The following is a 273,570-nucleotide window of genomic DNA, read 5'->3' on the forward strand; positions in this document are numbered from 1 at the left end:
CGAGGACTCAAGAACGAAGGAATAAAAATCACCTGGAACATTTGAAGGCATAAAGACTTTACTTTCAGACAAAGCAACACTAGCTTGAAATGTATGATATGCCTCTTGCCAGTTTGCTTTATTCTCCCCGTTTTGGTTATTATGATTTTTTAAATCCTTTCATTCTTTTTCACTCAGAATGAGGCAAGTAATTGATTTCCTTATCAAGAGGCCAGGCAGTCCATTTTTCATGGCGTTCAGGATACACAGCAAATCTAAAACCATTGTCTGGCAAATGCAGCTTGCAGCCGCAATCATTGTTTTCATCAGGTAAGCCGGCTGGCGTATGTTTTTAAAATTTTATTGTTAAGTATTGTCTTTTACTGGTTAAATCAATGATAACATTCTTTACTTTGTGGTTGTGTTGCTCAAAATGAGGATTTTTAACAATGATAAAAATAAAGCTTGTTAGATCATTTTTAATGGTAATAAATTGGTTCCTGAAGGTTTGATTAAAGAGAAAACTAGGTCAATCTAAGCAGAGTCCAAATTAGGTAAAAAGTCCATAGAGAAGGAGGGAAAAAAGGAAGTTGTGGAACCACAGACACAGTAAAAGGAAAAAAACTGGCCGAGTGCGATGGCTCACTCCTGTAATCCCAGCACTTTGGGAGGCTGAGGTGGGTGTATCGCTTGAGCCCAGGAGTTCGAGACCAGCCTGGGCAACATGACAAAACCCCCATCTCTACAAAAACTGTACAAACAACAACAAAAAAAAACATTAGCCAGGCGGGGTGGTGTGCACCTGTAGTCCCTAGCTACTTCGTAGGCTGAGGTGGGAGTATCACTTGAACCTGGGAGGTGGAGGTTATAGTGAGCTGAGATTGAGCCATTGCACTCCAACCTGGGTGACACGGTGACAGAGTGAGACCCTGTCAAAAAGAAAGAAAGAAAGAAAATTTTTAAAAAATTATTTAATTAATTAAGTTATGTTTGTGACAAAGTCTCTTTCTGTCTCCCAAGCTGGAGTGCAATGGCATAAGCATAGTTCACTGCAGCCTCAAACTCCTGGGCTCAAGGCATCCTCCTGCCTTAACGTCCCAAAGTGTTGGAATTACAGGCACGAGCCACTGCAAGGCTAGGTTTTTTTTTTTTTTTTTTTTTTTTTGAGACAAAGTTTGGCTCTGTCACCCAGGCTGGAGTGCAGGGGTGCAATCTCGCTTCACTGCAATCTTTGCCTCCCGGGCTCAAGCAATCCTCCTGCCTCAGTTTCTCAAGTAGCTGGAACTATAGGCACGTGCCACCATGCCTGACTAATTTTTGCATTTTTTTGTAGAAAAGGGGTCTCGATATGTTGCCCAGGCTGGTCTTGAATTCCTGGGTTCAAGTGATCCACACACCTTGGCCTCCCAAAGCGCTGGGATTACAGGTGTGAGCCACCAGGCCTGGCCAAAAAAATATTAAGGATTAAAATCAAAAAGAAAAATCACCAAGCCATTTTGCATATTTTTCTGGAGAGATATAGATACAGACAGATATGTATGTAGACAGAGAGATACACAGATAGATCTGGACTGGACACCTTATGATAATACAGTATCAGTTGGGTATAACATTGTTCTGGAAAGGCCAAAGGGAGCTGATTAAAGAAGGCTTAAGGCGGCCGGGCGCGGTGGCTCAAGCCTGTAATCCCAGCACTTTGGGAGGCCGAGACGGGCGGATCATGAGGTCAGGAGATCGAGACCATCCTGGCTAACACGGTGAAACCCCGTCTCTACTAAAAAATACAAAAAAAAAAACTAGCCGGGCGACGAGGCGGGCGCCTGTAGTCCCAGCTACTCGGGAGGCTGAGACAGGAGAATGGCGTGAACCCGGGAGGCGGAGCTTGCAGTGAGCTGAGAGCCGGCCACTGCACCCCAGCCTGGGCGGCAGAGCAAGACTCCGTCTCAAAAAAAAAAAAAAAAAAAAAAAAGAAGGCTTAAGGCATATATATATATAATGTTTTCCCAATTTCTCATACCAGTCCTTTTTATTAATTTTTATTGAGATATAATTAATTTATCTAACATAAATTCACCCTTTTAAATAAGTACACAATTTAGTGGGTTTTAGTAGAGTATTCACAAGGTTATACAACCATCACCACTATTTGGTTCCAGACCATTTGGCTGGGCTCGGTAGCTCACGCCTGTAATCCCAGCACTTTGGGAGGCTGAGGTGGGTGAATCACCTGAGGCCAGGAGTTTGAGACCAGCCTGGCCAATGTGGTGAAACCCCATCTCTACTAAAATATATATATATAAATTAGCCAGGTGTGGTGGTGCATGCCTGTAATCCCAGCTACTTGGAGGCTGAGGCAAGAGAATTGCTTGAACCAGGGAGGCGGAGGTTGCAGTGAGCCGAGATTGCACCACTGCACTCTAGCCTGGGTGACAGAGCGAGACTCCGTCTCAAAAAACAAACAAACAAACAAAAACAGAAAATTTTCATCACCCCACAAAGAAGCCCCAGAATCATTGGCCCTGCTCCCCATTTCCTCTCCCATTTCCTGGCAAGTATTTATTTACTTCCTATGAATTTGCCCATTCGGGATGTTTTACATAAAAGAAATCATATAATATGTGATTTCACTAAATAAGACTTACGTGTGTGGCTTATTTCAAATAATTTTTTAAATTGTGGTAAAGTATGCATAACTTAAAATTTACACTCTAACCACCGCCCCCCCCCCCCCCCCACTTTTTTTGAGAGAGGGTCTCACTCTGTCTTTCAGGCTGGAGTGCAGTGGTATGATCACGCCTCACTGCAGCCTCAAACTCCCCGGGTTCAGGTGATCCTCCTACCTCAGTCTCACAAGTAACTGGGACCAGAGGCACGCACCACCACACCTGGCTAATTTTTGCACTGTTTGTAGAGATGGGTTTCACTATGTTGCCCAGGCTGGTCTTGAACTCCTGGACTCTTGTGATCCACCCACCTCGGCCTCCCAAAGTGCTGGGATTACAGGCGTGAGCTACCACACCTGGTTGTCTCTAACCATTTTTAAGTGTACATTTGAGTAGTGTTAAGTACATTCACATTGTTGTGCAATCAATCTCCAGAACTTTTTCATCTTCCCAAATTGAAACTCTGTACCTATTAAACACTAACTCCCCATTCTCTCCTCCCAGCCCACAGTAACCACCCTTCTACTTTCTGTCCTTTTCTTTTTTTTTTTTTTTTTTTGAGATGGAGTCTCGCTCTGTTGCTCAGGCTAGAGTGCAATGGTGGGATCTCAGCTCACTGCAACCTCCGCCCCCCAGGTTCAAGCGATTCTCCTGCCTCAGCCTCCCGAGTAGCTGGGATTACAGGCACCTGCCGCCATGCCCAGCTAATTTTTTCCTATCTTTAGTAGAGACGGGGTTTCACTAAGTTGGCCAGGCGGGTCTTGAACTCCTGATGCCATGATCCCCCTGCCTCCGCCTCCCAAAGTGCTGGGATTACAGGCGTGAGCCTGGCCTACTTTCTGTCTTTATGAACTTGACCACTCTAGGTACGTCATATGAGTGGAATCACACAGTATTTGTCCTTTGGTGACTGGCTTATTTAGCTTAGCATAATGCCCTCAAGGGTTCTCCATGTGGTAACGGTGTCAGAATTTCCTTCCTTTCAAGGCTGAGTAATATATCCATTATATGGATCAACTGCGTTTGGGTTATTCATTCATCAGTTAATGCACATGTAGGCTGTTTCCACCTGTTGGTCATTGAGAATAATGCTGCTATACACATATGTGTATACGTTTTTGCATTAACATTTGTTTGCAATTCTTTTGACTATATACGTATGAATAGAATTTCTGGGTCATATAGCAGCTCTAAATTTAACTTTTTGAGTAACTGCCAAAGCATTTTCCACTGTGCTACATGGTTTTACATTCTCGCTAACAATATATAATGGTTCCAATTTCCCCAAATCCTCCCCAACACTTTTTATTTTTATTTTTTTAAAACAATTACAGCCATGCTAGTGAATGTGAAGTGGCATCTCATTGTGGTTTGGGTTTTAATTAATTTTTAAAATCAAAAGAATAGACTTGGCCGGGCGTGGTGGCTCATACCTGTAATCCCAGCATTTTGAGGGGCCGAGGTGGGCAGATCATCCGAGTTTAGGAGTTTGAGACCAGCCTGGCCAACATGGTGAAACCCCGTCTCCACTAAAAGTACAAAACTTTACCGGGTATGGTGGCATGCACTTGTAATCTCAGCTACTCAGGAGGCTGAAGCAAGAGAATCACTTGAACACAGGAGGTGGAGGTTGCCATGAGTTGGAATCATGCCACTGCACTCCAGCCTGAGACGAGACTCTATCTAAAAATATTGGCCGGGCGCGGTGGCTCAAGCCTGTAATCCCAGCACTTTGGGAGGCCGAGACGGGTGGATCATGAGGTCAGGAGATTGAGACCATCCTGGCTAATACGGTGAAACCCCATCTCTACTAAAAAATACAAAAAACTAGCCGGGCAAGGTGGCGGGTGCCTGTAGTCCCAGCTACTCGGGAGGCTGAGGCAGGAAAATGGTGTAAACCTGGGAGGCGGAGCTTGCAGTGAGCGCTGAGATCCGGCCACTGCACCCCAGCCTGGGCGACAGAGCAAGACTCCATCTCAAAAAAAAAAAAATATATATATATATATATGTGTGTGTGTATATATATATATATGTGTGTATATATATATATGTGTATATATCTATATACACACACACACACATATGTGTATATGCAAAGCACAAACATCTAAGGGCAGGGCATGGTGGCTCACACTTGTAGTCCCAGAAGTTTGGGAGGCCGAGGCAGGCAGATCACTTGAGGTCAGAAGTTCAAGACCAGCCTGGCCAACATGATGAAACCTCATCTCTACTAAAAATACGAAAATTAGCTGGGTGTGGCGGCAGGTGCCTGTAATCCCAGCTACTTGGGAGGCTGAGGCAGGAGAATCACTTGAACTCGGGAGGCGGAGGTTGCAGTGAGCCGAGATACTGCCATTGCACTCCAGCCTGGGCAACAGAGAGAGACTCAGTCTCAAAAACAAAATAACACATCTAAGATTATATTGGTACAAACAGGAGAATTATTCACATAGCTAACAAAATGTTAAAGAGTAAGTCAGAGATGGGCTCTGGGTTGACATGAACTGATGGTATTCTTTCTAGGAGGATGAGAGGATTTAAAATCTCTTAGCCAGGCCAGGCATGGTGGCTCACGCCTATAATCCCAGCACTTTCGGAGGCCGAGGCAGGTGAATCACTTGAGGTCAGGAGTTTGAGACCAGCCTGGCCAACATGGTGAAACCACATCTCCATTAAAAAATACAAAAATTAGCTGGTTGTGGTGGCACACACGTGTTATCCCAGCTACTAGGGAGGCTGAGGCAGGAGAATAGCTTGAGCTCGGTGGCGGAGGTTGTGGTGGGCTGAGATCGTGCCATTGTACTCCAGCCTGGGTGACAGAGCGAGACTCCATCTCAATCAATCAATCAAAAAAAATAAAATCTCTTAGCCAGGTGCAGTGGCTCACACCTGTAGGCCCAGCACTTTGTGAGGCTGAGGCAGGAGGATCACTTGAGTCCAGGGGTTCAAGATCAGCCTGGGCAATATAGTGAGACCACCATCTCTACAATAAATACATTATAAAAAATAAACAAAATAAATAAAATCCTTGCAAGCTTAAATGACAATTAAAAGACAACAATTTTGAGAATTTCCCATGTTATCAGGTCCCCAAGTTAAATATATTATGCATACTATTTCTTTTTTTTTTTTTTTTTTTTTTTTTTTTTTTTTTTTTTTTTTTTTTGAGACGGAGTCTCGCTGTGTCGCCCAGCCTGGAGTGCAGTGGCCGGATCTCAGCTCACTGCAAGCTCCGCCTCCCGGGTTCCCGCCATTCTCCCGCCTCAGCCTCCGAGTAGCTGGGACTACAGGCGCCCGCCACCTCGCCCGGCTAGTTTTTTGTATTTTTAGTAGAGACGGGGTTTCACCGTGTTAGCCAGGAGGGTCTCGATCTCCTGACCTCGTGATCCACCCGTCTCGGCCTCCCAAAGTGCTGGGATTACAGGCTTGAGCCACCGCGCCCGGCCGCATACTATTTCATTTAATCCTTAAAATAATCCCATGCAATAAGTTCTATATTTACCTTCATTTAACAGCTGAAAAAACTAAGACTCGGGGAGGTAAAAAAAAATATATATATATGTACATGTATATATAGCTACATATGCAAATTATAACAGTATGCAGTATCCCTGGGACTAAATCCAGATCTGATTCCATAGTATTTACATTGAACTATACCATGTGACTATTCATACATTCCTAAATGTTCTATTAATAAAATAGTAAATAATAAATTCAAAATTATCATTACCACTAACCTTCATTAAGTGTTTACTAGGTTTCAGGCATCATGCTAACTTCTTTATATTCATTATTTGATGTAATCATTTTATTAAACTCTATGAGGTGGGTGGGTACATTCCATTTTACAGATGAGAAGACCAAGGTCAAGGAACCTGCCCAGGCTGGGCGCGGTGGCTCTCGCCTGTCCTCCCAGCACTTTGGGAGGCTGAGGCCAGTAGATCGCTTGAGGTCAGGAGTTGAAGACCAGCCTGGCCAACAAGGTGAAACCTCATCTCTACTAAAAATACAAAAATTAGCCTGGTATGGTGGTGGACACCTGTAATCTCAGCTATTCCGGAGTCTGAGGGTGGAGAATTACTTGAACCTGGGAGATGGAGGTTGCGGTGAGCCGAGATTGCGCCACTGCACTTCAGCCTGGGTGAGCAAGCAAGACTCTGTCTCAAAAGAGACCTGCCCAGGATCACAGAACTGGCCCCCAAACATTTTGTCTTCCCATTGTTTCCCAAACAAGCTGGATCCACTCTGTTCAGAATGTTCTTTTCCAGCTCTTCACGTTGACCGCTTCTTGTATATTCAAGTTTGAGCTCAAATGTTACCTCCTTGCCTTCCCGCTTGACCTCATCCAAAGTAGCATTTATTGTATACCTACCAGCATACAGTAGGCACTCAATAAATATTTGTTGAGTGAGTAAGGGAAGGCATTCCATGAACATTCCTACTGCCCAAAATTGCTTCCTCCATTCCCAAAGTTCATAATGCCTTGCCAACCTGACTCAGTTCCTCCCTGACTCCTGGTAATGCCACTTTCTTTGAATACCTATAAGACTGTCAACCCTCACTCATTCAGCAGTTCCAGTCTCCTCAATTCTGAAATAATCTTCCCCTTCACTCTCAACCAATGGAATTCTCCTTTTATTATTAATTAATTAATTTATTTTTATTTTATTTATTTATTTTTTTGAGATGGAGTCTCGCTCTGTCACCTGGGCTAGAGTGCAGTGGCAAGATCTCGGTTCACTGCAACCTCCGCCTCCTGGGTTCAAGCGATTCTCCTACCTCAGTCTCCTGAGTAGCTGGGATTACAGGCACCCGCCACTACATCCAGGTAATTTTTTTTTTTTTTGAGATGGAGTCTCGCTCTGTTGCCCAGGCTGGAGTGCAGTGGTGAGATCTTGGCTCACTGCAACCTCCACCTCCCGGATTCAAGCTATTCTCCTGCCTCAGCCTCCTGAATAGCTGGGACTACAGGTGCCCACTACCAAGCTGGCTAATTTTTGTATTTTTATTAGAGAAGGGGTTTCACCATGTTGGCCAGGCTGGTCTCAAACTTCCGACCTCGTGATTCGCTCACCTCGGGCTCCCAAAATCCTGGGATTACAGGTGTGAGCCACCGTGCCCAGTCTATTTATTTATTTTATTTTATTTTATTTTATTTTATTTTATTTTATTTTATTTTATTTTATTTTATTTTTGAGATGGAGTCTCGCTCTGTCGCCCAGGCTGGAGTGCAGTGGCACGATCTCCGCTCACTACAAGCTCCGCCTCCCGGGTTCACGCCATTCTCCCGCCTCAGCCTCCCCAGTAGCTGGGACTACAGGTGCCCACCACCACGCCTGGCTAATTTTTGTTGTGTTTTTTTAGTAGAGACAGGGTTTCACCATGTTAGCCAGGATGGTCTCAATCTCCTGACCTTGTGATTCACCTGCCTTGGCCTCCCAAAGTGCTGGGATTACAGGCATGAGCCACCGTGCCGGGCCATTTATTTATTTATTTTTGAGACAGAGCCTCACTCTGTCGCCCCGGCTGGAGTGCAGTGGCGCGACCTTGGTTCCCTGTAACCTCTGCCCTCTCTGCCCTCAGCCTCCCAAGTAGCTGGGATTACAGGCACCTGCCAACGCGCCTGGCTAATTTTTTGTATTTTTAGTAGAGACAGGGTTTCACCATCTTGGCCAGGCTGGTCTTGAACTCCTGACCTCGTGATCCACCTGCCTCAGCCTCCCAAAGTGCTGGGATTACAGGCGCGAGCCACCACGCCCAGTCCTATTTATTTATTTTTGAGTTGGAGTCTCACTCCGTTGCCCAGGCTGGAGTGCAGTGGCATGATCTCGGCTCACTGCAACCTCTGCCTCCTGGGTTCAAGTGATTCTCCTGCCTCAGCCTCCTGAGTAGCTCGGATTACAGGTGCATGCCACCACACCTGGCTAATTTTTGTATTTTTAATAGAGACAGGGTTTCGCCATGTTGGGCAGGCTGATCACGAACTCCTGACCTCAGGTGATTCACCTGCCTTGGCTTTGTAAAGTGCTGGGATTACAGGCTACAGGCGTGACCCACCGCGCCTGGCCTGGAGTTTTCCTTTTATATGTTCAACAACAAATTTCTCTTGAGTCTCTACTATATCTTGCTAGATGTGTTGGAAAAAGATGAATAAATGCAGTTCTACCCTCCACTTGTAGGTGGAGCGGAAGTGTAAACAAGCAATTTCAACACAGTGGGAGAGGTGCTAAAGAGAGACACGCGTGGTCACTGGGGCAGCACTCACAACCAAAAATAAAGAGAGACATATACAAGGCTCAGTGGTGGCTCAGTAGAGCAAAGCCAGGCAAAAGATGACACAGTCGTAAACAAACCAAAATTCACCATCAACATATATATATATATATATATTTTTTTTTATTTTTATTTTTTTTTTTGAGACGGAGTCTCGCTCTGTCACCCAGGCTGGAGTGCTGTGGCCGGATCTCAGCTCACTGCAAGCTCCGCCTCCCGGGTTCACGCCATTCTCCTGTCTCAGCCTCCCGGGTAGCTGGGACTACAGGCGCCACCACGTCACCCGGCTAGTTTTTTGTAGTTTTTAGTAGAGACAGGGTTTCACCGTGTTAGCCAGGATGGTCTCGATCTCCTGACCTCGTGATCCGCCCGTCTCGGCCTTCCAAAGTGCTGGGATTACAGGCTTGAGCCACCGCGCCCAGCCAACATATTTTGAAAGTAGGTGGTGGTGTTGATGTCAAATTTTGGCTCCATCACACACTAGCTATGTGGCCTCAGGAAAATTACACAACCTATGAGTTCTAGTTTCTACCTGGAGAAAATATTACCTGCTCCAGAGTGTTATTTATGATGAGATTTAAAGGGAATAATGCATGTAAAGTGCTTAGTGCTGTCTCTGGCACGTAATGGTGCTTCCAAATTACTACTGAAAAAAATGTATATTTTTACTTTTTAAGAGACAGGGTTTTGCTCTGTCACCCAGGCTGGGGTATAGGAATGCAATCATAGCTCATTCATTGCAACCTTGAACAGTTGGGCTGAAGTGATTTTCCCTTCTCAGCCTCCCAAGTAACTGGAACAACAGGGGCATGCCACTATGTGCAGCTAAGTTTTTAAAAACATATTTTGTAGAGACAGGCTTTCCCTATGTTAACCAGACTAGTTTCGAACTCCTGGCCTCAAGCAATCCTCCTGCCTTGGCCTCCCAAATGCTAAGATTACAGGCATGAGTCGTTGCATCTAGTCTGAAAAAAATCTTAAATATAGGAAAAGAAAAAACTTTTAGCACAAAGATATATTTATAATAGGAACATTTCTGGAACGCATTGAAAATCCTCTTATTTTCTTTTTTTGTTTGTTTGTTTGTTTGTTTGAGACAGAGTCGAGTCTCACTCTATTACCCAGGCTGGAGTGCAATCTCAGCTCACTGAAACCTCCACCTTATGGGTTCAAGTAATTCTTGTGCCACAGCCTCCCGAGTAACTGGCACTATAGGCATGTGCCACCACATGTGGCTAATTTTTGTATTTTTAGTAGAGATGGGGTCTTATCATGTTGACCAGGCTTGTCTCAAACTCCTGACCTCAAGTGATCCGTCTGCCTCGGCCTCCCAAAAAGGCTGGGATTACAGGTGTGAGCTACCGCGCCCAGCCTAAATATTCTCTTGATGGAGTATTATGTAGCTGTTAAACTGTGACAACGTCTGGCAGAGTCACAGATACAAAAAGTACTAGATAAAATGTGAATCCAGTGTGATCTTGGCTATGTAAATAGATACCCAAAGTCCCTGGGCCTTTCCAGCCTGCGGTTTTAAATGAGGTCACATTAGCCTTTTACACAAATTTCACTGCCCCATTGCCCCCACCTGCTCTTATGGACCTCTGCAAAGGCCCTGAGGGCCCTAGGGAATAGTTAAAAGTATATGTCCCACCCACCCAAGAATTCATAAATTGTCTGTGTTTGATGGGCACAGCCACCCTTTGCCAAGTCTTCGCCCTTGCCATGCCTCATCAAGATCACCTCCCTGTGGGGTTGACCAAACCACCCGGTTTGCCTGGGACTAAGAGGTTTCCTGGGATTTGGGACTTTTAGTACTAAAACTGGGAAACTCTTTGGCAAACTAGAAGAAGTTGGTCACCCTGACTCACTGTGCAAAGCTGCAATTTTTTTTTTTTTTTTTTTTTCTGTACTTGCAAGCTGCAAAATATTTAGACCCCGAATGGAGTTTTTTTTTTTTTCTCAGCTAGAGCTCAGCTCCATTCTTCCCAAAACAGGGACTGGTGGACCTTCCAGAGGACTGGGTGAGGTGAATATTCATGTTTTAATTCAGGGAACTTTTATCCCTGGTACCAGGAAAGAACAAAAAACAAAACAAAACAAAACAAAAAAACAGTCAAAAGGTTGCTTGAGAAACAGCTAATACAGCTTATTAGACCGTAGGTCTAGACAAGAGATGCTGGTTTGGGAAACATGAGTGTATTGGGTGGCAAGTATCATGAGACTGGACTGGATGGTCCAGGAAACCAGGAAACAGGAGAGAAGCCTGAGGGTAATGACATTTGAGCCAATCTGCAGAGGTAAGTGAATCCACTAAAGACACTGAGGCTGGGCCTAGTGGCTCACACCTCTTATCCCAGCACTTTGGGAGGCCAAGGCAGGCAGATCACTTGAGGCCAGGAGTTCAAGACCAGCCTGGCCAACATGGTGAAACCTGTCTCTACTAAAGATACAAAAAGTAGCCAGGTGTGGCAGTGACAGCCTGTAGTCCCAGCTACTCAGGAAGCTAAGGTGGGGGGATTGCTTGAGCCCAGGAGGTTGAGGCTACAGTGAGCCACTTCAGTAGCCATGAAGTCGCTACTGCACTTCAGCCAGGGCGACAGAGACCTTGTCTCAAATAAATAAATAAATAAATACAAATTACAGGCTCACACCTGTAATCCCAGCACTTTGGGAGGCCAAGGCAGGCGGATCACCTGAGGTCGGGAGTTCAAAACCACCCTGGCCAAAAAGGTAAACCCCGTCTCCACTAACAATACAAAAATTGGCCGGGCGTGGGCCAGGCGCGGTGGCTCACACCCGTAATTCCAGCACTTTGGGAGGCCGAGATGGGCGGATCACGAGGTCAGGAGGTCGAGACCATCCCGGCTAACACAGTGAAACCCCATGTCTACTAAAAAAATACAAAAAATTAGCCGGGCGTAGCGGCGGGCGCCTGTAGTCGCAGTTACTTGGGAGGCTGAGACAGGAGACTGGCATGAACCTGGGAGGCGGAGCTTGCAGTGAGCAGAGATCATGCCACTGCACTCCAGCCTGGGCGACAGAGCGAGACTTCATCTCAAAAAAAAAAAAAAAAAAAAAAAAAAAAAAAAAAAGGCCGGGCGCGGTGGCTCAAGCCTGTAATCCCAGCACTTTGGGAGGCCGAGACGGGTGGATCGCGAGGTCAGGAGATCGAGACCATCCTGGCTAACACGGCAAAACCCCGTCTCTACTAAAAAATACAAAAAAACTAGCCGGGCGAGTTGGCGGGCGCCTGTAGTCCCAGCTACTCGGGAGGCTGAGGCAGGAGAATGGCGTAAACCCGGGAGGCGGAGCTTGCAGTGAGCTGAGATCCGGCCACTGCACTCCAGGCTGGGCGACAGAGCCAGACTCCGTCTCCAAAAAAAAAAAAAAAAAAAAAAAAAAATTAGCTGGGCATTGTGGCATGCGCCTGTAATCTCAGCTACTCAGGAAGCTGAGGCAGGCGAATCACTTGAACATGGGAGGGGGAGGTTGAAGTGAGACGAGATTGCGCCGCTGTGCTCCAGCCTGTGCAACAGAGCAAGACTCTGTCTCAAGAAAAAAGAAACTGAGGGGAGTGGCCAAAGAGATAGGAAGAAAACTGGCAGGGCGCGGTGGCTCAAACCTGTAATCCCAGCACTTTGGGAGGCCGAGACGGGCGGATCACGAGGTCAGGAGATCGAGACCATCCTGGCTAACACTGTGAAACCCCGTCTCTACTAAAAAATACAAAAAAACTAGCCGGGCGAGGTGGCGGGTGCCTGTAGTCCCAGCTACTCGGGAGGCTGAGGCAGGAGAATGGCCTAAACCCGGGAGGCGGAGCTTGCAGTGAGCTGAGATCCGGCCACTGCACTCCAGCCCGGGCGACAGAGCGAGACTCTGTCTCAAAAAAAAAAAAAAAAAAAAAAAAAAGAGATAGGAAGAAAACTAGGATGTGAGGTTTGTAAGTTTTGGTGCATAGTGTCTGAAATTTGTCCAGTTTCCAATTTGGCTATGCCTTCACCCTAAAACTAGTATTGATACTGATTGATCATGCTTCATATCATCAAGTAGACCACTCTTTCTCTCCTTCCAGCTTCTGAAATGTAGGTGATTCCCCAGGGTATATATGAGGTGCTGTTAGTCTCTCTGCTTTCTCTTTTATAATAGTTTAGTCTGAGACTGGGTGCGGTGGCTCACGCCTGTAATCCTAGTACTTTGGGAGGCCAAGGTGGGCGGATCACTTGAGGTCAGGTGTTCGAGACCAGCCTGGTCAACATGGTGAAATGCCATATCTACTAAAAATACAAAAATTAGCTGGGCATGGTGGCGCATGCCTGTAATCTCAGTTCCCGGGGAGGCTGAGGTGGGGGAATTGCTTGAACCAGGGAGACAGAGGTTGCAATGAGCCAAGATTGGGCCACTGTACTCTAGCCTGGGTAACAGAGTGAGAATCTGTCTCAAAATAAATAGATAGTCTGCCTGGCTGCAATTTTCATCTCAAAGAGACTGGTTTCCAAATTATACCCTCAGCTTCAATCCTTCCAGAGCTTCAGTCTACCTTTTTTTCTTTCTTTTTCCTTTTTTTTTTTTTTTTTTTTTTTTTGAGACAGGGTCTTACTCTGTCACCCAGGCTGGAGTACAAGCAGTGTGATCTTGGCTCACTGCAACCTCTGCCTCCTGGGTTCAGGTGATCCTCCCACCTGAGCTTCCTGAGTAGCTGGGACTACAGACACGTGCCACTACGCCTGGCTCATTTTTATATTTTTTGTAGAGAGGGGGGTCTCACCATGCTGCCCAGGATGGTCTAGAACTCCTGACCTCAAGTGATCTGGCTGTCTTGTCCTCCCAAAGTACTGGGATTACAGGTGTGAGCCACTTTGCTCAGCCCAGTCTACATTTCAAACTGTCTCTTGGACATTTCCACCTCATTATCTTGTCAATAACCCAAATTCAGTGTACTTAAATAGGAGCCATAGCCAGATCATAATCATAGAGATCAGTATTGGAAGGAACCTTAGAGATGATCTAATCTAGACCTTCCTGATTGGAGAGCTATGGACTGATACATAGCGAATAGGGTTCAGGGTGGGTGGGGATAGATATTCATCCTCCAAGCACTCAGGGTGTCCACAGCCTCTGAGCCACTTTGTTCATGATAACCTCATCCTCTGATGGGCTTAACAGGGTGGGGTCTGATGGTGGGCAGGAGCCCACCATTGGCTTTCGGTTGCATAGCACATTATTGCTTGTGTAGACAAAGGACCCACAAAGATGCTAGAGGAGTTTATGTCTCAGGAGCCCAAGGAGCATAAGGAACGATCCAATGTGGAGGAAGGTAGGTGTGTGTGTGTGTGTGTGTGTGTGTGTGTGTGTGTGTGTGTGTGTGCATGTGTGAGAAAGAGAGACAGAAGAGAGAAAGAGAGACAGAAGAGAGAAAGAGATGGGGGCCGCATGCGGTGGCTCATGCCTGTAATCCCAGCACTTTAGAAGGCTGAAGCTACTTGCGAGGCTGAGGCAGAAGAATCGCTTGAACTCAGGAGGTGGAGGTTGCAGGGAGCTGAGATCGTGCCACTGCACTCCAGCCTGGGCAACAGAGCCAGACTCCATCTCTAATAATAATAATAATAATAATAATAATAATAATAAATAAATAAATTAAGAGATAGGGGTTGGGGATTCTGGGACAGGCAGCTTAGAAGCTATCTTCACATACTTTTGTATTGGATAATTTTGGCCAATTTACCACAAATGATGTCCAGGCTGCAAAGTGATTGTCCTAATAATGCATTTATGTTCTGTCAACAGGAACCTCATCATGATTTTGAAATACTCGCTATGGTAAGTTTTTTTTTTTTTTTTTTTTTTTTTTTTTTTGAGACGGAGTCTCGCTCTGTCGCCCGGGCTGGAGTGCAGTGGCCGGATCTCAGCTCACTGCAAGCTCCGCCTCCCGGGTTTATGCCATTCTCCTGCCTCAGCCTCCCGAGTAGCTGGGACTACAGGCGCCCGCCACCTCACCCGGCTAGTTTTTTGTATTTTTTAGTAGAGACGGGGTTTCACCATGTTAGCCAGGATGGTCTCGATCTTCTGACCTCGTGATCCGCCCGTCTCGGCCTCCCAAAGCGCTGGGATTACAGGCTTGAGCCACCGCGCCCGGCCGCTATGGTAAGTTTGATTGGATCCCTATGGTAAGTTTGATTGGATCTAAAATCCAGAAGGAATATTCTAATACATTTGTCAATGAAAGAAACAAAAGAGCTTTAAATATAACTTAAATATCATTTCCACTGTTGTGAATGTTTGGTTATAAAAGATGGCTTAAATTATTTTAGCACATAGAGTTGCAAATGGTTTCTTGTCATTTAAAGAGATCATGCACCCAGGGTGGTGGCTCAAGCCTACAATCTCTCGGGAAGCTGAGGTGGGAGGATACATTAAGCCCAGGAATTTGAGGCTGCAGAGAGGTGTGACTGCACCACTGCACTCCAGCCTGGGTGACAGAGTGAGATCCTATTTCCCATTTCTTTTATTTTTTTCTTTTTTCTTTTTTTTGAGACAGAGTGTTGCTCTGTCACCCAGGCTAGAATGCAATGGCACGATCTCCGCTCACTGCAACCTCCGCCTCCCAGGCTCAAGCGATTCTCCTGCCTCAGCCTCCCCAGCAACTGGGATTACAGGTGCCCACCACCACACCCGGCTAATTTTTTTTTTTTTTCCTAGTAGAGATGGAGTTTAACCACGTTGGCCAGGCTGATCTTGAACTCCTGACCTAGTGATCCGCCCACCTCAACCTCCCAAAGTGCTGGGACAGGCGTGAACCACTGCCTCCGGCTGTGAGATCCCATTTCTAAAAACAAAAAAAGAAAGAAAGATAAAAAGAAACAGATCAGCTAAAGAGACTCAATCAGGACTTACCTTACATGAGCTATTTAGAGTGCAAAACTGAGAATAAAAAGTTAGGTATAAGGATTTAAGTTCAAATTTCTCATTAAAAAATACAGCTTTTTGGGGAAAGTGTTACAAATGCAATATTTAGTATCTTCTCCAATGATATATTTTATTTTTATTACAATTGTACTCCTTAAAGAAATGTTTTAAACCACATTCCATATCCCCTGCTAATTTTCTTTGGGTGCTGTAATGTGGAAAGTATTGGAAAGTCCAGTTCTAATCCAGCCCCCTTAACTGATTTGTGAGCAAACTGGGGCTCAGTCAGGCCTGATTGACCTATCTGACATCACAGAGCTAATCACTTCCTTCATAAATCAGTTCCTGTCCTCTGACTTTCTGAGCCTTAACTGTAGATGTGTGATACATCACCCAACTCATTTAAGTTTAAATCAAATCAGGTTGGTTTCTCTCTGCGTGGCGGTTTTTTTTTTTTTTTTTTTTTTTTTTTTTTTTTTTTAAGAGACAAGGTCTTGCTTAGCTGCTCAGACTGCTGGAGTGTAGTGACACCATCGAAGCTCACTGCAGCCTCAAACTCCTGGGCTCAAGCGTTCTTCCTCCCTCGGCCTCCCAAAGTGCTGGGATTATAGGTGTGAGCCACCACACCTAGCCTGTCATACTCCATTTAATCTGAACTCCCTCCCAGGTTTAAGGAACCCTTCACATTATGTGTAGCCTGTAACCCACTATGGGAGTTGAGATGCCAGGCACTTGCCATCATGATCCCTCCTGCTGCTAGACCCTGCACTCAGGTACACCCAGCCCAGCCTTTTAGCTGGAAGCCAGAACAGCTATGAAGCAGTGGCCAGTGCCCAGGATTGATGCTTTACCAGGACAAGCTGGGCTTTCTGCCAGGCAGCTGCCACCATGCTGTCCTCACTGGTCCAATTCTATAGCCTGATTTTGGACACTTGTTGGCTGCAAAGTCTCAGAGCCTCATTCTTGGGCGCTATCAGAGATTCCGTGAACTTGAAGTAGGCAGTGGTTCTGTTGCTTGCCATCAAGAACTCAACTGATAGGCCAGGCACAGTGGCTCACATCTGTAATCCCAGCACTTTGGGAGGCGGAGGTGGGTGGGTCACCTGAGGTCAGGAGTTCTAGACCAGCCTGGCCAACATGGTGAAACCCCAACTCTACTAAAAATACAAAAATTAGCTGGGCATGATGGTGCGTGCCTGTAGTCCCAGCTACTCAGGAGGCTGAGGCAAGAGAACCACTTGAACCCGGGACGCAGAGGTTACAGTGAACCGAGATCATGCCACTGTACTCTAGCCTGGGCATCAAAGTCAGACTCCATCTAAAAAAAAAAAAAAAAAAGACAAATGCCATAAAAGGCTCACATTTGCTGGGCACGGTGGCTCACGCCTGTAATCCCAGCACTTTGGGAGGCTGAGGTGGGTGGATCATGAGGTCAGGAGTTTGAGACCACCCTGGCTAACATGGTGAAACCCTGTCTCTACTAAAAATACAAAAAAAAATTAGCCGGGAGTGGTGACTCACACCTGTAATTTCAGCTACTCGGGAGGCTGAGGCAGGAGAATCGCTTAAATCCAGGAGGCGGAGGTTGCAGTGAGCCAAGATCGTGCCACTGCACTCCAGCCTGGGTGACAGAGCAAGACTCTGTCTCAAAAATAAAAGAACCGATAAAGAAATTGGTACCAGAGGCCCGGCGCAGTGACTCACGCCTGTAATCCCAGCACTTTGGGAGGCTGAGGCGGGCGGATCATGAGGTCAGGAGATCGAGACCATCCTGGGTAACACAGTGAAACCCCGTCTCTATTAAAAATACAAAAAATCAGCAGGGCGTGTTGGCAGGCGCCTGTAGTCCCAGCTACTTGGGAGGCTGAGGCAGGAGAATGGCGTGAACCTGAGACCATCCTGGTTAACACGGTAAAACCCCGTCTCTACTAAAAATACAAAAATTGGCTGTGTGCCTGTAATCCCAGCTACTTAGGAGGCTGAGGCAGGAGAATGGCTTGAACCCAGGAGGCAGAGGTTGCAGTGAGCCGAGGTTACGCCACTGCACTCCAGCCTATGTGACAGAGCGAGACTCCATCTGAAAAAAAAAAAAGAAGACTATATATACCATGTTTGTTTGTGTTGCCTTAACCCATTTTCAGAGTGACCTGAAGCCTTGCTAACATTGAGCCACAAGGCAGAGCAAGAGAAGATTCTTCAGCAGGTCCAGGCTGTGGTGCAACGGATTCTGCTAATTGGTCCTCATGACCCAGTGTATCCAACAGTGCTCTCTGTACAACCACATACTGGGGTGCTGTATGAAGGGTGCATGAAAACCCTGCAAAGGAGCATCATATGGTTGTGCTTAGGGTTTTGGATCAAAGCCTTGCTCTCCTTGGCTAATAAATATTCTTTCTGGAAACTGCTCTTACTTTGCTCCTGGGCCCCAGTAAAGATTGAAAGCCAGGTGACCACATACCTGTGCAGCTTGTCAGGAACTGAATATCTGTTCCACGGAGCCAAAAAATGTCCAGTTGTGGTCCCTTCCCCAAGAAGACACGATGTAGGCTGGGCACGGTGGCTCACACCTGTAATTCTAGCACTTTCCGGAGCTGAGGCAGGTGGATCACTTGTGGTCAGGAGTTCAAGACCAGCCTGGCCAACGTGGCAAAATCCTGTCTCTACTAAAAATAATACAAAAATTAGCTGGGCAAGGTGGCAGTCACCTGCAGTCCCAGTCACTCAGGAGGCTGAAGTGGGTGAATGGCTTGAGCCCGGGAGGAGGAGGCTGCAGTGTGCCAAGATCACACCACTGCACTCTAGCCTGGGTGACAGAGCAAGACCATTTCTTGAAAAAAAAAAAAAAAAAGTTATAGAAAACACCTCTCATTCCATCTATTGTATATGTTTTGTAAACTGTTTTCCTTTACTATTCAATTATAAATTTTGAAGGGTGTTCCCACTTCTAATATCTTTGTATTCCCTGTAATACATAGTGTTCTTATTTTATTTTAGAGCTGGGGATCTCGCTACATTGCCTGGAACTACTGGGCTCAAGTGATCCTCCCACCTCAGCCTTCCAAATTGCTGGGATTACAGGTGTAAGCCACCGCACCCGGCAGTACATAGCATTTTACACACTAAATAGGATATACATTGCAAACTAGTAGACTCTGGGCTATATCCAAACTGGCTATTCTTTTTTTTCGGAGATGGAGTCTCCCTGTGTCGTCCAGGCTGGAGTGCAGTGGCATGATCTCAGCTCACTGCAATCTCCACCTTCTGAGTTCAAGTGATTCTCCTGCCTCCCTAGTAGCTGGGATTGCAGGCACACAGCACCATGCCCAGCTAGTTTTTGTATTTTTAGTGGAGACGGGGTTTCAACATGTTGGCCAGGCTGGTCTCAAACTCCTGACCTCAGGTGATCCACCCACCTTAGACTCCCATAGTGTTGGGATTACAGGTGTGAGCCACTGCGCCGGGCCAAGACTCCTTATATTTTTAAAGAAAAATAATTGTCTGGGCATGGTGGCTCCCACCTTCAACCTCAGCATTTTGAGAGACCGAGGCAGGAGAATAGCTTGAGGCAGGAGTTTGAGATCAGCCTGAGCAACATAGCGGGACCTTGTCTCTAGAAAAAATTTGAAAATTAGCTGGGCATGGTGGTGCGCACCTGTGGTTCCAGCTACCCGGGAGCCTGGGAGGTGGATTGGGAGGTGGATGTTGCAGTGAGCTGCGATTGCACCATTGCACTCTAGTCTGGATGACAGAGCAAAACCCTGTCTCAAATTTTAAAAAGAAAGAAAAGAAAAGAAAAAGAAAAAGAAAAAAGAAAAGAAACCTAACAGGATTCTGACTCTGTCCACCAAATGGATTATTTTTTTCTTTTTTTGAGACAGAGTCTCACTTTGTCGCCCAGGCTGGAGTGCAGTGGTGTGATCTTCGCTTACTGCAACCTCCGCCTCCTGGGTTCAAGCAATTCTCCTGTCTCAACCTCCAGAGTAGCTGGGATTACAGGCAAGGGCCACCATGCCCAGTTAATTTTTGTATTTTTAGTAGAGATGGGGTTTCACCATGTTGGTCAGGCTAATCTCGAACTCCTGACCTCAGGAAATCCGCCCACCTCGTCCTTCCAAAGTGCTGGGATTACAGGCAGGAGCCACCATGCCTGGTGGCTTATTTCAATCTAGATAGGAAAATATAACACATATGTGAAATGAAAAAATACAAGCACTAATTGCCAGGTAAATATATTCAATATAATTTGGTTGAGTACCACGGGTGACAAATGTGTACATGCCTCCAGGGACCAGGTAAGTAATGACAGTCAATAAGGTAGGGCAAGATGAGGACTTTGGCCAATGGAAGCGCCTTTTTTTTTTTTTTTTTTTTTTAGACAGAGGATTGCTCTGTCACCCAGGCTGGAGAGCAGTGATGCGATCTCCACTCACTGCAACCTCCACCTCCCAGGTTAAGCAATTCTCCTGCCTCAGTCTCCCAAGTAGCTGGGACTACTGATACCCCACCACACCTGGCTAGTTTTTAGTAGAGACAGGGTTTCGCCATGTTGACCAGGCTGGTCTCGAACTTCTGCCCTCAAGTGATCTGCCTGCCTTGGCCTCCCAAAGTGCTGGGATTACAGACATGAGCCACCACGCCCAGCCCTGGCACCGTATTTTGTTTAAAGAGGGTGGCCGGGCACGGTGGCTGTGGCCTGTAATCCCAGCACTTTGGGATGGAGGCGGGTGGATCGCTTGAGCTCAGGAGTTCGCAGTGAGCCAAGATCGCTGGGATAATATATGCATATTTAAGGTTTCAATTTTTGTGTCTCCAAAAAAAAATTCTCAGTTCCTCACTATCTTTTATTTTTTTTTTATTTTTTTTATTTTTTTGAGACAGAGTCTTGCTGTGTCACCCAGGCTGGAGTCCAGTGGCACGATCTTGGCTCATTGCAGCCTCTGCCTTCTGGGTTCAAGCGATTCTCCTGTCTGCTTCCCGAGTAGCTGGGATTATGGGCATGAGTCACCATGCCCAGCTAATTTTTGTATTTTCAGTAGACAGAATTTCACCATGTTGCCCAGGCTAATCTCGAACTTCTGGGCTCAAGTGATCCTCCCATCTGGCCTCCTAAAGTGCTGGGATTACAGAGCTGAGCCACCGTGCCTGGCCACCCTCTTCAAACAAAATATGGGCACTTCCATTGGCCTAGGTCTTCATCTTGCCTACTTTATTGACTTACATTACTTACCTGGTCCTTGGAGACATATACACATTTGTCACCCTTAGAGCTCAACCAAATTGTATTGAATGCATTTATTTGGCAATTAGTGCTTGTATTTTAATCTTCATTTCACGTATGTGTTCCATTTTCCTAACTAGATTGAAATAAGCCATTTGGTATACAGAATCCTGTTAGATATTTTTCTTTTTTTTTTAATTTTTATTTTTGAGACGAGTCTTGCTCTGTCGCCAGGCTGGAGGGTAGTGGCGCGATCTCGGCTTACTGCAACCTCTACCTCCTGGGCTCAAGCGAGTCTTCTGCCTCAGGCTCCGGTGCAGCTGGAACTACAGGTGCGCACCACCAGGCCTTGGTAACTTTTGTATTTTTAGTATAGATGGGGTTTCAGCATATTGGCCAGGCTGGTCTTGAACTCCTGTCCTCGTGATTCGCCCACCTCAGCCTCCCAAAGTGCTGGGATTACAGGCGTGAGCCACCACACCCAGCCTCTTTTTTAAAAAAATTTTGAGACAGGGTCTTGCTCTGTCACCCAAGCTGGAGTGCACTCGTGCAATCACAGCTCACTGCAACATCCACCTCCCAGGCTCAAGCAATCCTCCCACCTCAACCTCTCGCTAGCTGGGACCACAGGTGCACACCACCATGCCCGGCTAATTTTTCAAATTTTTTCTAAAGATGAGGTCCTGCTATGTTGCCTAGGCTGGTCTTGGACTCCTGACCTCAATCTATCCTCTGGCCTTGGCCTCTCAAAGGACTGGGATTGCAGGTGTGAGCTGCGGCGCTTGGCCAACTATTTTTCTTTAAATTACTTTTTGGTTGTCACTTATCTCAGTAAATATTAATATATGTTTATAAAACCTTTCTCTTATCTGAAGACCTGATCTCAACCACTCAGGGTTGAGTCCCTGTGATAAGGTTTGAGGGTGCCTAAAATATCATGATTCGTCTTTTGGGCTAAGCTGAAACCTAGTGACCTGTCCGGTAAATCAATTAAGGCTATTTTCCGATAATACAAACATTTAACACCGTGAAGTAGGTTTTAGGCAGTATTCCCTCTTTTCCACTGCAAAGGAAAGGTAATTTCTTGCTGAGGTGGTCGAGGTCCTCGCTGGGGCACTGGGAAGGCGGCGGGACATTGGAACGTGCAGTAGTTGCGTTCTGGAGTTTACTGAGGCTTTCCAAGCAGCGATTCCACGCAACAGGTCTTAGGGCGCCCCTCCCTCTGGGCGTGGCAGCCCGGGGCGTGGCTCCTGGCACAGATCCGGAGCAGTTGTCATTGGAGTCATTTTCAGGACTCCAGCTCCAAGCTTCGGAGTTTCCTAAATTCGGGGCGGTTGTCTCCCTGTCCTCTCGACTACTTTCCCTCCGTCGCTGGCGCTGCCCTCGGTCGCTTGGGCCGCCCCTCTCCGCAACTTTTCTTTCTCTCGCTGGCTCTTTCAGCATCAGTTTCCCTAGGGGGCGGGAGGGGAATGATATATGGGGGCTCCCCTGCCTTCCTCTCCGAGCCGCGGAACGGGAGACGCGGGGAGGAGGTCCGAGCGGCTTTGGGCTCCAGCCAGGGGTCCGCGGAGACTTTGGTCTCCGATGGCCTTTGACGCTGGGCATTTCGCGAGCTGCGCGCCCCTCTCAGCCGCGCCACCCGCGCCCGGAGTCCAGCCGCACCGCGCTGTGCTGAGCCCGGGAGCCCAGGGATCCCCGCCCCCGACTCGACGCTCCCGCGCTCCCCCTAGCGGCCGTCGTGCCGTCTCACTCCGTCCCAGGCTCGTCGGCGGCGCAGCTCACGTGACCGCGCTCTGGGCCTGCGGCCGCTGTCGGTTCCCCCAGTCACCGAGCGAGAGGGAAGAAACAAGATGGCGGCTGAAGGCGATCCGGAGTGGGGCCCCAGCAATTCGGATTGAGCCTTCTCCCTCCACCCGCTTCCGTCGGCCGGGCCCCTCCCGCCCGGCCCCGCGGGCCTCCCCACCCGGCCCCGGCGCTCCCCACCGCCCCCCTGCGCCCGCCCCTCCCCCTCCGCTTTCCTTCTCCCCCCGCCTCGGCTCCGACATGAGGGGCCGGCGGGGCAGGCCGCCCAAGCAGCCCGCGGCTCCCGCTGCGGAGCGCTGCGCCCCGGCCCCGCCGCCGCCGCCACCGCCGCCCACGTCAGGACCCATCGGGGGGCTCCGCTCGCGGCACCGCGGCAGCAGCCGGGGCAGGTGGGCCGCCGCCCAGGCTGAGGTGGCGCCCAAGACGCGGCTGAGCTCGCCCAGGGGGGGCAGCAGTAGCCGGAGGAAGCCGCCGCCGCCGCCGCCGGCCCCCCCCAGCACCAGCGCCCCGGGCCGGGGGGGGCGAGGAGGCGGGGGCGGCAGGACGGGGGGCGGGGGCGGCGGCGGCCACCTGGCCCGGACCACCGCGGCCCGGAGGGCCGTCAACAAAGTGGTGTACGATGACCACGAGAGCGAGGAGGAGGAGGAAGAGGAGGACATGGTCTCCGAGGAGGAGGAGGAGGACGGCGACGCCGAGGAGACCCAGGATTCTGAGGACGACGAGGAGGATGAGATGGAGGAGGACGACGATGACTCCGATTATCCGGAGGAGATGGAAGACGACGACGACGACGCCAGTTACTGCACGGAAAGCAGCTTCAGGAGCCATAGTACCTACAGCAGCACTCCAGGTACCCACCCAGCCCAGTTGCTGCAGACTCCTTCCCCACCTCCTCTGCCCTCCCCCCTTGCTCACTCGTGTGCTGTGCATCCTGCTCCGATCTCCCCCCAACCCCGCCTCCCCCCCAAACGGAGGGGAAATGCGACGGCACATCAAGTGGCAAAAAACTAGATTTACAAGAGGAAAGAGGCGCATTGTTCAAAATGGAGATTGCATTGTTGCAGTTTGCAGGCCACACTCGCTCGCACTCTCTCTACCCCCACCCCCTCTTTTTCCTCTTCAAAATTTGTGCCAGTGCAGTGTCTCCACCGGGCAGGATTGAAACTTTGGCAAACACATATCCATTGCATTCATTTTTCTCCCCTTGTTTTGGTGTGGTTTTCTGGAATGAAAGAAGCCTCTTGTTTTGCAAACCTCTTTGCATTTCTAATGTGGTTTCTTTCGGATTTTTATTATATATCTGTTACTTAAAAGGGAATTAAGGATTTGGACAGATTGTGGCACACAAACACGCACACAAAAATGGGTTTTCACACCCCTAGCTGTGGTTTTAAAATTGTGTTACGGAAACGGATCATTTGGGTTAGTAGGGGAACCTTATCTGGTCCTGTGTGTTTGTTTTTATTCTTGGAGTGCTAATGGGCCCGTGCAACAGTTGCTGGTAAATGGCTGATTATAAAGCAAAGCGGAAAGCCAAATAAGACCTAACCAAATTTGGGAATTCATCCGATTCAGAATTATTTTGGTTAAATCAAAAATAAAAGTACAAAACCTCAGGAACGCGCTTCTTAACTCATTTGATCGCTTTGCCTTGCTTGGGAAATGTAGTTTCGTGTCACCTGTTGCAGAAGATGTGTAGTTGATCATCTAGACATGGTTGCCGAAGATGAACTTTTGGACCAACTTCTAAGTCACACAGCGTCAGTATCAGATTTATTACATGACGACTTTTTCTTTTCACTCTATTTCTGAGGAAAAAGCCCTCCCGAAATCCGTAATGAATTTCTCCATGGTAACCCCTCTTCTGTTTTCTCACAGAAAGTTTCTCTAGGCTGGTGCTGAGATGCATTTTGTTAAACACCCCCGCCCCCCCCCCCCCCCCCCGCAAAAGGCTGCTTTGTACGTAGTTGCAATTTATTAAATTGTGAAATTAACATAACCAAAGCAGCAACCGGCAAGACTTTTCCTTTATAATTTTGCAAATCTAGATTAATTAAATTAGAATCTGGTTTTAAAAGCATTTAAAAAATAAAGTTTATGAGAAAATATTTGTGAGGAAAAAAGACCTTTTTTTCCTTGAAGTAAGGTGTGTCATGTTTTTCTTAGACTAGGGTAGTAGAAGTGGTTAACTTGAAAAGTTTCTGATTTTAATAAATACTTAAATACTTATTGGAGAAGTAGGGTAGTATTAAGCCAAATGTAAACCCACATAGGTTGTTCTAACTAACACAAACTGAAAAAAGATCATTTCTTTTGCCGGATGGTCAGAATCGTTGCCAGTCTTGTCTGGGGGAGGCTGTAGGAGTACTTTTTTTTTTTTTTTTGAGAGGGAGTCGCTCTGTCACCCAGGCTGGAGTGCAGTGTCCCGATCTCGGCTCACTGCAACCTCTGCCTTCCAGACTCAAGTGATTCTCCTGCCTCAGCCTCCTGAACAGCTGGGATTACAGGCACCCGCAAGTACACTCGGCTAATTTTTGTATTTTTAGTAGAGATGGGGTTTCACCATGTTGGCCAGGCTGGTCTCAAACTCTTGACCTTGTGATCTGCCCATCTCGACCTCCCAAAGTGCTGGGACTACAGGTGTGAGCCACTGCGCCCAGCCTAGTGCGTCTTTTATAGTAATAATTTTTACTATACTTCACATGTTGGTCTTCTTTGTACCCAGAGCTGGTAATTGAAACATGGAGACTGAATTGCATATACCCCTGGAGGAAGTTTTTTTTTCTGGTTAGAAAGAGCTGAGACATTTTGGCAGGGCAGTTCAGCTAACTTTAAGTCCCATTCGAAGGCCTATCAAATAATATTTAAGATTGAAGACTGTTCATATGCTGACTTAAATTACAATTTGTAGCTAGGTGTCCTTTAATAAAATGTGTTTACTTTTGATACTTTTGTGACATTTTGTTTTTGTTTTTTTGAGAAGGAGTTTTGCTCTTGTTCTTGTTGCCCAGGGTGGAGTGCAATGGCACAATCTTGGCTCACTGCAACCTCCGCCTCCTGGATTCAAGCGATTCTCCTGCCTCAGCCTCCCGAGTAGCTGGGATTACAGGCATGTACCACCACGCCCAGCTAATTTTGTGTTTTTAGTAAAGATAGAGTTTCTCCGTGTTGGTCAGGCTGGTCTTGAACTCCCGACCTCAGTTGATCCGCCTGCCTCGGCCTCCCAAAGTGCTGGGATTACAGGCATGAGCCACGGTGCCTGGCCTGAATTTTGTTTTTCTTAATGACACTTGCAGCCTACCAGTCTTATCCTTATATGAAATTATTAACTCCTTGGAGATAGGTATTGAGCTTATTCCCCCTGCAGCTCCTGTAACAGTGTTTTGCACATAGCAGATGTTCATCAAAGATTGGTTGGATAAATTGTTAGTAGATGTGAATTTGTAATAGATGAAGTTTTGATCATTCTACAGTGGGTGTCATAACCACTAAATACTTTGGATTTAGGGAACTAAAAATTGATCTAATTGGTTTTTGTGTGTGTGTGTTTTTTTAATTGGGTTTTGATGGACAATTTGATCAGTGAATGTTTTTCTTTTTTTTTTCAGTGAATGTTTTTCATTGCAAGAGTTACTTTGTTTTTGAGTTGCTATTTCGTATTGCTTGTTAGGCATTTTCCTTTATTGGCTGTGATGTTAATTTAGATGTTTTACCTTTTGTAACACATTATTTCTTAAGATTATGGTAAAATGGATGTGACTTTTTTCTCCTTATCTCTTGTAAAAAAAAAAAAAGGGATACGCGTGCAGAACGTTTGTTGCATAGGTATATACGTGTGCCATGGTGGATTGCTGCACTTACTGACCCGCCCTCTGAGTTCCCTCTCCACACTCCCCTCTCCCTACCCCCCACCCCCACCCCCGGATGTGAGTGACATTTTGAGTTGTAAACTTTTAGAACATGCCCACTTGCCTCGAATGAGTAACAACGCGTGACAGTGAGTTGTTTAGGCTAAGTACCAGTTTCATTGGTTTTATAGTCTCTACTTCCTGGAGGAAGGCTGTCAGGTAAATGTGTAGATAGAAGAAAAAAAGTTTTAGAACTGGTTTAACATATCTGAATAACACATAAAGAAGTATGATGAATTTGAATCCTGTTGTACTGTGAAGGCTGAAAGAGGAATTTACTTTATTGGTGATTTAGAGTAATTTGATTAATTTTTATAGTTTACGGTGTTGGTTTAAGTACTGACGTGACATTCCTAAGAAATAGCTCACTCCTAATATAAGAAATAACTCAGTATTTTGTAGGTAATATAACTTAATGCAAAGACTAGTTGACATTACTAAAGTCATGAAAGGTTTATTCATTGAAGATTGTTTTCCTTTTATGGAAAAAATGTAAGGATGGCAACTTTTTAGTATAAAATTGAAATCACCTAGTTTTGCTTAAGCTAAAGGCTTATGACTGAATAATGCTTTAATTCATTTTCACTTTTTAAATTTAGAATTACTTCAGCGTATAGGTTTTATGACATTGCCAGTATAATGAGAAGGATTGTATAGGAAGTGTTTTCAATAGGCATTTGGTGAAGTCTGATAGCACTTTGAAATTAAGCATTTGCTAATTTTAAGAAATTATATTTAAAACAGAATGATTCTTGTGTTTCAGTTTCAGTCTTGTGTGAGACTTCTGAGAATACTTACCTGGAATTTTAAAACTTGGAACCCCTGATAACTTCATAAAACAAAAGCCCTGGTGTTATCCTGGGAGAGTGAACGATTTGTGTCCTCTAAGGATTGTGACAGTGGAGATTAGTGGCAGAGATGCCATGAATGAACCATAGATTTACCTCAACCAGAATTTGTCACTGGTTTGACAATATTATTCCCACCAGTGCCAACTTAATGTCTTTTCAGTATAATTTCTGATTGCTACATGCGAGGTACAAAGTGCAGTGGGCATTTAAAGGAGGGCGAGATTTTATACCCTGTTTAAGGGGATTGGTGTGGGCATAGGCTTCCTGGATGGGCATGTGGAGAGTAAGGACAGGCAGATGGAGGGAGGGAGGGGGAGGGAGCGGGAGGGAGCAGCAGGCACTGATAGTAAAGTGTGGGCAGTCTCAAGTAACTCGGTTTAGCAAGAGCCTGGGTGTGTGAATAGGAAATAAACCAAAGCTCCTTTGTATGCTGTGTTGGGCAGTACCTAGAGGATCAGGCTATAGCAACTGTACTTTCCCCCTCTTTTGTAGAATAAGGATTGTGCTAGATTGTGATCCTCAGGCCTTTTTCACTCCTAAACACTCCGAGGAGATATGCTGTATTCCCAGCAGCACCATGCACAAACATGAAACAGAACCACGTCAAATCACAGAGATGTTGAACCACTGCTGTAGCCCTTTCTCCCAAATTGAGAGAATTACTGAGGAAATGGCCTGGAGCTCTCTCTCTTTCAAATCTATTTCAAATTTGTTTAACTTTGGGTATTGGGATGACCGGAAGATCTTGAAAGAGCAGGGCATGATTTCAGAGGGATGCCACGAAGTTTAGCTTAGATTCTCTGCTGCAGGACGGACTGACAAGGACGAGATAGCTGGTGGGTTTTGTAGCCCTGGAGGGAAGACCTGTCCAGGAGGTGCTTTAGAGTTCTTCAGGCTTTGACACATAGATGTGTAGAGAGAGGAATGCATTACATATGCCTCCCTGAGAATGGTAGCACTTTCAGTAACAGTAGGGAGGTCAAGATTATAAGGGAAGTTAATGACATCTTGTTTCAGGTATCAGCACCTCAAGAGGTTAAACATGAGAATTAAACAAAATGAGAGCCAAAAGGGTTACGAAAAAGTTGGGCAATATGATTTGTGAGTAGTAGAGAGGCGTGTCCTAGGTATGCATTAGTAAGTAGTCTTGCACACAGTTCAGGCTTTTCTATTCTGCTCACCCATGGATGTGTTTGGAAGTTTATATTGAAACATGAGTATCACAAGACTGGGGATGTTAAGACCAGGAGCTCTGGTCTCTTCTGTTAGGTTCTCCTTTCCACACTCCTCAAGACCCTGTGTCTTCCCTTTGACTAAAGACCCTTAATGGTGGAGACATGGGGGTGAGAGAGTGGTAGTCATGGTAGGGAAGTAGTAATCTGGGTGACACAGGAGCAAATCCTAGCTGATGCCCTTTTCCCTTCCTGCTTCGTAGCCAGGCTCGAATCCCTCTTCCTGGGAGATCTTTCCTGAGTCCTGTTTTGCACCTTGGTCTTCCTTCTCTTTGAGTGCCTGCTCACAGTGGTTATGATCTCAGCACTAGCTGAACTCTGACACTCATTATTCTAATTTTATTTATTTATTTATTTATTTATTTATTTATGAGACAGAGTCTCACTCTGTCACCCAGGCTGGAGCGCAGTGGCATAATCTCAGCTCACTGCAGCCTCCACCTCCTGGGTTCAAGCGATTCTCCTGCCTCGGCCTCCCGAGTAGCTGGGACTACAGGTGCCTGCCACCATGCCTGTCTAATTTTTGTGTTTTTAGTAGAGACAGGGTTTCACCATATTGGCCAGGCTGGTCTCAAGCTCCTGACCTTGTGATTCGCCTGCCTTGGCCTCCCAAAGTGCCAAGATTTCAGGTGTGAGCTGCTGTACCCGGCCTCTAATTTTTTTCATGCTTTTGGTTTTTTAAAATGACAAGCCTTAGGAGGCAGCATGTTTCTAAACTAAAATAAAAAAATATATATATACACATCAAAATGCACTTGAAAAGATAGAAAGTGACCATATAGAAATAATTAAAATGCATGTAATTAAATATAATTATAATGTTTTAATTGTTTTGTCTGCTGGTATATATCTAAGATTTTTATGTTTTTCTAGATAGTAAGCTATATTCAAATATTAATTTGTGATTGTCACAATTTAAAAATAGTGACAGTAATAGCTAACATTTATTGGACATCTTCTAAATTGCTGAATGATTTTCAAGCAATATTTATGAAAATTCAGTTTTTAAAAGATAACAGCTTTATGGAGATACAATTTACATACTGTAAAATGTACCCTTGTAACGTATGTAATTTAGTGGTTTTTTTAGTATATTGATAGAGTTGTGCAACCATTAACACTGCTTAATTCCAGCACATTTTTATGCCCCCTCAAAAGAAGCCCATACCTGTAGCAGTCACTCCCTGTTCTTCACCTCCCTCCTGTTCATCCCTGGCAGCCACTAATCTACTTTCATTCTCTGTTGATTTGCCTTTTTTTTTTTTTTTTTTTTTTTTTTTTTTTTTTTTTTGAGGCGGAGTCTCGCTCTGTCGTCCGGAGTGGAGTGCAATGGCCAGATCTCAGCTCACTGCAAGCTCCGCCTCCCGGGTTTACGCCATTCTCCTGCCTCAGCCTCCCGAGTAGCTGGGACTACAGGCGCCCGCCACCTCGCCCGGCTAGTTTTTGTATTTTTAGTAGAGACGGGGTTTCACCGTGTTAGCCAGGATGGTCTCGATCTCCTGACCTCGTGATCCGCCCGTCTCGGCCTCCCAAAGTGCTGGGATTACAGGCTTGAGCCACCGCGCCCGGCCTCTGAGATGGAGTCTCGCTCTGTCGCCTGGGCTGGAGTGGAGTGGAGTGGAGTGGAGTGGCGGGATCTCAGCTCACTGCAACCTCTGCCTCCTGGGTTCAAATGATTCTCCTGCCTCAGCCTCCCAAGTAGCTGGGATTACAGGCACCCACCAGTATGCCTGGCTAATTTTTTGTATTTTTTTTAGTAGAGACAGGGTTTCACCATGTTGGCAGGCCGGTCTCGAACTCCTGACCTTGTGATCCACCTGCCTCAGCCTCTCAAAGTGCTGAGATTACAGGTGTGAGCCACGGCGCCCGGCCTGATTTGCCTCTTATGGACATTTCTTAATAAGTGGAATAATATACTATAATAATATATGGCTTCTATCATTTAGCCTAATGTTTTCAAGGTTTATACATATCTTAACATGTGTCAGTACTATATATATGTATGTGTATATATGTTTTTTAAAATTTATTTGATTTATTTATTTATTTTTTGAGGCGGAGTCTTGCTCTGTCACCCAGGCCGGAGTGCAATGGTGCGATCTTGGCTCACTGCAGGCTCCACCTCCTTGGTTCACGCCATTCTCCTGTCTCAGCCTCCCAAGTAGCTGGGACTACAGGCGCCCGCCACATGCCCGGCTAATTTTTGTATTTTTAATAGAGATGGGGTTTCATGGTGTTAGCCAGGATAGTCTCAATCTCCTGACCTCGTGATCCGCCCACCTTGGCCTCCCAAAGTGCTGGGATTACAGGCGTGAGCCACTGCGCCCGGCATCAGTACTATATTTGAATAGTACTTCATTGTATGGCTATACCACTTCTTTTTTTATTTTTTATTTTTATGGAGACAGGGTCTTGCAGTGTTGCCCAGGCTGACCTCAAACTCCTGGGCTCAGGCAATCTTCCTGCCTCAGGCTTCCAGCCTCCAAAGTAGCTAAGATTACAGGCACACACCTCTGTGCCCAGAGACCATGTTTTGCTTATCCATTTCTTAAGTTCGTGGATATTTGAACTGTTTCCACTTTTTGGCCATTAGGAATAATGCTGCTGAGCACATTCGTGTACACGTTTTTGTCTATACTTATGTTTTCATTTCTCTTGGGTATATAACTAGGATTATTTGCTGGATTATTGCAAATTCAATTTTAATTTCTTCCTTTTTTTTTTTTTTTTGAGACAGAGTCTCTGTCGCCCAGGCTGGAGTGCAGTGGCGTGATCTTGGCTCACTGCAACCTCTGCCTTCTGGGTTCAAGAGATTCTCCTGTCTCAGCCTCCTGAGTAGCTGGGACTGCAGGCGTGCGCCACCATGCCTGGCTAATTTTTGTATTTTTAGTAGAAGAGGGTTTCACCATGTTGGCCAGACTTGTCTTGAAATTCTGACCTCAAGTGATCCACCTGCCTTGGCCTCCCAGAGTGCTGGGATTACAGGTGCACGCCACCATGCCTGGCTCATTTTTGTAGTTTTAGTAGAAAAGGGTTTCACCATGTTGGCCAGACTTGTCTGGAACTTCTGACCTCAAGTGATCCACCTGCCTTGGCCTCCCAAAGTGCTGGGATTACAGGTGTGAGCCACCGCACCTGGAAGAAAGTAATGCAGGAGTTAGAATGAATCCTTGGTGATAGATTGGTTAGGCTGGGATGTGGTGAGTGGGAGAAAAGGATTCAAGGAAGAACTGACTTATGAGTTTCCCTTATTTCTCTTTTCCTTATTCACTCGTTATTTCTTCTCCATCTCGAATGGATATAGTAATACTGATTTCTTTGTAGTTCTCACATACCTAACTCCTAGTCACCTATCTATCACCTTCTCCAGCCTGCCTTCTCAGATCACCATTCCCTTTACCGCCAGGTGGGGCTAAGTTCCTTTGTTTCCCACTCCCTTGACCTCCAGGACCATGTGCATTAATTACTTTGGTTTCCAAGTATTTGGGGGATTTTTAAGGTATCTTTCTGTTACTGATTTCTAATTTAACTTCATTTGGTTCAGAGTATACTTTGTATGACTTTAATTTGATAAAACATTTTTAGAGGTTTGTTTTGCACCCCAAAATTTTGTCAGTCTAAGTGAATGTTCCGTATGTACTTGAAAAGAATTTTGTATTCTGCTCTTGTGGTGTGGAGTATTGCATAAATGTCAATTAGGTCAAGTTAGTTGATAGTGTTATTACGATCTGTCTGACTTTCTACTTGTTCTGTTGATTACTGAGAGAAGTGTTGAAGTCTACAGCTATTGTGAAAGATTTGTCTGTTTCTTCTTTAAGTTCTAGCAATCTTCATGTGTTTTGAGGCTCCTTCCTAAAGTCCATAAATCTTTAGGAAGGATCCCTTCATCCTCTTAATTATGTAACCCCTTTATCTATATCTTTATCTGTTAAGACATGGAACTGAAATGGGCTTTTAATGATCTGGCCCTTCCTTCATTACAACCTAGTTTGGGCAGAGACAGTCTCATTCAGTCTCTGTAGTGCCTGGTTCAATCTCTTGAATGCAGTAGGCAGCACAGGTAATTGTGGAGCTGAATGACGAGTCAAAGAAAGCCTGTGGATTCTTTTCACCCTCTGTACTGTCCAGTATGGTAGCCACTAGCCGCATGTAGAGAGTTAAATTAATTAAAGCTAGGTAGGCCAGGCGTGGTGGCTGACACCTGTAGTCCCAATACTTTGGGAGGCTTAGGTGGGAAGAACCCTTAAGGCAGCAGTTCAAGACCAGCCTGAGCAGCATGGTAAGACACGGTCTTTACAAAAGAATTAAAATAGTTGGGCATAGGATGGCGTGCCTGTAGTCCTACCTAGTTGGGAGGCTGAGGTGGGAGGTTTGCTTGAGCCGAGGAGTTTGAGCCCCTAGTCAGCTATGGACCATGCCACCACACTCCAGCCTGGGTGACAGAGTGAGAACCCATCTCTTTAAAAAAAAATTTAAGTGAAATGAAAACTTCAGTTTCTCCAGTGGCACTAGCTATTATACGTTCATTTCAAGTGCTCTGTAGCCACGTGTATTGCACCACACAAATGTAGAGCATTTGGGGTATTTCATATCATTGCAGAAAGTTCCCCAGGACTCGTTGTAGGCAGTGCCTCTGTTAGACCAGTGAGAATTTACCTAACATCTCTTTTTCTCTAGCCTTTTACTTGCCCTAAATCCTGCACAACTTGGGTAGCCCCAGTGGTCTGGCTGAGTGAGGTTCTCCTTCTTGGAGACTCTGGGCCCAGCATTATTTGTGTACGTGATGGTATTGCATTTCTGCAACAAGATTTGGGGTCATGTGTGAGATGACTTTCCATTATTTGTTGTTCTTGGTGGTAAGGTGAAGAGGCAGTTAACATGTGATTACAAAATCTGCCACAGTCCTGGTAAAGTTAAGCTAAAAGTTATATATATAGGCCAGAAGAGAAGGAAGGATTAGGATTCAGAGACTTTTGGTTGAGAAATTAAATGTGATAATTCAGAGAATTTCAGTGTTATAAAAGTGTAAAAGCTGATATACAAACTGAATTGTGAGATGTTAGTATGTCCTAGTGTGTCTGGGTTCTCCTGTATAAAATCTCTTTCTCAGGAGTCACTGGCCAAATTATTTATCTATGGAACCCCCTGAGATTTGCTAAGAAAGTTATTCTTAGACTCCTCTCTACTCATGGATATGTTCTGTAATTCACACACTTGGGAAATGGCATGGCCATGTGATTCATACCAAATGGCAATGGTCAGTAGATGCAGTTTATATATTTTACTAGAAATACGGCTTCCTGCTCGATTTCAGTATGTTCATAGTGCCTCTTTTGAGGTCTGTGTATAGTATATAGTATATTCTATTTATGGAAGTTAAAAAAGTATTTCAGAAATGCATGTATTAATCTGTGTGGAATTTCTCTTGTCCTTTTGCCTTTCTAATTCTTGCATAGATACTTGTCTCAAGAGATGGTCCAATATTTAATATAGTGAATGACATCTTAGCCCATCCTAAAACAGTTCTTTCTAAAGGTTTATGAGGTACATGAGGACTGATAAAACTCCAAGGAGAAACAGACAAATCCTTAACAATATTGTAGATTTCAACACTCTTCTCACAGTAATCAAGAGATCAAGTAGACAGAAAGAAAGTGCACTTTTCCCTGTTTTTGTAGACATTAAAATTATTTCACACACTTCTTAAAGTCTTATTCAGTAAGTTACTCATTTCTCCACCTTATGACTGTACTATGCTTTCAAAGTGCTGTGCAAAGAATAAAAAGTTTTAAAGTGGTTTTACTGTAATTTCAGATACATATTTGAACTTTTGAGTCTGAATTATCCAGGTGAAATGCATTGGATTTCTGATCCTCTGTAAACTTGGAAGATTACCTGCTTCCAGGTATATTGGTTTTCCTTAATTGCCTTAATAGCATGAGTTATGAATCTTCTCTGTGTCTCAGAAGAATCCTAACAGTGGAGATTGTTTATGGCGAGGATCACAAATTTACCTGCTCAGATTAGGACCCTCTGTAAGGTAAAGACATGAAGCGCCCCCCTCTTTATTAATATATAACTGCATTTGCTGATAATATTGATTTGCCTTAAAAAACTAGACGTATTGAGAATTCAGGCTTTTTTTGCTTTTTCGGACAGTGCTGTCCTAAATGTGCTAGAGATGTACATTTAGCCGCTTAAGCTGGTGTTTTTGTAGGGTCGATTCCTAGGAGTGGGATTGGATTTTTACATTATAGTGTGTGCCATTTAAAAGACTGAACCAGATTATACTCTCAACGTCTGTTTTTTTTTTTTTTTTTTTTTTTTTTGTCTTTTTTTTTTTTTTTCCTTTTTGTGGAGAACGGGGTCTCGCTGTATTACCCAGGCAGGTCTCGAACTCCTGGGCTCAAGCTATCCTCCCGCCTCTGCCTCCCTGAGAGCTGGGATTACAGGCGTGAGCCACCGCGCCCGGCTCAACGTCTGTTTTTAAGCCTTCCCTAGTCTGTGCTTAAGTGGTTTTTTTTTTTGAGATGGACTCTCCCTCTGTCGCCCAGGCTGGAGTGCAGTGGCATGATCTTGGCTCACTGCAACCTCCACCTCTCTGGTTGAAGCAGTTCCCCTGCCTCAGCCCCCTGAGTAACTGTGATTAAAGGCGCACATCACCATGCCTGGCTAATTTTTTTTTGTATTTTTAGTAGAGATGGGGTTTCACCATGTTGGCCAGACTGGTCTGGAACTCCTGACCTCAGGTAGTCTGCCCACCTTGTCCTCCCAAATTGCTGGGATTACAGGCATGAGCCACCGTGCCTGGCCTATGTAGTTTTAAATTAACTTTTTCTAAAATCTACTGAGGTTTACTCAGACCTTTAGCAGATGTTCTTGGATACTGACTAGGCCCAAAGTCTTCTTCTCATCAATTTATTGGCAAATACACTCACTTGCGATGTGATATGAGACCCTGAGGTTTACCTCCCAAACGGCAGGATGTCTGTTTTGAGAGTTTCCTGGCCAAGTGGTGGAAAGTACCATAGAAATGGAGTTCTTCATTGCTTCTTACTTGAGTTTAGACCATAGAGAAGCCATTCTTCTGTGGACCTCAGTTTACTCACCTATACTGTATAGGATGGACTAGATGATCTGATGGGCAAGGGATTGGCAAACTTGTTCTTAGGTTACCAATTAGTAAATATTTCAGGTTTTGCAGGCCACCTGGCTCTGTCATAGCTGCTCAGCTCTGCCCTTGTAGCATCAAAGCAGCCGTAGACAATAAGTAAACAAATAAGCATGGCTGTGTTCTAATAAAACTTTATTTACAAAAACAGGCTGTGACTGGCCATAGTTTGTTCACCCCATTTTTGAGCTTTTGACATTCATTAGTGTGTGATTTCGGTAATTGGTTTAGGAAAAAAGCTTTGACTTTTATAAATAATGCTTCTGAAAATTTGGTAAATCCTTTAAATTTTATTTTTACTTTTCCCCTTTATCAGGAAAGTAATGTAGACAATTTAGAAAACCCAGAACATTAATATTTTGATTCCTCTCATTAGGTAACCATCTTTGTGTGAACATGTGTACATACATACTTTTATTTATTTATTTATTTTTTTGAGCTGGAATATCGCTCTGTCGCCCAGGCTGGAGTGCAGTGGCGCAATCTTGGCTCACTGCAACCTCCACCTCTTAGGTTCAAGTGATTCTCTTGCTTCAGCCTCCTGAGTAGCTGGGACTACAGGCGCTCGCTGCCACACCTGGCTAATTTTTTGTATTTTTTTAGTAGAGATGTGGTTTCACCAGCCCAGGCTGGTGTTGAACTCCTGAGCTCAGGCAGTCCTCCCGCCTCGGCTTCCCAAAGTGTTGGGAATACAGGCGTGAGCCACTGCTCCCAGCACATGTGTGCATACATACTTTTTACAAAATTGGATGAAGTACAATTCATTTGCTAAATATTTTCACTTATGCCATGAAATCTTATTTTGTCCATAAAAATACCTGCTCTCCTAGGGCTTCTAGTTAAAAACTAATGAATTTTAAAAATTAATTTTGTACTTAGTTACCTATTCTTTTTTCTAATTGTTTCTTTTTTTTTTTTTTTTTTTTTTTTTTTTTTTTTGAGACGGAGTCTCGCTCTGTCGCCCAGGCTGGAGTGCAGTGGCCGGATCTCAGCTCACTGCAAGCTCCGCCTCCCGGGTTCCCGCCATTCTCCTGCCTCAGCCTCCCGAGTAGCTGGGACTACAGGCGCGCGCCACCTCGCCCAGCTAGTTTTTTGTATTTTTTAGTAGAGACGGGGTTTCACCGTGTTAGCTAGGATGGTCTCGATCTCCTGACCTCGTGATTCGCCCGTCTCGGCCTCCCAAAGTGCTGGGATTACAGGCTTGAGCCACTGCGCCCGGCCAGCCAAAACAATGTTAAATATTAGTTATAACGATAGTCATCTTAGTATGCTTTCCGAATTTAATGGAACTGATGTGACTATTTCATAGTTAAGTGTTGGTTTGAGACCTTCAATATGTTGAGTGTATTCACGTATTTCTCTTTTTTCCCTGTTTAAGTTTAAAAAAGAGTCAGATATGGCTATTGTATTTTGTCAAATGTCATCTTAGCGTCTTTTAAGATGATCATATAGTTTTGCTCCCAGCATGCTACATATTAATTGCAGTGGTGTATATTCATAGAATTATATTAGATTTTATAATATTGATCCACCCTTGCATTCCTGCAGCGAACCTCTCTTGATCATATTTTTTTCATGTACTGTTTGACTTTTAAAAAGGTATTTTAATTTTTAAATAGTTTATATATGTACAGTGCATAATGTATTTGTGATTCATCCATGTTGTTGTATCAGTAGTTTCTTTATTGCTGGGTTTTCACTGTGTTGCCTAGGCTGGTCTTGAACTCCTGAGCTCAAGCAATCCGCCTGTCTCAGCCTCCCAAAGTGCTGGAACTACAGGCATGAGCCACCATGGCCCGGCCAATTTCTTCTTCTTCTTCTTATTTTTTTTTTTTTGAGGCGGAGTCTCGCTCTGTCGCCCGGACTGGAGTACAGTGGCCGGATCTTAGCTCACTGCAAGCTCCGCCTCCCGGGTTTGCGCCATTCTCCCGCCTCAGCCTCCCGAGTAGCTGGGACTACAGGCGCCCGCCACCTCGCCCGGCTAGTTTTTGTATTTTTAGTAGAGACGGGGTTTCACTGTGTTAGCCAGGATGGTCTTGATCTCCTGACCTCGTGATCCGCCCGTCTCGGCCTCCCAAGGTGCTGGGATTACAGGCTTGAGCCACCGCGCCCGGCCAATTTCTTATTATTGAGTAGTAAGAGTTCTTTATATATTTCGGATATAAGTGCTTTGTTAGGCTGTGTGATGTACATATATTTTCTCCCCATCTGTGCCTTGTGTTTCATTCTCTTAACGGTGTCTTTTTCCCAGAGTATAAGTATTAAATTTTGATGAAGTCTGATTTATCTAATTTATCACTTTTTTTCTTTTATACATTTGGAGTTCATCTAACAACTTTGCCTAACCCAGAGCTTGCCAGACTTTTTGTGTAAAAGGTCAGATAGTAAGGCTAGGCGCGGTGGCTCATGCCAGCACTTCGGGAGGCCGAGGCTGGAGGATCACCTGAGGTCGGGAGTTCGAGACTAGGCTGACCAACATGGTGAAGCCCTGTGTCTACTAAAAATACAAAAAATTAGCTGGTCGTGGTGGCACATGCCTGTAATCCCAGCTACTCGGGAGGCTGAGGCAGGAGAATGACTTGAACCCTGGAGGCAGAGGTTGCGGTGAGTCGAGATCGCACCATTGTACTCCAGCCTGAGCAACAAGAGCGAAAATCCATCTTAAAAAATAATAATAATAAAAATAAATAAATAAATACCACTATTTAATGCTAATATAAAATTAGCATTTTATATTAGTAGTAGTATAATACTTTTTTGGACTAGTGATGAAATGACATATCTTTTTCTACCTTTTTGCTTTTAATCTATATATCATGATATTCATCTATTTTTTAATTTGTAAAATTAAAGATGAGATTTTGCCGTGTTGCCCAGGCTGGTCTTGAATTCCTGGGCTCAAGCAATCCACCCACCTCAGCCTCCCAAAATGCTGAGATTACAGGCGTGAGACACCATACCTGGCTGTATCGTTATATTTTCAGATGGTTTCTTGTTTGTTTTTCTTTTAAATTTAATCTGACAACCTCTTTTTATTAATAAGTTTTGGACCAGTTACGTTTAATATGATTGACAACTATTGGATTTAGGTTTCCTATTTTATTATATTTGTTTTCTGATTATCTCTTTTTTGGGGGGATTTCCTCTCTTTCTTTTGTCTGCCTACTTTTGGATTAATTGAAATTTTTTGTTTGTTTGTTTGAGATGGAGTCTCGCTCTGCTGCCCAGGCTGGAGTGCAGTGGCACGATCTCGGCTCACTGCAAGCTCTGCCTCCTGGGTTCATGCCATTCTCCTGTCTCACCCTCCCGAGTAGCTGGGACTACAGGTGCCCGCCACCACGCCCGGCTAATGTTTTGTATTTTTTAGTAGAGACGAGGTTTCACCATGTTAGCCAGGATGATCTCGATCTCCTGACCTTGTGATCCACCCACTTCGGCCTCTCAGAGTCCTGGGATTACAGGCGTGAGCCACTGCGCCAGGCCTAATTGAATATTTTTTAGTGTTACGTTTTATTAATTGGCTTTTGATTGTATATGTACTATGTTTTTGCTGTAGGAATTACAAAATATATACCTAAACTATCTACTTAGAGTTAGCATTTTACCTCTAAATAAGATGTAAAATAAAACATAAAAGTATTGCAACCATATAGGTTTCTTTATTCTAGCACCCCCCATGTTATAATTGTACATATGTGTTTATGTATGTGTATGTATATATATTTATACACTTTCAATGTATATAGATATATAGATATGTACCTATATACACTTTCTATATGTTATATCTATATGCATACATTGTATATATACATAGACATTTGTCTACATACATTGAAATATATATATCTACATACATACACAATGGATGCATGTTACCTTTGGCCACTACATCCTTCTTAAATTTCCTGTTGCCACTCATGACTCAATTTCCTTGACCAGTTATTCCTCCTTCAAACATCCCTCTTACGTGTGATAGTCCTCAGCATTTAGTTTCCCCCAACTTTCCCCTAATTATCAGTTGACTCAGTTACCACCAAAATATCAATGACTTCTACATCAATTTTTCTTCTCAAACCTCTCTTCTAAACTCCAGTTATGTATTTCCAACTTCCTGTGCTCTCCCAGATAAACTCCACATTGTAGGAAATGGAAAAGAGTTATAAAAGTTTAGGTTCAAAGCAAAATTCAAAAACTCATAAATGAGACAAAGATTTTGTGATGATAAAGGCTATGGTCCACAATGAAGATATAAAAGTAATGAACCTTTCTATAAAACATACATGTGATAGAGCCGGTCCCCAACTTTAAGCCTTTCAGCGATTCAAGTAACTGCAGAACATCTTTAAAGTACTGAGAGAAATGTCAATCCAGAGTTCTATATCCAGCATAAATACCTTTCAACAATTAAGGCCAAAAAAAAAAAAAAAAAGAAATTTTGGATGAAGAAAATCTAAGGCAATGTGTTGTCAAAAGTTCTGCTCTAAAATAAATGTAAAAGAAGGTCTTTAGGCCAAAGGAAAATTATACCAGAGGGAATACTAGAACTTCAGAGATAAAGAGCACAGAAATGGTACCTGGGAAAATGGAAAAACACAAACAGTTTCTCCTCTTAAGCTCTTTAAAATATGTATAGCGTTTGAAAGCAAAAGTTAGAGCACTGGTGAGACTTTCAATGTATGTAGATATATAGGTAGATACATATATCTGTATACATGTAGATGTATATAGATATAAAGGTATATATCTACATATCTAGATATGTAGATACATACAGGTATGTAGACATAGATACATGTAGATATGTATCTACATGAGATTGAGTCTAGCTTTATTACCCAGGCTGGAGTGCAGTGGTGTGGTGTTGGCTAATTTTTGTATTTTTAGTGGATATGGGGTTTCACCATGTTGGTCACACTGGTCTGGAGCTCCTGACCTCAAGTGATCTGCCCTCCTAAATCTCTCAGAGTGCTGGGATTACAGGCATGAGCCACTGTGCCTGGCCTTACGTGAGACTTTGAATGTATGTAGATATATATTTAGATATATATATATGTATAAATATCTGTATATATCTAGATATATGTACAGAAAAGCTGAAAGAGTAGAACAACAATCACCTAGTATATCCTCTCGAGGGATTTGCCAGTTTTTCATATTTTGCCGTGTGTGTTCTCTCACTCATACTGTATTTTAAAATATTATTTTTGCTGACAGTAAATTGCAGTGTTACACTTCACCTCAAAATAATTTGACGTACTCAAAGACATTTCATTTAACACTGATATATTCCATTTCAAATTTCCCCAATTGCCTTTTATTGATGTTCTTTCCCCACTTATCTAGGATTCAGTTGAGGAGTATGTATTTCATCTAGTTAATGTCTCTTTAACACCTTTACCCTAGAGCAGTTCTATCACCTTTAGGGGTGAGGGTGGTCTTTTGTGATAATTAAAATTTTAAATTGTCCGGAGCAGTTGTCTTTTTTTTTTTTGACACGGAATTTTGCTGTTGTGGCCCAGGCTGGAGTGCAATGGCACAATCTTTGGCTCACCGCAACCTCTGCCTCCTGGGTTCAAGTGATTGTTCTGCCTCAGCCTCCCAAGTAGCTGGGATTATAGGCATGTGCCACCATGCCTGGCTAATTTTGTATTTTGTTTCTCTATGTTGGTTAGGCTGGTCTTGAACTCCCAACGTCAGGTGATCCGCCCACCTCAGCCTCCCAAATTGCTGGGATTACAGCTGTGAGCCACCACGCCCGCCCCCCTGCCATCCCCCACCTTTTTTTTTTTTCAAGATGGGGTCTCACTTTGTCCAGGCTGGAGTGCAGTGGCATGATCTTGGCTCACTGCAACCTCCGCCTCCCAGGTCCAAGCGATTCTTGTGCCTCAACCTCCTGAGTAGCTGGGACTACAGGCGTGCACCACCATGCCTGGCTAATTTTTTTTTTTTTTCTTGTATTTTCATTAGAGACAGAGTTTCACCTTGTTGCCCAGGCTGGGCTCAAACTCCTGAGCTCAGGCAATCCACCCATCTCGGCCTCCCAAAGTACTAGGATTGCAGGCGTGAACCACTGTGTCCAGTCTGTTGTCTTACAGAATGTCTCACCATTTGGATTTATCTGATTGTTTTTTACATGCATAGATTGAGTTTAGATACTTGTGGTAGGAATGCTGTATAAGTGCACATCTCCTCCTCAGCACATCTCATGAGGAGGTACACCATCAATTTGTTCCATTATTGATAAGTTTGAACACTTGGTAAAGGTGACATGTGCTAGAATTATCCCTGTAAAGGTACCTTTCATCTTTGAAGGTAGTAGTTATCTGTGAGGTGATTCTTTGAGAACTTCCTGTTGCCCAACAACCTTTCACCCAATGGGTTTAATTGATGGTTCTTGCCTGAATGAATTACACCGGTGATTGCAAATGGTGACTTTTCTATTTCTGTCATTTCTTCGTTCATTATCTGGCATTTGATGACATCTCCCTTTCTTCCTCCCTCCATTTGGAGTCTTACTGAAGAGTGGGCTTGAGTTCTTTTTTTATTCATTGTGTAAAACAAGGGGCCAGGCATGGTGGTTCACGCTTGTAATCCCAGCACTTTGGGAGGCCCGAGGTGGGAGGATTGTGTGAGCCCAGGAGTTCAAGACCAGCCTGGGCAATATAGGGAGACCCCATCTCTACAGAAAATGTAAAAATCAGGTGGGCATGGTGGTGCAGGTCTTTTGTCCCAGCTACTTAGGAGGCTGAGGTGGGAGGAACTCTTGAGCCCAGGAGGTCGAGACTGCAGTGAGCAGTGATAGCACCACCGCACTCTAGCCTGGGTGACAGCAAGACTCTGTCTCAAAAAATCTGTATTTTATTTTTTATATATATGTATAATTATATATCTATATAAATGTATACATTAAAAAAGAAAAACAAGGGATCTTTATGTCATAGTTTTTGAGCCACATTTTAGGAATGTTTACCAAACTATCCTAGAGTCATACTTATTTGGGGAAAAGACTAGAGAGGTATATGAAAGACATTTTTATCTTTCAAAGGTTAAAAGACATTAAATGAGTTCTTAAACTTTTTTGAAGGCAAAATTTTTCTTTATCCTGTTTTTCTATTGAAGCAAAATTTTTTCTTGAATATGTGGAAAGTAACATTCACTAGTGGTTGATGAATCATTGTATTTGGTGGCAATCTTCTGTAAATAAATCTTTCAAATATAAAAAGTTCTCCCATTAAAATAATTATACAATAGTTCAAACATTCAGAAAATTTTAAAAGTATAGGCTGGGTGTGGTGGCTCACACCTGTAATCCCATCTCTTTGGGAGGCTGAGGTAGGAGGATCATTTGAGCCCAGCAGTTTGAGAGCAAGCTGGGCAACATAGAGGATACTGAACGTATCTTAACTTTGTGTTGATAACCCAATGGGTTATTTGAACTTCAGTTATTGTGTGGTAGTCCCTAGATGTATCTCTAGACCAAGGCTGTCCAACAGAACTTTTTGTGATGATGGAAATATTCTGTATGTGTACTGTCCTGTATGGTAGCCACGAGAAATATGTGGCTATTAAGTAAGCACTTTAAATTTTTGTTCAGGTCTCATACTTTATAACATTGTCACTTCACTGATTTGTCTCCTTTATCTGTCATTTCTCCCACCTGCACAATAGGCATTTGTTATTTCTCAAATTTCCTTTCACTGAGAGGTCAAGTCAGGTGGTTTTTAACAATATGGGAGGAAGTCTGATATGGTAGTAAAGACCATAGCTTAGGATTTGTGTGGGTTTGTTTGGAGACAGAGTCTCTGTCGCCTAGGGTGGAGTGCAGTGGTACAGTCTTGGCTCACTACAACCTCTGCCCTTTGGGTTCAAGCAGTTCTAGTGCCTCAGCTTCTGGAGTAGCTGGGATTACAGGCGCACGTCACCACACCCAGCCAATTTTTGTTGTTTTAGTAGAGACAGGGTTTTGCCGTGTTGGCCGGGCTGGTCCCGAACTGTGGACCTCAAGCGATCCACCCGCCTTGGCCTCCCAAAGTGCTGGAATTACAGGCATGAGCCACCAAGCCCAGCTGGACTTGTGGGTTTGTTGTTTTTTTTTTTTGTTTTATTTGGGACCTGTGTTTTAGTTGTAACTCTTAGTGGTACTGGCTGTGACCTTGGACAAATCATTTAGCCTCTCTATAAACATCTTTGAAAGGAGGTAATAATGGTATCTATTTTATGGAGTTGATCTGAGGATAAAAATGAAATAATGCACTTTAAAGTGCTTACTTATTACAATGTCTGGCAAGTAGAAAGCTCTCTATAGGCCAGGCGTGCTAGCTCACGCCTGTAATCCCAGCACTTTAGGAGGCCGAGGCTGGTGGATCACCTGAGTTCAGGAGTTCGAGACCAGCCTGGCCAACATGTTGAAACCCCATCTCAACTAAAAATATAAAAATTAGCCGGGCATGGTGGTGGGTACTTTCAATCCCAGCTACTTGAGAGTGAGGCAGGAGAATGGCTTGAATCTGGGTGGCGGAGCTTGCAGTGAGCCTTGATTGCACCACTGCAATCCAGCCTGGGTGACAGAGTGAGACTCCGTTTCTAAACAAACAAACAAAAAAAAAGCACTCTATAAAAGCTAGCTGCTGGTTGTTATATTATTACTGACACAGAAGATAGGGACTGGGAGCAAATGGAATGTACTCGAAGAGCATAGCCTTGTTCAGTAATGTTAATACTAGATTGGTACACTATTCCACATCAAAAAGTGAATCCTTGTTACATTTGACAAATAAGTTTCATAATTTTTAAAAGATTTCAATGCATCACAGATTATTTCTTCTTAATATGCCATTCATGGTTTATATATATGTAACAGTAGATTAAATAATTAAATTTTATTAGTTCTGGAGTATTAACTTCTGCTGGAAATGAACTTCCCCCTTCGCTATACCAGTGCTGAGTGAGGCCTCTTTCTCTCAGATACCAATTAGAAATAAGGGGACAATGACATCTTTTTCCTTCTAGGAATACATATTATATAGAGAGTTGTCTTTTGAGGTCTAGAAGTCTGAAAACACTGTAATTTTTTTTTTTTTAATTCATACAATAAATGTAGCGTTCAACTCTAAAAAATTGACAGTGGTTTCTGGGATTTAATATTGGCATGACTTTACCCCTGCATCTCTGCGCTCTGCAGGTAGTTTTGTTTATGGGTGTCATTGGTTGAACAAATATTTTTTTAGTTGCTACAATAACTAAAACATGATCTGTGCTCTAAAGGAGTCAACAAATGAGTCGGGGAGGGGGCGTGAGTAATTGCCTGTAATATAATGGTGCTCACATTGTCATGGAGGACCATACAAAGTGTAAGAAGCGCAGCGCCTGGAGGCACAGCAAAGGGTAGTAGAGGTGACATTTGAGCCCGGGCTTGAAAACTGTCTAGGATTTCTCAGAATTTCAGCAAAGTAAGGCAATTTCTGTCTATATAGACAAATGTTTTTTAATTAAAAATATGAGAAATTAATTAAATAACAGATTATGACTACAGTGCATATTTAAAAACCGAGGAATGATGAGTGCTGTTGACTAGTTTATCCAAACAGTTCAGAGAAGAGAATATCCATGTAGATCCCTCTTGTATTACAGAATACAAAGGAGCAGAAAATTTTGCCTCAGTAAGTGCCAGGTCATTCTAATTAGAGTACCTATACATTATAACATAATTCCTCCATTGAGGTAATAACAGCCAGGTGGTCCAGAGTCTACCATTCAGTCAAGAAATTCACTCCCTTAAGCTAGACTATGCTGGAAATTCATTGACAAATTTTGTTCTTTAGTTTTCCATTTTTCTTCAGAATTCATGCAGACCACTTGACTTCCTTAGCATTTTCTTTTGTCGGCATATATTAATGTCTTTGATTAAGCTTCAACTTCCCTTTGCATCAGTCCTGTTGCAATCATGCCTCCTGAGGCATCTTTTTGCTTCCCTTGCATGAATTTCCAAAGCCCTTTCTGCTTGGTAAGGGGAGTATCCATTTTCTTTAAAGTAGTGGTTTTCAAACTTGCCTGCACATCAGAATTATTGGGGAGAAGGATAAAAATACAGATTACTGAGCTTCACCTGAGGTTCTGTGAATTTGGGTTGCATTTGAGATTACTTTTAACAATTAATAATAACTTTTAAAAAATTAAAAGTAAATTTAACAATTTACTTTTTAACAATTAATTTTAATTTTTTTTTTTTTTTTTGAGACGGAGTCTCGCTCTGTCACCCAGGCTGGAGTGCAGTGGCCGGATCTCAGCTAACTGCAAGCTCCGCCTCCCGGGTTCACGCCATTCTCCTGCCTCAGCCTCCCGAGTAGCTTGGGACTACAGGCGCCCGCCACCTCGCCTGGCTAGTTTTTTTGTATTTTTAGTAGAGACGGGGTTTCACCGTGTTAGCCAGGATGGTCTCGATCTCCTGACCTCGTGATCCGCCCGTCTCGGCCTCCCAAAGTGCTGGGATTACAGGCTTGAGCCATCGCGCCCGGCCCCCGGTGTTTTTGTTTTTAAGATTGAACCATGTTGATATGCATAGCCCTAAATTACTTAAGATTGATCTGTAGAATTCTATCCAATGAATAAGCCACAATTCAACTGTTTTCCCGTTGATAGACATTTTGGTTGTTTTTAGCTTGGTTGATTGTTTCTTTGCTTTTATAAACAATGTTAAATGCTCTGCATTGTTCTATGTGGGAAATACACTAGGGGAGAAGAAAAGACACACACACACTACCTTAAAGGGTAAACAAGCTTTACCCCACGTAAATGGCAATGCGGATATAATAAGTAAATGATATAATAAGCACATTGATACAATGAGCAAATTGTAATGGAAAGGGAAGGGAAAAGTGATATATCTGTTTACACTCACCGGACTGTGGAGGATTTGTCACCAGACTGCAGGCTGGGCTCCAGAGTCGGCCACTCATCTGTGCACAGACGAGGAGCGGTCTCATGAAGCTTGGGCAGAGCCTGGGACCCTAGGTCTTTTTGTAATGAGTTGTTTGGCATGAGGTCCAGTCACAAGGGCCTTTCGGGACTGGGCTTAAGGAACACAAAAAGGTCAACTTGTTTTTGTGATTTTCTGCTGGTTTTTTTTGTTTTTTGTTTTTAACCACCATATAGGAATAGATTGAAATAGAGATTTCTCCCAAACAGCGCTGGATGAACGCCTGAAGGGGCTCCACCCTGTTCCAATACTTGGTGACCATTGTTTGTGTCCACGTTCAATTGAGTTCAAATTTAGTATTTAACTTTTCCTTCACATGCATATGCATAAGGATAGTTTCTCTAGAGAAGTATTTTTCTAACTGTGAGCTGCAAGCAGCATGTTTCAAAAGTAGAAAGAGAATAGAATAGAAAATATTGGTAGGAGAGAAGATACTAGTATAAAGCATGTAGTGAGAATAGTGTTTTATAGAGCTTTTGTTTTCAGGGGTATGTGTACTGGATAAGATGTAAAATGATATTTCTTACTTGGTTGTGGGCAAAGAGGTTTGCAGGCTGTTCAGTTATATGCAGAACTTTAACTTGACTAATTACTGAATTGCTGTCAGAGTTGTGAAGTTTGCAGTCCCAATGGTGGTATACTCATGTTTCCATTGTTCTGCATCCTTCCCAGTAGTTTGTTTGGTTAAACTGTTAAATTTTTGTCCATTGAGGAGTATGAGAACAGTTATTTCATTGTGGTTTTACTTTGCCTTTCCTTGCTAACTAGTGAGCTTGGGGTCCTTTTTTTCTTTTTTCTTTTTTTAAAATGCAGGACAATTAATATAATTCACCTGGTAGATAGATACCTGATCAGTGTTGAAAATGATAATAAGTGTAATGCTCAGTGGTGTATTCTGAATACACTTCTGTGAATAAGTGAAATGACTTGACTTTCTTATACTAATGATTGACAGTTGAGGGGCTTAAATGGTTTAATTTAATGTGTTCTCTCTTTATACACTGTAGTCTGTGTTCAATTATATAAACTTGAATCTTTGAATTTAGTATAATGACTTTGTATTTATACAAGACTATCAGTAGTCATTAGTAGCAGCATCATTTTATTGATTTGAGTATTAATATTTTATGTTTGTATAGATACCTGTCCAATTTTTTCTTTTAAAATTTTATGATGAAAATACATGCTTGAATTTTTTTTTAAAGTATAAAAAAGTAAAAAGAAATTAGTCTTCTTTTCCTGTCCCCCAACTCTCCCCAGAAGCAACGACTCTAAAAAGATTCTTATATGACCTCTTAGATATGTATACTTTATCACTATCCCTTGCCCTCCTCTTTTTTTCTTTTTTTTCTTTTTTTTTTTTTTTTTTTTTTGAGATCTCGTTCTGTCGCCCAGGCTGGAGTGCAGTGGCCGGATCTCAGCTCACTGCAAGCTCCGCCTCCCGGGTTCACGCCATTCTCCTGCCTCAGCCTCCCGAGTGGTGGGACTACAGGCGCCCACCACCTCACCTGGCTAGTTTTTTGTGTTTTTTAGCAGAGACGGGGTTTCACCGTGTTAGCCAGGATGGTCTCAATCTCCTGACCTCGTGATCTGCCCATCTCGGCCTCCCAAAGTGCTGGGATTACAGGCTTGAGCCACCGTGCCCGGCCTCCTCTTTTTATTTTTAGTTTCTTTATTCAAATGACATTCTATTCATTGTTGTGTAGCTGTTCATTCCTTCTGCTTAACACTGTATCTTGAAGATTGTTTCATTTTAACACATAGGAATTTTACCACTACTGAATTTTATTCCATTATGTGGATGCATCATAATTCATTTAACTATTTATGTATATTTAGATTAAAAAGAAAACCCATGCAAAAGTTTCAACTTTTGTAAACTATATTGAATTAAATGTTTTGTACTTAAATGAATGTGTGAGTATGTAGGATAAATTCCAGGAGGTGGAATTACAGGGTCTCAAAGGGATATACATTTAGATAGATTTTTGCCAAATTGCCTTCTAAAAATTCAACCAATTTATACTCTCCCAAAAATAGATCAGAATGGGCCGGGTGCGGTGGCTCACACCTGTAATCCTAGCACTTTGGGAGGCCGAGGTGGGTGGACCACCTGAGGTCAGGAGTTTGAGACCAGCCTAGCCAATATGGTGAAACTCCATCTCTACTAAAAAATATAAAAATTAGCCGGGGGTGGTGGCGCCTGCCTGTGGTCCCGGCTACTCAGGAGGCTGAGGCAGGAGAATCGCTTGAATCTGGGAGGCGGAGGTTGCAGTGAGCTGAGATTGTGCCACTGCACTCCAGCCTAGGTGACGGCTCTAGGTGATTAAGTGAGATACGTACGTTTGTTAAAAACAAAACTCTCAATTTTGTATGTTGATACATTTATATACTTACATATGTATATCTGGACATCACATCTCATAAATTGGGGAACAGGTATCTAAAAAGTTGTTTTTTTTTTTTTTTTTTTTTTTTTTTTTGAAACGGAGTCTCGCTCTGTCGCCCAGGCTGGAGTGCAGTGGCCGGATCTCAGCTCACTGCAAGCTCCGCCTCCCGGGTTTACGCCATTCTCCTGTCTCAGCCTCCCGAGTAGCTGGGACTACAGGCGCCCGCCACCTCGCCCGGCTAGTTTTTTGTATTTTTTAGTAGAGACGGGGTTTCACCGTGTTCGCCAGGATGGTCTCGATCTCCTGACCTCGTGATCCGCCCGTCTCGGCCTCCCAAAGTGCTGGGATTACAGGCTTGAGCCACCGCGCCCGGCCCTAAAAAGTTGTTTAACTGACTGGTAAGAAATGTAGTCTGTTGTCTGTTTCCTAGGTAAGCCACTTTTCTCTTCCCCCAGCATTGGAATTCTTCTCTCCTCCTGTGCACTTCTTTCCTTTCTGTCTTCACCTTGAGCCCATGCTTCACTGTGGAACTCCGCTTAGGAGGTACTTCTGGCAGAGAAAAAGAAGTCTGCACTGGGAACTTCCTGTCTGGTTGTTGACAGGCATTTCTGTATTGCAGCTGACCGTGTGAGATCTGTTGCCCCTACTTTGTGCTGTGTATCTTATGTGTAAATGTTTTTTCTCATTTATATTCTTGTCAAATCATTCATAAATGCAGTTATTTATTATTATTATTATTTCCTTAGAGATCCTTGTTCTGACACTGTTATGTTTTAATCATGGTTACCTGTGAGCCAGTTAATCCCTCTAGGTAATTGAGAACTGATTATAATTTTTTTACTTCTGGTTTATAGTCTAACGGGAAAACTTTGAATTTAGTTTTTCTGTAGACTTAAAAATTAGAGCTGAATCATTGCTTCTTCGTATTATTTTAACTTGACAATTATTAAAGAAATGTGCTTATCTAATTTAGGGGGGTATATGTTCAAATAGGAAATTTGTAGAAATGATGTAATATATTGATTTGTAATGATGTCATTTCTTTATTTACAGGTAGGCGAAAACCAAGAGTACATCGGCCTCGTTCTCCGATATTGGAAGAAAAAGACATCCCGCCCCTTGAATTTCCCAAGTCCTCTGAGGATTTAATGGTGCCTAATGAGCATATAATGAATGTTATTGCCATTTACGAGGTACTGCGGAACTTTGGCACTGTTTTGAGATTATCTCCTTTTCGCTTTGAGGACTTTTGTGCAGCTCTGGTGAGCCAAGAGCAGTGCACACTCATGGCAGAGATGCACGTTGTGCTTTTGAAAGCAGTTCTGCGTGAAGAAGACACTTCCAATACTACCTTTGGACCTGCTGATCTGAAAGATAGCGTTAATTCCACACTGTATTTCATAGATGGGATGACGTGGCCGGAGGTGCTGCGGGTGTACTGTGAGAGTGATAAGGAGTACCATCACGTTCTTCCTTACCAAGAGGCAGAGGACTACCCATATGGACCAGTAGAGAACAAGATCAAAGTTCTACAGTTTTTAGTCGATCAGTTTCTTACAACAAATATTGCTCGAGAGGAATTGATGTCTGAAGGGGTGATACAATATGATGACCATTGTAGGGTTTGTCACAAACTTGGGGATTTGCTTTGCTGTGAGACATGTTCAGCAGTATACCATTTGGAATGTGTGAAGCCACCTCTTGAGGAGGTGCCAGAGGACGAGTGGCAGTGTGAAGTCTGTGTAGCACACAAGGTGCCTGGTGTGACTGACTGTGTTGCTGAAATCCAAAAAAATAAACCATATATTCGACACGAACCTATTGGATATGACAGAAGTCGGAGGAAATACTGGTTCCTGAACCGAAGACTCATAATGTAAGTAAATCTGGTCTTAATTTTTTGTATGCATTTAAAATTAAACCAGTTTCCTTCATGATTGATGTAGCAGAGCTATGCTGTTGATGTGGTATAAACATTTGTAACTTAATAGTTATACAGTTAAATAATTTCTTAATTGAAGGAATATGTGCATTAAAATAGCTTTTAAGAAGGTAAAAGAAACATACATGAAAGAAGCAAAATTCCGTTTTTTTTTTGATGCCCAGGATAGGAAATAGAATGTTTCTAGGTAGGGTGGGCACAGAAGCTCACACCTGTAATCCCAGCACTTTGGGAGGCCGAGGTGGGTGGATCACCTGAGGCTGGGAGTTTGAGACCAGTCTGGCCAACATGGTGAAACCCACCTCTACTGAAAATACAAAACTTAGCCAAGTGTGGTGGCACATACCTGTAATCCCAGCTACTCAGGAGGCAGAGAGAGGAGAATTGCTTGAACCTGGGAGGCGGAGGCTGCAGTGAGCTGAGATCATGCCACTGCGTTTTAGCCTGGGTGACAGAGACAGATTCTGTCTCAAAAAAAAAAAAAAAAAAAAAATGTTTCTAGGTGGAATACCACTGTGAGCCTGTTTTTGGTCTAGCTTAGGTCATCTATCCCTAACTTTGGTGTCAGAATTGTTTTACTTCTCTTTTTTGGTTTTACCATATCTGTATGTAAAATGGAACAGCAAGAAAATACCTAGTTGTCTAAGGAAAGGTCAGCTCTGCCATTATTGGTTGGAACCCCCCAGGAGAAGATGATCCCAACAGACTCAGGGTCATAGGCTGGCTTCAGTGTTCCTGAGGGTTTTCGAGAAGCTCTTCTGAGAAGTCTGTGGGCGAGATCAGAAGACAGTCTCAGGGTTTACCTCAGTCAGGGCATCAGGCAGGGTTGTAGTGTGGACTGAGTATCTGACATCCTGTAGCTATGTGGTCAGAGGGATGGGCTACTTTGTATCTTCAGCTTCTGAAGTCTTCAAAGCCATCTTCCAGTTCTTAGAATTAGGTCAAATGAAAAATTCTGGTAGGATGAAATGAATGTCAGAGCAGGGCATGGAAAGGAGAGTAGAAACTATATCAGTGTGCTGTCGAGAAATCTGAATCCACACTGATTCTTCATTCTTTGTGGCTGGAAGCTTTTTTTTTTTTTTTTTTTTTTTTTTTTGAGACGGAGTCTCGCTCTGTCCACCAGGCTGGAGTGCAGTGGCGCTATCTCGGCTCACTGCAAGCTCCGCCTCCCGGGTTCCCGCCATTCTCCTGCCTCAGCCTCCCAAGTAGCTGGGACTACAGGCGCCCGCCACGGCGCCCGGCTTTTTTTTGTATTTTTAGTAGAGACGGGGTTTCACCGTGGTCTCCATCTCCTGACCTTGTGATCCGCCCGTCTCGGCCTCCCAAAGTGCTGGGATTACAGGCGTGAGACACCGCGCCTGGCTGTGGCTGGAAGCTTATAAAATCTTCACTGTTTATGGTGTTCTGCAGTTTTACAGTGACACGCCCTTGTGTGGGCAGCTCTCATCCACGAGGTATTTTTGGTGGGCATTTTCAATCTGGCAATTGTGTTCTTTGATTCTGAGAACTTCTCTTGACAACTTCCTCTTTTCCCTCTTGTATTTATCTTGAGCTATGATTTTATTGAACGTTGGGCTTCCTATTTTGGTCTTCTGACTTTCTTATCATTTCTCTCCAGTTTTCCTCTTTGTCTCTTTTTCTCTTTGGGGTATGTGTATGTGTTCAGTTTCCTAAGATTTCCTTATCTTGGTCGTCCAACCCTTCTATCCAGTTTTTCCTTTCTGCTACCATATTTTTATTATCTAAGAGCTGTTTTGTTTTTAGAATCTTCGTTTAAAAAAATAGTAAAATCCTCTTTCTGTGTCTTGGATATAGTATTTTCTCTTACCTTTCTGAGGCCATTAATGACAGATTTTTTTCTCTCCTCTGTGCATGGTCTGTTTCTTCTAAGTTGCTTCTTCCTATTCTTTGTTTTGGTTTTTCTATTTCATATTCAGATGTTGATTAATTCTTAATTTTCTGCTCCTCATTATCATTGTGGTACTATGTGGCCAGTTGGAAGCTCTGAGCTAGTGGATGGGCCTTATCAATTTTGACTTAACCATTGGATGATTTTTATTGTCTCTTTTATTGGGGGAAATCCCTCTTGTCAGTATCTTGAGGTCTGTCCTCGAGAGTAAGCTCTAGAGGAGTGATGGCATGGAAAGGCCTTTTCCTGTTTCCTGCTTGAAGCATGAAGGTCTTGCTGTTGGTATTCTGGTGGCTGAGTGGTGGAGGAAAGCTTCATTTATTGTGCACACAGCCTTTACTATGTGTATTGTCACTTAAATCCTCAGTTTTCTGTACAATACCTTTGTTCACAACTGAGCGTGGTTTCTCCCAGTCCAGGGAACCTCAATTTAACTCCTCCAGAGACTAGACCTTTGGCAGCTTGAAGGGGAGAGAGATGGTTTAGGAATCTGCTCCAGCCAGTTCCCTATTCTAGAGACACCTACCCCTCCTCATTATCATTGCTTTTTGAGGATTGTGTTCTCAACCTCACCTTCCTTTTTAGTTTGAGATGGACTTTCTTGGGTCTGCTGAGGCAGTAATCACTTGTTCATCTACATTTGGTTTTTTTTTTTTTTTTTGTTACTGTGTCTCCCCTACTTTATCCTTATGGGTTTGTCTTTAACAATTTTTTTTTTCTTTTTTTCGAAGACAGGATCTCCCTTTGTCACCCAGGCTCTGGAGTGCAGTGGCACTATCTCGGCTAACTGCAGCCTCGACCTCCTGGGCTCAAGCAGTCCTCCTGCTTCAGCCCCCCAAGTAGCTGGAACTATAGGTGTGTGCCACCATGCCCCGCTAATTTTTGCATTTTTTGTAGAGACAGGGTTTCACCACGTTACTCAGGCTGGTCTCGAACTTGTGAGCTCAAGCCATCTGCCCTCCTCGGCCTCTCAAAGTGCTGAGATTATAGGCGTGAGCCACTGCGTCCAGCCTAACAGTATTTCTTTAGCATGGTTTTAAGAAGGTTTCAGGAGGGAGCAAAATGAAATCCGCCACCTTAACCCAGAAACTGCTATGAGAAACAATATATAAGGTTTTAAATGTATATTCTGTGTCTTTTGGTTTGGATCAGATATTTTAAGAAATATGTGTAAAATATGTGTAATTTTTTTCTTTTCTTGCTCCCTTACCTCCCATACATGTGGTCATGGTATTCCTTGTGCCATTTTTTGTTTTTGTCTTTGTTTTGACATTTTGCTGTTGAGTGGTAACACGGAAACCTTTGTCAGCAAGGTCATTCCAAATGGTGAAATAACTGTAACCACATTTGTAAAGTTTATTGCTCTCGGGAAGCTGAGGCACAGGAATCACTTGAATCCAGGAGGCAGAGGTTGCAATGAGCCGAGATGGTGCCACTGTACTCCAGCCTGGGTGATGGAGTGAGACTCTGTCTGTCTCAAAAAAAAAAAAAAAAAAAAAAAAAGTTGACTGCTGTGTTGTCATTGTAAGTGGAAATTCAGTCATGCTGCCTGTCAGGGAGCCTGGTGCTGTACTCTGTACAGACATTCCACAGTTAGCAGGTCACGTTCACACAGTCTCAAGTGCCTTCCTGAAAGGAGCTCATAGTCATCAGGATGGCTGGGAGCAAATTAGGAAGTAAGTGAAATTTAGTCCATGTTCCAGTTCTCCCATTCCTGTGCCTTCCTTCCTGTACTGCTTGTCCTCACCCTTTGGATATTCACTCTCACTGCCTCTTTCTTTCCCTGTGCTGCCCTTTTTGGCCAGATAGAGACCAAAGCTGCCTTGTCCACATACAGAAAAACCTTGACCTCTTTAAGGCTCATTACACGGTAATCAGTGGTATAGGTCTTAGTTTCGGAGACCTGTAAATAGAAGTAGTTGTGATAAATTAGGAATAGCCAAGAGCAACATTTATTGAGCACTTCCAGGCGTGCCTCACAGTGTCCTAAGCGTTTTATGTATTTTAAATTAATCCTTCCAACAGCCCAATAATGCAGGTACTTTATTTTTTAATTTTAATTTTATTTTTAATTATTTTTGGAGACAGGGTCTCACTGTCGCCCAGGCTAGAGTGCAGTGGCATGATCATGGCTCACTGCAGCCTCTGTCTCCCAGGCTTGGGCCATCCTCTCACCTCAGCCCCGCTAGGAGCTGGGACTACAGGCACGTGCCACCACGCCTAGCTAATTTTTAAATTTTTTTTTGTTTTGTAGAGGTCTTACTGTGTTGGCCAGGCTGGTCTCGAACTCCTAGGTTCAGGCAATCCTCCCATCTCAGCCTCCCAAAATCGTAGGGTTACAGGCCTGAGCCACCATGCCCTAACTTGCAGGCACTATTTTTGTCTGCATCTTATAGATAAAGAGCCTCAATCTCAGAGGTTAAATAATTTGCCCTTGATTTGCCCAAGGCACTGTGGCTCTTAGGAGGTAGAATCTGTAATTTTTTTCAGAATGTGTTTTATAAGAGTATTTTCAGTACCTTATTTTATATTGTAGTCTAGTTTTCAAACCATCTTCTTGAGAAGTCTGCAACTTGCATTGTTTTAGCTGTTAAAACCAGTGCTTATAACTTGGGGAGAAAGATACTAAAATGGTTTTTGTTATATCTGCAGTGAGTATTTATGAAATCTTAACAAATTTGAAGTAAAGACATTCTTAGAAAATCTAAACTAAGTGGCATTTCAGAAAAGTTCTGTTTCCTGATACACCAGTATCAATATATGAAACAGCATTCAGGGAAGCAAAATGTATACTATTTTATAGTTAGATAAATGCAAACCTTTGAAATCACATGACTCAGATGACTTTTTAATACCTGTGGGTGAATTTTTGATGCATTATTGAGGAAATCAAATATTTTATTTTTCTTAGTGCAACAGTAAAATTCTTATGTTTGTCAATAAAACTGTTCATTTAAGTTTATTTGCTTTAAAAGCTATAGTTGTCATTCAAATTGCCTTTTTTGATGCGTAATAAAGTGCACAGATTTTAAAGTTGATTTCAGGCAAATAGGATATCTTTTTCTATGCTGTGATATTTTGAGTATTTTTCTATGTAAAATCAAGTAGGAAACTTTAAACAGTGATAATTAAGTATTCTGTGTCAACAATTTTGACAAATCTGAAAGATTTCACATCTTTTATGAAAATGAGATTAAAATAATTTCAATTTAACTGTACCTTTGTGTTAGATTGTATGTGGACTCCTGGTGATGGTTTTAAAGCCATGTAAAATTTTCATGCAGTTTATAGTATGCAGAGGTTTTAATTGTAATGTTAGCAATTTGTAGAAATTGAGTTTTCCATTATTGCTTTTTAATAAGTGCTTAAAATATGTTATTTGTATAGATTAGTGAAGCATATAATAAAAAAAGGTTCTTATATATGAATTTATAGTCCACCTGAGGAGCCAAGACATACTCAGTGTATTAACTTAGAGGCCAGTTTTCATTCATTATGTAAGTGGGCCAATCTTTCTTAACTATTGCTTTTATCCTGTCAATCCTTTGAAATTGGGACCTACTGAAATAGAAATTACCAGATTAGATTAGCACATTTTTCTGTCACTCTCCATTCTAAACAAAATTACGTGAACACAGCATTATATTTTATTTTTTTGTAGAGAGAGAGTCTATGTTGCCAGGCTGGTCTCGAACTCCTGGGCTCAAGCGATCCTCCAGCCTTGACCTCCCAAAGTGCTAGGATTACAACAGGCGTGAACCACCACATGCCTTTAAACGGCATTTTAAAAATCTGTATTCTTTTTAGTTTCCTAATGAACTAAACTATGCTTTTAGATCTATCCAGCTTTCTACTCCCCATTCTAGGTACAAGCCACATATTAACTTACTGACTTTAGTTGCCATCAGACCTGTGTCTGAATTCCTTCTGTCCACATTCAGTTCTGTATGTCCAGCAGCCTCCTGGACGTGTCCACAAAGCAGGCACCTCAAAGATGTTTAAAACTGAACTCATCATTTCCCCCCATTACCTACTCTTCGTCCAGTATTCTCATCTTAGTAAATGGGATTACTGTCCCACCAGCTGCTCAAACTAGAAATATGGGAATAAACTTTTTCCTTTGTTGTTTGTTATGCCTTTAAAATAAATATTGAATCAGTTTCTCTCCATTCCCACTGTCCCTCCATGATACAAGCCAGTGTCATCTTCATTAGACTAGTCAGTCACCCTAAAGTGGCCTATATGTAACCCCCTACCCCAACCCTCCAAGATTTTTTTTTTTTTTTTTGAGATGGAGTCTCACCCATGCTGGAGTGCAGTGGCCCAGTTTTGGCTCACTGCAACCCTCTGCCTCCTGGATTCAAGCGATTCTTGTACTTTAGCCTCCCGAGTAGGTGAGATTACAACTACTAATTTTGTAGTTTTAGCAGAGACGGGGTTTCACCTTGTTGGCCAGGCTGATACTGAACTCCTGACCTCAGGTGATCAACCCACCTTGGCCTCCCAGCGTGCTGGGATTACAGATGTGAGCCACTATGTCCAGCCATACATAACTGGATGATTTTTTAAAACAGCAATTTCGATCAAGTCTCCTTTCCCCTAAGTTGAAAAACCTTTTAATTACAATTACTTCCATTTGCTCTTAACAGAAACTTCTGACTCTTTAACACAGATCCCTGACTTTGTACATGTAATTATCTTGGTTTCTGACACTTAAAACCAAATAAAAAGCAAACAAAAGCACCTAAAAACCTGTTGGCTAACTCACTCATTCTTCAGGTCTCAGCCTATTTATGCTACTTCCTAGAGCTTCCTTTGCCTGTACCCCTTTCTTTCCCTGAACCCCTTTTTCTCTTGCATCCTGAAATACTACTTTTTAAAACACCCATCCTACCAATAGTTTTTTTGTTTTGTTTTGTTTTTTGAGACAAATCTCACTTTGTCACCCAGGCTAGAGTGCAGTAGCACAACCTGGGCTCACTGCAACCTCTGCTTCCCAGGTTCAAGTGATTCTCCTGCCTCAGCCTCCCAAGTAGCTGGGATTACAGGTGCCCACCACCACACCTGGCTAATTTTTGTATTTTTAGTAGAGATGGGGTATCACCATGTTGGCCAGGCAGGTCTTGAACTCCCGACCTCAGGTGATCCACCTGCCTCAGCCTCCCAAAGTGCTGGGATTGCAGGCATGAGCCACTATGCCCAGCCCAGTTATTTGTTTTAAGGTAAATATTATATATTTCATAAGGTAAGGAAAATGATGACAACAATGTATGTTATACCCATGAAGTGCTGGTACTACTCTAAACACTTTATATATTTTAATTAATTCTAACTACAGCCTCTTCCAGGATGCATACCATCACCCTGTCTTTCAGATGGAGAGACTGAGGCATAGAGAGTTTTAAGTAATTTATCCAAGATCACACAACTACTAAGTGATGAAATCGGGATTTGAACCCAGGCATTCGGGCTCCAGAATGTGCTCCTAAGCACTACTTGGGCTGTTTGACCAAGAGCTTAGGACCTAGCTTTTGTCTTTAATTGCTGAATTGCTAGTTGTATCAGTTTCCTGCGGGTGCTATAACAAAGTACTGTAAAACTGGGTAGTTTAAAACAGTAGAAATTGATTATTTAACAGTTTTGGAGAATAGAAGTCTGAACTCAAAGGTGTCAACAGGGCCATGCTCCCTCTGCAGGCCCTAGGAAAAAATCCTTGCTTTTTTTTGGCGTTTTCTAGCTTCTAGCACCCCAAGTGTCCTTGGCTTGCTGGCAGCATAATTCCAGTCTCGCTGTCACCATCTTTTCAAGGCAGCCTAGGTTTTTTCTGTCAACCATCTAACTGTTCTTCCAGCCTCTTCCCATTACTCAATTCTAAAACCACTTTCACATTTTTGAGTATGTTAGCAGTAAGCACCCTACTTCCTGTACCAAAAGTTGGGAGTTTCCTAGGGCCACCATTACAAAGTACCACAAATGGGGTGGCTTTAAAAAAATATGAATTTATTGTCTCACAGTCTTGGAGGCCAGAAGTCTAAAATCATAAGTCAGTAGGGTTGGTTTTTCTGGAGACTCTCAGAGAGAATCTGTTCCATGCCTGTCTCCTAGCTTTTGGCAGTCCTTGGCATTTCTTGGTTTACAGACAGACACATCACACCAGTCTCTGCCTCTATGCTACCTTCTTTTCTTTTTCTTTTCTTTTTTTTTTTTGAGACATGGAGTCTCTGTCACCCAGGCTGCAGTCCAGTGGCAGGATCTCAGCTCACTGCAACATCCACCTCCCAGGTTCAAGGGATTCTCCTGCCCTGCCTCCTGAGTAGCTGGGACTACAGGCGCTCGCCACCACTCCTGGCCAATTTTTTGTATTTTTAATAGAGACGGGGTTTCGCCGTGTTAGCCAGGATGGTCTCCATCTCCTGACATTGTGATCTGCCCGCCTGGGCCTCCCCAAGGGCTGTGATTACAGGCATCATCCACCTCACCCAGCCCATTACCTTCTTTTCTATGTGTCACCCTGGGTCCTCTCCTTTTCTAAGGATACCAGTCGTTTGACTTAGGGGCCACCCTAAATCCAGGATGATTTTTATCTCAAGATCCTTAACTAATTACATCTGCAAAGACCCTATTTCCAAATAAGATCACATCCTGAGGTTTCAGGTGGACATGAACTTTGGGAGACATTATTCAACTCATCTCACTAGTGTTCTTTACTCTTCATTTCTATGGGTTTGTTTAGAAATGAAACTTGAAACTTATTGTTAGTCATTAACCTTCTACTTATCTAACCTAGGTAAAAGTCAAAGAAGCTTTAAAATGTAGACATATGATATGTGTCTTTACTCTTAATTATATTTTTAGCAAACCTTTTCTTGCCGGCCTGTCTTCTCTTTGCCACCCTATGAGTCCTTGAGAATGTGTGCTGAGTGGTAACTTCAGGGAAGCCGGGCCAGTTTGGGTGAACCTGAGGAACGTGGTAGGCCTTGTAAGAACCAGAGCTTCTGCAGAACCACATTATAACTCCAAAACCAAATATACATACATAATGTATATTTGTACCGAAAGCTGTTGTCACTTTTACAGTGACAGATAATTTTGATTATATAAACTGTATATAGGCCAAGTAACTAAGTATTAAAAAAACAACTTTTCAGCCCAGTGTGGTGGCTCATGGCTGTAATTCCAGCCCTTTAGGAGGCCGAGGTGGGCAGATTGCTTGAGGCCAGAAGTTCAAGACTATCCTGGCCAACATGATGAAACCCTGTCTCTACTGACAATAAAAAAATTAGCCGAGCGTGGTGGTATGTGCCTGTAAATCCCACCTTCTACAGAGGCTGAGGCACGAGAAATTCTTGAACCCGGGAGGCAGAGGTTGCAGTGAGCCTAGATTGTGCCACTGTACTCCAGCCTGGATGACAGAGCAAGACTCTGTCAAAAAAAAAAAAAAAAAGCCTGGCCACGGTGCCTCATGCTTGTAATCCCAGCACTTTGGGAGGCTGAGGCAGGCAGATCGTGAGGTCAGGAGTTCGATACCAGCCTGACCAACATAGTGAAACCCCATCTCTACTAAAAACACAAAAATTAGCTGGGTGTGGTGGCATGCGCCTGTAGTCACAGCTACTTGGGAGGCTGAGGCAGGAGAATTGCTTGAACCTGGGAGGTGGAGGTTGTAGTGAGTCAAGATTGCACCACTGCACTCCAGCCTGGGCAACAGAGCGAGACTCCGTCACACACACCAAAAAAAAAAAAGAAAAAGAAAAAGAAAAAAATTAAAACAGAACAGACCAGAAAAACCCCCAACTTTTCTTTGAATGGATTAGCAGGTATTTGCTGTTTTGCTACTTTATGCTTTAATGAATTTATCTTTCTGTGGCTTCAAATAGAAAAATGTTAAGTCAGTGAATACCACATAGGTTGAGTATCCCTTATCTAAAATGCTTTGGATCAGAAGTATTACGGGCTTTGGAATATTTGCATTATACTTACCAGTTGATCATTCCTAATCTGAAAATCTGAAATGCTCCAATGAGCATTTCCTTTGAATGGCATGTTGGCACTCAAAAACTTTTGATCTTGGAGCATTTTGGATTTCAGATTTTCAGATTAAGGGTACTCCACCTGTATCCTTTTATTTATCTGTGATTAAATGTAGACCTTCTTTCTTCAGAATTACTGAATGACTCATTCCTGGAATGCTGCTAAATTGTTTTTCATTTATTACCTTAATAATAATATTGAACATTTATCGATCACTGATGTGCCCAGGCACTGTGGTAGATGCCTTATCGTTACACCTTTAAGTCTTATAGTGGTCCGCAGGCAGTAAAATTATTATATCCTCATTTTACAAGTGAGGTAAATAGAATGGCTTAGAGACTCAGAGAGCTTGTGTCTTGTCCATGTTCACATATTGTATAAGCAAATGAGTGTATTTAAAACCAGATCTCTCCTAAAGCCCAGTTCTTTCAGTTCCCTCAGTTTGCCATTGAGTAAACAGGGAAATCAGACTCACTCTCATCAGGTGCCTCACACATACTCTGGAATTCCTTTTGAGTGGGGACAGAAATACCATTATATGTTTCTCTGCGTCTAGTCCCAGACATTAATTTGCCTGTTTGATTTAAGTTAGTGACCATCTCTGTTGAAGTCTTTAACTCCATTAAAAGCGAATGGAACTTTAGGAGAGTTTTAGGCAGGAGAGGAAGCTCCCCTTCTCTCCAGTTTGGGCTTCGATTGTCCAGAAGTAGAGAAGAGGGATGAGATATTATTTGAGATAACCCCTTCAAGAACCAGAATTTAGCAAAGCATTTACACCATTTTGTTGGAAATATGTCTAAACTATATTATAAAGTTAGCTGGCTATCGTGGCACATGTCTGTAGTCCTAGCTACGTGGGAGGCTGAGGCAGGAGAATTGCTTGAGCCTAGGAGTCTGAGTATGCAGTGAACGGTGATGGTTCCACTGCACTCTAGCCTAGGCGACAAAGTGAGGCCCTGTCTCTAAAATAAGTTTATTTTATTCTAAAATAATTCTAAATACGTTCTTCTCATCATATTGTTACATTAATGATCTTAAAGTTGATTGAGATGTAGCTGAAACTGGCTTCCACAAAGTACTCTCACATGGTTCTGAATTTTGAGGTCATCTTCCTTTGTGTCATGTTTTTTAGATGTCCTTTCTCAGAGTAAATCAGGTTTGAATAAGACCTGCAGGGATTTCTTGTGAGCACCTATATTGAGTTTTAGTGCATAGGCTTTGTTTTAACTTTTCACTGGGTAGATGAACTGTCAGATAAGTGGCATTATGTGTAACATGTATTTTCCCCTATTTTTAAACAGAGAAGAAGATATAGAAAATGAAAATGAAAAGAAAATTTGGTACTACAGCACAAAGGTCCAGCTTGCAGAATTAATTGACTGTCTAGATAAAGATTATTGGGAAGCAGAACTCTGCAAAATTCTAGAAGAAATGCGTGAAGAAATCCACCGACACATGGACATAACTGAAGACCTGACAAATAAGGCTCGGGGCAGTAACAAATCCTTTCTGGCGGCAGCTAATGGTGAGAGGGACATTTTCTTATTTTATTTTTGTTAAGTCTAAGCTACACTGTTGGTATGAAATCACTGCAAAATTTGAAAATAAAGTTTTCAAGAACAGTTATGCATTGCTTAATGATGGGGATACATTCTGAAAAATGTGTCATTTGGCAATGTCATCATTGTGTGAACATCACAGAGTACACTTACACAAACCATACACTTAGGTTATATGGCATAGCCTATTGCTGCTAGACTGCAAACCTGTATGTCATGTGACTGTCCTGAATCCCATAGGCAGTTGTAGCACAACGGCAGGTATTTATGTATCTAAGCATATCTAAACATTTAAAAAGGTAATACGTATAATCTTATGGGATCACCGTCATGTACGTGGTTCCTGGTGGACGGAAACATTGTGCAGTGCATGACTATGTATATTTTACTTTAGTTTTCCATATTTCATTTTCCCAAGAGAACCTTGTTCATTCCCACATAAATTAGGGATGCTATACATTTGAGTGTTTTGTTTCTGCCTTGGGTCATTACTAATATTCCCTAAAATGTTAGTTTGTTTCTTTAATTCAAGTGTCTTATTAAACTTTTTTGACATTCCAGTTTTTAATGTTAAGAAATAATATTCTTTTTGAACTTTTTACCTTTCTAAAAAATAAAACTTTGAATTTTAGTATAGTTTTAGGTTTATACAAAAGTTGCAAAGATAGTAGAGGGTTTCCATATATCCTACACTTGGTTGCCCCTGTTATTAACATCTTAGATTAGTGTGAGATATTTGTTACAACTAATGGACCAGTATTGATACACTGTTACTAACTCAAGTCCATACTTTATTCAAATTTCCTTAGTTTTTACCTGATGTCCTTCTTCTGCCTCATGATCCTATACCACATGATATTTAGTCATCATGTTTTCCGCTGGATTGTCGGTTTCTCAGACGTTCCTTGTTTTTGATGGCCTTGACAGTTTGGGGGAGTACTGATTAGGTATTTTGTGGAAAGCCCTCATTATGGGTTTTTCTCGTGGTTAGCCTAGGTTTTTGCATTTTGGGGAGGAAGACCACAGAGGTGAAGTACAATTCTCATCTTCTTATCAAGAGTGCATGCTGACCTCGTGACTTACCACTGATGATGTCAACCTTGGTCCCCTGGTTGAGGCAGTGTTTGTCAGGTTTCTCCACATCCTCCCCCATCCCCTCAACCCCCCAAGACTGTACTTTCTGGAAGCAAGTCACTGTAAACAGCCACACTTAGGGGGTGAGGAGTTATGTTCTACCTTCTTGAAGGGGCAATATCTACATCAGTTATTTGGAATTTTTCTGCACAGGAGATTTGTTTATTCGTTTATTTTTTCAGCATTAATTTCTATGAGTATACATTCATGGAGATTTTATACTTATTGGGTTATAACTGGATATTTATTAGGTCATAATTCAATGTCACCTTATTTATTTTGTTACTCAACTCTGCTTTTTATTTTTTTAAGTTATAAATACATATATATCTTAAAAGTTTAAACAGTATAAAGGGTATGCTGTGAAAAATGAATCTGTCTCCTTCATAATCTCCAATCTGACCTTCCTTTCTCCAGAGGCAATCACTATTGCTATATATTTTTTTGTGCCGCCAGATGTATTCCGTGCATGTTTAATAAATACTACCTGTGTTTTCTAATATAGCCATCCCTCGGTATTCTCAGGGATTGCTTCCAGAGCCCTCTGCAGATAGCAAAATCCGTGGATGCCCAAGTCCTGCAGTTGGCTGTGTGGAATCTGCTGATAGGAAAAGTTGGCATTCCATATCTAAGGGTTCTGCATCCTGAGAATACTGTATTTTCAGTTCGAGGTTGGTTGAATCCAAGGATGCAGAACCTTTGGCCACAGAGGGCCAACTGTAGTGCCTTTTAAGTTTTAGCTTAGATAAAATTATTAGGTAAGATTCTGCAAGTACACCTTTAAGTGCCTAATTCTGAGTTCTGCTCTTCTGCATACATTATTTGCTATACATATAATCCTATTAATTTTCCCCATTCTCCATATGCTTAAAAATAGAATGTTTATATTTAATAAAGATACCCAGATAGCTGTATCCAAGCTTGTTCTCACGTATTCTGCATCAATATTCCTGTGAATTCATGCATATTTTTGGAGAATGATAGGCTCTCACATATAAATACTCTTGGGCGCAAATATACTTTGTCTTCAGAAAAAAGCATTCTTAGTTACCATGAATTATATTTATTCATATCTGGTAGTTGAAAGTATTTCTCTATTAGATCTGTTTAGGAAAATGTGTAATTTTTTTATTAGAAAACTTTTAGTATTCAGAAGTCTTTGGGGGATCAGTAATTGCAGTAACACAATCTCCGCCTTAGTCTCCCCTCCATATAGATCAAATCATAGGAAATTTTATTAATTTCAGCCAACTCACTTCACCCCTTAATTTCCTTTTATGAATCATGGCATTAAAATAGACCAATCCCTTTTTGCTCTCCTGTGTTTTAGTACAACAACGGAGAACCATCTTCAGTCCCCTAAAAGGCAGTGTGAGATAGGATTTTATAAAGTACGTTGAATTAAAATATTTTCCAGAATTAAAAAAAAAATGGAAAAAAACAAAAAGAAAAAAATATTTTCTGTGTATTATATATACAGTATAATCATAATTAAAGAACAAAATCAAAATAGGAATGGACAATCAAGTGTTGTGGTTTGATTTGGGGGAATGTAAAAACCTAAAAATGTTAATATAGGGGAGTTGGTAAATTTCATTATGAAGTATCATGTGATAGAACACTACGTGTTGGAGAGTTAAGTAAAGTACCATGCAAAAACTGTGTGAGATACTTAAATTCTCTTCCTCTAAATAACCAACTGGATTAGGTTTTATCATTAAAAATAACCAATTAGCATAGTAGAATTGTAGTTGGTTTCCTTTTCATATTTTTTGCATTTCCTACAATGAGCATGTTATAGTTCAGTATAATTCAGCATGTAATGTACTTTTAAAAATTAGTTAAACCGGCAGGGCACGGTGGCTCATGCCTGTAATCCCAGCACTTTGGGAGACTGAGGCGGGCAGATGAAGAGGTCAGGAGATTGAGACCATCCTGTCTAACATGGTGAAACCCTGTCTCTACTAAAAATACAAACAAACAAAAAAAATTAGCCGGGCGTGGTGGCAGGCCCCTGTAGTCCCAGCTACTTGGGAGCTTGAGGCAGGAGAATGGCGTGAATCTGGGAGGCAGAGCTCGTAGTGAGCCAGGTGAGCGACTGCACTCAGCCTGGGTGACAGAGCGAGACTCTGTCTTAAAAAACAAAACAAAACAAAACAAAAACACATTAGTTAAACCTTTTGTAGTAATGGAGAACAACATAGAGAGTATTGAGCTTTAGGCCACAATATGTTCTTAGAAAGTTAGATGACTAAAATTTGTGTGCTGTGAGATTGCCTTGCAACCTGCAGTTATCCTCTTAGTACTACATGGAGTACATGGAAATAAGGTGAGTTGTACCTTGGATTTAATGGTGAGATCTGGACCCCAAAAGTGACATAAATATTTTTTCTTTCTTTCCTGTTTTTTTTTGGCTAAGGTACAACATCAACCTGGTACTACAGGAGGAGGGGAGGGATTCATGAGAACTGAAAATTGTTGGGGAACTGAAGGGGACACTGACATTTTTGAGTGCCTACTGTGGGCCAGGTGCTCAATTAGGTGTTTTACAATTTTTTTTTTTTTTTTTTTTTTGAGGCGGAGTCTTGCTCAGTTGCCCTGGCTAGAGTGCAGTGGCCGGATCTCAGCTCACTGCAAGCTCTGCCTCCCGGGTTTACGCCATTCTCCTGCCTCAGCCTCCCGAGTAGCTGGGACTACAGGCGCCCGCCACCTCGCCCGGCTAGTTTTTTGTATTTTTAGTAGAGACGGGGTTTCACCGTGTTAGCCAGGATGGTCTCGATCTCCTGACCTCGTGATCCGCCCGTCTCGGCCTCCCAAAGTGCTGGGATTACAGGCTTGAGCCACCGCGCCCGGCCGTGTTTTACAATTCTTTAATCCTCTCAGCACCTTTTTTTTTTCTCTTTTCTTTCTTTCTTTTTTTTTTGAGACAGAGTCTCACTCTGTTGCCCAGGCTGAAGTGCAGTGGCGCGATCTCCACTCACTGCAAGCTCCGCCTCCTGGGTTCACGCCATTCTCCTGCCTCAGTCTCCCGTGTAGCTGGGACTACAGGCACCCGCCACCGTGCCCGGCTAATTTTTGTATTTTTAGTAGAGACGGGGTTTCACCGTGTTAGCCAGGATGGTCTCGATCTCTTGACCTCGTGATCCGCCTGTCTTGGCCTCCCAAAGTGCTGGGATTACAGGCGTGAGCCACGGCGCCCGGCCCCAGCACCTTTTTAAGGAGTGTATTGTTAATGAATTGAACATTCGAATAGAAGAATTCCCCATTAAAACACCAGTCCACCACTGTTAACCTTTATTTGCTTTCTCTGGTAACCAAAATCTTGGCTATGATAATCAGTTTAGGACCACCCAGTCCAGGTAAATACCCAAAATAATATATAATAAAGTTCTTTAACTTTTGGTTTTATGAGATGAAAACAGTGGAAACCACTGGGGTTCTGATAATGGCCAAGACTAATTTACAGCATAACAGGAATTTCAGAATCGTAGCCTGTCCTGATGACTTTGACTTGATGTTAACCTCTCAAACAAAATACTTCATTTTTAATGTATAACTCTCTGGTTTCTATACAAACACACACGTCTACCTTAGGAGAGTTTAATCCTATTTTTGATAGTTCAATTTTTCTACTCCATTTTTCCTCAACATTTTACGAAAAATTTCAAATGTACAGAGAAGTTGAAAGAATTATACAGTTACCAGCCTGATCAACATGGCAAAACCCCGTCTCTACTAAAAATACAAAAATTAGCTGGGCCTGGTGGCACGTGCCTGCCATCCCAGCTACTTCGGAAGCTGAGGCAGGAGAATCGCTTGAACCCAGAGGTGGAGGTTGCAGTGAGCTGAGATCGTGCCACTGCCCTCCTGCCTGGGCAACAGAGTAAGACTTTGTCTCAAAAAAAAAAGAAAAAGAAAAAAAAAGAATGATATAGTAACTACTCATATATTCATTGTCTAGATCTATACTTTATATATTTGTAGCTAAATATACAGCTTACTATATTTGCTTTATCCTGTACCATGGTACAGGTAATTATGGTAATTATGAAATGCTTTATTTTCCTTATTTGAAGGAAGTTTATTTTTAGAAGAATTTTTTCTAAGTAGAGATGGTTTCTAAAATCTGGTAGGTTAATTCTTTGTTTAGTTTTGAAAAATGTTCATGCAAAGTGTAGAATATACTTGTTTATAGAATATGCATATTTAGTATAGATGAGATACAATGTAATTTTTTTTCTTTTTTTTTTCTTTTCTTTTTTTTTTTTTTTGAGGCGGAGTCTGTCGCCCAGACTGAAGTGCAGTGGCGCGATCTCGGCTCACTGCAAGCTCCGCCTCCCGGGTTCACGCCATTCTCCTGCCTCAGCCTCCTCGTCTGGCTGGTTTTTCATATTTTTTAGTAGAGATGGGGTTTCACCGTGTTAGCCAGGATGGTTTCGATCTCCTGACCTCGTGATCCGATCCGCCCGTCTCGGCCTCCCAAAGTGCTGAGATTACAGGCTTGAGCCACCGCGCCCGGCCCAATGTAATTTTCTTTCATCCTTTAATGTTTTTCTCTGCTGAACATTTTGGGTCTGTTTTTATTTTTGTTGTTGTTGTTGTTTTGTTTTTGTTTTTCTGAGACAGTCTCGCTCTGTCACCCAGGCCGGAGTGCAGCAGTATGATCTCGGCTCACTGTAACCTCTGTCTCTTAGGTTCAAGCAGTTCTCTTGTCTCAGCCTCCCAAGTAGCTGGGATTACAGGCGTGTGCCACCACTCCTGGCTAATTTTTGTATTTTATGTAGAGACGGGGTTTCACTATGTTAGGCTGGTCTCAAACTTCTAGCCTCAAGTGATTCACCTGCCTTGGCCTCCCGAAGTGCTGGGATTACAGGTGTGAGCCACTGCACCCGGCCCTGTTTTTGGTCTATTTTTCTTACGGCTATGATTGCCATACTTTTTGAACCTGAAACTAGTGTAAATGTATGTATGTATATACACATATATACATACACACATATATCAAGAGTGTTTAACAATACAGACTGTTTGAAATTAGAATCTTTATAGAAAATCAGAGAAGTATGGTTATGCAACTTGTGCTTTTCAACCAATTTAAATGGTCTAAACTTAGTAAGCAATTAGAACAATTTTTTTGGTTTTATTTTCATTAAATATCACTGGGAAAGTAGGAAGGATGTACAATGATTTGGTTATGAAAAGCTATAGGGTGTAGTTATGTTTCAAAGATGGCCAGGCGTGGTGGCTCATGCCAGTAATCCTAGCACTTTGAGATGGGTGGATCACTTGAGGTCAGGTGTTTGAGACCAGCATGGCCAACATAGTGAAACCCATCTCTACTAAAAATACAAAATTAGCCAGGTGTGGTGGTACATGCCTATAGTCCCAGCTACTTGGGAGGCTGAGGTGGGAGAATAACTTGAACCCAGGAGGCGGAGGTTGCAGTGAGTCAAGATCGCGCCACTACGCTCCAGACTGGCCAACAGAGTGAGACTCTGTCTCAAAAAAAAAAAAAAAAAGAAAGAAAAAGGAAATCTGTTCCTCTAAGAAAGACAGATAATCGGTAACTACGTTTTCTTTTTCCAAATAAAATGTTCTTTAAAATATAGTAATTAAGGGCTGGGCACTGCTCATGCCTGTAATTCTAGTGCTTTGGTAGGCCGAGGCAGGGGGAGTTCAAGACCAGCCTGGGCAACATAATGAGACTCCATCTCTATTTTAAAAAGTTTAAAAAATTAGCCAGGTGTGGTGACACGTACCTCTATTTCCGTCTACTTCGGAGGCTGAGGTGGGCGGATCACCTGAGTTCAGGAGTTCAAGACCAGCCTGGCCAACGTGGTGAAACCCCATCTCTACTAAAAATACAAAAATTTGCCGGGTATGGTGACAGGTGCCTGTAATCCCAGCTACTTGGGAGGCAGAGGCAGGAGAATCGCTTGAACCTGGGAGGCAGAGGTTGCAGTGAGCCAGGATTGCGCCATTGCACTCCAGCCTGGGTGACAAGAACAAAACTCTGTCTCAAAAAAAAAAGTAAAGAAAAAGAAAAACTGTGTTTCTTCTTATTCACAAATAGTGTACTCTAGTTGGTAAATTTATTTTTATGAGGAAACAGTTTAGCAATTCCAAAACTATTTTACTGTGTACTAGGAATGAACAAATAACTAGATATATTTTAATGTGAGCCAGATTTCTCACTGTCAGAGAAGTTACAAATAAGCAAGTGGCAATGGTAAATGAATCCTACACAGACACATAGGCTTTCAGTCATACACATATATGTCCACACAAATAAATACAGAAATAATATAGATGTGTATATTTATGACTACATTTCTTAGCTCCGTTGGCTGAGAGACTCTAGAATAGCAACACCACAGTAGTAACAAGCACACCAAGCACCTAGATTGTGACTTGTCACATCATTCTCCAATTTGTTCTTCAAAAAAGAACAAAGACTCCTTGGAGAGATGGTGGGTTTTAGGGCTGGGGCAGGGAAAATACAAGGTGAGCCCAGAGCATCTTGTAATACTGGAAAGTGAGAAAATGCTGGCTGGCTGGCTGGCTGGCTGGCTGGCTGGATGGATGGATGGATGGATGGATGAATATGTGTCAAAAGGACACTGGACTTGGAAAAAGTCCCCAGTGGCCAAAGCTGAAACAATTTGTGCAACAAAATTAAAAGTGATAGTATTACATGATAAACCAAAGAATATAATTAATATCCATGAATCCATACTGATACACCGTGTGTTCTGTACACTGTGGTCCTTTTATATCCCATGGTCTATAATGTGCCATAGTATCACTCTGTCTAAGTTGAAAGAGGGTAAGTGTACTTAGAGACTTAGTGACTTTCAGAACAGTTAAGGGACTTCAGAAAGAAAGTTGTTTCCAAAAGGGCCTCTGTTTTCTCTTCTTACAGTTGAGGAAACGATGGCCTGGAGAGGTTAGGTAGCTCGCCCAAAGTCACACAGCTAATCCAAGTCAGATTTACAGTGGGTTTTGGGTTTCTAGGTTTTGATCACTACAGTGTGCTGCCCAGACTGTGGGTCTATGTCACCTTGTAGTTTTTGTCATCTGTCACAAATACCTATATCAAGCCTATATTGTAAAAAGATAGACTAATTTTACTTTTTTTTTAAAAAAAAAAGTAGAGCCCATAATTAGCATGTATTTTCTAGAGGTGAAGGTACACCAAACTGATTGAATTCTGTAAACACAATTTTGTTTGTAATCTTGATTCTTATTTCATAGATCTAATGCTTTAAAAATACTTAATTTTTCCTCTTTAATAACCTGTATTGAAACTCTTAAGTGACATTTGTGGTACTGTTCTGTTTGGTTATATATGGGAATGTTTTTTTGTTTGTTTTACACGTTATAGAAGAAATTTTGGAATCCATAAGAGTCAAAAAGGGAGACATTGATAATGTTAAAAGCCCAGAAGAAACAGAAAAAGACAAGAATGAGACTGAGAATGACTCTAAAGATGCTGAGAAAAGTAGAGAAGAATTTGAAGATCAGTCCCTTGAAAAAGACAGTGACGACAAAACACCAGATGATGACCCTGAGCAAGGAAAATCTGAGGGTAAAAAAATTACTTGATTAAAAAGTTCATCAGTGTTATTTGTGAAACCTCCAGTTTTACTTGCAAAATGAAAGTGAAATATTGTAAGCAACTACCTAGTTTAATATTTCTAAAGAGATCAAGATACCATCCCCTCTTGTAACATGTGTAACAATTGTAATGAGTTTTACGTATTAGTGAATTTGCTATAATGTTATATTCATGTCTCTATACTTCCCATTAGTTTGCCATTTCCCTATGAAAAAGTACTATTTTTTATATTATACCAGAATATACACTTTTGAATGTGATGAAATATGTTCATTTTTATATTAATTAGTTAAGCATTCTTAATATATTATTAAGTATTCTTAAATACTCTCTGGATTACCTATTGCAGCAATATCTGAGAATCTAATTGCTTTAAAATAGCCATCCAACGGAAACAGGATTTTTGGTGATTGATCATTTAGTAGTTGACTGAATGTGGCCATTTGCCCTGAAGCAATTTTAAAGAATATCTTTAAAGTTTTGTTGTGCATTTTGCTGTAGAGCCAACAGAAGTTGGGGATAAAGGTAACTCTGTGTCAGCAAATCTTGGCGACAACACAACAAATGCATCTTCAGAAGAGACTAGTCCCTCTGAAGGGAGGAGCCCCGTGGGGTGTCTCTCAGAAACCCCTGATAGCAGCAACATGGCAGAGAAGAAGGTGGCATCTGAGCTCCCCCAGGATGTGCCAGGTACAGAGGGCAGCATATCAATGCCTCTGTAATGGGGGGGAATCCTTCCCTTTTGTAGTAAAAGCCGAATGTCACCTAAAACTTTAAACTATGTGTTCATTCATGCTGCTTGCTTACAGTGCCATCCCTGTTTGCTAAGTTGTCACCTAACATTTGGAGTTGGATAAATGTCCTCGCAGTTAGTGCTTGAAACTCATCATAATTTTCATGCTTCTTAAACTTCATTTAGCTGGTTTTGTTTAATAGATTTATTTTTATATTTTATCACCAGACCATAGTGGCAGATATTTTGGTTTTAATTACTTGTGTACTAATGGCTCAATGTTGAATGATCTGACCTTTCCAGTTCTGTAGATACTAACAAATTAATTTTATGTTTGCATGTGCTCATGTAATATTTATAACATTTCATATTGTAGTGTCATGGTAGAAAATCATTATCACAGAACATTGTTGTCAGATGTATTTTGACATAAACATGTAAGTTGACCAGTAATTCGTATTTTCAGTTTTTGAAATTAAAGTTATACTCCAAGTAAGTTGTAGCACACCAAGAATGTCCTGTTGTATAACATGAAGGATTTTGACAACCTGCAGTTCTTATGGGGACGACTTCCATTTGAGTACTGGTCAACAGTGAGCTGTGTTGCTGAAAACACCAGTTTTAACAGGGCGCTACAGATAGGGATGTAAGTGTAAGCTCCAGAAGAACCACAGCAATCAGCAGTAAGTTCACCGTATTTTATACTGATGAGAGATTGGTCATTAAGATCAAGAACAGGGCCAGGTACGGTGGTTCACACCTGTAATCCCAGCACGTTGGGAGGCCAAGGCAGGTGGATCACCTCAGGTCAGGAGTTGGAGACCAGCCTGACCAACATGTTGAAACCCCGTTACCGGATTTTAAAGAGGAGTTTGGTACTTTGGTAAAGTAGATAAACATTTTAATAGGTCTCCAACTTCAGAATATACTAACGGGGATATATCAGTGACCAAAATAGATAAGGCCTGGGCCCTTGGTGACTTACATTCTAGTGAGCAATAGACAGACCTAATAGAGTTCTGACCTTCAGAGAGAATTACCTGCTTCCTTCTGTTTCTGTGGCTCTCCATGCAGTTATTTATTCAGCAGATATTTATTGAGTGCCTACAATGTGCCTGGCAATGTGCTAGACACTTTGTGATGTCCCTGGACCAAACTCATGTTACAACTGTTTACTACCTATTGTCAGTGGATGAGATGCCTTGTTAGAAGAATTGGGGTGGGAGAATTATTCATGGCAGATTAAGAGCAGTAGCCGTGATATAGAAGACATCTTACTTGGTTTTCTTTTCTAAACTTTCAGAATGTATTTAGATACCTAATTTAATGATTAAAACTTATCGACAAAAGATACTGTCAGATTGGAAAGCATTTTGGATGGAAAGATATTTTTGGTCAAGTTTTTTTTTTTTTTTTGAGAGAGTCTTGCTCTTTCACCCAGGCTGGAGTGATCACAGCTTACTGCAGACTTGACCTCCCAGGCTCAAGTGATCCTCCCACCTCAGCCTTCAAAGTAGCTGAGACTACAGGTGTGCACCACCATGCCCAGATTATTTATTTATTTATTTAGTAAGTAAGTATGTAGAGACAAGGTCTCACTGTGTTGCCCAGGCCAGTCTCCAACTCCTGGGCTCAAGCCATCTTCCCACCTCGGCCTCTCAAAAGTGCTAGAATTGCTGGGCGCGGTGGCTCACACTTGTAATCCCAGCACTTTAGGAGGCCGAGGTGGGCAGATCACGAGGTCAGGAGATCGAGACCATCCTGGCTAATACAATGAAACCCTGTTTCTACTAAAAATACAAAAAATTAGCCGTGCGTGGTGGCGGGTGCCTGTAGTCCCAGCTTGGGAGGCTGAGGCAGGAGAATGGCGTGAACCCGGGAGGTGGAGCTTGCGGTGAGCAGAGATCACGCCACTGCACTCCAGCCTGGGCGACAGAGCAAGACTCTGTCTCAAAAAAAAAAAAAAAAGAAAAAAGTGCTGGGATTACAGGCATGAGCTACTGCATCCAGCAACTTTAAAAAATTGAAATGTAACCTGCAGTCAAGTTTATAAATATTAAGTGAATAACTTGATGGATGTTTACAAAGTTAACACATCTGTGTAACCATATCATGCCCCACTACACCTAGCCCAACAAAGGTACTAACTATTCTGACTTCTATCACCACTGATTAGTTTGCCTTTTCTAAAATATTTACTGGAACCATGCAGTATATACTCTTTGATGCCTGATAGCTTTTTTTCCCACCTCAACAAAACATCAATGAGAGCCATCCAGATGTTGCTAGGAGTAGCAGCTTATTCTTTTTTATTGCAGTATGATATTCCATTATATAGACATGTCTTGCTTAATTCTTGTTACATTTTGGTGGTTATTTTAATGGTTTTTGGTTTGGGACCATTATGAATAATACTATTATGAATGTTTTACATGTTTCTTGTGCACATATGTATGCGTTTCCAGAGGTATAAGCCTAGTTGTGGATTTTCTAGGTCATGGAGCTGGTATATGCTTATCTTTGGTAGATACTGCTCAACAGTTTTCCACAGAGGCGGTGGAAGTATTCACTTCAACAGTGTGTGAGAGTTCTAGCTCCTCTGCACTTGGTATCATCAGCATCACTCTTCGTCTTTTTGGAGGACTGAGGGGACATGCTGGTGGGCATGTAGGGATATTTTATTGTTCTTTGCACTTACCAGCTCCCTGGTGACTAAGGATGTTGAGCATCTTTCTGTGTTCGTGTGTGTGTGTGTGTGTCAGTCATTTAGATATCCTCTTTTGGGAAGTACCTGTCTGCTCCTTTGTTCATTTTCTATAAATGTTTCGTGTTTTACTTTGTAGTTGTTTCATGAGAGAGGGTAAATTTGGTTCTTCCACTTTACCTTGACTAGAAGCAGAAGTATCTGCATTGAACTTTGAATGTTAACCTAATCTCATGTTACTGGGGTAAATATAACTTGTTGTGATGTATTTTCCTTGTTATATATTATAGCATCCAGTTTACTAATATTTTGTTTAGGATTTTTGCATTTACTTTCATGAGTAAAATTGGTTTGTATTTTTCTTCTCTGGTAATGTCAGTCTTTAGTATCAAGAATATTTTGGCCTCATATCATGCGTTGGTACTAGAAGAGTTTTTGTGGGGCTGGTGTTATTTTTTTTGTTTTCGAGATGGAGTTTCACTCTTTCGCCCAGGCTAGAGTGCAGTGTGGCGCGATCTCAACTTGCTGCAACCTCCGCCTTCCAGTTTCAAGCGATTCTCCTGCCTCAGCCTCCCAAATAGCTGGGATTACAGGTGCCCACCACCACGCCTGGCTAATTTTTGTATTTTTAGTAGAGACGGGTTTTCACCATGTTGGCCAGGCTGGTCTTGAACTCCTGACCTTGTGATCCGCCTGCCTTGGCCTCCCAAAGTGCTGGGATTAGAGGTGTGAGCCACCGCGCCCAGTTATGGCTGGTGTTATTTCTTAAATGTTTGCTGGAGTGATTTGGTTCTGGAGTTTTCATTGTGGGAAGGTTATTACAGTTTTCATTCACTTCTTTAGTAGATAATGGGTGTCTTATTCCATTTGTGTTGCTGTAAAGGAGTATCTAAGGCTGGTAATTTATTTAAAAAAAAAAAAAGAGAGAGAGATTTACTTGGCTGTGGTTCTGCAAACTGTACAAGAAGCACGGTACCGACATCTGCGTCTGGCGAGGGCCTCATGATGCTTCCACTAATGGCGGAAGGGGAAAAGGGAGCCATTGTATGTTGATACCTCATGGTGAGAGAGGAAAGGGGAGGCAGGGGTGGCAGATGACAGGCTCTTTTTAACAATCGGCTCTAGTGGGAACTAAGAGTGAGAACTCACTCACCCCCAACCCAAGGGCAGTAATCTGCTCTTGAGGGATCCGACCCCAGAATCCAAACACCTCCCATTAGTCCCCACCTCCAACATTGGGATCAAATTTCAACATGAGATTTTTGGGAGGACAAACATCTAAACTATCCAAAGTACAGCAGTGGCTATTCATATTTTCTGTTGTTTTCTTAGGTTTGTTTTGTTTAATTGCCTTTTTAAAGGAATCTCCTCATTTTGCTGAATCTTTACAATTTATTAGCATAACATCCTATCTTTTTTATATATATAGGGTCTATACTCATTCTGTTTTTCCAATCCAGAAATTCGTTATCTGCCCCCATTAATAATGTTGCAAGGCTGTTTGCAATTCCGTTAGTCTTTTTTTTAAAAAAACAGCTTTGTCTTTGTTGACCTTCTCTATTGTATGTTTTTTTCTAAATTAATTTCTGGTCTTAGTATTATGTTCTTCCTTTTATTTTGTTTGTACTTTTGTGGATTTTCTTTCCTAGCTTCTGAAGATGGTTGCTTTGATGGTTTGTAGTTTAGTTTTTTTTATGATGTCTACTGTCAAGGCTATCAGCTTTCCTCTGTGTCCTGCTATAGATACATCCCACAGACTTACTTTATTTTATTTTTAAATGCATGACCAGAACACAACCACAGACTGTTATATGTCATGTTCCCTTTATCCTGTAGTTTAAAATATTTTCTAATTTCTGTTTTAATGTGGTGTGTGTTGAAGTATATTGCTTAATATTCAAACATTTGTAGGTTTCTGTTTTTGTGTTTTGTTTTTTGTGTGTATGTAAGACAGTCTTGTTCTGTTGCCCAGGCTGGATTGCAGTAAAGTGACCATAACTCTCTGTAACTTGGAACTCCTAAGCTCAAGTGATTATCCCACCTCAGCTTCCTAAGTAGCTAATTATCTTTTTATTTTTTTTCTAGTTGATTTCTAATTTAACCCTCTATCAGAGAACATTCTATGCATGATTTATGTCCTTTAAATTTTATTGACGCTTGTTTTATGGCCCAACATTTAATTAATGTTGATAAATGTTCCTTGAACAATTGAAGAGGTTGTATGTATATTACATATATGTACATTACATATATATGTAATATATATATTTTTTCAGTTGGGTGCAGTATAAGACAGGTAAGATTTCTTGTTTTAATTTTTTTGTTTGTTTGCTTTTGGTTTTGTTTTTTTGACACAGAGTCTGGCTCTGTTGCTGAGGCTACAGTGCAGTGGCTCAATCTTGCCTCACTGCAACCTCCGCCTCCTGAGTCCTAGCAATCCTCCCACCTCAGCCTCCTGAGTAGCTGGGACTACAGGTGTTCACCACTATGCCTTGCTAATTTTTGTTTGAGTAGAGACAGCGTTTCTCCATGTTGGCCAGGCTGATCTTGAACTCCTGACCTCAAGTGATCTACCGCACCTGGCCTCAGATAAGATTTCTGATTATATTGTTCTGATCTGTATTCTTGGTACATTTTTGGGTGTTGTTGTTTTTTGTTTTTTGTTTCTTTTTTTTCCTGTCAGATATTTTAAAATTATTTCCAACTATTTATTGTAGATTTGCCTTTTTCTCTTTTTGCTTTTTTCAGTTTTTGCATTATACACTTTGAAACTGTTATTAGGAGCACCTAATATTTATATTTTTGTTGAATCTTTTATCATTATGAAATGTTATTTTATCATTATGAAATGTTATTTTTAATAATATTTTCAAGCCATACCAGCTTTATTTTGGTTAATGTTTGTATTGTGTATATCTTCTGCAATAGAAAGACTTTAAAAAACATCTGAGAATTTAAAATTTTTGTACAAATACATCTACTTTAGAATTTCTTTATATGCAATTGCTTCTGTATATATTTTATTTCAGGCTTTACTTTGAAATAAAATCTTGTCAGAACATTGTCATTTTCATATAATGTGGTAGAAGTTACTATGTGAAGGACAAAATTGTAGTATGAAAAATGATAGCAGTGAGAATATAAGAAAATTGGGTAGATTTCATGTTGAAGAAATCTACCCATTATATTGAGTATGATCAGTGATCAGAAATATTTTGTGTGGCTCAGATTAAAGATTAAACTGAAAAAGTTGGGCAATATTTGGGGAAAGATTGCTACATAACACTTTAAAAAGTTAAAAAGTTAATCTCTTAATACCTATTCAGTTTCAACTGTCTTTGGCAAGAATACTTTATAAACAATGTGCTGGTTAATTAGTGTATCACACCAAAAGGCTCATGGTATATGGTTTTTCTACCTTCAGAGATGCCTAGATGGATCAATGAGTTTAGGTGGTGAGATTGCATGATTCTCTGTTAATCTCTCACTCATTAATGAGTGACCTCAGGTGATCCGCCCACTTCAGCCTCCCAGTGTGCTAGGATTACAGGCGTGAGCCACCGTGCTGGCCAGACTTCTTGCTTTTTAGCAGAATCAGGGTTTTTTTTTCCAGTATCAGGGTTTTTTTGTTGTTGTTGTTGTTGTTTTCTTGATAGATGGAGTCTTGCTGTGTCGCCCAGGCTGGAGTGTAGTGGTGAGATCTTGGCTCACTGCAGCCTCCTCCTCCCAGGTTCAAGCAATTCTCCTGCCTTAGCCTCCCGAGTAGCTAGGACTATAGGCATGTGCCACCACATCTGGCTAATTTTTGTATGTTTAGTAGAGTTGGGGTTTCACCATGTTGGTCAGGCTGGTCTTGAACTCCTGACCTAGTGATCTGCCTGCCTCGGCCTCCCAAAGTGCTGAGATTACAGGCGTGAGCCACCCACCCGGCCCAGAATCAGTTATTTATTTGGAGACTGTAATAATGGAGTTTTGGGTTTTTTTGTTTGTTTGTTTGTTTGTTTGAGACAGGGTCTTGCTCTGTCACCCAGGCTGGAGTGCAGTGGCACAATCTCAGCTCACTGCAACCTCTGCCTCCTGAGTAGCTGGAATTACAGGCGCCCACCACCATACCCAGCTAATTTTTGTATTTTTGGTAGCGACGGGGTTTCGCCATGTTGGCCAGGCTGGTCTCAAACTCCTGACCTCAGGTGATCCGCCCACTTCAGCCTCCCAGTGTGCTAGGATTATAGGCGTGAGCCACCGTGCTGGCCAGACTTCTTGCTTTTTAGCAGAATAAAATGTTTGAGACTTATGTTACACAGTACCTATCCCGACTTGGAATCTTTCTTTTTTCCTCCAAGAAGTCCTGGTTCCTTTTAATGGGAAACAATATTTACAGACTACAATCTAGACTCAGAGATACTTTTTGCTATTGGACTGTCACTGCCGCTATGCTTTTTTGGTGGGTAGTGTTATGAAGGACATGTTTTTGAAAAGAAAAAGATCATCAGTTTATATTAACATTTCAAATTCAGATTGCGGATAGCATACTTAGTTTCTTTGTTTTTACATTTGTATCTCTGTTCCCTTACACTGAAAATTTCAGTTCCAGCAACAGTAATTCAGCTATACATTTGCTTTATTCCAATACAGGGTATTCCAGTCCTAATGTGCATTAATAATAAGAGAAAGTGATTTATTTTAAATAGTAGTATTTTCATAATACCAGTATTACTGCTAACACTAAGACTACTGAATGGCATTTATGACTTTTTGCTGCTCTTTATTTCTCATTATACTTCATTTCTAGGAAGGATGTACAGACAAAATATCGTATTCCAAAGTTGCTTAAAATAATCCCCTAGACTGGGCATTGTGGCTCACACCTGTAATCCCAGCACTTTGGGAGGCCAAGGTGGACAGATTGCTTGAGCTCACGAGTTCAGGACCAGCCTGCCCAACCTGGCAAAATTCCTTTTCTATAAAAATTAGCTGGGCGTGCTGGTGTTTGCCTGTTGTAGTCCTAGCTACTCAGGAGGCTGAGGTGGGAAGATGGCTTGAGCCTAGGAGGTAGAAGTTTCAGTGAACTGAGATTACGCCAGTGCACTACAGCCTGGGTGATAGAGCCCGACCTTGTCTTAAAAAAAAAAAAAAAAGAAAAAAAGAATGAAAGAAAAGAAAAAGAAAAAAAGGGCCAGGCTTGGTGGCTCACGCCTGTAATCCCAGCACTTTGGGAGGCCGAGGTGGGCGGATTACGGGTCAGGATTTCTAGACCAGCCTGGCCAAATATGGTGAAACCCCATCTCTACTAAAATTACAAAAAAAATTAGCCGGGCGTGATGGTGGGTGCCTGTAGTCCCAGCTACTCGGGAGGCTGAGGCAGGACAATCGCCTGAACCTGGGAGGCAGAGGTTGCAGTGAGCTGAGATCACGCCACTGCACTTCAGCCTGGGTGACAGAACAAGACTCCATCTAAAAAAAAAGATGATAATCCTTTGTGTGGTTATGCACAACTTGATATACAGTTCATTTGTTTCAGTTTAATTTTTAGGGATTGCTTTTCTATAATAACTTTAATTCTTTGAAAATGTAGAACATTTGCATTATTATAAATTCAAGGCCGGGCGCGGTGGCTCAAGCCTGTAATCCCAGCACTTTGGGAGGCCGAGGCGGGCGGATCACGAGGTCAGGAGATCGAGACCATCCTGGCTAACACGGTGAAACCCCGTCTCTACTAAAAAAAAATACAAAAAACTAGCCGGGCGAGGTGGCGGGCGCCTGTAGTCCCAGCTACTGGGAGGCTGAGGCAGGAGAATGGCGGTAACCCCGGGAGGCGGAGCTTGCAGTGAGCTGAGATCCGGCCACTGCACTCCAGCCCGGGCGACAGAGCGAGACTCCGTCTCAAAAAAAAAAAAAAAATAAATAAATAAAAAAAAAAAAATAAATTCAAAACTATGTAACTGGAGATATTCAGAGAATTTTGACTTTCATTCCTTCTCTCTCTAGTTCACTATGTCTTTCTTTTCTCTTGTAAGTAGCCATTTTTATTGGTTTTTGGTTATTCTTCAATTTTTTTTTTTTTTTGGAGATGTAGTTTCACTCTGTTGCCCAGGCTGGAGTGCAGTGGCACGGTCTTGGCTCACTGCAACTTCTGCCCACCTGGGTTCAAGCAGTTCTGCCTCAGCCTCCCAAGTAGCTGGGATTACAGGCGCCTGCCGCCGTGCCCAGCTAATTTGTGTATTTTTAGTAGAGACGGGATTTCACCATGTTGGCCAGGCTGGTCTCAAACTCCTGAGCTCATGCTCCACCTGCCTTGGCCTCCCAAAGTACTGTGATTACAGGCGTGAACCACTGCGCCCAGCTGGTTTTATTTTTTATAAATAAAAGTAAAATCTGTTTATAAATTTGTATTTCCTCCTCTTCTCACACAAAAGTAAGCATATTATAAGTATTGTTCTACACCTTGCTTTTAACATTTAATCTTGGAGATCATTTTATGTGTGAACATAGTGATTATCCTCAGTTCTTGCTACAATTCCATGGTATTTCATTGTGTATACCAACTTTTATTCAACCAATGCCCTATTGATGGGCATTTTCTTTTTTTTTTTGAAACAGAGTCTCGTGCTGTCACCCAGGCTGTAGTGCAGTGGCGTGATCTCGGCTCACTGCAGCTTAGCCTCCTGAGTAGCTGTGATTACAGGCGTGCACCACCACACCTGGCTAATTTTTGTATTTTTAGTAGAGACAGGGTTTCGCCATGTTGGCCAGGCTGCTCTCGAACGCCTGACCTCAGGTTACCTCAGGTGATCCGCCCACCTCTGCCTTCCAAAGTGCTGGGATTACAGGCATGAGCCACTGTGCCTGGCCCCTCCCTTTTTTTTTTTCAGACAAGGTCTCACTTTGTTACCCAGGCTAGAGTGCAATGGCGCAATCATGGCTCACTGCAACTTCTGACTCTCGGGTTCAAACAATCTTCCTGCCTCCCTCAAATACCTAGGACTACAGGCATGCACTACTATGCCTGCCTTATTTTTGCATTTTTCGTAGAGATGGAGTTTCACCATGTTGCCCTGGCTGGTCTCGAACTCCTAACCTCAAGTGCTCTGCTTCCCTCAACCTTCCACAGGCGTGAGCCTCTGCTCCCAGCCTTCATTGGCATTTCCTTTGTTTCTGGGTCTTTTGCCTTTTTAAATACTCCAGTGAATAGCTAGCTCTATAGATGAGTAATTTAGTAATTTTTTTAGTGTATTTTGGGCTAGATTTCTAGACACAGGATTGCTATATTAAGTAAATGCATGTGTAATTTTCCCTTCGTGTATTGTGAGACTTGGATTTTTGCCAGTTGATAACAGTAGTTTCTTCATATAGTTTTATTTTACTTTTCTCATAGTATGAATTGGGCGTATTTCCATATACCTAAAGGGCATTTTCTTTTCTTTTGTGACTGTTCACCTATTTTCCCATATTTTATCAGGTTGTCGGGTTTTTTTCCTGAAACCCAACATTATATGTTAAAGATAGTTACTGCAATAGACTCAACCAATTTTTACTTAGGTGATTTGAAGAGTGTCTTGTCAGTGGCAAAAACAAATGCAGAGGGAGACTCTTAATTTCTGAACTACCATGGAAAGACAGGCTTTCTGTTCATGGTAGTGGTAATTTTTTATATGTTTTTAAGAACTATACTCTTAATGATACTATTAAGTTGTCCTTAGAAGTTAACAGTCACAGCTAGGCACAGTGGCTCATGCCTGTAATTGCAGCCACTTTGGGAGGCCAAGGTGGGCGGATCACCTGAGGTCAGGAGTTCGAGACCAGCCTGGCCAACATGGTGAAACCCTGTCTCTACCAAAAATATAAAACAATTATCCAGGCATGGTGGTGTGCACTGGTAGTCCCAGCTGCTCAGAAGGCTGAGGCAGGAGAATCTCTTGAACCTGGGAGGCGGAGGCTACAGTCAGCCAAGATTGTGCCACTGCACTCCAGCCTGCGCAACAGTGAGACTCCATCTTAAAGAGAGGAAGAAGTTAACAATCAAATTTAGGCATTACCTTCCAGTTAATTTGGGGGGCATAGGATTCAGGCAGAAAACCACAGAGTTAAATAATCCTGCTTACTTCTGTTTCTAATACTGTTTGAGTACTTTTGAAAAGTAAGACTATAAGCTTCAGATTTTGAATATTGTCTCGGCAAACCACCTCTGCAATATCTGGTGCACTTTAAGTTTTGAGAGGTAGTCATATCACTTGGTTATTCTCCAGCTCTGGGGTATCCAAAAAATTGTCTGCCTTGTACTGGAGACTAAGGTGATACGAGTCAGTGAGTTAGGGTTAGGCCTTCACCACTGCCCCCCCCAAAAAAAGTCAGTGAGTTAATAGCCTGGAAGACCTAAAAAAATAAGGTGTTGCTTACCACTTTCTTTTATACATTGCATTACTCATACATGAACAGCTTTTCTTTTTAAAAATACAGCTTTGTAATGAAATCCTAAAACAAATGTCTTTTCTGACAATTCGTCATTTTTCATGTGATTTCCAATTTAAAAATCAGATATTCTATTTTTCTAGAAGAACCTAACAAGATATGTGAGAGCAGTAACACTAGTGCTACCACTACCTCCATCCAACCTAATCTGGAAAACAGTAACAGCAGCAGTGAACTAAATTCTTCCCAGAGTGAATCTGCTAAGGCAGCTGATGATCCTGAAAATGGAGAAAGAGAATCTCATACACCTGTCTCTATTCAGGAAGAGATAGGTAAGAAAATACTTCATCCATTCCATTAAAGGGAGGTTTTTTTTTTTTCTTTTCTTTTGTGTTTTTTAATTTTCTTCTTTAGTTTTTAATTTTTTAAATGAAAGTTTGGTGGGGGGGAATTTAGATGTTATTTTCCTTTATTTTTCATTTTTTTAAAAACACAGATAGCACTTGCACTCAATGTTTTTGTTTTAAAAATCTACAAAAGCACACAGAGTGGGGAAGAAAGATCCTTTTCATACTTCCCTCCACAAAGGTAACCACCATCCATCAACAGTTTGGTGTGTAACATTTTAGATCTTTCTCTCTGCAGTTACATTTATGGATATATGTTTACAAAGTTTTTGGAGGGCTTTGGGTGATTTTTCTCGTTTTGGGAGTTTTTAAAATATAAACAGGATCATTCTGCATGTATTGTTCTGCATCCTGCTTTTTTTACCCAGTGATACATGTAGAGAATCTTTTTGTGTTACGAATTGAATTCTTTTTTTTTTTAACTGCTGCATGGTACTCCAGAGTATGGATAAACCATAATTCATACACTGTGTCTCTATTAATGGACATTTATGTTGTTAACAGTTTTTCATTATTACAAATAGTGGTGCTTTTGAACATCTTTAACATATATCTTTGTGTACTTGTGCAGGTATTTCTGGCAGTATAGAAACAGTAGGTGGACTTGCTGGTCAAATGGTAGCTACATTTAAAAAACAGTGATGGCTACTGCTTAATTGTATATCAAAAGAGATTTATACCAGTAATTTTCATACATTTCGGTTTTCTTATTTTCTCACTTAAATTCAGCATCATTCCTCTTAACATTTTTGCCAATGGTGAAAAGTATTTCGTATACAAATTTACATATTCTTACTCACGTGGTTAAGTTTCTTACATGTGTTTGTTGAACTTCCTATCAATTGCTTATTCATATCTTTTTCTCGCTTTTTCTTAATAGAGTTTTGTTGTTTTTCTTTAATGAAGTTTAGGAATGTTTTATGTATTGTGGCTATTAATCTTCAATTTTACATGTATTTGCATAGTAATTGCCTACTTTTAGCTCTTTGTTGTCATACAGAAATTTTTACATTTTTATATAGTTAAATTTATCAATCTTTTTCTTTAGAGTTTTCTGAATTTTGTGTTTTATTAAGGAGGGTTATCACCATCCCAAGAATATACATATATTTTACAGTAATTCTTCTTAATACTTCTATAACTGTTTTCAATCTATCTAAGGTAATAATTTTATCTGATATGAGTTGGAAATCTGTTTTAATTAGGACTTTTTCACTTGCAAGTGACCAAACCAACTTAAACTAGCTTAAGTGAAGAGGGAATTTAATTAGCTTATATAGTTGGGAAGTCCGAGCCGTCATCAGGCATAATTGGACCTTCAGGTATCAAACTCTTCGTTTTCCCCTCTCTCTCTCTCACCTTTTAGGTCTACATATATTTATGTGTGTTAACCTCATTCTCTCCCAATACAGACAGGCTATTTCCATGTGGCAGGGAAGATGGCACCAGCAATTTGTATTTATATGTTTCCAAGGTCTGTGACCCAAAGGCAAGGCCCCTACTTCTGCTCCAAATCAAAAGTCCTTGAGGAAGGAATTTGAGTGGCTTATCTTGGATCATATTATTTCTAACCCTATGACCAGGGCAGGCAAGGTACTACTATTGATGCCTCCAGCAAAAGTGTGTGACTGGAGTTGGGTAGGAATGGTTTTCTAAGGAAAGAAGGATGCCGCAAAGATTATAGCATGATAAATATCTACACTTCCATCTTTTGGTAGCTCAACACGTGTGTGTACCCATACATACAGTTTGTTCCCATACATACAATTCAAAAATGGTTCTGCCTAATATAATGCAAATATTTCACCTACAACTTAAAACTTTTTCAAAAACCTCTTTCCCACAGTTACATCCTGTAATTGTATCTAGACCCAAATCTAGTATTTCTGTGTATGTACATTAATTCCGATAGATCTGGAGGTGGCTTATCTTGATCTTACAATCCATGAGCCACATTATGAATTTAACTGCCTATGACACTCATAAACATCGTGGAGAGTGTTCTTTAATGAATCAGGATGCCATTGGTTTTCTGGGAGAGTGGCTGTGTTTGAGAGGTGAGAAGCATATGAGAAGATTCCCCTTCTAGAGGCCATTCTGTTTTAGCTGCCTAGTTCCTGCTGTCTGTTATTGGGGTTGGGTTGTTGGGGACTTCTGTAGGATAAAACAATCATATAACCCTATTTGTCAGGTTTGGGGTTTTTTTCTGACAGTAGCACTCACTTGTAGATTCCTAGGTTCCCAGCTAATACTTAATGCCCAGTAACTTGCTTTAGGATCCATGAAGGTGAATACCCTCCACTTCCTCAGTTTATCTGTTTAGTAGACCAATAGTCCTAGCCCTCATGTGAAGAGTTTGTGTAGGCTTCTGCCTGTTGGTATCATTAAACAGTGAGCTGCAGAGGCTGATGTAGATCTGTAGCCTGCCGCCAGCCTGCGTCACAAGGATCCACTGCTTTATAATAGGAAGAATATGGCCTTTGGGCAGAGGGTGTTCAGTAAAGACCTCTACCCTCAGTTTAGTTCTCTTTTTCCGTTTCTTTAAGTCTTACCCCGTGGTTGAATTTTCTTCTCCTTTCCCTTATTTGCACTAAGTTTAGCAAGTGATAAAGAATTGACTCTGAGCAGTATTGGATTGTTGGCTCTGAATTAGGAAACTTTTTAAAAGCACTGTGTCATTCTCTTTCTCTTTTCAGGAAATCTGACCCTGACCAAATGACGCCTAAAAAGTATCTATTACAGGACTTTATAGATGGTCCCAGGAACTAGCCACTGTAGTTCAATATCTTGGCGTAAAACTCCATGATCTGACAGCCAGGTGCAGTGGCTCACGCCTGTAATCCCAGCACTTTGGGAGGCTGAGGCGGGTGGATCACCTGAGGTCAGGGGTTCAAGACCAGCCTGACCAACATGGTGAAACCCCATCTCTACTAAAAATACAAAAATTAGCTGGGCATGATGGCGGGCGCCTGTAATCCCAGCTACTTGGGAGGCTGAGGCAGGAGAATCGCTTGAACCCGGGAGGCAGAGGTTGCAGTGAGCCGAGATCGCACCACTGCACTCGAGCCTGGGCGACAAGAGCAAAACTCCATCTCAAAAAAAAAAAAAAAAAAAACCCTCCATGATCTGAGATCCAAGAGAAAATTGATAGTCTGACCAACTGCTTTGCTACCACACATCCAAAGTGACTTGCTTTTCCAGCCTGCTGGCAAGATGCTCAGCACCCTCTCTCCATTTTGACTTATTATTTAAGGAGGGCAAAGAGGTGTGTTCTTTCTGTTTAAAACAAAAATCTGTGGAATGTGAGATAATTTTAATTACCATACCTTTAAGATAGGGGCTGGAAATTTGTAGAAATTTCTAGACCTGCTTTTGAATTGTATTTTATTTCCAAAACTGTAGTAGTGTGATATTTTGGAGTCAGAACCTTAAAATATTCTACTGCATTATTTAGAATTCACTGATTTTGATAGAAATCCATCAAACTTGCTTAAAAGGGGAATTTTATTGACATACGCTATTGAGAAGTCCATTGTTGGTGACAGTCTCAGGTGCATTATTGGATCTAGGGAGCCAAATGAGGTTATTGAAACTACTTCTGATTTTGCCTTTTCATATTTTTCTCTTTATTTCTTCTCTATGATGGGCTTCTTGTTTGCTGTTATCAATGGTTTTCTCCATGTTGTGGGAATAAAAGTGGCCAACTTCTGATTTACACCCTTCCTGCTCATTACTACAAAAAGCAAAGACCCCTTCTCCAACTCCAGATTTTAAAAACTGGAAAGGATGCTGAGAGGATTGGGCCAGAGAGCCAGTCTTGGGGCAGTCACTGTGGCCAGCTAGTGGTGTGCTTTGTCTGGCCATGCTGGGTCCTGCTGCTCACAACATACTTGATTTGCAGCCCTGGCAGAATCATATGATTAAAGTGTGGGAGGGCAGTGGTGAGGGAAGTATCTCCCCAAAGGAAAGAAGGGGTATGGAACAGGTAAAATTAACAGATGTTTATGAAATTGTCTTAATTATTTTCCCCGAAATGCATAGCCAGCTTTCCCAATCCTAGTTTTTCTCTATTTACTTAAAATGCCATCTTTATTATATATAATATAGTAAATGATCTGTCCTTTCATTTGCCAGTGCCACAGTGTCTTCATTTTTTAAAGCCTTAAATTAAAAAGGAAAAATCAGAGCTTATTCAACTGTCTGGTCAATGGAAATTGAACAGTGATGCAGTAGTTTTAGAATGTATACAAATTTTTCTAGCCTGGGCAACATGGCGAAACCCCATCTCTGCAGAAAATACAAAAAATTAAGCAGGTGTGGTGGTGCATGCCTGTGGTTCCAGCTACTTGGAAGGCTGAGATGGGAGAACCACCTGAGCCTGGGGAGTTGAGGCTGAGGTGAAATGAGATTGTGCCACTGCACTCCAGAATGAGACCCTGTCTCAAAAAAAAGAGAAAAAAAGTCAGCCAAAGTGAGATTGATCAGTATATGAAGCAGAAATTGCTCCTGTGCAGTTTGTCACTTTAAAAAATTAAATTACTAGGAAAATGTTGAGAGGTCTTTATTAGGTTATAAAACACTAGTTGATTTTTTTATATTGATAAGCATACACAGATAATTATCTAAATTCCCTAGTGGAAAATTCGTGACATTTATGTTTATAAGCTCAAAACTATTTGGTATTTAAACAGAATTCCAGTGGAAATCTTTTGAAAACTTACACCTTTTTATACAGAAATCCATATTGAATATATAAGGCAACACGTTGTTAGTTTGCTTTTGAATTATTATTATGTTTTTGTTACTTGTAACTTTGTAGCAGCCCTTCCTGTTTTCACATAGATGAGCTTTGAAACAGATAACCTAGCATGTTTGAATTTTTTGTGGAATAATAGATGACTCAGTAGAGTTACGACATTTTCTTTTAAGTGAAAAACTTAAGGATTAATGATACTTGCTTTGCCATTCAAGGGCTTTTTAAAAAATCTGTTTACTTTGTGGATTTTTACATATACACCTGATATGAGTTTTGCTGAAATAAGGTGGTTATAATTATTTACTTATTGTCAGCAATTGCTTTGTGCCTTCTCATTTGACAATAGGTGATTTCAAATCGGAGAAGTCCAATGGGGAGCTCAGCGAATCTCCTGGAGCTGGAAAAGGATCATCTGGCTCAACTCGAATCATCACCAGATTGCGGAATCCAGATAGCAAACTTAGTCAGCTGAAGAGCCAGCAGGTGGCAGCCGCTGCCCATGAAGCAAATAAATTATTTAAGGAGGGCAAAGAGGTGTGTTCTTTCTGTTTAAAAGAAACATCTATTTCCAAAGCTATAGTAGGTAACAAGATTGAAAGCATTAGGCTTTATAAGTATAGTTGCAAACCCAAATTTCAGTCAAGGGATAAAAATGCTATAAATGGCTGATACGCTTTCTTACTACGTGATCAGTTTTATTCTACATATCATTCTAAAGAATTAAAGCCTTCTTTACACATATGAGTAGGCTATTTTGGGTTTATGGTTTATTAAATAACTGTAGGTGATTCACTGCTCAGTTCTAGCTGTGATCACTTCAGGTGAACCTGCAGCTAAAGGATGAGGCTTACCCATTGATAGCAGAGTACTGTGGACAGGACAGCATGGCATCCCAGCTCTGATCATGAACAATGAGATCAGAGCTAGGACTCGGTATCTCTGTCCTTCAGCTAGCCATGGTGACAGGACATGGCCCCAACTGTGTGTCCGATATTCGAGAATTATTTTCAGGGTAGATATGCAAGAATAAATGATGTTCTTAACATCACAGCAATTGCTTAAAAGCAGTGACTTTCATACTTCTTTTTGACTCTGACCCTCAGTCACATACACATTTTTCCATAGCAGTCCAGTACACATATTCAAAAGCTTTCTGAAATAGTGTTTTACCTTATTATGTGGGAAGCACTCTGGTATTTTCTGTGGTAGCCTATATTGCATTACATTTTATTTTTAAAAAAGCTGAAGAAGACCCACTGTTTCATAGTCCATTAAGAGTTGGGACCAACTGTTTGAAAATACTATTTTGAAGTATCCATGGGGTCTTACACTATAGCTAGCATGATAAAAGGACCCGAAAGGATGTTTTTAGGAATATAGTTTTTGGGGGTAGTACATGCAATGCCCTTCTTTTCTCTTAAGTGTACGTTATATACTTGAAAAAAAAGGTAGGTGAGTAATTTATATGTATGGTTTCATGTGTATATTTGAAGTATTAATACATGAAAACAGTGAATAATAGTATCTGGCATGTAATAGGTACTTAATATGTGTTTTCTTTCTGCAGGCATATCTTGGTTGTTTAATTGTAAACAATTAGCTTTAGCTTTTAACTTAGCTTTTAGACTTCAAAAGTTCTATCATAAGATTTATCTTAACTTACTTTGAGTGATTAATTTTAATTATTGAAAGACAGTTGATCAGATGAAATTTACATCTTTGATTGACATAAATAATGCAGTCTTTTTATGTTTTTGGTCAGGTACTGGTAGTTAACTCTCAAGGGGAAATTTCACGGTTGAGCACCAAAAAGGAAGTGGTCATGAAAGGAAATATCAACAATTATTTTAAATTGGGTCAAGAAGGGAAGTATCGCGTCTACCACAATCAATACTCCACCAATTCATTTGCTTTGAATAAGCACCAGCACAGAGAAGATCATGATAAGAGAAGGCATCTTGCACATAAATTCTGTCTGACTCCAGCAGGAGAGTTCAAATGGAACGGTTCTGTCCATGGGTCCAAAGTTCTTACTATATCTACTCTGAGACTGACTATCACCCAATTAGAAAACAACATCCCTTCATCCTTTCTTCATCCCAATTGGGCATCACATAGGTAAAGGAAACTAAGGTTAATTTATTGCTGTAGATATATTAAATGTTTATAAAATGCTTGTTGTAGATGTGCGCTTGAAAACGTCATTACCAATGAGTTGAATGAAGTCAATGTGGTCAACAGACAGGACGTTAGAGGCATGAATGTACTTCTAACTTACTGAACCAACACCACTATTTGGAGGATTAGGAGTCAGAGTCTTTATTCCTGGAATCAGATGGAGGCCAAAGTTACAACTACTGTGCTTTTAACTTAAGGTCAACCTAGTGAAATAATTTCTTTCATTTCTTCTGAAATACAGGGCAAATTGGATCAAGGCAGTTCAGATGTGTAGCAAACCCAGAGAATTTGCATTGGCTTTAGCCATTTTGGAGTGTGCAGTTAAACCAGTTGTGATGCTACCAATATGGCGAGAATCTTTAGGACATACCAGGTAAGTGAATTCTGAGCCTTGTAAATGATGTTGGGCTCCCTTTTGAAATACTAGCATATTAATAATGAAAGTTAGGGTATTTAAGAGGCCATATTGAAGACTTTACCTTTGGCCTCATTTTCTTCCTATATAAGTTGTAAACGTTAATGAATATTATTAGTTCTTTTTTTTTTTTTTGAGACAGAGTCTTGTACTGTCGCCCAGGCTGGTGTGCAATAGCGCAATCTCAGCTTGCTGCAACCTCTGCCTCCCAGGTTCAAGCGATTCTCTTGCTTCAGCCTTCTGAGTAGCTAGGATTACAGGCACCCCCCACCGTGCCCAGCTCATTATTTGTATTTTTAGTAGAGACATGGTTTGCCTGTGTTGGCTAGGCTGGTCTTGAACTCCTGACCTTGTGATCTGCCCGTCTCGGCCTCCCAAAGTGCTGGGATTACAGGAGTGAGCCACCACACCCTCCATGAATATTAGTTCTTATTTGCCATACAGGATTGTGATGAAGATCAAAAGAGATCTGGTATTTGAAAGTTTGAAATATTTTCTTTTTTTTTTTTTTTTTTTGAGACGGAGTCTTGCTCTGTCACCCAGGCTGGAGTGCAGTGGCCGGATCTCAGCTCACTGCAAGCTCCGCCTCCTGGGTTTATGCCATTCTCCTGCCTCAGCCTCCCGAGTAGCTGGGACTACAGGCGCCCCGCCACCTCGCCCGGCTAGTTTTTTTTTTTTTTTGTATTTTTTAGTAGAGACGGGGTTTCACGGTATTAGCCAGGATGGTCTTGATCTCCTGACCTCGTGATCCGCCCGTCTCAGCCTCCCAAAGTGCTGGGATTACAGGCTTGAGCCACCGCGCCCGGCCCGAAAGTTTGAAATATTTTCTAAAGTAGCATTTTTATTGACTAGAAAGAACACTCATGTTTTTTAGTATTTATTCTAGAATCTTGTAGGCAGTATGCTGGGAATCTGATTTATATCCTTTTTTAAAGTTCAGTGTCCAACCAAAGGTCATGTAGCTCCTGAGTAGACCCAGGGCTGTGCAGCTTGAACAGATGACTAAAAAGAAAGAAAATTTTGTGACTTGAATCTACTTTTTAGCCCTGATAGACTTGCTTTGTAACTTTAGTCTTTAAAAAGTTATTATTACAAAACTAAGGTTTATGGTAATGGAAAGAATATTTAAGGGCATAAAGCAAAAAGTCAGAACTATTTTATCTTCCCTGCCCCCATCTTTTCTACAGAGTCCACTCCAAAGGCATAGCCCTATAGCTTTTAAAATGTAAAAAGCCAGGCACAGTGGCTCAATGTCTGTAATCCCAGCACCTAGGGAGACCGAGGTACTAAAAAATTAGCTGGATGTGGTGGCACATGCCCGTCTTCCCAGGTACTCGGGAGGCTAAGGCAGGAGAATGGCTTTAACTCAGGGGGTGGAGGCTACAGTGAGCTGAGATTGTGCCACTGCACTCCAGCCTGGGTGACAAAGCAAGGCTTCATCTCAAAAGAAAACAAAAGGGACATAAGATATGTTTTTGAGAAAAATAAATTTATGCCTACTAAATGTTTTTCATCTGCTAAAGGTGTGGCTCCCAGTTTTCTTTGGTGTTTCCACCACATACATTTTTTTTTTTTCTTTTTCACGTAGGATCTCACTGTCACCCAGGCTGGAGTGCAGTGGCATCATCAGAGCTCACTGCAGCCTTGACCTCCCTGGGCTAAGGTTATCCTCTCACCTCAGCCTCCTGAGTAGTTGGGACTATAGACGCATTCCACTATGCCTGGCTAATTTTTGTATTTTTTACAGATAAGAGGTCTCGTTATGTTGCCCAGGCTGTTCTTGAACTCTGGGCTCAAGTGATCTGCCTGCCTCGGCCTACTGGAGTGCTGGGATTAGTGATACATTTCTGATAATAGCACAATAAGTACAATGGTTGCTATAACAGTTTAGAGAGTGGTTTGACAAAAACAAAGTTAAAAATGCAATTCCACTCCTTCCTAATACAGTAGAGAAACTTTTACCCTGTGTACATGAGAAGACATTGTAGTAGGGTGTTCCTTATAATATTATTTCATATGGTGAAATTTGGAAACAATTCCTAAGTACTCATAATCAGGCCTATTTTTTTTTTGTTTTTGGAGACGGAGCCTTGCTCTGTCTCCCAGGCTGGAGTGCAGTGGCGCGATCTCGACTCATTGCAAGCTCCGCCTCCTGGGTTCACGCCATTCTCCTGCCTCAGCCTCCTGAGTAGCTGGGACTACAGGCGCCCACCACCACGCCCAGCTAATTTTTTGTATTTTTAGTAGCGATGAGGTTTCACCATGTTAGGCAGGATGATCTCGATCTCTTGACCTTGTGATCTGCCTGCGTCGGCCTCCCAAAGTGCTGGGATTACAGGCGTGAGCCACCGCGCCTGGCCAATCAGGCATGTTTAAATTGTGTTACTTCATAATGGACTGTTACATAGCAGTGAAAAACACACTATTTGTGAAAAACACACAAGTGTCGAGATTGAATCTCGTAAGTTTACAATAGAATGAAAACATTTGGGCCGGGCGCGGTGGCTCAAGCCTGTAATCCCAGCACTTTGGGAGGCTGAGACGGGCGGATCACGAGGTCAGGAGATCGAGACCATCCTGGCTAACACAGTGAAACCCCGTCTCTACTAAAAAAAAATACAAAAAACTAGCCGGGCGACATGGCAGGCGCCTGTAGTCCCAGCTACTCGGGAGGCTGAGGCAGGAGAATGGCGTAAACCAGGGAGGCGGAGCTTGCAGTGAGCTGAGATCCGGCCACTGCACTCCAGCCTGGGTGACAGAGCAAGACTCCGTCTCAAAAAAAAAAAAAAAAAAAAGAAAGAAAAGAAAACATCTGGAGAGGGTAGGGGGGCGCAAGTGTTGTAAAATTACCTATTGGGTACAGTGTTTACTATACAGGTAACGAGTAACTAGAAACTCATTTCCCCCCAGTGTGTATGCACATATACCCCTTGAATCTGAAATAAAATAAAAATTTTAAAACAGAAAACAGTTCCATCACTGAAAATACATCAGGATAAATGTGGATACCACATATGTTTGTGTAGAGTTTAAAAGCATGTGTGATAATACAATGTTACAGTATTGTTTAGGAATATAGACATTTGTAAAATTTTAAACACAAGGGCTATATACTTGAAAGGTAAGAAATAATACTTCTAAATAAATAAATGCTCAAATATAAATCATAATGAAAACTAGAACACATTTTGATCTGGATGTTCATGAAGGTACTACATACATTGAAATTTGTGAGATGCAATTAAAGTCTTCCTAGGAGAAGTTGCTAGCTTTTAGTGCTCATATTAGGAAAGAAACTGCAAATTAATTAGCTAGGGGTACATCTCAAGGAACCAAGCTAAAGAAAGAAAATATTAAAGATGAGCAAATGTGATGAAATAGAAAACAAATATAGCTTAGGATCCCATTATGTTTTATAAGCCTCTGATAAGATTATCAAGGGGGGAAAAATAATACAGCACAAATAACCAATATCTAGAATAAAAACACGGTGGCTCACGCCTGTAATTCCAGCACTTTGGGAGGCCAAGATTGGCAGTCACCTGAGGTCAGGAATTCGAGACCAGCCTGACCAACATGGAGAAACCCTGTCTCTATTAAAAAACAAAACAAAACAAAAAAATGAAATTAATCAGGTGTGGTGGCACATGCCTGTAATCTCAGCTACTTGGAAGGCTGAGGCATGAGAATCACTTGAACTCGGGAGGTGGAGGTTGCGATGAGCCGAGATCGTGCCATTGCACTCCAGCCTGGACAACAAGAGTGAAACTCTGTCTCAAAAAAAAAAAAAAAAGTAAAACAAGAGACATACTAACCAATATTTCTGATTCTCTTTTATTAGAACTTGGAATTTTAAAGCCTTCACAGGGTCTACTAACACAGTATTCCGGTTTTCTACATCCACAAAGAAAGGGGTCCACCTAGGAGTGGACCAAGATGGTGGAATAGAAGTCCCAGCCTGATCATGCCCCGCCTTGCATTCCCACCGTCACAGAAAGGGGCCTACCGAGCTCCCTTTGGTTGGGGGAAGGGTTGGGAAGGACACCACAGTGATCTCAGTCCTTAGTAGGGCAGAAGCCACACTCTTAGGCAGGAGAAGGATTTCTGGTTGTTTATCACTGCACCTGTCATTAAGGTGATGGCAGGACCAGATGATTTCATAAGGTTTTTCTTAAGTTTCGGGAACCAGATAGTTCTATTTAAACTTTTCTACCAGAATAGAAAAAGGAGGAAATTTTACAGATTATTGTTTCTGTTAGTGTGAAACTGTTAGAAAACTTGATAAATAGAAATAGACAAATAGAAAATTATGGCCCTGTCTCCTTTATTAATATTTATTATAATAATTAATAGCAAATAGGTGTATCTATAAGAAATCTGAAAATATTGGTATGCAGATATATTCAGGAGTAAATTTAAAGAATAAGAAACCATGGCTAAATTGGCTTCACCTTAGACACCAATCTCCAATACTAGGAGATTACTAATGTCATACTATTTTAAGAAGTCAAAGAAGGCCTGGACTCGATGGCTTACACCAATAATCCCAACACTTTGGGAGGCCAAGGCGAGTGGATCACTTGAGCCCAGGAGTTTTAATACCAGCCTGGCCAACGTGGTGGAACCCCATCTCTATGAAAATTTAGCCAGGCATGGTGGTGCACACTGTAGTCCCAGATACTAGGAGACTGAGGCAGGAGAATCAGTTGAACCTAGTAGGCAGAGGTTGCAATGAGCTGAGATCGCACCACTGCACTCCATCCTGAGCAACAGAGCAAGACACTGTCTCAAAAAGAAAAAAGTCAAAGAAAGGAAACCTTTTGATCATCTCATTAGATGCCAAGAAGGTTTTTTGTCCAAGTTCATTATTATTTATTGTTTTTTTTTAAATTTTTTTACATTTTTTTGGGTAGAGATGGTGTCTCCCTATGTTACCCAGACTGATCTTGAATCTCTGACCTCAAATGATCCTCCCACCTTGGCCTCCCAAAGTGCTGGGATTACAGGTGTGAACCACTGCACCTGGCCTATTTATTCATTTTTTAAAAAACTCTTAGATAAGTATGAATGTATGAAGTCTTTTTTTTTTTTTTTGAAGATGTATTTCAAACCAAATTATTATGCCTTTTGGTGAAACCCTTGAAGCATTCCCAATAACTGTGAGGTGGAACAAAATAGACACCCACTATTGGCTGGGTGAAGTGGCTCTCCCACCTGTAATCCCAGCACTTTGGGAAACCAAGGCAGGAGAATCGCTTGAGGCCAGGAGCTGGAGGCTGCAGTGAGCAATAACTGTGCCACTGCACTTCAGCATGGGCAAGAGAGTGATACCCTGTCTCAAAAAAACAAACAAAAAAATTGTCAACATTATATTTTAACATTTTCTAAAAGTACCAGGAAATACAGTTTGCCAAGAGAAATAAAACTTATAAATATTGTCAAGATACACAATTATTATATGCAGTTGATCTAATTAATTAACACATACAATTTTGTTCCACGCTGAACTCCACCAAAGCTGTGGCCAAATTTTTTAAAAATTACAGACCCACGGGGACGAGGGAAACAACAGAAAATACACCACCTATAAAATTGCAGAAGCAATAATGCAGGTAGACCAATGGCAGCCTACCCACGAAGGCCAAATCCCAAGTCAATGGCATAAACAATCCTCAAAAGATCCAAAAACAGGAAGTACAGAGCCAGCCACTTTGGATGCTTGGCTATAGTAGACCTGTTTTATGCTGCAGTCACGACAGATACCTTGATTGTGGTGAGCCCTGTATCTTCCAGAGTTTGCTCATGATCTCACCCACTGATTTCACCAAAAGAGGTCTGTGAACTTTCCTGAAAGTTAAAGCCAGACTGTGACCCAGAGAGAAGTTTGTATTTTTCTGGGAACCTTCTTTGATAGTAACAAAACTGCTCTGTGCAGGTAGTTTTATACTTGATGCTGAGTTTTGTTTTGTTTTGTTTTGTTTTTGAGACAGAGTCTTGCTCTGCCGCTCAGGCTGGAGTGCAGTGGTGCAGTCTCAGCTCGCTGCAACCTCCACCTCCCGGGTTCGAGCGATTCTCCTGCCTCAGCCTCCTGAATAGCTGGGATTATAGGCACGTGCCTCCACAACCGGCTAATTTTTGTATTTTTAGTAGAGACGGGGTTTCACCGTGTTGGCCAGGCTGGTCTCCAACTCCCAACCTCGTGATCTGCCCACCTCGGCTTCCCAAAGTGCTGGGATTACAGACGTGAGCCACCATGCCCAGCCTATGCTGAGTTTTCAAAAGCCAAACTTTATACTGTTTGGGATGCACACACATAGATTCTAAAAGTGTAAGGAAAAACAAGAGAATGTTTACCACAAAAGTATTGATTGCCAGGGAGTTGGACACATAAGCATCTGATGTATTGGTTATAGATAAAGTTACGTTTCTTTTTTTTTTTTTTTTTTTTTTGTTGAGACGGAGTCTCGCTCTGTCTCCCAGGCTGGAGTGCAGTGGCCAGATCTCAGCTCACTACAAGCTCCGCCTCCCGGGTTTACGCCATTCTCCTGCCTCAGCCTCCCAAGTAGCTGGGACTACAGGCACCCACCGCCTCGCCCGGCTAGTTTTTTGCATTTTTTTTTTTTTAGTAGAGACGGGGTTTCACTGTGTTAGCCAGGATGGTCTCGATCTCCTGACCCCGTGATCTGCCCGTCTTGGCCTCCCAAAGTGCTGGGATTACAGGCTTGAGGCACCGCGCCCGGCCACGTGTCTTAACCTAGTTGCATTTTACATATTTTGAAAAATTATAATGAAGGAATAATTGTGTGTGTGTGTGTGCATGTCTGTGTCTGTGTGTTTTGAGACGGAGTCTTGCTCTGTCACCCAGGCTGGAGTGCAGCGGTGCCATCTCAGCTCACTGCAACCTCCACCTCCCGGGTTCAAGCAATTCTCCTGCCTCAGCCTCCCGAGTAGCTGGTATTACAGACAAGTACCACTATGCCTGGCTAATTTTTGTATTTTTAGTAGAGACGGGGTTTTGTCGTGTTGACCAGGCTGGTCTCAAACTCCTGTCCTCGAGTGATCCACTCTTCTCAGCCTCCCAGAGTGCTGGGATTATAGGTGTGAGCCACCACATTTGGCCAAATGTAACAAGAAATATTCAAGGCCTGTGTAAAGAAATCTTTAGGCTAGGCGTGGTGGCACACACCTGTAATCCCAGCACTTTGGGAGGTGAGGTGGGAGGATCGCTTGAGCCCAGGAGTTCAAGACCAGCCTGGGCAATATAGGGAGACCCTGTCCTCTACCAAAAATAATAATTAATTAAAAAGTTAAGCAATCTTTAAAGCTTAACTAAAGACATGAAGGATACTTTGGGAGTAAGATTTTCCATCCTGGAGCAGGGGAGGTTTGACCAAAATGAAACTAATATTTGATCTAGAAAAGTTAATGTGCAAGAATACTGAGCACAGTAGCTCACGCTTATAATTCCAACACTTTGAGAGGTTGAGGAAGGAGGATCACTTGAAGTGAGGAGTTTGAGACCAGCCTAGGCAACATAGCAAGACTCTGTCTCTACAAAAAAATTAAAATTGGCCAGGTGTGGTGGTGTGTGCCTGTAATGCCAGCTACTTGGGAGGCTGAGCCCAGAGGAGGAGGAGATCTTGAGCCCGGGAGTTTGAGGCTGAGGTGAGCTATGATCACGCCATTGCACTGCATCCCAGGCAACAGAGTGACAACCTATCTTTAAAAAAAAAAAGGAAAAAGAAAGTTATTGTGTAAGAATAGCCAAAAGGGGAAAAAATAGATGTTAATGAAAAAGGTACTAGATATTAGAGCACATTTTGAAGCTTCATTAATTTTTTCTACAGAAGAAGCAAATCAGTAGATAAATACAGAATCCAAAAATAGACCTAAGCATGGAGATTCAGCTGTGGTAGCATTACACATCACAAAGGGAAAGCATGTTTGGGAAAATATCACTTAGATCTCTGCCTTAGCAAAAAAACATTTAGATTGATGAAGAATTGTTAACCCCAAAACCCTAAAAACAAAAGAGAACTTCAATAAGAAAGCATGAATTAATTTATGTTTTTATTGTGATACTTTCTTTTTAAACAGATAAGTCCAGATGCCGTAGAGGAAAAAAGTGGATACGTGTATTTAAAATTCTGAGTGGAAAATTGTTACTGTAATCAAACTCAAAAGACATGACAAACTGAGGAAAAATATTTGTACCACAAATGGAAAATTTTCTTAATTGACAAAGACCTTTTATAAATGAAAAGTGCTAATAGTCTAGTACAAACAAGACAAAGGATTTGAATAGGCATTTTGCAGAAAAATAAATATGAAAGGCCAGTAGACATAAAAATGATTCCTTCTTTCATAATTAAAAACAATGGGATAGTATATTTTACCTCTGAATTTGACTAACAGTTTAGAAGTTCAGTACTAACTCAGCATGAGTGAAACTGTAGGAGCTCAGGGTGGCTTCATGATTGATGGTAGTGTGGAGCTATGATTGCACTGTTCTGAAGAGCAGTTTGACCCCATATCCATCAGCATTTTCAGTGCAGGAACTTTTGGACCCAGCCATCCCACCACTGAAGGATATAGAGGTGTATTCCCTAGGTTTACCTAGAAGGACATAAAATGTTGTTTCTTACAGCTTTGGCTGTGATAGCAAAACACCACAAAACCCTGAGCCCCACGTGGAGATTGGGAGTGGAGTTGAAGTTCAGTCCATTCTCCTGGTCGGACTTAGTTGATCAAGGAGAAGTAGAAGGAAAATCTGCCACTGGCACACCCACCATCATGCTCCTCTGGGATAGGTAGCATCACAGATTAGCCATAATACTGCCTAACTGGCCTTGCTTCCTCCGCAAAGGGAAGCCTTTGTATTTAATGATAAAAGGGACCTCTTTGCCTCGTGGACACCAAGAACACAACTGAGCACGCTGCCCAACTGTGAGCTCCTAGGGTGTCACTGCGCTAGAGTCCTTTAGACCGTGCTCCATTCCTGGCCTCTCAGCAAAAATGGCCCAGTTGCCATGCTGGACCTGGCCTTTCGGAGGCGTATAGAAGACAAGCCCTCGGCCGGGCGCGGTGGCTCAAGCCTGTAATCCCAGCACTTTGGGAGGCCGAGACGGGCGGATCACGAGGTCAGGAGATCGAGACCATCCTGGCTAACACGGTGAAACCCCGTCTCTACTAAAAATACAAAAACTAGCCGGGCGAGGTGGCGGGCGCCTGTAGTCCCAGCTACTCGGGAGGCTGAGGCAGGAGAATGGCATAAACTTGGGAGGCAGAGCTTGCAGTGAGCTGAGGTCCGGCCACTGCACTCCAGCCTGGGCGACAGAGCGAGACTCCGCCTCAAAAAAAAAAAAAAAAAAAAGAAGACAAGCCCTCAAAATCTCCATGAGAAATCCTACACAGTCCTTCTGGCATAGTCACCCCGCCTTACTCCTGTAGCCTGCGACTTCAGGTTATCCACTGTATTGTGCCTGCAGAGCTTGTCCTTCTCCTTAGTTCCAAGTGTGTTGCCAGAGGGATGGAATTTGAGTACATTACTCCCAGTGAGGATCTACTCCCTTTCCCCTCCTCCCATCACCTTATGAGAGACTGTGAAGAGCCTTATGGAGAATGTTTGCTACACCAGTTGAGTGCAGTTAATAGGCATGAGCTGTCAGCCTGGGGGAGACCGTATTGTGGGGACCTACAATCACAGGGACACAAAACCTTAAAAGTGGGGGGCGAGAAGAAGCAGGGAGAGTGGTGGGGAGTTTTTGGTGGGGGGAAAGGAGATAAAAAGACTGAAATCTCCTCCCACATCTTTTTGGCATCACTACCCCGTTAAAAAAAGGTCTCTATTCTTGCCACAGAACTGTGCATGAGAAATTGGCTACATTTGGTTAGGGTGTGATAAAAGCAGTTCTTCTGCCACTAGCGCTCTTAGAGACAAGAGCTCCTTTCTTTGTAGGTTTTGCTTCGTGTCTCTGTTTGTGAGAAATATTCTGATTCATGAAAATCTAGTCTAATTGCCTGAATGTAGAGCCTCACCACAGGCCTGGTCTTTACTGGTAGATGCAGTGATTTTCTTTCCTGCCTGAGAAAGCGTTGTGGCCGGTGCCTGTGTCTCATGATTTAGGTCAATATGGGCCGACCTTCCTCATCCTTCTTCTCTCTCGAAAGCTGGGGCCCCATGGGCCCCATTCTCTGTGGATGTAAGAAACCTCATTTATGTTAGTAGATCCTGTGAATGCTTTGAAATCCCCCGTGCTTGTGAGAATCAGAAATATTGCTTGATAAAATAAATGTTTTTGTATTCTTTGGTCTTCATTTTTTGGAAGGAAAAAACTCTGGAAACAAAATATGCTTTTTTTTTTTTTTTTTTTTTTTTTTTTTTGAGATAGAGTCTTGCTCTGTCGCCCAGGCTGGAGTGCAGTGGCCGGATCTCGGCTCACTGCAAGCTCCGCCTCCCGGGTTTATGCCATTTTCCTGCCTCAGCCTCCCGAGTAGCTGGGACTACAGATGCCCGCCACCGCGTCCGGCTAGTTTTTTTTTGTATTTTTTTAGTAGAGATGGGGTTTCACCGTGTTAGCCAGGATGGTCTCGATCTCCTGCCAGGCTAACCGCGCCTGGCAACAAAGTATTCTTTAACAGTTACCTGGTTTAGTAAATTGTAGCGTATCCATGCAATGGTATATTTTTTAATTCCTTAAAACATCTGTGTATTTTGATAAGGAAAGATCTTCTAGTGTAATTATCCACTGATTAAAAACTGTGGTTGTGTGTGCACTATAAAATACATATGTGTAGGCTGGGCGCGGTGGCTCACGCCTGTAATCCCAGCACTTTGGGAGGCTGAGACGGGCAGATCACGAGGTCAGGAGATCGAGACCATCCTGGCTAACACGGTGAAACCCCATCTCTACTAAAAATACAAAAAATTAGCCGGGCATGGTGGCGGGCGCCTGTAGTCCCAGCTACTTGGGAGGCTGAGGCAGGAGAATGGCGTGAACCCGGGAGGCGGAGCTTGCAGTGAGCCGAGATCGTGCCACTGCGCTCCAGCCTGAGTGAGAGCAAGACTCTGTCTCAAAAAAAAAAAAAATGCATATGTGTGAATATGTAATGGACTATGTAAAGAGATACATAAATGTTGGTATGTACATGAAATGTTTTAGGAATAAATCATAATTATTTGTTAGGAGGAGGCATGGAAAGGATAGCATTTCTTGTTTTTGCCTTTTTGTACTCTGTCTTTTCTTATTAAGGAATTGTACAACTACAACTAAGTTTTGTCAGTTGGGATTGTCTGGTTTATAGGATTATAAGTAAGTCTGCTTTGTCTTCCTCATTTTTCAGTATTGCATTTTTATCTTTTCTGTTTATTTTTCTAAGTTAACATTGTCTTTCTATCCATGCATTCTTAGGTTACACCGGATGACATCAATTGAAAGAGAAGAAAAGGAGAAAGTCAAAAAAAAAGAGAAAAAACAGGAAGAGGAAGAAACGATGCAGCAAGCAACATGGGTAAAATACACATTTCCAGTTAAACATCAGGTAATTTTGACAACAACCCTTTAAAATAGTGTTAGCCATTTCTGAAACTTTTATCCTGAAACTTTGAATACTAATTTTATTTTACTTTTGACATAGTCTTTTTATTTTATTTATTTATTTATTTATTTTTGACACAGAGTCTGGCTCTGTTGCTTAGACTGGAGTGCAGTGGCACAATCTTGGCTCACTACAGCCTCAGCCCCCTGGGTTCAAATGATTCTTCTGCCTCAGCCTCCTGAGTAGCTGGGATTATAGGCATGCAGCACCATGCCCGGCTAATTTTTGTATTTTAAGTAGAGACAGGGTTTCGCCATGTTAGCCAGGTGAGTCTTGAACTCCTGACCTCAGGTGATCCTCCTGCCTTGGCCTCCCAAAGTGCTGGGATTACAGGTGTGAGCCACTGCTCCTGGCCTACTTTTGACATAGTCTTTTAAGTAATATGTTAGGGATGAAGTGCATCTTCCTGGCAAATTTACAAAGCATCAGTTTATCTTAGTAGAATATAGGAGGCTTATGAGGACAATTTGTTGAAGTTGTTATAAAACTGTAAAATTGTGTTAAATTTTACATGCTAAAAAGGAGCATTATTTCATTGATCTTTGATTCCCAGTGAAAGCTAAGTTGATTAGTAAATTTTATTTGTCCCCACTTGGAAAAACCTGGGGATGATTAGTAAATTTAATTTGCCTGACTTTGAAACTTGTTTGGTAAAAACGTGTAAAACCACATGTGGTTTATAAGCATTGTCATTCTTACTGTTGAATGTTTTCATTTACACCAGGTTTGGAAACAAAAAGGTGAAGAGTACAGAGTGACGGGCTATGGTGGTTGGAGCTGGATTAGTAAAACTCATGTCTATAGGTTTGTTCCGAAATTGCCAGGCAATACTAATGTGAATTACAGAAAGTCATTAGAAGGAAGTAAGTAATTAAAATTACGTTTTCTGCATAATCGTTCTGCTTTATATTTCTTTTTTTTTTTCTCTTTTTTTTTTTTTTTTGAGACGGAGTCTCGCTCTGTCGCCCAGGCTGGAGTGCAGTGGCTGGATCTCAGCTCACTGCAAGCTCCGCCTCCCGGGTTTACGCCATTCTCCTGCCTCAGGCTCCGGAGTAGGTGGGACTACAGGCACCCGCCACCTCGCCCGGCTAGTTTTTTGTATTTTTTTTAGTAGAGACAGGGTTTCACCGTGTTAGCCAGGATGGTCTCGATCTCCTGACCTCGTGATCCGCCCGTCTCGGCCTCCCAAAGTCCTGGGATTACAGGCTTGAGCCACCGTGCCCGGCCTGCTTTATATTTCTTATAGATTTGTAGTATATTGACTATATTTTAGATAAAAACATTTTCCTGAAATTTTTAATAGTACTGCAAAATTACCAATTTAGTTTACTAAAACCCTAAAACTTTAAAAATTACCTTTATTCACAGGAATTTGATGTCTCAGATTTCCGTAAGATCGTAGAATGGAACTTGTTTTTTAGAAGAGGCCTCAGCCGCCTGATTATCATTTTTCAAAATCTTAGATTCAGGCCAGGCCACCAGGTGCAGTGGTTCATGCCTGTAATCCCAGCACTTTGGGAGGCTGAGGCAGGTGTATTACTTGGGAGTTCTAGACTACCCTGGCTAATATGGTGAAACCCCATCTCTACTAAAAATACAAAATTTACTGGGTGTGCTGGCACACACCTGTGATCCCAGCTACTCAGGAGGCTAAGGCAGGAGAATGGTTTAAACCCAGGAGGCAGAGGTTGCAGTGAGCCAAGGTTGCACCACTGAGCTCCAGCCTGGGTGACAAAGCAAGACTGTCTCAAAAAAAAAAAAAAAAAAAAAAATTTCGGGCCAGCCGCAGTGGCTTACACCTATAATCCCAGTGCTTTGGGAGGCTAAGGCAGGAGGATCACTTGAGGCCAGAGGATCACTTGAGCCCAGGAGTTCAAGGCAAACCTGGGCAACATAGCAAGACCCCATATCTACAAAAAAGTTTAAAAAATTAACCAGGCGTGTTGCCACGTGGTGCTACTTGGGGGTCTGAGGCAGGAGGATTGCTTGACGCCAGGAGTTTGAGATTGCAGTGAGCTACAATTGTGCTGTTGCACTCGAGCATGGATGACAGAGCAAGACTCAATCTCTTAAAAAAAAATCTTAAATTCAGTACTAATTCACTTCTTGAGGAGTTATGTATCTGGTAACCTTAGCATGTTGCACGTAAGAGAAAACCAGAAAGGAAGTGATAGAGGCTTCCAAAACACTGTCACATAAATGAGGTTTTTTTGTGGGGGTTAGGAAGTTGTTTTTGTTTTTGTTTTTGTTTTTGTTTTTTTGAGATGGAATCTCGCTCTGTCGCCAGGCTGGAGTGCATTAGCGTATCTCGGCTCACTGCAACCTTCGCCTCCTGGGTTCAAGCAATTCTCCTGCCTCAGCCTCCCAAGTAGCTGGGACTACAGGCGCACACCACCATGCCCAGCTAATTTTTGTATTTTTTGTAGAGATGGGGTTTCACCATGTTGGCCAGGATGGTCTCGATCTCGACCTCAAGTGATCTGCCTGCCTTGGCCTTCCAAAGTGCTGGGATTACAGGTGTGAGTCACTGCTCCCAGCCAACTTTTGTCACTCTTGGTTCAGTTGTCACTGACCATTTTTTAAAATCCTGTGGTGTTTTAAAACAAATCCCAGAAATCATGTTTCACCAGAAGTTCAGTATGTATCTCTACATAGACATTTTTTCCATAACCATCATGTCATTATCACACTCAACGAATTAACTATAATTAATAAATTAATCATCTGATTTTCAGTCCATATTCCACTTGACCTAGTTGTCTTAGAGGTACCTTTTTACTGTTAGCAGTAAACCAGGTCCAGGCAAGGCCACACATTGCATTTCATGATTTTTCTTCAGTCTTTTATTCTGTTATATAAACTTCAAGGAGTCCAAGAACCATTCAAATAGATTACAAAAATTTATATACACACTTTTTTCCTTGGTAGAGGATCATAGTATTTATCCATTTCTAATAGGGTTCTGTGACACAAAGTATGTTAGAAACTACTAATATGGACTTTCTGGAATCAACGAACAGATTGTGATAATCCTTCATACACGAGTTTTCTTTCATTATATTTTTGTGTGTGTGTGACAGTCTCGCTCTGTCAGCCAGGCTGGAGTGCAGTGGAGTGGAGTGGACTGCAAACTCCACCTCCCAGGTTCTAGCAGTTCTCCTGCTTCAGTCTCCCAAGTAGCTGGGACTACAGGCTCGTACCACCACACCTGGCTAATTTTTGTATTTTTAGTAGAGATGGGGTTTCACCTTGCTGGGCTGGTCTTGAACTCCTGGCCTCAAGTGATCTGCCTGCCTCAGCCTCCCAAAGTGCTGAGATTACAGGCATGAGCCACCACACCCACCCAAATTTTATCACTTTTGTTTCAGTTGTCACTGACCACTTTTTTTTTTTGAGATGGAGTCTCATTCTGTCACGCAGGCTGGAGTGCAGTGGTACGATCTCAGTTCACTGCAACCTCCAACTCCCAGGTTTCAGCGATTCTCCTGCCTCATCCTCCTGAGTAGGGATCACAGGTGTGCACCACCATGCCTGGCTAATTTTTCTATTTTTTTTTTTTTTGAGACGGAGTCTCGCTCTGTCGCCCGGGCTGGAGTGCAGTGGCCGGATCTCAGCTCACTGCAACCTCCGCCTCCCGGGTTTACGCCATTCTCCTGCCTCAGCCTCCGGAGCAGCTGGGACTGCAGGCGCTCGCCACCTCGCCCGGCTAGTTTTTTGTATTTTTTTTTTAGTAGAGATGGGGTTTCACAGTGTTAACCAGGATGGTCTCGATCTCCTGACCTCGTGATCCGCCCGTCTCGGCCTCCCAAAATGCTGGGATTACAGGCTTGAGCCACCGCGCCCTGCCTAATTTTTCTATTTTTAATAGAGATGGGGTTTCACCATGTTGGCTAGGCTAGTCTTGAACTCCTTGTCCTCAAGTGATCCACCTGCCTTTGCCTCCCAAAGTGCTAGGATTATAGGCATGAGCTACCACATACATCCAAATTTTATCACTCTTGTTTCAGTTGTCACTGACCGCTTATTTTTTTTGAGACGTAGTCTCACTCTGTCACCCCGGCTGGAGTGCAGTGGCGTGACCTCGGCTCGCTGCAGCCTCCGCCTCCTGGGTTCAAGCAATTCTCCTGTCTCAGCTTCCTGAGTAGCTGGGATCACAGGTGCGCACCACCACGCCCAGATAATTTTTGTATTTTTAGTAGAGATGGGGTTTCACCATGTTAGCCAGGCGGGTCTGAAACTCCTGACCTCAGGTGATCCACTCACCTCTGCCCCGCATAGTGCTGGGATTATAGGCATGAGTCACCACGCCAGCCTGTAGTATTAATGTTTATCTTGTAGCTATGTTACTGAATTACAATTTTTATTTTTATTTTTTTTTGGACACAGAGCCTCACTCTGTCACCCAGGCTGGAGTAGAGTGGCATGAGGCTCTGCACCAGGTCCACTTTTTTTTTTTTTATCCTGCAGTGTTTTAAAACAAATTTCATAAATCATGTTTCACCAAAAATGTTTGTACAAAGTTTTCTGAAATGTCTGAAATTCAGTCATTCCTTCTATGTTTTAGGTCAGCCAGGCATATAGGATTGTGTGGTACCTTATACTCAGTAAGACCTTTGTACTTTTTTTTTTTTAAATGAAGAAATGAAACATAACTTGCTGGAAAATACTTGTTTGTTTTCACTAAACTTGACATATTAAAGTACTAATACTGGAAATAACGTTAATTGTGCTATACATGGTTCTTTTTAGCCAAAAATAATATGGATGAAAATATGGATGAGTCAGATAAAAGAAAATGTTCACGAAGTCCCAAAAAAATAAAAACAGAACCTGATTCTGAAAAAGATGAGGTAAAAGATTCAGATGCTGCAAAAGGAGCAGACCAAAGTGAAATGGATATCTCAAAGATTACTGAGAAAAAGGACCAAGGTAAGGAGAGTCAGCTGTGGAGGACAGCCTGGGGGTGATAAGAATGCAGTGGATCGGGGTCCCACCACAGGAAAGGTACTGCGTTGTGTTTTCTTGATAATAGCTTTATTAAAATGTAATTCATATCCCATACAATTCACCCAATTCAAGTGTAAATTCAATGGTTTTTAGTATAGTCACAAAGTTCAACCATTATCATGTCAATCTTAGAACATTTTCATAACGTTGAAAAGAAGCCTCATTCATACCCATTAGCAGTTACTTACCAATCCTTCCCCAAAGTGCCGCCAGCTTAGCGGTCTACTTTCTGTCTCTCTGGATTTGCCTATTTTGGACAGTCCATAGAAATGGAATCAGGCAATATGTGGTCCTTTGTGGCTGGCTTCATCCACTTAGCATGTTTTTAAGGTTCATCCATGTTGTAGCATGTATCAGTACTTTCTATTTCTGAATAATACTCTATGGATATGCCACATTTTGTTATCCATTCATTAGTTGATGGACATTGGGCTGTTTCCTCTTTTGGCTATTATGAATAATGCTGCTATGAACATTCATGCAGAAGTTTTTTGTGGCCAAGCGTTTTCACATCTCTTGGAGGTATACCTAGGAATGGAATTACTGGATCATATGGTAACTCTGTTTAACCTTTTGAGGAACTACATTGTCTTTTGTAACAAGTCATTTTTTAAAAAACTAGATAAGCTAAATAATGCATGTAGCTAGAGATATGTTATAACTGTAAAAGTCTATACAAAATATTACATGAAGGTACTAGCGTGTGCAGTCGCCTGCCACATACTAAGTACTTTTTCATTATGGCATTCCATCATTTTTAGATACTAAGGATCAGAATATTTAAGTATTTCGGGGATGTATGTCTCATAAAGTTCAACACTATCCATTGATCAGGAACTTTGAAATATATGTTCAAGCTCTAGAGAGAAAATGAGAAAAATAGATACTTTAATATTTTTGGCTAGGCACAGTGGCTCATGCCTATAATCTCAGCACTTTGGGAGGCTGAGTTGGGCGGATCACCTGATGTCAGGAGTTCAAGACCAGCCTGGCCAACATCGCGAAACCATGTCTCTACTGAAAATTCAAAAACTAGCCAGGCATGGTGTCACATGCCTCTAATCCCAGCTACTCGGGAGGCTGAGGCACGAGAATTGCTTGAACCCAGGGGGTGGAGGTTGCAGTGAACTGTGATCACGCCGCTGCACTCCAGCCTGGGCAACAGAGTGAGACTCCATCTCAAAAAAAAAAAAAAAAAAGTATAAATTCCTCCTTTCAGAGTAAAAGTTACATTTCTATAAATGTCTTTGTTTCACAGATGTGAAGGAGCTTTTAGATTCTGACAGTGATAAACCCTGCAAGGAAGAACCAATGGAAATAGACGATGACATGAAAACAGAGTCACATGTGAATTGTCAGGAGAGTTCTCAAGTTGATGTGGTCAATGTTAGTGAGGGTTTTCATCTAAGGACTAGTTACAAAAAGAAAACAAAATCATCCAAACTAGATGGACTTCTTGAAAGGAGAATTAAACAGTTTACACTGGAAGAAAAACAGCGCCTCGAAAAAATCAAGTTGGAGGGTGGAATTAAGGGTATAGGAAAGACTTCTACAAATTCTTCAAAAAATCTCTCTGAATCACCAGTAATAACAAAAGCAAAAGAAGGGTGTCAGAGTGACTCGATGCGACAAGAACAGAGCCCGAATGCAAATAATGATCGACCTGAGGACTTGATTCGGGGATGTTCAGAAAGTGATTCCTCAGTTCTTGGAATGAGTGATCCTAGTCATACCACAAACAAACTTTATCCAAAAGGTCAAGTGTTAGATGATATCTCCATTCGGAGCCCAGAAACAAACTGTCAGAAACAAAATTCCATTGAAAATGACATAGAAGAAAATGTCTCTGACCCTGCCAGTAAAGGCCAGGAACCCAGTAAGAGTAAAACAAAAGGAAATGATTTTTTCATTGAAGACGCTAAACTAGCCAGTGCAGGTGATATTGATTCTTTGATTTATAAGAACAAAAACCTGCTCATACAGGAGGAAAATGACACCATCGTTTCTTCTTCCAAGAGTGCTTTACATTCATCAGTGCCTAAAAGTACCAATGACAGAGATGCCACACCTCTGTCAAAAGCAATGGACTTTGAAGGAAAACTGGGATGTGACTCTGAATCTAATAGCACTTTGGAAAATAGTTCTGATACTGTGTCTATTCACGATAGCAGTGAAGAAGATATGATTGTTCAGAATAGCAATGAAAGTATTTCTGAACAGTTCAGAACTCAAGAAAAAGGTATTGAAGGCTTGGAGCCATTAAAATGTGAATTGGTTTCTGATAAGTCCACTGGAAACTGTGAGGACAGGCTGCTGGGTAAGGTAACTGAAGCAAATGGTAAAAAAACAAGTCAGCAGAAGAAATTAGAGGAGAGATCAGTTAATAAATGTAGTGATCAAATAAAGCTAAAAAATACTACTGACAAAAAGAATAATGAAAATCGAGAGTCCGAAAAGAAAGGACAGAGAACAAGTACATTTCAAATAAATGGAAAAGATAATAAACCCAAGATATATTTGAAAGGTGAATGCTTGAAAGAAATTTCTGAGAGTAAAGTAGTAAGTGGTAATATTGAACCAAAGGTTAATAATATAAATAAAATAATCCCTGAGAATGATATTAAATCATTGACTGTTAAAGAATCTGCTGTAAGGCCATTCATTAATGGTGATGTCATCATGGAAGATTTTAATGAAAGAAACAGCTCCGAAACAAAATCACATTTACTGAGTTCTTCAGATGCTGAAGGTAACTACCGAGATAGCCTTGAGACCCTGCCATCAACCAAAGAGTCTGACGGTACACAGACGACCACACCTTCACCATCTTGTCCAGAAAGCAATTCAGTTAATCAGGTAGAAGATATGGAAATAGAAACCTCAGAAGTTAAGAAAGTTACTTCATCACCTGTTCCTTCTGGAGAGGAATCTAATCTCAGTAATGACTTTATTGATGAAAATGGTCTGCCCGTCAACAAAAATGAAAATGTCAATGGAGAATCTAAAAGAAAAACCGTCATCACAGAAGTCACCACGATGACTTCCACTGTGGCCACAGAATCAAAAACTGTGATCAAGGTAGAAAAAGGCGATAAGCAAACTGTGGTTTCTTCCACAGAAAATTGTGCGAAGTCCACTGTCACAACCACCACTACAACGGTGACCAAGCTTTCCACACCCTCCACAGGCAGCACTGTGGACATCATCTCTGTAAAGGAGCAGAGCAAAACCGTGGTCACCACGACAGTGACAGACTCCCTGACCACCACAGGAGGCACGCTGGTTACATCTATGACTGTGAGCAAAGAGTATTCCACACGAGACAAAGTGAAACTGATGAAATTTTCAAGACCAAAGAAGACTCGCTCAGGTACAGCTCTGCCATCCTATAGAAAATTTGTTACCAAGAGCAGCAAGAAGAGCATTTTTGTTTTGCCTAATGATGACTTAAAAAAGTTGGCCAGAAAAGGAGGAATCCGAGAGGTCCCTTATTTTAATTACAATGCAAAACCTGCTTTGGATATATGGCCATATCCTTCTCCTAGACCAACCTTTGGCATCACTTGGAGGTATGTACTTTAAAATGTATTTGGGGAGGGAGAAAATTTTTAAAAGAATTATCTCACAAGAATATCTCATTTTTAAAAAATGAGATAATAGAGATAAGACAGGAAACATATATTAATGGCTAAAGATACTAATGGAAACAGGATACAGAAAGCTTCAAAATTGGCCAACTGGTATGTACTAAAGTTTTTGTAGGGAAAAATGTTTAAAGACTTAAAATTTAAGACAATGTTTTAAAATGAAATTCAGTTTTAACTTTCATAAGACAAAAGGAACGTGTCAGATGTGATTGTTTTTGTGGTCTGATTTTCTGAGTTACTGCTCTGGGAACAAGATAATCACCAACTTTCTGGAATGTTTTGTATTTTATTAGGTAATTCGTAAAAAATAAGACATAAACATGCCTGTAAATTTCATAAAGCTTATCATAATGTGAAAATCTTCCTAATGTAGCTTATTTGCATGATAAACACTTGTTTTGGAGTTCTCTGTTATTTGTGTATGAATAGGTAGTGTCTAAGATTCCTTAGAAATTTTTTTAAACCCAGAAAGAGTCCTAATTTAAAATTTTCTGGGCACTTTTAAGTTTAGGGGATGCATCCTAAATAGATAGTGTTGGCAGTTGTAAAATCATGTAGTTTGACGTTGGGAAGGGATCTTAGAACTTCTTATCTTTTGTAAATGTACAGTGATTTGCCTGTGGCTACAGAGACACAGGAATAGTGCCCGGTTTTCCTAAATCCCAGTCTGGTACTTTATCTGCTATATCACATTTCACTTATTTGTCCTTGCTTTCTCCTTTTTCATGTCCTTGTCTTTATCTTTTCACCCCTGTAATTGAGAAGGATGGAACATAAACATTGAAAACATGAGAGTTCTGGGAACATCTTTAGAAATCAGAATCGGTCATAGTTGCAGTTAGATTTTGCTAGGATCCTCAGATTATTTCAGCGAGTTAGGGAGCCGTTTTCATTTCCCCTTAGGCTTCGTTTTTGTGTGTCTTTTAACATTTTTCCAATTTCTTTAAAAATCACCCTTTTTTGGTTTCCTTTATATTACAATCAGCTAGTATTACAAAAAAAAGTAAGTACTCTCTATGAAGGAATTCATTTATTAATACAACCAGTCATAGTTTGTTTGACCAAGTTTTTTATAACTCATCTTTTGATTTGAAATAAAATATCATCACTCCATTACACACTCAATAGAGACAGCTGAAAAGTACAATTTCTCTGCAGGGCCTGCAATGAAGGATTTGCAGAATCCTGCAGGGAATCAAGGAACTCTTCATTACAATTCATGGATTTATAGGATTACTCTGCACTTTTCTGCTTTCTTCATTGAGAGCGGTCCCAAAATGTGTCCTTGACTGTCCTGCAGGTAACTTCTTTCCCACTGGAAAAGTTACTGTGTACAAATACTTTAATTATAAAGTGACCTGGCAGTTGTGGAGGCTGACCTTTCTGCTCTTTGTATTCTGAAACGGAGGGTAGGCTCAACTGGGAAGCACTCTTTTCTGAACTCTCCAGCAGAGTTAGGCACTGGTCCTGATCAAGTGTTGCTCGGGGCCCTGTTCTGCACAGCTGAATTTCAGGAGCTGAATTGAATGTCTTAGTATGCACTATGGCGCAGTTTGTATTACTTGATTTCACATTTTTTAATGAAAGGAAATACCTTCCATTAAACATTATACATTTTAAATTCATACTGCCTTCAAATGTATGCTAACATTTTAATTTGCTGAAACAAATTTGAGAGAAGCATAATCCTTGCTGTCTAATGGAGGCATGGGTAAATATGTAAATTGATCATGATTTTAGAATGCATTTTTAAAAAGCATATTGCTATAAAAAGCCATGCACGTGAAATCCATTTTTATACTAACACTTGAATAGAATAAATCTGATGGTTAGGAGTTAAGAATGCCAAAGATGCATGTATGATCTTTGTTATTAATGTTAAGGCTGAGCAATATTGGAAAACTTGTCTCGTAGACTCAATAGGGCCTCTTTTTCCCTCCACACCATCCATTCCCTTATGCCCATCCTCACAGGCCCTGATTCTGTGCTTCATTATGATGTTGAACTGATAGTTGTCCTCCACAGTGCTGCCAGAGATTCTCCTAAAATGCCCCTCTATCCTGTGAATAGTCTGACTGAGCTAAGGGACTTGCTAAATACTGCAGCAAGGAGCAGGGAAGGCATTTGTCACCTGTAGATCACATTCATGGAAAGTACTTCCCTTTACAACCCATCCAGTACTGGATAAATCTCAGAGGACTTAATATACATACCCTTTAATGCTCTTCTTTAATCTTTTAATTTGGTACAGTGCATTCTGGCTTCTGCCTTTCTCTCTCATGCCACCTTCATCTCTTTCTGTACCTCCACACCCCTTCCCTCCAGTCATAAAACACTGGATGTGGTCTCTGGGAAGAAATGTGTACTCTTGCACACTATGCTCTTTAGTATATTTCTGCCCCTTGCCTTTGATCAGCAACTCCCATGCTCTTAACTTGTCCTTTGAGACTCCAGCAAAGCTGTGATCCTCATTCCCGAGCCAACTCAAATGTCCCTCCCTTGTCCTTTCCTCTCTTACAGCTCTGAGAACACAGACAGATTCTAGTTCACCTCTGTGTCCCCAACTCCTGTCACATAGTCTAACACATAGAAGATGCTCAAGTATTTTTTGAATGAATGCTTGAATGAGCAGACTTGCCATGCATGTGGTGTGTTCCTCCCCGGTGTTATTTCCATTTTAAAATAAGGATACTTTAAAGTCGTTGTTTGACCACAGAGAATGAGGATGAACTTTTCCTTCCAAATAAATGCTTTCTCCTATGACATTAAAGATCTCTAGGAATTACTATGGGGTATGGTCTGAAAGTGACAGACACTTTCCCCCTCTTGGGACATCCCTGCACTAGTTAATATTTCCCCTCGACCTGCTCTGTCTAGGTGAGAGGATTCATAGCGCAATAACACAGCAGAGAAAGTAATGGTGTCACAAGTGGATATGGGAAGTTAAGAAGCTGCAGCAACTTTTTGGCTAGAGCTTTCCCTTTCACAGTGTTCATTTTTCCAACTGAATACCGTCAATAGAAAGCATTGCTTTCTACACGGAAAGGGCGGGCACGGTGGCTCACGCCTCCTGTAATCCCAGCACTTTGGGAGGCCAAGGCAGGTGGATCACCTGAGGTCAGGAGTTCGAGACCAGCCTGGCCAATGTGATGAAACCCCATCTTTACTAAATATACAAAAATTAGCCAGGCGTGGTGTTGGGCGCCTGTAATCCCAGCTACTCAGGAGACTGAGGCAGGAGAATCGCTTGAACCCGGTAGGCGGAGGTTGCAGTGAACCGAGGTCATGTCATTGCACTCCAGCCTGGAGCAAAACTCCGTCTCCAAAAAATAATATACAAAAATTAGCTAGATGTTTGGGCGGGCGCCTATAATCCCAGCTACTCTGGAGGCTGAGGCAGGAGAATCACTTGAACCGGAAGGTGAAGGTTTCAGTGAGCCAAGATTGCTGTACTTCACTCCAGCCTGGGCGACAGAGCGATACTGTCTCCAAAGAAAAAAAAAAAAAAAGGCTTTGCCTTTTGCATACAGAGTTTTTGAGATTTACCTTCCACATCTATTAGAGGAGGACATTATTTTTATTTTATAGGCTTTGTCTACACCATAATCAACCACTGAGTTCATTTAAGTACAGTGAAAATGTCAACAAAGTATTCATTTACACAAAGATATAATGAATTCCATTTTAGGACATGATATTTAATGCAGTTAAGTAAATTTATTTTGAAATACATTTTGAGTATTTTTAAAGAATGTCTAAAACGTTTAATAACTCCATACACAATGTTTAGAAACAAATATGAACATAGAGAGATTTGTCTGTTGATAAGTAATACGGTATTATCCTTTCTCTTTCTTTTTTTTTTTTTTTGAGATAGAGTCTCGCACTGCTGCCCAAGGTGGAGTGCAGTGGAGCGATCTCAGCTCATTGCAGCCTCCGCTCTCCGGGTTCGAGCGATTCTCCTGCCTCGGCCTCCCAAGTAGCTGAGATTACAGGCGCCCGCCACCATGCCCAGCTAATTTTTTGTATTTTTAGTAGAGATGGTGTTTCACTATGTTGGCCAGGCTGGTCTCAAACTCCTGACCTCGTGATCCACCCACCTCGGCCTCCCAGAGTGCTGGGATTGCAGCCACTGCGCCCAGCTGATAATTTTCCTTTTTCTAATATTTTATTACTCATTGTAGAATTCGAAAACTACACTAATGCTATTAAAGTTTTATTAGTATTAGCTTTATTCATCATCCAGTTGTTCATGTTTTGAAGAACCACCATTTGGATGCAGAATGTTTTTGTCCATTTAGAAAGGTCTTACTAGATTTATAAGATGTTTTTGGTTTAATTAAATTAAATTTAGTTATTTATTTATTTATTTTGAGATCGAGTTTCACTCTTATCCCCCAGGCTGGAGTGCAATGGTGTGATCTTGGCTCACTGCAACCTCTGCCTCCTGGGTTCAATTGATTCTCCTGCCTCCAGCCTCTCACGTAGCTGGGATTACAGGCGTGCACCACCATGCGCAACTAAATTTTGTATTTTTAGTAGAGATGGGGTTTTGCCATATTGGTCAGGTTGGTCTCGAACTCCTGACCTCAGGTGATCTGCCCACCTCGGCCTCGCAGAGTGTTGGGATTACAGGCGTGAGCCACTGCATCTGACCTCATTTTATTCTTTTAGAAAATTTAAACATTTTCAGGTTTTTTGTTTTTGCAAAAGTTAGGATTTTTCCTTCAAAACTCCTTTATCACATTTAATAACAATTATCTATTTCTCTATATTTAGTCCCCAAAATTTTCCTAACAGATATTTTGGTATTAGGTTAAATTTATAAAATCTTCATGAATTTTTGCCTTATCAACCTTACAATGAAACATTCTCATTTTATAAATTTCTATGGCATTTAAAATGGATATAGACCCTTTTAAAAAAAAGTTAGGTGCCTGTTATGCCTATGAACAAAGAAGTTTTTCTTTTAAAGGACATATAACACCAAAGTCTTACAAAACCATATTATAAATACTGCAGTCCTAATGAGGACAAGAAACACAGCCCTTCAGTTTAGAGGAGTGAATATGAGTGTGTATGTCTGTGTGTATACATGTAGATATATATATATATGGATTTCTTTGGTTTTCCTTTCAGATATAGACTTCAGACCGTAAAGTCCTTAGCTGGAGTGAGCCTAATGTTACGGTTACTGTGGGCAAGTTTGAGATGGGATGACATGGCGGCCAAGGCTCCTCCAGGAGGAGGGACTACACGGACAGGTAAGGGGAAGGGGAGTTATTTTCTAATTTAAGTGTAAAAGCCAAAATCACAGGCCAGGCACGGTGGCTCATGTCTGTAATCCCAACACTTTGGGAGGCCGAGCTGGGCGGATCACAAGGTCAAGAGATCGAAACCATCCTGGCCAACAGGGTGAAACCCCATCTCTACTAAAAATAGAAAAATTAGCTGGGCGTGAGTCCCAGCCACTTGGGAAGGTGAGACAGAAGAATCACTTGAACCCAGGAGGCAGAGGTTGCAGGGAGCTGAGATCGCACCGCTGCACTCCAGCCTGGCAACAGAGCGAGACTCCGTCTCAAAAACCTTTTTAAAAAAAAGCTAAAATCACTTGCCTATTCACTTAATTTTAAGTATCTCTGTTTTCTTATTAAAATATAATGTACTGGGCACGGTGGCTCACGCCTGTAATCCCAGCATTTTGGGAGGCTGAGGCGGGCAAATCACAAGGTCAGGCGATCGAGACCATCCTGGCTACCACAGTGAAACCCTGTCTCTACTAAAAATACAAAAAATTAGCCAGGCATGGTGGTGGGCACCTGTAGTGCCAGCTACTCAGGAGAATGGCGTGAACCCGGGAGGTGGAGCTTACAGTGAGCCAAGATCACGCCACTGCACTCCAGCCTGGGTGACAGAGCGAGACTGTCTCAAAAAATAAGAAAATAAAAATAAAATAATAATAATAAAATATAATGCTTGTATTTTAAAAATACAGTTTTGGCCATGTGTGGTAGCTCTCACCTGTAATCCTAGCACTTTGGGAGGCCAAGGCAGGAGGATCACTGGAGGCCAGGAGTTTGTGACCAGGCTGGGCAACATAATGAGACCTTGTCTCTACAAAACTCTAATTAAAAAAGAAAAAAAAATCAACTAGGCCTGGTGACAGGTGTCTACAGTCCCTGCCACTTGGGAGGCTGGGGCCAGGAGGATTGCTTGAGCCAGGAGTTCAAGGTTGCAGTGACTATGGTCCGCCAGTGTCCTCCAGTCTGGATAACAGAGCAAAACGCTATCTCTAAAAAAAAAATTTTTTTCACATACAGCTTTGTTGAAGTTTGGCACATGCTATAAAATCCCAGGGGCCAGGAGGGAAGGTTCAGATTATAAAATGAGTCACTTATGTGTGAACCAGTCTGCATTTTTAAAAAGATATTTATTATTGTTTAATTAAAAATTTAAGACTTCTGGAGGCCTGCTCTTGCTGCTTCTGTCCTAGGCTTTTTATTATTTTGATTGAGTATTTCCACCAGGAGCTCAGCTATACCCAGCAGCATTTTGTTTCATTTAGAAATTTGCAGTGAGGAAGAAGCTCGGTATTGTTGCAGTCTAGCAGTGATCCTGTTAGATGTTAGTGATCCTGTTAATTAGTCACATGTTTCCAAAAGTTTATTCCATGTGTGTCTTTTTGAAAGCACCAGATGTACCTTTTTAGTCTCTGAGTATTTCCGTTGGTCATTAATACTATGTGAATTAAATCACCGTAGAAACATCCGAAACTGAAATCACAACAACAGAAATAATTAAGAGGAGAGATGTTGGTCCTTACGGCATTCGATCTGAATATTGTATCAGGAAAATCATTTGTCCCATTGGAGTTCCAGAAACACCAAAAGGTAAGGAATAGAAGGAATTATATTCTTTCATGATTAACCTGTTAGCCATGTATTTTATGAATTGAAATTTGATATATTTTTTTCTTCTCTCTGTTCACCTTTTAAAAAAGAAATTTTTTATAACTGCCAAATTTTGGAAATGATATTAAAGTAATAAACATAGGAAGATTCTGGTAGACACACATTGATGCCTATGAGCCTTGTTCCAAGCACAGCAAAGGGCTATAATAATACCTCTTGTAATTACGATGTGAGACATTGCCTGACCACAGACCAGCAGCTCCTAGAGAGCAGCCATTTCATCTGTCTGGTTTGTTGAAGTCCTGGTAACTATTACCGAGTCTAATATGTAAGTGGGTCAATAAAGATTTCTTAAGGATTAAAACTATTGTGAAATACTTCAGTGCTCAAGGTAGAGATAATCTAAGAGGCATGAAGAGTTACTCAAGAAATGTTTATAGAGCACCAATACAATAGGCACTGGGTGGCAAATACATAGAAGAATGAGATTTGGCCCCTAATCTCAAGGAAGCAAAGAAAAGCTTATAGTATTATAATATCAGTGTTACATGTGTTGCAATAAGATAAGAGAGTAATGTTGGAAAAGAAGATTAACACTATTTTATAGATAATTATGAATGTCTGCTTAGAAAATTCATGAGAATTAAAAGTATTAGCACTAATAGGAGTTCATTGTAGTATCCAAATTGAAAATATATAAAGTCCATGTTATTTTATGTAAACAATAAAAATATTTAGGAAAAAACCTAGTAAGAAATGTATAAAAAGGCCAGGTTCAGTGGCTCACACCTGTAATTCCAGGACATTGGGAGGCCAAGACAGGTGGATTACTTGAGCCCAGGAGTTCGAGCCCAGCCTAGACAATGTAGTGAAACCCCATCCCTACAAAACATACAAAAATTACAAAAATATTGGTAACATGCATGCCTGTAATCCCAGCTACTCAGGAGGCTGAGGCCCAAGAATCGCTTGAGCCTGGGAGGTGGAGGTTGCAGTGAGCTGAGATCGCACCACTGCACTCCAGTCTGGGCAACAGATTGAGACTCCGTGTCAAAGAAAAGAAAAGAAAAGAAATACAGGCCGGGCATGTGGCTCAAGCTTGTAGTCCCAGCACTTTGGGAGGCTGAGGCGGGCAGATCACTTGAGATCAGGAGTTTGAGACCAGCCTGGCCAGCATAGCAAAACCGCGTCTCTACTGAAAATACAAAAAATTAGCTGGTTATGGTGGTGCACACTTGTAGTCCCAGCTACTTGGAAGGGTGAAGTGGGAGTGGGAGAATCACATATACCCAGAAGGCAGAAGTTGCAGTTAGCCAAAATTGTGCCACTGCATTCTAGCGTGGGCAACATAGTGAGACACTGTCTCCAAATAAATAAATAAATAAAAAGATAATGTCCTTAGATAGAAACAGTGTTTTTATAAAAGTTACCTCTCCCCAAATGTATACACTTAATTTTTGAAACTTGATTAAATTAACTTGGGAGTTCTTGGAGAATAACCTTTGGAAAAGAGCACCAATGAAGCAACACCTGCTCCTAGTGGATGATAAATTTTAGCTTAATTAAAACAGAGGTCAGGCGCAGTGGCTCACGCCTGTAATTCCATCACTTTGGGAGGCCGAGGCGGGTGGGTCATTTGAGGTCAGGAGTTCAAGACCAGCCTGGCCAACATGGTGAAACCCCGTCTCTACTGAAAATACAAAAATTAGCTGGATGTGATACTACACACCTGTAGTCCCAGCTACTTGGGAGGCTGAGGCATGAGAATTGGTAAACCCAGGATGGGGGTATTGCAGTGAGCTGAGTTCACACCACTGTACTCCAGCCTGGGCAACAGAGTGAGATTCTGTCTCCAAAAAAAAAAAAAAAAAAAAATCACAAGGTCATCCTGGCACAGAAAGAGCTCTGTTGATGGGCAGAGAAACAGATGGAAGATGTCCCTGACAGGCCTTCAGTCTCCTTGACCCACAGCCTTTGATGCAAACCACTGCAGCCCCCTAAAATCACTTTTCTTTGATTTGTATCCCTTTGTACAATTCAGGTCCTGCTACCATTTCTGTTTCCTTCTGCTGCTTCCTTGTGATTGAATATATGGGAAGGTTCAATGCTTGTCCCTCCCTACTTTTTATTTTTTAAGTCTTTTTATGAGGAGATTTTATCTATTCTTAGGTTTCAGATCTCCCCTTTATATTGGTAACTCTCAAATCCCCCTTCTCTATGCGGTGATAGGGAAACACATATTGTACACCCAAGTGTGAGAAGAACATGCTAGCTAGTCTTTTGTAGGAAGTTGAATTCGTGTTGGGGTCTGGATGATGAATTGACATTAGTCAGATGAGCAGTAGGGGCTAGGAATAGTGCTCCAAGTGGAAGAAACAGGTTGTATAAAGGCTAATAAGCCTTTTATTTTGGGGGTCAGCAAACCACAGCCCATGAGCCTTGGCCTACCCTGCTTTTATAAATGAAATTTGATTGGAACACACCCACATTTACTCACTTACGTGTTGTCTTTGGCTGCTTTCATGATACAAAGGCACAGCTGAGTAGTTGCAGCAGAGACCATCTGGCAATTTAAGAAGAAAAGTTTGCCAACCACTATTTTTCGTGATAGAAGATGCCAGAAGTACTTTAATTTTAGAAGCAATATTGCTTAAAATATTCTGATTTCCTTTCCAAAGAAACACCTACACCTCAGAGGAAAGGCCTTCGATCAAGTGCACTGCGGCCAAAGAGACCAGAAACGCCCAAGCAAACTGGCCCTGTTATTATTGAAACCTGGGTAGCAGAAGAAGAGCTGGAATTGTGGGAGATCAGGGCATTTGCTGAGAGGTAAGGAAATGGTTAATACCTGGTCAACTATTTGAAGATTTTATCACTTCAGAATCAAGAAATTACTTTTTTTTTTTTTTTGAGACAGGATCTTGCTCTGTCACCCAGGCTGGAGTGCAGAAACAATCTTGGCTCACTGCGACCTCTGCCTCCCAGACTCAAGTGATCCTCCCACCTCAGCCTCCCCAGTACCTAGGACTTATAGGTGCATGACACCAGGCCCAGCTAATGCTTGTATTTTTTGTACAGAGATGGGGTTTTGCTGTGTTGTTCAGGCTGATCTTGAACTCCTGGGCTCAAGCGATCCACCCAACTTGGCCTCCCAAAGTGCTGGGATTACAGGCATGAGCTACCCTACCTGGGGTGAAAGAATTATCAGTTTAATTGTTTATTCAGTGCAGTAAAGTCCTAGCTTGACTTTACTCCACCTTTGATTTTAAGTACTAGCGGTGAATAGTTTAGTAAGGTCCTCTCTCTCTCTCTCTCTCTCTCTCTCTTTTTTTTTTTTTTTTGGAGACAGAGTCTTGCTCTGTCAGCTGGGCTGGAGTGCAGTGGCACGATCTCAGCTCACTGCAACCTCCGCCTCCCGGGCTCAAGCAATTCTTCTGCCTCAGCCTTGTGAGTAGCTGGGATTACAGGGGTGTATCACCATGCCTGGCTGGTTTTTGTATTTTTTGTAGAGACAGGGTTTCACCGTGTTGACCAGGCTGGTCTCGAACTCCTAACCTTGGGTAATCCACCTGCCTCAGCCTCCCAAAGTGCTGGGATTACAAGTGTGAGCCACCGCACCTGGCCCTGTCTCTTATTTTTAATGTGTTGCCCATTTGTCGATTTTTAATTACCATAATGTTTTATCTTTATTTTTTATTTTGTTTTATTTTTGAGACAGAGTTTCGCTCTGTCCGACAGGCTGGAGTGCAGTGGCGCGATCTCAGCTTCGCCTCCCAGATTGAAGCAATTCTCCTGCCTCAGCCTCCCAAGCAGCTGGGAGTACAGGCATGTGCCACCACGCCTGGCCAACTTTTTTTTTTTTCCCCCAAGACGGAGTCTCGCTCTGTCAACCAGGCTGGAGTGCAGTGGCGCAGTCTCGGCTCACTGCAAACTCCACCTCCGAAGTTCAAGCAGTTCTCCTGCCTCAGCCAAACGGCCACCACCACACCTGGCTAATTTTTTGTATTTTTAGTAGAGATGGGTCGAACTCCTGACCTCAAGCAATCCACCTACCTCAGCCTCCCAAAATGCTGGGATTTATAAGCATGAGCCACCGCACCTGGCCTGAGCCACTGTGCCCGGCCCTGGCTAACATTTGTATTTTTAGTAGAGATGGGGTTTCACCATGTTGGCCAGGCTGGTCTTGAACTCTTGACCTCAAGTGATCTGCCTGCCTTGGCCTCCCACAGTGCTGGGATTATAGGCACGAGCCACCTCACACAGCCAAATGTTTTATTTTTAAATTGAGATAATATCATACCTTTGTATGATGTGAAAATCAACCAGATTTCACTTATATTAGATGTCAGATGCCTAATAAGGTAGTTTCTGATAAGTTTCTCCTTTTTTTCCTGCAGAGTGGAGAAAGAAAAGGCACAAGCAGTTGAGCAACAGGCTAAGGTTAGTGAACAGAAGAAGGCAGAGGACATCAAGGCCCAAATGGAGGCTCTTTCGAAACAGCGACTCTTGACTTCCCATCAGCTGGGGGAGTTGGTCCTGGTCCCACTTGACAACATACATACATTTTTTAGCCAAATTCATGCACACCCATGCACAGTAATGATACATTCTTATGGGTTTTAGTAATTATTTTTTTGAGACAGTGTCTCACTATCACCCAGGCTGGAGTAGATCACAGCTCACCAAGCCTTGACCTCTCTGGTTCAAGCTATCCTCCCACCTCAGCCTCCCTAGTAGTTAGGACTACAGGCACACACCATTATACCCAGCTAATGTTTGTATCTTTTGTAGAGATAGGGCTTCACCATGTTCCCCAGGCTGGTCTCAAACTCCTGGACTCAAGCGATCCACCTGCCTCAGCCTCCCAAAGTGCTGGGATTTTAGGTGTGAGCCATTGCACCCATCCAGGTTTTTTTTTTTTTTTTTTTTTTTAATGTATCTCATGTATATCTTATTGTCATTATTTGAAAACAGCTCTGTGGATACACCAAGCTGTGGTTTTGTAAAAGTATACATATCTGGAGGACATCTGAAATAAGATTTCTATTATTTATTATCTTTAGAGTTTCATGAGTAATTTCTGGAAATAATTTTTTCTTGTGAATTTCCAATCTGGAAGATTTCTGTGATCTATGAAAAAGCAAATTATACTAAAACTCCATAAGAGTTTGTTGTAATTGATTATTATAAAGTTAATGATGGTTTCTTGGTGTTTTCATACCATAAATAATGTGTCAGGGCCAGACGCAGTGGCTTATGCCTGTAGTCCCAGCACTTTTGGAAGTCCAAGGCAGGAGGATCCCTTGAGTCCAGGGGTTTGAGACCAGCCTGGGCAACATAGGGAGACCCTGTCTCTAATAAAAGAAAAAAACCAAATTTTAAAAATAAAAATACAATGTACTATATGTGCCTAAACATCGAGGACCTGAATAAAAGATGATGACCACTTACTTCTATTGAGAAAATACTCTAAAAGTTTTTACCAACTTTAGTATATAAACATTGAGGATACAGGTGAATAGATATATCTATATACAATATTATTAACATAGTTATACATAATTATTTAAAAATCACATATAAACCAAATTATTTGTTTCAAACCAGTTTTCCCTCGCATTTTATAAAACATTTTTTCTAACTCTTATATATCTTTCAGTTTACTATAAGTCCTTATCTTCACTTACATCAAAGTTTGAGATGATAGCACTTTTGGGTTCTATGTATGATGCTATCTGTCATAGGAAATGGATCACTAAACCCAAATATATATAACAACTGGCTAGTTGTATTTTTTAAAATTTTATTGGGTGTGTTTTCTCATCTCTGCAATGTAACCTAATGTATTACTTTTTTTTTTTCTTTCTTTTTTAAACAGGGTCTCACTCTCTTGCCCAGGCTGCTGGAGTGCAGTGGCACAATCATGGCTCACTACATTCTCAATCTCCTGGGCTCAAGTAATCCACCCACCTCAGCTTCCCAAGTAATTGGGCCTACAGGCGTGCACCACCATGCCTGACTGATTTTTGTAGTTTTTGGAGAGAGAGGACTTTTGCCATATTGCCCAGGCTAGTCTTGAACTCGTGAGCTCAAGCGATCTGCCCACCTAGGCCTCCCAAAGTGCTGGGATTACAGGCAAGCACCACTGCATTTGACTGTAATATGCTTTTTTTTTTTTTTTTAATTTTTTGAGACAGAGTCTCGCTCTGTTGCCCAGGCTGGAGTGCAGTGGTGCGATCTAGGCTCACTGCAAGCTCTGCCTCCCGGGTTCACGCCATTCTCCTGCCTCAGTCTCCCGAGTAACTGGGACTACACGTGCCCACCACCAGGCCTGGCTAATTTTTTGTATTTTTAGTAGAGACGGGGTTTCACTGTGTTAGCCAGGATGGTCTCAAACTCCTGACCTTGTGATCTGCCTGCCCCGGCCTCCCAAAGTGCTGGGATTACAGGGGTGAGCCACCGTGCCCAGCCAATACATTACTTTTAAAAATCTACTTTAAATGATTATTTATGAAGATAGCTAACACTTCAGCTTTGAAGGCATATCCTCCAATAAATGAGTACTAATATATCTGTTCTATTTCTCTGCCTCCTTTTTTTTTTTTTTTTTTAATTTTTTTTTTATTTTTAGGAGATAGGATCTTGCCCTGTTGCTGAGGCTGGAGTATAGTGGTGAGATCATAGCTCATTGTAACTTTGAATTCCCGGGCTTAAGGTGATCCTCCGGCCTCAGCCAGGATCCTGAGTAGCTGGAGCTGCAGACACACTACCACACCCACCTTTGCCTCCCTCTTTTTTTTTTTCTTCTTTCTTTTCTTTAACTGATTTAATCAGGTGATGTCTCTAAGAGTTGAAAACTAAACTCTTTTTCTTCTGAGGAATGAGGAATTATGTAAAGTACTTTATATTATATTCAGGTGTATAGGATAGGTACAAAAGTAGTCCTAAAAAAATTGGATGTGATGTCATAGGTGAGCAGTTTGCAAAGGCAGGAGAGCGTCACCCTTAACTAGCTCTGTGGCCTTGGGCCAGTTCCACAACCTCTCTAGTCTCTTGTTTCCTCAACTTATAAGATAATGAAGGTAAAGCATCTGCCACCAGGTTTGCAGTAAATTTCACCTGTTGTTTTACATGTGTATGGTCATCACACCACTGTTGATAAGCTGTTAGAAAAGTTTAGCAGTCTGTAATAAAGGATATACAGAATATCTTTAATAACTAGTTTAAAAGATCATATTATACAACTCTGTATAGTATAAAGTATTTTTCTATAAAAATATTTGAATGTATAATATAAGAAGTCTAGGAAAACTATAATTTTCAGCTTGCTTGATTGCCGATTTGCCAACTTTAATAATAGTGTCATTAACTATTGACATGCTTTTTATAGTTGGATAAATTAACATTACAGTGAAACAGAAACCTTTCACAGCTCCAATTGTTCTCAGCTCTGAATCTCAACACTGAGCAGCATGGTGTTTCTGTCTCCAGTAAGATTACCCACATCTCTGTTGTTTTCAGTCTGAAACCTTGGATATTTGTACAAGCCAGAAAAACTTGATAAAATATTTTCTGCTATGGACAGCTTAGTACCTTTAATGTAATATGTGTGATATAGAGATATGAAAATACTGCCTTCAGAGATAGGTACCTTGGAGGAATTAAATGTATGAGCGGGGCGCAGGGGCTCACGCCTGTAATCCCAGCACTTTGGGAGGCCGAGGTGGGCGGATCACAAGGTCAGGAGATCAAGACCATCCTGGCTAACACGGTGAAACCCTGTCTCTACTAAAAATACAAAAAACTAGCCGGGCGTGGTGGCGGGTGCCTGTAGTCCCAGCTGCTCCGGAGGCTGAGGCAGGAGAATGGCATGAAACCCAGGAGGCAGAGTTTGCAGTGAGCTGAGATCACGCCACTGCACTCCAGCCTGGGAGACAGAGCGAGACTCTGTCTCAAAAAATATATATGGCCGGGCGCAGTGGCTCAAGCCTGTAATCCAGCACTTTGGGAGGCCGAGGCGGGTGGATCACGAGGTCAGGAGATCAAGACCATCCTGGCTAACATGGTGAAACCCCCGTCTCTACTAAAAATACAAAAAACTAGCCGGGCGTGGTGGCGGGCGCCTGTAGTCCCAGCTACTTGGAGGCTGAGGCGGGAGAATGGCGGGAACCCGGGAGGCGGAGCTTGCAGTGAGCCGAGATCGCGCCACTGCACTCCAGCCTGGGCGACACAGCAAGACTCCATCTCACAAAAAAATATATATATGTGTGTGTGTGTGTGTGTGTGTGTGTGTTTATAGCCTTCATCAAGAAATTAAATTCAGGTTTGTTTGTTTTTTGGTTTTTTTTTTTTTTAAGAGTTTGAGTCACTCTATCACCCAGGTTGGAGCGCAGTGGCATGATCTCAGCTTACTGTAACCTCTGCCGCCCGGGTTCGAGCAATTCTTCTGCCTCAGCCTCCCGAGTAGTTAGAATTACAGGCACGAGCCACAGTGCTCGGCTAATTTTTGTATTTTTTGTAGAGGTGGAGTTTCACCATATTGGCCAGGCTGGTCTCGAACTCCTGGCCTCAGGTGATCTGCCCACCTCAGTCTCCCAGAGTGCTAGGATTACAGGTGTGAGCCACCGCAGCCAGCCATAAATAAGGGTAAATTTACATGGGCATATATTTTTGGAAGTAAAATATTTCAGAAATGTAGTGGAATTTCTTAAGGTGAGAGAAATTGTGGACAGACTTGTAGAATCGTATTGTTTTTATTTAGAACTATTTTGATTCATGTTTCCTCTCCCTCACTTTTTTAGAAACGACTGGAGCAGCAGAAGCCAACAGTGATTGCAACTTCCACTACTTCCCCAACGAACAGTACAACCAGTACCATCTCTCCAGCACAGAAGGTTATGGTGGCCCCCATAAGTGGCTCAGTTACAACTGGAACCAAAATGGTACTAACTACTAAAGTTGGATCTCCAGCTACAGTAACATTCCAACAAAACAAGAACTTTCATCAAACCTTTGCTACGTGGGTTAAGCAAGGCCAGTCAAATTCAGGTATACAACTATGATTAAGTAAAAGATTACTTTGGTTCAGGAAAAAGAATTTTCAACCTTTTAGCTACTGAAATGAAACTTTTTTTTAGAAGATTGTTTTTCTTTTGCAGCCAGTTGAGCAAACAAGCTGTAACAGTTGGTTTGTTACAAATAATGTTCATAATATTACATTAGCAAACTCCTCTCTTACATTATTTCACTTTCAACATTTACATAGTTCACTTTGAGTGGAGAGGAATGTTTTTATTAAAAATACAAAATGAGCCACATTTCATGCATTGGTGCCCTTTCCTAGAAGTCACTATGTTGCTGGTTATTTTAAATCTAAAGCTTATTAAATGTCTTATACCCCATTAGCCACCAGCACAGCTGCCACATCTGCTACAACCATTGCCAGCACAGGTCAGACGTTCCAAATTACAGGCAATCCAGTCACTATGGCAGGAAAAGTAATTACCAAACTGCCACTTCCTGCAAACAGCAAGATTGTCGCTGTAAATGTGCCAGCAACACAAGGAGGTAAGGGAAATGTGAAGAGTTTTAATTCACATTTGCCAGATCATACTGTTGCCATTATTTTTCATCTCCTTTTCACTGATTTCAGTCCTCGGATCTCACATTCTATGTAGCCCACTATAAAACCCTGCCACACGTAGTTTCTCCTCAGCAACCGAGCAACACGTAATGCTTTCATTTAATAAAGTGACAGTTTTTAATTATGGCTTCATCTTTTTTTAAGGCGTTGTTCAAGTACAGCAGAAAGTCCTGGGTATCATTCCATCAAGTACAGGTACCAGTCAGCAAACCTTTACTTCATTCCAGCCCAGGACAGCAACAGTCACAATTAGACCCAATACCTCAGGCTCTGGAGGAACCACAAGCAATTCACAAGTAAGAATTCTTACCGACGTACTTGGTTTGATGCGTTGAGCACATCACATTGTTTTTATAATGGCTTCTTCCAAGATTAATCCAACTCAGTTTCCTTTGCCTATTACTGAATCTGTGACAGAGTACTGATTAGGAAAAAAATCTGTTATATTTCTGATAAGTGAAAATGATACATGAAGTTTTAATGTTTAACATTTAGTTAATGACACATAAGTATGATTTATGAAGAATAATAATTGCTTTCTAGGATTTTATAAAGAACATTTCTTTATGTAAAACAGTGGGCAGCACTAGACCACCCAAGGAAGTGTGCTGTGCAGGCTTGCTAAGAAATCAAATTTAAAATGCTAGACCAGGCGGGCGGATCACTTGGGCTCACTGGGCAACATGGCAAAACCCCGTCTCTACAAAAGATACAGAAATTAGCCAAGTGTGGTGGTGCTCACCTGTAGTCCCAGCACCTCAGGAGGCTGAGGTGGGAGGATGACTTGAGCCTGGGAAGGGAAGGCTGCAGTGAGCTGAGATTGTGCCACCACACTGTAACCTGGGCAATAGAGCCAGACCTTGTCTAAAAAAAAATTTTAAAAAGTAGTCTATAGTACTGTTAGCTAGTTTGTTATCAGCTGATATGTACACATATTAGATACATCATTTCTTTTTTTAAGACAGAGTTTCAGTCTTGTTGCCCAGGCTGGAATGCAGTGGCATGATCTCAGCTCTCTGCAACCTCTGCCTCCTGGGTTCAAGCGATTCTCCTGCCTCAGCCTTCCAAGTAGCTGGTATTACAGGCGCCCAGCCTGGCTGATTTTGTATTTTTAGTAGAGACGGGGTTTTACCATGTTGGTCAGGATGGTCCAAACTCCTGACCTCAGGTGATCCACCTGCCTCGGCCTCCCGAAGTGCTGGGATTACAGGTGTGAGCCCCCGCACCTGGCCCAGATACGTAATTTCTCTGTTCCTAGTATGGAAAAGACTTAAAGTTTTGTCAACTAGTATTATGGAAAAGGTTTAAAGTTTTACATTTTTGAAAATGTTCTGAACCTAACTATAGAACTGAAAATAACACACTTTCTAGTTTCCCCTTTAGACAGAGTCTTGCTCTGTCACCCAGGCTGGAGTGCAGTGACATGATCTCAGCTCACTGCAAGCTCCGCCTCCCAGGTTGACGCCATTCTCCTGCCTCAGCCTCTGGAGTAGCTGGGACTACAGGTTCCTGCCACCACGCCCAGCTAATTTTTTTTGTACTTTCAGTAGAGACAGGGTTTCACCGTGTTAGCCAGGATGGTCTCGATCGCCTGACCTTGTGATCCGCCCTCCTTGGCCTTCCAAAGTGCTAGGATTACAAGCGTGAGCCACTGCGCCCGGCCCTGGTTTCCCCTTTAAAACTATGAAAGGGCCAGGGATGGTAGCTCACTCCTGTAATGCCAGCACTTTGGGAGGCTGAGGCGAGAGGATCACTTAAGGCCAGGAGTTCGAGAACAACCTAAACAAAATGGCAAAACCCCATCTCTACTAAAAATACAAAAAATTGGCTGGACATGGTGGCACATGCCTGCAGTCCCAGCTATTCCCAGCTACTTGGGAGGGTAAGGGATGAGAATTGCTTGAACCCACAAGGCAGAGGCCACAGTGAGTTGAGATGGAGCCACTGCACTGCAGTCTGAGTGACACAGTGAGACTGTGTCTCAAAAAAAAAAAAAGTTAAAAGATTCGCCAGGCCGGGTGCGGTGGCTCATGCCTGTAATCCCAGCACTTTGGGAAGCCAAGGTGGGCAGATCATGAAGTCAAGAGATCGAGACCATCCTGGTCAATATGATGAAACCCCGTCTCTACTAAAAATACAAAAATTAGCTGGGTGTGGTGGCACACGCCTGTAGTCCCAGCTACTTGGGAGGCTGAGTCAGGAGAATTGCTTGAACCCGGGAAGTGGAGGTTGCAGGGAGCCGAGATCATGCCACTGTACTCCAATCTGGGTGAAAGAGCGAGAATCTGTCTCTAAATAAGTAAATAAATAAGCGAGACTCTGTCTCTAAATAAGTAGGTGAATGAATGAACGAATGAATGAACGAATGAATGATTAGCCATACATGGTGCCATTCACCCATAGTCCTAGCTTCTTGGGAGGCTGAGGCAGGAGGATTGCTTAAGCCCAAGAGTGAGCCAGGCTGCAATGAACTGTGATTGCATCACTGCATTCCATCTTGGGCAACAGAATGAGACCCTGTCTTTAAAATAAATAAATAAATAGTTTTTTTTTAACTGTGAAAGAAAATAGGGTTTCTCATCTTCCTGTTATATTCTATGGGTTACGGGCATGGTCTGGAGCTTACAGAAAGTGGGACTCCACATTGTCCTGTGAGCACTAGTTACAGAGCAGAGCCCCACTGGCATATGTTCCTTCCTTTTAGTCCACAGGCTATTTTTTATATCAGTGGCAGGGAATTTTGTATGATAGCATTTGAATTAAGTTTTCTTTCCTCAAAATTCCATCTTTATTCTGAGGTTTAATACAATTTAAAATGTAATGTTCAAGAGCCCCTGTCATTTCTGCAAATATTTTTATTAATATAGAATGCTTAAAGATCTTGGGTTCTAAGTCCATTATACTTGAGTCTTTTTAAAGCATTTTAATTAATTGTTCTTTGTGTCATTTATAGGTAATCACAGGGCCTCAGATTCGCCCTGGTATGACCGTGATTAGAACACCACTCCAACAGTCAGCACTAGGAAAGGCAATTATTCGAACACCTGTGATGGTACAGCCAGGTATTTATCCATCCAGCATTCTCATTTTACATCTGAACAGCCAGTCTAGGAAATATGTAATTATCTGTATTTGGCACTACATGCAAGAAATACAATTTGAATTAATACTTCAAAGCATACTAAATTTCTAATCCATTGTGAGATCTATTCATTGATATTGTTTCATTTTGACCTTGACAGTAAAAGAAAAATAGGTTGAAGTATGCTTATTAAAAATGTAATAGAAACCACTAATAAATAAAATATATAATTGAAGTAAGGAAAACAGTCTGTATAGCAAAAGACAGAAAATCAAGGAGACAGCGAAGAAACACATAAAACAAAATTACAAATGCAGCACCAGATGTTCATTTATTACTCTTAATGTGAAGAGGTTAAAACTACCATTTTAAAAGTTGAAGACTGGCCAGGCTAGGTGGGTCTCCCCTGTAATCCCAGCACTTTGGAAGGCCAAGGCAGGAATATCACTTAAGCCCAGGAGTTCGAGACCAGCCTGGCCAACATGGTGAAATGCCATCTCTACAAAAAATATTTGAAGATTAGCCAGGCATGGTGCCTCATGCACCTGTACTCCCAGCTACTTGGGAGGCTGAGGTGGAAGAATGGCTTGTACCCAGGAGGCGGAGGTTGCAGTGAGCCAAGATCATGCCGCTGCACTCCAGCTTGGGTGACAGAGTGAGACTGTCTCAAAAAAGAAAAAAAAGTTGAAGACATTAAAGATTTTTTTTAAAACCCTATACATTTTTGAGAAATTTAGCTAAAATCAAATTACTACAAAAGCTGCAAAAGATAAAAAATTAAAGATGGACACAGGCACGCAAAATAAAGGCCATAAAAAGAAAGAAAAGACAAGGATGGCCCTACTGATACTGGACAGAATAAAATCCAATGTTTAATAAAAAGGAAAAATTTATGAAAAAGAGTCATTTTTTTATTGGCTTAAAGGTAAAGATCAGCTGGGTGCAGTTGCTCACCCCTGTAATCCCAGCATTTTGGGAGGCCAAGGCGGGCCAGATCACCTGAGGTCAGGAGTTTGAGACCATCCTGGCCAACATGGTGAAACCCTGTCTCTAATAAAAATACAAAAATTAGCAGGGCGTGGTGATGGGCGCCTGTAATCCCAACTATTCTACTCGGGAGGCAGAGGCAGGAGAGTTGCTTGAACCCAGGAGGCGGAGGTTGCAGTGAGCCGAGATAGTGCCACTGTACTCCAGCCTGGGCAAAAAGAGTGAGACTCCACGTGAAAAAAAAAAAAGGGGGGTAAAGATCATGGACAGGCACAGTAGCTCAAGCCTGTAATCCCAAAACTTTGAGAGGTTGAGGCAAGAGGATCACTTAAAGCCAGGAGTTGGAAACCAGTCTGGGCAACATAGTGAGACCCCATCTCTACAAAAAATAAAAAAGTAGCCAGGCATCCTGGCACACGCCTTTAGTCTCAGCTATTTGGGAGGCTGAGATGGGAGGATTGCTTGAGCCCAGGCATCGAAGGCTGCAGTGAAGTATGCTCATGCTACTGCACTCCAGCCTGGGAGACAGAGCACGACCTGTTTAAAAAAAAGAAAAAAAGTTTGCAATTAAGGTATAATCTTGAATCTTTATGAATTAAGTAGCATGTCATATTAAAATGTACAAAGCAAAACTATTTGAAATCAAGGAGGAATTAATAGGAGCATACACACTTTAGTACCTTCTGAAATACACATTCATTTAAAATATTTATAGGCTTAAGCCAGGCACGGTGGCTCACGCCTGTAATCCCACCACTTTGGGAGGCCAAGGCGGGCAGATCACCTGAAGTCAGGAGTTTGAGACCGCCTGGCCAACATGGTGAAACTCCATATCTACTAAAAATACAAAAATTAGCCGGGCATGGTGGTGGGCACCTGTAATCCCAGCTAGTTGGGAGGCTGAGGCAGGAGAATTGCTTGAACCCAGGAGACAGAGGTTGCAGTGAGCCGAGACCATGCCATTTCAATCCAGCCTGGGCAACAAGAGTGAAACTCCATCTCAAAGTACATTCTAAGTAACTTTTAAGTTAAAGATACATCAAATAGGTAATTACAAAGCAATTCTCAAATAGCAACCTTAAGCCTTGACGCTGCAGTTAAGCTTGGAGGTGATTCAGTTTATTCAATACATATTTGAACACCTATTCTAGGCCGTTGAAATAAATCAGTGAATAAAACAGACCAAAAATATCTCTATTAATCAGAAGTTAGAAACATATATAAAACAAGTTTCAAAAGAAAACAAGACCTGATTTGGTGGCTCACACCTGTAATCTCAGCACTTTGGGAGACCAAGACAGTCAGATCACTTGAACCTATTAGTTCTAGACAGCCTGGGCAATGTAGTGAGACTCTCATCTCTACAAAAGAGTTCTAAAAAATTAGCCAAGCATGGTGGCACATACCTTGGTTTCAGCCACTTGGGAGGCTGAGGCAGGAGGATCACATGGGCCCAAGAGGTCAAGGCTGCAGTGAGCCACAGTCTTGCCACTGCACCTCCAGTCTGGGTGACAGAGTGAGAAACCCTGTCTCAAAAAAAGAAAAAAGGCAAGAAAATGAGGGAGGAAATGAAAGCACAAGTAATAATAATTACAAAACAAAAAAGACAAAAAAAATTAGATCATTATTTTGCAAGTCTAATCTAGGGAAAAGGGAGGAATATGCTTGTTCACAGAGTTAGGAATGAAAAAGTACAATAAAAATAAAGTGAGCTTTTTTAACTCAAAAGGAATTGTAGATTATCTGAGGTCAAGAGTTCAAGACCAGCCTGCCCAACATGGTGAAACCCTGTCTCTACTAAAAATGCAAAAAAAACAGGAATGGTGGCGGGTGCCTATAATCCCAGCTACTCGAGGTTGAGGCAGGGAGAATTGCTTGAGCCCTAGAGGCAGAGGTTGTGGTGAGCCAAGATTGCACCAGGGGATCTCTAGAAGTGGTAACTTTTCATGTATTGTTTCTCAGACTGCAAGGCAAGGACCTAGCGCTGGGCTACAGGAGTTCTCAAAGCCCTTGGCCACACTATGTTATACTGTCTTTCAGTTCATCTTGAATAAATGAATGAGAGTAACCAAGAAAAATTTAGAAGACAGAGTAATGGAAAAGTTGTACGATCAGTTGTTAAAGCACATTATGAAGTCACCAAAATGAGCATGATACCGAAGAAAGCAACACAAATAGTTACAGAGGCATTATATGTGAGAATTGGCTGCATGACAGTGGTGTCATTTTGCGTCAGTAAATGATGCTAGGATAATTGGTTTATAGTTTGCAGGGAAAATAGACCTCTGTGTTACAACATATACCATGACTAAGAACATTCTTAGGAGGATATATGTAATGAGAGAATACAAGAGAACTTTACAAGCAATAATTAAAGTCAAAATTTTTAAAAAGACTAGTCCATTTGACCACATTTTTTAAAATTGCAAGTTTAGAAATAAAAAGGTAGATGGCAAAGTGAAAAAATTAGTATTTAAAAATATGTATTAAATAAGTAGGAAGAGAAATGGGCAGAGTGTGGAGAGAGAATTCACAAATGAAGAACAATGACTTAAAATAGTTTTTAATGCCAACCTGTAGTAACTGAGGAAATTCAGACACTGTGATACATGATACTATTTGCAGTTGCCTGAATGTTTTACTTTACTGGTGATATCAAGGGTTGGCAGGGTTCAGTGAAATAGGCATACAGACATGGCGGTAGTGTGAATTGGAATAACCTTTCAAAACTTCAACTTAGTACTATATTTCTACTATGAACCCAGTAATATTTTGGAGGGGGGGGTTACTTTAAAGAAATAATCAGAAGCACTCAGAAATGTATAAGCAGGAATTTTACCATGGCGTTAGTTTAACAATAACAACAACAACAAAAAGTTATGGGGGAAGTATTCTAAATGTCAAAATAGGTTTCATTTTATACATGTGCAGTAACATGAAGTATCATTCAGCCATTAAGAGAAACACAAAGAAAGTATATGTGTATTCACAGGTGGAACAAATGCAGCAAGTAAATATTAAAAACTTGAGAAATTTGATGTTATTCAGTAGTTAGTAATGAGTCTGTAAATGTCAAATTAGCTACCAGAAAATTATTCTTAGCAACTGTTCTACATGGGGGAAAATTCCACTTGCCTATTCTAGTTTCAGCAAGTTAAACTAAAAAGAGATTTATGGAAAACTGTAGAGCCATTCCAGTTCAACTTCATTCATTCAATACATTATTGAACAATTACTATGAAAGCATTATTTGGGCCAGGTGCGGTGGCTCACGCCTGTGATCCCAGCACTTTGGGAGGCCGAGGCAGACGAATCACAAGGTCAGGAGATCGAGACCGTCCTGACTAACATGGTGAAACCTGTCTCTATTAAAACAAATACAAAAAATTAACCGGGTGTGGTGGGACATGCCTGTAGTCCCAGCTACTCGGGAGACTGAGGCAGAAGAATCGCTTGAACCCAGGAGGCAGAGGTTGCAGTAAACCGAGATCACGCCACTGCACTCTAGCGTGGGTGACAGAGCGAGACTCCATCTCAAAAAAAAGAAAAGAAAGCATTATTTGAGCACCCTGCCCTACTATCGAGGATATAGTGGTCCTTGCCCTCATGGCTCTCCCAAGCTGTCTGTCAAATAGCTGTAAGAGAAGCTTATTATAAATGCAGTTGGCCCAGAATATTCCAGATTCTTTGTATTTTGTTTAAAATTCGTATGAATTTTTTTTATTAAATTAGCATCTTATTTTTAATATTATATTCCTAAGAAAAGGCAGCCTTATAAACGGTATATTTTATATATTGTCATTTTGGTTTTAGATTTATAGGAAGAATTTTAATTGGTTTTTTCCATTATCCTACAGACAGCAGAGACTGGATAACGGTTGGCAGTGAAAACAGACTCACTGCCAACCAGGCAGGACCTTTGGATGTGGGCATATGTCTGAATGTATCCTTGGGCTCTGAATAGCCCATGTTTTTTTGAAGATGGAAAAGAATACATTCATCTGAGGTGTTGAATTGTTTCAATTCAAAATAATGCCAAGGATGTATAAGCATTCATAATGTTTTGCTGTTTGTGTAGGTGCTCCTCAGCAAGTGATGACTCAAATCATCAGGGGACAGCCTGTCTCCACTGCAATCTCTGCCCCTAACACAGTTTCCTCAACACCTGGGCAGAAGAGCTTAACTTCAGCAACGTCCACTTCAAATATACAGTCTTCAGCCTCACAACCCCCTCGCCCCCAACAAGGACAAGTGAAGCTCACCATGGCTCAACTCACTCAGTTAACACAGGGCCACGTAAGTAACATAACTTTATTTTAACTTTAGAGGTGATCTTATTTATTCTTGCTGTAAGTTTAAAAACATGAACTTATTTTGATAAGTTTTTAAATGTGCTGATTTGAAGAAATGGCTACTTCCTGGAGTCAAACAGAAATACCTCTTAGACAGGGTATAATAAACCCCAACTACTAGAGTGATCCTTAGACAGTGAGCTATAACAGTGAGACAGATAACCCTTTTAACCACCAAAATTGTATTCGTTGGCTAATCTCCATGAGACAAATAAAATTTGGGTATATTAAGCTGCTTCTTTGCAAGACTCAGTATTGTTAGCAAGTCTTCTAATATTGATTAATAGATTGAATGCAGCTCCCATCAAAATCCCAAGAGGTTTTGTTTTTAGTGAAACTTCACAAGCTGATACTAAAAGTTTATATGGAGGTACAAAGTATTAAGAATATACCTTTGAAGAACAGGATTATTTGCCCTATATGATAACCTGATATCAAAACTTAGTACAGTCTGGGCATGGTGGCTTGCGCCTGTAATCCCAGCACTTTGGGAGGTCAGGGCGGGTGGATTGCTTGAGGTCAGAAGTTTGAGACCAGCCTGACCAACATGGTGAAACTCCGTCTCTACTAAAATTACAAACAAATTAGCTGGCCGTGGTGGCATGCACTTGTAATCCCAGCTACTCAGGAGGCTGAGGAAGGAGAATTGCTTGAACCCAGGAAGCGGAGGTTGCAGTGAGCCAAGATATACCACTGCACTCCAGACTAGGCAACAGACTCCGTCTCAAAAATAAGAAAAAAAAAGGACAAACCAACATTATGAGGAAAGAAGAAATCTAAATGTCCCAAATTCCAAAAAACTGCTGAACTTAATAATGAGAGAAGTACATATTAAAACCATATGCTTAAGAGATTGGTACAAATTTAAATATCCAACAAAACCAAGAGTTAGCAAAGGCATAGTGCAGAAGAAATTCTCATGCACAGCTGGTGGGCCTGTCAGTCGGTTAAGCCATTTTGGAAACCTCCCAGACATTGTCTGGTAAAGTTGAAACTGTGTATGCCCCAGGTCCCAGTATACCTTCTAGGTATATCCCTAGAGAAGTTCTTGGTTATGTGAGCACCAGAATACATGGCATAAATATTCATAGCAGCATTGTTCATAAGAGTCAAAAACTAAGAACAACTCAGATGTCCATCAAAATCAGTTAGATAAGTAAATTGTAGTATATTCCTACAGCAATAAAAATGAATAGACTTCAACCGCACAGAACTATGCAGATGATTCTCATAAATATATAATGGTAAGCTGAAGAAGCAAGTAGCTGCCCAAAAAATACGTGCTATAATTTCATTTGTATAAGATTCAGAAATAGGCAAAACTAAGCTATTTTGTGTAAGGATACAGGGCTGCTGCATTGCCTGCCTGGAGGGGACATCATTCCCATTGTATTCTTCGTGAATATTGCTCCTGAGTTTGTGAACCTCAGGGCCCTGTATATACCTAAGATACATCCCGAAGTAGTAATGAAATAAAGTGTTATCATCAAAGTGAGGATAGTGCTTACCTCTAGGGGAGAGGGAGGGAATTGAGATCCGGGTGAATCACATGGGGGCTTCTAGGACATTGGCAATGGTGACCATAGTCGCGGTTTTATAGATGTTTACTTCACAATTTTAAAATTATACTTGGTATTTTGTGTATTTTGTGCATAAAAAAATGTATTTTAGAAAAGCAAGAGTAAATAGGTTTTGAGGAACTCACATGTGTATGGAACTTACCTAGTATATGGACTTTGTGCCATCAGTTTTGGTCATTGGGAGTTTAGGGGATGATTTTTACTTTTGCTTTCCAGTTCTCCACCATGTTCCTGGTATTCAAGGTTTCTAGTTTAATTAAAGTTCTAGACAGAAGAGACAGCGCCTAGAGAATTTTAAATTTCTAGACCCCATTTTGGTAACTGCTCAGACCTTAGTGATCCTCCTTACTTGGTGTTTGCATTACATATCTAAAACCCTAAACTTTTTACACTTTAGCACACACACACCCCATAGGTAATTTGGCACGTATTGAAAGACAAAATTCAGGAGATCTGGGTACCTCCTTTTATCTCACCTTTAAGTAGGGCAGGGTACTTAACCTTTCTAACCTGAGTTTCTTAGTTGGGAATCAGAATAATATTTTATCTGCCTACACCACAAAGTCACAAGTTCATTGTGAGAATCAAATGAGGCAGTATCTATGAAGATGCTTTTGAAATTGTAAAATATGAATATAAGATTATTTAAAATCAGAATTTTGTGGGGACCTTAGTCATTCAATACCTTTACTTTATAGATTGGGAAACTTGGATCTGGAGGAACAGTGTTGCTTGTGGACAGATTACTGGCTGACCACTGGGGGAGCTTGAACTGGGATTCTGGATTGTTGATGTATTTCCTACTAAGCAACATAAATATTCTTACTTTAGCTTATCTAAATTCCTGCTGGTGACATTCAAATATGCATTTTCATTGTATTGAAAGATAATTACACATAAAAATGATTTAATAAAAATGATACACATACAGATTGATGCTTTGAACACTGTTTACATGTTGTGTTTTTTCCACAGGGTGGCAATCAAGGTTTGACAGTAGTAATTCAAGGACAAGGTCAAACTACTGGACAGTTGCAGTTGATACCTCAAGGGGTGACTGTACTCCCAGGCCCAGGCCAGCAGCTAATGCAAGCTGCAATGCCAAATGGTACTGTTCAGCGATTCCTCTTTACCCCATTGGCAACAACAGCCACCACAGCCAGCACCACCACCACCACTGTTTCCACGACAGCAGCAGGTAGAGCTGTGGGTTTATCAGAAATGTCGGATGTTACTACTACACGTTGCTGGGCTAACAGAGGCCAACAGGAGAACCAGTATTTACCTTTGGAAGGATATGCCTCAAGCCAGTGAGCTCAACAGTTGACATAGTCAGCCTCACAACATCTCGAAGCTTTTGTACCCTGTTCTTACAGACTCCCTGTTACCACCACCCTCTCCCTCCCATTAAAAAAGAGAGAGAGAAAGGGGGCAAAAATAATGGTTATCTTGGTAACTATGCCCACAATTCCTCCTTGCTAAGCCTTGTAGGTGCTGATTGAGTCATGGAGGTGATCTCAGGAAGGGTGCGTAAATCCAGTTCATGACTGAGATTGAGAGCGGGTCCAGAACCACTTTGTTGGCCTTCTGCTGCAAGTCATTGTAACTACTACCACATCATGGGGGAAAAGTGAGGCTTGACAGTTAGCCTGGACCAGATGACCCAGCTGATTTCCAGAGGCTGCAACTTACTTTGGAAACCAGCCCTCTAGAGTTAGGATAGTGTACAGGGGACAGCCAAGAAGCAGGGTCCAGGCTCCCCAGTTTCAGAGAGAGTCCTGCCCTAAGTGTGTCCAAATGGAGCATTTCAAAGGCATAGACCTTCTATACCAAAATACAAAATTCGTAACTTTATTTACTTTATTTGTTTTTTTGAGACAGGGTCTTGCTGTGTCACCCAGGCTGAAGTGAAGTAGCACCATATTACTGCTTACTGCAGCCTTGACCTCCTGGACTCAAGCAGTCCTCCCACCTCAGCCTCCCCGGGTAGCTTGGACCATAGGCAGGCTCCACCATGCCCAGATAATTTTTATTTTTATTTTTTGATTTTGTGTAGAGACGGGGTCTCACTGTGTTGCTCAAGCGATCCTCCCACCTCAGCCTCCCAAAGTGCACAGGCGTGAGCCACTACGCCTAGCCAGAATCCTCAACTTTGGAAAATTTCCTTCAGATTCTTCTTTAACCACAGTCTTATGTTCTAGAGTAATAGAAATGGTTCATCTTTCCTTTTCACAGGTACAGGTGAACAAAAACAGAGTAAACTATCACCCCAGACGCAGGTACATCAAGACAAAACCCTGCCACCAGCTCAGTCGTCAAGCGTGGGTCCGGCAGAAGCCCAGCCACAGACTGCTCAGCCTTCAGCTCAGCCCCAGCCCCAGCCCCAAACCCAGCCCCAGTCCCCAGCTCAGCCTGAAGTTCAGACTCAGCCTGAAGTTCAGACGCAAACAACTGTTTCATCCCATGTCCCTTCTGAAGCACAACCCACCCAAGCACAGACATCCAAACCCCAAGTCGCAGCACAGTCTCAGCCTCAAAGTAATGTCCAAGGACAGTCTCCTGTTCGTGTCCAAAGTCCATCACAGGCTCGAATACGTCCATCAACTCCATCCCAACTGTCTCCTGGACAACAATCCCAGGTTCAGACTACAACCTCACAACCGATTCCAATTCAACCACATACATCTCTTCAGATACCTTCCCAAGGCCAGCCACAATCACAACCCCAGGTACAGTCTTCAACTCAAACTCTTTCATCAGGACAAACTTTAAATCAAGTTACTGTTTCATCCCCATCCCGTCCTCAGCTACAAATACAGCAGCCACAGCCCCAAGTCATTGCTGTGCCTCAGCTGCAACAACAAGTCCAGGTTCTCTCTCAGATCCAGTCACAGGTTGTGGCTCAGATACAGGCTCAGCAAAGTGGTGTGCCCCAGCAAATCAAACTGCAGTTACCTATCCAAATTCAGCAAAGCAGTGCTGTGCAGACTCACCAGATTCAGAATGTGGTTACAGTGCAGGCAGCCAGTGTGCAAGAGCAGTTGCAAAGGGTTCAGCAACTCAGGGATCAGCAGCAAAAGAAGAAACAGCAACAGATAGAAATTAAGCGTGAACACACCCTCCAAGCTTCTAATCAAAGTGAAATCATTCAGAAACAGGTAAAGTTATTAAGTAAAAGCAGCATGTTCAGTAGCTTGAATTATTGTGCTGTGCAGTAGACTTAGTGTTTGGTTGTGTTAGGTTTCCTAAATGAGACAAAGTCATTAATGTTTAAATTTAGAAGAAACACTGAATTGACCAAAAAAAATACTGAATGACTACTGTGGTGTGGAACTCTTCGTTAGATACATATAATATGTAGTCAGTGCTTATTAGGAATGACCTCTATTTTGGGAGGACTAAGATGGGAAGAATGGAGTTATGAGCTTTAATGATTAATGTAAAACTTGAGGGTTTAACCTAAGTTTTAAGGTCACTTCGGACATTACAGCAATTCCTTTAAAGTTATTCAAAGTTCTCATTCCTTAGTTTGCGTGTAGACTATGCAAATTATAGACAGATTAAACTCATTTGTATTTCTAGCCATACCTTTGTAAAAGAGTTTAAAAACATATTATTTCACAGCTTAAATAAAAAGTGGCATCATTCAGCAACATCTTGCAATGGCACATTAGTGAAAGAAAGCAATTTAGATGAGTTAGAATCAGTCTACTAAAGTGAAGTCATACATAGAGCATCCGATAACATTACTGGCAAAAACCATCTTTTCATCTACCTATAGCTTGCTTCGCTCAGCACTAGGCGGGAGTTTGAATGTGTATTTTAAGTGTTACCAAGTCGTGAGACCTTCATTCAGTTCCTAGGTCTCCCATTCACAGTCCGTGAAACTCATTTATCCCTCCTTAGCTATAGCCTCTTAAAACTCTTCTCTTTCCAGCCACACGAGATTATTGCAATGATTAAATGAGGTCATAAATGTAGAAGCACTTTCTAAACAGCGAAGTTATTTTAAAGATGTAGTATTCTTATGAAAGTGATGGTTATATGTATTATATTTAAATGTATTATTACCCAGCTTTACTGGGTATGTATAAACTGAGAATTACTACACTGTCTCTCTCCTAATCTTTATATAGGGGAGACGAGGGACAGCTTTTTAAAATTCATTCTGGGAAGAAAGCATAATGTTAAAAATACGGCCTTTGGAGAAGAATAGCCAGGTTAAAATTTCAGCTGTATTACTTATTGTTTCTCAGACAAGGTGGTTAATTTCTTTATGTCTCAGTATCTTGTTTATAAAATGATTGCTATGGTTCAGTGTTGTTATAAGGAATAAACGAGGTAATGTCAAGTGCTTAGCCTAGCACAGTCCCCATTAGGTGGTAAGCACCCAGGCCATCTAGTAGCTGCTAATTTTATTTATGTTATGATATAAAATTCTTACAGTTTCTTTAAAAAAACACATATGTGCTCAGATTTCTACTGTTGTTATCTGTGTACTAACCTGTGGTCATTATAAAATATGCGCTTTTGGATTTATTCTGTCCTGAAGGTGGTGATGAAGCATAATGCTGTAATAGAACATTTAAAACAGAAAAAGAGCATGACTCCAGCTGAAAGAGAAGAGAATCAAAGGTAGGGGAGATGCAGGGTCTTGTTGTCTGTCCGTCTCTTCTATCGTGCACATGCACAGAGTTCTGAGTTTATACTTGTTTATCTTGATTGGAGTTTATTAAATGAGAACACTTGGCACTAATAATTGCTCATAACTGGTTTGAACCACTGTTGAAGTTTTCCAGTCACAGAAAGTTTGTGTCTCATCTGTAGAGGCACAGAAGAGTCATGTCTTAAGCCTTCCATGATAAAACGCGCAGCATTACATAGGTTGTGTATTTTTCTCTAGAATGATTGTCTGTAACCAGGTGATGAAGTATATTTTGGATAAGATAGATAAAGAAGAAAAACAGGCAGCAAAAAAACGGAAGCGTGAAGAGAGTGTGGAGCAGAAACGTAGCAAGCAGAATGCCACTAAGCTGTCAGCTCTGCTCTTCAAGCACAAAGAGCAGCTCCGAGCCGAGATCCTGAAGAAGAGAGCACTCCTGGACAAGGATCTTCAAATTGAAGTGCAGGTAAGAGGGCATGCCCTTTTTTTCTGTGTCCAGTGTTTAGCATCTAAGGTTCTGCTTTTTTCCCTTGCCTTTTTAATAAAGCTTAAAATTTTAGTATGTTTTCTGGAATTTACATTTGTGTACGTAGAGTAAAAATCAGTGTGACGTGTGTGTCTTACGAAACAAGTCAGAGCTTTTATAACTAAATGTATAGTTATATTGTATTCTCCAGACTAGCGACTCTGAGAGGTGAGCTTGTTGATTGAAATGTTGTAGAACTCTGAGAACAGCTTTTCAAGTCTATGACATAGTCTGGCCAAAAGTTAATTAGGAGCAGAGCTTCATGAGAAAGGTACGGAGACGATGAAGTAATGTTGAAAGAATGAAAAAGAACATGAGTCCATTACATAAGACAAATTTCACCAGGATGAGGTGGCTCACTCCTATACTCCCAGCACTTGGGGAGGCCAAGACAGGCAGATCACTTGAGCCCAGAAGTTCGAGACCAGCTTGGCCAACATGGCGAGCCCTCGTCTCTACACAAAATGAAAAATTTAGCCAGATGTGGTGGCACACAGCTGTGGTCCCAGCTTCTCGGGAGGCTGAGGCAGAGGGATTACTTGAGCCTGCCAGGTTGAAGCTGCAGTTAGCTCTGATGGCACCACTGCACTGCAGCCTGGGCAACAGAGCAAAACCCTGTCTCATAAACAAAGAAAAAAGAAAAATTTCTGCCTTGACTTGTAAATGATTCTGTAGGTATTGCTAACCTGCCTTCGAGAGGAATTTATTAAAAAATGAAAGTAGACTGGCTGTGGTGGCTCATGCCTGTAATCCCAACACTTTGGGAACCCGAGGTAGACAGATTGTTTGAGCCCAGGAGTTCAAGATCAGCCTAGGCAACATGGTGAAACCCTGTCTCTACAAAAAACACAAAATTAACCAAGCATGGTGGCGTATGCCTATGGTCCCAGCCACTTGGGAGGCTAATGTAGGATGATCACTTGAACCCAGAAGGCGGAGGTTGCAGTGAACCTCGATCACACCACTGCACTCCAGCCTGGGGAACAGAGTGAAACTCTGTCTCAAAAAAAAAAAAAAGTAGGGCTGGGTGCGCTGGCTTACGCCTGTAATCCCAGCACTTTGGGAAGCTGAGACGGGCGGAACATGAGGTCAGGAGTTTGAGACTAGCCAGACCAACGTGGTGAAACCCTGTCTCTACTAAAAATACAAAAATTAGCTGGGCATGGTGGCAGGCACCTGTAATCCCAGCTACTTGGGATGCTGAGGCAGGAGAATAGTTTGAACCCAGGAGGCGGAGGTTGCAGTGAGCTGAGATTGCGACACTGCACTCCAGCCTGGACAACAGAGTGAGACTTCGCCTCAAAAAAAAAAAAAGACATCTATTTATGCACATATATATATAACTTATACATAATTACACAGCTTTTTAAAAGAGAAGTAGGCTATCAGACATTTCAAGGCCGGGAGCAGTGGCTCATGCCTGTAATCCTAACACTTTGGTGGCCAAGGCAGGTGGATCACCTGAGGTCAGTTCAAGACCAGCCTGGCTAAGATGGTGAAACTCCATCTCTACTAAAATCAAAAATTAGCCGGGCGTGGTGGCTGGTGCCTGTAATCCCAGCTAGTCAGGAGTCTGAGGCAGGGAGAATTGCTTGAACCAGGAAGGTAGAGGTTGCAGTGAGCCAAGATTGCGCCACTGCCCTCCAACCTGGGCAACAGAACGAGACTCCGTCTCCAAAAAAAAAAAAAAAAAAAAAATTCATAACACGTCCTAAACTTTTTAAGAAGGTGAGACGTAGGCCAGGCACAGGAGCTCATGCCTGTGATCCCAGCACTTTGGGAGGCCGAGGTAGGCAGATCACTTGAGCTCAGGTGAAGGCTGCAGTGATTCAAAATCATGCCATTGCCCTCCAGCTTGGGCGACAGAGCGAGACTGTCCCCCGCCCCCCCAAAAAAGGTGAGAAATAGTAAGAAAATATTAACCAGACTAATAATATTACCTAACTGTGAAACGTTAGAGATCTTCCAGTCAAAGTCAGAATCCTCAATGATGCCAACAGTCGACATTATTATTTAGCATTTCTGGAAGTTCTGGCAAATGTGTTAAGCCAAGAAAAAGGAAAAAATACAAAACATTGAGGAAAGAAGACAACATTGTTTTCATGTGTGATATGATTATTACATCAAAACCCCAAGAAAATAATGATTACAGTTTATAATTCAAGGCTGGGCACGGTGACCCACACCTGTAAATCCCAGCACTTTGGGAGGCCGAGGCAAGTGGATCATTTGAGGTCAGGAGTTCAAGACCATCCTGACCAACATGGTGAAACCCCATCTCTACTAAAAATACAAAAAAAAGCCGGGCACAGTGGCTCAAGCCTGTAATCCCAGCACTTTGGGAGGCTGAGGTAGGCGGTTCACCTGCGGTCGGGAGTTTGAGACCAGCTTGACCAACATGGAGAAACCCTGTCTCTACTAAAAATACAAAAAATTAGCCAGGCATGGCCTGTAATCCCAGCTACTCAGGAGGCTGAGGCAGGAGAATCGCTTGAACCTGGGAGGTGGAGGTTGCGGTGAGCTGAGATCGCACCGTTGCATTATAACCTGGGCAACAAGAGTGAAACTCTTGTCTCAAAGAAAAAAAAAAATTCAAAAAAGTAAGCCGGGCATGGTGGCGGGCGCCTGTAGTCCCAGCTACTTGGGAGGCTGTGGCAGGAGAATTGCTTGAACCTGAGGGGTGGAGGTTGCAATGAACTAAGATCATGCCACTGCATTCCAGCCTGGGTGACAGAGTGAGACTAGCTCTCAAAAAGGAAAAAAAAAAAAAAAATTTAGTAACATGGTCAGTTACAAGATAAACATTGAACTTGCCTCCCAGGTTCAAGTGATTTCCCTTCCTCAGCCTTCCAAGTTGCTGAGATTACAGATGTGTACCACCACGCCTGGCTAATTTTTTGTATTTTAGTAGAGACAGTGTTTCACCATGTTGGTCAGGCTGGTCTCGAACTCCTGACCTCAAGTAATCCACCCGCCTCAGTCTCCCAGAGTGCTGGGATTACAGGCATGAGCCACTGTGCCCGGCCTCAATTTGGGTTTTTATGGAAGCTTCATTATATAGTAATTAATGATTACATCATTGACCATTGGTGGTCATCTTGACCTTCAGCCTCTCTCTCTTTTTCTCAGAGGTTGGGAGGTGGCACTGAAAGCCCTGACAATCAGCCCCAATCCTGAGGCTCTCTAGGAGCCTCCAGCTGTCAGTCAATCATTAGCATAAAAAAAATCTTTTTTGCAGATTCTGAGGGTTTTAGGAATTGTATGCCGGGAAACAGGGAAGAAGATTAAATATGTATTTCACAGTATCACAGGACCACAAAGAGGAGATTGGTCGTCAGTGTTTCTCAACAGAAGCACTTTGGCCTTTTGGACAAGCCAGTTTACACACTGTAGGAAGAAGTTTAGCATCATTTAAGGTGTGCCACACACTGTTTCCTTTCCACATTCTATACGAAGTGGGAAAATAGTTGTAGTTTATATCCTTTGTATATAAATTGATCAGTTGCCCTTCGAAGCCAACAAATAAAAATGATGTCTAAGGCCAGGTGCGGTGGCTCACGCCTGTAATCCCAGCACTTTGGGAGGCTGAGGTGGGCGGATCACCTGAGGTCAGGAGTTCAAGACCAGCTTGGCCAACATGAAGAAACCCTGTCTCTGCTAAAAGTACAAACATTAGCTGGGCATGGTGGCAGGCGCCTGTAATCCCAGCTACTGAGGAGGCTGAGGTAGGAGAATCACGTGAATCCGGGAGGTGGAGGTCGCAGTGAGCCAAGATTGCACCACTGCACTCCAGCCTGGGCAACAAGAGTGAGACTCTGTCTGAAAAAAAAAATATGTATGTGTATATATATGTGTGTGTGTGTGTATACATACATATATATGTGTGTGTGTATATATGTACATACGTATATGTACATATGTATATATACACACGTATATATATACACACATATGTACACATATATATGTACATATATATGTATGAACTAAAAATGATCTCTAAATCTAACCCCCAAAGACGATAATTTTTAAACAACTTTAGAATATATCTTGTGTATATTACTTTCTTTTTTTTTTTTTTTTTTTTGAGACAGAGTTTCGCTCTGCCACCCAGGCTGGAGTGCAGTGGCCAGATCTCAGCTCACTGCAAGCTCCGCCTCCTGGGTTTACACCATTCTCCTGCCTCAGCCTCCCGAGTAGCTGGGACTATAGGCGCCCACCACGTCGCCCGACTAGTTTTTTGTATTTTTTAGTAGAGACGGGGTTTCACCGTGTTAGCCAGGATGGTCTCGGTCTCCTGACCTGGTGATTCGCCTGTCTCGGCCTCCCAAAGTGCTGGGATTACAGGCTTGAGCCACCGTGCCCGGCTATATTACTTTCATGTATGTATTCATATATAAACACGTTTTATGCAGAAACAATCTAACAAGGAAGAAAAATTATACTTTGAAGAAGGAAGAGCCAGGTGCAGTGGTTCATGCCTGTAATCCCAGCACTCTGGGAGGCTAAGGCAGGTGAATCACACGAGGCCAGGAGTTCGAGACCAGCCTGGCTGACATGGCAAAACCCCATCTCGACAAAAATACAAAAATTAGCTGGGCATGGTGGAACACACCTGTAGTTCCAGCTACTCAGGAGGGTCAGGCAGGAGAATTGGCCTGAGCCTCCTATTTTTGTCAAATTGTTCTCTTTTATTTATTTATTTATTTTTGAAATGGAGTCTTGCTCTGTCACCCAGGCTGGAGTGCAGTGGTACGATCTCAGCTCCTGCACCCTCCTCCTCCCGGGTTCAAGCAGTTCTCCTGCCTCAGCTTCCCAGGTAGCTGGGATTACAGGTGCCCACCACCACACTTGGCTAATTTTTTTTTTTTTTTTTTTTTTTAATTTTTAGAGATGGAGTTTCGCCATGTTGGCCAGCCTGGTTTCGAACCCCTGACGTCAGGTGATCCGCCCATCTCAGCCTCCCAGAGTGATGGGATTATAGGTGTGAGCCACCATGCCCAGCCCGTCAAATTGTTCTATAATTTCTTGGTTTTTTTTTTTTTTTAGATGGAATTTCACTCTTATTGCCCAGGCTGGAGTGCAATGGCACAATCTTGGCTTATTGCAACCTCCTCCTCCCAGGTTCAAGCAATTCTCCTGCCTCAGCCTCCCAAGTAGCTAGAATTACAGGCATGCGCCACCACACCCAGCTAATTTTTGTGTGTGTTATTAGTAGAAATGGGGTTTCACCATGTTGGCCAGGCTAGTCTTGAACTCCTGACCTCAGGTGATCCACCCACCTCAGCCTCCCAAAGTGTTGGGATTACGGGTGTTAGCCACCGTGTCCGGCTCTTTAATTTTGTTTGGAGTGAATTCAGATTAGACCATTGATTTTATTGCTCTTTTTTCTTTTTTCTTTTGAGAAGCAGGGCCTTGTTCTGTTGCCCAGGCTGGAGTGCAGCAGTGCAGTCACGGCCCACCACAGCCTCCACCTACCCAGATCATTCAGTCCTTCCGCCTCAGCCTCCCAGGTAGCTGGGACTACAGGTGTGTGCCATGCTACCATGTCTGGCTAATTTTGGGGTGTTTTTGTTGTTACTATTGTTGTCGCTTTTAGAGACAAGGTTTTGCCATGTTGCCCAGAATGGTCTCAAACTCTTGGGCTCAAGCCAGTGATCTTCCTGCCTTGACCTCCGAAAGTGCTGGGATTACAGGCATAAGCCACTGTACTCGGCCCTGGTTGTCTTTTTTTCATATTACATATTTTCGTTTTCAAACATTTAAGTTTTGTTAGCTTATTTTGAGTAAGAGGAGTTTTGTTTTTGTTTTCTCTTGTGAAGCCCAGTGTAGCCCAGTCAACCCTTAACTTCCAAGAGAGAGCCAGCTCTTATCACTGCCTCACGCACAGCATGTTAGTCTCCCTTACCCCCCAAGAACCTCTTACTGTTAGTGTTCGGTCACCAGTTCCTAGTTCTGACTCTGGAGCCTAGCGGGCCTACAGTTTTAGTCCTGCTCACAGTTTTGTGTCTCTATTCCATTGAGATTTTTGTAACTTATTTAGGCATGGCTATGTCTTTTCAATTTCTCTTTTTTGTATTTTACTCTCACTTGTATGTTCTTGAAGGGAGAGGGAGGATCAAAGTGTATACCCGCTATACTATCTTGGTTTTCCCAGAATCCGTCCCATGATGTTATAAACATGAACTAGGAAATGAAACTCAAGATTTTGTTTCCAACCTAGGAAGAAGTTCAGTCTCTCTCTATAAATAGAGAAGGGCTGTTGAATAATTTGTCACACTGCTTCTCTTTTGACTTTATAAGACTAGATAAGTCTATGGACAGAGAAACAGATTCATTAAACCAGGGCTATTCAGGTTTATTTGGTAAAATATTTGTGATATGTTTAAAAGCTCCAGCCGGGCGCGGTGGCTAATGCCTGTAATCCCACCACTTTGGGAGGCCGAGCTGGGTCGATCACAAGGTCAGGAGATCGAGACCATCCTGGCTAACATGGTGAAACCCCGTCTCTACTAAAAAAAATACAAAAAATTAGCCGGGCATGGTGGCGGGCACCTGTAGTTCCAGCTACTCGCGAGGCTGAGGCAGGAGAATGGCGTGAACCTGGGAGGCGGAGCTTGCAGTGAGCTGAGATCACCTTCACTGCTTTATGCTGGTCAGACCACATTTTGAGTCTCAAGGCCAGTTCATGTCCAGTCTCACTGTAAGGACAGAGAGCAAGAGCAACTAGAAGAAAGCAGCCAGCGGGTGAGGATGCTTGCAATCACCTTCTGAGCAACCACAGAAAGAGCCCAGATGGGACAGGGGCAAGCCAGGAGGGACGCTCTTCCTAGCCACTTGGCTCATCTTTCAGTCAACTCTCCTTTGAAGATAACTAGCATCTTTCTAGTTGTTCTTACATAATCTTCATTTTCTGTTTCTAATTGTCTGACTTGGGTTTAAGATACAAGAAAACTCTTGTTTGCAACTAACTAAAATTCTCTCACATTAGACTGAACTATGGAGCTACTTTGACAAGAGTGGGTAATGTACCATCTTCTGGCCAGATCACACGTTTACATGACTCTAATGATAGTCTTGTATTGTCTTTAATTGACAACAGGAAGAGCTGAAGAGAGACCTGAAAATTAAGAAAGAAAAAGACCTGATGCAGGTGGCTCAGTCCACAGCAGTAGCTGTACCCTGTCCCCCAGTGACGGCAGCTCCTCCAGCCCCTCCAGCCCCTCCACCTTCACCTCCCCCTCCACCTGCTGTGCAACACACAGGCCTCCTGTCCACGCCCACCTTACCTGCAGCTTCCCAGAAGAGGAAGCGGGAAGAGGAAAAAGACTCAAGCTCAAAGTCCAAGAAAAAGAAAATGATCTCTACTACCTCAAAGGAAACTAAGAAGGACACAAAGCTTTACTGTATCTGTAAAACGCCTTATGATGAATCTAAGTGAGTAGATCTTTTTGAGCTCTAGTTTTTTGTCTTGAAAGTTTAGCTATAAAATTGAGTTTTGAAGAAAATGAATATTTTGGGAATGATATAAATGAAAATATTAAATTTAAGAGTAATGTTTCATCCATGGTCTTGCATGTGATATTCTTACCATTGATGCTAGTAAAGTAAAATTTGCTATTTCACGTGTTTGTGATTGTCCTTTGTTATATTCTTTTCTGTCAAAAACAAGCTTTCTGTTGCTCCTTTGCTTTCTCCTCTTCCCTCTGAATTAACTCCAAATCAACGAGTAATTGATGTCTGGAGAAGGACGTGTATTACTGTTGCCCAAAATGGAGAGCATCCTTTCTGGGATCTGTTCAAAGCCCTGTAAATACATGAAATCCTGGAAACCATTTGAACATCAATGGTCAGAGGTTTTGAATTTGAGTGGTTTGGTTTCTTAATTGTTTTATTTTAGGCAGTTGTTTTTTGTATTAAAATACTGCAACTCATATTTTTGTCAAAGTTTCCACTTTCTTATCAGAGACAAACCAGAAAAATACAAAAAGTGTTCCATTCCTCAAGCATAACGTCCAACAATTTGGCAGCTGGAAGCTGTTTTTGACAGTTGTGACTTGTATTTGGTGATATAAAGAAGATTATAGAGGCACTAAACCATAAATGTAGTTTCATTTTTTGGTCATTAATATCATTTTACAAAATATTTAACTTCTACTTTAAATAGAAGAACATTAAAATGTAGTCCAGCTTTTTAAAGCCACAGTTAACCACCATACTTTATACAGGACTAAAAAGTTTGATTGTGCTTTAAAAAATGATCATTTAGAATCAATTAATTAGAATTAGGAATGCTCAATGCCTGCCTTAAGCGGATACCTAATTGATTCCTGAAATAAAATTGTGGTCCCTTTAATGATGTTCAGGTTGCAACATGGAAGCTGCTTTGGTGGCGCTGTCTAAATGATCATCTGTTTGCAAATGCCAAATGAAAACTCTTTGTTGGCAGATTGAGCTGTGTGCTGAATTAAACACAAATCAATTTAGGCATCTTCGCTTTTCATTATCTTACCTCATTGGAAATTACACATAATATAAACAGTAGAACCTGATTCACTGATTTTTTTTTTCCTTAGTTTAATACAAGTGTGCCTCACTTTAAGCACAACATATTAAATGATTTCTGAAACAGAAGTTTCCTTACTTTTTCAGTTAAAAAGATTTGCTTACAGAACTTCTTTAAATAACAAGGCTTCTTTGGCCTGTTTAGAGTATTCAGATCACAGAAATTGATTTCACACACAGCTTCTTTGAAATACCTACATTGCATAAAATGAGGCACACAGATACATGTGCCCATTCCATTGAGATTGCCTCATTATTTTGTTATTTTATATTTTTCATTTTGTCATTATTAACACTTTAGTATACCAGGTTCATTCACTCCCTATTTTAGTTGAGATGAGTTAGTGTTTCTAAGGAGTGTTTTGTAATCTCTTGTCCCAAACTAGGCTGGTTTGGGAATCCAGTGAGAATGACTGAAAACTGAAATTCAAGTCCTGAACATCCTTCCAGAACATAGCCTATCACTCTGTGGCGATAACACACAAAGTATCTCAGGAGGACCCCCACCTGTGGAAGTGAAAATCATGTGAGAGTCATAGTTCAAAAGAAAAAAGTGCTGGGCACTGTGGCTCGTGCCTGTAATCTCAGCACTTTGGGAGGCCGAGGCAGGAGGATCACTTGAGCCCAGGTATTTGAGACCGGTCTGGGCAACATAGGGAGATCCCGTCTTTACAAAAAAAATTGGCCAGGCATGGTGGCTAATGCCTGTAATCCCAGCACTTTGGGAGGCCAAGGTGGACGGATCAGCTGAGGTCAGGAGTTCAAGACCAGCCTGGCCAACGTGCCGAAACCCCGTCTCTGCTAAAAATGTAAAAATTAGCCAGATGCGGTGGCACACACCTGTAATCCCAGCTACCCGGGAGGCCGAGTCAGGAGAATCGCTTGAACCTGAGAGACAGGTTGCGGTGAGCCAAGATCATGCCACTGCACTCCAGCCTGGGAGACAGAGCAAGGCTCCATCAAAAAAAAAAAAAAAAAAAGGCCAGGCCTGGTGGCGCATGCCTGTAGTCCCAGCTACTTGGGAGGCTGAGGTGGGAGGATCACGTAAGCCTGGGAGGTCCAGGCTGCAGGGGGGCCGTGATCCTGCCCCTGCTCTGCAGCCTGGGCTATACAGCGAGACAAAAGAAAAAAAAAAGTTAGTGGTAACAGGATAAACTACATAACCATATATTATTCCTTCACATTCATGAAGCAGGTCAATTTGAAGCTTGAGGACGACTTCCATTCCTCTAGGTGAGGCATTCCTCAAGAAATGCCTTGGTAGAACTAAGAGTGCCAATGGTATCAGCAAGGCCAGTCTGGTTCCCTGTGATTCATGGTAATTCTCACTATGACTTTGACATGGTGTTCCTACACAGTGCCTATCAACACTTGTAGACACACTGTATAAGCGTTTGTTACATTTACTTTTCCTTTTGTCAATGACTAGGTCGTTTATTACAGAGGCCACTCTGCACTCCACAATCACACACTTATACAGCTCCGCCTTGCCAAGCAGTGTAGACCCTCACAGGTTTCGGATAACTATCCTTGCATCGTTTTCCACACCTTGTCCCCGGTGTTGAACTGAAGCAGCTCCTTCCACATTCCCTGCTCATTAATTAGCCAGGCCACTGTCCACATTGTCACAAACATTACATTAACAGGAAAACTGGCCCATGCCTTATTCCATTATGAGAGGTTATTTTTAATTCGATTAAATTCCAATGTTTATTCAGAAAACCTGGTAGAGATTGAATTGCTCTATGTACCTTTCTTAGTTTTCTTCTTCATCTCATATTTTGACCATTTATCTTCTACACCTGGCTGACCTGCATGTTCCTTGTAGTGTAACTTCTACTTGGTGTTTGCGCTTTGCTTTGTTCTCAAATTTAAATTGTGAGATACATTTTCAAACCTATCTAAGAAATAGCCCTGATATTGAAATGGCTTCTGTGGAATAGGTTTGACAGATGTAAGTCTTTGATTCTTTGGCTTTGGTTTTTGTGCCTGTTACAGTTTTACACACATTCATTCAGAGGAAGACATTACCATCAATGTGTTGTTTCTTTTTTCAAATTCCAGTATGTTTTTAAAGACCCATATTTCACTAAGCAGTGTACTTGTTGAAACTGATGTGAGTGACTTTATGTGTCCACACGTGATAGAGCATCAGATACTGGAGTTTGCCAGGGGTAGAATGGTTGGATTCAGGAATGTTTAGCTGACTCATTGCAGGAAGTTATCCTATAAAAAAGTGAAGCAAGGCAGGGAAGACAGATTTAAGTACCATTGCAGCTCAAAATGACAATTACATTGTCATTTTCATTGTGAATACTTTTAGGTTCTATATTGGCTGTGATCTTTGTACTAACTGGTATCATGGAGAATGTGTTGGCATCACAGAAAAGGAGGCTAAGAAAATGGATGTGTACATCTGTAATGATTGTAAACGGGCACAAGAGGGCAGCAGTGAGGAATTGTACTGTATCTGCAGAACACCTTATGATGAGTCACAGTGAGTTCTGATAAGAGCATCATATTTAATAATTTAGGAAGCCAAATTGCTCTGACTGGTTACTTATTTATTTTAAAATAAAAAGAAGATTTTTTTTTTCTACATTTATTATACACTTACATTACAAATTCCTTTTCATTTTTCTCTTTTTCCCTACCCTTCAAATTTTATCTTGCTTCATAGTGAATGTTTGAGACACATTGGGGAAAATGTGGTTTAATGGTAGATTTGATTCTTCAATATGTAACATAGAAATTAATGAGATTAAAATAGCCTGACTTGTTTGGACTTTATCAGTGTTTGAAATGGTGCTTTATTGTAGGTTAGAAAAACACTAATATGGGTACAAGCTCTGAGACTCTGTTATTAGCTTATAGGATTTTGAACTCCCATATGGTACAGTACTAGTTGAAAGATTTTTGGCTTTGTTTTCAGCTTTAAAATCAATTAAATGTTCCATATTTATCTTTAAATTTGTTCTCTAATATTACACAGTGTTCTTATAAATTTTGTTACTGCTTGTTCTTAACATCAAAAAATACTAAATTAATGTACTGGAATGCCAATCTTGAAAGTATTAAAACCATAATACTAAAACTATTTTGTATCCCAGGGTTTAGCAAATTTTCAGGTGCATGCTTTATTATAAGTAACATCATCCCATCTGTTTTGAACTCACATTTCCATTTCGGATCTTACAGATTTTATATTGGCTGTGATCGGTGTCAGAATTGGTACCATGGGCGCTGCGTTGGCATCTTGCAAAGTGAGGCAGAGCTCATTGATGAGTATGTCTGTCCACAGTGCCAGTCAACAGAGGATGCCATGACAGTGCTCACGCCACTAACAGAGAAGGATTATGAGGGTTTGAAGAGGGTGCTCCGTTCCTTACAGGTGAGACCCCTCTGTGTGCAGCATTTGAAAATGAAATCAGCCAGCATAATTTTGGAAAGATTTCTAGGATTTCAAGTTTCCAGTCTTAGAGTGATTATTTACTGACTCCCAGCTAGTCTAGTGAAGTGCCTGACAAACTTCAGTCCTTCATGTACCAGTGTCATGAGCTTTACCATATCCCTACACCACCTCAGCTTATCTCACACTCACAAGAATGTTGACATGACTCACTTCTTTATACATTTTATTTTTAAAGAAACTTCCTCTCACCCCCATGGATTGAGAAGCAGTATGATTAGATTATAGTTATTCTTGGCCAGGCGCAGTGGATCACACCTGTAATCCCAGCACTTTGGGAGGCCGAGCGGGTGGATCACAAGGTCAGGAGATCAAGACCATCCAGGGTAACATGGTGAAACCCCGTCTCTACTAAAAATACAAAATGTTAGCCAGGCGTGGTGGCAGGCACCTGTAGTCCCAGCTACTCAGGAAGCTGAGGCAGGAGAATGGTGTGAACCCGGGAGGTAGAGCTTGCAGTGAGCGGAGATGGCGCCACCGCACTCCAGCCTGGGTGAGAGTGTGAGACTCCATCTCAAAAAAAAAAAAAAAAAAAAATTATAGTTATTCTTTTCCTTACGAAAAACAGAAAGGGGGCTGGGCACGGTGGCGCACTCCCTAATCCCCGCACTTTGGGAGGCTGAGGCGGGCGGATCACAAGGTCAGGAGTTCGAGACCAGACTGGCCAAAAGGATGAAACCCCATCTCTCTACTAAAAATACAAAAAATTAGCTGGGTGCGGTGGCGCATGCCTGTAATCCCAGCTACTAGGGAGACTGAGGCAGGAGAATTGCTTGAACCTGGGAGGTGGAGGTTGCAGTGAGCTAAGATCGAGCCACGGTACTCTAGCCTAGGTGACAGTGCGAGACTCCGTCTCAAAAAAAAAAAGAAAAACAGGATGGGGATGGTTTGCAGGATTAGCAAGTGATACAGATGTATTGAAGACATAGAAAGCCAGTGTGGCTGCTCACACCTATAATACCAGCACTTTGGGAGGCCAAGGCAGGAGGATCACTTGAGTTGACGAGTTAAGAGACCAACCTGGGCAACAAAGTGAGACCCCATCTCTACAAAACATTTAAAAAAAATTAGCTGGACATATTGGCACACACCTATAATCCCAGCTACTCAAGAGGCTGAGGTGAGAGGATCACTTGAACACCGGAGGCTGCAGTGAGCTATGGTCACACCACTCCACTCCAGCCTGGATGACAGAGCGAGACCCCATCTCAAAAAAATGGGAGGAAATAAAAGGATATAGTGCACTGGATTGAAACTTTCTCCTATTGTTATCATAATCACAAGAATTGAAGTAACTAAAAAGAGAATCATAGTCTCAATTTGTGGTTGAATGTTATTTAATGACACATCTCAGCCACCTCATTATTAAGCAGCTGTGGTAATGACTCCACACTTTGAACCCATTCCAGCTGTTTACAGAAGTGATTGCAATGCCAGCATCCTCAGTGACAGCTCATCATGTAGGGCTCAGAATACTGATTTTGTGACTTCTAAGCTTGTGCTCCACCCCCCACACAAGGTCTTCTGACCAGGCTTTGAGTACCATTATTGTAGAGGAAACTCATCTTAGGTAACTTACTACTAGAACAAAAATCGCCTAATATAAAGTATTTCATGTATCAAATTTAAAACTGACTTTTGGGTTCATTGATGTAGTAACTCAGGTGAGATACTTAAATGGAATTAGTGTTTTCACTGACAATAATGATGCTACTTTTTCATTATAGGCCCATAAGATGGCCTGGCCTTTCCTTGAACCAGTAGATCCTAATGATGCACCAGATTATTATGGTGTTATTAAGGAACCTATGGGTAAGTACATGAGTTGAATATGAAGTTCTTCAGAAGTCTCAGTGGATGTTTTATTCATAAAATTAGTATCTTAGAATATTTTTAGCAAGGCTGGTAGGGGATAAATTGGTATGGTCACTTTGGAGGGTAAATTGGTAGTATCTGTTAAAGTTTAGTTGTGCATACTCTTTTTTTTTTTTGAGACGGAGTCTCGCTCTGTTGCCCAGGCTGGAGTGCAGTGACACAGTCTCCCGGGTTCATGCCATTCTCCTGCCTCAGCCTCCCGAGTAGCTGGGACTACAGGTGCCTGCCACCATATCCAGCTAAATTTTTGTATTGTTAGTAGAGATGGGGTTTCACCGTGTTAGCCAGGATGGTCTTGATCTCCTGACCTCGTGATCCACCCGCTCAGCCTCCCAAAGTGCTGGGATTATAGGCATGAGCTGACGTGCCCGGTCTTTTTTTTTTTTTTTTTTTTGAGACAGACAGTCTCGCTCTGTCACCACGCTGGAGTGCACTGGTGCGATCTCACCTCACTACAACCTCCACCTCCCAGGTTCAAGCAATTATCCTGCATCAGCATCCCGAGTAGCTGGGACTACAGGCACACACCAGCACACCTGGCTAAATTTTTTCTTTTTTTCTTTTTTTTTTTTTTTGAGAGGGAGTCTCGTGCCCAGGCTGGAGTGCAGTGGCCGGATCTCAGCTCACTGCAAGCTCCGCCTCCCGGGTTCCCGCCATTCTCCTGCCTCAGCCTCCCGAGTAGCTGGGACTACAGGCGCCCGCCACCTCGCCCGGCTAGCTTTTTGTATTTTTTAGTAGAGACGGGGTTTCACCGTGTTAGCCAGGATGGTCTCGATCTCCTGACCTGGTGATCTGCCCGTCTCGGCCTCCCAAAGTGCTGGGATTACAGGCTTGAGCCACCGCGCCCAGCCAGTTTTTAATTTTTTATAAAGACAGGGTTTCATGTTGGCCAGGATGGTCTCTATCTCCTGACCTCATGATCTGCCCCCCTCAGCCTCCTAAAGTGCTGGGATTACAAGCGTGAGCCACCACGCCCAGCCAATTGTGCATACTCTTGTACCCAGCAGTTTCATTTCTTAGGATTTGCAGGCACACAAGTATGTTCATTGTGGCATTGTTTATAATTACGAAAACACTGGAAATTGGGGGGTGGCTCACGCTAGAATCCCAGCACTCCGGGAGGCAGAGGTTGCAGTGAGCCAAGATCACACCACTGCATTCCAGCCTGGACTACAGAGCGAGACTCCGTCCAAAAAAAAAAAAAGGCCTAGGCGCAGTGGCTCATGCCTGTAATCCCAGCACTTTGGGTCGCCGAGGGGGGCAGATCGTGAGGTCAGGAGATCCAGACCATCCCGGCTAACACAGTGAAACCGTCTCTACTAAAAATACAAAAAATTAGCCGGGTATAGTGGCAGGCACCTGTAGTCCCAGCTACTCGGGAGGCTGAGGCAGGAGAATGGCGTGAACCCAGGAGGGCAGAGCTTGCAGTGAGCAGAGATCGTGCCACTGCACTCCAGCCTGGACGACAAAGCGAGACTTCATCTCAAAAAAAAAAAAAAAAAAAAAACCAAAAAAAAGATTGGAAATGAAATAAGTAGCCATCAATAGCGTAGCTATATCAAATGTTGTCTGACTGGAGTATTATGCAGCTTTATAAAAGAATGAGTGAAATTAGTGATTGAGTTGTGGTCTATTTGATCCTCTCATCCTTCTCCATTCAGTTCTGCCTCATCTTTTTCTGAAGGAGAGCAAATTTGATGAACTAGAGAGAATATACTCCTCATTTCCCAGAAAAAAAATGGTAATAGCAGCCACAAGTAATTGTATCAACACTAATGGCTACAAATGATTGTATTAAAAAATAATTTATCTGCAAAAGAAATTAGAAAAATTAAAACGTAGTTAAAAGCTTCCAAAGGATCACTTACCGCTAATGAAAAAATTATGTTCCAAAAGCCAGCTAAGCATTTTTTTAAATGAGAAGAGTTTGTGTTTCATGGCAGCTTCAAAGAGGGGGAAATATGAAGAGGAAGTAAATGAAGACTGTCTCTGAAAAACAAACATAAACAAGTAGTTATTACCTCTGTTCTCCCGATGTTGAAAATGGAAGGAGTTAATCATTGTACATATTTCAAATTTGGGTAGTCGCCATTCAGAAGGTACCGGGGAGACTGAGACAGGAGAATGGCGTGAACCTGGGAGGCAGAGCTTGCAGTGAGCCGAGATTGTGCCACTGCACTCCAGCCTGGGTGACAGAGCAAGACTCCGTCTCAAAAAAAAAAAAAAAAAGAAAAGTAAAAGAATTTAGAAAATAAATATTGTACAAAATTAGCCCAGCATAGTTGCACATGTCTGTGATCCTAGCTGCTTGGGAGGCTGAGGCAGGAGAATCGCTTGAACCTGGGAGGCAGAGGTTGCACTGAGCCAAGATTGTGCCACTGCACTCCAGCCTGGACAACAGGAGCAAAACTCCGTCTCAAAAAAATAAAAAATAAACAAAATAAATAAAGAAGATAAGCTGGGCACAGTAGCTCATGCCTATAATCCCAGCACTTTGAGAGGCCAAGACAAGCGGATGGCTTGAGCCCAGGATTTCAAGACCAGCCTGGACAACATGGCAAAACCCTGTCTCTCCAAAAAAATTTTTTTTAAGTAAGTCGGGGCTAGGCACAGTGGCTCATGCCTATAATCCCAGCACTTTGGGAGGCTGAGACGGGCAGATTGCTTGAGATCAGGAGTTGAAGATCAGCCTGGCCAACATGGTGAAACCTCATCTCTACTACAAAAAAAATACAAAAATTAGCTGGGCGTGGTGGCAGGTGCTTGGACATTGTATGGTTCCAAGTTAATTAGGTATCCCTTAAAGTCCTTGGAGAACACATAGGTGAGTATATATCATGGAGGATATTAGCCTTCCAGCTAAGGAGGCTGAGGCACAAAAATCACTTGAACCCAGGAGGCAGAGATTGCTGTGAGACAAGATCGTGCCACTACACTCCAGCCTGGGCAACAGAGAAAAACTCAGTCTCAAAAAAAAAAAGAGATAGTCATTACTTTTGGTGTGTTCTTGTATGCATAGGTGTTAAAATTCATATCATACAGTAAATACAAACATTTTCCTATGTAAATCTTCAAAAACCCACGATTTTAATGGCTTTTTATGGTCCATTAGTTGAATATACCTTAGCTTATTTAACCAAAATTATTTTCTTGAAGAGCTGGTTTTCCTGTTTGTTTTTGCTTTTTTTAATACCAAGATAAACCCCAAATGGTGGCTCACCCAGCACTTTGGCCAAGGCAGGTGGATAGCTTGAGCCCAGGAATTTAATACCAGCCTGGGCAACATAGTGAGATCCTGTCTTTACAAGGAAACAAAAAATCCTTAGGGGGCTGAGGCAGAAGAATTGCTTGAACCCAGGAGGCAGAGTCCAGCCTGGCGAACAAGAGCGAAACTCCGTCTCAAATAAATAAATAGCAAAAAATGGCCTGGTGCGGTGGCTCACATCTGTAATCCCAGCACTTTGGGAGGCCGAGGTGGGTGGATCACCTGAGGTTAGGAGTTCAAGACCAGCCTGACCAACATGGTGAAACCATCTCTACAAAAAGAAATACAAAATTAGCCAGGCGTGGTGGCACATGCCTGTAATCCCAGCTACTTGGGAGGCTAAGACAGGAGAATTGCTTGAACCCGGGAGGTGGAGGTTGCAGTGAGTCGAGACTGGGCCATTGCACTCCAGCCTGGACAGCAAGAGTGAAAGTCTGTCTCCAAAAAAAAAAACTTTAGCCAGGCCTGGTGCCTCATGCCTGTGATCCCAGCCACTCGAGAGACTGAAGCAGGAGGATCGCTTCAGCTGGGAGATAGAGGCTTTAGTGAGCCATAATCACACCACTGTATTCCAGCCTAGGCAACAAAGCGAGACCTTGTCCCACAAACATAATAATAAAATACAGATATATATCCACACTAAGTTAAACATAATCTCCTGTATCTCCTAAGTAGGTAAATAAAGATAATAATATAGATCTCCCAAAACATGTTGTTGGGAAAAGAAGTGAAAGTTACAGAGCAGTACCCAGATTTTAAGCAGTAAACATTTATTTTCTAAGAGTACCTAGATGTGTTTAGAAATGCATAGAAAATGTCTGGAACAATATAGACTAAACTGAAAATAGTAATTTTCTTTGAGGGTATAAGGGAACCAACAAAATCAGCAACTTTTATTTTCTTAAATAGAAATAAGTTTAAATGAATTATCATGTTCGGTAACGTGTTTTGTAAACTTAATACTTTTTCACATCAGCTGTTATAGACCTACATCATTTTTAATTATATGAAGTTAAAATTAACACCCCCCAGCCAGGCACCGTGACTCACGCCTGTAATCCCAGCACTTTGGGAGGCTGAGGCAGGTGGATCACAAGGTCAGGAGATCGAGACCATCCTGGCTAACTCGGTGAAACCTTGTCTCTACTAAAAATACAAACAATTAGCCGGGCGTGGTGAGGGGCGCCTATAGTTCCAGCTACTCCGGAGGCTGAGGCAGGAGAATGGCGTGAACCCAGGAGGCGGAGCTTGCAGTGAGCTGAGATCCGGCCACTGCACTCCAGCCTGGGCAACAGAGCGAGACTCTGTCTCAAAAAAAATAATAATAATACCCCCCATCAATAGTTTTGTTGTGTGTAGTTTTTGCTAGTAAAACGACATGTCACTGAACATCTTTGTTTATACATCTGCCTGTACTTGTTTGTTCTAAAAAAACAGTCTCCAGGTGAAAGGGTCTAACTACATTTGAGGCTTTGCTGTTGTTGTTCTGCCCAGGCTGGAGTGCGTGGTGCCATCACCAGCTCACTGCATCCTCCTCCTCCCAGGCCCAGGTGATTCTCCCACCTCAGCCTTTTGAGTAGCGGGGATGTAGTATACTTTTTTTGTTTATTTTTTGATACGGAGTCTCATTGTATCGCCCGGGCTGGAGTGCGGTGGCGCTGTCTTGGCTTATTGCAACCTCTCCCTCCCTGGTTCAAGCGATTCTCCTGCCTCAGCCTTCTGAGTATCTGGGATTACAGGTGTGCGCCACCACACCCAGCTAATTTTTGTATTTTTAGTAGAATCAGGGTTTCACCATGTTGGCCAGGCTGATTTTGAACTCCTGACCTCAAGGGATCCACCCACCTTGTCCTCCCAAAGTGCTAGGATTACAGGCGTGACCCTCCGTACCTGGCCCTTTTTAGGCTTTTTTTTATTTTATTTTATTTTATTTTATTTTTATTTATTTATTTTTTGAGACGGAGTCTCGCTCTGTCCCCCAGGCTGGAGTACAGTGGCCGGATCTCACCTCACTGCAAGCTCTGCCTCCTGGGTTTATGCCTCTCCTGCCTCAGCCTCCCGAGTAGCTGGGACGACAGGCGCCCGCCACCTCACCCGGCTAGTTTTTGTATTTTTTAGTAGAGACGGGGTTTCACCGTGTTAGCCAGGATGGTCTCGATTTCCTGACCTCGTGATCCGCCCGTCTCGGCCTCCCAAAGTGCTGGGATTACAGGCTTGAGCCACCACGCCCAGCTTAGGCTAAAAAAAAAAAAAAAAAACAATGGCCAGGCAAGGGTGGCTCATCACTGTGAGTGACACCTCCACACTTCAGCCTGCGCTGCAGAGTGAGACCCTGCCACAAAAAAAAAAAAAAAAAAAAAGAATTATTTTTAAATTACACTTTAGGGCTGGGCACAGTGGCTCATGCCTGTAATCCCAGCCCTTTGGGAGGCTGAGGCGGGCAGATCACAAGGTCAAGAGTTCAAGACCAGCTTGGCCAACATGGCAAAACCCCGTCTCTACTAAAAATATCAAAATTAGGCCGGGCGCGGTGGCTCAAGCCTGTAATCCCAGCACTTTGGGAGGCCGAGACGGGTGGATCACGAGGTCAGGAGATCGAGACCATCCTGGCTAACACTGTGAAACCCCGTCTCTACTAAAAAAATACAAAAAAACTAGCCGGGCGAGATGGCGGGAGCCTGTAGTCCCAGCTACTCGGGAGGCTGAGGCAGGAGAATGGCATGAACCCGAGAGGAGGAGCTTGCAGTGAGCTGAGATCCGGCCACTGCACTCCAGCCTGGGTGACAGAGCAAGACTCCGTCTCAAAAAAAAAAAAAAAAAAAAAATCAAAATTAGTTGGGCATGGTGGTGCATGCCTGTAATCCCAGCTACTCAGGAAGCTGAGTCAGGAGAATTGCTTGATTCCAAGAGGCGGAGGTTGCAGTGAGCCAAGAACGTGCCACTGCACTTCAGCCTGGGTAATAGATCGAGACTCCATCTCAAAAAAAAAGAAAAAGAAAAAAGATAAAAATTACACATTAGCAAATTGAACCAGTTTCCACTAATTCTGTATATCTATAGCATTCTGTCTGCACTCTTGAAAAACACTGAGTATTATCACTCTTTTGAGGGGCATATTTTTTGTCTTTGAAAATATTTATTTCGGCCGGGCGCGGTGGCTCAAGCCTGTAATCCCAGCACTTTGGGAGGCCGAGACGGGCGGATCACGAGGTCAGGAGATCGAGACCATCCTGGCTAACACGGTGAAACCCCGTCTCTACTAAAAAATACAAAAAACTAGCCGGGCGACGAGGCGGGCGCCTGTAGTCCCAGCTACTCGGGAGGCTGAGACAGGAGAATGGCGTGAACCCGGGAGGCGGAGCTTGCAGTGAGCTGAGAGCCGGCCACTGCACTCCAGCCTGGGCGGCAGAGCAAGACTCCGTCTCAAAAAAAAAAAAAAAAAAAAAAAAAAAAAAAAAAAAAATATTTATTTCAAAAGTAGTGTGTTTTATGGTGTACAAATGCACGTGTTACAGAGATATAAAATGTAATATTTACCACTACTCCCATATTGTCCCCTACAGGTAACTTCTTTTTTTTTTTTTTTTTTTTTTTTTTTTGAGACGGAGTCTCGCTCTGTCGCCCAGGCTGGAGTGCAGTGGCCGGATCTCAGCTCACTGCAAGCTCTGCCTCCCGGGTTGACATCATTCTCCTGCCTCAGCCTCCCGAGTAGCTGGGACTACAGGCGCCCGCCACCTCGCCCGGCTAGTTTTTTGTATTTTTTAGTAGAGACGGGGTTTCACCGTGTTAGCCAGGATGGTCTCGATCTCCTGACCTCGTGATCCGCCCGTCTCGGCCTCCCAAAGTGCTGGGATTACAGGCTTGAGCCACCGCGCCCGGCTGGGTAACTTCTTTTAATAGGCCAGTGTTACCATTTTTAATTTCTGCTACTTTGTCAAAGAAAGTGTTTTTATGTAAGAGTTTCCTATTCACATATTTCTTCTATTTTTCTCTCGAGATACTTATATTGTTATCAGTATTATTTAAGGGCTTTTATTTTATATTTTTATTTTTTGAGAAGGAGTCTCACTCTGTTGCCCAGGCTGGAGCACAGTGTCATGATTTTGAATCACTGCAACCTCCACCACCCAGGTTCAACCGACTCTTCCACCTCAGCCTCCCGAGTTGCTGGGATTACAGGCGCTCGCCACCACACCCAGCTAATTTCTGTATTTTTAGTAGAGATGGGGTTTCACCATGTTGGTTGACGAGGCTGGTCTCGAACTCTTGACCTCAGGTAATCCGCCTGCCTCTGCCTCCCAAAGTGCTGGGATTACAGACATGAGCCACCACGTCTGGCTATTTAAGGGCTATTTATATACTAAAGAGAAGTAAAAGTTTTATGATTTTTTTGGCATATGGTAGTTTTTAACATTTTTTGGAGTCATATCTATTAATCATAAATAGGCGTCATGCTTGGAGTCTTTTTCCTCCTCCATGATACATACTCACCTATGTGTTCTAGGACTTTAAAGGGATACCTAATTAACTTGGAACCATTCAGTGTCCAAGCATTATTCACATACTTTATTAAAATGAAAATTCGTCAAGCAGTAGTAACCAGCACATAAGTATGAACCAAGAATATCCTAGTGTGATGTGTTCGCTCTTTCCTGTACACCTTACATGAACCTACAGCATTGATGTGCCACGTCTTGCTTGGAATCAAGCTATGTGTATTTTCACAGTTCTTCACATTTACACATTTGTTTTTTAAACTACATAAACTGGAGCTTTCAAAGAGTAGTGTGTTTGTGTGTCTGTGTGTGTACTAAAATATATATATAACAAAATTTGCCATTTTAATCATTTTTGTATATACAGCTCAGTTACTACATTTACAGTGTTTTGTCTCCTAGTACTTTTTATGGTTTTAATTTTTGCCCTTGGATTTTAATAAACCCAGAATTATCTGGCATATAATGAGATAGAATTTTTTTTTTTTCCAGATATATAGGCAGTTGCCTCAAACCCTTTTTTTGTTTTTGCTTTTGTTTTTTGAGACGTTGTCTCGCTCTGTCGCCCAGGCAGTGGTGAGTGCAGTGGTGCGATCTTGGCTCCCTGCAGCCTCCACTTCCAGGGTTCAAGGGATTCTCCCCTCAGCCTCCCTAGTAGCTGGGATTAAAGGCATGCACCACCATGCCCAGCTTATTTTTGTATTTTCAGTAGAGACGGGGTTTCTCTGTGTTGGCCAGGGTGGTCTCAGAATTCCTGACCTCAGGTGATACGCCCGCCTTGGCCTCCAAAGTGCTGGGATTACAGACGTGAGTCACCCCGGCCGCAACCTCATTTATGAATGAACTCCTCTCCCTACTGACTTGAAGGGACATCCTTAACATATGTGAAATTCTTACACTAGATACAGTTAAATCTGTTCCTGGTTTGAACTTGTCTCCGTTAGTGTTTGTGTTCTGCATGCTGCCACACTTTGCGTTATCACAGCTTTAGAATAGTTTTTAATGTCTGACAGATAAGATTCTCTCTCATTACTTTTACTTTTCAGCTGTTTCTTAGGTATTCTAGTACTTTTACTTATTGGATGAACTTTCAAGTCACTTTCAAATTCAAGAATATTCACTAAGCTTTAGTTTGGAATGTGTTGTCTGTGCACCCTGGATTGATTGGAGATCATTGGCCTTTCACTCTCTCAGATATTTATGTCAGATTGTATACAGAATTGTATTTCAAGCACAACGTTCTCCTAGGATCAATGTTGTTTCAGGTAGATTTATTTCAGTCAGTACATTAAAAGCAGTTGCCCGCTCTACAGCAAAAAAAAAAACAAATTTGTTTTCCTGTGCGCTGTCACTACAATCAACATGGGAGAATTCTGTTTGCTGACCTCTGGTCGCCAAGAAGTGGGTGGGGATTTCTCCCCATGAACAACCAATCCAGTCGTCTGCTTCAGACCCTAACTGGGTGTCTTCTAATTCAATTCAATTTTGACACTATCTACCTGAAGATAGGGTCAGATTCCACAGGCTGGGGACTCAGTCCCCAAGATTACCCCCTCTTCAGATGCTAATTGCCATCCCCAGGTTGTTTTTCCTGCATGTCTGACTGTCTGGCGATAAATCAGGATTCCCACAAGCCTCTCCTGATTCAGTAATTTGCAGGAGCAGCTCACAGAACTCAGGGAAACACCTACTTAGGCTTACCGGTTTATTAAGGACACTGCAAAGGATTCCGATGAACGCCAAGTGGAGAAGATGCACAGGGCAACGCTGTGGGGAGGGGCGTGGAGTCTCCATGCCCTCTCTGGGCACACCTGCCAGTCACCTCCACACGTTCAGCTGTATCAGGAAGCTCTCTGAACCCAGTCCTTTTGGGTTTTTAGGGAAGCTTCATTACATAGGCATGAGTGATTACACCCTTGGCCATTGGTGATCAGTTTAACCTTTATCCCCTCTTCCCTTCCGGAGGTTGGGGGATGGGACTGAAAGTCCCAACCCTTTAATCCTGACTAGGTCTTTCCGGTCACCATCCCCCATTCCGAAGCTATCTAGGGAATTCCAGCCACCAGTCATTAACATATAAAAGAAACTGTTATCACTCTGGAGATTCCAACCCTGTTAGGAGCTAAGTGTCAGGAAATCGGGACAAAGACCAATATATATTTCACAGTATTACACCCATCTGTCACCATAATGATTTTCTCCTTTCTACATACTGCCTGTACTATTACATACTAATATTCGTATCAGCTGATATTTTTCCCTTACATTTCAGTGGACACTTATCATTGCAGTCATGAATGGTAAGACAGTATCACTTTGTCACAAATATAAGGTAACAATAAAAATGAATAAAGAAAGCAGTATGATGTTATTAAAGTATAATGCAAGGATCATAAAACCACTAGTACAGAGATTTTGTTCTTAATTCTGGATTCCCACCTTTTCTTTATACATATACTAAATTGTTTGCATGTAAAAATGTATGAAACTTAGATATGTATAGATCATGTTGGTGTGTTGCCTTGATCTCAAACCATTTGAATGAAGGACTGTTCTATGCCGTTAACTGAAAGTAAAAGAACCTTCTTAACAGCAGCCAGGATTTATATTTTAGAACCTCAGTCAGAAACAAAATTGGAAAATTACTCTTTTGTTCTTCATGAATTGCAAAATAACCTCCAGGGTGAACCATCCTGGTTCCAGGACTGCTTGCAAAGTAAACATACATATTTGTTAGAACTTCAGAGAATATTCACATTGGAAAAACCTTAAAGCTCTGAAAATGTTTTACATTTTGTGTTTTTAAGACCTTGCCACCATGGAAGAAAGAGTACAAAGACGATATTATGAAAAGCTGACAGAATTTGTGGCAGATATGACCAAAATTTTTGATAACTGTCGTTACTACAATCCAAGTGACTCCCCGTTTTACCAGTGTGCAGAAGTCCTTGAATCATTCTTTGTACAGAAATTGAAAGGATTCAAAGCCAGCAGGTGAGCAAATGGGTTCAGTGTTCTGAATTAATTCGGCTCTTCACTCTCTTTATGCTACTCTGTCTCAAGATCCAACCAGTGCAGTTTATGGTAAATTTAACTTTAAATATCTTAAAAAAAAAAAAAAATCAAGACTCCAGGGTTATAATCTGCTGGCAAGGAGAAGTGGACAGACAAAATACTGGGAAATTGCTGGGGATTGTCGTTGATCTGCTTAAAGTCTTTTTTTAAAATTCACAAAGTGGCCAGGCGCAGTGGCTCACGCCTGTAATCCCAACACTTTGGGAGGCCGAGGCAGGCGAATCACCTGAGATCAGGAGTTCAAGACCAGCCTGGCCAATACGGGGATACCCTGTCTCTTACTAAAAATAAAAAAATTAGCCAGGTGTGGTGACACACACATGTAATCTCAGCTACTTGGGAGGCTGAGGCGCGAGAATCACTTGAACTTGGGAGGCGGAGGTTGCAGTGAGCCAAGATCACACCACTGCACTCCAGCCTGGGTGACAATGAGACTCTCACAGTAGGGGGTGGGGGGGTGGAATTCCCAGCTTTGTCAACACAGTGAGACCATGTCTCTACAAAAATTTTAAAAATTAACTGGGCATAGCGGCATATACCCGTAGTCCTAGCTACTCAGGAGGCTGTGACAGGAAGATCACTTGTGCCCAGGAGTTCAAGGCTGCCGTGAGCTATAATTACACCACTGCTCTCCAACCTGAGTGACAGAGTGAGACCCTGTCTCAAAAAAAAAGACAAGAATGAAAGAAGATTTTGCTGAGCTGATGATAGTCACAGGACTTTAAATTCTAGCAGAATAAATTCCTTCACTCAGCAAATGACTTTTGAGAACCCGATGTGTGTGCGCCAGATACAGGGAATTTAGCAGTGAATAAATTAAGGCCCCTGCACTCTATAAGGGGTGGGGGGGAGCAAGGGGGACAGTTGATAAACCTTATAAACCAGGTGGACAAATGGAGAAAGACTCACCCCTATATACATCACTATAAAATTTCCAAACGCTAAGAATGAAAGAAACTCTTAGATAAAACAGACAATCTATGAAACAAGAATTAGATTGGTGTCAGATTTTTCTGTTATGACATTTAGTGCTAGAAGATTATGGAAGAATAAATCTAAAAGTTTAAGAAAAAATGATTGTCAGTTGCAACCAACCAGTCAAGTTTAGAGGCAGAATAAATACATTTTCAGTCACGTGAGGACTCAGGACATCCTTTCTTGGCAGGTATTTTTTAAAAGTGTGTGCTATTGGCCAGGCACGGTGGCTCACGCCTGTAATCCCAGTACTTTGGGAGGCCAAGGCAGGTGGATCACTTGAGGTCAGCAGTTCAAGATCATGCTGGCCAACATGGTGAAACCCCATCTCTACTTAAAATACAAAAATTAGGCGGGCATAATGGTGCACGCCTGTAGTCTCAGCTACACAGGAGACGAGGCATGAGAATCACTTGAACCCGGGAGGCACAGGCTGCAGTGAGCTGAGATTGCGCCACCGCATTCCAGTCTTGGTGTCAGAGTGAGACTCCATCTGAGAAGAAAAAAAATGTGTCCTATCAAAAGATAAGGAAACGAATTTTTTCCTTTTTAATGATCTTCCTGTAATCCCAGCACTTTGGGAGGCCGAGGTGGGTGGATCACGAGGTCAGGAGATCAAGACCATCCTGGCTAACCCGGTGAAACGCCACCTCTGCTAAAAATACAAAAAAAAAAAAAAAAAAAAAAATTAGCCGGGCATGGTGGGGGGCGCCTGTAGTCCCAGCTACTCCTGAGGCTGAGGCAGGTGAATGGCGTGAACCCGGGCAGTGGAGCTTGCAGTGAGCCGAGATGGCGCCACTGCACTCCAGCTTGGGCGACAGAGCGAGTCTCTGTCTCAAAAAAAAAAAAAAAAAAAAGCATCTTTTTGTTTTGTTTTTCGTTTTTTTGAAACGGAGTTTCACTCTTGTTGCTCAGGCTGGAGTACAATGGCGCCATCTCGGCTCACTGCAACCTCCGCCTTCCTGGATTCAAGTGATTCTCCTGCCTCAGCCTCTCTAGTAGCTGGGATTACAGGCATGTGCCACTACCCCCGGCTAATTTTGTATTTTTAGTAGAGACGGGGTTTCTCCATGTTGGCAAGGCTGGTTTCAAACTCCCAATCTCAGGTGATCCACCCACCACGGCCTCCGAAAGTGCTGGGATTAACAGGCGTGAGCCACCGCACCCGGCCATGACGTATCTTTTTAATTAGGGACAGGGTCTTGCTATGATCCAAGCTAGTCTTGAATTCCTGAGCTCAAGCGATCCTCCCACCAGCCTTGGCCTCCCAAAGTGCTGGGATTACAGCCCTGAGCCATTGGGCTGGGCCAGAAATTTTTTTTTTTTTTTTTTTTTTTTTTGAGACATTCTCACTCTGTTGCCCAGGATGGAGTTCAGTGGCACAATCTTGGCTCACTGCAACCTCTGCCTCCTGGGTTCAAGCAATTCTTCTGCCTCAGTCTCCCAAGTAGCTGGGATTACAGGCGCCCACCACCATGCCCAGCTGATTTTTGTATTTTTAGTGGAGACAGGGTTTCACCATGTTGGCCAAGCTGGTCTCAAACTCCAGACCTCGTGATCCCCCTGACTTGGCCTCCCAAAGTGCTGGGATTACAGACGTGAGCCACCGCGCCTGGCCAGAAATTTTTGTTTATTTGAGTTCAGAAAACAGGAGGTTCAGGAAAGCAATGAGAATTACTCTGACTCAAGGTGACATTTGTACAGCAGGCTGTAAAATGTCAGCAGTCCAAATCCTAGCAGGAGAATGGAGCACTCCCCAGAGGCGCAGTAGAGCAAGAAAATGACTCATACATTAGATAATTTGTTTAAGACAGAAAAACATAAGGCTATGATTAAGCCGAAGAATGTCAGGGATAAAAATGAAAGGCAATTAGAAACACCACTAAAAACAGCAAGTTGTGTAAGTGTGCTCTGTTAGCTGGGCACGGCGGCTCATGCCTGTGATCCCAACACATTGAGAGACTGAGGCAGGAGGATGCTTGAGCCGAGGAATTCCAGACCAGCCTGGGCAACACGACGAAACCCCATCTTTACAAAACACAAAACTTAGCCAGGCATGGTGATGTGCACCTGTGGTCCCAGCTACTTCAGAGGTTGAAGTGGGAGGACTGAGCCCAGGAGGTAGATGCTGCAGTGAGCCATGTTCATGCCACTGCACTCTAGCCTGGACGACATAATAAGACCCTGTCTCAAAAAAAAAAAAAAAAAAAAAAAAAACCTATTAGCAAAGGACTAGGTGCTACAGAGAAAAATATTTACATTTTCGTAGTAACATTGGGCCAGGCACGGTAGCTCACACCTGTAATCCCAATGCTTTGGAAGGCCAGGGCGCATGGATCATCTGAGGTCAGGAGTTGAGACCAGCCTGACCAACATGCTGAAATCCCATCGCTACTAAAAATACAAAAATTAGGTGTGGTGGCACATGCCTGTAATCCCAGCTATGCAGGAGGCTGAGACAGAATCACTTGGACCTGGGAGGTGGAGGTTGCAGCACACCAAGACCGCGCCACTGCACTCCAGCCTGGGCCACAAGAGCAAAACTCCGTCTCAAAAATAATAAAAATAATGACATTGATTTTCAACTTTTAGAATCACCCTATAGACAAAGCATAGAATTATATAATTTTTAAATTATAGGGAAATAAAACTCGGGACTCAAAAAGGGAGGTGAGAAAATGGTTAAGTGAGCTTGGTTCTCATTGCCATAGCAGGGCTTAAACAAAAGTTGATAAAACAAGAAATAGCTGTATAAGAAATCTACCCCGGCCAGGTGTGGTGGTAGCTCATGCCTATAAACCCAGCACTTTGGAAGGCCGAGGCAGGCGGATCACCTAAGGTCAGGAGTTCGAGACCAGCCTGGCCAACGTGGTAAAACCCCCGTCTACACTAAAAAAAAAATTAGCTAGGCATGGTGGTGCACATCTGTAAGTCCCAGCTACTCAGGAGGCTGTGACAGGAGAATCAGTTGAACCTGGGAGGCAGAGGTTGCAGATGGTACCACTACACTCCAGCCCGGGCGACAAGAGCGAGACTCAAAAAAAAAAAAGCCCTACTCAGGCTGTGTGTGGTGGCTTATGCCTGTAATCCTAACACTTTGGGAGGCTGAGGTGGGTGGATCACTACTTGAGGTCAGGGGTTCAAGACCAACTTGGCCAACATGATAAAACCTCGTCTCTACTAAAAATACAAAAATTAGCTGGGCTTGGGGACAGGCACCTGTAATCCCACCTACTGGGAGGGCTGAGGCAGGAGAATCATTTGAACCCGAGAGGAGAAGTCTGCAGTGAGCAGAGATCCCGCCACTGCACTGCAGCCTGGGCAACATTGAGACTCCGTCTCAAAAAGAAAAAGAAATCTACCCAGAGAACTGAAAAGTCAAAGGAGTTGATCATAGGGAGCCAGCCTGGATTTCAGATGGAGTTAAGGTAGGACAGAGGAGCAGAACTTCTCATTATAAGCCCCTCTATGCTTTTTGATTTGTACATCGTGGTTATTCCTCTGGTTCAGTTTCTAAAATTGCTGTTTTAAATTGGAAAGGCCTTTGGTGGTATCTGTGAGGTAGAAGCCAAGGGGTGAGAATCCTACCCTGGTGCCAGCTTGCTGGCAGAACCCAAAGGATGACTGCTGGCAACTGCTGATGAAGGAGAGGAAATTGCCTGGAGGTCCTGGGGCCTGTAGGCAAGACAAAGGGAACTTGGTAAAGGAGAGATGGAGGCCTAGGCTGGGCCTGCACAGTGAAGGGGCCACTTACGATGGCTTCTTGCCACCTGGTTATTTTATGTAGCTTTTTAATATACTCAAGTTGACATAATTTTCATTAAAGCACATGGGAGCTGAATCGAGAAGTTTGCTCAGTTCTGCTTAAATAAACAAATTAGGCTGTGCACAGTGGCACACGCGTGTGATACCAACACTTTGAGAAGCCAGAGCAGGCAATTCGCTTGAGCCCAGGAGTTTGAGACCAGCCTGGGCAACATGGGGAATCCCCATCTCTACAAAAAATACAAAAAAATTAGCCGGGCATGGTGGCACGTGCCTGTAGTCCCAGCTACCCAGGAGGCTGAGGTAGGAGGATCACCTGAGCCCTGGAGGTTGGGACTGCAGTGAGCTGTGATTGCGCCGCTGCACTCCAGACTGGGCTACAGAGCGAGACCTTGTCTCAAAACAAAATTACAGTGTAAAGAATTGTATAAGGGCAACTTGCTATTGCCTTTTTAGGGAATTTCCAGATTTAAGGCAGAATGAAACATAACTGGCCAGTTATTGAAACTTGATTTATGTATGGATTTCCAGAATTTCCTTTGCCATATTTTCCCATTTTAATTTATGATCTCCAGCATTGTTTGCACATTGTTTTCATTACTGCACTTTGTTATAATTCATCATTTATACCATCCATATTCTTTCTTTTCTTACAGATTGTGATATCTTTAGTCTGAATTTTTAACTGGAATCAGAACTGGATGTTGTGGTCACTCTTTGTTTTATTGTATCTCGTGATTACGTAATTCAAAATTGCCCCCCCAAAAAGTCAGATTAGTTAATATAATTTTTTAATGTTAAAGATGTATCGTGGTAAAACATTTATTCTAGCAGCCATGTTGAACAATGTATTTAAAAATTGTAAACTCTTGGAATACTGTATTTATCTGCTATTGCAATATAAAGTCCTTTGACTTAGTCCTGGTAACTGTACAGTAATTTGGTTTACTAATGAAAGTTGTGAATAAAACTGTGAAACTAGAAGGGAGACTTTCTGGACTTTAATAGAAAAATGTTATTTTAAGGTTGCTTTTTTTTTTTTAGCATATTTTTCCCTTTATATTCCCCTCATCAATGTAAATAAACACACACACACACACACACACACCTTTCACCACAATGGTAATGCTTCTGTAAATGCCTCTATTTGTCCAGTTGGCTGAAAATATTGTAATCTTTATTAGACAAATATATATATATATTTTTAAATATTGGCTTTTTCAGTGAGTTACTATGTTTAGTGTACAGTGAAAAGTTTTAATATTAGAGGTTAAAAATTTCTTAATCGTTCTTTTCTATTCGCTTGCCAAGGGTGAATGAAAGAACATGGCTGCTTCTCCCAGACTGACTGACCTTGGCATCCGCATAAAGCATCATTGTTTTCAAAAATGAAGGGTGCTTAATTGTTCCCTTTTTTCTATATTCTGTAGGTCTCATAACAACAAACTGCAGTCTACAGCTTCTTAAAGTTCAGCGTGTTAACCTAACATAAAACACAGCAAGAATCTGGTTGTCTGAACTATTTTAAATTAAGGAGCCAGATGTTTTTAGTCAGGCTATCCTGACAAGACTTGACCTAAACTTCGTTTTTATTGGTCATAACAGTCCAATTATATTCTTGGCCAATTTTGTCCAACGGACAAGAAAAAAGCAAAGTCAACGACACCATTATCTTGTCAAGATCAAATGGTTTTACTATTGTGGCAGAAGCGAGAAAACTTTGTTTACTGAAAAAAAAAAAGAAAAAGAAAGCAAGAAAAAAAGATACTATGGGGTCAAGTGTAACTCCATGGAAATGCCACGTCTGCTCTTCAGTGAAGAAGCTGGTTTAGAGTCTCACAGAAAACTTTTGACTGTATTTATTTATTGTTGCAAAAAAGACGCTTTTTTATTGCTGCCCTCATTTGTCAGCTAATTATTTTTTCTTATAAAATCCAGCCCCGGTTACATATAATCATCTGTATCTTATCATGATTCCTGTAGGTAAAAGTACAAGACGACCTCTAGATGTCTTTTCTTTCTATGAAAGGAGCTGCTATGTACACATGTGCACACACACACAACTGGGAATCAACAATGAGTTTATTGTTCATGGTAGATTAAAATGAAGCTTGCATAAAGGTTGGGCTAAGTGGTCCTGGACTACAGACTCTGTTGCCTTGAATATAAACAGTACAATTTGTCAATTACTCCGCACCAGGCTAAAATGAGTAAAATCTATTTGAAGGTATCTTGTTTGTAAACATTTGTCAGATTCTAATTTTTTTCTTTTGTATTAAAATTCAACTATGGATGTATATGAAACAAAATAAATGGAGATAATTTTTCTCCCACAGACAGAGGTGTCTTTGAATGTGCGCTAATGATTATCTGTAAGCCTTTGTGGGGGAGGGAGGGCTGCAAGGTCATGAAAGGCAGAAGAATCTAATTGTGCCTGGATTTCTCCAGCACAGCAGTGGCCCCTCGTTTTACCATTCCCAGTCCATTGTCATCACGTCAGAGAAAAATCATCAGGGGTGCTAGTCCTGTTGCATCGGTTGATCATACTAACAAAAAAGGTAATGTGGCAAGATACACATTGCCTTCATCTGTACATTCTGTGATACCAGGCAGATTACCAATTACAGACAGCTACTTACATTTTATGAAGGGCATTTTGTGGATGACCTCATCCTCTGTGTTATTTGTTGATTGGGTTTGTTTTCTGTTTGTTGGTTGGTTTGTTTCTTCCATGTAAGGAAAAGTAGTGTCAACAGTAGCGAGAAAGTGGAAGCCACAGAGGAAGATGTGTTTTGCATGTTTTTCCTTTCAATGTTCTTACACGTTGTATCACTGCATTGTGGTAATAGCTTCTATAAAATCTGCCATAGTTGGATTATGCAGCTTTGCAAAAATTTTACTAGATTTTGCACTAACTCATACTAGCTTTGTCCTACCAACTTCTGGAATTTATCTAATTATTGTTTTTAAAAGTTTCTTTCCTTTTCATGTTTCCCTGCTATGCAAAACCTTTCCCAGACCTCAGTTTCTTAAAAGAAAGATGTTGCTACAGTTCCCGATTCTTTCTTATTACAGGCTCAGGTGTACAGGTTATTCTGGGTTAATTTTATCTAATGAAGCCCATTCCTTTTTGTACATAAAGATGTCACTTAAACCTATGCTTACAAACTAAAGAGACTAATCGCTCAATATGAAAACGTGAAAAAATTTTTGCTTAAAGTATTAAGATGGAAGTAGTTAAATATGGGTTATTTTGTCCTTTTACTTTTTAAAAAAATGTTACTTATTGTATGCACTGTGCTGATGCAAGAATTCTACATTTTAATGAATTATAAAATTATTCTGCATCTCATCACGTCACAGTATTTCTGTACTATTTATTCATATATATATATATATAAATATATATGGGCTTAATCATTTAAAATTTGTTGCAGTAAGAACTTTCCTACCTGTAGGCAATAGATTGCTATGTTTTTAACAAATTGTGGCAAATTCTAAACAGCAATTCTTTTGTACGTAATAGGACATTTCATCCTAGAAAAATAAAGTAATGTTTTTGACATTGGATTTGGTGCAGTTTCTAATGAAGCAATGGTTGGTTGGTTAATATGTTTTCTGTAGCTGTTAGCCTTGCCAAATTGTACAAAAAGGGTAAATTTTATGGAAATCCTGAAACCAGGAAGATGTTAATTTAATATGTGTATTTAATTGTATAAAGTGTTTTACAGTCTCTATCACCATATAAATACATAAAGACATTTTATAGTTTCATCAACTACAGAGCTTTAGTCTTTCAAAAGTAATTTTTGAAAAACACTTTTTTTTTTTTTTTTTTTGAGATGGAGTTGCACTCTTGTTGCCCAGGCTGGAGTACACTGGCACCATCTTGGCTCACTACAACCTCTGCCTCCCGGGTTCAAATGATTCTCGTGCCTCAGCCTCCTGAGTAGCTGGGATTACAGGCATGCGCCACCACACCTGGCTAATTTTGTATTTTTAATAGAGACGGGGTTTCACCATGTTGGTCAGGGTGGTCTCGAACTCCCGACCTCAGGTGATCTGCCTGCCTCGGCCTCCCAAAGTGCTGGGAATACAGACGTGAGCCACCACGCCGGGTCTGAAAACCATACATTCTTACAGAACATAATGAATTCCAAAAGCTGCTTTTCTGTGACAAGCAGAAATCTTTGACAAGCTTCTGCTATTCGGTAAGATCTACATAATACAGCTATTTTGCTTCCAATAATGCAGGCAGTAAACTGTACATTTGTGATACTCTTAGGATGTTTCTGCCCCAGGCGTTGGGCTTATAAATATATTTAATTTGCATCAATAGATTTCCTTGGCTAAGAGTATTTTCAATACCTGCTATAGTTTACCTGCCACATTCACAATCCAAGAAACCATTTCATAAAAAGTATTTTCCTATTGGTTGGTAAAGCTTTTGTTCTCCTATCCAGATTCTTCAGGAGGTTTAAATAAAACTGTGGCTGGGCATGGTGGCTCACGCCTATAATCCCAGCACTTTGGGAGGCTGAAGTGAGTGGGTCACTTGAGGTCAGGAGTTAGCTGCTTCACCAACATGGTGAAACCCTGTCTCTGCTAAAAATACAACAATTTAGCTGGACAAGTGGCACATGCCGGTAGTCCCAACTACTCAGGTAGCTGAGGTGGGAGGATGGCTTGAACTCGGGAGGTGGAGGTTGCAGTGAGCCAGATTGTGCCACTGCACTCCAGCCTGGGTGACAGAGTGAGACTCTGTCTCAAAAAAAGTGAGCTTTTGGAGATATTTTCTGAAGTAAAATAATTACCTTTTTATATTTCAAATGGCCTAGAGTGTTATTTAGAGACACTAAGGTTTGCTGTTGTTTGTAATCTAACTTCCTAAGATCTGCAAATAAAAGTTATTTCCCTATTTCTGTTAATTCCTTTAGGCAAACTCTCTACTTCTTTATGTTAAAGAGCCAACCGGGTGGCCTTTCAGATCTCTGCACACTTAGTTAGACAAAGCTACATGGTTATTAGGACAGCTTTCACTCTTCATGATTGAAGCTATTACCATAGGTCTCAGATTTCTTGTCCTTAATGTGAGAATGGTGGTATTTCATGGATAAAGTAATGAAGTACTTGAAGAGGTGGGGGGAAGAGCCAACTGAGAAGTATTTGTAATAATTTAAAACATTCTGAGGTACTTCTAGACACTTGGAGCGAGATACTGAAAGATTTTCTCAGAAGATCATACCGCTTGATCCAATTTGAACCAAATTCAACTAATTTTCAACTGAAGAAATTAGCTATATTCTTAAAATGGTGTAATGTCCTGCTTTATCTAATTTATTTATTGCATGCTCAAATATTTCCTGAAATTGAGGTGATGCATTGTAGGTGGCGGGTCAGTTTTTAGGTGTTTGTTTATATGTGTTCATGGTCAACTTAAAAATGATTTCGGCCGGGCGCAGTGGCTCATGCCTGTAAGCCCAGCACTTTGGGAGGCCGAGGCAGGCGGATTACCTGAGGTCAGGAGTTACCAGCCTGGTCAACATGGTGAAACCCCATCTCTACTAAAAATACAAAAAATTAGACGTGGTGGCACATGCCTGTAATCCCAGCTACTCGGGAGGCTGAGGCAGGAGAATTGCTTGAGCCGGGGAGGCAGAGGTTGCAGTGAGCCAAGATGGTGTCACTGCACTCCAGCCTGGCCAACAGAGCGAGACTCTGTCTCAAAAAAAAAAAAAAAATTCAAGAGAAAGACTAACAACGCCAAATGATACTTTACAAGGTAGTTGTAAAAAGCTATGGGTGGGGCACAGTGGCTCACGCGCGTAATCCCAGCACTTTGGGAGGCCAAGGTGGGTGGATCACAAGGTCAGGAGTTCGAGACCAACATAACCAATGTGGCGAAAAACCCTGACTCCACTAAAAGTACAAAAAGTAGCCGGGCGTTGGTGGGCGCCTATAATCCCAGCTACTCGGGAGGCTGAGGCAGGAGAATCACTTGAACCCAGGAGGCGGAGGTTGCAGTGAGCCAAGATTGTGCCACTGTGCTCCAGCTTGGGCAACAAGAGCAAGACTCAGTCTCAAATAAATACATAAATAAACAGTGTATATGTTTTATAGACCTTTTCCTACCCAAAGAAAAACAAGTACTTTTTCTCCTTGAATTGTAATAGCTTCATTTGAAGGAGGGATGCTGTTGAATTACTACTGAAGGCAAGTGAGTATTCCATTTAGGGACTATTAATGTGTGCGCATAGGCACAAACCCAACCCATTTGCTAAGAAAAATCTATCAATAGGAAAAGATAAGAAACTATAGTGAATTTGCTCATTAAAATTTTCCATTAAATTGGCAGGGCACGGTGGCTAATGCCTGTAATCCCAGCGCTTTGGGAGGCCAAGGTGAGTGATTCACTTGGGGCCACAAGCTCAAGACCAACCTGGGCAACACGGCCAAACCCCGTCTCTAGTAAAAGTACAGAAGGCCGGCTGGGCGCGGTGGCGCACGCCTGTAATCCCAGCACTTTGGGAGGCCGAGGCGGGTGGATCACGAGGTCAGGAGTTTGAGACCAGCCTGACCAACATGGTGAAACCCTGTCTCTACTAAAAATACAAAAATTAACCAAGTGTGGTGACACGTGCCTGTAATCCCAGCTACTCAGGAGGCCGCGGCAGGAGAATTGCTTGAATCCAGGAGGTGGAGGTTGCAGTGAGCCAAGATTGCACCATGGCACTCCAACCTGGGCAACAGAGTGAGACTCTGTCTAAAAAATAAATAAATGAAAGTACAATAGGCCAGGCATGGTGGCTCACAACTGTAACCCTAACACTTTGGGAGACCAAGGCAGGTGGATCACCTGAGATCAGGAGTTCTAGACCAGCCTGCCCAACATGGTGAAACCCCATCTCTACTAAAAATACAAAAATTAGCCGGGTATGGTGGTGGGTGCCTGTAATCCCATCTACTCAGTAGGCTGTGGCAGGAGAATCGCTTAATCCCGTGAGGCAGAGGTTGCAGTGAGCTGGGATCACGCCACTACACTTCAGCCTGGGCGACAGAGTGAGATTCCATCTCAAAAAGGAGTATAAAAGTTAGGCACGTTGGCGCATGCCTGAAATCCCAGCTATTTGGGAGCCTGAGACATGAGAATCACTTGCACTGTGGAGACAGAGGTTGCCAAGATCTTGCCACTGCACTCCAGCCTGAGTGACAGAGCAAGACTTTGTCTTGGGAAAAAAAAAAAAATATATCTGTAAAATTAAAAGATTCTATCCAAGGTACTGACTGCCTATTGAGAAGGCGAGTCTTCTTGACTTTTTGCCTCACCTGGCATTACCTGTCCTCTGCTGCCTCCGGTGCGCGCCTCCACACCCGCCACTGTTGTACCACGTTCGAGCCTCGCTAGTCTTTCCTTACAGACTTGGTCTTGAATAAAGATGTTAATGTTTAGCCAGGAAGTTTCTAAGAATCTGGCCTGCATGTGTTTGCCAAGGTGTGCATGTTAACTATGTGACCTCCAAGTATCACAGGAATCACAGCTCTGGCACTTTTTTTTTGTTTCCAGAATTACCCAGAAACTGACTATTATCAAACCAATCTAAGTAAAACCCTAAACTTAAGCTTCAGGATTATGTAAAAGTTAATTTTTTCTTTTTTTTTTTTTTTTTTGGAAACTGGGTCTTGCTCTGTTGCCCAGGCTGGAGTGCAGTGGCACAGCTCACAGCAGCCTTGACCTCCTGGGCACAAGCCATCTTCCTACTTCAGCCTCCCAAGTAGCTGGGACTACAGGCACACGCTAGCACGCCTAGCTAATTTTTTTTATTATTTGTAGCAATGAGGTCTTGCTCTGTTGCCCAGTCTGGACTCAAATTCCTGACCTCAAGTGATCCTGCCTCAGCCTCCCAAAGTGCTGGGATTACAGGCATGAACCACCACACCTGGACCTTTTTTTCTCTTTTAAACTAGAGCTGTTTCAGCACGATACAGACTAAAATTAAAAATCAGCCCGGCACAGTGGTTCACACCTGTAATTCCAACACTTAGGCAGGCTGAGGGGTTGGATCACTTGAGGTCAGTAGTTCAAGACCAGCCTGGCCAACATGGTGAAACGCTGTCTCTACTAAAAATACAAAAGTTAGGCCGGGCGCGGTGGCTCAAGCCTGTAATCCCAGCACTTTGGGAGGCCGAGACGGGCGGATCACGAGGTCAGGAGATCAAGACCATCCTGGCTAACCCGGTGAAACCCCGTCTCTACTAAAAAATACAAAAAACTAGCCGGGCGAGGTGGCGGGCGCCTGTAGTCCCAGCTACTCGGGAGGCTGAGGCAGGAGAATGGCGTAAACCCGGGAGGCGGAGCTTGCAGTGAGCTGAGATCCGGCCACTGCACTCAGCCCGGGAGACAGAGCGAGACTCCGTCTCAAAAAAAAAAAAAAAAAAAAAAATACAAAAGTTAGCCAAGCACGATGCTGGGCATCTGTAATCCTCAGCTACTAGGGAGTGTGAGGCAGAAGAATCTCTTGAACCTGGGAGGTGAAGGTTGCAGTGAGCTAAGATCACACCACTGCACTTCAGCCTGGGTGACAGAGCAAGACTGTCTCAAAAAAATATTCCAGAACTATTTATAACTTTTCTCTCTGTTTTAACATCTGACCATCCAGCCAATAATTTATTTGGTCATCTTGTAGTTGTCTCCACCACATTATTCGAGATAACCACTTAGCCTTTGTTTGTTTGTTTGTTTTTGAGATGGAGTCTTGTTCTGTTTCCCAGGCTGGAGTGCAATGGCACAATCTCGGCTCACTGCAACCTCTGCCTCCTGGGTTCGAGCGATTCTTCTGCCTCAGCCTTCCGAGTAGCTGGGATTACAGGCATCTGCCACCATGCCTGGCTAATTTTTATATTTTTAGTAGAGATAGAAGCTCACCATGTTGTCCAGGCTGGTCTCGAACTCCTGACCTTGTGATCCACCCACCTCGGTCTCCCAAAGTGCTGGGATTGCAGGCGTGAGCCACCACGCCTGGCCTAGCCTTTTGACATTTAAAAATTCAACTTTGATTTGACTGGCCTGAGTTATGCCTGAGTTAATGTTTTTTATCTTAAAGAAAACTAACTCAGGAGGTCTTTGTTAGCTATATACTCTATCACCAATAGTTCGTGTAATAATGCCACTGATTTCCAAAAAGCAATTCTTGTAAAATTTGTAAGTTTGGACAAAACTTATTTTTGCAAAATACTCTAAAAATCCCTCAGTAGTGCTTTACCATAGAACACTCAGAGCCTCTCAACCCTTTATTACCTGTCTGCCCCATAATTGGAACAAATAATAGTATCAGATATTGTAATGTTAGGCTGTTGCTTCTTGGCTCCTGTGATTCCCTAGCGACCCATCCTGGATGTCCTTTAGGTGCACAATGCTACTACTGGGTGCCATGGATAGTGTCAGGACGCATTCTAAGCTTCCTGAGTGCATCACCATGAGGCCAAATAGACTGTTCTCTCTCCAGTGAAATTCCTTCCTGTTTCTCTTTAGGCAGTCATCTTCATCTATGCATCAGTGGTGTCTCTGTTCACCATGCTTCATATAAACTAAAGTACAGCCTGATCTTCTGAAAAAATACTCTTTTGTGGACTCAAGTATAAAATCAATATTTAATTTAGTGACTAAACCTTTTTTTATGGTGGTTGTTTTTTGAGACTGAGTTTTGCTCTTGTTGCCCAGGCTCAGTGGATGATCTCGGCTCACCGCAACCTCCACCTCCAGGGTTCAAGCAATTCTCCTGTCTCAGCCTCCCAAGTAGCTGGGATTACAGGTGTCCACCACCACGCCCAGTAGTTTTGTATTTGTAGTAGAGACAGGGTTTCTCCATGTTGGTCAGGCTGGTCTTGAACTCCCAATCTCAGGTGATCCGCAGGCCTCGGCCTTCCAAAGTGCTGGGATTACTGGCATGAGCCACCGCACCTGGCCGATTAAACCTTTTTAAACCCAACTGAAAAATGTTTAAAATTCACTTCCTTGTGAGCTGTCATTGGTGAATAGTGGTTCCAAGGTTTGGGGAATGAATTTTAAAAAGCCTTTTTCTCAAACCTTTAGGGCTCAGTAAGGCTAAAACAAAAACAAACAGGTGCATCCAAGATCTGATTTCAAGGCAAGATTTACTGCTTTACAAACAAACATTATACTTGGTCTTAATAGAAAAATGACATCAGATACATCCAGAATACATTTCACATTGGGATAGCTGCCAGTTCAGCACAAAACATACATTATTAGGAGCAGGGAAGCATGAAAATAAACTATATCTTATTTTTTGGTACATCAGGAACACTTTTGCCTGAAGTAAGCCCGTTAGCACTATTTTTTATTTATTTTTTTAATCCACCCATCTGCACACTGGCCCTTTAGTACTCTTTAAGTGTAAAACTTTAATACTTGGCCTGGGCTTTGACCTTTGTGTTTAATCTAAATGACATTTCAAACATAAATGTCTTTTGACTAGTGCACTTACTGTTCTGTACAGAATTTAAAATGTGATAGTTTGAATATAAAATCTGGTTTGATACATGATGTAAAAGTTGTATAGTTAAATTCAAGAAAATGTTTTTGTGGACTATTTCTACTAAAGAATATTAAATTAAAATAATTTAAAAACGTATGAAGCAATGATCTGTTAACTGGACAGGTCAATTCTCTGAGCTGTGTAAATCACTGGCACTACAGTTAAATAACCTTCACACTGAACTCAGGAGCAGCCCATTTAAGAAGATCTTGTAAATAACAAAGTGACACCTTCGAGATTACAGTTGCAACTATGCAAGTCATTCACAGAGTAGCTGCGGCCTCTCTTCTAAAAGAGGACTCATTACATGAAGATAGACCTTTCATGTCTTGTTGCTGATGTCCAAGTCTCTTGTGGTCCAGAAATGCCAGGATGGTTGTTTCAAATGCATTGGGTATGAATTGCACCTTGAATTTGCCCTTCCCTTTTTCGGTTAAACCTTTTCACATAGCTGCTGCTGCTCCTCAGCAGTCCATCCCCTGGTCGGAGGCGGCCTCTCAGGACCTGGAGCAGAGCTGTAGGGAGCTGCCGTCTCTTATGGTAGATGTGGCCCATCACAATATACCTGCTGCCTGGACGAAATAACCAGAACATTAATTCATAGTGTCCTTTAAATGCCATGAAGCAGAAAATGTAAGGCCTCTAAGAAATGCCTAAGCTGCAATCTATTATCTTGCTGCACAAGTTGAAATTGATACTGAGTCTACAGGCATCTGGTGGAAACAGCCTAGCGACCTTTAGAAGATAACCAACCAGGCCGGTGTGGTGCCTCACGCCTTTAATGCCAGCACTGCGGGAGGCCAAGGCGGGCAGATCTCTTGAGGTCAGGAGTTTGCGACCAGCCTAGCCAACATGGTGAAACCCCATCTCTACTAAAAATACAAAAATTAGCAGGGCATGGTGGCGCATGCCTGTAATCCCAGCAAGTTGGGAGGCTGAGGCGGGAGAATCGCTTGAACCCGGGAGGCAGAGGTTGCAGTGAGCTGAGACCGCACCCACTGCTCTCCAGCCTGGGCGACAGGGCGAGACTCAGTCTCAAAAAAAAAAAAAAAAAAAAGCAATATGTAGCGGGACCACATTACAGAACAAAGGTCCTTATCCCAGAGCACATGCCTAGAAAGATGTGGGAGTGGGTATTCCTCCCACCAATCCCACATACACACACAAAAAAGCAGCTTTTCTAAACTCAGTTCTGTACAGTCCATTCTGGCAATGAGAGTTGGTCGTCCACTCCATTTGTCAACATTTATTGACAGCCCGCTTTGTGCCAACCCCTGCTGTTCTCACCCTTGAGGGTGGGGACTGACAGGGCTTAAGTCACAGAGTAGCCGAAATAATACCTGTCGTCTAAATCCTACTCATGTCACTGTCCCCTATCCCTCCCAAAAAAAGCTGGGCGACCCACAGCCCGGGCTGTGGCACCCAAGTTACAAACGGTGCTATAAAGTACATATGCAGCGTCATTCAGCTCAGTTTCAATACCAGGTTTAAACTCTGGACACGGCTTATTGCAGCTGGAGGAGTCCAGGGCTAACATGTGGACTCGGAAGAAGAAGCCGTCGGGGGTGAGATACAGGCGGTTCATCTTGTACAGCCCGTCCCGATCCACCAGCAGGGTCACCAGCCGGATGCCCGCGCCCAGCACGTCCACGTCGTGCACGATCCCGTTCACCGCTGTTTCCGAAAAACAGTTTGGAGAACAGCGTTACCCCGAGCTCCTCTCCCAGTCCCCCGGGAGGTGGTTTTTAGCAACCGCGAAACGGCCCGCACGGGTCGGGCGCCCTGGGATCTCGCGGGCGGGCTTCTCTGGGGCTCGGAAACGCTCGCGGGGCGGCAGCGCGGCGGCCGGGCTCACCGAATTCGCTCTCGCAGAACGCCTCGCGTTCGTCCAGGTCGGATCGGCAGGCGCGCGCGCAGGGCTCGGCGCCGGGCTCCGCGTCCCTCTGCGGCGGGCTGAGGCCAAAGCTGAGGGTGAAGCGCGGCAGCGGCGCGGGCGCGGGCGCCGGGCCTGGGGCCAGCGCGGCGGCGCGCGGCCGGTTGGGGTGGGCGTGGCCGGCGGAGCCCTCGGCGGCGCGCGTGGGCGGCCGGGCGGCCGGGAAGCGAAGAGCCCGTGAGCGCGCGCGTCGCGGGGCGTCCTCCGACGCGGGCCCGCGGCGCGGCGACGCGCGGTTCTCGGCTTGCGCCAGGCGCGGACCCGGCGGGCCAGCGGGCGCGCGTGCGGCCTCCCGGAAGCTGGCCTGGTTGTCGGCCGGCGGCGGGGGCTTCCGGCGCCTCGGGTCAGGCCAGGGGCGGGCGGCGGGGGTGTCCCCGGCCGCGCGCGGCCGCCGCGGGGCCTCAGGGAGCGGCTGCGCGCGGGGCCCCGGTGTCTCCGCGCTCGGGAAGCTGCGGGAGTCTGGCTTTCTGCTGTGCGGCGGCGAGGCTGTGGGGCGAGAAGAGGAGAGGCGGGAAGGCGGTGGGGGAGGAGAAGCAGTGAGGGGAGGCCGTTAGGGAAAGCCGAGGAAGCCGAGAAGGAAGAAGAGGGAAGAGGAGGCTGAGACGGGAGGCCGAGAGGGGAAGGGAGGTCAGGAGGGGAGGAGGCCCCTAGTGGGGCACGGGCGCTGCAGAAGAAGGGCTCTGGGAGGAGTAGTGAAGATAGGGGACAAGGGAGGCTTCACAGGCACCTGCAAGAGGAGAGATGGGAGGGGAGGCCCGGAGGCCTGAAGTGAAGTAGGGAGAACCCGGACGCAGCGTCGCGGCCACGCGGGGCACGCGCTTCCCAGGCCCCAAAGGAAGAAGGATACGAGGGTCTTGTCCTTTAAGATTATAGCTTTTAAAATTACAACCCCCTATTTAAGACTAAACATGTCTGACAACACTGGTTAGATAACAAATTTTTTTGCCCTTCCTTTAATATATACGTATATGTGTGCATGTGTGTGTGTATATATATAAAATACATATGTAAACATCCGCCTCTTTGCTATTTACAGTTTGTTGAGAAAGTACCAAGAGCAAAGCCCAGGGGGAAAGGTCTCATATGACAGGTTCTCCTCATTGTTTAAGCGCCCCTGACAACAGAACTATTTGGTTTTCCCATCCGTGTTTACACTGTCATCTCGGTCCCTGCAGAATCGAATATTTGTGAGTGGATTTTTATCTGGCTTCTTGGACACCGCTTACTGGTAAACCACAGCTAAGGAAGGTTTTGAAAGCTTGGCTGGGAGGCAGAGGCCCCTGATTAAGTATAAAAGCACAGATGCTTACATTTTTTTCCCCATTAGATGGTGGAGGAAAGACTCCTAAACGGTATGGCATGAAAACAAATTTTTAAAATTATTAATGATTTTCACTAGTTCTGCAGACAGGTTGGTGGGTAAACTTCAGCCAGCTTAGGAGCTGGGCACCTTTCCGTACCAGTTACACAATTTCACCTCCTTGCTTGCCTGGGTCCCAGTGCCCTCCAAACAGGCAAGAATTCGCCTTTATTTTTCTCTCCCCTTTCTTTAAAGAGCTGGATCTGCTCATTTGCAGCTCTGGCAACACTTCATTTAGAGTGACTGGTCTTGCCAAATCGATAATCTGCTTTAAAATCAGCTTTCACCCAGCAATAATAGCTGGTTAGAGTTCATGTTTTTGCAAAGAGGTTGATTCTGACTCATTACGTTGTTAAACGGTTGTGCCATGCACAGCTGAGTAAAGTTCTGTTGGATATCCAATTCCTGACTGTCAACTGTTGACCTCACAACTGCTTCCCCATTGATATCACCATCTGTTGTCATGGGAAAGATTGTCTGATATTTGGGTTAAATGCCACTGAAGTCATTCAATTTCCATGTGGAAAAATAACCCAGAGTAAATTGCCCTGTGAGGTACGGAAACTGTTTTTCCCAGAGATAGCGAAGCCGACAGAACATCCAAATAAAAGCAAAACAAAAACACGATCCCCCAGAGAACCACTCATTTCTTCATGGGCTGAGTAACTTAATTTCGTGCATGAATTATGAGTCTGTGCGTGTTAGTTAAATCCCGGCTCAGGTGTGCCAAGGTTGTGCGCTAGGGCTGCGGGGAGAGCAGAGAAGTGCCCAGGGCTGCCGGATTTCTACCCGGCTTCCCCCCAGCCCTCCCCAGCGCCCCCCGCAGCCCCTGCTCACCCAGCCGAGGGGGGCGGACCCCGCGGCGTCCTGCGATCCCGGCCCGGGCACGGCTCCCGAAAGGCGCGCCACGACCCCTTTTGACACTTTCCCTCCTCTGTGATGGAGCAACTACTTAACATGCAAAGTTTTCCCCAGCCTACCCGGCTCGCTCGGGATCATTTCAGTAGCTGAATTGGCTTCTTTCCGAAAAGGCTGCCAAAGAGACACGAAACCTTGGGGATACACTTTGCTCCTTTCTAAGACGAACGCAGACCCAGGGTGTCCTCTCTTGCGAGCTCTGACCCCCCTCCTCGTCCCGCGTTTCACTGAGCCTCCTTCCCAGCTCCCCCCCAGATCCCCGCTCCGCTCCCAGGGCCCCGCACTACACGGATCTTACTTTTTCTCTCCGCCACCGGTGCTTCGGGGGATGATCCGACGATCAAACAGAGGAGCCAGAAAGCTCTAGCTGTCATTTTTGCAGACAGGGTTCCCAGGCTCTAAAAGTGAGCCTGGGCTTTTGCTTGGTTGCTCTCCCCCAACCCCTTCTCCACACCCCCACCCCCGTTCATGCTAATGAGGGGCAGCCTTTGGGGAAACGGGAATCACTGGCTGAGCAGACCATTGGAACAAAACCGAGCCGCAGGGATTTCTCCCTCTTCCTTCCTAAGGGGGACGAGCACATGGCCTGGCAAAGTTGTCCCCGAGAATGTCTGTCCTGCGATCTGCGGGCGAGGATAACATCACAGACTAAACTTTAAACCTGTGTGCGTTTGCGCGTTGGGGTGGGGGCAGCAGAGGGTGGGGTGACAAGTGCAGAGAATAAGCGTGTTTCGGGACTGAGGGACTGGGTGGGGGAGAACGAGTGACGGAAGCTTTTTTCTAGATTAGGTCAACAACAAATAGGAAAATAGTGCTTAAGACAGCGTGGGTTTGTGGAAGGGAGGATATTCCAGATGACAGAGAATGTATCCTGGAATGTGTGTGTTAGGCAATTTCTAGAGACACCAAGTCACTGCTTCCTAAGTTTAGTAAAACTGTTTCATTACATATGACAGCTCACTGTAACCTCCACCTCCCGGATTCAAGCGATTCTTGTGCCTCAGCCTCTCAAGTAGCTGGGATTACAGGCATACGCCACCATGCCAGGCTAATTTTTGTATTTTTAGCAGAGACGAGGTTTCACCATGCTGGCCAGGCTGGTCTCAAACTCCTGACCTCAAGTGATCCACCCACCTTGGCCTCCCAAAGTGCTGGGATTACAGGCATAAACCACCACGCCCGGCCCAGAGGTCTAATTATTAATCAGAACGTTGCCTGTTGAGGCCAGGCAGGGTGGCTCATGCCTGTAATCCCAGTACTTTGGGAGCCCGAAACAGGAGGATCTCTTGAGCTCAGGAGTTCAAGAGCAGCCTGAGCAACATGGAGAGAACCTGTCTCTACAAAAAACACAAAAATTAGCCAGGCATGGTGGCTCACGTCTGCAGTAATAGCCACTTGGGAGGCTGAGGTGGGACGATCGCTTGAGCCTAGGAGGTGGAGGTTGCAGTGAGCCGAGATTGTGCCACTGCACTCCAGCCAGAGTGACAGAGAGAGGCCCTGTCTCAAAAAAAAGAAAAAAAGAAGAAGAAGAAAAAGAAAGAAAGAGGAGGAGCTGGGCGCGGTGGCTCATGCCTGTAATCCTAGCATTTTGGGAGGCCGAGGCGGGCGGATCACGAGGTCAGGAGTTCAAGATCAGCCTGGCCAACATAGTGAAACCCCGTCTCTACTAAAAATACAAAAAAATTTGTCAGGTATGGTGGCACAAGCCTGTAGTCCCAGCTACTCGGAAGGCTGAGGCAGGAGAATCGCTTGAACCTGGGAGGCAGAAGTTGCAGTGAGCCGAGACTATGCCCTTGCACTCCAGCCTGGACGACAGAGTAAGACTTTGTCTCAAGAAGAAAAAAGAAAAAGAGAAAAGAAAAAAAAGAAAGAAAGAGGAGGAGGAGGAGGAGGAAGAAGAGGAAGAGGAAGAGGAGGAGGAGGAGGAAGAAGAAGAAGAAGAAGAAGCAGCAGCAGCAGCAGCAGCAGCAGCAGCAAGAAGAAGGAGGAGGGCTGGGTGCGGTGGCTCACATCTGTAATCCCGAGGCCGAGGTGGGTGGATCACGAGGTCAGGAGATCCAGACCATCCTGGTTGACATGGTGAAACCTCATCTCCACTAAAAATACAAAAGATTAGCTGGGCATGGTGGCGAGCACCTGTAGTCCCAGCTACTCGGGAGGCTGAGGCAGGAGAATGGCGTGAACCTGGCAGAGCTTGCAGTGAGCTCGGTCTCCAAAAAAAAAAAAAAAAAAAAGGAAGGAGAGGAGGAAGAGAAGGAAATAAGTTTGCCTGTTGAGCATTAAATCAATGAAAAGAAAGTTGCCAGCTGGGTGCGGTGGCTCACACCTGTAATCCCAGCACTTTGGGAGGCCAAGGTGGGCAGATCACAAGGTCAGGAGTTCGAGACCAGCCTGGCCAACATAGTAAAACCCTATATCTACTAAAAATACAAAAATTAGCCAGTCATGGTGGCAGGCGCCTATAATCCCAGCTACTCGGGAGGCTGAGGGAGGAGAATCACTTGAACCCAGGAGGCAGAAGTTGCAGTGAGCCGAGATTGCACCACTACATGCTCCAGCCTGGGCAACAGCACAGGACTCCGTCTCCAAAAAGAAAAAAAAGAAAGAAAGAAAAAGAAAAAAAAAGAAATTTGCCCGAAATTTGAAAAAAAAGAAATTTGAGCATTAAATCAAATTGCAGCAGAAGGAGGTGAGCTAATCTTCCTTCATTCAGGTGTTAGAGGAGTGAATTATATTCTCCATCCAAAAGAGTAAACCTCTACAGCCACTGCAAAGCTCAGGTACACCAGAGGCAGGGTCTCCAGACCCTAGAGAAGACCAGATAAACACTAGTCAATTCATGCCCTCGGGCCCTGTTTATAGATGTCCTCAGAGCCCCTTCTTTCATGTGCTCTTTCTTTAAGTCAAGTGGAATAAAATTCACTAGGCTTAAGATTTCTCAGTTATAACCACATCTCTGACATACCTTCTTACGATTACATTCAAATCACCCAGAACCTACTGGGGGGTGTTCCCGAAACCCTTCTGTTGCAGGAATGTTGAGAATGCCCTGAAACCCACACCCTGAAATGTAGAGGCAGGGAGCGGGCCGGATGGCTCCCAGGGGCTCCCAGAGGTTCCTGGGGTGGCACCAGCTGGAAGAACTTGCCAGAGTCCAGTGCTGGGTCTTGGGCAGTGTCTGGCTTGCAGCCTTAGAAATCACACTAACGGGCCAGGCACCGTGGCTCACGTCTGTAATCCCAGCACTTTGGGAGGCTGAGGTGGGCAGATCACCTGAGGTCGAGTTCGAGACCAGCCTGGCCAACATGGTGAAACCCTGTCTCTACTAAAAATACAAAAATTAGTCAGTCATGGTGGCGGGCGCTTGTAATCCCATCTACTTGGGAGGCTGAGGCAGGAGAATCGCTTGAACCCGGGAGGCAGAGGTTGCAGTGAGCTGAGATTGCACCGCTGCACTCCAGCCTGGGGGACAAGAGCGAGACATCGTCTCAAAAAAAAAAAAAAAAAAAGAAATCACACCAACGGTGGAAGGTACAAAGAGTTCAAAGAGACTGATCTATGTAGCCAGAATGCCAGTTTATTAATTTACAATGAGAAATCAACTCAGAAATGCAAACTCATGTCAGCCTGGGTAGCATTCTCTTTCTATAAACAAGCCACAGAGGAAGCCAAGTTATCCTCAGGGTGCTTGGTAATATAAACCAGAGCCTGGGGAGTTTGTCACCTGATTGGAATGTTTTTTTTTTTTTTTTTTTTTTTTTTTTTTTTTTTTTTGAGACGGAGTCTCGCTCTAGCCCGGGCTGGAGTGCAGTGGCCGGATCTCAGCTCACTGCAAGCTCCGCCTCCCGGGTTTACGCCATTCTCCTGCCTCAGCCTCCGGAGTAGCTGGGACTACAGGCGCCCGCCACCTTGCCCGGCTAGTTTTTTTTTGTATTTTTTAGTAGAGACGGGGTTTCACCGTGTTAGCCAGGATGGTCTCGATCTCCTGACCTCGTGATCCGCCCGTCTCGGCCTCCCAAAGTGCTGGGATTACAGGCTTGAGCCACCGCGCCCGGCCTGGAATGTTTAACAGTATTGGTTTCTCACAGCCTAAGTGTTCGTCTCTGCAATAGGTGTGTACACCTGTCAGGAGGAAAAACCCAAGAGACCAACTGGCATTCCCTTTCTTGATAATTTCTGGTATTTTGAGTGTGTGTTTCTGCTTAGCAGATATTTATTGAGCATCTACTCTGTGTTGTATGATAAAGAATTTGTAGTCCAGGCTCAGTGGCTCACACATGTAATCCCAGGACTTTGGAAGGCTGAGGCAGGTGGATCACTTGAGCTCAGGAATTCAAGACCAGCCTGGCCAATGTGGTGAAACCCCATCTCTTACTGAAAATACAAAAATTAGCTGGGTGTGGTTGTGCACACCTGTAATCCCAGCTATTGAAGAGGCTGAGGCAGGGGAATCACTTGAACCCAGGAGGCAGAGGTTGTAGTGAGCCGAGATCATGCCACTGCACTCCAGCCTGGGTGACAAAGCGAGACTCTGTCTCAAAAAAAGAAAAAAAGGATTTATTTTCGTTTTAATGCATATTTCTTTAATGGCTGGTGAAATTTTACATTTTTTTCATAGATTTATTTGCCATTTGCATTTATTCTTTTGTTAATTGGCTGTTCATATGGTTTGTCTATATGTTTTCCAAATATTTCCTGGCAGAATTTTGTTTGTTAAAACCTTTTAGGCCTGGCGCGGTGGCTCAAGCCTGTAATCCCAGCACTTTGGGAGGCCGAGACGGGCGGATCACGAGGTCAGGAGATCGAGACCATCCTGGCTAACATGGTGAAACCCCGTCTCTACTAAAAAATACAAAAAACTAGCCGGGCGAGGTGGCGGGCGCCTGTAGTCCCAGCTACTTGGGAGGCTGAGGCAGGAGAATGGCGTAACCTGGGAGGCGGAGCTTGCAGTGAGCTGAGATCCGGCCACTGCACTCCAGCCTGGGCGACAGAGCGAGACTCCCTCTCAAAAAAAAAAAAAAAAAACCTTTTAGTGATTTTTGCCATAGAACTTTAAAATTATGTATCATAAAATCCATCAATTTATTTTTTATTTTTTTGAGGTGGAGTTTCGCTCTTGTTGCCCAGGCTGGAGTGCAATGGCGCCATCTCAGCTCACTGCAACCTCCACCTCTCAGGTTCAAGCGATTCTCCTGCCTCAGCCTCCCCAGTAGCTGGGATTACAGGCATGTTCCACCATGCCCGGCTAATTTTGTATTTTTAGTGGAGACAGGATTTCACCATGTTGGCCAGGCTGGTCTTGAACTCCTGACCTTGTGATCCACCCGACTCGGCCTCCCAAAGTGCTGGGATGACAGGTGTGAGCCACTGCATCCGGCCGAGAAAGACTTTCTTGAAATCAAAATTTTACGTATATATATATATTATATCCCCATATTTTTATAATGCTTATATTTACATCTTGATTCCATCTGGAATTTATTTTGGTATTGTAGTCTGATGTAAGAATCTAATTTTATTTTTTTCTTGAGTAACAGAAAGTTGTCTAATCCAATTGACAAATAAATCCATCCTTTCCTAAATCTGAAATCTGAGCCATCATCTTTAATATAGACAGTTTGTTTGTTTGTTTGTTTGTTTGTTTGTTTGTTTGTTTTGAGAGGGGTCTGGTTCTGTAGCCCAGGCTGGAGTGCAGTGGTGTGATCTCGGCTCACTGCAACCTCCACCTCCCAGGTTCAGTTGACTCTCCTGTCTCAGCCTCCCAAGTAGCTGGAATCATAGGCACACACCATCATGCCTGGCTAATTTCTATATTTTCAGTAGAGATGCAGTTTCGCCATGTTGGACAGGCTGATCTCAAATTCCTGGCCGCAAGTGATCCCATGCCTTAGCCTCCCAAATGCTGGGATTACAGGCGTGAGGCACCGCGCCCAGCTAGGGTATTATCGTCTTCTTCATCTAAGCTCTAAACATTTCTTCTTAGATTTAATTCCTGGGTATTTTATATTTTTGATGTAATGTGGATAGCATATTTTTTCTTTTATATTTTCTAACTGGTTTTAGCAGGTGTCTAGAAAAACTACTAATTTGTTTTTTGTTTTGTTTTTCGAGACAGAGTTTTGTTCTGTTGCCCAGGCTGGAGTGCAATGACGCGATCTCGGCTCGCTGCAACCTCTGTCTCCTGGGTTCAAGGGGTTCTTCTGCCTCAGCCTCCCGAATAGCTGGGACTATAGGCTCACGCCATCAGGCCCGGCTAATTTTTGTATTTTTTGTAGAGATGGGGGCTTCACCATACTGGCCAGGTTGGTCTTGAACTCCTGACCTCGTGATCCATCTGCCTCGGCCTACCAAAGTGCTAGGATTACAGGCATGAGCCACCGCACCCAGCTCAAATATTTATTTAGCTTTTTATTGCATTAATAAGAGCTCTTTTTTTTTTTTTTTAGATGGAGTTTTGCTCTTGTTGCCCAGGCTGGAGTGCAATGGCATGATCTCAGCTCACCGCAACCTACGCCTGCCAGGTTCCAGTGATTCTCCTGCCTCAGCCTCCTTAGTAGATGGGATTACAGACACCACCATGCCCGGCTAATTTTGTATTTCTTTCTCCATGTTGGTCAGGCTAGTCTCGAACTCCCGACCTCAGGTGATCTGCCCGCCTCAGCCTCCCAAAGTGCTGGGATTACAGGCATGAGCCACCGCACCCGGCCACGCATTAATAAGAGCTTTCTTTTTTTAATTTTTGTTTTATTGTTTTAGACAGAATCTTGCTCTGTTGCCCAGGCTGGATGCAGTGGCGCGATCTCAACTCACTACAAGCTGCGCCTCCCGGGTTCACGCCATTCTCCCACCTCAGCCTCCCGAGTAGCTGGAACTACAGGCACCCACCACCATGCACGGCTAATTTTTTTGTATTTTTAGTAGAGACGGGGTTTTACCGTGTTAGCCAGGATGGTCTCGATCTCCTGACCTCATGATCCACCCGCTTCAGCCTCCCAAAGTGCTGGGATTACAGGCGCCACCGCGCCCGGCCTTAATAAGAGCTTTCTAAGCTGTGTTGAATAATATTAATCATAGCCATCATTTTTGTTTTATTAATATTCCTCATTTTGAGAGAGCATTTCAAATATTTCACTTTCAAGTAACTAAAAACTTGATTTTACACCGATTATACAGAGCTATTTTTATCTGCACTCCTGGGCTGTTGTTTTTGCCTTCAGAATCTGACAAATATTCCTATTTTCTTGTTATGTTATTAATGTTGATATTCTGCTTTCGGCCTTCCATTTTATCTTCTATCTCTACTATTATTTATTTATTTGCTCATTTATTCATTTATTTATTTATTTATTTTTTTGAGACGGAGTCTCGCTCTGCCCCCATACTGGAGTACAGTGGCCGGATCTCAGCTCACTGCAAGATCTGCCTCCTGGGTTTATGCCATTCTCCTGCCTCAGCCTCCTGAGTAGCTGGGACTACAGGCGCCTGCCACCGCGCCCGGCTAGTTTTTTGTATTTTTTAGTAGAGATGGGGTTTCACCATGTTAGCCAGGATGATCTCGATCTCCCGACCTCGTGATCCGCCCGTCTCGGCCTCCCAAAGTGCCAGGATTACAGGCTTGAGCCACCGCGCCCGGCCTATTTATTTATTATATATATTTTTTGAGACAGGGTCTCACTGTTGCTTAGGCTGGAGTGCAATGGCAAAACTTGACCAAGGCTCACTGTGGCCTTGACCTCCCGGTGCTCAGGTGATTCTCCTACCTTCGCCTCCAGAGTAGCTGGGACTACAGGCACGCACCACCACACCCAACTACTTTTTGTATTTTTTGTAGAGATGGGGTTTCATCATGTTGGCCAGGCTGGTCTCCAACTCCTGGGCTCAAGCTATCCAACCTCTTTGGCCTCCCAAAGTGCTGGGATTACAGGCGTAACCTACCACACCTGGCTTTCCTTGTTATTCTAGGCGACATTCTGGAATTTGTACATCAGTCACTGATTTCATTTTCAGTATCATCAATTCTGCCTTTTGCTCTTTCCAATGATGATCTTCTTCCTTCCTCCCCTTCCCTCTCCCCGCGCTCCCCCTTTTTTTTCTTTATTAATAGAGATGGGATTTCACCCTGTTGCCCAGGGTGGTCTCAAACTTCTGGGCTCAAGCTATCTGCCTGCCTGGGCCTCCCAAGGCCTGGGGATTAAGGGAGTGACCCACTGCACCTGGCTCCAGTAAGGGTTTGAAAGCTCAGGAATTATTAGTCAGCTTCCTTTTTTGTTCATCCTGTTGTTTGTTCATTTTGGTCTATTCCCTTCTTCACAGGGACTATTTCTCCCTTTTTTTTTTTTTTCTTTTTTGAGATGGAGTCTGGCTATGTCACCCAGGCTGGAGTGCAATGGCGTGATCTCGGCTCACTGCAACCTCCGCCTCCTGGGTTCAAGCAGTTCTCTTGCCTTAGCTTCCCAAGTAGCTAGGACTATAAGTGTGTGCCACCACACCCAGTTAAATTTTTGTATTTTTAGTAGAGATGGGGTTTCACCATGTTGGCCAAAATGGTCTTGATCTCTTGACCTTGTGATCCACCCTCCTCAGCCTCCTAAAGTGATGGGATTACAGGCGTGAGCCATGCGCCCAGCAGAGAGTGCCTGTTTCCCCAGCCTGGGTGACAGAGCAAGACTCTGTCTCAAAAAAAAAAAAAAAAAATATATATATATATATATATATATACACACACACACACGCACACACACTCACGCACATACACACACACACATATATATATATGTACATATGTATGTATTTGGCCCAGCACAGTGGCTCATGCCTGTAATCCTAGCACTTTGGGAGGCCAAGGTAGGTGAATCACTTGGGGCCAGGAGTTTGAGACCAGCTGGGCAACATGATGAAACTCCATCTCTACTGAAAAGACAAAAATTAGCCGGAGATGATGGTGCTCGCCTGTAGTCCCAGCTGCTCAGGAGGCTGAGGCAGGAGAATTGCTTGAACTTGGAAGATGGAGCTTGCAGTGAGCTGAGATGGTGCCACTGCACTCCAGCCAGGGCGACAGAGCGAGACCCTGTCTCAAAAAATAATAATAATAATTGTCTTTAGGATTCTTTGTCAACATTATGTGAGGTATGCTCTGCACATTTTTAAGGAGAAAATATTTTTATTTTTATTACAAAACACTTAAAGAGTTATAGAGAATAATGTAATGAACAGGTAGGTGCACAAGTATAACCCAGTTTTATCAGATCTTAGTATTTTCCCGTACTTGTTTCTTTTTTTTTTAGTGGTTAAAAAATTATAAATATAGCCGGGTGCAGTGGCTCAGGCCTGTAATCCCAGCACTTTGGGAGGCCAAGGCAGGGGAATCACTTGAGGTCAGGAGTTGGAGACCAGCCTGACCAACATGGAGAAACCCCATCTTTACTAAAAACACAAAATTAGCCAGGCGTGCCGGTGCGTGCCTATAATCTTAGCTACTTGAGACGCTGAGGCAGGAGAATCGCTTGAACCCGTGAGGCAGAGATCGCAGTGAGCTGAGATTGCGCCATTGCACTCCAGCCTGGGCAACAAGAGGGAAACTCTGTCTCTAAATAAATAAATAAGACCGGGCGCAGTGGTTCAGGCCTGTAATTCTAGCACTTTGGGAGGCCGGGGCAGGCAGATCACGAGTGAGGTCAGGAGTTTGAGACCAGCCTGGCCAACATGGTGAAACCCTATTTCTACTAAGAATACAAAAAATTAGCTGGGCGTGGTAGCACACGCCTGTAATCCCAGCTACTCAGGAGGCTGAGGCAGGAGAATCACTTGAACCCAGGAGGTGGAGGTTGCAGTGAGCCGAGATCATGCCATTGCACTCCAGCCTGGGCGACAGAGTGAGACTCCGTCTTGAGAAAAAAAAAAAAAAATTACGAATATAGTTTGTAGTAACCATCCTCCAAGTAGCCAGCCCCCAGTGGCACCCATTTTTTGGTATTCACATCCCATGTAGTCCCTACCTACCCTGTAGCAGGGTTGGTCTGGGAGACTGATAGGATATGGAAGAAGTGATAATATATACTTCCAAGATTAGATTACAGAAAGACTGAACTTTTTTTTTTTTATTTCCATAAGTTATTGAAGAACAGTTGGTGTTTGGTTACATGAGTAAATTCTTTAGCGGTAATTTGTGAAATGTTGGTGCACACATCACCCGAGCAGTAAACACTGTGCCTAATTAATAGCCTTTTATCGGCCGGGCGCGGTGGCTCAAGCCTGTAATCCCAGCACTTTGGGAGGCCGAGACGGGCGGATCACGAGGTCAGGAGATCGAGACCATCCTGGCTAATACGGTGAAACCCCGTCTCTACTAAAAAATACAAAAAACTAGCCGGGCGACGAGGCGGGCGCCTGTAGTCCCAGCTACTGGGGAGGCGGAGGCAGGAGAATGGCGTGAACCCGGGAGGTGGAGCTTGCAGTGAGCTGAGAGCCGGCCACTGCACTCCAGCCTGGGAGGCAGAGCAAGACTCCGTCTCAAAAAAAAAAAAAAAAAAATAGCCTTTTATCCCTCATCCCCTTCCCACCCTTTCCCTCTGAGTCCCCAAATTCCACTGTGTCATTCTTATGCCTTTGCATCCTCATAGCTTAGCTCCCACTTATGACTGAGAACGTATGGTGTTTGGTTTTCCATTCCTGAGTTACTTCACTTGGAATAATAGTCTCCAATCCCATCCAGGTTGCGGCAAATGCCATTAATTCATTCCTTTTTATGGCTGAATAGTATTCCATTGTAACCACAGTTTCTTTATCCACTCATTGATTGATTGATGGACATTTGGGCTGGTTCCACATTTTTGCAGTTGTGAATTGTGCTACTATAAACATGCATGTGCAAGTATCTTTTTCATATGACTTAGAAAGACTGAAATCTTATCTGGGGTGTGTGTGTTCTCGCCATCTCTCTTTTAGCTCATTCACTCTGGCTATGTGGGGAGGACATTCAAACAGTCTATGGAGAAGTCCACGTAGCAAGCCAGTGACATCTTCAACCGATATTCAGTAAGAAACTGCAGCCTGCCAACAACCAATGAGTGACCTTGCTTGCATATTTTCTCCCAGCTGAGTCTTCAGATAAGAGTGCAGCTCCAGGCCACTGCTTGACTGAAACATCCCGAGAGACCTGAGCAGAACCACCCAGCTAAGTCCCTCCCAGATTCCTGGCCCACAGAAAGTGTGATGTAATAAATGGTTTCTGGCCGGGTGTGGTGGCTCACGCCTGTAATGTCAGCACTTTGGGAGGCCAAGGCGGGCGAATTGCCTGAGGTCAAGAGTTTGAGACCAGCCTGGCCAACATGGTGAAACCCTGTCTCTACTAAAAATACAAAAATTAGCCGGGCGTGGTGGCAGGTGCCTGTAATCCCAGCTACTTGGGAGGCTGAGGCAGGAGAATCGCTTGAACCTGGAGGCAGAGGTTGCAGTGAGCTGAGATCATACCATTGCACTCCAGCCTGGGTGACAGAACAAGACTCTGTGTAAAAAAAAAAAAAAAAAAAAAAAATGGCAAGATGGCTTGTGCCTGTAGTCTCAGCTACTCAGGAGGCTAAGGTAGGAGGATTGCTTAAGCCTGGGAGGTTGAGGCTGCAGTGAGACACGATTGCACCATTGCATTCTAGCCTGGGAAACAGTGAGATTCTGTCTCTAAATAAATAAACAAACAATAAAATAAATGGCCACCCTCGGCTTCCAGTTGAATAAAACCACAATAGTGTTTCCTGGTCTACACATTCCTTCCTTTGGCACTAGGACCTCTGGACCCACTGAGTCCCGGGTCCCTGGCAAGGAAAGCAAAAATTCATGTGAATTCTTAGGGGCCACCGTGGGAGGAGCCACTCCCACTTCCTCTCCTCGCTTCCTGGACTCATTCTAACATTGTTTAAGTCTAGGAACGGCAGTGCTAGCAGAAGCCCCACAGGCAAGGGAGGAAAATCCACACCCAGAACACGGGTCTGTGGCTATAAGAGGCACTGTCCGCACACCCCAGTCTGGTCACTACAAAAAAGGATGGCCTCTCAGGGTGGGACCTTCATCTTGGAGCAGCGCCCTCTGCTGGTCACCCCTAAGATCTGTGGCCACGCGCATCCCGCTTCTAATTCTCACCAACAGAGGTAGGGGTTGATGTGGTTTGTTTGTTTGTTTGTTTGTTTGTTTGTTTGTTTTGAGACGGAGTCTCGCTCTGTCGCCCAGGCTGGAGTGCAGTAGCTCAATCTCGGCTCCCTGAAACCTCCGCCTCCGAGGTTCAAGTGATTCTCCTGCCTCAGCCTCCCAAGTAGCTGGAATTACAGGCGCCCGCCACCATGCCCGGAGACTTTCTGTATTTTTAGTAGAGACAGGGTTTCACCATGTTGGCCAGGCTGGTCTCGAACTCCCGACCTCAAACGATCCGCCCGCCTTGGCCTCCCAAAGTGCTGGCATTACAGGCGTGAGCCACCGCGCCCAGCCTCTTCACTGTTTTTGTAGGCTTTTTCTCGTTTTATTTGAAGTTTCTAATATCCCCCAGTTTAACTGAAGCAGTCTTTGTGGTTCTGATTCTCATCCCTCTTGTTGCTTTTGTGGGATTTCCAAGAAGAGTAGGAAAAAAAAAATGGCATCTTCACTGTCGTTTTAATGTTGGAACCTGGTAAATGTTAAAAGTATTATAGTATTATGATTTCAAATACTGTGTTAAGGGGCAGGGGCGGTTGGTTCATGCCTGTAATCCCAGCACTTTGGGAGGCCGAGGCATGCGGATCGCTTGAACTCAAAGTTCAAAACCAGCCTGGGAAACATGGTGAAACCCCATCTCTACAAAAAATACAAAAATTAGCCAGGCGGAGTGGCACACACCTGTAGTTCTAGTTACTTGGGAGGCTGAGGTGAGAGAATCACTTAAGCCCAGGAGGTGGAGGTTGCAGTGAACTGAGATCATGCCACTGCACTCCAATGTGGGCAACAGAGCAATACCCTGTATGAAAAAAAAAAAAAAATCAATTAGTGATTGGTGACCCTAGTGAACACCTGATACTTTATGTGGCTCAATTAAAATAAAAAAGAGAATTTTATGCAAAAATTTCAGACCACTAAATTTTGCCAAATGATTCCATTTACTAAGGATTCCATCTTTGGTTCTAATGTAATGTATATTCCCTGTGGAGAAAATGGGTTTCTCCAAATAACTGGATCCACAGTCATATAATGCTAGTGGGGAAAATCACCCCAGCTTAGATACTGTCAAATGAATTCAAACATATGTGGGCTCTCCCATTATTTGTCTCCTCACCTGCCAACCTGCCTCTCTTGGCAATGCTAGGGTTCCAGAATCAGGCCCTAAACTCAGCAAGGGCCTCCACGGGGGCCGTATTACACCTTAAGCTTCCCAGATGTCTATTTAGAACCACCTTTGACTTACACCCTTACTTTGCCCCTGAAACTGCATGGGAACAAAGAAGAAATCATAAAAACAGGGACAATTGATGTGGCTCTAAGTATTTTAATGTGGCTTATCAATAATGTCGTCATACCATCCCTGTTTGCCAAGCCTTTACGGCAGTTTCTCCACCTTGATACTGTTGACATTTTGGGCTAGATTATCTTTTTTTTTTTTTTTTTTTTTTGAGACATTGTCTCGCTCTGTTGCCTAGTCTGGAGTACAATACATGATCTTGGCTCACTGCAACTTCTGCCTCCCAGGTTCAAGCGATCCTCCTGCCTTGATGAGGTTTCATCATGTTGATCAGGCTGGTCTTGAACTCCTGATCTCAGGTGATCCACCCGCTTTGGCCTCCCAGAGTACTGGGATTACAGGTATGAGCCACCGTGCTCCGCCGGGATCATCATTTTTTTGTGGGGGACTGTCCTGTGTGTTTTAAGATGTTAAGCAGCATCCCGACCTCTGCCCTCTAGATGTTAATAGCAACCCCCTCCACTTCCATTGTGACAATTACAAATCTCCAGATATTGCCAAATGTCACTTGGGGAGAAAAATTGGCCCAGTTGAGAACCACGAGACTAAAGTAAGCAGAATTATCAGTATAAAACAGAAAATTCACCTCTACCATAGCGGAGTTTTTTGTTTGTTTGTTTGCTTTTAGAGACAGGGACTTGCTCTGTCACCCAGACAGGAGTGTGGTAGTGTGATAATAGCTTACTGCAGCCTCAAACTCCTGGGCTCTCAGGAGATTGAGAAGCAGTGAGTCACAATTGTGCCACTATATTCCAGCCTTGGCAACAGATGGAGAACCTGTCTCAGAAAATAAGAAAAAGAGGAAGAGGAAGAAGAGGAAGGGGAGAGGGAGGGGGAGGGAAGGGAGAGGGCAAGGGAGAAGCGGACGGAGACTCTGGGGCTCAAGCCATCCTCCTGCCTGAGCCTCCCAAAATACTGGGATTACAGGTGTGAGTTACTGAGTGTATTAGGGTTCTCTAGAGGGACAGAACCAATGGAAAAAAATATATATAATATAATAAACTCATATATGAGTTTATGTATATGTTATAATAAACTCATATATGAGTTTATGTATATGTTATAATAAACTCATATATGAGAGTTTGTATATATGTTATAGTATAATAAACTCATATATGTGAGTTTATATATGTGTTAAAATAAAAATATATATATGAGTTTATATATATACGAGTTTATTAAGTACTAGCTCACACGATCACAAGGTCCCACAAGAGGCCGTCTGCAGCCTGAGGTGCAAGGAGAGCCAGTCCAAGTTCCAAAACTGCAGAACTTGGAGTCTGATGTTCAAGGGCAGGAAGGATCCAGCACGGGAGAAAGCTGTAGGCTGGGAGGCTAGGCAAGTCTCTCTTTTCACATTTTTCTGCCTGCTTATATTCTAGCTTTGCTGACAGCTGATTAGCTTGTGCCCCTGCAGGTTAAGGGTGGCTCTGCCTTTCCCAGCCCACTGACTCAAGTGTTGATCTCCTTTGGCAACACCCTTACAGACACACCCAGGATCAACTTTGTATCCTTCAATACAATCAAGTTGACACTCAGTATTAACCATCACACTGAGCCTGGCCAAAGCTGGACTAATCGTTAAGCTTTTGTCTGGAACCTTGATTCGGGAGCAAGTGGCCTGAGGACAATGAAAACCATCAGACGTGGCCAGGCATGGTGGCTCATGACTGTAATCCCAGCACTTTGGGAGGCCGAGGAGGACAGATGACTTGAGGTTAGGAATTTGAGACCAGCCTGGCCAACATGGTAAAACCCCATCTCTGCTAAAAACACAAAAATTGGCCGGGCATGGTGGCTCACACCTGTAATCCCAGCACTTTGGGAGGCCAAGGCAAGTGGATCAACTGAAGTCAGGAGTTCGAGACTAGCCTGACCAACATGGTAAAATCCCATCTCTACTAAAAATATAAAAAATTAGTTGGGCATGGTGGCGGGAGCCTGTAGTCTCAGTTACTCGGGAGGCTGAGGCAGGAGAATTGCTTGAACCCAGGAGGTGGAGGTTGCAGTGAGCCAAGATCATGCCACTGCATTCCAGCCTGGGTAACAGAGCAAGAGTCCATCTCAAACAAACAAATAATCAGAGGCGCTGGCTACAGTGATGGCCATCTGGCTCTGACATTTGCTGTGCTTGCAGCTTCTTGCTGTTTCAGGGGCTCTGGTCTTTATTCTTGCAGGTTCCCAAACCTGATCCTACAGTTCCCACCTCCTGTCTCTTTAGTGGTTTAGTGAGCGCTCTCTCCCCTCTATCTTTCCAGTGAGTTATAATATGCTTTGCTTAGGTAGGGCTGGTTTGTTTCCATTATTGGCAACAAGAGGGAATTGGTCAAGGAGTCTAAGGAGTTGTCTGGAGAACCAAGAAAAAGATTTCCTGGAAGCCTAGAAAAAGTGTGTTTCCAGAAGAAAGATTCAACAGGAATTTCAAATGTCAGGGCCAACTTAAGCAAGACAAGGACTGAAAGGTGTTCCTTAAATTTGTCTATGAAGAGGCCACTGCTGGGGAGGAGTGTGTCAGGTGGCAGCGGAGGGAGGACAGCAAGTGAAGAGGAGACTCTGGACACGTAGACACCACTCATGATGCAGCCTGGCTGCTTGGAGAGGGGGCAAACAGGACTTGTGAGAAGTGCCATAGGCCCGGGGCTGAGCTTGGAAGGGGTGGAGAACCTACAACCTGCAGAATGTTTTTTTTGTTGTTGTTTTTGTGTGTGTGTGTTGAGCTGGGGTCTTGCCCTGTCACCCGGGCTGGAGTGCAATGGTGCGATCTCAGCTCACTGAACCTCCGCCTCCTGGGTTCAAGCGATTCTCCTGCCTCAGCCTCCTGAGTAGCTGGGATTACAGGCACGTGCCACCACACCCTGCTACTTTTTGTATTTTTGGTAGAGACGGGTTTCACCATGTTGGCCAGGCTGGTCTTGAACTCCTGACCTCAGGTGATCTGCCCACCTCGGCCTCACAAAACTCTGGGATTACAGGCTTAAGCCACTGCGCCCAGTCTTGCAGAATGCTTCTGGACTCAGAGGCAAGAGCCAGCAGAGGGACAAGCTAAAGGCAGTCAATCACTATTTGCTGACTCCAGCTCAATGGACTATGGTGAGTGAGGCTAGAAACATCTCCCAGAGAGAAGGAGCTGGGCTCAGAAGGAGGCTGAAGGAGGGGAAGAAGGTGGGAGAGGCAGATGAGCACCGTAGAGGACTGAGCAGCTGTCAGAAGCTCAAAGGGCAGAGAATCCAGGATGAGTTTGTTGTGCCCAGACTTGGGGGCTGCACATTCCAATATCTGTGCATTTGGGGGATCAAGGACACATTGTCACTGTCTGTAATTTCCAGATGCTGGCTGCAGGTGGGGGACAGGAGACCATGCAGTTTAGTTTTTTTTTTTTTTTTTTTTTTTTTTTGAGATGGAGTCTTGCTCTGTCGCCCAGGCTGGAGTGCAGTGGCGCTATCTCGGGTCACTGTAACCTCCACCTTCCGGGTTCAAGTGATTCTTTTTGGCTCAGTCTCCCAAGTAGCTGGGACTACAGGACCACGCCACAATGCCCGGCTAATTTTTGTATTATTAGTAGACTCGGGGTTTCACCATATTGACCAGGCTGGTCTTGAACTCCTGTCCTTGTGATCCGCCCACCTTGGCCTCCCAAAGTGGTAGGATTACAGGCGTGAGTTATTGCATCTGGCCGTTTTGTTTGTTTTGAGATAGGGTTTCGGTCAGGCTGGAGTGCAGTGGCATGAACACAGCTCACTGCAGCCTCAATCTCCTAGGTTAAAGGATCCTCTGACTTCAGCATCCTGAGTAGGTGGGACCACAGGTGTGTGCTACTGCATGCCAGGCTAATTTTTTTTTTTTTAATTGTTTTGTAGAGATTGCGGGGGGGGGGCGGTTCACCATGTTTCCCAGGCTGGTCTTGAACTCCTGGTCTCAAGTGATCCTCTCCCCTCAGCTTCCCCAAGTGTTGCAATTACAGGCATGAGACACTTCACCTGGCCGCAGTTCAGATTTTTTGAACACCTACTGCATCCAAGGACCTAATGTGGCCACCAATATTCAACTCTGAGATACCTACCAGGAATGGAACTGGAATTTATTCTTGGTCTTCTGTATTTGTTAATGCTTTCTGGTTTAAAAATTCAGTACTAAGTGCTCGCTTCGGCAGAAAGAAAAAAAAGAAAAGAAATTCCACACTGTACAGTATTTGAGTCTACTGATTTTTTTCCACTAATATCTTTTTTTTTTTTTTTTTTTTTGAGACGGAGTCTCGCTCTGCTGCCCAGGCTGGAGTGCTGTGGCCGGATCTCAGCTCACTGCAAGCTCCGCCTCCTAGGTTTACGCCATTCTCCTGCCTCAGCCTCCCGAGTAGCTGGGACTACAGGCGCCCGCCACGTCGCCTGGCTAGTTTTTTTTTTTTTTTTTTTTTTTTTTTGTATTTTTTAGTAGAGACGGGGTTTCACCGTGTTAGCCAGGATGGTCTCGATCTCCTGACCTCGTGATCCGCCCGTCTCGGCCTCCCAAAGTGCTGGGATTACAGGCTTGAGCCACCGCGCCCGGCCTCCACTAATATCCTTTTCTGTTTCAGATTTCAACCCAGGACACCACATTGCATTTAGTGTTTAGTTGTTTTTAAAGAGTAGGGATGAACTCAGTGGATGTTCCTTTTGTACAAGTGTGCAAGAAGAGTTTAAACTTTCCAGGCTAGGCTGGGTGCGGTGGGTCATGCCTGTAATCTCAGCACTTTGGCAGATTGAGGCGGACGGATAACCTGACATCAGGAGTTAGAGACCAGCCTGGGCAACATGGTGAAACCCAGTCTCCACTAAAAATAGAAAAATTAGCCAGGCGTGGTGGCACACGCCTGTAATTCCAGCTACTCTGGAGGCTGAGGCATGAGAATCGCTTGAACTCGGGAGGTGGAGGTTGAAGTGAGCCCCCATCATGGCGCTGCACTCCATCCTAGGCAAAAGAGCAAGACTCTGTCTCAAAAATAAATAAATAAATAAATAAAATCTTCAAGCTAGTCAACTGAACTGATCTGAAAAGCTTAAACTCTGATTATTGTGTGTGTGTTTTTTATTTCACTAATTTGCAGATCTCTCTCTCTCTCACACACACAGGCACGAACACACGCACTGTCCTAATTACAATTTGTTGTTCATAATACTTTGAAGACAGCAACAATAAATTATGTTTATTATAGTTGTATGGTGTAACTCCACAGTTACTCTGCTATAAACTTTCCTTAGTACTGTCCTGGAAATCTGAAGCCAGCACAGTTGGATCTGCTCACACATCCCTTGAGATAAGAATAGGGAGAAAGTTTCGTAAGTGTGGTTGCCCATTGTGAATCTCGGGTTGAAAAAGTAGACAGAACTCGGAAGGCTGAGGCAGCAGAATCGCTCGAACCTGGGGGACGGAGGTTGCAGTGAGCCAAGATCGCGCCATTGCACTCCAGCCTGGGCTACAATATCGAGATTCCATCTCACACACACACACACACAAAAAGTAGAAAAAGAGATGATGCCATATGTTTAGTTGCCAGTTTGTGTTTGGTAAGGTCTTTTTCGTTTAAAAATCAGTAAAAGTTAAGCAAGAATAAATGCTTCCTCAATGTGAGCAATTTTTGTCAATTACATCTCAATAATGCTGGGGAAAAACACTTTTTAAAGTTATTATTATTATTATCGTTATTTATTTTCGATGGAGTCTCGCTCTGTCACCAGGCCGGAGTGCAGTGGCGCAAACATAGCCGTCACCTCAAGCACTGATCATTTCTTTTTTTTTTTTTTTTTTTTTTTTTTTTTTTTTTTGAGACGGAGTCTCGCTCTGTCGCCCAGGCTGGAGTGCAGTGGCCAGATCTCAGCTCACTGCAAGCTCCGCCTCCCGGGTTTACGCCATTCTCCTGCCTCAGCCTCCCGAGTAGCTGGGACTACAGGCGCCCGCCACCTCGCCCGGCTATTTGTATTTTTTGGTAGAGACGGGGTTTCACCGTGTTAGCCAGGATGGTCTCGATCTCCTGACCTCGTGATCCGCCCGTCTCGGCCTCCCAAAGTGCTGGGATTACAGGCTTGAGCCACCGCGCCCGGCCAGCACTGATCATTTCTTTGTGTTTGGAGCATTTCAAATATTTTCTTCTAGCTACTTTGAAATATACAGTAAATTACCGTTAGCTATAATTACCCTACTGTGCTTCGGAACACTAGGTCTGACCGTATTTTTGTACCCATTCGCCGAGTGTTTTTAAAACTCTCAAAAGCACCTCTTCATTTGTGATAACGATAGATGCCGAGAACCGAAAGAACCATCTCGCAATCTACTGTCCAACCATTACCCTTTATTCCACCAAAAGTAGTCTCACGCGACCCAGATGGGACTCGAACCCACAATCCCCAGCTCCGGAGGCTGATGCCTTATCCATTAGGCCACTGGGTCACCACAGGATCCGGGTTCTCACACCCTCTCCTTACGTGATGCCATCATCACGCTCCTGCCCCCACGCATTGCGGTATCGCGCCCAGAGGCAAGTGATTTGGCAGCCGCTCCCAGCTGCGGCGGCGCGCGCCTGCGCTTTTCTGTGTCGCTGTCCCTGCCGGCAGCCTGGACCTCCCGCGCGCCTGCGCCGTGGGCCCGGAGCGGCCGCAAGGGCTCCGGAGCGCCTGCGCTTGACCCTCCGAGCCCTGCTGCGGGTTAACTGCAAGGCATCCGCGCTGCCGGTTTTGGGTGCTCGCTTTCCTGTTGGGTTCTTCGAGAGTTCTTAACTCTGGTTGTCCATTGGGCTCACCTGGGGAACTTTAAACAAGGTTCCAGTGCCTACCCCATCCCATTCTAGTTCAGTTAACTTGGGCGGACCTGGGCGCCTTCAGTTTACAAAGTTCCCCGGGACCCTCTGCAGGGCAGGCGGCGTTGGGAGCCCTGCAGATCGCGAAATCCTCCCGCAGCCTCCTTCTCCCGCCAACCTTCTTGTCCCTTTCTTCTCTTTCTTTCCCGCGTTTATTCAGCAGAGATTAATGTGATAACCTGTTATGTGCTGGGAACTGTTGGACTCCTGGGTGAACAGGCTTTTCCATCCCAGAGAACTTCAAATCTGACCTGTGTCCCTACGGCCATTCACCCTCGGCCGTTTTCCTCCCCCGACTCTTCTTTCCCTCTGGAGTAAAGGGAAAATTAACATAACAAGGTCCCTAAGTGCAAAATGGTACGGGTTTGGCTCCCCCTCGCCCCCAACCAACACCGTGAAGTTAAGTTTTGAGTAAAGGTTTGGAGACTTTCTGGTGCCATGCACAGTATCTGTATGCTTGTTGCATGTAAATATGCTGCATTTGTGATTTTTACAAATACACAATTTCGTTTTATTCTTAGACACGTAACACTTGTTCTTCACAAGTTTGTATAAAATATGGCTAAACCGGCCAGGCGTGGTGGCTCATGCCTATAATCCCAGCACTTTGGGAGGCTGAGGCGGGCGGATCACCTGAGGTCAGGGGTTGGAGACCAGCCTGGCCAACATGATGAAACCCCGTCTCTATTAAAAATACAAAAAAATTAGCCAGGCGTGGTGGCGTGCGCCTGTAATCCTAGCTACTAGGGAAGCTGAGGCAGGAGAATCGCTTGAACCCGGGAGGCAGAGGTTGCTGTAAACCGAGATTGCGCCACTGCACTCCAGCCTGGGCGACAGAACAAGACTGTCTCGGAAAAAAAAAAAAATGGGTAAGCCAAGTAAAGAAAATCGAAATTGGGCCGGACTCGGTGGCTCAAGCCTGTAATCCCAGCATTTTGGGATGCCGAGGCGGACGGATCACTTGAGGTTAAGGAGTTCGAGACCAGCCTGGCCAACAAGGTGAAAATCTCTACTAAAAATGCAAAAATTAGCGGGGCGTGGTGGCGAGCGCCTGTAGTCCCAGCTGCTCCGGAGCGTAGACAGGACAATCCTTGAACCCGGGAGGCGGAAGCTGCATGCGCCGAGATCCCGCCACTGCACTCCAGCCTGGGTGATAGAGCAGACAACCTTTACAAAAAAAAAAAAAAAATGTGTGCGGCGACTCACGCCTGTAATCCCAGCACTTTGGGAAGTCAAAGCGGGCGGATTACGAGGTCAAGAGTTCAAGACCAGCCCGGCCAACACGGGTGAAACCCCGTCTCTACCGAGAATACAAAAATTAGCCGGCCGTGGTGGCGCGTGCCTTTAATCCCAGCTACTGGGGAAGCTGAGGCAGGAGAACCGCTTGAACCTGGGAGCCGGGGCTTGCAGTGAGCCTAGATGGCGCCAGTGCACTCCAACCTGGCGACAGAGCGACAGAGCGACAGAGCGAGACTCCGTCTCAAAACAAACAACAACAACAACAAAAAACTTTCAAAGGAAAATTTAAAAGCCTGATGCCTTTAATCCAACACTGTAAGCTTGATAGCTTTCAAATACCTAAAGACATTTCTGTTTAATGAGTGCAATGTTTTGATGTTGTACAATTCAATGTGTTCACACTTGGAAGATCTGCATACCTCAAAGTCCAATATGTTCCAAACGACCAATACATAATGTTCAATATTCCTGCATGAGTAAAAGTAAAATATGCATCCAAGTGGAGTCCAGACTAATGAGCCACCGTGCATGGCCAGACTAATGGATTTCAATGTAACAGAATACGGAAAGTTTGGTGATATGCTGTAGTTTTCACATTGCAGCATATTTTCTTAATTAACTGACTTATTTTTTAGCAGTTTTAGGTTTGCAGAAATATTGAGTGGAAAGTACAGAGGGTTCCTGTATATTCCTTCACTTTCCCTCACCAATTTTCCCTGTTATTAACAGCTTGCCTTAGTATGGTATGTTTGTTACAATTGATAAACTAATACTGATACATTATAATTAACTTTATTAACAATAATGTAATAATAACATAATAATTAATATTTAATAGTATACATTATTATTAAAGTCCATAGTTGACACTATAGGGTTCACTCTTTGTATTGTGCATTCTATGGTTTTTGACAAAGGTATAATGTCATATATCCACTGTTACAGTATCACACAGAATAGTTTCACTGCCTTTAAAATGCTGTCCTCCACCTATTCATTGTCCCCTTCCTCCCCTAAAACCCTTTCCAACCACTACTTCTTTTTTTTTTTTTTCTTTTTTTGAAATGGGGTCTTGCTCTGTCGCTCTGGCTGGAGTGCAGTGGTCCGATCTTGGCTCACTGCAACTTCTGCCCCCCGGGTTCAAGCAGTTCTCCTGCCTCAGCCTCCCGAGTAGCTGAGACTACAGGTACAAGCCACCATGGCTGGCTAATTTTTGTATTTTTAGTAGAGACGGGGTTTTACCATATTGGCCAGCTGGTCTCGAACTCCTGACCTCGTGATCCGCCCGCCTCAGCCTCCCAAAGTGCTAGTATTACAGGCATGAGCCACCGTACCTGGCCCCAACTACTAATCTTTTTAGTCTCCATAGTTTTATCTTTTCTAGAATGTCATTTACTGTAGTTGGAATCATACAGTGTGTAACCTTTTCAGACTGGCTTCCTTCATTTCACAATATGCATTTAAGGTTTCTGTGTGTTTTTCTCATGGATTGATAGCTCATTTCTTTTTTGCTTGCTTGTTTGTTTATTTGTTTGTTTGTTTTTGATATGGAGTCTTGCTGTGTCGTCCAGGCTGGAGTGCAGTGGCAAGATCTCGGCTCAGTGCAACCTCCACCTTCTGGATTCAAGCAATTCTCTCTCCTGCCTCAGACTCCTGAGTAGCAGGGACTACAGGTGTGTGCCACCATGCCTGGCTAATTTTTGTTTTTTTTTTTTTGAGATGGAGTCTCACTCTGTCACCCAGGCTGGAGTGCAGTGGCTACGATCTCGGCTCACTGCAACCTCTACTCCTGGGTTCAAGCGATTCCCCTGCCTCAGCCTCTGTAGTAGCTGGGATTACAGGCACATGCCACTATGCCCAGCTAATTTTTGTATTTTTAGTAGAGATGGGGTTTCTCCATGTTGGCCAGGCTGGTCTCAAACTCCTGACTTCAGGTGATCTGCCCACCTCAGCCTCCCAAAGTGCTGGGATTTACAGGCATGAGCCACCACACCCGGCCTATGTTTTGTATTTTCATTAGAGACAGAGTTTCACTGTTTTGGCCAGGCTGGTCTCAAACTCGAACTCCTGACCTCAAGTGATCTATCTGCCTTGGCCTCCCAAAGTGCTGGGATTACAGGTGTGAGCCACTGCGCCTGGTCTGTTTTTTTTGGGACTGGTTCTCACTCTGTTGCCCAGGCTGGAGTGCAGTGATTCAACATGTCTTACTGCAGCCTCTAACTCCCAGGCTCAAGTGATCCTTCCACTTCAGCCTCCCAAGTAGCTGGGATGACAGGTGTACACCATCATGCCTGGCTAATTTTTATATTTTTTGCAGAGACCAGGTTTCACCATGTTGCCCAGGCTGGTCTCAAACGCCTGGACTCAAACAATCCGCCCACCTCGGCCTCCCAGAGTGCTGGGATTCTAGGCATGAGCCACCATGTCCAGCCTTCTTTTATTTTTCTTTCTTTTTTTTGAGACAGTCTTGCTCTGTTGCCCAGGCTGGAGTGCAGTGGCTCAATCTCAGCTCACTGCAACTTCTGCTTCGCAAGTTCAAATGATTCTCCCGCTTCAGCCCCCCTAGTAGCTGGGATTACAGGTGCATGCCACCACGTCTGGCTAATTTTTGTATTTTTTTTGTAGAGACGGGGTTTCTCTGGGCTGGTCCTAAACTCCTGACCTCAGGTGATCCGCCCGCCTTGGCCTCCCAAAGTGCTGGTATTACAGGTATGAGCCACTGTGCCTGGTCCAGCCTTCTTTTTTATCATTGAATAATATTCCATTGTATGTTCGTATACCAAGACAGGAGGATCGCTTGAGCCCAGGAGTTAGAGACAAGCCTGGGCAATATCACAAGACTCCATCTCTACAAAAAATAAATTTTTTTTTTTTTTTTTTTTTTTTTTTTTTGAGACGGAGTCTTGCTCTGTCGCCCAGGCTGGAGTGCAGTGGCGCGATCTCAGCTCACTGTAAGCTCCTCCTCCCGGGCCCACGCCATTCTCCTGCCTCAGCCTCCTGAGTAGCTGGGACCACAGGCGCCTGCCACTGCGCCCGGCTAATTTTTTGTATTTTTAGTAGAGACGGGGTTTCACCATATTAGCCAGGATGGTCTTGATCTCCTGACGTTGTGATCCGCCCGCCTCAGCCTCCCAAAGTGCTGGGATTACAGGTGTGAGCCACCGCGCCCGGCTGAAAAAATAAAAAATTATATTACCTGGGCATGATGGTGCATTCCTGTACACAGCTACTTGGGAGACTGAGGCAGAGGATCACTGGAGCCCAGGAGTTTGAGGTTGCAATTAGCAGTGATCACACCACCACACTCCAGCCTGGGCAACAAAGCAAGATCCTGTCATTATATGGATGTACCACAGTTTGTTGATCCATTTCGCTATGGAAGCACATCTTGGTTGGTTCAAATTCTGGCAATTACGAATGAAGCTGCTATAAACATTTGTATGCAGGTGCAGGTTTTTGTGTAGACACGTTTTCAGCTCACTTGGATAAATACCATGGATTGCGATTGCTGGATGGTATGGTAAGACTATGTTTACCTTTGTAAGAAACTGCCAAACTGTCTTTTGAAGTGGCTGTACCATTTTGCATTCCCACTAGCAATGAATGACAGTTCCTCTTGTTCCATATCCTCACCAGAATTTGGTGTTGTCAGTGTTTTGCATTTTAGCCATTCTAATAGGTGTGTAGTGGTGTCTCGTTATCTTGATTTGCCATTCCATAATTTTGCTGTGAGGTGAGTTTCTTGGTTGGAGCAGTGTTGTCTGTCTGGGAATCCATGACAGCATAAAAGACTTGCAGAAAGTGAATGGAAGGGCCGGCGCGGTGGCTCATGTCTGTAATCCCAGCACTTTGGGAGACCGAGGTGGGTGGATCATGAGGTCAGGAGTTCAAGACCAGCCTGGCCAACATGGTGGATCCCTGTTTCTACTAAAGATACAAAAATTTAGCTGGGCATAGTGGCGCGCGCCTGTAATCCCAGCTACTCAGGAGGCTGGGGCAGAAGAATTGCTTGAACCCGGGAGGCAGAGGTTGCAGTGAGCCGGGATCATGCCACTGCACCCCAGCCTGGGCGACAGGGCAAGACTCTGTCTCAAAAAAAAAAAAAAAAGAAAAAGACAGTGAATGGATGTTGGTGCTGGCAGCAGACTGACATATTGGAAAGTAAATATGGCCCAATCCAGATAAAATGTCTCTTCCTCCTGATCTATTATGGAAAGCGTCCAATGTTATTGTCATGATCACCAGGTAATTGAATGGTGCCTTCAGGGTGTGAAGTCAACATCAGGGCTGGTTGGGCCCCAGCAGGGATAGTAGCCAGACCACACTCAGTAGAAGGAAGTGAATAATACTGAGCCTATGCATAGCCTCTGTCTCTGCTGCCTTGGCCATGTGGTTCATGATCCCATTAAGCAAGCACTGGCCTGGCAAGGAAAGGAGGATGATGGACATCTACAGAGCAGGCCATCATGGCCACCTGAATATTAATAGCCTATTCCACGGTGGAGGCCTTTGGGTGAACATCCGTATAATTCAAATATCCACACCCTCTAAGTTCATTCCAAGAGATCCATACATCTACCCCTTCTCCAAACCACCTTTGTTGTCAATCCTATCTTCCTCTCGCAACTTCCTGACTGGATTGTTTATGACTCTTTTGGTTGCAAGAGGCAGAAGACCCAATTCGAAGTTGGCTTATGAATAAAGGAATTAACCGCCTCAAATAAGAAGGCTGGGCGCAGTGGCTCATGCATGTAATCCCTGCACTTTGGTAGGTTGAGGTAGGAGGATCACTTGAAGCCAGGGATTTGTGTGACCAGCTTGGGCAACAGAGGGAGACTCTGTTTCTCTACAAAAAAAAAAAAAAAAAAAATTAATTATCCAGGTGTGGTGGTGTGCACCTGTAGTATCAGGTACTTGGGATGCTGCGGTAGGACAGTTGCTTGAACCCAGGACTTTGGGGCTGCAGTGAGCTATGATTGAGCCACTGAACTCCGGCCTCAAGCAAGACCCTGTCTCTAAAAAAAAAGATAATAATAACAAAAGTCCAGGCCAGGTGCGGTGGGTTGTGCCTGTAATCCCAGCACTTTGGGAAGCCAAGCTGGTGGATCACCTGAGGTCAGGAGTTCGAGACCAGCCTGGCCACCTCCAGTAGAGATGGCAAAACTCTGTCTCTACTAAAAATACAAAAATTAGCTAGGCGTGATGGCAAGTGCCTGTAATCCCAGCTACTTGGGAGGCTGAGGTAGGAAAATCGCTTGAACCCAGGAGGTGGAGGTTGCAATGAGTCAAGATCGTGCCACTGCCCTCCAGCCTGGGGCAATGGAGTAAAACTCTGTCTCAAAAAACAAAAACAAAACAAAAAAAAGTCCAGAGATAAGTCTGCTTTCAGATGTGTCTTGATTAGGGGTTTAAAAGAAATCAGCTGGGCGTGGTGGCTCACGCCTGTAATCCCAGCACTTCGGGAGGCTAAGGCAGGCGGATCACGAGTTCAGGAGATTGAGACCATCCTGGTTAACACAGTGAAACCCCGTCTCTACTAAAAATACAAAAAAAAAAAGGCCGGGCGCGGTGGCTCAAGCCTGTAATCCCAGCACTTTGGGAGGCCGAGACGGGCGGATCACGAGGTCAGCAGATCGAGACCATCCTGGCTAACACGGTGAAACCCCGTCTCTACTAAAAAATACAAAAAACTAGCCGGGCAAGGTGGCGGGCACCTGTAGTCCCAGCCACTCGGGAGGCTGAGGCAGGAGAATGGCGTGAACCCGGGAGGTGGAGCTTGCAGTGAGCCGAGATCCGGCCACTGCACTCCAGCCTGGGCGACAGAGCGAGACTCCGTTTCAAAAAAATATAAAATAAATAAAAATAAAAAAAATTAAAAATACAAAAAAAAAAAAAATTAGCTGGGCGTGGTGGTGGTCGCCTGTAGTCCCAGCTACTTGGGAGGCTGAGGCAGGAGAATGACATGAACCCAGGAGGTGGAGCTTGCAGTAAGCCGCGATTGCGCCACTGCACTCCAGCCTGGGTGACAGAGCAAGACTCCATCTCAAAATAATAATAATAATAATAAATACATAAATTAAATAAAATAAGAAAAGAAATCAGAATCTGGTGTCTCTCTTGAACCTGTTCTGCTTTGTTCTATTGTTGCTCCATTTTCAGACAGGCTGCAGGCTCTTTCCTTACAGTGGTAAAATATTTACAGTAGCTCCAGACTTTACATCCATTATCATAATTCCAAGTATAGAGGAAGTACGTCTCTCCCCTATTGGTCAAAGTCCCAGGCCTGATTCTTACCGGTCCCTATTGAGTTATATGCTCTCCATGAAACCATCCCTGTGACCTAGGGGAAGGGTTATCCTCCTTGGCTTATGTCAGTTAGAGTCCACCCAGGGTATGGAGTCAACCTCATCCAAGCACATGGACTGGGTGCGGGTGAGCACTGGTTCCTGCAGGAAAGTTAGGAATTACTCTTTTAACAGAAGTGTGCATATCCGCTGGGCAACATAAAAGAATTAATGACCCTTATGCCAACCAGCCAGCCAAACTGGTTTTCACTGGTTTGGGAATCAGTGTAGATCTCACCTTGGGATATCTGCCCTTTGAGAAAAATGTGTACCAGCTGCATGCTTCAAGGTTCTACCCACTAGGGAGTTTGACTACTTACTTTCCTTCAGAGCTGTGTATTAGTCCATTTTGTATTGTTATAAAGGAATACCTGAGGCTAGGTAATTTATATTTTTGTAAAAAGCGGGGTTGGGGGGGGTTGGTCACTCATGGTTCTGCAGGCTGTACAAGAAGTATGGTGCCAGTATCTGTTTCTGGTGAGGGCTTCAAGAAGCTTCGAGATGGAGTCTCACCCTGTCACCCAGGCTAGAGGGCAGTGGCACAATCTCAGCTCACTGCAACCTCTGCCTCCCAGGTTCAAGTGATTTTCCTGCTTCAGCCTCCTGAGTAGCTGGGATTACAATCACACATCACCATTCCTGGCTAATTTTTGTATTTTTAGTAGAGGCGAGGTTTCACCGTGTTGCCCAGGCTGGTCTCAAACTCCTGACCTCAAGTGACCCACCCACCTTGGCCTCCCAAAGTGCTGGGATTACAGGCATGAGTCACCTCGCCTGGCAGGTTACATTTTTATTTGGTGATCAGTAAGGTGGCCAAGAGCTCTTTCTCAAAACGAGGACAGTTCCTTACTGAAGAGTCTCCATATGTGGCACTGATCTCTGCAGTTTCCCCGAGGATGCAGTTTTGCTTCTGAGTTACTCTTTTTGTGGGGAAGGGAGCACCATTGACTTTGATTTAGCCAAGCCTGCCACCGTAGCCCTGACGCAGAGGGTAAGAAAGCCAGCGTGGGGGTTCCACCAGCAGCTGGGAACATCCGTCCCACCTGCAGACTCAGGAACAGGCAAGTAAACCCAGGATGGGTTTGGAGACTCTTCAGCTGACACAGGGACCCAGGTTTCTTCCATGTTGCAGCCCTGTCACCTTCTTCATAGGGTTCCCAGTGTGGCCAGCTTGTCTGTTTCAAGCCAGGGAAAGGAGAGAGAGAGACACCATTTTGTAAGCGCTAACCCATTAGACAAATGCATTACTTTCACTTCAACTAGACTTATGGCCTCACCTGGATCCAAGGAAACTGAAAAGTAGAGTCACTGGCTAGGCGCCCATCTGCCAGCAACAAGGAGACCAAATGGAAGGTGAAACATGAGTTTTGATGGATAACTAGGGATTGCTGCCACACTAAATTAAATCAGAAAGGGCTGTATTTGGCTGAGCACGGTGGCTCACACCTGTAATCTCAGCACTTTGGGAGGCTGGGGCGGGCAGATCTCTTGAGCCCAGGAATTCTAGACCAGCTTGGGCAACATGGCAAAATCCCATCTCTACAAAACATACAAAAATTAGCTGGGTGTGGTGGTGCATGCCTGTAGTCTCAACTACTTGGGAGGCCGATGTCTGAGAATCACTTCAACCCAGGAGGTTGAGGCTGCAGGGAGCTCTGATTGTGCCATTGCACTCCAGCCTGGACGACAGAGCAAGATCCTGTCTCAAAAAGAAGAAAAAAGTGAGAAAGTGGTGTATTTGAGGGATGTTGTATAGTTTACAGAACTGAAACATGAGTTTACAAGATGGCCTAGAAAGACAGAAACCAAAGGACCTCAACTTCAGTAGCTAGTGGCCCTGTGTCTTTCAGCCAACTCAGCTCCAGCTCCTTCCTTTCTTTGTGTGTTTTCACTCAACATTCATATTTTCAAGGAAGAGAATCTGAATGGATTTAAAAAAAAATTTTTTTTTGAGACAGCATCTCACTCTACCACCCAGGCTGGAATGCAGTAGTGCAACCTCGGCTTACTGCAGCCTCCACCTCCCAGGCTCAAGTCATCCTCCCACCTCAGCCTCCCAAGTCGCAGGGACTACAGGCACACGCCACCACGCTTGGCTAAATTTTTTTTTTTTTTTTGGAGATAGAGTCTCACTCTGTTGCTCAGGCTGGAGTGCAGTGGCGCAATCTCAGCTCACTGCAACCTCTGCCCCTGGGTTTGAGCAAATCTTGTGCCTCAGTCTCCTGAGTAGCTGGGACTATGGGCACGAGCCACCGCACCTGGCTAATTTTTGTATTTTCAGTAGAGACAGGGTTTCACCACGTTGGCTGGGCTGGTCTCGAACTCCTGACCTCAAGTGATCCACCTGCCTCGGCTTCCCAAAGTGTTGAGATTACAGGCGTTAGCCACCACTGGCCTTGGCTAATTTTTTAATTTTTATTTTTGTAGAGACGGTGGTTTGGGGGAGGGCATCTTGCTGTGTTGCCCAAGATGGTGAATGAATATTATGTACTGAACGTTTGCATCCCCCTCAAAAATTCATATGTTAAAAACCTAACTCCCAGTATGATAGTATTTGGAGATGGGGCCTTTGGGAGGATGAGATGAGTTCATGAGGGTGGGGCCCTCATGATGAGATTATTGTCCTTATAAGAAGAGACACCGGCCGGGCGCGGTGGCTCAAGCCTGTAATCCCAGCACTTTGGGAGGCCGAGACGGGCAGATCACAAGGTCAGGAGATCGAGACCATCCTGGCGAACACGGTGAAACCCCGTCTCTACTAAAAATACAAAAACTAGCCGGGCGAGGTGGCGGGCGCCTGTAGTCCCAGCTACTCGGGAGGCTGAGGCAGGAGAATGGCGTAAACCCAGGAGGCGGAGCTTGCAGTGGGTTGTGATCCGGCCACTGCACTCCAGTCCGGGCAACAGAGCGAGACTCCGCCTCAAAAAAAAAAAAAAAGAGACACCAGGCCAGCCGCAGTGGCTCATGCCCGTAATCCCAGCACTTTGGGAGGCTGAGGTGGGCGGATCACGAGGTCAGGAGTTCGAGACCAGCTCGGCTAACATGGTGAAATCCCATCTCTACTAAAAATACAAAAATGAGCCAGATGTGGTGGCATGCACTTGTAATCCCAGTTACTTGGGAGGCTGAGGCAGGATAATCGCTTGAAACCAGGAAACGGAGGTTGCAGTGAGCCAGGATTGTGCCATTGCACTCCAGCCTGGGTGACAGGGTGAGACTCTGTCTAAAAAAAAAAAAAAAAGAAGAGACACCAGAGAGCTTTCACTCTCCCTCCTCTGTGCTAAAATGAAGAGATCGGCCGGGCATGGTGGCTCAAGCCTGTAATCCCAGCACTTTGGGAGGCTGAGACGGGTGGATCACGAGGTCAGCAGATCGAGATCATCCTGGCTAACACGGTGAAACCCCGTCTCTACTAAAAAAAATACAAAGAACTAGCCGGGCGAGGTGGCAGGCGCCTGTAGTCCCAGCTACTCGGGGGGCTGAGGCAGGAGAATGGCGTAAATCCGGGAGGTGGAGCTTGCAGTGAGCTGAGATCTGGCCACTGTACTCCAGCCTGGGCGACAGAGCGAGATTCCATCTCAAAAATAAATAAATAAATAAATAAATAAATAAATAAATAAATAAATAAATAAAATAAAATGAAGAGATCATGCTAGCACACAATGAGACGATGGTCATCTGGACTCCAAAGAGGGGGCCCTTCCTGGAAACTGACCACTCTGGCACCCTTATTTCAGATTTTGTGATCCAGAAATGTGAGAAAAATAAATGTTTGTTATTTAAGCCTTCCAGCCTGTAGTACTTTGTTATGGTAACCTAAGCAGACTATGCTAGTGGACTAATACATCAGCTAAAACTTGGTTGTAAATGATAGGTCTTTTTCTTTTTTTTTTTTTTGCCACGGAGTCTTACACTGTCACCTGGGTGGTAGTGCAGTGGCGTCATCTTGGCTCACCGCAACCTCTACCTCCCAGGTTTAAGCGATTCTTGTACCTCAGCCTCCCAAGTAGCTGGGACCACAGATATGTGCTACCACGCCTGCCTAATTTTTTGTATTTTTAGTAGAGACAGGTTTTTGCCACGTTGGACAGGCTAGTCTTTTTTTTTTTTTTGAGATGGAGTCTCGCTTTGTCGCCCAGGCTGGAGTGCTGTGGCCAGATCTCAGCTCACTGCAAGCTCTGCCTCCCGGGTTCACGCCATTCTCCTGCCTCAGCCTCCCGAGTAGCTGGGACTACAGGCGCCCGCCACCTCGCCCGGCTAATTTTTCATATTTTTTAGTAGAGACGGGGTTTCACCGTGCTAGCCAGGATGGTCTCGATCTCCTGACCTCGTGATCCGCCCGTCTCAGCCTCCCAAAGTGCTGGGATTACAGGCTTGAGCCACCGCGCCCGGCCGTCTTTTTTTTTTTTTGAAATGGAGTTTCGCTCTTGTTGCCCAGGCTGGAGCGCAATGGCACAATCTTGGCTCACTGCAACCTCTGCGTCCCAGGTTCAAGCGATTCTCCTGCCTCAGCCTCCCAAATAGCTGGGGTTACAGGCGACCGCCACCACGCCCAGCTAATTTTTTGTATTTTTAGTAGAGACGAGGTTTCCCTGTGTTGGCCAGGCTGGTCTCGAACTCCTGATCTCAGGTCATCTGCCCATCTCAGCCTCCTAAAGTGCTAGGATTACAGGTGTGAGCCACCGCGTCCAACTATATCGTATCTTTCAAAGGCAATTTTGGGCATTATACTTCTGTTTCAGGTTGTTTTTAGGTGCAAGTACAGAAGAGTGGTTCAGAATACAGATCCTGGAACCAGACTGCTTACAGCTGAATCCTGTCTTTGCCATTTACTGGCTGTGTGACCCTGGACAAGTTACATAAACACTTGTGATTCAGTGCTGTCTTTTATGAAATAGAGCAAATAACAGTACTACCTCACAGTTGTGAAGATCAAGTGTATTAATACATGGTAAACACTCAGAACACTTCCGGACACATAGTAGTCAGTATTTTCAAGCAAAAGAAACTCAACTTGGCTTGGTATGGTGGCTCAGGCCTGTAATCCCAGCACTTTGGGAGGCGAAGGTGGGTGGATTGCTTGAGCTCAGGAGTTCAAGACCAGCTTGGGCAAAATAGTGAAACCCTGTCTTTACAAAAAATACAAACAGTAGCTGGACGTGGTGGTGTGTACCTGTAGTCCCAGCTATTTGGGAGGCTGAGGTGGGAGGATGGTTTCAGCCCAGGAGGCAGAGGTCGCAGTGAGCCGAGATCGTGCCACTCCACTCCAGCCTGGGTGACAGAGCCAGATCCTGTCTCAAAGACAAGAAATAAAAAGAAAAAAAAAAAGAGAAGAAACTCAACTTGACAATACAAAAGAAATGGGTATCGGATCTCATAATTGCAAACCTTCAGAGATAGAGCGGGTCAGACTTCTCAAGGTTTCCCTACAGTTTTCTTATTCAGATTTCTAGGACTCACATCCCTCAGTTCAGAAGAACAGAGGCTACTTTCCTACCTCCAACCAGTAAACAAAAGGCACAGGCTGTCCAACTGGATGAATTTAGGTCATGTGCCTGCCCCTGAACCATTCTCAGTAGCTGAGAGAATGCCTCACAGTGATTGGTTTAGGGGTGAATTCCTTCCACATTCTTGCATTTAGGGGGATGGGATTATGCTGATTAAGAGTAGGTACAACCCTTTATGAACTCTGGCTGCTATACAATGAATGAGGCTGGCATTATTGCTTGCAAGAATGGACAAATTTGGTGTTTGAATTTATTTATAGTAAGAAATAAACCTGGACAACTTTTCTAACATGTAATCTTTCAGAACACAAAAAAACTGCAGAGACAAAAATGGCCCATAATCCTGATGCTCTGTTGACCATCTTTGTTTTGTTTGTTCGTTTGAGCATATGGCAAAAAATGCAAAATTCAGAAACGTGTAACGAGCATAGAATGTTACTGGAACAATTGACAAAACTTGAACACAGACTGCATACTAAACAACAGCATGAAATTTCAGTTTTTCTGAATTTGACGACTGCAGTGTGGTTATATAAGAGAATGTCTTTTCTTAGGAGATACTCCGTGAAACAGAGGAAAAAGGACATGATTCTGAAACTCTCAAATGTTTCCAAAAGTAACATATTAAAATCACACATAGGTACACACGTGCATATGTATACATATATATGTATAGAGACAGCAGAGCAAATGTGGCAAAATGTTAACATTTGGCAAATCTGGATAAGGATTTGCAATTCTGCTGCATTTGAAATTATTTAAAAATACAAAACTTGAATGTTTGGAGAAACAGGAATAATAAACCTTTTGTTACCATATTTGCGGCTTCTATACAGTCTTTTACGACGCAATTAAAAAAAAAAAACTAAACTAAAAAATATAACCTAAATCTTCCCTCCCATAGTGGCCAGAAACCCCTGCCAAGTTCTTCGGATGTCATAACAGGAAATAAACGCAAAGCAATATGTCTTTCTATAAAGATTACTTATTTACTAATTATCATTTTTTAATTTTCATTAAGGTCAACAACAAAGTTTTTTTTAAAATAATGACTTTGAGAATCATTTTGCCGTATTTGTTTAAGGCTGTCGCCCAGGAAAACGCCGAGGGACCATGCGCACTTCAACCCTGTGGAAACACGAACGGCCCAGGGGACCGCCCCTTCGCGTTGCTTGACGGGATCTAGAGTCCTCCCGCTCCGCCCCGCCAGGCGCTCGGGGACCGCCCGGCCGCTCCCTCATCTCGCGATGCCATCCTCCTTCCTCCCCCCGCCACTCGCCCGTAAGCCCTGTGACTCCCTCCTCTCTTAACGTGTTTTTCAAATCCACCAGTGGGCACACAGCTTGGGCTCGAACCAGCCAATCGGAATGCGGAGTCACCGGGAAATTTAAATCGCGCCGGCCGGCTGCACGAGCCACAAGGTCTTAGAGCTGAGTCGAGGTGGACCTTTTGAGCGCAGCCGTCCCACAGCCGCTGATTCCCCGCTTCGCCTCCCGTGGAAGCCCGGACCCGCTTCGCAGGTACAGACTCAGGCGGCGGCCCGGCCCGAGCGCTAACGGCTTGTCCGCGGGCGGCGTTCGCCTTTGGATGGGGGGAGGGAGGCCCCGGGTCCACGCCGAGCCTGGCTCAGCCTCCGCGTTGACTAGGCCTCGGGGGCGACTGGTTCATTGACCAGGCGGCTGAGTTTCGCGGGGTCTGCGGGTTTAGGCGCCGACGCTCTTCAAACGGCAGCGGAGACCATAACGCGTCGCGGCCGGGAGAATCGGAGGGAGCCAGGCCTGAGGGCGAATGTCCCGGGAGGGCTCGTGGCGGCCCTGGCCTCGCCTCCCGCTTTCTCGTTGCATCTTCCCCGACGTAGGGGCAGGGGCTGGGGGTGGCAGTTGGGAGCACCGTCTCTGACACTTAGGCCCCGGGGTGGCTGTGCCACCAAGTCGTAGGCGAGCGTAATGAAAGCAAATATAGCAAATTGTAAGGAGGGCTTTGACTTTTGTCGTCTTCTGAATGACGCACAGCTGATGTCGTCCTAATTAAGTGCATTCACTCCTAGTCTCTGGAAATGCAAATCAAATATGCGACATGCGGCACTGCATTTTTAATGTTGACCATAATGTAATGATGAAGCAAATTTTTATTTAGTTTTCGAATCTGCACCTATTTTGGCCAAGTAAAGACAGTAAAGTAGTGAGAGCCTCCTGAGAATCTGAATTTATTGCCCTGGCACATAATTTTTAGCTGTAAGTTAACTTGGTTCCCCTACTTTGCCTTGGATTAACTATTAAGGACTCTGGAGTATCGAGCCAGGCTGTCAGAAACGGTGGACACACGTGGCTAGTCCAAATTGAAATACGCTGTAAGCTTAAAGTACACAAAAGACTTCAAAGATGGGGTATGGAAAAAGAATGTAAAAGATGTCAGTTATTTTATATATTGCTAACATATTGAAATACTATTTGGATATGTTCGGTTAAGTAAAATTATTGAAATTAGTTTCACTTGTTTCTTTTCGCCTTCTAAAAAGTATGGCTACTAGGAAGTTTCAATTTATATAGCTTGCATTCTATTTCTGATGGACAGCCCTCTCCAGGAAGTCTCAGCCCTTCAGAGGGAAGCGGGGACAGTTCCCTTTTGGGTAAAGCTATTTCATAGTGCTGAAAACATGGTGATCCCCTCTCTAGTATACAGGTGTGGATTCAGTAGATGCTTGATAATTCAATTCTTATTTGGTACTATTATTGACAAAGGAAAATGATAAAGGAAATATTTTTTCTCTTCCTCACCTTTTAGCTTTCTCCCTTTGTCTCATAACCATGTCCACCAACGAGAATGCTAATACACCAGCTGCCCGTCTTCACAGATTCAAGAACAAGGGAAAAGACAGTACAGTGAGTACCTTCTGTTGCTTTCCTGTGGTGGTGTTTAAATGGGAGGACATTTGGAAAGGGGTGAAAACTTAGGGATTTTTAAAAAATGCCCTCACTTAGCAACAAAAACTGATGTGATAGGTGAAACAGCATGTTATCTTTTCTCAAGGAAATGAGGCGTCGCAGAATAGAGGTCAATGTGGAGCTGAGGAAAGCTAAGAAGGATGACCAGATGCTGAAGAGGAGAAACGTAAGCTCATTTCCTGATGATGCTACTTCTCCGCTGCAGGAAAACCGCAACAACCAGGTAAAAAATGTATTTTAGTGTATGAGTTACATGAAATCCAGAAAATCAGTAGGAACTTTTCTTAGGAATTCAAGTAAACTTTAACATTTTTAGTCTTATAGTTGTTCTAGTCTTATGGTTGTAACTATCTGTGAAGATCTTTTTCTCTGTTCGCAATTAGTAATTGTCTTCCCTCCTGCCTTCCATAATCCACTGAAGCTGATTTAGGATCTTCCTTTAGCTCTGACCTTCCTTCAGACTTCCCTGCATTTCTAGCTACTAACTGGGTACCTTGACCTGACCACTGTGTCCAGAGCCAACCAGTTTCTGGTTTATTTCTTTTGTTTTTTGTTTTTTTTTTTTTTCCGAGACGGAGTCTCGCTTTATTGCTCAGGCTGGAGTGCAGTGGCACAATCTCGGCTCACAGCAACCTCTGACTCCTGGGTTCAAGCAATTCGCCTGCCACAGCCTCCTGAGTAGCTGGGATTACGGGCACGCACCACCATGCTTGACTAGTTTTTGTATTTTTTTTTTGTTTGTTTTTTTTGAGTTTCTCTCTGTCGCCCAGGCTGGAGTACAGTGGTGTGATCTCAGCTCACTGCAAGTTCCACCTCCCAGGTTCATGCCAGTCTCTTGCCTCAGCCTCCCAAGTAGCTGGGACTACAGGCACCTACCACCCTGTCCAGCTAATTTTTTTGTATTTTTAGTAGAGACGGGGTTTCATCGTGTTAGCCAGGAAGGTCTTGATCTCCTGACCTCGTGATCCACCCGCCTCGGCCTCCCAAAGTGCTGGGATCACAGGCGTGAGCCACTGCCCGGCCTGTTTTTGTATTTTTAGTAGAAGCAGGGTTTCGCCATGTTGGCCATGCTAGTCTTGAACTCCTGACCTCGTGATATGTCTGCCTTGGCCTTCCAAAGTGCTGGGATTACAGGCGTGAGCCACCAGGCCCTGCCCGTTTTTGGTTTATTTCTGCCTTTTTTGGTATTCTCTCTTTTTTTGTATTTGTCACCAGCTTTGTTCAGGACTTTCCTTCTGAAATATTTATGGTAGCCTCCGAATTTATCATTTCCTCCTTTCTGTGCCAATATAATATTTTCCTGAAATTTTTCCTAAAGTACTGCTTTAGACACGTGTTTTCTCTCCTCAAAATCCGTACTCCAAATTGCTTGAACCTGGGAGGCGGAGGTTGCAGTGAGCCAAGATTGTCCCATTGCACTCCAGCCTGGGCAACAATCGAGGAAAAAAATAAAAATAAAAAAATTCATATTCCAGCTGGGCATGGTGGTTCATGCCTGTTCATGCCAACACTTTGGGAAGCTGAAATGGGAGGATCACTGGAGGCCAGGAGTTTGAGTCCAGCCTAGGCAACATAGCAAGACCTTGTCTCTATAAAAAATAAAGTTAGCTGGGCATGGTGGCACTGGCCTTTAGTCCTAGGTATTCAGGGGGCTGAGACAGAAGGATCATTTGCCAGGATTTTGAGGTTGCAGTGAGCTGTGATTGCACTACTGCAGTCTGTGCTGGGTGACGGTGAGACCCTGTTTGTAAAACTAAAAATCCCTACTCCATGAAGGCCTTCCATAAAGTAGACCTATCTTAGATTTTCAAATTTATCTTTCATCTGGGCACTTTCCTACATCTTTTTCTCACAATATGCTTCCTTTTTTTTTGCTTCTTAAGATGAAGCCTTGCTTTGTTGCCGAGGCAGCAACAAAAAACAAATAAACCAGAAACATCACCACAACATCTGCCTCCTGGGTTCAAGCGGTACTCGTGCCTCCGCCTCCGGAGTAGGTGGGATTACAGGCACGTACCACCATGCCCGGCTAATTTTTGTTTTTTTCCAGTAGAGATGGGGTTTCGCCATGTTGGTCAGGCTAGTCTCTAACCCCTGACCTCAGGTGATCTGCCTGCCTCGGCTTCCCAAAGTTATGAGCTTACAGGTGTGAGCCACCACGCCCAGCCACATTATGCTTCCTTTAGCACTCCACATTCATCTTTTTTTTTTTAATTGAATACTACCTGTGTTCTATATCTAGGGTACTAATGCTCAAAGCTCATCTCCTTATAGCACTCCTTAGCCTAGCAGGAAAGACACTTCTTTCTCAGGATTCTCTAGCACCTTGGTTCTGCACCCAAAATGGGAAGTAAATGCTGTGTAGCCCATCTATGTACCACTTGTTTTACGCTGTTTGTCTGCTTGTCACTTTTCCTCTGTGAGGCGTCAGGCTCCTGGAGAGACAGGGATACTGTCTTTTTGAATTATGGGTAGCACTGGTTCTCAAACCTGCTTTCTACTGTGATTCACAACATAAAACTTTTTTTTTTTTGTGGGGGTCGGGGAATGGGTCTTGAGCGGTTACCCAGGCTGGAGTGCAGTGGTGCGATCTCGGCTGACTGCAGCCTCCATCTCCTGGGTTCAAGTGACCCTCCTGCCTCAACCTCCCAAGTAGCTAGGATTACAGGGGATCACCACCATGTCTAGCTAATTTTTGCATTTTTAGTAGACATGGGGATTCACCATGTTTCCCAGTCTGGTCTTGAACTCCTGACCTCAGGTGATCCACCCACCTCGGCCTCCCAAAGTGCTGGGATTACAGGCATGAGCCACTTCGCCCAGCTGAACATAAAACATTTATATTTGCAACAACACTCAGCCATGGAAATACACAGATTATAAAATTAGATATGAAAATCCTTGGCCAGGCGTGGTGGGTCACGCCTGTAATCCTAGCACTTTGGGAGGCCCAGGCGGGTGGATCACCTGAGGTTGGCAGTTCAAGACAAGCCTAACATGGAGAAACCCTGTCTCTACTAAAAATACAAAAAAAATTAGTTGGGCATGGTGGCACATGCCTGTAATCCCAGGTACTCGGGAGGCTGAGGCAGGAAAATCGCTTGAACCCAGGAGGTGAAGGTTGTGGTGAGCTGAGATCATACCACTGCACTCCAGCCTGGGGAATGAGTGAAACTCCATCTCAAAAAAAGAAAATCCTCAGAATGTTGCCTATAACTTCATTCTTTCTCCCTCAAAGTATATCTGAATGCAAGTGATTGAGACTAATGTAGAAATAATCTTTGGTCTTGTATGGCGACAGGCAAACACCACCATGCCTGGATTTTTTTTTTTTTTTTTTTTTTTTGTCGTGTGGAGGTCGTCTCACCTGAGCGCAAACCATCCTCCCTCCTGAGCCTTCCAAAGTGCTAGGCTTACAGGTGTGAGCCACCATGCCTGGCCTAGTTCATTTTTTTTTTTTTTTTTTTGAGACAGGGTCTCGCTCTGTCACCCAGGCTGGAGTGCTGTGGCCAGATCTCAGCTCACTGCAAGCTCCGCCTCCCGGGTTCACGCCATTCTCCTGCCTCAGCCTCCAGGGTAGCTGGGACTACAGGTGCTGCCACCTCGCCTGGCTAGTTTTTTGTAGTTTTTTTTTTTTTTTTTTTTTTTTTAGTAGAGACGGGGTTTCACCGTGTTAGCCAGGATGGTCTCGATCTCCTGACCTTGTGATCCGCCCGTCTCGGCCTCCCAAAGTGCTGGGATTACAGGCTTGAGCCACCGCGCCCGGCCCATTCATTTTTTAAATGGTTCAAAGCTCCCTTTTTTAGCGACAAAACAGTTGGATACTCTATAACTTGAGACTCTAGTGAGTCATGACACCGAGTTTGGAAACTGTTCTACATATAAAATAATGAATATTTAACAGGCAAAATTAAATGTAGGGCTAAATATGTAGTAGCTGGCTATAAGCCTAATGATGTTTACACAAGTAAGTGTGGATTTTATTGTTTGTATTTAATCTTAATGATAATGTGCAAACTTTCACTTTTCTTCTAGGGTACTGTAAATTGGTCTGTTGATGACATTGTCAAAGGCATAAATAGCAGCAATGTGGAAAATCAGCTCCAAGCTACTCAAGCTGCCAGGTAAGTCTGTCTGCAATAGCATGGGTAGTCCAAGAAATTCAGGTTTTTAGATTTTTTTTTTTTTTTTTTTTTTTTTTTTAGTGGGGGCAGGAAGGGACAGATAGTGTGTAAGGAAAGATTAGGCCAGCCATCCATACGCCAAATAGTATTTTTTATTTATTAATTTTTTTGAGAAAGGGGCCTTGCTCTTTTGCCCAGGCTGGTCTCAAATGCCTGGGTTCAAGCAATCCTGTCACCTCAGCCTCCTGAAGTGCTGGGATCATAGGTGTGTGCCATTGCACCTGCCCATAAAATTTTTACCAAAGTAATGTTTCAGGTCACTGGCAGGGAAAGGAAGAAATAAATAGTAAGTGGGATTGAGACATGCATTTAGAATGATAGATCCATTTAGGAGATAAGTATAATTTGACCTTTACCTCCCACCATACACAGATATTTATGATAGAAAGGATTAATAAGTTCTGTAGCCTTGGCTGGGTGTGGTGGCTCACGCCTGTAATCCCAGCACTTTGGGAGGCCGAGGTGGGCGGATCACAAGGTCAGGAGATCGAGACCATCCTGGCTAACACCGTGAAACCCCGTCTCTACTAAAAATACAAAAAAATTAGCCGGGTGTGGCAGTGGGCACCTGTAGTCCCAGCTGCTGGGGAGGCTGAGGCAGGAGAATGGCGTAAACCCGGGAGGCGGAGCTTGCAGTGAGCTGAGATGGCGCCACTGCACTCCAGCCTGGGTGACAGAGCGAGACTCCATCTCAAAAAAAAAAAAAAAAGTTCTATAGCTTGACAGTGTGCAGAAGAACACATTTCAATGGTAAATTATCATTAAAAAGTTCTAGGCTGGGCACTGTGGCTCATGCCTATAATCCCAGCCCTTTGGGAGGCTAGGGGGTGGGTTACTTGGGCCCAGGAGTTTGAGACCAGCCTGGGCAATATGGTGAGACCCCATTTCTACAAAAAAAAGTATTACTTGGATGTGGTGACACGTGCCTGTAATCTTAGGTACTCGGGAGACCCAGGCACAATAATCACTTGAACCCAGGAGGTGGAGGTTGCAGTGAGCTGAGATCTTGCCACTGCACTTCAGCCTGGAGACAGAGCAAGACTCTGTCTCAGAAAATAAATAAATAAAATTACCTGGGTGCGGTGGTGCACACTTGTCCCAGCTACTACTAAAGAGGCTGAGGTGGGAGGATCACTTGAGCCCAGGAGGTTGAGGCTGCAGTGAGCTGTGATCATGGCACTGCACTCTAGCCTGGGTGGAGTGAGATCTTGTCTCAAAAAAACAAAATGTAGCCGGGTACGGTGGCTCAAGCCTGTAATCCCAGCACTTTGGGAGGCCGAGATGGGCGGATCATGAGGTCAGGAGATCGAGACCATCCTGGCTAACACGGTGAAACCCCGTCTCTACTAAAAAATAACAAAAAACTAGCCGGGCGAGGTGGCGGGCGCCTGTAGTCCCAGATACTCAGGAGGCTGAGGCAGGAGAATGGCGTGAACCCGGGAGGCGGAGCTTGCAGTGAGCTGAGATCCGGCCACTGCACTCCAGCCCCGGCGACAGAGTGAGACTCCGTCTCAAAAAAAAAAAAAAGAAAAAAGAGAAAACAAAACAAAACAAAACAAATTTTTTGGAAAAATGGTAGTTAATTATACCGCATATATAGCACCATACAGGTAATCTGTTCAGCTTCTCTTAGGTTCCAGAATGCCTCAGCATTTAGTGATTTACTTTTTTTTTTTTTTTTTTTTTGAGGCGGAGTCTCACTCTGTCGCCCGGGATGGAGTGCAGTGGCCGGATCTCAGCTCACTGCAAGCTCCGCCTCCCGGATTTACGCCATTCTCTTGCCTCAGCCTCCCGAGTAGCTGGGACTACAGGCGCCTGCCACCTCGCCCGGCTAGTTTTTTTGTATTTTTAGTAGAGATAAGTTTTCACCGTGTTAGCCAGGATGGTCTCGATCTCCTGACCTCGTGATCCACCCGTCTCGGCCTCCCAAAGTGCTGGGATTACAGGCTTGAGCCACCGCGCCCGGCCTTAGTGATTTACTTAAAAGGTTGTCTGAAGTTCTAAACTGTTGAATTGCATTTTAAATTGGTTTTTACGCAAACTCCTTTTGTTAACCACTTTCAACTTTTATTTCTCTTTTTGTTCCCCTTTAGGAAACTACTTTCTAGAGAAAAACAGCCCCCCATAGACAACATAATCCGGGCTGGTTTGATTCCAAAATTTGTGTCCTTCTTGGGCAGAACTGATTGTAGTCCCATTCAGTTTGAGTCTGCTTGGGCACTCACAAACATTGCTTCTGGGACATCAGAACAGACCAAGGCTGTGGTAGATGGAGGTGCCATCCCAGCATTCATCTCTCTGTTGGCATCTCCCCATGCTCACATCAGTGAACAAGCCGTCTGGGCTCTAGGAAACATTGCAGGTACTTGGACATGAAGTTCTTTTGACTGAATGTATCTAAGCATAATGAGTTGGAAGAAAGGCCTTTGTTATAAGTAATAGCGACTTCGTCAAGTTTTGAGCTTGCTTTCAAGCCGTTATTAGGAATGAAAGTGTCGTCTTTACAAAGGCAGCAGAGGGGCATCTAAGTACATTTGGGAGTTTTTGCTGGTGCATTCAGTCACTGAACGTTGATGGTGTTGGACAAGGTAATAAAATTAATCTTGCCTTTTTTTTCAGGTGACGGCTCAGTGTTCCGAGACTTGGTTATTAAGTATGGTGCAGTTGACCCACTGTTGGCTCTCCTTGCGGTTCCTGATATGTCATCTTTAGCAGTAAGTTACTAACATGAATAAAGTTACTCATTTCTTCATTCTAATTTCCCCCATCTTCTCAAAAGACAGAACCTCTCATTGCCTATTTTTTTCCCCCTAGTGTGGCTACTTACGTAATCTTACCTGGACACTTTCAAATCTTTGCCGCAACAAGAATCCTGCACCCCCGATAGATGCTGTTGAGCAGATTCTTCCTACCTTAGTTCGGCTCCTGCATCATGATGACCCAGAAGTATTAGCAGATACCTGCTGGGCTATTTCCTACCTTACTGACGGTCCGAATGAACGAATTGACATGGTCGTGAAAACAGGAGTTGTGCCCCAACTTGTGAAGCTTCTAGGAGCTTCTGAATTGCCGATTGTGGTAAGTTATTTACTTGTAGATTAGGACATAAGTATAAGAAGCATGGTCAGGGCTGGGCGCGGTGGCTCACGCCTGTATAATCCCAGCACTTTGGGAGACCAAGGCGGGTGGATCACCTGAGGTCAGGAGTTAGAGACCAGCCTGGCCAACATGGGGAAAGCCCATCTCTACTAAAAATACAAAGCAATTATCTGGATGTGGTGGCACGTGTCTGTAATCCCAACTACTTGGGAGGCTAAGGTAGGAGAATTGCTTGAATCTGGGAGGCAGAGGCTGCAGTGAGTTGAGATCGTGCCATTGCACTCCAGCCTGGGTGACAAGAGCAAGACTCCTGTCTCTCAAAAAAAAAAAAAAAATCGTTATCAGTTGATACTAATATTGAAATATTACCTATTTCAGGCCATGATGGACCTCTTGTTAAAATTTTTAGGGTGCAGAATTTCTGAAGTGCTGGGAAGAAAACCAGCATCAACTTTTTTTTTTTTTTTTTTTTTTCCAGACTCCTGCCCTAAGAGCCATAGGGAATATTGTCACTGGTACAGATGAACAGACTCAGGTTGTAATTGATGCAGGAGCACTCGCTGTCTTTCCCAGCCTGCTCACCAACCCCAAAACTAACATTCAGAAGGAAGCTACATGGACAATGTCAAACATCACAGCTGGCCGTCAGGACCAGATACAGCAAGTTGTGAATCATGGATTAGTCCCATTCCTTGTCAGTGTTCTTTCTAAGGTAACGAAGTCTTAGGATTTAATCAAGTCATTTTTAGTATTTATAGAAAGCTCTGCTTGATAAGCTTCTTCACGTGCAAGAATCTTGGGTTCTACTTGGAGTCCTTTGCTGAAAAATACCCAGTAACCCCTTTCACTCATGGTTGGATAGAACCTTGGTACTTTGAGTCATTGTTTTTGTGAAAAAGTACTCTAGGATACTTATTCTTGCAACTTTCTGAAATAAAACCATTTCCTTATGTTTAATAGGCAGATTTTAAGACACAAAAGGAGGCTGTATGGGCCGTGACCAACTATACTAGTGGTGGAACAGTTGAGCAGATTGTGTACCTCGTTCACTGTGGCATAATAGAACCGTTGATGAACCTCTTAACTGCAAAAGATACCAAGATTATTCTGGTTATCCTGGATGCCATTTCAAATATCTTTCAGGTAAGTCCTATCATGGTGGCTTTGTTTGAGTTTGAACTTGATAATAATCAGTTTACTATTTAGACCTGGGGGAGGGCAGCTGTTGTAAGTTTACTCACTAGTAAGCCACAGATTCAGAAAGCATGTTTAGGTGGGCCACACCTTTGATTAAAAATGTGGCAGGCATTATCAAAGATATGAAAGAGATGACAAGTGGATGATGGGACCTGAATCGAAGTCGGGCGTTTATGTGGACTCATCACATCTGTTTACTTGGTTGATTTAATGTCCCAATTTCATACCGAATTTTGGTGAAATTAAATTTGAGTGACTTGGCCAGTCATAGTGGCTCATGCCTGTAATCATAGCACTTTGAGAGTCCAAGGTGGGTGGATCACCTGAGGTCAAGAGTTCGAGATCAGCCTGGCCAACATGGCGAAACCCTGTCTCTGCTAAAAATACAAAAATTAGCCATGTGTGGTGGCGGGCGCCTATAATCCCAGCTACTCGGGAGGCTGAGGCAGGAGAATCGCTTGAACTGTGGGCAGGGGGGTAGAGGTTGCAGTGAGTCAAAATCGTCACTTCACTCCAGCCTGGGCGGAAGAGTGAAACTGTCTCAGAAAAAAAAAAAATTGAATTATATTTTTCTTCTGGTTCTATCCCTAATTGATCCAAGCATACCAGCATATGGCACTTTGTCATAGTGATTGGTGGTAGGTAAGTCCTACTCATCAACTTTAGATTCTAGAGATTTTTACATACAGAAGTTGAGTCTACAGGCTGGGCGCGGTGGCTCACACCTGTAATCCCAGCACTTTGGGAGGCTGAGGTGGGCAGATCACGAGGTCAGGAGTTTGAGACCAGCCTGGCCAACATAGTGAAACCCCATCTCTACTAAAAATACAAAAAATTAGCCGGGCGTGGTGGCAGGCGCCTGTAATTCCAGCTACTCAGGAGGCTGAGGCAGGAGGATCACTTGAACCCGGGATGTGGAAGTTGCAGTGAGCTGAGTTTGCGTCATTGCACTGCATCTTGGGCAACAAGAGTGAAACTCTTGTCTAAAAAAAAAAAAAGTCGAGCCTACAATAATGGATGCTGGCGTATTTGTCACTGTGTATAAATAATTTGACAATATGTGGCCAGTATTTATTCTTCCCCTCATCTAATCCCGTAAGTTACTTTGAAGCAAATCTGTTATTTCATCTATAGATACTTGTGTATCTCTTTAAAGTTAAAAATTTAAAGGAAAACTAACCTACATACCATTCCGTATGTCCAGTAAATCCTTAATACCAACACACATTCTGGTCAGACATTTAGTTTAGCACTCCATAGGCCATCTTTGCCTTTGATACCTTGGCTACACCTTGTGATGATAAAGGATTTTTTACAGAACAATAAGCCCCTGTTCCCATAGCAGAGCAGTTGAACTGGAATGCAGTGTGTTTTAAAAGTTGACCATGTTGGCCGGGCGCGGTGGCTCAAGCCTGTAATCCCAGCACTTTGGGAGGCCGAGACGGGTGGATCACGAGGTCAGGAGATCGAGACCATCCTGGCTAACATGGTGAAACCCCGTCTCTACTAAAAATACAAAAAACTAGCCGGGCGAGGTGGCGGGCACCTGTAGTCCCAGCTACTTCGGAGGCTGAGGCAGGAGAATGGCGTAAACCCAGGAGGCGGAGCTTGCAGTGAGCTGAGGTCCGGCCACTGCACTCCAGCCCTGGCGACAGAGCAAGACTCCGTCTCAAAAAAAAAAAAAAAAAAAAAAAAAAGTTGACCATGTGATTTTGATACATAGATAAAGTTGAGAGCTATTGATTGTAAGATCTTTGGCTCCAGTTGAAGTAGTGCTAAAAGCAGGTATAGATCCAATCACATTGAGTTTCAACAAAATATAAATAAGATGGACTGTGATAGTGATAGGTTTGTTGAAGGAACTGTTAGGTGCTTATTTCTGCCTGACATGTATCTATATTCAAATTATCGATGTTGTTTTGTTCATTAAAATAAAACATTCAGAGTATATACCAGTAAACTTGGAATTTTTTTTTTAGGCTGCTGAGAAACTAGGTGAAACTGAGAAACTTAGTATAATGATTGAAGAATGTGGAGGCTTAGACAAAATTGAAGCTCTACAAAACCATGAAAATGAGTCTGTGTATAAGGCTTCGTTAAGCTTAATTGAGAAGTATTTCTCTGTAGAGGTGAGTAATGGATGGTAATATTAATAACAACTTGGAAACATCTAAAGTCAAGGCCATGAGCCTTTTTTCCCCTTCATACTTCTTAAAATAAGTCTCATATCTTTGTTAAATATAGTAAAATATCAGTGTGCATAGGACATAATGTACTTATTTGCCCCTCTAGTTTGGCTTGATGGCAATAAAATCTTTTTAAACTGAGATTTTAAAAGTCACCAGATTATGGCCGGGCGCGGTGGCTCAAGCCTGTAATCCCAGCACTTTGGGAGGCCGAGACGGGTGGATCATGAGGTCAGGAGATCGAGACCATCCTGGCTAACACGGTGAAACCCCGTCTTTACTAAAAAATACAAAAAACTGGCCGGGCGAGGTGGCAGGCGCCTGTAGTCCCGGCTACTCAGAGGCTGAGGCAGGAGAATGGCATAAACCCGGGAGGCGGAGCTTGCAGGGAGCTGAGAACCGGCCACTGCACTCCAGCCTGGGCCACAGAGTGAGACTCCGTCTCGAAAAAAAAAAAAAAAGTCACCAGATTAGTTTCAAATGAACAGCCTTGAGAATCTTAGACTATCTGGAGGGTAAGTTAGTGGGTGTCATTGTAGGAGGTGATAGAGAAGTAGGCCAAACCCACCACTATGCTCTGGGCCTAATACAGTCTTTTCCTATTGAAAAGTGGCAGTTGGGAAAGAAAAAAATCTGTTTCTATTACTCTAGTAGCATTCCTTATCCCCGGTCCCCGCAACTCCCCAGGCACTCAGGAATTGGCAAAGTTTCAGAGACCCTCCCTCCCCATGTCAAATACTAGAATATCATACAGAATTAAAGGTATAATATGCAGATCAAGACCTAGAGATTAAATATAGACTTCCAGGTAGGCTGCTGCTTGAAATACTTACATTCTTTTTGTAATATATTTCCAGGAAGAGGAAGATCAAAACGTTGTGCCGGAAACTACCTCTGAAGGCTACACCTTCCAAGTTCAGGACGGGGCTCCTGGGACCTTTACCTTTTAGATCACGTAGCTGAGGCATACATTTGTTGTGTACCATGGTATTTTGTCTTATTGTTTCTCTACTAAGAACTCTTTTTAAATGTGGTTTGTTATTGTAGCACTTTTTACACTGAAACTATACTTGAACAGTTCCAACTGTACATACTGTATGAAGCTTGTCCTCTGACTAGGTTTCTTATTTCTATGTGGAATTTCATATCTTGCAGCATCCTGTAAATAAACATTAAAGTCCACCCTTTTCTTTACTTCACCATGCCTGTGTGTGGCTTTCTAATTTGGAGCCTTTAATGTCTCTGGTGAAAGGTAACCCATCCGAATTGGTGTGATGAACCAGAGTAGTCCTGGCTGCAGTTTTTACAGAAGAATGAATAACATTTTCTAGAAACCCTCAGCCAGTGTCTCCTTAAGTCTCCTTGGCCAGGGAGATGGGCTAAACACCTTAAATTTAATCATAAATCTCTCCTGGAGCTACAAGCAGAATTAATTCCTCCTAAACTTCAAGGCTGAATGGGATTCCAAGGTCAATCATGGCTGCACATGGGCCTCACCTGGGGAAGTACCCAGTTCTGTTTAGTTGATGAGGGGGGTGAAAAATGCAATTCCCGGCCGGGCGCGGTGGCTCAAGCTAGTAATCCCAGCACTTTGGGAGGCCGAGACGGGTGGATCACAAGGTCAGGAGATCGAGACCATCCTGGCTAACCCGGTGAAACCCCGTCTCTACTAAAAAATACAAAAAACTAGCCGGGCAAGGTGGCGGGCGCCTGTAGTCCCAGCTACTCGGGAGGCTGAGGCAGGAGAATGGCGTAAACCCGGGAGGCGGAGCTTGCAGTGAGCTGAGATCCCGCCACTGCACTACAGCCCGGGCCACAGAGCGAGACTCCATCTTAAAAAAAAAAAAATGCAATTCCCAAGGGCTCCTGTACAGTGTAGGTTGATAGACACCATTCTTTTTGAGATAAGAGTCTCTGTCGCTCAGGCGAAACCCTGTCTCTACTAAAAATACAAAAAATTAGCTGGGATTACAGGTATGGTGCGGGAAGCCTGTCATCCTAGCTACTGGGGAGGCTGAGGCAGGAGAATTGCTTGAACTCGGGAGGGTGGAGGTGGCAGTGAGCCGAGATTGCGCCTCTGCACTCCAGCCTTGGTGACAGTAGTGAGCCTCTGTCTCAAAAAAAAAATTTTTTTTTGATAAATATATCTTTACCTATAACTTTCATTTTTGTGTTTGTTTTTGTTGTAAGCAAGGGAGGAAAGGTAATAGTCCTAAACCTATTTGGCAATTAACAGTAAAAACTGCTAACACTTACTTTGCTTGTTGAAGTAATCTTAAAAGGTAACATTAAAAGATTTGACATCAGCGTTAAACGTTTCACAGAGTATTGATTCATTGCTATATTGCATTTTGGCTAAAAATAAGCTACTTGATTATTTTTAGAACAAAGCAAATCAACATTCTGTTTCCTAATGTTGATTTTTTCTTTCTCTCATCTGCGGCTGCATCATCACTCAAGAAAAAGCTCAGGATAATTTCTTGTTATTGTAAATCCTCGTTGTTGAGTAAGATTTTTATTTCAGCATTTGGCCTCTTTAATTGCGTAACAGCAGTAACAGCAAAGTCAGTTTTGTTCATATGAGACATTGGAAACCTTGTCAGTACAGGACCCAAGTTTGGAAGGCCATTAAGGCCTGGCTGCCCCTTACCCCTCTCCACCCTTGCTGGAGCTTGCCAAAACCCGGTGGACTGATTCTGGAAAGCCCTTGAAACATGTCATTTCATTAATGGTGCTTTCTTTTGGGATTGGGCTGTTGACCTAATTTGTGATGAAGAAAACCCGGCCAAATCATGCAGCCTCCCTCTAACTCCCCATGGGAAAGTGTTTGAGAAAAGTGTTTCAGCAACATCACCCATTTAAGTTTCATAACCCCAGCTAATAAAGATGATAAGAAACACCCAAGCTATCAACTAGGGTTTTTTGAGGGTGGAAGTACAATTTAATGTTGAGCACTTGTATGTTAAACGACATGTTTTTGGCCTAGTTTGAAAGCTAATTCTCATGTCTGTAAACACCCAGTTCCTCCTAAATATTTGGGACAGTTTCATAACACTGTGTAGGAGGTGTATGCATCGAACCCTCTTAAACTGATCAGTTCATGCATTCCAGGCTTTTCACAATTGTAAATGTCTTTTCCCATCCTAGTTGTGGGAGGTAGCATGGTGCAGTGAAATGGACTAGTATTTAAGAGTCAGATCTGTCTGAATTCAAATCCTGCCTCTTTATTATGTCAGTGAAAGACCTTTTGGTGGGGCAGCTAAGTGCCTGGCATAAGAAAAGTATAGATACTAATTGCTACATAATAGAAATATCCCAGATAAGTATTACAGCTATTCAAAACTTTTTGTTGTTGGGAATAGCCGTAGTAACTGAAGAAACAAAGTCTTGCTATGTTGCCCAGGCTCGTCTCAAATTCCTGGCCTCAAGCTCTCCTGCCTCAGCTTCCCAAAGTGCTGGGATTAGAGGCATGAGGCACTGCACCTGGCTGCCTCCAACCTTTTAACACCAAAGATTTCTGTTCGTTCTTACATAGACCCTTATTTTGATATATTTTACCTTCTAGGCTAAGTTTATTAGTACTCTTCTCTTTTTTTCCCCTTGTCAGTCAGATACAAGTAAAAACAAGATCACCATACTGGATTGACCTAATGATAGGATTCTACCGAAAAGTCAAATGTTTTGTCAGCCTTTAGGTCTTTTAGGGGCTTGGCATAGCTCTCTGAACAGTGGAACTGGCTCAAGGAGGGCCCACTGTGACTAAGTTCCTAGACTGGCTGTTAGCCTTTGCAGTATCCCAGTGAGAGGTCCAACTGTCTTCCTGTGCCCACTGGTTCCCTTTCTCTTAATTCTATTGGACAGAATAATTGGAGCACCTCCTCACCTCACTTCTCATTGGCCATAAGAACAGGACTGAACCACCCAAGTCCAACTTGGTGATGGAAGCTTGTCAGTATCAATACCTGATAGGCCCCTAATACTAGTGTTAATGAAGTTTCTTAAAAGAGCGAACACTTGACTGTTGAGACAGCAACCACAAAGCCATATTTTCTACTATGAAGAAACTCATGTTTAGAACTTGAACAAGTTTAGGCAGAAATATTGGAAGCTTATCCATAAAAACAAGGGAATATGAGGAAAGATTGGATAAATAAGAAAACTTTGAATAAATTCAAAATTCAAGTTAATGGTCAAAGTATGATACCCAGAAGGCATCTCCTGATTGTGGCTGCAAAAAATACATATTTTAAAAGCAAAACTGTTGAAATACAGGAGAAATGTAGAAAAACATGTGTAAAAGAGATGGTCTTTTTTTCTTTTTTTTTTTGAGATGGAGTTTCGCTCTTGTTACCCAGGCTGGAGTGCAATGGCGTGATCTTGGCTCACTGCAACCTCCACCTCCCAGGTTCAGGAGATTCTCCTGCCTCAGCCTCCCGAGTAGCTGGGATTACAGGCATGCGCCACCACATCTGGCTAATTTTGTATTTTCAGTAGAGATGGGGATTTCTCCATGTTGGTCAGGCTGGTCTCACACTCCCGACCTCAGGTGATCCGCCCACCTGGGCCTCCCAAAGTGCTGGGATTACAGACATGAGACACCACGCCCGGCCAAGATGGTCGCTTTCAACCCTTTGGCTTAGACTACAGTTGTAGGTGACCAATGACTGTCGCCCTACTCTGTTCTTCCCCATCCTTTCAACCAACATCTCAGCCACTCAGCAAAGATTAACTTAGGGAACACAAAGCTAATTCATTTTCCTTACTTTCTCTCTCTTTCCCTCCTTCCCTCCTTCCTTCCTTCTTCTCTTTCTCTCTTTCTTTTTTCTCTCCCTCTCTCTCCCCTCCCTCCCTCCCTCCTTCCTTTTTTCCTTCCTTCTTCCCTCCCTCCCTCCCTCCCTCCCTTCCTGCCATTCTTCCTTCCTTCCTCTTTCTTCCTTTTCTCTTTCTTTTCTTCCTGGTAACTCTTTATTTTATTTTATTTTTTTTTGAGACGGAGTCACGCTCTGTCACCCAGGCTGAAGTGCAGTGGCACCATCTCGGCTCACTGCAAGCTCCGCCTCCCGGGTTCACGCCATTCTCCTGCCTCAGCCTCCAAGTAGCTGGGACTACAGGCACGCACTACCACGCCCGGCTAATTTTTTGTATTTTTAGTAGAGACGGGGTTTCACCGTGTTAGTCAGGATGGTCTTGATCTCCTGACCTCATGATCCACCCGCCTCGGCCTCCCAAAGTGCTGGGATTACAGGCGTGAGCCACCGCGCCCGGCCCCTGGTAACTCTTTAAAATGTATTTTCCGAGTTACAGAAATAATACTAATTTTAGAAAATTTGAAAAACAGAATACCACAAAGATTAAAATAATAACCTAAAATTCTACCATTGGATTGTATATTTTGGCATGAATAAGAATTCTTAACCTGTGTAACCTGAGATCCAAGATAGGTTACGGGGCTCCTGAACATCTGAAACCGTATGCAAAGTTTACTGTTAAATATATGTGGGTGCTTTTCAAAGAAAGGGGATCATAGCCTGGGGAAAATTAGGTTCTCAAAGGTAGAGCTACCTTCAAAATACTACAAGCTTCAGGTATAGTTCCTTTCCATTTCTTTTCTTTTTTCTTTTTTTTTTTTTTGTGAGACGGAGTCTCGCTCTGTCGCCCAGGCTGGAGTGAGTGGCGCGATCTCGGCTCACTGCAAGCTCCGCCTCCCGAGTTCCCGCCATTCTCCTGCCTCAGCCTCCCGAGTAGCTGGGACCACAGGCGCCGCCACCGCGCCCGGCTCATTTTTGTATTTTTAGTATAGACGGGGTTTCACCGTGTTAGTCAGGATGGTCTCGATCTCCTGACTTGGTGATCCACCTGCCTCGGCCTCCCAAAGTGCTGGGATTACAGGCTTGAGCCACCGCGCCCGGCTTTTTTTGTTTCTTTTGAGATGAAGTCTCACTCTGTTGCCCAGGCTGGAGTGCTGTGGTGAAGTCTTGGCTCAGTGCAACCTCCATCTGCCAGGTTCAAGCAATTCTCCCACCTCAGCCTCCCGAATAGCTGGGATTACTGGCATGCACCACCATGCCCAGCTCATTTTTGTATTTTTAGTAGGAGACAGAGTTTCACCATGTTGGCCAGGCTGGTCTTGAACTCCTGACCTCAGGTGATCCACCTACCTCGGCCTCCCAAAGTGCTGGGATTACAGATGTGAGCCACTGCACCCAGCCTATTTTCTACACATTTGTAAATGTGCTTTTTTTTTTTCTTTTTTTGTTTTTGAGACGGAGTCTTGCTCCGTTGCGCAGGCTGGAGTGCAGTGGCGTGATCTCGGCTCACTGCAACCTCCTCTTCCCAGGTTTAAGCGATTCTCCTGCCTTAGCCTCCTGTGTAGCTGGAACTACAGGCACATGCTGCCACGCCCAGCTAATTTTTTGTATTTTAGTAGAGATGGGGTTTCACCGTTGTTGCCCAGGCTGGTCTCGAACTCCTGAGCTCAGGCAATCCACCTGCCCAGGCCTCCCAAAGTGCTAGGATTACAGGTGTGAGCCACTGCGCCCGGCCTTTTTTTTTTTTTTTTTGATGGAGTCTTGCTCTTGTTGCCCAGCCTGGAGTGCAATGGTGTGATCTTGGCTCATTGGAACCTCCACCTCCCGGGTTCAAGTGATTCTCCTGCCTAAGCTTCCTGAGTAGCTGGGATTACAGGCATGCACCACTGTGTCCAGCTAGTTTTTATATTTTTAGAGATGGGGGTTTCACCATGTTGGCCAGGCTGGCCTCGAACTCCTGACCTTGTGATCTGCTCACCGTGGCCTCCCAAAGTGCTGGGATTATAGGCATGAGCCACTGCACCCAGCCGCTTTTTTTTTTTTTAAATGTCACTCCCTGAGCCTAAGTAGTTTAAGACATCAGATCAATGAATGTAACTGCCATTTGACTAAAGAACTCCAGTTGAACAGTTTAGCTGCTGTCCCTAAAAGATGGCATTTAGTTGACACTCGTTCCAAAAGCATGATAAAATACTAAAAATCTGTGGTGCCTTTGTCCCCGGAAAGAGAAGATGGCAAGGGTTTATATTTCTCGTTCGGCCAGGAGTGCAGTTTCCCTGCAAGCCCCAGAGGGTGGGTGGTAACAATGGGAAGTGTTTGGCTCCTCATCCTCCTGCTGACAGCCAGGTCTCAGAGAGGCAAGTCCCACACTTCCCAAGCTCTGGATCCAAGCTCGGCCGCCGCAGGAAGAAAGGCTTCTAACTGGTTAGGAAGCACAGAACTTGCCTGGCCTTCACCAGCATAATCCTATCTGTCATTCTCTGTAGGAACCGGCTCTGCTCTAGGCCTTGTTCTTTGCTCCGGAGGTAACAATTGCCATTTTTCTTTAGTATTTCGGCCGTAGTGATCACACTCGCCCTTCTCATAGGAAACCATGGGAATCAGCCCAAGTCACAGCTGGCTCCCAGATGGCTCTTGATCCTGTGACCCCACCAACATTCTGACGCTGATTTGCTTGGGAGGTTCAAGCTTGGCTTGCCGGGGCACCATGCTTCTGGATCCCCACCCTGGGAGATTTATAGGCAGGCCTTGGAGAGAACAAATCTCTAGAGGTGGGATGGGGCCAAGCAGTTTCCTTTTGTTGCATGTTCTAGAATTCTGCCTAAAACAGAAGAGGCTGACCTCATTCTTGCCCCACCCGAAGACTGAGCGGGAATAACTAACTAGCAAGCTATTACTGACATTGTTAAATTACCTAACAAAGTTCTTCATTCTGTCTCCGTCTCTCTTGATGTATACTAATAAATGTGTATATGTGCATATATACTATATATATACACACACACACTAGAAGAGAATTCTTCATATATATGTGCATACACAAGAGGAATTCTCTTCCAGTGTGTGTCCTTGCTGTAGGATGCTGAGTTTGACATAAACATGATCTAAGAAGATTGTATTCTCCACTCCCAGGTTGAGAGTATCCAACCTGTTCCGGTAGAAACAGCCAGTAGAGCTCAAATAGTTTCTTGTTGCAAAGAAATTCTTCGGTGTCCATTTTCTGGAGATACTGTGGAGGATGCTAGCAGGTTTCTAACGTACTTCAGCTGTTCAGGAAATACTTTACATAATTTCCTGCTCTAGAGAATAGGAGGAGGGCCTGAAAGTTGGAATGCATTACTCTCTTTCTTTACGGTCTCAAATGTGGTTCACAAGGACCCTTCGCTATTCACACACACGCTCTGAAGCGCTCTTTTCTGGCTCTACCAGCATTTTTATGCGGGAATGTTCTTTTTTTAAGTGTGGCGAGAATCCTAGTAACTTGGACTTCCCATAGCATACTGGCCTGAGCTTCCTAAGGAACTTTACAAACATGAGCTAATTAAGCTTGGAAAGTCCCATGCCAGTCCTCCCGGCTGTTATTGAAATGAGGCCAGCTCTGAGGTGGACCAGCCGCAGTTTTTGCCCGGCACAGCAACAATTCAAACCGTGGAGAGGAAGGGAAGCTGGCTGCCTAATGCAATTGAAACTGCAAGGGAGAAGCAAGTTAGGCAACACGTAATTAATTGCCTCCTTAGTTTGCTTCAGCCTAACAGTGGGGCTCAGATACTGGTATTTTAACTGGGTCAGTTAGGCCTTTGTCCAAGATTTCAGGCAATGGCCCAAAAATGGACAAGTCTAAGATTTTGTTTTTTTTGTTTAATTGAGATGGAGTTTTGCCTTTGTTGCCCAGGCTGGGTGCAATGGCGCGATCTCAGCTCACTGCAACCTCCACCTCCCAGGTTCAAGTGATTCTCCTGCCTCAGCCTCCCAAGTAGCTGGGATTACAGGCACGCACCACCACCCCCGGCTAATTTTGTAGTTTTAGTAGAGTCAGGATTTCATCATGTTGGTCAGGCTGGTCTCGAACTCCTGACCTCAAATGATCCACCCACCTCGGCCTCCCAAAGTGCTGGAATGACAGGCGTGAGCCACCGAGCCTGGCCTAAGAGTTTGCTTTTTTAGTAGAGATGGGGTTTTGCCATATTGGCCAGGCTGGTCTTGAACTCCTGACCTCGGGTGAACTGCCTACCTCGGCCTCCCAAAGTGCTGGGATTACAGGCATGAGCCACTGTGCCTGGCCTGGAGATATTTTTGGTTGTCACCTCGGGGGAAGGGGGATGCTATGGTTATCTAGTGGATAGTGACTAGGGATGCTGCTGAACGCCGCATAATGCACAGAACAACCCCCATAACAGATAATTTTCTGGTCTAAAATGTCAATAGCGTGGGGGTTAAAAACCCTGATTTCAAGCTTCAAAGTGACTCAGCGTTGGCTTGTCTCCTCTGTGTTAGCCCTAAATCTTAGCCTGGTGACCTTTCAGCCCACTCAAGTCTAGGATCTAAGCTCATGGCAGCACCCTGAGCCTCTCGTGGGTTCCTGAGCTCAGCCCTCCCATCGATGCCTCTGTGAGCGATGACATTGTCCTGAGCTTCTGGGTGGTGAAGACTCGCCTCTCACTGTGCCATATGTTCCTGGGAAATTGAACGCCTCTATGAGTGGGCTTTCTGGAAAAGGAACCACTTGTGTAGTTCCCGGTTGGGCCCCAGAGCTTTGAGTTCCTGTGTTTCTTGCAGTGAATATAGTGGGGGCATTCCCGTTTCTCAGAAGAGCCCATTCAGAGCTATTTACTTCCTGCCTCCCCTGGGCCCAGCTGCCAGGGAGACCCCAGGTTTCAGCAAGAGGCAGCTACAGGGAAATTCAGCCGATGGAAAGATACCAGGGAATTTAATTTCAGCCTTTCCTTTTGTAAACTTAAAAGACATTCTCTCGTGAGAAAACCTGGGAAACCTTCACTTCAGTCAGGAAGACTCCTCAAGCAATCCTCCAGTCTCGGCCTCCCAAAGTGTTGGGATTACAGGTGTGAGTCATTGCACTCCGATCCAATTTACTTTTTGTTGTTGTTGAGACAAAATCTTGCTCTGTTGCCCAGGCTGGCGTGCAGTGGTGCGATCTAGGCTCATTGCAACTTCTGCCTCCTGGGTTCAAGCCATTCTCTTGTGCCTCAGCCTCCTGAGTAGCTGACAGGTGTGTGCCACCAGCCTGGCTGATTTTTGTGTTTTTAGTAGAGATGGGGTTTCACCATGTTGGCCAGGCTGGTCTGGATCTCCTGACCTCAGGTGATCCACCTGCCTCAGCCTCCCAAAGTGCTGGGATTACAGGTGTTAGCCAGCACGCCCAGCCAACAATTTACTTTTAAAAGGTAAAAGTAAAGCTGGTGACAATGAAAAGGGCATGTCTTTGCCCTTTTCTGCCTAAGAGATTAAAACGTGGACTACATGCAATAGGCTTCAACTCTGGTCTCCCTGCCTTCCCTTCCTCTGTTGTCCCACACCAGTCCTCACAACGACCACAGGATGTGTGTGTGTGTGTTTTATGAACCTTGTTCGCCCTTACAACAACTTATTCTCCTAATTCCTCCCTTTCTATTGTCTTTATTTTATTAAGGTACAACTTATTCAATTTTTTTTTCTTTGAGACGAGTCTCGCTCTGTCACCCACGTTGGAGTGCAGTGGCACCATATCAGCGCACTGCAGCCTCCGCCTCCCAGGTTCAAGCAATTCTCCTGCCTCAGCCTCCCAAGTGGCTGGGACTACAGGCACCCACCACCATGCCTGGCTAATTTTTGCATTTTTAGTAGAGACGGGATTTCGCCATGTTGGCCAGGCTGGTCTCGAGCTCCTGACTTCAGGTGATCTGCCTGCCTCGGCTTCCCAAAGTGTTGAGATTACAGGCGTGAGACACTGCCCTGGCCTTAAGGAGCAATTTATATTCAGTAATGAGTGTGAAGTGCTCTAATCTGGAGTGTCCTACTCAACGCTTTTTTTTTTCAGGCAAGGTCTCACTCTATCATCCAGGCTGGAGTTCAGTGGTGCAATCTTGGCTCACTGCAGTCTCTGCCTCCCGGTTTCAAGTGATTCTTGTGCCTCAGCCTCCTGCGTATCTGGGATTATAGGCCCAAGTCACAATGCCCAGCTAATTTTTGTATTTTTTAGTAGAGATGGGGTTTTGCTATATTGCTCAGGCTGGTCTTGAACTCCTGGACTCAAGTGACCCTCCTGCCTCAGCCTCCCAAAGTCCCGAGATTACAGGAGTGAGCCACTGTGCCCGGCCACTAAATGCATTTTTGGACACCCAGGTAACCACCATCCAGATAAAGACATGGAACATTTTGGCCAGGTGCGGTGGCTCACTCCTATAATCCCAGCACTTTGGGAGGCCAAAGCAGGGAGGATTGCTTGAGTCTAGGAGTTCAAGACCAGCCTGGGCAACATGACAAACCCCGTTTCTACAAAATACAAAAATTAGCCAGGCGTAGTGGTGTGCACCTGTAGTCCCAGCTACTTGGGAGGCTGAGGTGGGAGGATCGCTTGAGCCAGGGAGGTCAAGGCTCCAGTGAGCTGAGATTGTATCACTGGACTCCAACCTGGGTGATAGAGTGAGACTCTGTCTCAAAAAAAAAAAAACTAACGTGCTTCCTCTATCTAAAACATCAATATGAAGAACAATGGTATTTCTAAAACTTCAGATCTAGGTGTCAAAATGAATCCACCCCAAAGTGCACCAAGCATCATCAGATTCTCTTCACTAGATTCAACCCCCAGGGCTCCTAAGTGGCTTCCAACCTGTGCTGTGGACGGACAGTGAGTGAATGCTTTTGGTTTTACATAGGAAGGGTGAGGGCCAGGCGCAGTGGCTCAGGCCTGTAATCCCAGCACTTTGGGAGGCCAAGGTGGGTAGATCACCTGAGGTCAGGAGTTTGAGACCAGCCTGACCAACATGGCAAAACCTCATCTTTACTAAAAATACAAAAATTAGCCAGACATGGTGGCAGGTGCCTGTAATCCCAGCTACTTGGGAGACTGAGGCAGGAGAATTGCTTGAACCTGCAAGGCAGAGGTTACAGTGAGGTAAGACCATGCCATTGCACTCTAGCCTGGGCAACAAGAGCGAAACTCCGTCTCATAAAACAAACAAACACACAAAAAATAGGAAAGATGAGAACAAATGCTTTTCCTTCTAATAGTTTAGAAAGACAGAAAGTAGAAGTTATTGGTTAAAACACACACACACATCAACAAAGTATTTTTTCTCATGGTGGGTCAAGATTTTATGCATGTCAAAAGTATGAACACAGGGCATAGGGTTTGCTATGAAAAGCAACAGGGGGAGACTGAGTTCCGTGTGTTGTGGGCGAGGGAGGTACAGTATTTGTGAAAGCTGCTGCAGACTCCCTCCTGACTGGAAAGCCGCCACAGGGAGGCAGTAGAGCTTAGTGGTAAATAGCGCTGGCTCTGGAATCAGATTTGAATTTCAATCCAGCTCTGACACCTAATAGCTGTGTGACCTCCAGCAAGTTGCTTAACTGCTCTGTGCCTCACTTTCCAACTCAGCAAAATGAGGATGAAACTAGTATCTAACTCCTAGAGGTGCTTTAAAGGTGATTTGAATACCCAGCTCACCAAGTAAGCTCTCAGTCAGTGTTAGTTTACAAAGCAGGAGTTTAAGGGGGCAAGATAGATAGATAGATAGATAGATAGATAGATAGATAGATAGATAGATAGATAGATAGATGGATGTTGGATAGATTTTTTTTGAGAGCATATTTTTCCAGCTATGCAAAATGGTTTAACCCAAAATCTAAACAGTTGCTCAAAGAGCCTTTTTCCAGCCTCCACCTATAATCATGTCCCTTTCTGATCACAGAGCAGATTTCAACAGCTCCTTCAGAGAAACCAGGACCCTGCACAATGTTATTCTTCTAGCTCTTTCTTGTCATGCAAAGGATGTATAATTTGTTCCATTTCACTCTCTCTTTCTCTTTCTCTCTCTTTTTTTTGAGACAGGGTCTCAGTTTGCTACCCAGGCTGGAGTGCAGTGGAGCTATCATGATTTGCTACAGCCTCCACCTCTTGTCCTCAGCAATCCTCCCACCTCAGCCTCCCAAGTAGCTGGGACTACAGGTGTGCACCACCATAGCTGGCTAATTTTTATATTTTTTTGTAGAGACAGGGTCTCATTATGTTGCCCAGGCTGGTCTTGGTCTTGAACTTCTGGCCTCAAGCAATCCTCCTGCCTCAGCCTTCCAAAGTGTTGGGATTACAGGTGTGAGCCACTGAGCCCAGCCCCATTTCACTCTTGAGTGTGGAAAACTTTCTTTTAGCCTTTGGGGTGACTATAGATAGACAGATGGAGATAGATAGATAGATGATAGAAGTTTAGAATACATAGTACCTATATATTCCAAATATATCTAATATATATGCATACAATAAACACATTATGAGATATTATCATTACTTATGCAATTTATTTGGGGTATTCTACTTGGAGTTTTACCTACAATTTCACTGAGATTGGGAGATCTGCTTTTTTCAGCTCTTTTTCATGTTCAAAGTTTCAGAGTAAGAGCTTAATGTGAAAGCTCCCAATGCTGCGTGTCCATCAATTACATCAAGTGTCTGAGCTTGGGAGACAGGAAGTAGTAAGCTCTTGGCTGGTGGTTCAGCAGGTGATTGGAGGCATTTAGGGGATTGGTAACATTTCTTGGATGGGTAGGGATCCCAGTGATCAGATGAGAGGAATTTAGATTTAATCCCTGATTGGATTGTAGTTCACCAGCTGGGATTGCAGGCTGGTTTATAGGAGTGGGTTCCATGCTGATGGAATATCAGACTCCTTGCTTCTGAAAGGAGTAAGAGAAACTGCATGAAGGGGCAGGGAGTTGTGGCTCACGTCTGTAATCCCAGCACTTTGGGAGGCCGAGAGGGGTGGATTGCCTGAGGGCAGGAGGTCGAGATCATCCTGGCTAACACGGTGAAACTCCATCTCTACTAAAAATACAAAAAATTAGCCAGGCATGGTGGCGGGCGCCTGTAGTCCCAGCTGCTCGGGAGGCTGCGGCAGGAGAATCGCTTGAACCCAGGAGGCGGAGGTTGCAATGAGCTGAGATCATGCCACTGCTCTCCAGCCTGGGGAACAAGAGCAAAACTGTGTCTCAAAAACAAAACAAAAAAAACAAAAAAGTCCTTTTTACAGATGAGAAAACTGAAGCATAATGAGGTCAAATGATTTGCCAAGGTGTAACCAGTTTGTCTAATTTTACCTTCTCCCAAGGACCAAGGCAGATGGTGTCTCAGACTTTTGCTTTGTAGGGGCTCCTGGACAAGGGCTTTTTTTTTTTTTTTTTTTTTTTTTTGAGACGGAGTCTCCCTCTGTCTCCCAGGCTGGAGTAGTGCTGCAATGGTGCGATCTCGGCTCACTGCAGCCTCCTGGGTTCAAGCGATTCTCCTGCCTCAGCCTCTTGAGTAGCTGGGACTACAGGCGCTCGCTACCACACAGGGCCAATTTTTGTATTTTTAGTAGACACGGGGTTTCACCATATTGGCCAGGCTGGTTTCAAACTCCTGACCTTGTGATCCGCTCGCCTCGACCTCGCAAAGTGCTGGGATTACAGGCGTGAGCCACCAAGGCCACCCGGCCAAGGGCTTTTGACAGTGAACAAGTGGGCCCACGGAAGCGGACTCCCCAAGAACACCCTGGAGGGCGCTGGAGGACAGCCTGCTGGTTGCATCTGGCAAAGGGGCAACGTCCTTTTCTGTAAGTTTGGGGACAGCAAGAGGTGAGTTCAGGGTAGGAAGCTGAGGTCTCTACAAGGTGCTGGCTGGACGCGAGCCTCAGGGCTCTCTCCAGAATGAATCAGCTCCCTGCTGTCTGCTGCTGATTTATTTATTTATGAGGCAGAGTCTCGCTCTGTCGCCCAGCCTGGAGTGCAGTGGCACAATCTTGGCTCACTGCAACCTTCACTTCCCGGATTCAAGCATTTCTCCTGCCTCAGCCTCTGAGTAGCTGGGATTACAGGCATGAACCACCACACCAGGCTAATTGCTGTATTTTTAGTACAGATAGGGTCTCGCCATGTTGACCAGGCTGGTCTCAAACTCCTGACGTCAAGTGATCTGCCTGCCTCGGCCTCCCAACGTGCTGGGATTACAGGCATGAGCCACTGAGCCTGGATTTATTTATTTTTGTTTATTTATTTATTTATTTATTTATTTTTGAGTCAGGATCTCACTCTGTCACCCAGGCTGGAGTGCAGTGGCACTATCACAGCTCACTGCAACCTCTGCTTCCTGGGCTCAAGTGATCCGCCCGCCTCAGCCTCTCATATAGCTGGGACTACAGGCATGTGCCACCATGCTCAGCTAAATTTAAAATTTTTTTTGTAGAGATTGGGTCTCACCATATTGTCCAGGCTGGTCTCAAACTCCTGGGCTCAAGCGATCCCCCTGCCTTGGCCTCCCAAAGTGCTGGGATAACGGGCGTGAGCTGTTGTGCCTGGCCATGGGGCCACTTACTGAAGAGGAAAGAACTAGCGCTGAGCAGAGACAGGGCCGTACCCAGCGGTTTTGAAAGGTGCTTCCCTGATGTGTTTCCCCTCCACCCAACGACTATTCTTTGAGCCTTTAATATGGGTCTGGGCCCCTCCACCCAACGACTATTCTTTGAGCCTTTAATATGGGTCTGGGAAGGAAAACAGTATTTACCACAAACCATCCCCTTCTCTGATATGCATTACCCCTCCGAATTCTCACAAATACCTGAGACGCAGGGCAAGAATTCTGCCTTTACAGAAGAAGGAGCTGAGGCTAAGAGAGGTTAAGAAAGCTTTTTAGGCCAGGCGCGGTGGCTCAAGTCTGTAATCCCAGCACTTTGGAAGGCTGAGATGGACGGATCACGAGGTCAGGAGATCAAGACCATCCTGGCTAACACGGTGAAACCCCGTCTCTACTAAAAAAATACAAAAAAAAAAAAACTAGCCAGGCAATGTGGCGGGCGCCTGTAGTCCCAGTTACTCGGGAGGCTGAGGCAGGAGAATGGCGTAAACCTGGGAGGCGGAGCTTGCAGTGAGCCGAGATCGCGCCACTGCACTCCAGCCTGGGCAACAGAGTGAGACTCTGTCTCAAAAAAAAAAAAAAAAAAAAAAAAGCTTTTTAGTGTCACACAGCCACCAAATAGCAAAACTGGAAAGTCATCTGTGGTCTGCCTGCCACTTGCCTCATATTGCCAAGGATGGTACTAATTGCTGGAATACAAATCCTAGAGGAAAATCTTTTTTTCCTAAAACTTTTGCTTTGTTTCTTTGAGACAGAGTCTTGCTCTGTCACCTAGGCTGGAGTACAGTGGTGTAATCTTGGATCACTGTAACCTCCGCCTCCCAGGTTCAAGTGATCCTCCTGCCTCAGCCTCCTAAGTGGCTGGGATTACAGGCACATGCCACCACGCCCAGTTAATTTTTGTATTTTTAGTAGAGACAAGGTTTCACCATGTTGGCCAGGCTGGTCTTGAACTCCTAACCTCAGGTGATCCACCTGCCTCGGCCTCCCAAAGTGCTGGGATTACAGGTGTGAACCACCATGCCTGGCCTAGAGGAAAGTCTTTTTTACCTAAAACTTTTTTTTTTTTTTTTTTTTTTTTTTTTGAGACAGAGTCTCACTCTGTCACCCAGGCTGGAGTGCAGTAGCACGATCTTGACTCACTGCAATCTCTGCTTCCCGAGTTCAAATGATCCTCCTACCTCAGCCTCCCAAGGAGCTGGGACTACAGGCTAACTTTAAATACCCAATAGAAGAGAGAAGGCTGGAGTCCACATGACCAGTAGGAATGGTGGACGCTGACTGAGAGCTTTTCGGCACTGGCTGGGCCTGATGCTCAGTAACTCTAATAGGCCAACCATGACCCTTAAGGAGGGGCTGTTGTTTCCATTTTATAGCTGGGGAAACTGAGGCTCATAGAAGTTAAGAAAGTTGCTCCAGATTCCATAGCAAGACATTGTCTCTTCCCAGCCAAGGGAGACATCACACGAAGCACAAACAAGCCCTCTGGGTGGACATGGTGACGTTTGGCACGTGTGCAGTCTCATCTTCATTCAAGGCCCTGAAATGAGTCATCTACAAATCAAAGAACCAGCCTCTCCGGACACACGATGAGGCTGGTTTGTACATTAGGAGGAGCTGGACCCAGCTAATGTGGTTCTAAGCAGAGAAGATGGCCTTATTCCAACTGCGTCCCCTCTGCAAGCCCTTGGGAGCTGGCCAGGCCCAGTGACCCGTGGAAGAGGGGACGCTGTGCCCTAGTGTCCGAGCAGCACAGCTTGGCTCAGGCTGCTGGGCTCCTTCCAGCTTACAAACCTGTTTGTTTTTACCCTTCAATGTGAACCAGATGTGGGCACCTCGCTCTCCAGGAGGCCCCTCGCCTGTACCCTCCCCACCAGTCCCTCGGCATCATTGGCAGCCGCAGCTGATGGACCAGCCTCCTCCCTGCTCGCCAGCCTCTCTCACCCCCACACCCCCTCCCTCACTGCACCTCCTGCACCTTCCCTTCCCCCCGCGTGATTTGAAACAGGAAATGACACTGGACAGATCTCAAAAGTCCATATGTCCTGGATGCTCTCTCTAGGCATTTTCTGGGCCTCCAGCTTGCTCTATGTCCTTACCACTCACAGCATCTGGGGGGAAGGAAGCGCTAAAGGAAAATGAGAGTGAGTGTCCTTTGTCCCCAGTGCTACCTTATCCCACTGTGATCTTGGGCAAGTGATTTATTTATGTCTGCACGGACTCGTGAATGCAATAGGTTATAATCCATGACTCTCACGATTCACCGTAATAATTAAATTATTCCCAAGCCGGGCATGGTGGCTCATGCATGTAATCCCAGCACTTTGGGAGGCTGAGGCGGGTGGATCACCTGAGGTCCGGAGTTCAAGACCAGCCTGGCCAACAAGGTGAGACCCTGTCTCTACTAAAAATACAAAAATTGGCCGGGCACGGTGGCTCAAGCCTGTAATCCCAGCACTTTGGGAGGCTGAGATGGGCGGATCACGAGGTCAGGAAATTGAGACCATCCTGGCTAACACGGTGAAACTCCATCTCTACTAAAAAACACAAAAAACTAGCTGGGCGAGGTGGCGGGCGCCTGTAGTCCCAGCTACTTGGGAGGCTGAGGCAGGAGAATGGTGTAAACCCGGGAGGCAGAGCTTGCAGTGAGCTGAGATCCGGCCACTCTACTCCAGCCTGGGCGACAGAGCAAAACTCCGTCTCAAAAAAAAAAAAAAAAAAAAAAAAATTAGCCAGGTGTGGTGGCACACAACTGTAGTCCCAGCTACTTGGGAGGCTAAGGCAGGAGAATCGCTTGAACCTGGCAGAGGTTGCAGTGAGCTGAGATTGCACCACTGCATTCTAGCCTGGGTGACAGAGTGAGACTCCATCTCAATTAATAATAATAATAATAATAATAATAATAATTTCCAGTTTGGCCAGTGGGAGCCCACTCAAGCTCACAGCCATGTCCTTTGGCGGTGACCCATCATTCTCTGAGTTTTTTAGTACAAGCTGTTACAGAAGCATCTGTATTTTTTTTGTCCCCGCCCTGGAATCAGTCTGTTTTCCAAAGATTCTGGTTCCCCTTTTTGAAAATGGTATTTAGAAGTCAAGATCTGGATGCTACATATGCTCATTGCCACTAGGAGGAGGCTGTTCCTTGTCCCTCTCAGTGGATATAGCTGGGGAATATAGACGTGTACACACACATGCACACGCACATATACAGTCACATCTGTATTGATTTCTTTATTATTTTAAGAAATTGTGGGTTGGGCACAGTGGTTCACACCTGTAATCCCAGCACTTTGGGAGGACGAGTTGGGCGGATCACCTGAGGTCAGGAGTTTGAGACCAGCCTGGCCAACATGGTGAAAACCTGTCTCTACTAAAAATACAAAAATTAGCCAGGCATGGTGGTGGGTGCCTGTAATCCCAGCCGCTTGGCAGGCTGAGGCGGGATAATCGCTTGAACTTGGGAGATGGAGGTTGCAGTGAGCCGAGATCGCACCATTACACTCCAGCCTGAGCGACACAGCGAGACTCTGTTTTTTTTTTTTTTTTTTTTTTTTTTTTTTTGAGACGGAGTCTCGCTCTGTCGCCCAGGCTGGAGTGCTATGGCCGGATCTCAGCTCACTGCAAGCTCCACCTCCCGGGTTCACGCCATTCTCCTGTCTCAGCCTCCCGGGTAGCTGGGACTACAGGCGCCGCCACGTCGCCCGGCTAGTTTTTTGTATTTTTTAGTAGAGACGGGGTTTCACCGTGTTAGCCAGGATGGTCTCGATCTCCTGACCTCGTGATCCGCCCGTCTCGGCCTCCCAAAGTGCTGGGATTACAGGCTTGAGCCACCGCGCCCGGCCGAGACTCTGTTTTAAAAAAAAAAAGAGAGAAAAGAAATTGTGCTAAAATACATATAACATAAAATTTGCCATCTTAACTATTTTTATTTTTATTTAACTTTTATTTTTATTTTTTGAGACAGAGTTTCACTCTGTCACCCAGGCTGGAGTGCAGCGGTACGATCTCAGCCCACGGCAACCTCCACCTCCCAGGTTCAAGCAATCCTCCCACCTCAGCCTCCCAAGTAGCTGGGACTACAGGCGCACCCCACCATGCTTGGCTAGTTTTGCATTTTTTCACCGTGTTGGCCAGGCTGGTTTTGAACTCCTGACCTCAGGTGATCCACCTGCCTCAGCCTCCTAAAGTGTTGGGATTACAGGTGTGAGCCTCTACACCCTGCCCCATAATTTTCATTTTATTATTTATTATTATTTTAAGATGGAGCCTCACTCTGTTGCCCAGGCTGGAGTGCAGTGGCACAATCTCCACTCACTGCAACCTCTGCCTCCCTGGTTCAAGTTGTTCTCCTGCCTCACCCTCCCAAGTAGCAGGGATTATAGGCGTGCACCACCATGCCTGGCTGATTTTTTGTATTTTTAGTAGAGACAAGGTTTCACCATGTTGGCCAGACTGGTTTCAAACTCTCAACCCTCAGTTATCTGCCCACCTTGGCCTCCCAAAGTGCTGGAATTACAGGGGTGAGCCACTGCACTCGGCTATCTGTGTTTTTTTTTTTTTTCTTTTTTTTTTTTTTGAGACGGAGTCTCCCTCTGTCACCCAGGTTGGACTTCAGTGGCCGGATCTCAGCTCACTGCAACCTCCATTTCCCAGGTTCAAGTGATTCTCTTGCCTCAGCCTCCTGAGTAGTGGGATTACAAGCACGTGCCATTATGCCTGGCTAACTTTTGTATTTTTAGTAGAAATGGGGTTTTACCATGTTGGCCAGGCTGGTCTGAAACTCCTGATCTCAAATGATCCACCTGTCTAGGCCTCCCAAGGTGCTGGGATTACAGGCATGAGCCACTGCTCCCGGCCTAGATACATGGTTTTTCAACTGGACTATGGCAGTTGTCTTACTAATGGCCTCTTTCCCTTCCTGGACCTAAACCAGGACACTGTGTTGCGTTGAGTGTCCATCTGTCCTTAGTATCCTCTGAGTGGTGACAGTTTCTGGTCTTCTTTTTTTTTTTTTTTTTTTTTGAGATGGAGTGTCGCTGTCACCCAGGCTGGAGTACAGTGGCCGGATCTCAGCTCACTGCAAGCTCCGCCTCCTGGGTTCACGCCATTCTCCTGCCTCAGCCTCCCGAGTAGCTGGGACTACAGGCGCCCGCCACCACGCCCGGCTAGTTTTTGTATTTTTTAGTAGAGACGGGATTTCACCGTGTTAGCCAGGATGGTCTCGATCTCCTGACGTCGTGATCCGCCTGTCTCGGCCTCCCAAAGTGCTGGGATTACAGGCTTGAGCCACCGCGCCAGGCCTTCTGGTCTTCTCATGATTAGACTGGGACTGCAGAATTTTGGGAATAACACCTAAGAGATGAAGTGCCCTCATCCTATCACATCCGGGAGGTGTGATATCAACATTTACGAGTCATGTTGGAAAGACGGACAAATGGGGATTCCAGAGCTGTTCATCACAGTCAGCAAATGGTAGAGGAAGGATTTGAACTGGGGCCACTCTGAGATGTGCGCTCATTTCCTTAGTTTGAGAAAAAGAACTGTCTGGTGAGGAAAACAAGAAAGACCTCCGGTATTGAAGCGAAGGGTGGGAGGTAGAAGTCTGCACCCAGATGAGGTCCTTCGGGGGGGTGGATTTGCCACCTGTGGCCTCTTTCCCAGGACCTTGTCCAACCTTGTCTTAGCTTCCCTCTGTCTGGTGCAAGTGGCACTATCTTTTGTCCATTACATGGGATTGTCCAGTCTTTGTGCCACTAGTGCAAAGATGAAAATAATCTGATAATCCATCAAAAATGCATGTTTCATGAGAATTCAAGTTATACAAGAGTCTTATACTACACCAGCCAGCAGTCATGGGTCATGTGTACCCTCCTCCCTGTCCTCCCTGGAACCCTGCCTTCAGAGCTCTCATCGGCTCTTGGAGCCCCTCCCAGTAGGATGCCAGCAGAGGAGGCCATCCACATGGAATTGGCTTATGGCTATTGGTGACACTGGCTTTCCTTTACCTGCTGTGGACACCTTTGTCTCGTAGTCATCAGGAAAATCACTGTCACTGCATCAGAAACGCTGGAACATCCTGAAGTTTCAAAGCAGAAATTCCAAAACACGTCCTCTGGGTAGTATTCAACCAGCATATGTGTTTCATTTGGCCCTCACTTAATTTAAAAAGCCTAAAATTAGGCCGGGTGCGGTAGCTTACGCCTGTAATCCCAGCACTTTGGGAGGCCGAGGCGGGTGGATCATGAGTTTGGGAGATCGAGACCATCCCAGCTAAAACGGTGAAACCCTGTCTCTTCTAAAAATACAAAAAAAAAAAAAAAAAAAAAAAAAAAAAAAAATTAGCCAGGCATGGTGGTGGGCGCCTGTAGTCCCAGCTACTCGGGAGGCTGAGGCAGGAGAATGGCGTGAACCCGGGAGGTGGAGGTTGCAGTGAGCTGAGATGGCACCACAACACTCCAACTTGGGCCACAGAGCGAAAACCATCTCAAAAAAAAAAAAAAAAAAAAAAAAAAAAAGAGGCCAGGCGCGGTGGCTCAAGCCTGTAATCCCAGCACTTTGGGAGGCTGAGATGGGTGGATCATGAGGTCAGGAGATCGAGACCATCCTGGCTAACATGGTGAAACCCCGTCTCTACTAAAAAATACAAAAAACTAGCCAGGGGAGGTGGCAGGCACCTTAGTCCCAGCTACTGGGGAGGCTGAGGCAGGAGAATGGTGTAAACCCGGGAGGTGGAGCTTGCAGTGAGCTGAGATCCGGCCACTGCACTCCAGCCTGGGCAACAGAGGGAGACTCCGTCTCAAAAAAAAAAAAAAAAAAAAAAACTTAAAATTAGTCCACAACATGAAAACATGAACAAATCAGGAGCTTATCATAAAAGACTGGATTTTGGCTTCTTTTGAAAAATCAGATGTGGTAATAGATGGCCCACATTCCTGCCTGGCAGCATGAGGGCAAGCGGAGTGGCAGCTGCCCCCGTGGCTCTGGCACATGTCCCCACTCCACCCCTGTCCTCTCCACTCCCTACGAATCACCATCCCCAAGCTCATTCATTGGTGGTGTCTGCCTGGCCTCTGAAGGTGTTTGAGTCCACAGCCCTTGCATGAGATTCTTGCAGTTCATTCATTCACTCAGCAAATGCTTACTGGGCTTCTACCTAGGCCAAGTTCTGTGAGAGGCTCCCGCATCAACAAATTATACATTGGTGATTCTAGAACCGTACATTAGGCCCTCAATTAAGGTAAATCCTGCTGATGTGGAAGCATGGAAGAGGGATCTGCAGCTCAGCCTGGAGGGAGTCAGGGGAAGCAGCCCAGAGACACACACCCTTAGGGAGTTGGTTGCCATCTAAATTCTTTTTTTTTTCTTGAGACAGAGACTTGCTCTGTTGCCCAGGCTGGGGTGCAATGGAGCAATCTTGGCTCACTGCAGACTCCGTCTCCTGGGTTCAAGGGATTCTCCTGCCTCAGCCTCCTGAGTAGCTGGGACTACAGATGCGTGCCACCACACCTGGCTAGTTATTTGGTAGACACAGGGTTTTGCCATATTGGCCAGGCTGGTCTCAAATTCCTAACCTCAGGTGATCCACCCGCCTCAGTTTCCCAAAGTGCTGGGATTACAGGCATGAGCCATCATGCCCGGCCTGCTGTCTAAATTCAAGTGAGGTATAAGGAGGACCCTGACCTCAGACTGAGCCATCTGTCTCTCTGGACTTGTCCTGGAGTTTGCTCTCCAATGCCTCATCTCTGTGCTAATTTTGATGGCCTCTTCACAGAGCAGGACTTTCTGTGTTTATCCAGGGAGTACGGAAAACACAGTGCAGGACACTCCGCTGTGGTGTGAGGCAACATCAGGGCTAGAAAGACCTCTCACGGGCAGGATGGAGGGCCATTCTTGGAGTTTGTGTGTATGTTAGCAGGCAACATGAGAAAGGGCCAAAGCCTTGGAGTCAGGTATACTTGGTTTAAGTCCTGGCTTTGCCACTTACCAGCTATGTGACTGGGTGGTGATTACACTCTCTCAGTGTTTCCTTGACTATAAAGTGGGAATATAGTGTTTATTCCTAAGGTGACTGGTTTGTTTTTGTTTTTATTTTTATTTTTTGAGACAGAATCTCACTCTGTTGCCCAGGCTGGAGTGCAGTGACGCAATGTTGGCTCACTGCAGCCTTGACCTCCCAGGCTCAAGCAATCCTCCCACCTCAGCTTCCCGAGTAGCTGGGACTACAGGCACACACCATGTTTTTGTTTTGTTTTGTTTTGTATTTTTGAGGCGGAGTCTCGCTCTGTCGCCCAGGTTGGAGTGCAGTGGCGCGATCTCAGCTCACTGCAAGCTCCTGGCCTTGTCACTGGAACAACACCATTGAACCTCCTTGGTCTTCAGCTTGGCTGACTGTACATCTTAGGATTTGTCAACCTCCATAATCATGTGAGACAATTCTTTGTGATAAATGTATATATTATAAATATATATGATTTATTATATACATATTTATCTATATAGATCTATATATAATTTCTTATCCATATGTCTTTTTTTTTTTCGAGGCAGGGTCTTGCTCTGTCACCCGGGCTTGAGTACAATGGTGTGATCATGGCTCACTGCAGCCTCAACCTCCTGGGCTCAAGAAATGCTCCCACCTCACTCAGTCTCCTGAGTAGCTGGGACCACAGGTGTGTGCCAGAACACCTGGGCAGTTTTTTTTTTTTTTTTTGAGATAGGGTCTCACTTTGTCACCCAGGTTGGAGTGCAGTGGCATAATCTTGGCTCACTGCAACCTCCACCTCCCTGGTTCAAGAAATTCTCCACCCTTAGCCTCCTGAGTAGCTGGGACCACAGGCATGTGCCACCATGCCTGGCTAATTTTTGTATTTTTTTATAGAGATGGAGTTTTACCATGTTGCCCTGGCTGGTGTTGATCTCCTGAGCTCAAAGTGATCTGCTGCCTCGGCCACCCAAAGTGCTAGGATTGTAGGCATGAGCCACCGTGCCTGGCTTACACCTGGCTAATTAAATTTTTTTTTTTTTTTTTTTTGTAGAGACAGGGTCTCACTATGTTGCTCAGGTGGCTTCAAACTCCTGGGCTCAAGTGATTCTCCTGCCTTGGTCTCCCAAAGTATTGGGTTTATAGGCGTGAGCCACCATGCCTGGCCATGATTTATTATAGATAGATATATCCTACAGTTTCTATTTCTTTGGAGATCCCTGAGAGGTATATGTATGTGTGTGTGTGTGTGTGTGTGTGTGTGTGTATAGCTTCTTATATATATCATTTATATATATGATTTATTATGTATATATCTCTCTTCTATTGGTCCTATTTCATTAGAGAATCCTAATTTACACATGACTATTACAAATAAATCTGTTGTAATAATCTGTGCACAATATTTTATATGAACATAAATTTTCATTTCTCTGGGATAAATACCCAGGAGGGTGATTGTTGGGTCTTGAGGTAAGTGTATGTTTAACTTTATAAGAGACTGCCAAATTGTTTTCTAGAATGGCAGTACCATTTTGCATCCACTCCTCATTTTAATTATTTTGTTCTACGAGTTAAATGTGTTAACTTCAGCATGGGCTGACATTTGAAGGCTGGTCATGCAGGGATCTTTGCCTTCTTGAATTATAATCACCACCGTGACACACATCCTTGTTTTAACTTTCACATATATAAGCCAAGCACAGAGGTCTGAAGGTTTAGAGATTTCAAATAACAAACCTGGCCGCCTCAGATTTTCTTGACTGGCACCAGGCCTTGCCAGGCCTTTGAATCAGCTGGGTGCAGGCAAGGGTCACCAGGAAACTCAGGCTGCCTGGACCGATAGGGAATGTGGGACGAAGCTTACTCCGGGTCTAGCTCATGGTCAGCCTGGCTGGGGCCTGAGGCCTCCAGGCCGGCTCAGTGTGCACAGTCAGGAAACGGCCTGGGCTCTTGAAATCACTCCACCCCTGAAAAATGAATTCATAAACAGAGACACTCCAAGCTCCTTTCTTTGAGAAATAGCATCGTTTAGCCTGGAATACAATCAATTTGCAGAGCTACTATGACTCTGTGTTCCTTGGGCTCTGCGCACCTCTGTGTCAGTGACAAGTGGCTTTGGGACTTGTTTTCCTGGAGAAGACTGCTATGGAGTTTTCTTTTAATTTTTCTTTTTTCTTTTCTTTTCTTTTTTTTTTAAACGGAGTCTCACTCTGTCGCCCAGGCTGGAGTGCAGTGGCCAGATCTCAGCTCACTGCAAGCTCCGCCTCCCGGGTTCACGCCATTCTCCTGCCTCAGCCTCCCGAGTAGCTGGGACTACAGGCACCCGCCACCTCGCCCGGCTAGTTTTTTGTATTTTTAGTAGAGACGGGGTTTCACCGTGTTAGCCAGGATGATCTCGATCTCCTGACCTCGTGATCCGCCCGTCTCAGACTCCCAAAGTGCTGGGATTACAGGCTTGAGCCACTGTGCCCAGCCTTCTTTTAATTTTTTTTTTTTTTTTTTTTTTTTTGAGACGGAGTCTTGCTCTGCTGCCCAGGCTGGAGTGCAGTGGCCGGCTCTCAGCTCACTGCAAGCTCCGCCTCCCGGGTTCACGCCATTCTCCTGTCTCAGCCTCCCGAGTAGCTGGGACTACAGGCGCCCGCCTCGTCGCCCGGCTAGTTTTTTGTATTTTTTAGTAGAGACGGGGTTTCACCGTATTAGCCAGGATGGTCTCGATCTCCTGACCTCATGATCCGCCCGTCTCGGCCTCCCAAAGTGCTGGGATTACAGGCTTGAGCCACCGCGCCCGGCCTTAATTTTTAATTAACTTTTTTTTGTTGTTGTTGTTTTAGAGATGGGAGAGTTTCACTATGTTGCCAAGGCTGGTCTTGAACTCCTGGCCTCCAGTGATCCTCCTGCCTCAGCCTCTTGAAAAAATGGGATCACAGGAGTGATACGTGGTGCCCGGCTCTAGAGTTGTTTATTGATGCTTAATATTATGACTTTCTCCTTTCCACCCTCCCTGTACCCCTCACCCCAAGTAAACATGTACAAATATATGTATATATATTATATATATCTTTATTTTTTTTTTATAGAGATAGGGTCTTGCTATGTTACCCAGGCCTCTCAAACTCCCAGCCTCAAGTGGTCCTCCTACCTTGGCCTCCCAAAATGCTGGGATAACAGGTGCGAGCCACCACATCCAGCCCATAGTTTTTATCTTGTCCATGGTTATTACCTAACACTATGAGTTTATTTGAACATACAGCATTTGGGTACTGTTTTGATAAATAGATTCAATTAGACATCACAATGGTATGGACATTTCTAGTTTTCCATTATCTCACCTGAGGCAGGTGAACTGTTAACTCCATTTTATCCAGAATTTCCCAGGGCTAGAACCCATAGATTCAGAGCTTTTTTGTTTGTTTTTTGAGACAGGGTCTCACTCCCGTCGCCCAGACTGGAGTGCAGTGATACAATTTTGGATCACTTCAGCCTTAAGTTTCGAGAGTTCAGTGATCCTCCCCACCTCAGCCTCTGGGGTAGCTGGGACTGCAGGCGTGTGTTGCCATGCCCGGCTAATTTTTTTTTCAGTAGAGACAGGGTTTCGACCATGTTGTCCAGGCTGGTCTTGAATTCCTGGACTCAATCATCAAGCTGGTCGGGCGTGTTGGCTCACGCCTGTAATCCCAGCACTTTGGGAGGCCGAGGTGGGTGGATCACGAGGTCAAGAGATCGAGACCATCCTGGCCAACATGGTGAAACCCCATCTCTACTAAAAATACAAAAATTAGCTGGGCATGGTGGTGCGCACATGTAGTCCCAGCTACTCAGGAGGCCGAGGCAGGAGAATTGCTTGAACCTGGGAGGCAGAGGTTGCAGTGAGCCGAGATCATGCCACTGCACTCCAGCCTGGCAACAGAGCAAGACTCTGTCTAAGAAAAAAAAAAAAGCCTCAAGCTATCCACCCATCTTGGCCTCCCAAAGAGTTGGGATTACAGGCGTGAGCCACGACGCCTAACCTAGATTCGTAACTATTAAGGCACTCTCCAAAGCTCCCATGGCTATAAGTGGCTGATTGGGAGCTGGAAGCCAGGGGACTGAGTCTGGTTCTGTGGCTTACTGTCATTCTAGCGTGGAGCTGTCCGATGTGGAAGCCACTAGCTGCATCTGGCAGGGGGCACGTGATGTGGCTGGTCCATACTGAGATGTGTGGGAAGTGCAAAATCCACATGGTATGTTGAAGATTTGGCATGCAAAGGATAATGAATGTAGGGTATCTCATTAATATATTTTTATACAGATGTTCCTCAACTTATGATGAGGTTATGTTCCGATAAATCCATTATTAAAGTCAAAAATCCTTTAATGGAACTATGGTTAAATTGGGGACCATCTGTATTGTTTACATGCTGAAATGCAATTTTGGATTTGTTGGGTTAAATATTTTATAAAAATGAATAATCCCATCTGTCTTTTTTTTTTCTTTTTTAATTTGGAGTTTCGCTCTTGTTGCCCAGGCTGGAGTGTAATGGCTTGATCTCAGCTCACTGCAACCTCTGCCTCCTAGGTTCAAGCGATTCTCCTGCCTCAACCTCCTGAGTAGCTGGGATTACAGGCACTGCCACCACGCCCGGATAATTTTTGTATTTTTAGTAGAGATGGGGTTTCACCATGTTGGCCAGGCTGATCTTGAACTCTTGACCTCAGGTGATCCACCCGCCTCGGCCTCCCAAAGTGCTGGGATTACAGGTGTGAGCCACCTCGCCCAGCCCTCCATCTGCCTCCCTCCCTCCCTCCCTCCCTCCCTCCCTCCCTTCCTTCCTTCCTTCCTTCCTTCCTTCCTTCCTTCCTTCCTTCCTTCCTTCCTTCCTTCCTTCCTTCCTTCTTCCCTCCCTCTGTTTCTCTCTCTCTTTTGCTCTCTTTCCCTCTCAGGGTCTTACTCTGTTGCCCAGGTTGGAGGGCACTGGCATGATAAGGGCTCACTGCAGCTTTGATTTCCCAGGCTCAAGTGATCCCCCCACCTCAGCCTCTCAAAGCGTAGGGATTACAGGTGTGAGCCACTGCACCCAGCTTCATATTTTTATTTACAAATATTTTAGACATTTGAAATACCACAGCATTCAGATTTGCTTACAAAATGAATGAAAATGACTGCTTATCAAGAGACTGCCATGATTTTGTGACATGACTATAGCAGTCTTATAAGTAAATTCAGAGTAGTTAAGCAGATCTAAAATATGGAGTAACATTTAGGCTAGGCACGGTGGCTCACGACTGTAATCGCAGCACTTGAAGAGGCCAAGGTGGGTGGATCACTTGAGGCTAGGAGTTCAAGACCAGGCTGGCCAACGTGGTGAAACCCTGTCTCTACTAAAAATACAAAAAAAAAAAAAAAAAAAAAAAAAAAAAAATTAGCCAGGTGTGGTGGTGCATGCCTGTAGACCCAACTACACAGGAAGCTGAGTCATGAGAATCGCTTGAACCTGGGAGGCAGAGCCTGCAGTGAGCCGAGATCATACCACTGCACTCCAGCCTGGATGACAGAGCAAAAAATAAAATAACTCACTCAAAATGACACTCAAAAAATAAAATAAAATGACACTCAAAAAATGACACTCAAAATGACACTCAAAAATGACACTCAAAAAATAAAATAAAATAAAATATGGAATAACATTTTAAACCATCATATGCCATTCCAAAGCTCACTTGTTTCCTACAATTAAACATTTGCTTGGCTATAGGAGAAAGTGGCAAACATTCTTGATGACCACCCTGTAGCCTATGAAACTGGATTTCTGACACTGGGCTCCAGCTTCATTTCCTCAGGGTCTTTGTAGGAGGGCAAGCTTTCGAACAGTGTCCAGCACACACTCCCATTATGCTGTCCTGAACCTCCTCCTAGGGGCAAATGGTGGAAGTGATATAGAAATGGGCAGAGCAGGCCACAAACTTTAACATAAGATTCTCAATGTGTGTGTGTGTGTTTTAATTGAGGTATAATTGACGTGCCATGAAACTGACCCTTGTAAAGTGCACAATTCAGTACTTTTACTGTATTCCCAGAGTTATGCAGCTATCACCACTATCTAATTTCAGAAGATTTCTTCCCTCCCTAAAAAAACTGTGTATCCATTAGCAGTTACTCCCCATTGATCCCTTCCTCCCCACCCTAGGCAACCACTCATCTACTCTCTGTGTCTAAAGACTTGCCTACGCCGCACAATTTATATACATGGAATCATACACTCTGTCGTCGTTTGTGTCTGGCTTATTTCACTTAGCGTGTTTTCAAGGTTGTGGCGTGGATCCCTGTTGTGGCGTGGATCAGTACCTCATTCCTTTTTACTGCCAAGCAACATTCCAGTGTATGGAGATACCACATTTTGTTTATCCGTTTGTCAGTTGAAGAGCATTTGGGTTATATCCACTTTTTGACTTTTATGAATAATGCTGCCATGAATCTTTGTGTACACATTTTTGTGTAAACATATGTTTGCAATTCTTACAGGTATAGCCAGAAGTGGAATTGCTGGGTCGTAAGGAGATATAGGGTGACTCTGTGTTTAAGATTTTGAGAAAGACATCAACATGGTGAAACGCAGTCTCCACCAAAAAACAAACAAACAAACAAAATAACCAAACAACCCAACTCGGCCAGGCGTGGGGCTCACGCCTGTAATCCTAGCACTTTGGGAGGCCAACGCGGGCAGATCACCTGAGGTCGGGAGTTCGAGACCAGCCTGACCTACCTGGAGAAACCCAGTCTCTACTAAAAATACAAAAATTAGCTGAGCGTGGTGTCGGGTGCCTGTAATCCCAGTTACTTGGGAGGCTGAGGAAGGAGAATTGATTGAACCAGGAGGCAGAGGTTGCGGTGAGCCGAGATAGAGCCATTGCTCTTCAACCTGGGCAACAAGAGTGACATTCCACCTAGAAACAAAACAAAAGACAAAATTCAAAAAAGTAGCAAGGTGTGGTGGTGCGTGCCTGTAGTCCCAGCTACGCAGGAGGCTGAGGTGGGAGGATTGCTTGCACCTGGGAGGCAGCGATTGCAGTGAGCTGAGATCGCGCCACTGCACTCCAGCCTGGGTGACAGAGTGAGACTCAGTCTCAAAACAAAACAAAACAAAAACTTCAGCATGCTTTCAAATTAGTTTTTGAAATTTATCCATAGTCATATACGTGGCTCTCGTTCTTTTTTATTTTCCAACTGTAAGCAATTTGTTTCTCTAGCCTTCTGTTGATGAATATTTGAGCTGTTTGCAGTTTTTTGCTATTACAGACAGAGTTGTAACAAGCAGTGTTGTTTACTCTGTTTCGGGCAAGTGTATGAGCTTGGGGTGTATATCCGGAAGCAGAACTGGTGGACTGAAGGATTTGTTCACTACAGATTTTACTAGCTATGGCCAAATTGTTCTTCAAAGTGACTGTAGTAATTTACACTCTGGCCAGCAGTGTGTGTGATTTCCCATTTCCGGTGTCCTTGCCAACACTTGCCATTGTCAGTCCTTCAAGCTCTTGCCAAGCTGAAGGATGTAAAGTGGTCTTTCCGGGTCGTTTTAAGTTTCATTTCCCTGTTAATGAGTTTGGAGGCTCTTTTCACATGCCCTTGACCATTCTGTGAGTTTCCTGTTAATATCCTTTTGCCCATTTTCCACTTGGGTTGTTTATTATTTTCTTGATTTTATGGGAGTTTAAAAAAAGTTTTTCTGAAAATGAATCTTAAAGTCTGTGGCTTTATTCTCACTGTTGTTATGGTTTAAATTTTCCTTCTTGTTTCCTTTCTTTCTTTTGGTAAGAAGTTTCTAAAATAATTTATAGTATATCCTTTTTCTGTCTTATCTGAGAAACTCTTTTCTACTCTGCTATAAAGCAAATCCCTATATATTTTTTCTAACCATTTTGGAGTTTTGCCTCCACGATTACGTCTTCAATGCACCTATAATTTATTTTTGTGTATGCTGTGAAGTAAGGATCAAACTATTTTCTCCCATTTGGGTGACTAATTAGGCCAGCACCAGTGTCTTCTTTTCACTCTCTGTAATGTCTTCTCTGCCACATATTGTTTTCATACGGCATGGGTCATTTGCTGGTTATATTTTGTTCCACTGGGTTCTTTGTTTCTCCCTGCACAAATACTACAGTGTTTTTTTTTTTTTTTGACAGAGGGTCTGGCTCTGTTGCCCAGGCTGGAGTGCAATGGTGCCGCAGGCTCACTGTGGCCTCTGCAGCCCTCCCAGCTTAAGCAGTCCTTCCAACTCAGCCTCAGCCTCAGCCTCCCAAGTAGCTGGGATTACACGTGCACACCACCATGCCTGGCTAATTTTTTGGTTTAGTAGAGGTTTCGTCATGTTTGCCAGGCTGGTGTCAAACTCCTGGCCTCAAGTGATTTGCCCATCTTGGCCTCCCAAAGTGCTAGGATTACAGGCGTGAGCCACTGCACCCAGCTAGATTTATTCTTAAGCCTTTTATAACTTTTGTTACTATTGTAAATGGGATTTTGTTTTGTTTTGTTTTGTTTCAGATGAACTCTTGCTCTGTTGCCCAGGCTGGAGTTCAGTGGTACTATCTTGGCTCACTGCAACCTCTGCCTCCCGGGTTCAAGCAATTCTCCTGCCTCACCCTCCTGAGAAGCTGGGATTACAGGCGCCTGCCACCACGACTGGCTAATTTTTGTATTTTTAGTAGAGACAGGGTTTCACCATGTTGGCCAGGCTGGTCTTGAACTCCTGATGTCGAGTGATTCACTCACTTTGGCCTTCCAAAGTGCTGGGATTACAGGCATGAGCCACCGCACCCGGCCTGGCCCTCCAATATTGAACAGAAATGGTGACAATGGGCTTTCATTATTTGTTTCTGATCTTAAAGAGAAGGCTTCCATATTTCCATTATTATTTCTCCTGTGTGTTTTGATAGAAAATGTTCATCATGTTAAGGAAGCTGGCAACTACTCTAGTTTCCTATGGATTTGTTATTACTGTTTTTTTTACTTTTAATTTAATTTTATTTTTTGAGACATAGTCTCCTCGCTCTGTTGCCCAGGCTGGAGTGCAGTGGCGCAATCTCAGTTCACTGCAACCTCCGCCTCCCGGGTTCAAGTGATTCTCCTGCCTCAGCCTCCCAAGTAGCTGGGACTGCAGGTGCCCGCCACCACACCCGGCTAACTTTTTTTTTTTTTTGAGATGGAGTCTTGCTCTGTCGCCCAGGCTGGAGTGCAGTGGCATGGTCTTGGCTCACTGCAACCTCTGCCTCCCGGGTTCAAGCGATTCTCCTGCCTCAGCCTCCTGAGCAGCTGGGATTACAGGTGCCTGCCACCATGCACGGCTAATTTTTTGTATTTTTAGTAGAGACGGGGTTTCATTGTATTAGCCAGGATGGTCTCTAACTCCTGACCTCATGATCCGCCCGCCTTGGCCTCCCAAAGTGCTGGGATTACAGGCATGAGCCACTGTGCCCAGCCATCCTTTTGTATTTTTAGTAAAGATGGGGTTTCACCATCTTGGCCAGATGGGTCTCGAACTCCTGACCTCCTGATCCGCCCGCCTTGGCCTCCCAAAGTGCTGGGATTACAGGCATGAGCCACTGTGCCTGGCCTCTAGATATACACTTTCTAGTTTTGAAGGAGACAACTCCAAATGTTAGCAGGTTTTCAAAGACAAAATTGCATTCTGTAGGCCAACACTTGAAGCCCACAGGGTGTCGTCTCCAGGCTAACCCTGTAAATGAACTCTCAGCAGCCACTTCGGCGCCCTCTAAGCCAGCTCCTTCTGGGTGGTGGAACTTTAACTTTAGGTCTCTATTAAGTCAAGTCTGAGTTAGCCATTGTAGACTATTCATGCCAACTCCAAAGCCTAAACCTGGGTGAATTCAACCCAATCAAGCCTTTTATTTATTTATTAAAAAAATTTTTTTTGAGACAGAGTCTCACTCTTTCGCTCAGGCTGGAGGGCAGTGGCGCAATCTTGGCTCACTGCAACCTCCACCTCCTGGGTTCAAGCGATTCTCCTGCCTCAGCTTTCCAAGTAGCTGGGATGACAGGCACACACCACCATGCCTGGCTAATTTTTTGTATTTTCGGTAGAAACAGAGTTTCACCACATTGGCCAGGCTGGTCTCAAACTCCTGACCTCAGGTGATCCGCCTGCCTCAGCCTCCCAAAGTGCTGGGATTACAGGTGCGAGCCACCACACCCAGCCAAGCCTTGAATTTACCATCTTTGGGCTAACATGATGCTCAGAATCCACTCCCACACGTGCCCCCAAGACCCTTGTGGATTTGAATTGGCAAGGTCCTGCAACTTCTTTAGTGTATAGACATTTTCTTTCTGGAGCAGGCCTTGTAATGCCCAAATACGCTATGTTGGGATCTAATTCTCCTTTGATGCTGGAGGAATGAAGAGAAGATCTGGCGTCCCTTTTTAGTGAAGCAACTGTCCTAGGTGCAGTCACAGAAAGTCCCTTAGGCAGGGATAACAGTTACCTCTACACAGCAGGACCTGCCTGAACAGACAGGATTTGAGAATTCAAAAGTGCCAAAGTCTCAGCCTTGTCTGTGACCGCTTAGATGCTCCTATTCTAAGTCTCAGGGTCCCACTACGTCCCCACTCCTAAGCATTTACTTGGAGCTCCTATATGCGCAATGAGGCCCTGGGCTCAGTCTTCCATCATATCCACTCTGAAAGTACAGGAGATGAAGGCTCCTTCAAAGATGTCACCGAACCTTTCTTGCTGTCTATTGCATTCTCAGTTCAACATTCAGAGCTTTTTCTTTTCTTTTTTCTTTTGAGATGGAGTTTCGCTCTTGTTGCCCAGGCTGGAGTGCACAGTGGTGTGATCTGGCCTCACTGCAACCCCCACCTGCTGGGTTCAAACAATTCTCCTGCCTCAGCCTCTCGAGTAGCTGGGATTATAGGCACATGCCACTACGCCTGGCTAATTTTGTATTTTTAGTAGAGACGGGGTTTCTCCATGTTGGTCAGGCTGGTCTCGAACTTCCGACCTCAGGTGATCTGTCCACTTCGGCCTCCCAAAGTGCTGGGATTACAGGCATGAGCCACTGTGCCCGGCCTTTTCCTTTTTTTTTTTTGAGACAGGATCTCACTCTGTCACCCAGTGGAGTGCAGTGGTGAGATCTTGGCTTACTGCAACTTCCACCTCCTGGGCTCAAGCGATCCTCCTCCTCAGCCCCCCAAGTAGCTGGGACTACAGGCACGAGCCACCATGTCCAGCTAATCTTTGTATTTTTTTGTAGAGACCGGGTTTTGCCATGTTTCTCAGCCTGTTCTCGAACTCCTGATCTCAAGTGACCCACCCGCCTCGGCCTCCTACCGTGCTAGGATTACAGGCATGAGCCACTGTGCCAGGCCCTCGTTCATAGCTTTTGATTTTACCTTTTCCCTGTGTAATCTCTCCAGTGCTGTTGAGAGAGGCCAAGTGACTCTATAATCCTTATAATGACCGTCACTGTCACAGTGTCTAAGTGCCCAAGCCATTCCAAATCCCAGTGCCTTATCCTCTACCTACCCTTCATCCCATGCCACTGCTGTTAATTTGAGTGATTTTAATACCACTGAATGCCATTGATTACACTTGACCCATTCCATCCCCACTACACCCTTTCCAGGATTCTATTTTGAGGGGATGTCCTTCGTTCTAGTAACCCCTCCTAATCTGAGATAAATCTTACTTGATCATTTTAATTTTTAAAAATTCCTTAATGAATTCACTTTAAATTTAGGATTTTAAAATCTTTGTTTTTATTTATTTATTTATTTATTTGAGATGGAGTTTCATTCTTGTTGCCCAGGCTGGAGTGCAGTGGTGCGATCTTGGCTCACTGCAACCTGCCCCTCCCAGGTTCAAACAATTCTCCTGCCTCAGCCTCCCAAGTAGCTGTGATTACAGGCATGTGCCACTACATTCAGCTAATTTTTGCATTTCTTAGTAGAGACGGGGTTTCACCATGTTGGCCAGGCTAGTCTCGAACTCCTGACCTCAGGTGATTCGCCTGCCTTGGCCCGGGAGGGGCAGGTTGCAGTGAGCCAAGATCTCACCACGGCACTCCAGTTCGGGGAATGGGCTGACCAACTGTTCTGGTTTTCGTGGGGCCATTCTGGTTTTAAAACCCATAGTCTCACATCTCAAGAGACCCTCTGGTCCCAGGCAAACGGGGATGGCTGGTGACTCTCCCAGGAAGAATGGTTGCTTTGCCTTCATCTCCAGCTTCTAGAAAGGAAGACGTAAGCTTGGGGCAAGGTGAGGAGAAATTGCAGGGATTGGGGGAGCGCTAGACAGCCAAAGGGTAGTGCTTCTTCCCCACCTTTCTGGCTGTAACAGAAGCGGGGCTCAGACTTGAGATGCACCAGTTTCTGCTGAATATGAGAAAGGGCTGAAGTGTGAGCTCCTGGTCACAAGAATGTTCACCACAGCCGGGAGGAAGAATGGATGCCTGACTGGGGCCCAGGGGCCTCTATGGCCACGCCACTTCCAGGTTATTTCCTACAAAAGCTCTACCTCTTTCACTGAGGAAGACCCCTCAGTTTCTTAGTTTACAGAAAGCACATAGAACGATGTAGATGTATACATACTGACATGAAAAGATGCTCATGATCAACTGCTTAAACAAACAAAAAAGCACCTTGCAGAATGTCTTGCACCATAGGAGCTCTTTTCTGTAAATTAATAAGTTAGAAGCAGCATATGGCATGACACCTCCTGTTATATTTAACCTCTTATCAAGGACAAGTTTAGAGATGCTTGCTTTGGCTTTTGGAGAAGAAGAAAAAAAGTACCACAGCTTTTATGAACATAATATTAATGTTCATAATAACATTCTAGGCTTTGAGCTGCTCCCGCATTTCATCAGACAGAGCCTGTCTGGAGATTGCTGCAGTTACACAGAGTGTTGGGAGAGTTTTCCAGCTTTTTCTGACCATCTGGAAACTTGCGTCGATGCCTCTGTCCATTTCCATGTTCAGCAATGTGTTTGTGGGTCTTAAATAGCCAAGTTGTTTTTCTTCGCAAGCTTCCTGGTATGGGTTTTATGACATTAGTGTGCTTTGGCCTACGAGCAGAGTCCAGATTTGAGAGCCCACCAAGGCAGAGCTTCTAGGGAGTGTCTATAGGGACTGTTTTCCTCTCTTTGGGCTTCAAAAAAGATTTATGCTGGGCCAGGCCAGGCACAGAGGCTCACGCCTGTAATCTCAACACTTTGGGAGGCTAAGGTGGACAGATGACCTGATGTCAGGAGTTTGAGACCAGCCTGGCCAACATAGTGACCCCCATCTCCACTAAAAATACAAAAATTAGCCAGGCATGGTGGCAGGAATCTGTAATCCCAGCTACTCGGAAGGCTGAGGCAGGAGAATCGCTTGAAACCAGGAGGTGAAGGGTGCCACTGCACTCCAGCCTGGGTGACAGAGCAAGACTGTCTCAAACAAATAAAAAAGACCAGGTGTGGTGGCTCACGCCTGTAATCCCAGCACTTTGGGAGGCTGAGGCAGGTGGATCACTGGAGGTCAGGAGTTTGAGACCAGCCTGGCCAACATGGTGAAACCCCGACTCTACTGAAAATACAAAACTTAGCCGGGCGTGGTGATGGGCACCTGTAGTCCCAGCTACTTGGGAGGCTGAGGCAGGAGAATTGCTTGAACCCAGGAGGTGGAGATTGCAGTGAGCTGAGATTGCATTGCTGTACTCCAGCCTGGGCAACAGAGTGAGACTTCAACTCAACTCAAAACAAAACAAAACAAAATAAAACAAAACAAACAAAAGCCTCTGTGGCCTTGGGGCTGGACCAGCTCAATGAAGTGGGGGGTCTCCTCTGCCAGGATGCCTGAGCTTGAGGTCCCAGGGCTTGGTCAGCCTATTCTTGCCTCTTTACCCACTACTGGAGAAGGTGCAGAAAGCGGGTTTCCTAAGAAACTCGTGGGCCATGGCCTTCTAGCCTTGTCTACTTCTGACCTCAAATCAAGGAAGAGAAGATTGGTTAAAACGACTTTCTACCATGCTACTTCCTTTGTCAGTTCCTGCAGAGCCTCCAACAAGGTGCGTGGGCATCCTCTCTCCTTCAGCATCCAGTCACCCAAGCTGGGAGCCCCAGAGGAGGAAGCACCTGTTTTTGCCCTAACTTAGGGAAGGGCCTTGGATTCTCCGCCATTCAGGATGAGTCACTGTGGGGCTGCAGAGCGGATTTTACTCATCTCCCAGGAATGGACCCTTGGAAGGCTCCAGAATGACTAGCCTCAAGTGTTCTGTCTCAGGCACGGGGCATTTTCCCCCACTCCACGTCTGCAGTCACTTCCTCTCTGGACACATCCTGTTTCTGGGAGCAGGCGGCATGCTAAGCAAATTGCAGCCTCTGAGCAGACGGGCGGAGACATCCTTCCTCTTATTTCTAGTACCTAATCCCATCTTCCTTCCCAGTCAGAGATATGGATCAGCATCTCCGCTTTTCCCAGGTCCCTGCACGCCAGGGAGGTAGAGTAGGGAAGGAACATCTTTCTATTGGCAACTCCAACTTATTGGAGGTGCTTAGAAACTACTGCTGATTTCTCACCAGCTTCTCAAGCACAGGTAATCAGGAGAAGATCTAGGGCAAGGATCCATCTATTCATTCGCTCAGTAAATATTTATTAAGTGCCTACTATGTGTCAAGCCCCATTCTGGATACTGGGCTATGGTTGTAAACAAAACATATAAATCAGTGTCCTCAAAGCAATTACGTTCTGCTGGGAGGGACAGCTGATAAACAAGATAAAAGATATAAAAATTATAGCATCTGTGGTGGCTCATGCCTGTAATCCCAGCACTTTGGGAGGCCGAGGCGGGCGGATCACGAGGTCAGGAGATCGAGACCATCATGGCGAACACGGTGAAATCCCGTCTCTACTAAAAATACAAAAAAAAAAAAAAAAAAAAAAAAAAAAAAAAAAAAAAAATTAGCCAGGCGTGGTGGTGGGCGCCTGTAGTCGCAGCTACTCGGGAGGCTGAAGCAGGAGAATGGCGTGAGCCTGGGAGGCGGAGGTTGCAGTGAGCCGAGATCTTGCCACTGCACTCCAGCCTGGGCGACAGAGCGAGACTCCGTCTCAAAAAAAAAAAAAAAAAAAAAAATACAAAAATTAGTGGGGCGTGGTGGTGCACACTTGTGGTCCCAGCTACTCCAGAGGCTCAGGGGGGAGGATCACCTGATCCAATACAGTTACAAGGTCAAAGGATAAGGTACACATTAAAAAAATTTTTTATTATCTTTCTCCTCCTGAGACAACGAAATACAGTAGTGTATGAACAACTCTTCACACATTACTCTCCAAGGTTTATCTTGTTAATCCTTTAAGACGTATCATCTCCCTATCCTTGGCTGCACCTGAAAAGAACTGGAGCGGGCAGGTAACCCGATCTCCTCCACCAGGTGAGTCCCAGATGGGGGTGTCAGCTACAAGACCAGGAGCAGAGCACTCCTGGGGCTTTGCTGGAACCATCGGCGTGGGAATGCTGTCTCTTCCCTCGCCTGAAAGACGTCAAGTTCCCGGCGGGCAGCAGACTCGGTTCTAATCTTCCTCGTCCCAGCCTCTCGGAGCGCCCTGCACGCAGTGGGCGTCTAATAAATGCAGTCGGCCCTGCTTGGACGAAAGCTCTCCCTTTAGTGGACCGGACACTAAACCCCTCCAGGTGCCACAGAGCTGCTGCTCCCGCCTCCACTTTGCTACCTGCCTGCTCCCTCCCCGCGTTCCGCGTGGGAGCCTCGTCCGCAGCTCACACCCTACCTGAC

The 273,570-nt window shown here is 43.8% G+C and overlaps 3 protein-coding genes and 1 non-coding gene across 18 annotated transcripts; 2 read left to right on the forward strand and 2 right to left on the reverse strand.

The window, feature by feature from the left end:
- The first annotated feature begins 22,878 nt into the window (after positions 1 to 22,878).
- Positions 22,879 to 176,219, forward strand: BPTF (bromodomain PHD finger transcription factor). 13 transcript variants are annotated; one of them, XM_010379968.2, is made up of 32 exons: positions 22,879 to 23,692; positions 50,426 to 51,248; positions 62,559 to 62,782; positions 71,335 to 71,538; positions 72,070 to 72,258; positions 83,558 to 83,746; positions 88,924 to 89,111; positions 90,340 to 90,695; positions 90,997 to 91,128; positions 102,582 to 102,711; positions 103,493 to 103,631; positions 107,518 to 107,697; positions 109,034 to 111,344; positions 116,562 to 116,686; positions 118,184 to 118,312; positions 121,012 to 121,162; positions 122,731 to 122,773; positions 127,135 to 127,381; positions 127,739 to 127,900; positions 128,121 to 128,272; positions 130,930 to 131,038; positions 136,124 to 136,341; positions 138,953 to 139,175; positions 140,213 to 141,135; positions 142,530 to 142,612; positions 142,881 to 143,106; positions 150,269 to 150,603; positions 154,055 to 154,228; positions 154,930 to 155,122; positions 156,928 to 157,012; positions 167,644 to 167,830; positions 174,082 to 176,219. In XM_010379968.2, the coding sequence occupies exons 1-32, from the start codon at positions 23,083 to 23,085 to the stop codon at positions 174,116 to 174,118; spliced, it is 9,477 nt and encodes a 3,158-aa protein (XP_010378270.2). In that variant the 5' UTR covers positions 22,879 to 23,082; the 3' UTR covers positions 174,119 to 176,219. The 13 variants fall into 13 exon arrangements, with proteins under 13 accessions (XP_010378270.2, XP_010378268.2, XP_030780046.1 ...); XM_010379966.2 differs by having other exon boundaries at positions 140,213 to 140,706; XM_030924186.1 differs by having other exon boundaries at positions 83,561 to 83,746.
- A 6,565-nt stretch (positions 176,220 to 182,784) lies between these two features.
- C19H17orf58 (chromosome 19 C17orf58 homolog) lies at positions 182,785 to 188,037 on the reverse strand. 3 transcript variants are annotated; one of them, XM_010379961.2, is made up of 4 exons: positions 187,717 to 188,037; positions 185,063 to 185,626; positions 184,690 to 184,881; positions 182,785 to 183,779 (listed from the first exon to the last, which is right to left on the reverse strand). In XM_010379961.2, exons 1-4 carry the CDS (start codon positions 187,790 to 187,792, stop codon positions 183,589 to 183,591), a joined length of 1,023 nt encoding a protein of 340 aa, XP_010378263.2. In that variant the 5' UTR covers positions 187,793 to 188,037; the 3' UTR covers positions 182,785 to 183,588. The 3 variants fall into 3 exon arrangements, with proteins under 3 accessions (XP_010378263.2, XP_030780049.1, XP_030780050.1); XM_030924189.1 differs by lacking the exon at positions 187,717 to 188,037 and adding an exon at positions 187,481 to 187,532; XM_030924190.1 differs by lacking the exon at positions 184,690 to 184,881.
- Positions 188,038 to 207,242: 19,205 nt separating this feature from the next.
- Positions 207,243 to 207,315, reverse strand: TRNAR-CCG. Its single transcript has one exon. It is a non-coding gene; the product is annotated as a tRNA-Arg (tRNA).
- Positions 207,316 to 222,178: 14,863 nt separating this feature from the next.
- KPNA2 (karyopherin subunit alpha 2) lies at positions 222,179 to 235,621 on the forward strand. The gene is made up of 11 exons (XM_030924191.1): positions 222,179 to 222,331; positions 223,596 to 223,693; positions 223,842 to 223,979; positions 227,792 to 227,880; positions 230,034 to 230,302; positions 230,560 to 230,654; positions 230,755 to 231,018; positions 231,518 to 231,751; positions 232,000 to 232,182; positions 234,216 to 234,365; positions 235,280 to 235,621. Exons 2-11 carry the CDS (start codon positions 223,619 to 223,621, stop codon positions 235,370 to 235,372), a joined length of 1,590 nt encoding a protein of 529 aa, XP_030780051.1. The 5' UTR covers positions 222,179 to 222,331; positions 223,596 to 223,618; the 3' UTR covers positions 235,373 to 235,621.
- Positions 235,622 to 273,570: the final 37,949 nt, after the last annotated feature.

This window comes from Rhinopithecus roxellana, chromosome 19 (assembly GCF_007565055.1).
Source record: "Rhinopithecus roxellana isolate Shanxi Qingling chromosome 19, ASM756505v1, whole genome shotgun sequence".
NCBI classification, from domain to species: domain Eukaryota; kingdom Metazoa; phylum Chordata; class Mammalia; order Primates; family Cercopithecidae; genus Rhinopithecus; species Rhinopithecus roxellana.

Excerpts from the sequence above, each read along its gene's own strand:
- BPTF (XM_010379968.2), top strand. The coding sequence starts at position 23,083 with ATGAGGGGCCGGCGGGGCAGGCCGCCCAAGCAGCCCGCGGCTCCCGCT. Across the intron at positions 91,129-102,581 it reads GAATCTTTAGGACATACCAG|GTTACACCGGATGACATCAA; the intron begins GTAAGTGAATTC and ends ATGCATTCTTAG. Across the intron at positions 118,313-121,011 it reads AGTTCCAGAAACACCAAAAG|AAACACCTACACCTCAGAGG; the intron begins GTAAGGAATAGA and ends TCCTTTCCAAAG.
- C19H17orf58 (XM_010379961.2), bottom strand. The coding sequence starts at position 187,792 with ATGACAGCTAGAGCTTTCTGGCTCCTCTGTTTGATCGTCGGATCATCC. Across the intron at positions 185,627-187,716 it reads ACCGGTGGCGGAGAGAAAAA|CCTCGCCGCCGCACAGCAGA; the intron begins GTAAGATCCGTG and ends CTCGCCCCACAG. Across the intron at positions 183,780-184,689 it reads GTGTCCAGAGTTTAAACCTG|GCAGCAGGTATATTGTGATG; the intron begins GTATTGAAACTG and ends TATTTCGTCCAG.
- KPNA2 (XM_030924191.1), top strand. The coding sequence starts at position 223,619 with ATGTCCACCAACGAGAATGCTAATACACCAGCTGCCCGTCTTCACAGA. Across the intron at positions 231,019-231,517 it reads CTTCTGAATTGCCGATTGTG|ACTCCTGCCCTAAGAGCCAT; the intron begins GTAAGTTATTTA and ends TTTTTTTTCCAG. Across the intron at positions 232,183-234,215 it reads CCATTTCAAATATCTTTCAG|GCTGCTGAGAAACTAGGTGA; the intron begins GTAAGTCCTATC and ends TTTTTTTTTTAG.